The sequence below is a fragment of the Phaenicophaeus curvirostris genome, chromosome 2, assembly GCF_032191515.1.
Source record: "Phaenicophaeus curvirostris isolate KB17595 chromosome 2, BPBGC_Pcur_1.0, whole genome shotgun sequence".
Taxonomy (NCBI): Eukaryota; Metazoa; Chordata; class Aves; order Cuculiformes; family Cuculidae; genus Phaenicophaeus; species Phaenicophaeus curvirostris.
The window spans coordinates 39,984,449-40,228,241 of NC_091393.1; the positions used below are offsets into that span (position 1 = coordinate 39,984,449).

Genomic DNA, 243,793 nt, shown 5'->3' on the forward strand with positions numbered 1-243,793 from the left:
CATGATTTCATACAATTATCCTTTGACTGTTATGACTTTTTAAAAAGAATATTGAGCTAAGGCTAGTAGGTATTCTAGGTTGCATCTGAAATACTTCCTTGCTTTAAGTGACCGCATAAACGCATGTGTTTCAGCCCTGAAATTGGAAAAACGACTCAGACAACTAAATTGCCGTCCTTCGGTTTTCTTACCATTGGAATCTCTTGTCACAATACAAATAGTCCTTGACAGTTTTAAATAGGCTGTACCTTCTTAACACAGGTAAAATCAGGAGTTAGTCAAGTATACGATGAACACAGTACTTGCAGAGCTTTTGTGTGTGTTTCTTTGCCTCCTTTGCAGCATGTCCACATCCTCCTTAACTTGAGGAAACTTCTGTTCCATATCTCAGTTCTGTGTCTCCAAGACACTGGCATATCAAATACTTAAGTGATGGAACACAAGTTTTTCCCTGTCGGAGGCAGAATAGCCATCTACAAATGCACTAGTTTGGATGTGATATAGTAGCCTAATATAAGCCCAGACAAGCAAAATTTTGAGATTCAGAGCCTTCTCTTCTCCAAGCTGAACAACCCCAAATTTCTCAGCCTGTCCTCATACCAGAGGTGCTCCAGCCCTCTGATCACCTTTATGGTCCTCTGGACCCGTTCCAACAGTTCCATATCCTTATGTTGAGGATTCCAGAACTGGACACAACACGCATTGCTGGCTCCTGTTGAGTTTTTTGTCAATGAGCACCCGTAAGTCCTTCTCTGCAAGGCTACTCTCAATCATGTCATCCCCCACCCTGTACTGAAACTTGAGGACTGCCCTGACCCAAGTGTATGACCTTGCACTTGGCCTTTTTGAACCGGATGAGGTTCACACAGGCCTGATTCTCTAGCTTGTCCAAGTCCCTCTGGAATGTTGCATGGTGTCTGAAAGAGATAAAGAAATTTGTATGTGTTTAATTCTCAAGTGGTGTGGCATGCTTATGAAAATCAGCTTCAACACAAAACCTGCCTATTCATCCTAGGCTATAGTCATAAGCTTAGTACAAGATTTATTAACTTCCCAAATAAGACATTACTTATCCACATGTTGAATTCTGCTGTCTGACTTAGGTTAAAAATTAGCTCTGAAATGCATTGAAGGAGATCTGTACCTCCAGTATGTCAAAGATTTGATTTAGCCCCCCAAAAGCTCCCTAGTTTTTCATCAAATATTCTCCTTGTTGTCTTTGCTAAGAGTTTTTGTGCTATCATCTTTTTCAGTTGAGCTCTAGCTCAATGTTGTCTTGCAAAGTGCTCTTAGAAAAGAGGTTATATTCATTTTGGGATCGGAAGACCAAGGGATGTGAAAGAATGTGTACTAGGTAATCTGTATGTGCCACCAATTTTTATTTTTAAGGGGCAAAATCTGAAAGTCTTTCTTTTTTTCTGTAATGTAGTAGAAGCCCTGTGGGGCATCTCAAAGAATCACAGAATCTCTAGGTTGGAAAAGACCCACAGGATCATTGAGTCCAACTGTTCCTATCAATCACTAAACCACACCCCTCAGCACCTCATCCACCCGCACCTTAAATACCTTCAGGGATGGTGACTCAACCACCTCCCTGGGCAGCCTCTGCCAGTGCCCAGTGACCCTTTTTGTGAAAAATTTCTTTCTGATGTCCAGCCTGAACCTCCTCGACACAGCTTGAGGCCATTCCCTCTTGTCCTGTCACTTGGGAGAAGAGGCCAGCTCCCTCCTCTCTACAACCTCCTTTCAGGTAGCTGTAGAGAGCGGTAAGATCTGTCCTCAGCCACCTCTTCTACAGGCTGAACAACCCCAGCTCCCTCAACCGCTCCTCATACGACTTGTTCTCCAGCCCCTTCACCAGCTTTGTTGCTCTTCTCTGGACTCGTTCCAGAGCCTCAACATCCTTCTTGTGGTGAGGGGCCCAGAACTGAACATAGGATTCGAGGAGTGGTCTCACCAGTGCTGAGTACGGAGGGAGAATAACCTCCCTGGACCTGCTGGCCACACTGATACAAGCCAAGATGCCATTGGCCTTCTTGGCCACCTGGGCACACTGCTGGCTCATGTTCAGTCACTGTCAACCAACACCCCCAGGTCCCTCTCCTCCAGGCAGCTTTCCAGCCAGACTTCTAGTCTGTAGCACTGCACAGGGTTGTTGTGTCCCAAGTGCAGGACCCAGCACTTGGCCTTGTTAAACCTCATGCCATTGGACTCTGCCCAGTGGTCCAGCCTGTTCAGATCCCTTTGGAGCCTCCCTACCCTCCAGCAGATACACGCTTCCACCCAGCTTGGTGTCAACTGCAAGCGTGGTAAGGGTGCCCTCAATGCCTTCATCCAGGTCATTGATAAAGACATTGAACAGGGCTGGACCCAGCACTGAGCCCTGGGGAACCCCACTTGTCACTGGCCTCCAGCTGGATTTCACACCATTTCCCACCACTCTCTGGGCCCGGCCATCCAACCAGTTTTCCACCCAGGAGAGTGTGCGCCTGTCCAGGCCAGAGGCTGACAGTTTCTCAAGCAGAATGCTATGTGTCAAAGGCTTTACTGAAGTCCAGGAAGACCACATCCACAGCCTTTCCCTCGTCCAGTAGGCGGGTCACTTTGTCATAGAAGGCGATCAGGTTAGTTTGGCAAGACCTGCCTTTTGTGGACCCATGTTGACTGGGCCTGATCACCCGGTTCTCTTGCATGTGCTTCATGATAGCACTCAAGAAGACCTAATTAGGACTAATGGGATAGATGGAAAAGCTGAATAATAGGAAACAAGGCTTGATGGAGGTATCTGTTTGAATGTGGAATAATCTTACATGGGAAAAGAGGTATCGTCCAAACTAAATTGCTGAAAGCCTTCCCAAACCTACATGGAGGAAATAGTTCTCTGCTGTTGGGAGGAAGAAGGAAACACAGATGATCTAAAACTAAGTGATGGGTTTTTTTGACCTTTTTGTCAAAACTTCAATTTCAGAGTTATTAAAGAAAGGGATAAAAGATTTACATTCAGACTTGAGGCTTGTTCTGTCATTATGGTGTGCAGTTTTCTGATTGTTTCCCTTGATGCAGGGGTATAATTTGTTACGGGCATCCTTCCTGTGCATGGGCGGGTATGAGACCCTGAGCAGCGGGCTCTGGCTGTGCCCTTGCAGAGCCCCACATGCCCTTCTCCTCCAAGCAGTGATGGGGGCCAGAGTGGCAGCCCAGACCTTGACTGGTATCTCCCGCGGGTGTTTCCCATGACGGAAGGAGAGCAGCAGCATCCTTGGTGGCTGCCACTGGGTGGGAGAGCATGCATGAGACTGGGCACAGCTATAGCTCCCACTTCTTTGAAGTGCTGCTGGGCTGCTTTGTGCAGTGCAGCTTTCTGGTCCTCTCCTTTGTTGCACCTAAACTGTTATTAAAGCCTCAATGAGTGTCCCTCCACTAGGCAACGGGGGAACAACGCCTGGAATCTGCTCAGTTCATTGATAAAACCTGAGTCTGAAAGAATGATGATGCCTTTGTGCAAGTGCATCCAGGCCTCTGCAACAGACTGGCCACCGCCAAATTTGGCTGCTTGAGCCCTCTGTTACGTAATCCAGGCTGCTGGGAAGTTGCCTCTTGGGACCTGAAGCTTTAAATCTCTTGTGTTAAAATAACATATCGCCACAGATTGTTGCATGAACTTGGGGGCCCTAATGACTTTTCCATAGAACTGTGAGCATTTAGAAGGAGAAACATAGCCAAGACCTGTTGCATGAAGAGATGAAATGGCACTTTTTAAGGCTGCTTTGAAAGATTAAAAAAATCCCCAGATGACAAGATGATGGTCCCACCCACCCCTGAAAGGTGAATGTGAAACAATGGCTAAATAATAAATAAACCACATGTGAAGTATGTACAGAACAAATATCACATCTAGAATAAACGGGTGAAATTCCTTTGAGTTAGTGGCGGAGTACAACTGGCTTGAGGTGGTGCTATTTCTGCTCTAATTCTTATGGAGCCCCCAGTCACACTCGGAGGCTGTGAATGAGTGGCATTTTTCTTCTAAAGCAGATAATCCAACTGCTTGGTTGTGAATGGGGAATGGCATGTCAAATTACCACACAGAGTCTGAGCACATAATGATTTTCTGAGATTTGCAAGTAGGACTGTTAAATAGGTTTGTGATTTAAAATGAATTTTAAATTTTGCTCTTTTGAGAATTCTCTGACTGCTTTTTCATGAGCGAAGCAGAAAAATAATGCAGAGCTCGCACCTTTTTCTTATTTTTTTTTTTCCTCTCTGCTGTAGTGGGTGAAAGCATGTTCCTTTCTTTGACCTTCAGTGTCCTGATGCTGGTGGATAGAGGTTTGAGAAGTTGTCCTTGTAGCCATTTTTTGTTATTGTAGATAACAGACTGTTTTCATGATGAAAAAGAGGAAAAATTTGGTTCCCCAAAGGTTAGCCAGACTAAAAAAGGGGAAAAAGGAAAAAGAGGAAGGGAAACTTCTCTTCTGTATTTTGGCTGCCTCGCTATGCCAGCCACAATGCAGCTATCTGTCCTTTCTTCTTGGTATAAACGTTGTGTTTTTCAGCTAAGCAGGGTCAGCTACCTGAAGTAAGTTAATTGCAACCAGAAGCCTGAGTTATTTCTACAAACTGGAAAGTGAATAATTTTCATTGATAAACCACCAGTGTGCTTTATTTATTTATCTATTTATTTATCTATTTGGGTTGGAATGAACCTTGAAGGTCATCTAGTTCCAACCTCCCACCCCTCCCCACTATGAGTAGGGACATCTTCCATTAGATTAAGTTGCTCAAAGCCTCATCCAACCTGGTCTTAAACACCTCCAGGGATGGGAGTTCCATGACTTCTCTGGGCCACCTGTTCCAGAGCCTCGACACCCTCACAGTAAAGTTTTTTTCCCTAATAGCTAATATAAATCTGCCCTCTCTCAACTTAATATGTGTATTTCCAAAATATAAGAATCTTATCCTGACCGATGGGAAAGTCACAGATCTTGATTTTGCATCCTTCTGTGTTCTCTGTGTGAGAACTTAAGCAGCAGGATGTATTTTGCAAAATGAGGCTTAGACTCCTAAATGACTTCTGCTACTTCCACGTATTTTTTTCTCTTGTGCTTCGATTGTCATCAAATGTTCCCAGTTTCCATGGACATAAGGTTAAATTTGATAGTAAAACCATGTACAAAGAACAGTTTTAATTGTAATGTAGATCAGGGTTTGTTTTGCCTGACATTGGCTGTTTTTAGACTGGACCTTTGGTTACACATGTTCTCTCTGCTGCCAGTGGAGGGAGAGGGATTTGCCCAGAGAATAACTTGTCCTGTCTTAAAATGAGTCTGTCATCTAAATGTGCCTTTTCCTCTTCATCAAGGAAGTGTGGATAGAAGTGATCTGACAGGTAGGGTTTTGATGGCTTAAGTTAGGTGGGATGGATTGCACTCCTAAATTAATATTAATAGGTTGCATTCTTTGTCTTGTTGAGGGAATCAAAATCCTTGCCAATCATTGACTGTCTGCCTGCTCCCCAACCCATACACAAGGAAAACTTTTATGTTATGTAGAAGAGCACTAAATTTAAATGAATGTACACACACCTATCTGGGAGTGCTTGGGTGGTGGCCAGAACAAGGTTTCCAATGCTATGTTGTAATGGCCAGAATACAGTCTCTTCTGTTCTCTTTGAATTGGGGAAAAGCACCTTGTTTGCTTTAGTAGGAGTATGAAAACGTGGAATGGTGCTGACTAGAGCATAGGAAAGGAGAGAGAAGATTCATATGTTTTTAAAACATTTTAATTGATTTTAACGCCTTGATTTTAATGGCAACATTTAAAAGCCTTTTAGTAAATAATCTCCTCGGTACAGACATTTATTTGGAGAAGAACCATCTCCATTAGAGATTTTTAAATGACAGTACTTCACGCTATAGGTAAATCAACTAAATGGTGTTCTAAATACCCATTGATTTTCTTCTTCCAGCCCCTGTACTTCTGCTATATTTCACGCTGCCATGCTGTGTGATAATACTGGGCTGTTGTACAGCTAATACAGTCTTACCACTCTGCACTGCTGCAAAAAACAATCCGATGTTTTGCCTCGTATTTGGAGATGGTGTTGGAATGATCCTCATCTGGATGACGTAAGGACAGTTTTGCAGCATTCACACTGCTGGCTGAACAGTTGGGCAAAGCTGTCAAACCTAATCCTTGTTGCTAATATGTAATGTAATCCCTCAGTTTTAACTTATATCTGTTTGGTGTAATTTTAGGTGAGGGTCTGTCTTATGGAGAAGCAGCAGCCAGTACTATACTTATGTCATTTAATAATTAGTGTAACTTTAATGAAGGCAGCATATCAGCAGAGCTCTTTACGGCTTTCAGTGACAACTTAACACTGAATACGCACTGAGGCTGAAGGACACTATATACTTGCTTTATGAAAACTTCCTCTAATTTGGCTGAGTGTTCCACTTCTGGAAAAAACCTCACAAATCGCATACAGATGTCCTATAATACAGCTTGTGCTTGGCAACGCAGCAGACTTCAAATATTCCTCTAATAGGGCACAGATATATCTCCTACTGCAATCGCGTAACTTTGCCATGCCCCCACCCAACAAGGCATGAGGAGAATATCTTCTTTCTTCCTCTTGCTTTTGCTTTCCACCATTTAAAATAATGGTTGACATTGGGGAAGAGGTAATACGGAGTATACATAGTCCATGGTATCCAATAGATACCGTATCCCAAATTATCTTTACTGTTAGCATATTAATGGATCATCACTATTGGATAACACCACGTTGATATAGTTTGCTGTTTCATAGATGCCTAGTATCTAACCATTGAGATGCAGTCTTCTTCTTAGGGAATGTTTCATCTTCCCAAACCCCATTTAGTTCAGGCAGAGCATGGGTCACTTTTAAGCCCTCAAAATAATGTGATTTTTGAGTGTCATCTGAAACCCTCAGAAATGTGTCTTCTACCAAGGATTTTGGAGCCCTGTAAATATGCACCTGTCTGTAGGAACAAGACTTGAGTTTAGGAAATTTGATTTGCAATTGTGGTACCACAAATGTCAGCATTCAAATTTCCCATGGAAAAATAAAAAGTGTTTTTTTTTTTTTTAATAATGAAGAAGACAACATTTTCTGTAGTGTGACAGTACCATCCTCTGGCCTGCTAGTGTAAAGTAGTAACTTGCAAATAAGCTGCAAAGTTGCTCAAAGATCATGGCTGCTGTACAAAATGACTAGATAAAATGAGTTCTGCTTCTAGAAAAATACCTCAGTGACTTTGCAGTAATTACACTCGGATACTGTCTGCTAAGTCTTAGTTAAATCAAAATTGACATATTCAATTATAAAACTATAAATTTGGGAAGGGAAGGACCTCCCTTGTCTTCAGCTGCAGTATCACAGCTAATACTAACAAGGGTTTGTTATCTGGCCAAATACATTTAGGAAAAGATTTGCCAATAGTTTAATGTCCCCACAAGACAAAAGGATACGCACAACCTCTGAAGGAATATAAACCATGCAATTGATAAGTCAAGTTGATCAAATTAATTCTGTCAGTCAGTAGAGGGGAGGTGGGGTCTCCTGCTCTCTGATGCTGTAGTGGCTGCAAATGTTGATGGCTGAAGAAAGGACATTGAAACTGCCTGTGCAAAACCTGACATGTTTCAGGGAATAATTATCTTTTTTGATCTAGAGAATTCTTGAGTTCTGTGGACTCTCTATGTCCCAATACAAATTTTCATGTTTTAAAAATGAGATTTTCTTTAATCTTTGCCTTGGAGGCAACGGCCCTCTCTCTTCTCCTCCCCTACCCTGGCCCCACCAACAAAAAACCCAACTGCTAAACCCCCAAACATTACATTCGGTGAACGAGTTTAAAGCGTTGTTTAAAATTTTGCACAGTGGTCCTGTAAAATATAGTTCTTATCATACATACCAAAATATTTAAAGCAGCAGCTTCTATCTCGATCAATATTGAATATTATTTAGCCTCCAAAGAGGCTTGCTTATACCGACAGCATTGGAACATTCTCTTGGTTTGGCTTGTTCTCTCATGTGGCATCTGTGTTACATGTTTTGAGGAAGGAGACATAACAGATCAGATTATTCATACATTATCTAAGTATCCTAAGTAGAAAGTGGCTAAGTATCCTAGGTAAATAGTGGCTCTACAGATCATATGATGTAAAGTTTTCTGAAAAGGAAGTTGTTGTATATAGAAAAACCTTCCTATGAAGGAACTAGTGAACTGTAGACACCTGGATGTACTCGGTAAATGACTAAACGTATCTCTGTGCCTGAATGCAAGTTTTGAGTATTGTAAAGGTGACAAAGCAAGCCTAAATAATCCAGTGTATCATTTTGGAGATCAGCATTCCCTCAAGGAAATATTGCAAGCTGAAACTGGCTGCTGCTTTGATCTGCGCTGCACGTGCACGTGTTCTGAAGTGTCTTTTCCAAGCTCATCAGTCCACGTGGCAACCAGGTGTGGCTTTGAACTCACACCTCTGCTCTTCATGTCTCTTATTTTTGACACTTGTGAATCAACAAGTGGGTCAAAGTTCGCGAGTCACATCTGCCAGGCTTCAGTGCTGGTGTATGAGGCCAAATTCCTGCAAAAAAAATAAAATGAAATAATCCCTAGTGCTGTTCAGGGGAGCCATCAGTGCCTGGAAGCTGCAGTGGGAGACAAAAGTTCGATGCTGTAATGTGAGCAGGCTTGTGCTGGTATAGGTGGAGCAAACCACTAGCTAAGCACCTGTAAAACTGTTGTGGGCAGCATCCCTAGGGAAAAGCAGTGAAGTAACTGAGTGGCCAGAGCCTCTGGTACTAGATACAGATGGGCAATGGGTTATATTGGATTCTGGATCTGATTTATACTTGCAATTTAAAGTAAATTTGCTACAGCTGCTGTTTTTTGCTTTTCTTTTTTTTTTTTTCCCCTTTTTTTTTTCCCCTCCACATCTTTAAGGGCTACATAGGAGAACAGAGATTCTTTTTACTGAAATTGGCATCACCCTTTTATTTTTAAAGCTTTCTACGTGATTTTCCACAACAACCATAGTGGTAGTTTCCAGCTGACTTTCACGTGAACTGGACAGAAGCAGGAAGAAATTCTGTCTCTGGCATTTATAGTTGATTTCTTGGCATGGGAAAATGAGAGACCATGCAGACCAAGAACACAGGCAGTATTTCTTGAGATGAGTTTGAACAGCAGCAGCATCTGATGAAGTGGAAAAATGAGCTTTTCTGTTCCAAAGGTTTCATATTTTCTAGGGCAAGGCAGGAAGTGTTCTCTTCCAGAGGGAAAGGAATTCAGAGGGAAGCTGATGAATTGATATGCATGCTGAGAGAAGAATAAAAAGCAAATAACACTTCTAAGAAATATTATAAACCCAAAAGTATATCTTCATAGAATTTTTTAGTGGTAGATGTGATTTGCTCTGGTTTTGATGCTATGAAAATGTAATAGATAGCCACATCAAAACCAGTTGTAGTCTGAAAGGACAGTTGTTACTTCCTATGTTTAATTTTGTGTTTTGTTCCAGAGAAGATAGACTTTGAGCTTTTTAAGCAAGGACTGTGTGTGCAGGAAGCATTTGCCTTATTGCAGTAAGTATCAGTAATAAATATAGTATTGCTAGAAACCTTTTATGAACTGGATGTTTCTTTGCCTACCCCGTATCATTCTACTGTTCTTTTGTCCTGTGAATTCCCCAAAGCCATACTTTGCTGTTGCCAAATTAATGCTGAGTGCTGTTACTTAGCATTAAAGATACTGGGCACTGAGGTTGCTTGGTCTGTAGCTAACACATGCCTTCAGGCTGCTGCACATCTTGGGGCGTCAGGATTATCAGCCTGTACTAATTGGGAATGGTGTTTTTTTACTAGTTGATACCTTTTCTGGATAGTTGGCCTTTTCATAAAAAATCTGTTTGCTTAGGTATACAGGAGCATTGGCTCCCTGGGTTAGTAGCTAATTATAAAGTGCCCTGCAGTTCCCTTTCAAAGCGGGATGGATTTAAAAGGGCTTTTATGTTCTGGCTTTTGTGCAAGGTAAGAATTTGGAGTTCTCTTAGCTTCAGGAGCACCTGAAGAGAACTGCAGAGATGGCATAGTGGCCCCAGTGTTGGGGGGCAGGCAGTGGGAAGGGGTGCAGGTCCCATCAGCCAGACAGGATCCTGGGTCAGGATCTGAGCCCAGTATCTTATTTTTCTTGTGCTTTTTAGGTTTTGTTCATTGTGATCCTAATGCTGCAGAGATCAGCAGCAGTCTTTTCCTTAGCCTGAGTAGGGGCTGGATCAGGTGCCGTGTGACTTGCTTTTCCAGTGGAGACTGCAGAAAGGAAGAAGTGATTCTGCATCTGCCATCCAATCAGGACAGGTTGCAAGAACTGGATCAGTCACCTAGGCTCTTATTTTGTCAGAGAAACCTACCTGCTGAGAGAGAAGCTTGTCCAGAGGTAGGCGAGGAGAACCTTCCCTGGGGGTCTTCCCCGCTCAGCAGTAGGGTGTGGAGGGAGTGCAAGGCATCATGTTCAGTCTGAATTTTCTTTCAAATGTTGTACCTTTTGGTGTTGTCTTGTGAAGTCCTGCTCTTGATCCACTTTCCATGTGTTCTTTTTCTACCTTTGTCCCTGGCTTTTTACATTTCCCTGGATTCTCTGTTTCTTCCTAGCATTCTTCTTGACCAACTCAACTTCATGCTTGTTTTCTCTCCTTTCAATTAATGAATTTCTCATGATTTTGTTACTCACACTCCTACATGTCTCTCTTACCTTTACCAAAACCAAGCTGTCTTAAGAAGAAAAATAATGTTCTAAACAAAAAACAATGAACAATCTGTCTCTCTTTTTACATCTTTCATGATGTAGATTTTCTGTAACTGCAGCACACTTAAAATGCACAAAGGTATTCTAAACTACATGTTCTGCATTTGAAGCATGTAGCTTCCAACAGAAAAATGATTTATGTATTTATCTGGATGATAATATAATCCCTGTCCACCTGGGAACATTCAGAGTCCACCATCAACATCTAGAGCTGTCTCCCAGCTTGTACTCCTCTGTTGTATTAAGGAAGACTGATAATACTTTTAATCATTTGCATGAAGTGGTGTTACTCAAGATTTTGTAAATTATGCATTTGATGGAAAAGTTTCTGGAGGAGGATCTCTCTGTATATATGTAGAACTTCACTGAAATTCTCTTTTGAAAGTACTCTCTCGCGCGCACACACACACACACACTTGACACAATTTTCCCTATAACCATAGGGAGGAAAACCAAAAAAATGAGTGAATGTTGCTGAATGCAGCTTAGGGGCGACAGGATGCATCTCAGAGTAGTTACTGAAGCTGGATTTTGGCCAGGACTCCAAGCCAACAGAGTACTGAAGCCCAAAATGATATGGTTTCTTTAACGGTCATAAGTAATCGGGAGATTTTGTATTTGCATTTTATCTTAGAGGCAAGCGCTAGGAATAGGTGTAGCCAGCTGTCACAATCCGGCTGAGAAGAATGCTTGCATTTCCAGCCAACAAGGCATCCATGTGGCTGGAGGTTTATCCTATATGCAGTGTGTTTTTGTTTTAAACCTATTAACAGCATATGAAAAGACTTTAGTTTCTTTAATCTCAGAACTGCCCCTTAAGGAATATCTGGTAAAAATAATTGGTTATTTTTCCCCTAAATACACACTAAGGTGTTGTACAAACCATCATACGAAGCTGATTTACGTTGATACAAGTTGCTTCTGAGCCTCAGACGTTATTTTAATCTGGTGGTGAAAATGATTTACTAAGTATGTGTCCTCCTAGTGTTTCCTTCAGTTTGACCTTTTCTCTTACTACCAAAATGTTTCATTGATGCATATTTCAAATACATGTCAACTTTCTGTCAAAGGCTGTGGTGAGAAGGAGAAGTAATAGATTTTACAAGAGGACATATTTATATAGCTTATGTCTTGCAGTTATGTGAATTTATTGTATATCCTATATTTTATTTTTTCTTGTATTTTATAGTCTTATTTGGATGAAAAAAATATGGAGAAATGCAGCTTATATCTTTATGGAGAGAGGCATAAAAGTCAGTATTTAATGGAGATCTGATTTTTAGCTCCTTTTCTCTGCAGTGGGGTCATCTTTTTACAGACTGACCTTGGTTTTAAAAACAGTGAGAACAGTCCAACATTAGATGAAGCCTCAAGTTTTCATATAAACTCTTTCAAGTCATCAATATCTTTGTCTGTTGTTTTTTTTTTCTTTCTCTATGTAGTATAGGTACAGTTTATTCTTTACAAAGCAGCTAGTTCTCAAACAGTTTTAAGACATGGCTTACGTTTTCCTGACTCACAGTCTTAGAGCGCTGATGTATTTGTCATTTTAATTTGATCTGTAAGGTAAAATTCTTCCATAACATAACATGTAACTGCAAATTAACTTTTCTGTGGTATAAAATTGCCTTGTTATGCAGTTACCTTTTTGCAAATTTTAGGTCTGGCTGTGACTAAACTAGGCTGATACAGCAAAAGCCTTGATTTGGTGGGAAATGGGCTATTTCCAGCTTATTCATGTAACCTGACATATGGCATTATTATCTACCTCAAAAATAAGTACTGCAACAGCATTTATGCAGTTTGGTTTTGTCTAGATTTCATTTTATTGCTTGTTTTTAATAATTTTTAGCACCTATGGCTAATTCTGTATCTACTAAAAAGCAAAACAACAAAGGGATGAATAGCAGAGCAAAATCCTGCCTGTCTGGGTCTGAGGAGTACATAGCCACCCTATCATAATAAGGGACTAGCCATTTGCTTATAGAAAGGCAGATAAATCTTTCATGTTGCCACGACATTTGCATATGAATCCAAGACCTTAAAGCTGTCCTGCAGCTCCCCACCAAGCTCCTTCAGTGAATGCCTGTACTGTTTGAACTCAGCTCTGCTGCTTCATCTCGACTTGTCTACCATAACTAGCACAGAATATGATGTGGTAAAAATGAGAGGATAAAAGTGCTTTTGTTTTTTTTTTTAAGCAGAAGTTCCACTCCTCTGGGGCTGTGTGACAGGGAGAGGCCACGGGTATGCTGGAGTGACTCTGGAAGTGTGGTGGTGGTGGCTGACACCTCTGCCTGTGATGAGGACCTAGCACTGTCCCCCCACCTTTGACATGCTCTATTATGATGCTTGTTGCTGCCCTGGGGTAAGCCTGCCTCTCTTCCCCCGGTGGTGTATTTAGTAGGATGCGGAATGGATATTTCTGGTTGATTTTTATTTTCGAAGCTCAAGCTAAAATTTACAATTTTTGAAAATGTGATCAGAGAAAGGGGATGTTGTTTTCCTTAAGAAAGAAATTCGCGTGTTGTTTTTTAGCCCCCTTTTTTCTACACTTTTTAAAAGTAAGCGTTCCCTCCTGAGTTTGAATGTAAACCCTGAACTCCAAGGAAAGAGGTGCAATGTGTTTCGTCTGGCAGTCTCTCACACTTAGAAATTTGGTGTAGTAACACGTAGTTGAGAAATTGCAGTTAACGTGTCAGCGGAGTCTTTTGGGGTTATATTTATAGTGGATGTGCTCTAGTTGCAGGGCTGACCTGAAGTCACCCAGTGGTTACAGCTCAGGCTTATGTGGGCTGTCTTAGGGTTAGCTTTATGCATCTGAATGGAGAACAGCGGACTTGTCTGTCTGCTGAAGCCTCCATTGGGGCTTACTGTGGACTTAGGCGGTATAGAGGGAGAGGTTTCACAGTTCAGATGTAGAGAGTACCTGATCTAGAAGGCTGGAAAAAATGGTTTTACGGGGATTAGGGCAAGACTAAAACAGATGCTGCTCAGGGATAATAATTTGTTGGGAAGATTGTATGAAAATGAGAAATTGGAGATGTAGGGGAGAAGTGGGAAAGGACAGAGATCCACTAGCAGATAGAAGGAGATGGACTAGATACAGGGCAAAGGTAAGAGTGTAGAAGAAGTTACACTTGTCAGATGTGGACAGAAAGATACATTGCCATAGCAGTACTGTTATCCAAGTTTGAAAGAGGATATGGGTTTCCTGGGTCTCAACCTGCTGCTGAGCTTCCAAGTAACTTGAAATCTCATGGGAGAAAGGGCTTTCTCTCTTCAGCGCTGGTCCCCCACAAGAATGATGATCTATGACTAATTGCAGTTACTTCGTTAGCTGAAATGGTAGATCGGTAAGTTCCCACTGTGCCAGTGGACCTTAGCAGCATAGCAGGATGCTCAGTGAGGACATTTCTTGGTTTGCAATTAATTATTGGACATCTAAATGATTAAATGCAAACACCCACATGGGGAGGGTACTGTTAGGGTTGTGCGCAGAGCATCTCAGTTGACAGAATGAGTGACTTGTAAGCATTGAGTTTGCTTTGCCTTTCTACTACAGTAGAATTTCTGATCATACTGTCTGCTGTCAATTGCCTACCCTGTCAGTAAACAGATGGACTTGCTCAGGACTGCATCAGGCTGCTGTACTACAGTGCTGTACTGCTGCTTCTCTGACCTGGTCCCAGGATCAGAAACTAGAAAACATACAGCAAACGAGAGAACTGCAGGATGACAGAGGAGTGTTTTGACAAGTTAGTGTATTGGGGACAGCCTTGAAGGGCAAGTTGTACAGGATTCAAAGTGACAAGCATTCAGATGCTTATGGATTTTGTGTTTTAGCTAGTATGCTAAATACAGAGTCAGGATGGACATCTGTTAGACTGTTAAAACTTGCTGCTTACAGGCTGAGTTGCTGCTTAAGAATCTGAGTAGAGTGAATATAAGGAAAAAGGAAAAAATGCCTGAAGTGCCTTCAAGCCATAGAAGGTTAGCTTAGGGAATCAATAATGAAGCATCTTTGAAGTTTCTAAAATCACGGAAGTTCATTTCCTAATAGAAGGGAATTTTTTGTGCCATTTGTGACGTTATCTGGTTTTGAAAGATAATGAGAAAGCTTCTTATCCTTTGATCAAATTTTAATAATACTGTGAGTAGGCATGTAAGCCTGTTTTACTGTCAGGTCTCCAAAACCTCTCTGGACAACATACTCCAGTCTTTGACCACTCTTGCAGTAAAAATATTGGCTTATCTTCAGTTGTTCTGTGTTTTTCAGAAGGTGCCCACTGCCTCTTGTCCTGCCACTTGGCACCAGTGAGAAGCGTTGGTACCACCAGCTGGGCTGTATCTGCTTGCTGATGTGGTTGCGCTACACGCACTGCAGATTTCAGTATACTGAATTAAATAGGTGTTGTTTTCCCTTTTTAGCAGTGATTAAAATTCAGTCTTGTCACTTTTAATACCCCTTCGTCTTGTGCACTGCCAGAGCCTGCTTATGCTAGTTTGGAATATTCCATATTGTCAAACAGGTTGCAAGATTTCAAAGGCAGGCACAGAATTTTTGGAGTCTCTGAAGAACTACCTGTCTGATACTAATTTCATCTTGTTTATAGTAATGCTAACTTTCAGAATGGTTATTTGAAATGAGTCCATTTCTCAGTGTGAGATTTTTCTGTTGAAATGGTGACATTTTGACTTGCTCTTTAACTCAAAGTTGAAGGTTATTGGTAGATGAAGGTAAAACACTTTTGTACTGACACTGAGTACCACACCCTATGTAAGCGGTCTCGTGTTTTTTGGGTAATACCACCAGTCTTAAGCCAACTCCATGTAATTGAAGAAAATAAAATGATCTGCAAAGAAATTAATATATCGTCCAGTGTATGAGGATCATAATGCGGAGGCCCGTGGGCTCCAGTCTGAGGTGCAGGCACTTTGGTCTCCCCTCAGCACAGCAGTTTATTTTGTGCCAGGCTGGCTGTGCCTGATAAGCAGCCCATACTGCCGTCCTCTGCCAAAGAGGCACTGGCACGCTGAGCACCCTGCTGTATCAAGCACAAAGAAAGTGTAGCACATTAAAGGGGGGCGATGGGACAGACTACATTGTGCTCTTAAAATACTACTTTTTTTGCAGGTCATACTTTCTCTCTCTGATCCCTTTGAGTTCTCTCTAGTGCCTGATATTATTCAGTGGTGGTAGATAAAGGGTTTGCTGGACAAGTGCAGTACTTTTATAGAAAGAGGCATTCTACAATTTCAGATTCCTCAAAGCTTTTTCCGTTCGCTGCACTTATTTGGGGGGGGGTGGAATCTAAATGTACGAGGGCAGAAATAATTTCCCTTTTCTTTAACAATTGCACCCATGATGTCAGCTGCTGCCAGTAATGTAGAGTGATAAATTGACATTGAACTTGAACAGAATTCGTGGTGTGCGGGACACAATAAGAACCTCTGAGGAAATAATTATTTTGCTGCCAGGAGCTCATGCATCTCAAATTGGTTAGTGTGGGGACTTCAGAGTAGCCTGCCTGCCTATTGACTGGAGTTGAGAGCTGGCACTGCTGGCTCTGTGTTAGTGCAAGAACTTAGGCATTGTGGTTTGCTCGTAGCATGTCAGAAAAAAGAAGAGAGAGTGACAAAGGTCTGGTGTTGACCGCTGTTGCTTGCTTGCATGGAGAGACAGTCAGTATTGAAAACCAAGATCAGTAATATGCTTTTTCCTGTGAATATAGGGTTTTGATACTCTGACAGTGGTACTTACTGCAGGCATTCGGGTGTAGCATGCTGTCTGGTGAGTGGGAGGTCACTCACACATTGTAGCAGTTAGAATTTAATTTACTGTTCATGTGCTCAATTGGTTTCAGGAGGGCAGAGTTCCTCTGATCAAGTGACCATTGTTACTGCTTGGAATCACAATAATTAATTTTCCCATGAAAGCAATTAGTTTGCATTGTACATGACAGTATTCTCTTGCTGTCTATTTTTGTTGTTTGTTTTGAGGATGACAGTTAACTTAAAAGCCTGATCAGGCTTTTCTCCTCCTGCTCCTGTTGAAGTCAGTTTGAAGGTTGAGAGTGCTCATGATGACCTATAATTAAGCTCTTGCTTTTCATTACAATAAAGCGTAAATGACAGTCTGACACTTGGTTCCTGTTTACTCTCAGTGAGAGTCAGGGCACCTTGATGCCTCTTCTGCCTTTGGAAATTTCACTTTGTATTCAAAGGTCATGTTCTTGCAGAGAAACAATCTTTCACCATGTATTCATCTTCTCCTAAAAATATCAGTACCTGTGAGGGAACAGAAGAAAAGACTGAAGCTTTCTTACATTTCAACGAGAGTTTTTCCTGAGTTTTGACATGGTAATTTAGAATTCGTTCATGTGGGTCATAAAGTTTTGGAAGGTTGTAAATTATTGTATTTAATCCCTATCTAAATAACAAACCCAACTGTATACGAGTTTGTATTTGATTCTGAGCTGCGTCTGTACTTTGTGTCACAGAGCACGGATCCCTGGATTCATCTTTCTCTATATAGATGTGCCTCTTGGCTCCTGATCTGGGCTTGGCTACATCTAACAAACCTCCAAATGTAGGACATCAAAAGTAAAATTTTCATGACAATTGATGGCAGTCTCTGGGCCACTGATGACAGAGCACCTCCTAGTAAGACTCGCACCAGAACATTGCTGTATATTTTGTCTCTGACCTTTCCGAGGAGTTCAGGGCATGGCCCTGAGGTCTTTAAATACAGAGATGTTTCAAACCTTGTTACCTATACACTAGTAAATGGAATAGATAAATAGTAAAATTTAAACTTTTTTAAGAGTATCTTGTGCGGTGAATTGCTCTGGCTAGCCTCTAGTGAGGCAGCGCAGGCTGGCTTATCTTGACTGATGTAACATAGAATCTGATGTTGAGATTTTGTGGCATGAGTTATGAAGTCTGACATACCTTCTCCCAGCAGAAGTGGCCCTTAGTGCACTTTTTAGGAGAGTTTTGCCCAGCCACTAGGGAAAAAGGTTTTGATGTTGAAGCTGCACTTCCTTTCAGTTGTAGCTACAGTTCACTTAATCTTAATTGCTGTAAAACTAAATGTTGAATAAAAATAAAAAAAATCTGTCCTGAGGAGCTGTTATAGCGGTCACTGTTATAGCAAAGGAGTTTGTCTTCAATCAAAAACTTAATGAAATAGTTATTCCAGAACAAATATTCTGATGTAATTATTTCATTAAAAAATTCCTTTGTAGAGGCTTTCATTACTCGATAAGGAAAGCACAGTTAGAGGTTTGGCTATTAATTAATAACAGGGGGATTGATTTCTGAAAAATGTTAGTATTTCCAAATAATTATCACAATCAGATATTCCACTAAATCACCAAGCAAATTGCTAAATATTAAAGCTCTCTACTGCTGTTACAAATAAAGCAATCTCTTGATGTTGTTTGAAAGTCTGTACAGTATTTAGCGGCTTGATTTTTTTTTTGTTTCCTCTTTATAAAGCTCTGTGCAAATACTCTGGTGTGAATTCAGAACAGGAAAGTTTCAGTCACAACAGGATTATAAGCAGAGAGGAAATAAGGGCTTGACTATTATGTAGGTAACTCGGATTGTTTAAGTAAGCAGTAGTTATAACCACTTATCTCTTCCTTTTAGGAGTATCCTGTGTAATGCCAAAAACATAAAACGAGCCATGAAATGGAAAGGTGAAAGAGTTCCTTGTCCCCTATAATTACTAGACCTTACCTCCTGTTCACTTACTCCCATTGTAGGAACGCTTTGTCTGTGGTTCCCTACACAATTTTTTTAATGAATTCCTGGCATTTATAGTAAAACCAAGAGAACACTGCTATAATTTTTCTTTTTTCCTCATTTAAGTGGTGCTGTTTGCAGAAGTACAAAAAAAATCCAAATCTTTTAGTTTTTCCTCTTCTGCCATGTAATAAATGTCTGGGATGCACAGCTCTAACAGCACTGATGCTGATAAGAAATTGTTAGTCAACTGTTTCTGGTTCTCTGTTCTTTAGACTGCCTGAGATTAAATTTCTCTGGAGTCTCACTGGTGACAGCAATGTAAAGAGCTCATGCACACTCTATTGTACTGACCTGTAATCACATGCCGTGGCTACTGGGTGTCTGAGGGAGTGGGCTGGCAGTGCCAAGCACTGAATTCTTCTCACTACTGTATGGGTGACAGGGCACATGCTAATAATCGGTTCCTGTTTTTTCCTATATCAATAAACAGCTATCAGTGACACAGATAATCAGATAAAAAAAAGTATCTGTAACTAGTCTGTGAGATATGGATATGATAGGGAAGCCATGACTGGTTTTGTGTTGTGATTGAACTGCAGTTGGTCAGAAATGGTGCTGTTAATAATTAAGCAGGTTACTCACTTGTCTGCAAGATGCCTCTTCTTGGCTTCTCCAAATCTCCTTAGGCAATCCTTCTTTACCCACATCAACCTGCCCCTGCCCCTTTTCTGACTGGAGTTGGCCTGATCTTTTCCCTGCATTTGCTCTTGTTTTACTAGGTGCAAGTTTTGATAACCTACTTGGAGAAAGAGTTTTACATCAGTTTCTGCTTTGGGAGGCTGCTCATGAGCAGCAGTTCTCAGTCTCTGCTTTGATGTTTAATTTCTTTAGGCGTATGTATGTAACTTAGGTGTATTTTGGAAAAGTAGCATGCGTTGACAGTGCCACTAGGTGAAACAACCCCTTTTACTGCACCATGTAATGCCATATTTGAGTTTCTGTGGTGCATCGTTCAGCATAATGGACTTGGGTTTAGGCCCTAATAAGTCCTGACAACAGCAGCGTAACTTGAACATTTACCTCTCTTTGAGTTTATAGTGTTTGTTTTGAAAAGATTTATTCCTTTATGATGCAGAAAAGCCATTTCCACCATAAATCCACTCAAGTGTGTTTTTCATAGAGGTTTGCAGGTGAAATTCAACACTAAGGTTGTTCCTACTTCCCAACTAGGGATTTTGAAGCCCTCCTCATTCTTTTAATTTCTTCTGGGAGAATTTTCAGTTTGAGTTGACAGCAGAGCTTGCTAACTGTCTGGGAAAGAGGAAGATAGCTGGAGACAAACCAAGTATTACAGAGCTGGAGTTGTGATTTTGACCTTTGATGCCACAGCCTTCAGTATCAGGATCTTCATAAAATCCAGGAAAAATAACAACAGAAGGTAAGAGTAAGAAGAAAGTGGTGCTAAACTAACATGCATGGGAAAAAGCAGAATGTTGAGTGTGTAAGACTTAATCATTATAACAAAACCAGAAGTCAGTGTATTGTTTCAATCTTAAAAGATAAATCACTTAGCCAGCTGTGCATCACAAGCAGTTAACATGTACCAGTTTTACTCCTGGAGCTGTGGGTGTCCAATTTGTGTTATGATTGACAAACATTAATCATTATACCTTTTTACACAGGCTTTGTTATCCCTGAGCTGATTCCTGCCGATGAGATTTTGCCCCAGTTACTACTTTTAAGGAATGAGTGTGCAGCATTTAGATTTCATTAGGGGGAGAGTATTACCATAACTGAAGTTTTCTTTGGTTTTGGACAAGATGGAGTGAACTGGAAGCTTCTTCGGTAGTTGACTGTGACTTAAAGCATGGATAAAAGAAAGTAGCTTGTACTGCCATTTCAGAAGGTGCTACAATTGGGTTTTGGTAGCAAGAGCCCGTGTTTTCATGTAACTTATGTGGGTAACAATAGTATAAACTCATTATTAGTTTGTTGGGGGGTTTTTAACATGTTTTGGGATAGAGAGTTTTTGGTTTTGTCTTTCCTTAAGTATAATACAACTCAAATCTAAAGCAATGTTAAGCTATCAGGCAGCATAGATGAATGTTATCTTGGATCACTGTTCAGGAGGTAATGACAGTTTTACCTATATTTAAGATGGAGATGACCTGTAGGTGGTATATCTGTATCCGTCACTTGATTGACATGTCACTGGTTAACAGCTACTCTCGAGTGGCTCAGACGGCGTATCATCTGGAGAATGTTAACTGTTGTACTTAATGCTGACAATCAGACCTATAGTAGACAAATGTCTATGCTATTAAGTTGTCCTCTGATTAAAATCACTTACAACAATATACATTAATGTAAGGGTACCTAATTCCTATTGAGATGTATGTAAATGGTTATCTGCATAGCTTATGCTGTTTCGAATGTCCTGTGTGTTTCAGCTGACGTGTAAGGAATGCATTTTTGGATTTTGTATAGGAGGGTTATCAACATACATGTAGGCGTGTGCCCCATGCAGGCAATTTGTCTTTAACTTCACTACAACCAGTATTTCTTCTCTGGCCAGTATCTGTCTTGAGCTCAGCATAGTTTTCTACATTTATGTCATTGTCTTATTAAGCAAAGTTTGTATCTAGTGATATCTGTTACCATGTTTATTAGTGAGTTTTTCCTAGTCTGGGGAATTATTTACTTGGAACTAAAATAATTTTGTGTTTTCATTCAATTTCCACAGCTTCAGCCTCTTCCCTGCCTCTTCAGTCAAGCCTGAGGTTGTATTTTTACTTAGTTTTCTCTTTGTTTCATAGATATATTTTCAGCAGAGACCTGTTAATTGAATATGAGTATCACACTAGCACATGCACAAGTATATCCTCATGCACAGAGTTTCTGTAAACATATGTTCCTATAGACAGTGACATCTATTTAATAAGTCATCGCAACCTGCAAAAATCTGTTAAGATTCTGTTATGGCTACATGCCATTTAAAAATGAATGCATCTTCATAATTTTCTATCTTTGGATCATTGTAGTTTAGTTAAAAATTCATCTGAGAATAAACACTATGTAAAACACCAATTTTAAAGAAACAGGATGATTGTCTATGTTGTGATTTGTATTTGTATAGGTGTTCAGAAGTTTAAATTTTTTAATGATATTTATAAACATATTATCCACATTCCCTAATTAATTTAGAGTGTTACAAGACCATAAATGCTTCAAGTATTTACCCAAGTCTAAAGTTGCTTCATGAGCATATTAGCTCAGAACATCGAGCTGGAGTCAGCTGGCAAAGTCATGCTATTAGGTGGCATCACAACTTCAAGTACAGCATCCTCGCTTTGACAACTTTTCTCTTGTGGTCTTTCTGCCTCTCCTCCCCCTTTCCATTTCTTGCACAGTCTGTTTGATCATGGGACTGTGGTGTCTATACAGTAACGTTGTGGTACAAATGCAATATGATATGGACTATCTGTCTTTTCCTTTCAGTGGGATGGCAATATTGAATGTAAAAATCTCAAAAAGGCACTGACTGCATGTGAAGAGTCAGGTCCTGAAGTCTGGCTCCTGCTTCTTCTCCTTGACCCCATCCTTGCATAGGAGCTGTCTCCACTGCCACAAAGTTGTTGTTTTTTAATAAGAGCATGGGGTGATTGAAAATAGTCAGCGGTATCTTCGGGATTTCAGAAATCTTCATAGGATCATAGAATGGTTAAAGTTGGAAAGGACCTTAAAGATCATCTAGTTCCAGATTCCCTGGTGTGGGCAGGGGACACCTTCCACTAGGTCAGGTTGCTCAAACCTCATCCATCCTGGTTTTGACCCAGTTTTCTTTCTCCTATCCTGTTTCATGTAGCCTTAAAGGCAAACTGTGGTGTGCTTTTTTTTTTTCTTTTCAGAATCATCACTTTGAGTGCTATTTTTTAGCAATGCAGAATGTTATAGGATGACACTTGTCAGGGCAGGCCCCAAAGAAGAGACAGAATCCTAGGATCTCAGGGCTTTAGCAGGCACTATCTTGAACAGGCTGAGCTCTCCTAGCCTTGCCAGTTTTATTACCTCTCTGGATAACACAGCGGCAGCTGAAGTTGGAACACTTACGAAACATCACCTCCTTTTAATGGATACGTGTGTAACACCCACAGCACTAAGGTAAATTTCACCAACTTGTTGATGAGAGATGGACAAAGGTCTGAAATGTATCATAACTGACAAGCACTGTTAAGTGCTAATATAGTTAAATTACAGATATTTGCTCCAATTAATTCAGCTGTGATTAATACAGCTGCACTAGTGCTGTAATTAGTATCTCTTTGAGCTATGACTTGTGCTATGGAAACAAAATTCTGTGTAGAATTTTGTTTACATTGGATGCTTTGATTTAGCAGCTTGAGAGGCTTTTCTTAGCTGATGATAGGAAACTCTAAAAGGAAGGGATCCAAAAGCCTGTTAAGCTGCTTCTTAACTTTAACCAGTGTTATTGGATATATTACCTTCAATGGAACCACAGTTTTGGTGTTTCTGTAGGTTAAGCATAGATTAGCTGGAGTATTTGGGTAGATAGGCAGTGTATCTGTTGCATGCAGTCAGGATGTAATGACTGCTATGAACATCTGCTGCAAATCTTTTATAGTGCCAGGGTGACCAGAAAGTAGGTAGGGCTAACTCGCCATGTGCAGTGGACATAATCTGCAGGATAAATTTGCTAGTTCTTTCTCCCTGTGCTATAATTGAAGGATGTCCACTTCACACCTGTTGTTATGGTGTTCTGCAGTATCACCATGCCTGCTTCTTGGTTCTCTAGAGTCCTACAGTCAATCATGTGACAAAAGAAGCAAATAGAAGAATTGCAAACCAAAATGCCCTACTCCAAACCCAGAGAGTTTCAGGTTTGAACATCTCTAGTAGAGTATTTTTCTATTTACGTTTTCTGTCTCTTGCTGAGGCAACTAAGCATCAGATGTAGGATGCACACATCTTAACTCTATACCAGTTTTGATAACACGGCATTATACTCTTATTATTGTTAAAAATAATTTAATTTTTTTTTTTACTTTGTATATGCTCTTGACTGGAGTTTTTGGTTTTCCCAAGTTCAATCTGTTAACAGAAAAAGCATTTTCTACTCGCTGTCATTTAGAAGCTGTGTATTTCAACGGAAGTATATTATAGACTAATGAAGGGAAGTTTAAAGTAGTAACCCTGCCCTGGGAGGGTGCTCCCACTCTTTCTGGTGCCAGGATAGACCCTGGCCCATGCTGTGTTTTGGTAGTAGGAAGGAAGTACTGATGCTTTCTTTGATGTGTGTCCCTTCTAACAAAAAACTTACTGATTAACAAACCTTTTAGGCTGCAAAGTGTTTTCTTTATCAGCTACCGCGCCCTAGTGTTTCTCTATTTAGACCATGTCTGTTGTTGAAGATATTGGAAAACTTATGGTGGTCATGGTGGTCTGATTACTTGCTAGTGCATGGGAATGCTTCAGAGTTACTGTTTTGTCTAATTTATATGGATGTCAGTAACATCTGAAAAAGGATTTTTGTACTCTACTGCCATAAGATTTGGAAATAAGGAACCTTTTGTCATATAACTTCACAAAAGTATTGAGACATAATTTATAATTAGCCATTTTTTTTCTTGTAGTTGCTAGTGTAAGCACTCTCATGAGTCATCTTTTTTAATCCAAGGCATGAATGGAATTAGAAAATTGCCACAGATGCTTCCTTGCTTGCTATAATGGAATAGCTTGTGCTCATTTTTTTTCTTCATCTTAGAGAGGATATGTCAGAGTACAGTTTAAAATGATTTTCTGGATGTTGTAGTAAAGTTGCCAAGGCAGATTAAAGGATATTATAGAGACAGCAGTGTAATGAAAAATTCAGTTTCTTATTTTCTGATGAATTGTTATTTATCGCAGGAGTCCTCTAGCATCTCCAGGTATATTCTTGCTCATTTTGCATATATCTCTTAAATTCACCTAAGGTTCTAACTTAAACACAAGAACTCTGCCCCTTCCCCCCCAGTGGCATTTGTCCATACTTCATTTCTGGTCAAATAACACAATAATGATGTGGCTTGTTCTTCCATAAAAACTTGTAGAAGTGTACTGAACATCTGCACATAATGAATCCATTCATGTAAAGAAAGCTAAGTGACTTACTTATCACAGTGGTTTTGCAAGAATTTCTGCTTTTCTATAGTCAGATTCCAAAGTTTGCAACCACTGAGGGGCAAAACCACACGTTATGTTCATCTAACCAGCAGCAAGGTACAGGATAGATACTTAAAAATCAAGATGGATTTTTTTTTTTTCTAGATTAACAGGTAAATATTTGCTTAGTGAAATGAAAGAGGGACAAATGTTCTTTGTTATTAATACTTGATGGATTCCTGGAATGGCTGCAAAGCACTGAGCACAGCAGCTATGCAGATAGGTGCTATACAGGCTTGCACGAGACCTGATCCATGCCTTTTTGGACAGGCAGCTGGGGGCTAGGATGGTTGTTCTAGTGAATATGATACTAGGCAGCTATGTCTAGTGACTTGTTGGTGTCATGACAAGTGGATTGTAGCCTAGATGTTGACTTAAGCCTCTCTAGGTTCCACTGATTGTATTGACTAGATCTGCATTGATTATAAAGGTAGTGTATACTGCTGGTACCTCTGTGGACACCTATGTGTAAACATCCAAATGGAAGCCTCGTAATCCCTGTGCAACTTGTGCTCTGCAGAGCAGCGTACAGAGTGGGAAGGGTCAAGACAAATACCCTTACACTGCCAGATGTGCAATATTTTAATTCATGCATGGTAGAAGAAATAGGTGTGAAGTTGAGATGGGAGAGTAGCGGTGACTGATATTAATTTCTATCTATCAAGTCCCTCTTCCACTAATCTTCTAAAGAGAAATAGGGCAATATTTGGATACAACCTCAATGTGGTGGACCCAAGAGAGTGAGGACGTGGAGAAGGTTTCCTGCATAATGACCAAGGGATATTAAGAGTGACTAGGGTGCAATTAACACTATTAATGTGGTGACTTCTGAATAGGAATAAACCAAAATGGAAGAACAAGAAAACAAATCCTGCTTGCTCTGCTCTTTCAGGGTCAATCTTTTTTCATTTTGGTGACTTTCTGCTTTGAATAGCTTCCACAGAGGTTTTTGCTGCTCTGGGGAAAACCTCTGTGTTGACATGACCTCCGATGCTCACCCAGCTTTCTCCTTCCTCTGTCTCTCTTTACTTTTGCCTGTCCTGTGGTCTGGAAGGTTTCCCCCAGGCCACACAGCCATTGTTTTTTTGGGAAGGAACAGCTTCCCTCTCCCACCAGTGGCTTCCACCCCCTGGAGCGTGCTGCAGCTGGGAGCAGGCAGGAAAACCCTCCCTTTCTACAACCCACTTGCACAAAACAGAACAGCCTTATAATGTATTCCCACGGGAAACCAAATAAATAAAATGGATACCATTCATCCCAGGCTTAACAGGGATAAAGAAGGAAATGGAGGAAGTGACGGGGAAGTTGTGGTGCTTTATAGAGAAACGTAGCAGGAATCATTAGATAAGACAGCGTCACTGAAGTACAAGGAGAAAGCAGGAGGGGGTAGACTTTTTGAATCAGGATGTGGTATTGAATGTTAAATGTTAAAAGTCATAAGCATGCCAAGGGGAGTGGGGACCAAGTCAAAGCCTCTAACTGAAGGGATTGCTGGAGATGTTGGTGAGAGGAAGACCAATAAAAGGGACAGCCGTGACATTGCTGGGAGCAGCAGATGAAATGGGAGGGGTGGAATGTAACTTTTCACTGTTAAATTTACCTTACAAATGATGGGAAGAAGGAATATGAGAAGCAGCCAAGAAGGCAGATTAGGATTGAAGGTGGGGTTTTGGAGAAGGCATGAGATCCCAGTGGATTGGCACTTTAAATGCAGCTCCTCTGGATATATTGAATCAGTGTGCTAATTCCTTCACTAAGTTGGCAGCAAAGTTACTAGATTTAGGATTGTATTTCTCCGCCACTTATTAACAAAAGCCCATTCCCCCCCGAGTACTGATGGCTTTTATTGAAGTTGTTGTCTCAGGGGAATAGGCCCAGAAACGAGGAGGGAAAAGCATCTTTCTGCTTTGGCAGATGATCTTAAATGTGAATGGAGGTGAATGCAGATAAGTAAGTACTTAGTTAACTGTTTTGACATTGACTGCTTTATCCACCAGCAAAAAACTCAAATTGAAGAATGTGTATCAAAAGATGCAACTTACTTTTTTGAAGATCTTATAGGATCTAGAAATATTACATTGAAAGGTACTTCTGGCAGTCTCTAGTCCAGTCACCTGCTTGAAGTCAGGCTTACTTCAAAGGTGTAGCAGTTTGCTCAAGGCCTTATGCAGTTCAGATAAAAAAAATCTGCTATAATGGAGAATCCACAGCCATTATGGACAAACTGTTCCAGGCCTTCTCATCCACAGATCTCTGCTGGTTAATCCAGAAGTTGTATATTCTTCATTTTTTCTTTGAAAGTAATCCATTATCATCAAGAGGGAAAGTAGCTAAGGGCTTGCTTCCAAACCTTCTTCTTTTCCAGTCACTGAGCCAGGGAGCATTTAGGTCAGCTGTGCAGAATAACCTATAAGTGTATTAATCCACATTTTGTGAATTATTGCAGGCCACTTTGGAAAGAGGTTGTGGCTGCTTTTTGAGGAAGAATTCTTTCTTTTGGATGCAGGGAATATACACAGTGCATGTGGGCTGGTGGTTGGCATGTGCCAATGAAGGGAATAGTCTTATAACTGTTAATATCTTCTAAAAATTGTTTTACTTTACAGAGGTTTTTGTTGAGGTTTGCTGATTTAGTTCCTTGGCAAGAAAGGCTTAAGTTAGGGGGAGCTTCTTTGTGTTTTCAGAAACTGCTTTTTCTTGGGAAAGTACTGGTTCAACAGAATGACAGCATCTTGCACTAGTTCTAGCACCACTTTCCCAAAGAAAGACTTGAAGTGCCAGAAAAGATTAGCTGGTCAAAACGAGAAATCGGTGAGGAACCAGTATGTTCCTCAGCAGTAATGGATACAGATGTGCAAGACAAATGAGATGAATGACTCTCTGGAGGTGTCAGTTTTATCCATGAACTAGAGAAAGCCCGTATGCAGATCTTAAATGAGATGCTTAACTTCTGCAGGGCTGAACTCAGAGTTGAAATTTCTTCTCTTTGTTATACTTTAAAATGGGTAGTTTCTGTTCCTTTGATCTTTTTGTGGATGTGAATTGCTTTGGAAATCTACATACCAGTTAGAAGGGAAAGGAAAGAAACTGATGTAATGAGCTTTTTCAAAATCATACATTCTGTAGAGTTGCCTTCCCTAAGGAGGACATGGCTGGACTTGGTTGCACTTTTCTGCCACATAGTTTAGCCTGCTGTTGTGATTTTGTGTTTAGACCAATCAGTCAGTGGCTAGAAGAACAGAGGTCTCTTTTTCCCTCAAGTTAAGCTTGCAAACTTTCTCGTAATTTGTGAGTTTTTACATATGTATGTTCTCAAGAGACAGAAATGTTTCATGTAGGTGATTGAACTTGATTCCCACATCATGCTATTTAAATGCAAACCACAGCAATGAGTTTGAAAATGATTTAAGGATGAAGAATTGTATTGTGTAACTGAACTTTCATGAATCAAGCAACTTGGATGGTTGTTTTATGTAAAACAAAGGTCTTGAAGCCTCAACGAGCTCAAGTGCTACTTAAAATTCATCCATGGGTTTCTGTGATCTTGCCGACCTCTTAGTCATGCCACCCAGATGCCAAATAAAGTGGAAAAGCAGATTCTCAATTAAAATGAGATTTTTGTCTATGATTTGAGCTCTCTGTCGTGAGACAGACACGGTGCTGAAGACAAGTGCTGTGTTATGAAAAGCATGTTCTGCATTAGTATGGACTTCTTTTATCACTTTCTGCAGCTGTGGTAGAGCTAGGCATGTGGATGATACATGTATTTTGAGATCTTTGCCCTTCTATCTTCTCCAAACCTAAGATAGCTTCAAAGACGAGAATTCAGAGCTAAAACACAGAATCAACATGAAATTATTTTTTGTGGGTGTGTACACAAACATTTATTTTGTTCTTCAGTATAGAATTAGAGTAACTAATTCCAAGGGTGAGATCTTTTATCTAACCCATCCTGCTCTTTTGGGAGCATCCATCTTTCTCCAAACTTTTGCAGAGTGGTTATGTCTTTTTAGAAACCACTTGTTAATTAGTGCTGCAGTAATCATGGAAATAGGTCACAGCCTCTTTGGAGTTAAGCTGTTAACGTCCCCATGAACGGCACTTAAATATCAATAGTGTAACTGGGAAAACTCGTCAGTTATTTCCCTGTTTTCTGCAATTCAATGAGGAGTTGTTCGATGCAGACCCTGTTGCTCTCCAGATGAATGGCAGTGATTGTGAGAAAATGATCTCTTATTAATGCAAGATGTCACACTGAGAACAAAGACTAGTTCTTGCCATGATGGGATGAGCTCATTCTAGTCCCCAATTGGGGAGACGTTGATGCTTGTCCAGGTGCCAGTTTTTCCATATATGCCATACCGGAAAAAAACTTTTTAAAAAATGTTGAACAGGGTAGTGTTAAACTGATTCATGACTTCTGAATCTCAAGGTCGTGTTGGGTGAGATGTCATGGAAATGCCCTTTTCCATGCTATTTCCCAGGGTATCACCTTCCCTATAAGAAAATTGAGCTTTTGGGGTGCAAAGGAAATAATTCATATGAAATTTACCATCACAAATAAAGAAGTACAGACCTGGTTTTGAAATCCTCAGCCCCCCAAATGTTTCAGTTTATGCTTGCATAAATGTCTAAAACATGACAGTTTAATTCAAGCTAGCATTGCCTTCAGGTTTTCTGCACCATAGAACTTTACATCCCCATCCTGGGATTTTGGTGCATGGTTAGTGAAGTCTTGGGAGGAACTCGCTGCGCCTTCCTGATATGTCATTCCTCTGTTTGCAGTGCCCACTCATCTATCAGAATGGGAAGGACCAGGACATGAGGATTTGCTCTGTTGGAGCTACCAGTTTGATAACTGGAGATTTTGTATCACTGATTTGTTTAATTTACAATGTAATATATTTAAAAACGAAGAAAAAAAGAAAACACTGAGGTTATAACTTGGAGATTTAGAGATTGCGAGTTGTTTGGTTAGATTTCAAAGCCTTATAATCCAGTAAGCGTACTCTTTCCTCTCTCTGGTTCAGTAGTATTTCATTTTGCCTTCCATGTTCCACTAAAATGCCCATTCTCTTGGTCCATTATCTCTTTGGCACCTAACTGTCTTTTGTTCAATATCCTTAAGAAGGCATTTGGAAAGTCAGATGGCAAGGTTTAATAAAAAGGCATATACAGCTCATTGCTGTAACAACCTGTTACCCAAACCTTTTCCCTCATGATCTAATGTAGATGGCAAAAAGATGATGGTCTAGTGGGTGCTGACTCTGATGTCCTGCGCAAGATTGTCCTCCCTTTGTACTGTGCTGAATCCTTTCTGTGGGGGCAACAGGGGGAGTGCAGAAATGTTTCTGTACTGTATACACCATCAGAATAAATTGTGAGCATTTCGTACGTAAGAGGATCAAATGCTGTTAAAAACCTAAGAGAAGTAGCATAGAATTGGATGGTTATTGGGAAGATTTTGCAGGAGTGGGGGCATGTACAAAGTCTCAAGAGAATAGAAATTTAACTCCCTGAAGAACAAAAAATTTAAATATTCAAAATAGTGCTGGAATTGCCAGACTTGCATTCTTCAGGGAACAGAAGTTTGGTGCTTTGTAAGGACTAAAGCACCCAGAATTTCTGATGTAAGTTATGAGTTTATTTTTATGTATGTATGCTATGTAAATTAGAAGCAGATCAATTAGTAAAGAGAACTAGGCTGACATGCCAGAAAAATATAACCATTACAATAATGAGCATTCTTTATACAAAGTAGAGGTCTGTAAAATTCCAGTCTAGATTGGAAAAAATCAAGGACAGAGTCATTGAGATCCAGAAGCACAGAACTGGAAAGATGAGGCACGTTTTGGATATGACAACATAGATCCAGAAGCAGAGAAATCACAGCAAAGACAGTAGAGAAATCCAGTGTTTTCCTCAATTTTTAATTGGGTTATGATTTGTGTTTGTGTTGCCAAAGGTGTTTGGTTAATAAAATGCTGTAATGAGTCTGGTTACATAACTAATTTTTCTACTCTTCATTAACTCTGAATACAGAATCTCTGTGAGTTATCATCAAGAACTATATCTCAGGAACTTCTCTAAAGAGTTTATAATTATCACCTTTAATTAATACTGTTGGAAGGATTGTCAGGATCTGTGGTTCTCCCCACAATAACCGGGAAACCACAGAATTGTGCCATATCGCTCTTCCTTCTAAGTCTTCTAGGGATGCATGCTTGTTCTTCCTAGGTGACATAGAAGGAAATTGACACCTACCATGGTACCAGCCCATGCTTGTGATCCCTGGCAATCACAGAATCACAAGTTCGTTTAGGTTGGAAAAGACCTTTAAGATCACAGAATCCAGCACTTAACCTAGCACTGCCAAGTCCACTGCTAAACTCTAACCCTGAGCCCACATCTAGATGTTTTTTAAATACCTTCAGGTACGGTGACTCGCACCACTTCCCTGGGCAGCCTGTTCTAATGCTTGAGAACCCTTTCAGTGAAGTAATATTTCCTAATACCTAGTTTAAACCTACCCTGGTGCAACTTGAGACCATTTTCCTCTTGTCCTGTTACCTGGGAGAAGAGACTGACACCTCCCTCTTCAACAGCCTTGTAAAATATGAGCAAAAATTGCAGCACTCCTTCCAAGCACTCTTGCCCCTTCTCAGTGTGCTACAAAGCTTCAGGTCATAATCATAGCTTGCTGGGTGCCAGATCTCTCAGCAGCAGTAGGGATTGGTATGAAATCCTTCTGCTTTCATACAAAGCTTGTGAGCTCTTCTGGGGTGCTCCTTCAGTTACTGTAGATTCTCAAATTTAGAGCATGTCAAAAGCCTGACTGCAAGTATAAAGGGCCCTTCTAAATAACAGTGATTTAAGTAATGCTGTGAACTTGTACTAATTACGTTTCTATCATTCATCAATAGTAGGCTTTTTGTGTCAGTTCTAATGTAGAAGTGGTGTTATTTTAGCCCAGTGGTGTTATTTTAGTGCTCTTCTGTTAAAAGTACTAATTGACTGAAGTACTTGAAATCAAGCCTTTCTATGTTGTTTTGCTGAAGCTGTTGTAGTCTAAGAAGAAATGAGAGACATCTAAGCCACAGCAAGGAACAAGTGTCTACTTGTACTATGAAATTGAAGGCCAAGCACTATTTAAATGCAGAAGTTGGTAAGTTACAGTGCTGGATTTGCAGTTGATGGATTAAGTGGTATAAGTTACTTCTAACTAAGTGGATCTGACTGATTGTGAAGGAACAGAAATGATATCCTGAAAAAGAGTTCCAAATTACAGTAGAGTAAGTGATGCTAGGATGCTTTTTAAGCACCAGTCATTGGGAAGATTAGCTTAGACAAAAATACATAGAAGTTACATAGAGGTGCTGGGAGAGACCTACTTAATGGATATATTTATTTTAGTTACATTTTTTTTTTATTGCTGGAACCCTCTTCCCTGTTTTCCTTGAAGTTTGGAGTGCTGCATATGTGGTGGGTAGGAGATGCCAAGTTCTGTGCATTCTCCGTGCTTCATCAGCCTTGTCTGATAACTAACTTTCCTCTCAGTGCATGCAGGATGCGTGCTTAATGAATGGGGAGGGCTGCTGCTCTGATCTTGGGCATTCCTGGGGCAGCAGAAGAGCACAATGTGCCTCTTCTTTCATTCATTTTCCTTATCTTTGATTAGCTGTCAACTTGACCCACTGACCCTTGATTTTTGTGTTATGCACTAATGTTGCAGAACTAATGTCCTGTTAAGGACAGGGGGGAATGGGTATAAACTGGAGAAGAGCAGATTTAGACTAGACATTAGGGAGAGTTTCTTCACCATGAGAGTGGTGAGACACTGGCACAGGTTGCCAAGGGAAGCTGTGGATGTCCCATCCCTGGAGGTGTTCAAGGCCAGGTTGGATGGTGCCTTGGGCAGCCTGATCTAGTGGGAGGTGTCCCTGCCTGTGGCAGGGGGAGTTGGAACTGGATGATCTTTAAGGTCCCTTCCAACCTAAACTATTCTATGATTCTGTAATCTCAGCCAAGGTAATACCTAAGATAGAAGCTATTATCTCGGATTCTTTAAATAAAGCAAATGGCTTTATACATAAAATCTTAACTTTTCCATCACTGGCTCTGTAGTACTTAACTTAGACTGTGATCTCATTTAATGAGAGCCCAAAAAGCATGAAACTGTCATGGCTATGCTGTCAATACTTTTACATTAATTGTGTGGCCTTAATAAAAGTTTTCAAGGCTCTGTACGCAAAGAGGTCCTTTGAGACACTGGTTTTCTACATCATGCAATTTTTTTTCTTGCTTTCTTTTACTTTCCTAATGCAATAGTAATGGTGTATGGGGATCGATAAAGCAGTTCTCTTCTTTGTTTAAATATACCAGGTCAGGCATCAACATTGTTGTTTCTGCCTCAGTGCCCTTTTGGTTCTAGTTTGTGCAGAATTACTTGAAACTCACACGTACGTTAGTTGTTAATACAACTAATTTTCTTCACTTCATTGCGTGACTGAGTTCTGCTGCCTTAGGACACCAGCACTTGGTTAAAATTAGGTTTATTCATACAGAGGCAAGGAGCACTGAAGAGGTGGTTCTGTCCTAGAGAAACGTATGCTTATTCATGGACCGCTGATGCGTTTAATTAATTTGGCAAGATTTGGTTCATTTTTTTTTCAGGTGGGTTTGGGGGATGAAGAGAGTGCTTCAACTGCTCTTCAGTTCTGACAGCAAAGACAACAATAACCTTGGCAACTAAGCATGCTGAAATACCGCTTAATCCTTAGACATAAGTCAGTAGGGTTTTGCTTAAGTAATAAATTATCAAACCTCTCAGCCTGCGAGAGAAGAAACTATAAAACAAGTACGATGCTGTCCTTCACATGAAGTATTGATGAAGCAATTAACTGTGTGGCTGTGCGACTGAAATAAAATTGGTCAGCAGTTTTCCAGCAAGTGTTTCTTTTACCAGAAAATGCTGATTCACAGAAACCAAAAGGTGTGGGAGAAGATTAATTTTGAAGTCTCCCATTTCAAAGCGAAACAAGTAATTATCCAAGTATCTTTCTTTGATATTTTCTTAACAAAAATGTTAAATGCTTAACAGAAAAATCTTTTATCAGGTAAAAGACTGTAAATCTAGCAACTGTGTATTGGTGCAATGCATTGGAGCAAGCAACTACCTGAGAGAAAACCCTTTATTTCTTGGTGCAGAGCATCTGCCAGGTGAGTCGGTGGGTCTGAGTTGTTCTAGGACTGCATGAGTGTCAGGTCCAGAGTGAGGGAGGAGGACGAGGGGAAGGAGTGGAGTTACCCCGTTTGACTGCAGCCTCTGCTTAGGCTGGGTGGAGTGGCTGGTGAAATTATTTACCTCTGAATTGCTGTCACAGTTTAACCCCAGCGCAGCTTGATTGGTAACTAAGCATGAGCCATTGTGATCCTGAATCTTCCCCTGCTCAAAGACTATGTCACTACAGATCCTGTGAGCAGACATGAGGGGAAAGGACCTGGGCTGGATTCAGTGGCAGGAGGGAGCTGGACTCAGGAACTGGAATCAGGAACGCATGAATCCAGGATCAGGGCAAAAAGACAAGCAAGGTCCTAGCTGGACATTGGCTGGCCATCAGCGACACTGACCATCATGAATCCTTAGTTTTATACTGAGTGTGACGTACGTGGGATGGAATACTCTGTTGGTCAGTTCTGGATCACCTGTCCTGTCCACACATTGTGTGACCCTGTTTCGCCTCTGTCACTTACAGCATTCATCCAGCTAGAGGATGACGTTTGTTTCTACAGTAAGAAGTATAAGCAATGGCCTTTCTACATACCAATGCCTGATGTTATCACTTCTAGAGAGAAACGCTGTCCAAAAAACATGCATCCGTTAACTTTCAGAAAATGAAGTTACTTAGATCAGACTTAGCTGAAGTTAGAAAACTGATTCTACCTTAGCTCAAACTAGAACAATAGCCTTTGGAAGACCTCTCTCCATTTATTAAAGGGAACCAGTTACTGTGAATGATGAGACTGGCCTTTACAGTTTGGTTTGGATTTTTTTATTTTTTTTTAATATTCAAGTTTTTTTCTGCAGCAGAAGCCCTTAAACCCTGCTGGACTTGGAACAGTTCCCTGTCCATTCTACATTTATACCCACAGTAAAGATAACAAAATGCTTTTGGTATTTCTGGCAGGGATTTTTGGTTATTATCCTGAGGGTCGTTCAACGTGGTCAGAAGGCAGTGAATGTTTCTCTGTAGCCTAAATCTCTTTGGAGGGTGTGGAGTGTAGCTGCCTGTAACAGGCATGCCCAGCCATTCGTTTACTACCAGAGCCTTGTGGTAGGGAAGCTTGTGCCTGAAGTTAAGCAGTTGTGATAGAAATTTTACAATAGAGTGAGGACAATCTTCTTACCCTTAAACTACTCATTAATTGAGGGGTGGCCAGTCAAATAAATGTCAATTGGCTTAGGAGGGAGGGGATGAAATGGCAGTAGGGGCAGGGCTTGGGATCAGGCCAGGAGAAAACGCCAAGTTGAATGATGGTGGGTGGGCAGGAGATAGGCCAAGTGGTGGTAGCAGACTCTTGCTTTTTAGTGCTTCTTGCTGAGCTAAGCCTGAGTGTAGTGACTGGGGAGATCAAGGTGCAGCAACAGCTGTGGGGAGCATAGTGTGCTGAGGGCGATTTTTTTTAACTGCCAGTTTTGGAACTGCCTGTGATTTTTAGCAGCCAGTTGTAGTGAGCCAAGCCCTGTTTGCTGACTTGACGTGGTGTACGTGGGGCTGATGCAGAGGGCTCATTTTTGATACTATATATATATATATTTTGAAATAAATACTAATACGTTAAAAGACTTGAGGAAAGCCATGTTTTCATAAGTCTGAGGGTACAAAGGACTTTGTTCTACATTGTTTACTATTCCTTCTTTTCCCATACTGCTGCTTCATTCAGTTATTTTTTAATTCCCCCTTTTTTTGGTCTTGTTTTTGAGGCTGCTTTCCTGCACGGCATTTGGAGGTGTTTTCAGGTCATCTACAGAGCTCTATTCCTTTGACATTTCCTCTGTGTATATAAACACATATATAAAAGAAAAGTTACCATTGCAGTTCTTGTCATGTCATCTTGAAAGGTGTTTTCAAGGTTGGAGAACAAGATGTTTCATCTTCGTTGCTGTTGTACCCTAGTCCTACCTTGTGAAGCTAATCCATCTGCTGACTCCTGTTAGCATGTTTGTATATGTTCTTGTTTTGTTCCACTTAGTTTTTCTCTTTTTTTGTATCTCTCTAATAAGAATGCAGCTCAGCCAAGCAGGGCAGATTTAACCTTGCAATGCTTTGCTGTATTAGTTCGGCAAGCTCCGTGAGGATATAAGCAGCCCAACATTCATATGAAAGATTTGCCCCCTGCAGGAAAATCTGTAAAAACTTAGTCAAATGTTCTCAGAAGACAGGGAAATAAAGCTGGGATCTTACAGTGGTTAACTGGATCGTGTGCTGTCCCTGCGGTTTTCCAGCAACTGAAAAAGCATCAGAAGCTTTTTTGTCTGTTTTGGGTTTCCCTGTTGTTCTGCCTCGGATCCCTTTCTTGGTGTGAGTTTTTCATTAGAAACAGGATCCAGATGCTTTAGAAAAGAGTAATAGCTACTACCCAAATCTAACTCAGACTTTTCCACTTATTGAGCGTTGAAGGCCTGTCAGGAAAGGATTTATCACTTTAAAAGGCTATGCAAATAGAGATGAAGGAATTGTTTCACTTTTGTAGATAGTAAGTGTTAAAAATAATTTGTGGAGATCATAAGGCAAAAGATTCTCAAGGATGATTTAGTGTTGTCGTGACAGATTTTTTTTTTAATTAAAAAAAAAAGAAGGCTGCAAATGTGCACTGAAATGGAAATTTTAAAAACCTGTTAGGTGAATCTTTCCAGTTATACTATCTGTATCCTGTACACCCTTTGCTTTCAGTTCCAGTACCCCCCTCCACCACTAACTCATCTTGGAAATGGTCCCTGACACTCTGCCCCCTGCCCAGGCAGGGGATCCTCACTCTTGGGCTGGTGCCCATGCTGCTGCCTGCATGTTGCTGAGTGCCACTGCTTGTGGTTTTAGGAGAGCCAGCCAAAGCCAGTAGTGCTCCCCTACTCCCTTGAAGTTTTCGGGTGTGCAGGACGGTTTAGTTTACTCTGCTGGCCCAAGCCCAGATTCGTATGGTTGCTCTGCGTGCAGTTACTTTGGCTTCATACTAGTGTAACTGTTAGGTTTGCAGCTGCACGAGTCCTGCCTGTGCCACCCAAAGGGGTCCTTTCCTCCTCCCCAGTGTGTGTTCAGTGCCTGTGTTACACTTGGTTTTGCATGGAAAGCTCCAAAACTGCAAGCATTCTAGATCCCTGCTGAACTGAATTCTGTTCTGTTTAATCCTTACGTGAGCTGTAATGTTACTTTGTGCAATTGGGACTTAGTTTAAACAAGTCTCTGAATCTTTAGGGTTGTCTACAGCACTACCTCAAGCACAATTCTGTAGCAATGGGCACATAGGACTCTCTAGCATCCCTCATGTAAATGGACAATTATATAGGATATATTTATACTCACAGCAGGAACCACAGCTTGAAAAGAGAAATTAAAGGAAAGGCAACCATTAAGGAGGCAGAAGTGGGCAAAGCACTGTTCGAGGAAAGTCTTATTTAATGAAGGGAGTTTTGTACTTGCCTCATGTCTAAGGCTACCCTTGAGGCTGAGTCGGATTTGGTAGGCTTTCATATAAGCAGCAACACTGATGTGGAGCGTAGTGGTTTGTGGTTGCACTCCTTTGAATGTGCAAGTAGTGGTTGTCACTTCCCCTTTTCCAACAGCACTGAGTAGTGGAAAGGCATGCTGCATAATATGCTCAAGCATTCCTGGGAAATACCCTAGGGGGAAAAGGAGGCCCACTAAGTGCTGTTTAAATACGTGCCTTTGGTGTTCAGCTATGCCCGCTTAAATAGCAGCAGTTGTCCTCCTTTGCCTGGAGTGATACTGTCAGTTTGGTGAGTACGATTACTGTGACAGTTATGTTCATTGGAGATATTTAATCTTATGGTGCAGATCTAAAACATTTTTCTCAAATTTTGCTTTTCTTATATGGAGTTTGGTTTTTTCTGCTTTCTTTTTGTTTGGTTTTTTTTTTTTTTTTGGACATTAAAATCACCTCACTTTATTGCAGTATTCTGAACTAGAGGATTTTGAGTTTTGTAATTTTTAACAAAGATTTATTTTGTTCCATTTCCTGCAGAAAGATGCCTGTTTCATCCGTAAGTCAAGAGCTGAAATAAAAATGAAAACTAGTGACTTCCATGGTGTGTAAATCAAAATTACAGTTTCCTTGATGATTGCTTGGACTTCCAATTAATAGAGCATTTAAAGTAAGCATCAATGCTCATGAATAATAGAGTAAACCATGCTAGAATTAGGTAAAAGGACCACTTGCAGAATTTTAATGAGTTTCGAAGCTGCTTGTGGGTGTATGAAATTTCTGTCTAATCACTTTCTTTAAATGAAAAGTGGGTAGGTACTGTGTCGCATGGTAATATCACTCTGCTCATACCAGCCCTTCAGTAGGCAGCAAATCCGTATTAGGCAAAACCAACAGCGTTGTTTTCCTGCAGCTATTAGAAAGGCTTGTTGGCTTCTCTTAGCCAAGCAGGATGTGATGCAAGCAACTTAGCAACTCAGTGTAGCTGCAGCAAGTCGGATTTGACTGCAGTGGATTCAGGTGTTGAGGTAATAAGATGAAGATCCTGAGTACTCAGAGGGAGAAGCTTCTGGGTTGTTTTCAGCCTCAGGGAACCCAGATCGATTTTATTGGGAGTGCAGCCTGACCACTGATAGTCCCTTATCAGAGCAAGGCCACTCAGCAGCCCACAGGGAAGGCTGCTTCTGTAACTTAATGGATTAAGGATGTTTGAGATTGAAGAGCCAAGTTCCAGCTTCTGTTCTTGTTTCTGTTGTTCAGCAAATGTCTTCTGCTTAAACTTACACCCATTGCATGATCATACTATGCATGCTGATCCTAAAATATAATACGTAGTACTTTATAAACTACAAGTTAAATGAGATTCTCTAAATACTTGTGTCTATTAGGATGCAATAAAAATGGAGTATTTATATTAGGATCTTCCCATTCCATATAAAGGCTGAAATGTCCTGTTTATTTATGATGAAACTGAAGAAAAGACAAATTGTCAAAACTGAAACTGTCTTTTCTGCTTACTGAGTATATCTTTAAAATTTTGGAGGTAATTCAGGAAGGCAGGTAAAACTGAACATTAATGAAATCCAGAAGGTCACTTCGTAGCTGAACTCATTGTGGACACCCTTCTCTCTTTTTTGCTTCCGAAACAAGGTAAAGATGTTAGTGGCAAATCAGACTCTTAAGATATTATCTCTATTTAATTTTCATTATTATTTTCTTGAAGTGACTGAATCTGAGGTAAGAAAATGCAATTTTTTTTCTCCTTTCTGTCAGTTTTGGAGGTATTTTTGCCACATGTGAGCTCTGCAGTTGACACAGACAGGTTTCTCCTGCATACCACAAACTGCGCAAGGGTAGGAAGGTGACCCTGTACCTTGGAAGAAGTCACTGTGATGTCACTGGGTAGACTTGCCTGTGCTCCCTATGTACAGTGCCATCTAGCCTAGCCCTCTTTCCTGTTGTGTCTCTGAATTTCAGGGCCATTACTTGTCTCTCTTGGGGTCAAGAAGTTCAGTAAACACAGCTATGCAAGGTTTTTCTTCAGATAGATTTTGGTATGTATTTATAGACACTGCTCGTGAAGTGGTGAAAATGAGAAATCTGGAAAGTGAGAACCAGCATATGGAGCTAACAAATGAAGATGGGAATGATGAACTAAATGTTGCTTTGGGGAGGCATGATGTTAAGGATTTGGCTTTTCAGTTTTACAACCTAGACTGTTTACAGCTAATTTATACTCTTCATCTCAGTGATGTCTGTCTTTTATCTGTTTATTGGAAAGATGATCACAGTTTACATAGATGTGTTCATGCTGTTACTGTGTGGGCAAAAAGGGGACAGAATATCTCTCTGCCCAAAAATCTTCTGGCTCGCCGTCATTTTCCACATTTTCTGAGGGATACATTAAATAATTTATCTATTTTCTATAAATTGGAGTATCTCACTCACATACAAGCCCTTTCTCCTCACCAGCACAACTGAGGGAAAAAAAAAACCAACAAAACACTAGATGGATCCTAAGGGTTAATAATGGTGGTGCAAGTGGTGTCAATAATGAGGATTTGCTTGTTACAATCACAGGACCTTCTTTTGGGACTGATAGGCAGTGACAAGATCAACTTGATCAGGTGGGGAAAACAGAGAGGTCTCTTTGCAACAGAGAAGTCAAACAGGTAAAGAAAGCTTTAAACTAGGAACAGTGGAGCAGGGACACAATCAAGTGAAGAAGTGACCTAACTTGGAAAGCAAAGCATGTTAGGTAATGTGGACAAGAGACAACTTGTAATCAATGAAAAAAGGCAGAAAGAAACCTGTCTCAAATGTATATACAAATATGGAAATGCCAAAAAGACATGATGGTGCTGGCTCTCACATATTTTCTGGGAAATATGCATAACTGAGTACCTCTCTGAAGTGTCTGTTTGCAAAAAGAGTATGGAGACAATCAGGAGGAATTAAATGACTGCATGCATGGACTGAATATCTTTACTGAAAGGGTTGTCAAGCACTGGATCAGGCTGCCCAGGGAGGTGGTTAAGTCACCATCCCTGGAGGTATTTAAAAGACGGGTGGATGAGGTGCTGAGGGGCACGGTTTAGTGGTTTATAGGAATGGTTGTGACTTGATGATCCTGGGGGTCTTTTCCAACCTGCTGATTCTGTGATACAAGATTCCTGGAATCCATCATAAGGCTCTTAATGAAATGGATATTGTAAGGTGGTGGGCAAAGGAAAAAGAAAATAACTTCTCTGTTGTTTGCTTTTTGTTCAGGCCTTCTTTATACATTTTTCTCTACCATTTATAGAGAAATGTTTGAGCACTGGAAGAGGGGACAGGCCTCTTGGGTGTACTACAGGAGGGAAGTGAGATTGCGAAGAGAAAAAATCAGAAGGGCTAAGGCTCAACTAGAAATCAAATTGGCGAAGTCGGTGAAAGATAACAAAAAATCTTTCTATAAATATATAAATAATAAAAGGAGGACTAGGGAGACCATACAGTCCCTATTGGATGCAGAAGGAACAACAGTGACAGGGAATGAGAAAAAGGCTGAGGTACTTAATGCCTTCTTTGCCTCAGTCTTTAATTGTAAAGAAAGTTGTTCCCTCTGTGTACAAACCCAGGAGCTAGAGGAGCAAAATGAGGTTCCCATGATCCAAGAGGAGGTGGTCAGAGCCTTGCTAGCCCGACTAGACATCCACAAGTTGATGGGGCCGGATGGGATTCATCCAAGGGTATTGAAGGAGCCGGCGGATGTGCTGGCCAAACCCCTTTCCATCATCTTCCAACAGTCCTGGAAGACTGGGGAAGTCCCACTGGACTGGAGGCTGGCTGATGTTGTGCCCATCTACAAGAAGGGTCGCAGGGAGGATCCAGGGAACTACAGGCCTGTCAGCCTGACCTCAGTGCCAGGGAAAGTCATGGAGCAGGAGACCTTGAGCGCTATCATGAAGCACATGCAGGAGAACTGGGTGATCAGGCCCAGTCAACATGGGTTCATGAAAGGCAGGTCTTGCCAAACTAACCTGATTGCCTTCTGTGACAAAGTGACGTGGCTGCTGGATGAGGGAAAGGCTGTGGATGTGGTCTTCTTGGACTTCAGTAAAGCCTTTGACACAGTTTCTCACAGCATTCTGCTTTGGAAACTGTCAGCCTCTGGCCTGGACAGGCGCACACTCTCCTGGGTGGAAAACTGGTTGGATGGCCGGGCCCAGAGAGTGGTGGGAAATGGTGTGAAATCCAGCTGGAGGCCAGTGACAAGTGGGGATCCCCAGAGCTCAGTGCTGGGTCCAGCCCTGTTCAACGTCTTTATCAACGACCTGGATGAAGGCATTGAGTGCACCCTTAGCAAGTTTGCGGACGACACTAAGCTGGGTGGAAGTGTCGATCTGCTGGAGGGTAGGGAGCCTCTGCAAAGGGATCTGAACAGGCTGGACCGCTGGGCAGAGACCAATGGCATGAGGTTTAACAAGGCCAAATGCCGGGTCCTGCACTTGGGGCACAACAACCCTGTGCAGTGCTACAGACTAGGAGAAGTCTGTCTAGAAAGCTGCCTGGAGGAGAGGGACCTGGGGGTGTTGGTTGACAGCGACTGAACATGAGCCAGCAGTGTGCCCAGGTGGCCAAGAAGGCCAATGGCATCTTGGCTTGTATCAGAAACGGTGTGACCGGCAGGTCCAGGGAGGTTATCCTCCCTCTGTACTCGGCACTGGTGAGACCGCTCGTCGAATCCTGTGTTCAGTTCTGGGCCCCTCACCACAAGAAGGATGTTGAGGCTCTGGAGTGAGTCCAGAGAAGAGCAACGAAGCTGGTGAAGGGGCTGGAGAACAGGCCCTAGGAGGAACAGCTGAGAGAGCTGGGGTTGTTTAGCCTGGAGAAGAGGAGGCTGAGGGGAGACCTCATTGCTCTCTACAACTACCTGAAAGGAGGTTGTAGAGAGGAGGGTGCTGGCCTCTTCTTCCAAGTGACAGGGGCAGGACAAGAGGGAATGGCCTCAAGTTCCGCCAGGGGAGATTTAGGCTGGACATTAGGAAGAAATTTTTCACAGAAAGGGTCATTGGATACTGGCAGAGGCTGCCCAGGGAGGTGGTTGATTCACCTTCCATGGAGGTATTTAAGGCATGGGTGGATGAGGTGGTAAGGGGCATGGTTTTGTGTTTGATGGGAATGGTTGGACTTGATGATCCGGTGGGTCTCTTCCAACCTGGTTATTCTATGATTCTATGATTCTATTCTATGATTCCTCGAGTTTTCTTGAAGTATCAGTAATGTTAATGCTGTTATCTCTTAGGTTTTTTTTATGGGAGGTTGCTTGATTTCTCTGACTTTGCCTAAAGAAACAGATTCCTCCTTTAATGAAGATGTTCTTCTTCCAACTGTTCCCAGTACAGAAAGCTAACAACATACTTCTGTAGACAAAATTGGAGACCATCAGCAATTATTGCAGGGGTGAGGGGGCAGGGAGTGGACAAAGTGAAAGAGTAAATGTAATAATTAATCAGGTTGTGTTTCTTTCAGGAACAAAAAGGAGGACAGGTCTAAACTAAAAAATCTACTTTGTTTTCAAGAATTTTGTTGTGCTACTGGTAAATTTGGTCAAAATAATGCCACTGAAAGGTACGATACAGTACCATTTCTGATTAGTCTTTCAAAATTACTAAAAGGTTGTAGTGTCAAGTACTTTCAAGATATTGTAAAGAATTAAAAGAAAACAGAAGATTATGTAGATTTTGAGAATAAAATACATTTGTTTCTGGGATTTAAAGCAACATGCAGGTTTCCAGAAGCTTTATTACCAACTACTTTTATCAACATACATAGGTGAAGACTAGGCTTACAAGTAGATGCTTGCCCTTCTGTGTAGAGGGTAATAGAGTTTCACACAATGCTCAGATCTTTTACTGTGTGCCTCTTCAAGTTTCATTAATGTTGCTAATATCTTAGCAAGTTTTCAATAAATCACAACATAGGGATCTGCAAATTGTAATTGAGAAGCACATGCCAATTTAAACCACAGGAGTTTGATTCCAGCCACCAACCCCTGCTGATAGCACTGAACACCCATGAAAGCAGTGCTTTGCAGGGCTGGCTGCTTGTTAGGAAGCCTTGCGGTGTGGCTGGCTGCAAGTCTTGTCAATCTGAAATACTTGATGTGAAATTTAAGTCCTCTATTTTAAAACACCATGGCTTGACTTTATCCCCCATTCATGGGGATAGGTTATCTGCTTGAGGCCATAGGAAACTCTAAAAGTTAGAAGACTGTTACATGAGAGTAGTTGCAGTTTAAGATAATCTATCCACAAGTTGTAGAATCCACAAGTTTAGAATTAGTTTTCGTTAACCTCAGTTCAGTGCCAGATGGTTCCAGCTTTTGTTTCCAGCTCTTGCTTTTGTTCTGCTGCTAATAGCAATGGCTTTCCTAGAAGTCCTATTCCTTTATATGGAGCTTTTTTCCATGAAGCGTTTACTGCCCTTGTGACAGTGTTGAGGTTCCTTATTCCTGCCAGACAGTCTATGTCAAATACTGAGCGCTTTTCATATGCTTTTCCACCTTTTTAGTCTTACTGTCACTTTCCTCACTTCATTCTCAGGGTACGGACTGCTCTTCTAGGATCTAATTGTTCAACAGGACCTAATAGATACTGAGGAGGACTGTGCTTTTTATGCTCTCTAATGGGCAGCATTGCAAATTACTTTTTTTTTTTTCCCCACACACTCTTCAACTTCTATGGTCATTTTTTTGCTCTTTGCATTTTGATGGCAATTCCTTCTTCCAACTCCAGAACTGGAGTCACATCACTTCTGGAAGTCCTTCCAGGTATCAGGAAATCAAGCCTCATTATAATACTTATAACAATATAACTGGGTATATACCTGTACCAGAGAGAATACCAAGCCATGTTATATAACAAGCCTCTCCTAACTTTGCATTTAGTATCTAGTGTTTCAGGCATCTTAAATCAAAAGCTAGAATGGCTGACATAGTCTGTAGTCAAATTTGGACTGTACCCGGTAGCAGGGCAAAGTCGTTGGTATAAAGCGACTGGTTGAGTCACCTTCCCTGGAGGTGTTTAAAAGATGGGCAGATGAGGTGCTGAGGTGCATGGTTTAGCGGTTGATAGGAATGATTGGACTCGATGATCCAGTGGGTCTTTTCCAACCTAGTGATTTTGTGAAAGCAGGTCAGTATTTTGCAAAAAGCAGCAACAGCAGCCTCTGTAGAAGTTGTGAAACAGCGCAGCGGTCCATAAATGAGCACAGCCTGCGTGCCGTACACATAATGGACTGGGAATGGTTTGTGCCTGTTCCATCTGCTTGTTCAGTAGCTCAGGCTTTGAAATAAAATGACACATTTAACAGGCTGTGTACCAGATGACAATAAAAATTGAATCCACTATGTGAAATAAATTTTATTTTTGTTTATTCATTAGTCACTTACATGCAGTAAATAGTCCAATGGCATGAGGTTTAACAAGGCCAAGTGCAGGGTCCTGCACTTGGGGCACAACAACCCTGTGCAGTGCTACAGACCAGGAGAAGTCTGTCTAGAAAGCTGCCTGGAGGAGAGGGACCTGGGGGTGTTGGTTGACAGCGACTGAACATGAGCCAGCAGTGGCCCAGGTGGCCAAGAAGGCCAATGGCATCTTGGCTTGTATCAGAAACGGCGTGGCCAGCAGGTCCAGGGAGGTTATTCTCCCTCTGTACTCGGCACTGGTGAGACCGCTCGTCGAATCCTGTGTTCAGTTCTGGGCCCCTCACCACAAGAAGGATGTTGAGGCTCTGGAGTGAGTCCAGAGAAGAGCAACAAAGCTGGTGAAGGGGCTGGAGAGCAGGTCTTATGAGGAGCGGCTGAGAGAGCTGGGGTTGTTTAGCCTGGAGAAGAGGAGGCTGAGGGGAGACCTCATTGCTCTCTATAACTACCTGAAAGGAGGTTGTAAAGAGGAGGGTGCTGGCCTCTTCTCCCAAGTAACAGAGGACAGGACAATAGGAAATGGCCTCAAGCTCCGCCAGGGGAGATTTAGGCTGGACATTAGGAAGAAATTTTTCACAGAAAGGGTCATTGGGCACTGGCAGAGGCTGCCCAGGGAGGTGGTTGATTCACCTTCCCTGGAGGTGTTTAAGGCACGGGTGGACGAGGTGCTAAGGGGCATGGTTTAGAGACTGGTGGGAATGGTTGGACTCGATGATCCGGTGGGTCTCTTTCAACCTGGTTATTCTATAATTCTATTAAATAGATTTCCCTTCTTTTTTTCTTGTGCTATCCCAGAAAAATATTTTCTATACTATACTTTCAATATAAATAAGTTGCATTTGATGTCGTCCTAACTGTATTCTCTGTCCTGTATCCTTATTGTTCTTTTAAAATTGATACATCTCCTTCATATCTCTCTCATTTAAAGGCTGACATACTCTTTGATTGCTAACTATTGCTGTAGCATGTTTGCAAAGCATTTGTTTAACTGGATTCTTAAATCAGTTTCATAAATATATTGGAAATAAAAAGCACATCATAGATAAATTGGTTCCCTCTTAACTCTGTTAAGGATTTTGATGTCAATGTTGCTTACTTAGTCATTCACTGGAAGAAATCTTAACAAAAATAATTAATGCTAGTTTCACTTCTTGATTTTCCTCAAAACTGAGGTTGCCTTCCCTTGGTCTTGATCTCTTACATGCTTAGCTAGGTGACAGTTGTGCCAGTATAAGAAGACACACATTCAAGTTTAGATGCATAAATCTTCACACAATCTAGGCTGAAGCTCTGTTCCGCTGGTGGCTGAGCGTTCATGCTAAATGGTTCAGGAATGCCCAGTGTCTCTCAAAGCAGTGGTGATAGTAACCTGTTAATGTAACACTGAGGTGAAAAGGCAAATCGCCAAAACTCAGAAAGTAAAAGTTCCAGCAAGAGCATTAACATTGTCTCACAGTACATACTGCATATTTTACAGTATTTGTTAAATGGTTTAAAGTGTAGTACTCTATGAAGCTATGTAATTAATAAGAAAAGCAAGATGAAAAATACTAAATATACATAATAAGGCTGAATTAATATCTCTAGTAGAACAATTATTTAAAAGTTTACTGACATTTCTTAGTTTTAATGAGATTATATTAACACTTCCTTTTCTATTTAACTCTTGGTCAGTAAAAAAGTGCGAAGCCTTGTCGACAGTCTATTTGATGAGTAGAATACTGGAAAAAGAAATAACATACAACCTTGCTTCTTTTTAATGACATTACATGTTTATGCCTGATACAAGTTCTCAAACTGCCATATAATGACGCAAGAATTTGCATGAGATGCGTGCCATGACTTAGCTCTTTACATAATCCTTAAGAGTCAGGTCAGTTATTGGGTCATTTCCAATGGCTGCACTTTTTGAACTACCATATATATCTGTGGGCATACTGATCTTTGGCATAGTCACTTCTTTTTCCATGGTGGGTCCAGAGGATGACTCTGTGGCTCAGATTAGCACTGGCAATGGCACGTAGAGGCCATGCAAGATTCAGGGGGCAGTGAGCAGAGGATATTTCTTGACACTTCCTAATTCTGAGCCACAGAAGCCTGCAGCAAGATTAACAGGCTTGGCTTTGAGGAGAAAGTCTCAGTGTGCCAAGCTTCAGAAATCAGATTTACAGTTGGAAAATACGGTTATAGTTTGCTTAGCAAGTATTAAAGGCTTAAAATATTGGGGAAAAAACCACCTCTTAACTGTATAGTTTCTCTCCAAACTTTCACACAAAGAATACAACTTACAACTTTGAGCAGAAACAACCATGGGTATTTTAAACCTGAAACAGATTTCTCTTTGAAATTACCAATACATGAGTGGAAATGGCTTTGTAAATGTCATGACTACTAAAAGTCCAGCTTGCATTTTATTCCAGTCATTCTGATGAAGTTGCAAGAGACTAAGATTAGCAGCAGACCTGCTGAAACAGAAGTATTCCATTCTCATCATACATCAGAAGAAATAAGTTTCCATTCACACTTTTGTCTGGGTGGACACAGATGATGGGATTGTTAACCTGTTAAGTCATAGGACACTTGCGTTCCTCAAACTTTAAATTGGTAAGCATTCTGAAATTGCTTTGTATAAAAAGGTGTATAAATGCAGTTTCTGTCACGTGCCTGACAAAATCAGCCAAGCTGCTGGCATGTGCAGGAAAGCTATAATGGAAATGGAGATTACCTGCAAAAACTCATGGGTCATGATGCAGGAACTCCTATGACAACTGAAAGTGTGCTCTTGACTGCTTGCCTATAAAGTATTTTTTCTGCCTGTGAAACAGGGGAAATAGTGTAGTGATTTAAAAACAAACAAACAAACAAAAAGAGTAGAAATCAAGGTTCTGAATCTGCTAAGACTCCCTCATTTATACAGTATGTATATTTCTGTTACCAGCTTAAAGGAGTAAGAATCATAGAATTCCTAGGTTGGAAAAGACCTTTGAGACCATCAAGTCCAGCTGCACGTGTCTGCTACTAAATCATATCCCTAAGCACTTCATCTACCCATCTCTTAAATACCTCCAGGGATGATGATTCAATCACCTCCTTGGGCAGCCTTGCCAGTGCTTGATAACCCTTTCTGTGAACCTGCTGCAGAGTTATTTTTTGGGGTTGCTAAAGCAAATGATGTGACTAGCTCTTGTCTTGGGATTTGTCATTCTCACTCTAATCAGAAAAGCAGTTCCAGTTTTGGCTTTCTCCAGGCATCCAGCTTCTCTCTCTGCCTTCTCATTCTCAGGCCAGTACATTACCAAGTGTGTGTATATATATATATATTTTCATATATTGCATTCTAAGGTAATAACAACTTTTCTTTGCATAAGAGTACATACTCTGCTGGTGGTAGATACCGCATGACTCTATTAACTCCTGACTCCCACTGGCCAGGCACTTAAAAAAATAACTTTTTTGAGAAGCTACATCTTTTGAAGGTGACAAGCACAACTTCTCTGGTTTTTTTTGTCCTGTTTACTGTATTAAGACTCCTTACCTATTGTATTTTTTTTCATTAATTTCAGAGTAGCATCCATAAAATGCCAAGTGTGATGGAAGTTGGCAAAGACAGCTGGTGCTGTGTTGGAGCTCATGCTGAGCTGTTCAGCATGAGGTGTCAAAGAAATGAATTAATGCAGCTTGCTTGTTGGAGAGGTTCAGTCAAACAGGTGTGTGATGGATGGATGGATGGATGGATGGATGGCTGCTCAGAAATCAAATTACTGATACATACACAGCCTTGATACTCTCCTCACCATCCATGTTGTCAACTGGAGGGAAAAATATTTCAGTGTAGTGCTTTGATGGAAAACCTACACAGGGATTGCTGTTCAGATTGCTACCCAGGAACGTAGCTAAAAGTCAGGACAAATCTTCATGGAAGTAGTATATGAGCATTGAAGCAAGAAATTTCATATAATATGAGGGTACTTTAAGACAGGTTCTCTATAAGGTTTAAAATATTTGTTTGTTTGCTTGCCTGCCTTAATTAGGTCACCTTCTCCACTCTCCCACTCCCCAGTTTTCCTTGCATTTAAAATTGGCAAAGCTGTGATTTATGATTCTATGAAAATTGTGTCCACTGGAGCCTGCCAGCAGACTCTTCAGCTGTCTGCAGACTGCAGAACTGTGTTAGATCCCAGGATCTCAATAAATCGGGCTCCTTTGACTAAATGGTAATTCAGATACTCTTAATGTGAAATTCTGGAGGCTGTAAGCAAAGTTTATTAGTAAAGTAATTTTCTCAGGCCTGAGAGAAATACTGATTGTCTGCACGGCTGTCCTACCACAGCTGATTGTCCACACCTTGCAAGGCTCAAACCAAAAACACCTGACTGACCCAAACTTGCTTGGGAGTGATAGGAGAGAGAATGGAAGGTGGTGGTAGGGAACAACGTGGGTGGTAATGCCTGCCCTGGGTATAAGATGATGGGTTTTCATTATACTCTGCTCTGAGGATGCACGGGAGAGTCAACAGACACTGGTAAATTTGCTGATAAACTTGATCTTTTTGCCTACCAAATCTTCACTACTGGCATATGGTTTCCATTTTTTCTGTGCCATGAATTTCCATCTACAATGCAAGACAGTGTATTCTGGTGCTTTCAGATGCTTTAGATTAATTTTTCCTGAGTTCCTGGGGCTCTCATTTTAAAATCTCAAGGTAAGCAGTTAGCCAGTGACCAGATAGCCCAACTGAAAGCCTGACAATTAATTCTGGTGCTTTTGAAGGTATGAATAAAAAGCTTTCAAATGCTTCTAAAATTTATAAATGTTATAAACACTTTCAAAAGTGTTGAATTGAATCTGAATTACTGTTCTGTCTGACATTAACAAATTCACCACAGCATTATGCTGTTGACCCAAATTTTGCATTCTTTTATTGCTCCTGTATAGGTCAAAAGCAGACTTCTGGGTTCCTCTTGTGAAGAAGTATGATACTGGATAAGTCGAATTCTTTCCCTTCATTATGTCCTTGAAAGCTCCTGTATTCAGTGGCACAAAAATATTGAAATTGCAGTTTCACAGAGATGTTTATTCTATGCTTGTTTACTCTAAGCTGCAGTAGACTAATTCTGTCTTGTGCAAGATTGACTAAAGTTCTTAATGGTACATTTACTTTTTTTCCTTTTCATTTTCTATATTTAGTGCTTTCATTTTAGTGTTTCTGGAGGCTGTTGCTCTCTGTCTTAGGTCTACAAAGCCTTGTTCTGCAACCAGCCTTGTACACTACAGAAACGTGGGAGAAGCTGTGTAGTGGAGGTCACTTGAAGCAAAGCCAGAAGCCTCCTCATGCACCACATGTGCAAAAGAACCAAACTCTGCGTTGTGTGTTGTTTTCTGCCTTCTCTTGCTTTTTTCTTTGTGCTTCAAGGTGCTATTAAGCAACTGCTTTGCTAAAGATTTGAATTACTGGCCATGAAGAGCTGCACTTAAGCAGATACGATGTTTGTTTATCTGTAGCAATAAACTGTTTTCCCTGTAGCTTCTGTGATGTAGGTAATTGCTTTTAAACAGGATGTTCATTACTAAACTCTTTACTATTTGTACTGCTGTATGTGCAGGACAGGGTATGCACTACTTGTTCCTGATGGGAATGCAGTAACTGCAGACAGCAGAGGATGAAAAGGGCTCTTTATCAGCTAATCTGGCTGCCCTAAAAACTGTGCTCCACATCATTTTATTAGTGGGATTAAAAGTCAGGTATTCGGCTTTACAACTGACTCCTGCTGTATTTTGATAAGTGCTTGTACTTAGCCAGCACACAATAAGAGAGAGCCTGGAGTACACCAGTGCTGTAAAAACTAGTACTTGAAAGGGCCTGCAGTATCATGAGATTTTTGTCTTTTTCCCCATATAGCCCACATCACCTGAAAGCATTCCTGACTGGGAACAGATTTTTGGCATGAGTAAGAAATTAACTTGAGCTCTACAAAAATGAGCTTCGAGGTAGTAAAAGCAAGTTATGAGAATCAGTAGCTTCACCTGTCTCTCAAATATAGTGCCTTCATAGTAATTTTCAAATAAGCAGTGGCAAAGAAAGTTTCCAGAGTGAAAATCTTCTGAGATGTGAGTGTCAGACATAGAGGACAAATCCAGGATGTAGGATTATGGTTTTGATTCTTTTTTCTTAAAAAAAAAAAAAAAAGTTTCAGAAATTGCTTATTTACAGAATCACAGAATCACAGAATAACCAGGTTGGAAGAGACCCACCGGATCACCGAGTCCAACCGTTCCTACCAAACACTAAACCATATCCCTCAGCACCTCGTCCACCCGTGCCTTAAACACCTCCAGGGAAGGTTTAATTTATTATTAATTAATTAATTAATTTATTATTTAAATAAAATGGATCCATTAGGAAATTTGTTTCTCCCCTTTTGGTAGGAGAAGGACTCTGATAGTTGATGTGCATTCCCAAAGATCCCTTGATTTCTCCCCTCCCACCCCCTGACACACATTTGAGAGATGTAGAGAAATAATGACGTGTTTGCATCATTTTTGGTACTAAAATGAGAACATAAATCACAAGCTTCATTTTAGTTCCATGCTTGATATTGTAAACTTTTATAAATCTACAGTGCAGATATTGTAATAGCAAAGACAGAAAATTACATCAGTTTTCCAAGTGCCTTCTTGCTAAAAATGTGCATCCTGAGCTTGTTTACACTGTATTTCCATTAGATTGATTAGCAAAGCTTCAGGGAGAGGTTACAATGCCCCAGTGGCCTTTTCACACTTCTCACTAGTGGCTCTTGGAGAACTAAGATCAGTGACTGATTTTGTTCCACTCTGTCCCTTGCTTTGTTGTGGATTCATGGTAAGTTTTTAGGTCCCTGTGAGAAGGACGATTGTACAATGTAGGCAGGCACCTGAACAGGCTGTAACCCTGCTATTGATACAAATATTTTAAATTTAATGTGAAAATTACATTTTGTCACCAGGTCCTTCTCAGGTACCTGTAGCTGCTATTGCACCAATTTATGCTTACAGCTTACTAATGGTCCAGAGTGGTGGGTGTCTGTGTTAGGGTCCATGCTTTTCAGTGTGGCTTCTCAATTGTCTTAATAGGTTGGTAAGGAAGTCATCTGGTACATTTTTCTAATGCTATAAATGTATATCACTTCATTGCTTGAAATAAATAAAGCAGTGACCGAATACATACTCTCAGACACACAAAGATGCAGGTTTGGATTTTTTGTTTGGTGGGTTTTAAAGCAGTTTGAGTGCATTGATTTAAAATGCTATGAGTAAGCTAATTATTTTAGACTACGAACTAATGAATTAGTATGCCTATGTTTTCCCTGTGATTGTATCATTACTGTCTGCATACTATTAACAAATTATGGAGTTAACAAATGCATTTACATATTAGAAGCCTGACCATGTAAAGTTGTGTTTGTTCATTATTTGATTTCTCTGAGCTGTTGCATATCTAGATGTGCACATTGCATTGCTAAAATCAGTCAGGCATTACACGCATTTAATGAAGAAGAGTGTTAACAACCGTGTTGTGGCACATTACACAGAAGTTCAGTATCATTTTCTAGGGTCTTATAAAAGAACAAGTGAAGGAAGAATAAATTTGACCATCCTTAAAAGCTATGAATTTAAAACAAATGAGAAATTAACCATATTAATTGTTTCATTCTTATTTGTGTAGCCTGTATAGCCTCCATTTCTGAATGTGCCCTGAAAGAATATTTTTTTTCTGGTTTAGATTCTTTGGGTTTTTTAGAATAAAAGAAGGATGAACTTGTCTTTAAAAAGAGCTACTCAATGTATACTGTTAGGACTTTCAGAAATACTTCTGTCATGTCTTTCTAGCTTTCTTTGGATGATTGTCTAGCATGCCAGTCTCCTAAGGGCTGCAGAAATGTTGTGTGACAAGGTTGTCAGATTATAGATACCTTGGAGTTGCTATATGCAGTGAGGCAGGTTGCAAGCTCATGTAATTCAGCACCGTTCAATTGAAACCATTGCTATCATATGAGCTTTTGATTTGTTATTTCTTTTAAGATGTCACAGTTCATCACAATTTTAATTGATATTGCCTAATGGTTTCAATTTTAGTATCTTATTTTAAGTTTGTTTTAACTACTAGGCTTTAACTTTCAACCAGTTAGGCTGAAGTGTTCCCATCTGACTGTCCATTGTGAGCTGCTGGACCAAATTCTGGCAGTAAGGAGGAGCTTTCAGGAGAGGAATTCCCGCTTGCTTTACGTCTAAAAATTCTAGTTCAAATATATCTCAAAACAGATTTAGGACAAAGTATTACTGTATGGTTATTAAAATTTCCTGTAAATTTTAACTCCATAAGGATATCACACACAAACAAAAAATTAAAATAATACTCGACGAATAATTTCTTTTTTTGTGAGTTACCTTACCCAACTGGAAAAAAGAATGTATTAGGTCAGCTACAGAAGAATATTCTGTTTTCTCACCAAACTGGAAAAGAAAATGGCTTTGGATAAATGTTTACTTTAATCTTACTCGGTTTACCTCTCATTTTTTAATGTTGAAAAGACTAGTAAGATTGGTTTTTTTTACAAATGCCTTTGTTGACCACGTGTTACAAATTTAGCAAACATTTGTTACTCAGACACATTCCTTGTGTTGCCTTTTGCAGGTAAAATGAAGCAGACACTGTGGCATGGTGTCTGATGGGCTTGCTTGTGAGCATGGTAAAAGGTGATCAGTTCTTTCCGCAGATCTCTACCTCAGTAGCGCAATCAGCTTCTTTTTAGAAGCTTCTAAAACTGGCAAGTAGTATAGGCCTTTTCCTCCTACTTTTTTATAAGATGCTAATATTCCCATTGTCTAGGTGGCTGCACCACTGTCCAAAGACTGCTGCATCGTTATGTGTGGCTCTGCTTCTGGCACAGCTTTAGAAAAAGGTGCACTATGAAACCCAATAGCAACAACTTTAACTCTCCACATAACACAGAGCAGCATCATTAAATGGTGCCCTGGCTAATGCCCACAGTTTTGTGTACAGTGCAGTGCAGGCAGGTGCAGCAACTTCAGCAGTGCTGCCTGCCCAAGGCAGAGTCAAGCTCCAGAGTCTGTTTTGAGTGCTCTGTTGGGTCCAGTCTTGGTTGCTCTGTGCTGTCTTTCTCTACTGTAGAGACATTTTTTCTATAGACACCCAGAGGAGTGGCAGCCTCGCCTCTGCAACAGATTTGGCAAAATATACCTTGAGAATATTCCTGCTGAGTAGTAAAATGATGTCATTTCTGATTAGAGCAACATGCCTTGGAGCACTGTCAAAGAGTATGTTGTTGTTTGATTTCTTTGTAGGTGCTGAAGGTGATAAAGGGCATTACAAACCATTACACCTTCTTTCAGTACCCAGCAAACTGATTAAACTAAAAAAAAGAGAAAAAATACTGCTACCAAGCAGCTGGAAAATCATGATAAGATGAGGTCAAAATAGCATGACTTCTGTGAAGGCAGCTTGTGATTCACTAGTTAATCTTATTGAATTGTTTTAATATAGCAATAGAGGAACAACTAAAGGGAAATGACTGGTACAGTTTATGAAAATAAGGGAAGGTCAATGAAGCATAGAGTTATTATAGTAGAGAGCAGAAGAAAAAGGAGTGAAGGCAATTATACCAGCAGTGATAAGACTGAAGTGTCTTTGATGCAGAACGGCAACTACGTTGCCCTAAATCTAGTTAAGATTTTCAGGTTCTTCCTTATCCATAAAAATTATTACAATTATTAATAGTGCTCATAGTATAAAAAAAACAACCACAACTCTGAAAAACATAAAGGGAAGGCTATTTAAAGAAAAATTCTGAGCTATTTTAAATACAAGTGTGCAGATGTTCAGAGTAATGTTTACTTTAGTATTTTTAAAGTTGCACGGAAATGTTTTCCATACTATGACTACATTTGATAATACATACCCATGAAAGAATAAAAAAGATAGAGAACACATGAAGAATTCCTTTATTTGAGATAAATTTTACATCTGTGAATTTGTGCCAGTGGAATTTAGATGCTTTTGGTCTGGTCAGTGTAAGGAACTTGTGGCATTAAGAACTGTGCTTTCTATTTTGACCCTAAGAGATTATGTAGCAAAGACTTACCATAGCCACTGAAAAGTGATGTTTTCACCTGAAAATCCTTTGAAAAGTTACAGAGCTGCTGTTGGGTTTCTCTTCACTCAATTAATTCCTTTAAATGGATCTCAGCTGCTCTGGACTTTTGCTGATGGGCAAATGTGAAGCCAGAGGAGGCCGCTCCGCTGTCAGTGTCAGTGCTGGCACTGTTCAGGAAGGCATTCCCATGGTGTCTGCTGCTCAGATGAAGGTATGCACAGCCCAGAAGAGATCAACTTGTGTAATGACAAACTGTTACACTTTGCCAGGTTTTCTCTTTTTGATAGCTCAGCATTGTCTTGAAGGCAGCACAGGCAGAAAATGTACCACTTTTCACAGCTGTTTGGCCCAGCAGCTAGGTTTTGCACCTTCTTTCCAGTGTCAATTTGTCTGGCTTTTCTCCCCACTTTCTCAACTTAGTGAAAGAATACTTTGCCAGGCAGTAGTCTCTATAAAAGTATTTAGAGACTGTAATAATTTTTTAAAAACTAAACCAATTACACTTTCACAATGAGGTGTTTTCCAAGACCTGCAGCTTTTTTTTTTCTGACTTTTTTTTATACACTCTTTTCCACATTTTCTACAGCTTTGGAGATGAGTAGCAAAAAGGGGCACAGCATTTCAGCACTAGTCACAGCAGTGCCTCTCACAGAAACAAAATCACCTTTCCCACCCCTGCTAATCCCTGGTTCTGGCTTCTCTCTTCCTATCTCCTGTTTCTTTGGTTTTATGCAGAACTTGAGTAACTTGGGTGCCTACTATTTCTGCATTTATACCTGCCACCATTTTTTTTTTTTCACTGCAGAGAATCTATTAATAAAGATTATGATTATATGGTTGTAATTCTGGATTAAATTTTGAAAGGAAAGGATTATTACTCTATGTAAGTACATATGCACAAGAGCATTGTCTTACAAAATATCTTATTAAATAGAATTTACCTTTACAAATGCTCCTAATTTAGCTTTTTACGTGCTGAATGTTATTTAACATTGCAAAAATACTTAGGCTTAAAAGGCTTTGTCACATCTCTAAAGCTTGGCTTTAAGCACCATGAGATTATATATGCCTTGAGGTCTTATGCAGGTCCTCTGCATGAAAGAAGTTAAGGTTTGATGGATATATTACATCCCTTCTACAGTTCAGCTAAACTATGAATTACAAAACTAAACAGAAATCTACGTCATAGTTTGTGTTGCAAAATGGAAGGGAAGATAGTCCAATGCAACTTTGCCTCCATATGGTGACTATCAGATAACCATCGAGGCAAAGGTTTGTTATTTCTGGAAACTTAGAGGTTTTTGTACGCCCACAGAGAAATATCTCTGAATACTCAGAGGGTTCCCCTTTTGTTGCAGAGGCACCTACAAAATAGACAACCAGCCACTCAAAATGAAGATTCATTCCAACTAAGATCACTTAGAGCTCTGACAAAGAAAAGCAAAGCACAAGATTTTTAGGGAGGAATACTACTACACAACCATGTTAATAATTCCTAAGTTTCCTGAATAATCCTTCAGGAGGATGACTCAAAATGTGCACATTCACCAAGAAGATGAGGGCTTTCAGTCGCAGGGAAGATACCTTGGGGTGGCATCCCTATCTAAGGGGAGATTCCCTGGCTGCAGACTTGCTGCGCTGAGGAGGACCGGCTCAAATCAGCTTTCTGGCGAGGCTCTGTTTATACCTAGTTAAGTCTGATCTGTGGTTAATTCTAATTGGCTGGGGACCTCACCTTCCAGGGAATGTGTGCTTGGCAACAGTTACTGTAAGCATTTAATAACAGCAATGGAAGCATGTAAAAAAAAAAAAAAGTAATCAATTTTCAGCAGCTGGAAAGCCCTGGTCTTTGTTGGGTCTTCCGCAAGTCCTAGTCTTTGTCAGGTCTTTGTCAAGGCAGTTGCATCACCCACACCTTCCCCTAATAGTTGTTGCTAACTATTTAGTGTCAAAAGTTTTGTATTTGGTAAATCTCCTTACAGTTTACTCATTTGAAGTGCATCCTAGTGCTGAACCAGTTTCCCCCCACCCCAGCAACTTCAGCTGCAGCACCATCATGCAAATAATGTCACAGCATTGCTGCTGTGCAAAAGCAGCCTGGTGTCTTGTTTGATCCCTTCAGAATTAAACAGATGACCCCCCTGGGACTGATTGATGGACTTGATTAACTTTCCTCTGAAGCCAAGACTCTTTCCCCTCTTTCTCACTTGCTAGAACTGACAGCTGTTGAAATGAAGTTTTGGGTTTTACTCAGAAATGGTGTGGTGCAGATGTGAGATACAGGTGTGCTATGCTCTTTTTGGTTTGCCTGGATGCCACCACTTGAGAATTTGTGTGCACTAATTGGAGGAATAACATGATGATGGAGGAGTATTCCCTGGTGAACAAAGCCTTTTGTTGTAAGATTTCACTCTAAAGAAGATCTTATAATGTGATAAATTCTTTTTGACATCTCATCATCTGGGATTGTTATTCCATCAGAAGCACAATCTTGCTGTGCAAGCATAGACATCTTTCTGTTGCTGCTACAAGTCAAGACTTATGATTTTAATTTTATAAATTTGAAAACTAAGTTACTCAAATGCTCTCAGTTACAACTCCATTTTTGCTATAAAACCACTATGTTCTGGCTGAGGACTATATCTGATCACATTATTATTTGATTCATTATTCTTTAATCTGCAGTTTGTAAACTGGTTGTCTTCCTGTGACAGTGGTGTACGGTTCATGGTGTGTAACTGAAGTTATTTGTATTGATCTTAGTGATTTAAGTACAGTTAATATCTTTATTAATGCTTATTAGTAGTCTGCATGATCGTGTTTTCTTTTCTAGTTGACAGAGAAAGATTTGGCTAATTTTGTGGTGAAAGCAAGAATATGTCTTTTCACTCTAATTACAACTACTCTCAACAATGACTTTTTTTTTTATAATTCATGACAATGAGAAATTATGGAGAAAAAAATGGTATAAGGTATTTTAAACAATTAGCATTATCTCAATATTACTTTACTGCATGAAACTCCCACAGCTTCATGGAATAATGTCAGTAAAACCCAAGTAACATCAGCTTACTCTGCTTTGGACAATATAGAATCATAGCGTCATGGAATTGTTTAGATTGGAGAAGACCATCAAGTCCACCCCTTACCCTAGTGCTGCCAACTACACAGTGACTCAATAACTTCCCTGGGCAGCCTGTTCCAATGCTTGATAACCCTTTCAGAGAAGTAATTTTTCCTAGTATCCAATCTGAACCGCCTCTGGTGCAATTTGAGGATGTTTCCTCTCCTCCTATCATTTGTTACTTGGGAGAAGAGACCAACACCCACCTTGCTACATTCTCCTTTCAGGTTATTGTAGAGGGTAATAAGTTCTCCCCTCAGCCTCTTTTTCTCCAGATTAAACAACCCCAGCTCCCTCAGCTGCTCCTCATGAGACTTGTTCTCCAGTCCTTTCACCAGCTTTGCTGCTCTCCTCTAGACAAGCTTGAGCACTTCTATGTCTTTGATGTAGTGGGAGGCCCAAAACTGAACACAGTATTCAAGGTGCAGCCTCACTAATGCTGAGTACAGTGACACGATCACTTTTCTAGTACTGCTGGCCACACTATTTTCAATACAAGCCAGGATGCTCTTGGCCTTGGCCACATGGCCACCCTGACACCTCATATTCAGCTGGCTGTCAACCGACACTCTGAGGTCCTTCCTGCTCAGCAGTGTCCAGCCATTTGTCCCCCAGCCTGTAGTGTTGCATGGGGTTGTTGTGGCCCAAGTGCAGGACTTGGCACTTCACCTTGTTTAACCTCATACAGTTTGTCTTGCCCATCAATCCAGCCTGTCCAGGTCCCTCTGTAGAGCCTTCCTTCCATCAAGCAGCTTGACACTCCTGCCCAATTTGGAGCTGTCTGCAAACTTACTGAGGGTACACTCAATCCCCTCATCCAGATCATCAACAAACATAATAAACCAGACTGGCTTCAACACTGAGCCGTGGGGAACACCACTTGTATCCCTGCATAAGAACAAAATAGCACTAGGTCTTCAATTCTTGACTTGGTTCTCAACCCTGAGGGCCTTGGGATTTCTCCTGGGACTTTGCAGTGCAGTCTGTATGTTCAAAGTCTGTCTAGCACGACTGTTTCTATTTGAAGCAGGTTCCTTCCCCCACCATGATAAGAAATGGTATGGAGCATTTTGGCAAAGCTGCTGACTCAATTAAGAAATGCTGTCAGTCTTGCCTTTCTTTTTGAAGAGACAAATTGGTACTTATGAAACTGGGAGCAAAACCAATATAACATGTTACTGAATGTTATATTTTCTGTCTGAAGATTTATTAAGTGTTCAGAAGCATTTTGCTTTGGTTCTGAATATTAAAGGGATAATTGTATTTCCAGAGTTGTCTGCGTTTGAGCTACAAATCACTGAGTGTTTTAATTCAGGCCAGGTAATTGTGTCACTTTGATTGATTGCATATTTAAAGCAAAAGAGCAGTTTTTAATCCAGGCTGAAACTTTTAGTCAGTTTGCTCTTGATTTAAAGTGCCTCGTGGTGACATATAGTCAGAAAGAGTTTTTTTCACAATCTTCTTGGCTAATAAGATATCACAAAGTAATAACACTCCAGTGTTTTGCTTTCTTCTGTCTGCAGAAATGTATTGTGAAAACTGCATGCCCTCCTAAAATAGCCCATAGCGAAAGCTAGAGATATGTGTGTGTGTATATTCTCTTTTAGAAGTATGTTTGCATATAGTTTGAATGGAAATGTCCCTACCAGTCCATCATTTGCAGGGGACAGCACAGCCCTACGGCCATGCAGTGACTGGTGAGAGTCCCAGGCTGTGGCAGTAGCAGGTGTTGCTACCACTGAATTCACTGAGTCTTGCTTTTGGCACAAGTTTTCTTCTTCTTGAAGCAATTAATTCACCTCATCTCCCATGTTAATCTAGATGCATATACTCTCTTTCCTGGCTGATACGTAACGTACGATTGTAATTTGATGTTGGCTTTGGCTGGGGCAGTTGCATCCATAGGAGAAAGGAACAGGAGGTTTCTAATTTGCTTTCTTAAACTGATAGAATAAGGGTATCATGAATTCTGCTGTTAGCATGGGAAGGCTAGAGTACTCATCTTTTGCGGAACTTGAGGCCTCAGCATTTCACATCATGGGCAGTTTAACACATGCGAGGCTATAGTGGGTATATAAGATTATAGTGAAGCTGAGAGTTATTGCAGTGAATACAGGACAGGCTGAATGAACAAGTAACTGCAAGCTTAACTGAAGCCAGGCTCAGTGGTGGGCAGAGAAGCTGAGAGGAGAACTAAATGAAAAACCACTATGTGAAAGATGCCCCATTTGGGAAAAGGGAGAATTGTGACCAAATGCTGATGTTAAATGATTAGAGCAGGCACTCTTGGGGAGATGCTGACAACTGGCAAAGATGGAGGGACTGAACCTCTGCCACACGAATAATAATACATTGTGCTGTTGTAACTGATGTAGACAATGTACCAAGCTGCAATGGGAAGAAGTCGTCTTTAGCAGGCTGTTGCCAGGGATGGAAATTGAGTGATAAATTTCAGTGGTCAGTCACCTAATGTTTTCAAATTGCACTTTTTAGCCAATGATCTGTGCAAGACTCCTATTCCTGACTTCAGCAGATCATCCACAAACGTTTTCATACCAATGTAAATACAGAGTGGTGGTGGTGGTGCTTCAGCTACACTATTGTAATTCAAGTGACTGGCCTGCTAGCATGGAAGCAACCAACGGGTGCAGAGGTTAGCCTTCAGGCTTTGAACACTGTTTTGCTCAGCAGGAAGATAGCAGTGTTATATGAGAGAGATGCAGGAAGAGTAGGGCCTGAGGTCTCATGAGTCACAGTCTAGATTCTGACAGCCTATCTTCTAATGACTAGGGAGAAATGGTTTCACGTCTCTGTCTTAGCTTCTCCAGATGTAGAGTGGAGATGTGAAAAATACTTTGTGTGCTGAGACAGAGCATGAGACCTGCCGAAAGGAGTTCCATGCCAGTGTTTGTTCTTGGTGGGGACCTTTTAAAATGTTGAGACAGTGACAGCAGATGTTTAACTGGCTACTTCTCTGGGAGGAAGAGATAAGTGGTAGACTTTCAATAATAACATTAAATATTAGTTTGGTCATAAAGATGTTTCTCTCATGCTGCGAGCCTTACCTTAGCAATAATGTGGTAATTACATTTTCTACTGATTAACATTGCCCTGGTGTAAAATACAAGAGACATAGCTTCCAAAATCACTGTCTTCCAAAGTCATCTCATCGCATGGCCCATTGGCAGAGGCAAATGAAGTTAAGTAATTTAATTAGTTACAATTAGCATTTAAAGCTCTCTACCCAGAAACCAATAGAGGTTCACAATTCATCCTGTATTATTTCACATCGGGCTTTAGCAATATTAAGTGAAGGTTGTCTAGTTCAGGGAGGTAGTAATTCAGTCTGTCCTTCTCTGAACTCCTGGTTTAAAACAATAATGAACAGTGGTGGTTGTTATTAAGCAGCTGCTAAGTGTCTGGTGGCAAGTGAGTACATGAAAGCAGCCCGGTTGCTCCAGGACACCTGTATAAATGACAAAAATGATCCTCAGGGCTGGCCCTGAGGTGCCACCTGGGTTGGCAGGAGCAGCGTTTGCCCTGGCCAGCGCAGTGGTTCTGGCTGGCATCAAACAGTCTCAGGAGAAGCTGTGGGAAAGGCTGCTTTCCTCCTACTCCCCTTGTCTGGGCTGCAGTTGAAGACAAGTCTGGTTCTCAGAATTGTACATTTGGCTTCTTCATAATCACTTAATTCACTTAGGAAAGCAAACACCCCCCATCCCACCCTCCATTGCAACTTTAAAGGATGTGCCAGTTGGGCACGCAGCAAAAGACCTTTACAGTTGGAATGAAGCAGGACCTGGGATGGCGGTGCCAGGACTAGCTCCTTTTGAAACCCCAGGAAAGGCTGCTGCAGCGTGGGTGCCTGTCTGTACTCTTTTGTGCATTAACAAACGTGCCAACTGGGTGATTGGGGGCAAAAGCAGAGTCTGGTTTAATGGCACATAAAGCAAATATCAGCTAAATAGGTTTTCTTTATCTTAATAAGCGATGTGATGTTGGCTATAGTACAACGGTGCTGGATTGCAGTGTAGAGGTTTGCAGCTCTGCTCTCTGCCTTCTGTCCACACTGAGTGTGGAGTGCAGAAGCACCACTGCTTTCCTGCCTGGGTATCCTACTCTCTCCAGGGTTCATCTGCACACCCTGTCAGAAACATTCTGGGATCACTCAGTGAAATTGGCCCCTGAAAGCCTGTTTTTATGATTTTCAACCAGGCCTGTTATCTGACCTAAATGACACCTTGATTTTCAAGTTTAAGAGTGCCAACAATCAGAAATAAACAAGATCAAACCATACTTTAATGTCTTTGGGATTTGCTACCCAAAGAAAACACCATGAGCAGAGTTGCTATTCAAGGTGTCAATTAGCTTTCTTAAAGCATTAGTGGAAAATCCTGTATTCTTTTCAACACAATTTTTAACTCTTGAAGCCTTTCAAAAAGCAGGAAAATAAAGTGAGCTGCTTCTATTTCTTACTTTTTGCCCCAAGAGAGAGAAGATCCCAGCCTTCTCAACCAGCTCTGGCTTTTGTTCATCTCCCTCCTCGTATGGGGGAATTCGAGATGGTGTGTATATAGTACAGATGGTGACTCGGCATACGGGTCATGCCAGTGAAAATTAAGAGGAGGAGTGAAGCATGAAGATGTGTTGCCCCTGACACCTCAGTGAGAGCTGCTGTTTGCGGTTGTTTTTCTGCCCTGATAGATTGACAGCAGTGCCTGGTACAAAACCTTGCTCTTATTTCCCTTGCCTAGAGAAGTGTTTTCCACAGTGCCTTTTTGTAATCTCATACACCTGCCTGAAAACACCTTTTTAGTGCCTTGGTACATTACTTTTATAGGATCTGTAAGTATCTTTAATAGCTGATGTGCAAAATGTGCCATTTGTCTTTGTAATAATGCTTTCCTTTTTAATCATGTTCCTTCTTTGCTATTTTTCTGCCAGCTCTTGGCAATATTTCATTTTAGCTCAAAGTGAAAGAACACCCTCTTAAAATAGACTGTAATCCTCAACTATCGTTTGATCAGTTTTAATTTAATTTCACTGCAATGAAAATATAATGGGAGGCTGAAATTCAGAATGTGCAATTTAAGAGAAGTCATTGTCAACATTACTAAATCAGCAACCAACCTTTCAAAACAGCAATGGGGGTCTAAGCCCAGTAGCTCTTTATGGTGTAGTCTGCAGCTCTCCAAATTACCTGCTCAAGTGAAAGGCGTATTTTTCAAAATTTTTCAAAAGTAATCTCTTTGATTACTTTGAGTAGGTGCCTTTAGGGATGCTTATATGAAATGCATTGTGTCTGCGTCTCTGATGGGCTGTTTGCCTTTCATTTTCATTTAACAGTGACACTCTTCATCCTTGAGCCTGCTTGTCAGCAGACTTTGAGGACTTCAAAAAGTTAGCACTTGTCCACTGTGCTTTGTGTGCAGGTACAACTCGGAGATCTCCAGTTATCAAGACTCTTGTGCTCTTTTCCATCTCTTTTGTAGCTCTGTGTAGGAGAGGAAAAATGCCTCATCCTCCCCCAGTCTGCAGGTTTTTTGCCTTGTCTAGGTCTTCCAATTTTCATTAGTATAGTGTTGTCATGACTTCTCTGTCTCTGATCTGCTTGTCCTCCATCCAGATTCAGCTTGTCTGTTACTCTATTGGGATTCAAACAGAATTTCTCACTTCTCACATTTATTATTTTTGGAATTCTTAAAATACTCTGTCTGTAACACGGCGTTCCTGTGTGACTGCAGTGAGCTGCCTGCATCAAGAAGATGACTTGAGGAGGAAAGTAAGGCTACAACCTCCCCAGCAAAGCTAATACAATGCCATCTTTGTACCTGGCCTCTATTTATGTATGGGGGTGGTGTAAGAGCAGTCCCAAACTAGTCCTGCTATTGGGACTGGTCCAAGGCCTGCCTGGAGGTGAGCAGGGGTGTGGCAGGGTACCGAGGGAAGGGATTCTTCACCAGTAACCTGTACTCTGCCCCCATTTTACAAGCAGTTGGAAGCTTTTGCCCAAAGATGCAGAAGTTAATGTTTAGAGCTGATGATGCTTATTAGTAAACGTTGATGGTAGCCCCTGAGTAAGCTGAATGGTGGCAGGACACATGCTATTTCCATCTTTCTTTGTTTGCTTTTGTGTAGCTTCAGCCAGAAAACAAAAGATTAGGTCAGATCCTCATGAAAACTATTCGTTCTTTTGAACCCAGTAGTGGTGAGTATGTCAGCCTGGGAAAGTGTCCCTGTTCCCACTGGCGCGAAAGTCCTGGAATGCTTGTAAATTTTGGAGTCACTTTTGCTACTTCTGGTCTGCGTAGGAGTGGGAGGTATCTTGACGGTCACTGGGTGGACTTAGAGAACGTCCCTCCATCTACATCAGGTGGCCGCAGCAGCAGGCCAGGTTCAAAGACTGTATATGTTGTTTCCTTGCTTAGTACACTGAGTTCCTGTGCAAAGCATCCAATTGCCTTGACTCCACAGATAAAAATTAATCAGCTGTCTGTGCAAATGGCAGATAAAAGAACAACATCATTTAAAGTGGTATCTTTTGGTTCTCATATGATTTTCTTTTAGACTACATAGATGCATATATATAAATATATATATACAGACATGTAAGCAAGTCTCACAGGATACTGTGCTTCTGACCAAGATCATTGTTTCTGAGATATAACTTAAGAGGTTGGGGTGAAAAAGAAGAGAAATGAGTTTTCTAAAATAGAGGTCAGAAGTGATACGGGCTGTTGGTGAGAGAACAGTGATTGAAAACTGGTATGAAAAAGAGTGGATTGCAGAAAAATGATAGCAGATGTTCACAATTCCCTAGAAGAAGTGCTGATACAACACAAACTGTATCATTGTGTGGATCCAGATGACATTTCTCTCTGGAGTGGGGCACCTGCTGGTCGTTTGACAGCAGGAGTTCCCAGTTCAGATGGGCTGATGGATCTTAGAGCCTCGACTGTAAATCTGTGATCATTCAGTGGGTTCAAGCCAAAGTGGGCTATGTCTGCAACCAACCTGTAGTAACACTTTAATTTTTATTAGTTTATAGAAGGACCTGGAAGCACAGTTTACTGTAGGATAAAATTACTTTCATGAATTTAAATTGACTCCAGCCAAAGACTACAGTTGACACAAAAGATGCTCATCAACCTGTAAGAAATGTCATAATGCTGGAGGAATATAGGATCATACAGTTAAAGATAATAGCCCCAATTGCACTCCTTTGTCTGGGAAGGCTGTATAAGTATTCGCTTAACTTTAAACTTGCACTTTCACTTCAGAGGGATTTAAGCACGTGCTGGAATAATTTTCTGAACTAATACTCTCCAAATGCACAAAGGAGGAAAACAAAAATTTTAAGACTAGCAGTTCCTTGCTGAATGTTCACTAGTGCTGATTGATTCTTGATAAATATTTGACATAGGATCATTAATACTATTTTCAAAGCTAAATTTCTTGTCTGTACATGCAATGTGCATAGTTTACAAACCCACCCCATACTTGGAAAATTAGAAAGAAGTGCTTTTCCTTTTACTTACCTGATCAATTTGTGATCTGTCAGCCAGCAGGTGTTAAAACATCTCATATTGCTCCACTGGCCAAGCCATCAGTAAAGGACATTTGCTTCTCAAAATTCAAAGAAGACGTGTAATCTGTATTTATTTGCTACCAGTATGGAGTTGGCCAAGCTTGTACAGGGAGAGGCTGATTTTATCAGCAAACAAGTTTTTCCATTTCAAGGACAAGTGTAAGTAGTTGCCTGGAATCCACGTCTGCTCTAGACTGTCTGGAGGCACCATTATCTGTGCATCAACTGGAATTGCTAATGCGTAGCAATTAGATTTAGTGAAGGGGAGCTGCTGATAGCTGCTGGCACCTCTTTCTGTGCACACAAATATGGATGGGTTGGGCCTACTTTGGGAAACAGAAGTTGGTACTCCACACCAAGTCTCATGCATCCAATTCCTGAAAAAGCTGTTATGCATCTATTGGCTCCTCCATACCTTCCCAGCTGCATTTCTCATCCATCCTTCCCACTTGCTGTTTGTCCTCTACTTTGGTAGCTTGTTCTGGATAGATACCGCATCCTTGCTTGACTGTTGGCTGCTGTCTTCACAGAATCACAGAATCACAGAATAACCAGGTTGGAAGAGACCCACCGGATCACCGAGTCCAACCGTTCCTACCAAACACTAAACCATATCCCTCAGCACCTCGTCCACCCGTGCCTTAAACACCTCCAGGGAAGGTGACTCAACCACCTCCCTGGGCAGCCTGTTCCAGTGCCCAATGACCCTTTCTGTAAAGAATTTTTTCCTAACGTCTAGCCTAAACCTCCCCTGTCGGAGCTTGAGGCCATTCCCTCTTGTCCTGTCCCCTGTCACTTGGGAGAAGAGGCCAGCACCCTCCTCTCTACAACGTCCTTTCAGGTAGTTGTAGAGAGCAATGAGGTCACCCCTCAGCCTCCTCTTCTCCAGGCTAAACAACCCCAGCTCTCTCAGCCGCTCCTCATAAGGCCTGCTCTCCAGCCCTTTCACCAGCTTTGTTGCTCTTCTCTGGACTCGCTCCAGAGCCTCAACATCCTTCTTGTGGTGAGGGGCCCAGAACTGAACACAGGATTCGAGGAGCGGTCTCACCAGTGCCGAGTACAGAGGGAGGATAACCTCCCTGGACCTGCTGGTCACGCCGTTTCTGATACAAGCCAAGATGCCATTGGCCTTCTTGGCCACCTGGGCACACTGCTGGCTCATATTCAGTCGGCTGTCAACCAACACCCCCAGGTCCCTCTCCTCCAGGCAGCTTTCTAGACAGACTTCTCCCAGTCTGTAGCACTGCACAGGGTTGTTGTGCCCCAAGTGCAGGACCCGGCATTTGGCCTTGTTAAACCTCATGCCATTGGACTCTGCCCAGCGGTCCAGCCTGTTCAGATCCCTTTGCAGAGCCTCCCGACCCTCCAGCAGATCGACACTTCCACCCAGCTTAGTGTCGTCCGCAAACTTGCTAAGGGTGCATTCGATGCCTTCATCCAGGTCATTGATGAAGACATTGAACAGGGCTGGACCCAGCACTGAGCCCTGGGGAACCCCACTTGTCACTGGCCTCCAGCTGGATTTCACACCATTTCCCACCACTCTCTGGGCCCGGCCATCCAACCAGTTTTCCACCCAGGAGAGTGTGCGCCTGTCCAGGCCAGAGGCTGACAGTTTCTCAAGCAGAACGCTGTGAGAAACTGTGTCAAAGGCTTTGCTGAAGTCCAGGAAGACCACATCCACAGCCTTTCCCTCATCCAGTAGCCGGGTCACTTTGTCATAGAATGCGATCAGGTTAGTCTGGCAAGACCTGCCTTTTGTGAACCCATGTTGACTGGGCCTGATCACCCGGTTCTCTTGCATGTGCTTCATGATAGCACTCAAGATCACCTGTTCCATGACTTTCCCTGGCACTGAGGAACAGGTGATCTTGAGATCACCTATGGGCTGGGGATTGCTGTCAAGGCAGGTATGGGCTCATTCTGGAGGAGGAGCACTTGGGGGTCACATAAAACATACAAAACTTGTGGAATGTTTGGAAAACATACCAAAGGTGGAGAAAGAGAGGAGCTGGGGGAGGAACCAGCATGGAAAACTAGAGGAAAAAGGTATGAAAGGGGCTGGTCGCAAATAAACAAATGGCTGGGTAGTGCTCGTGTCTGGCCAGGCTGTAGATGCTGTTTGTCTGTTCATCGGTACTGTATTGTGTTCCTGGTCTGAGTTGATGTGGGTGACTGTACACATATATATATATATCTATATAACGTATACAAATATATGTCTATATAATGTGTTGCCTAAATATGTGGATCTGTGCCCTATTGGGAGGGAATACATGCTCAGGCTGGCTTCTGGCTAGCTGTGCCAAATGGATGTTCAGCAGCCTCTCCTCTATCAGGCAGCAGATTCAGTGAGCCTCAACACTGCCAGCAGCCCGCAGCTGCCCTCAGAGAGGACAGGGATTGTGACTGGGTTGTGGGAGTGGTTTTCATGGCTGTCTAGTTACACCGAGATCAGGTAGGACCTATCTGAGGCTTCTCCATTTCTGCATTGCAGATGTTCTCTCTGCTTCAGGGACAATATCAGGTTTTACTGGTAGAGGAGTCAGAGGCAATTAATATTTTTCAATTACCGAAACAAAATTAGTATTTCTGTATTTCTTCTTCAAGCTGGTTCCTGTCATTGCATAAATTGGCCTGGTAAATGAGAGTAACCTGGGAAACCTTCTTAAATGTGTCATTTAGATCTTACTTGTTTCATGGAGGCATTTAAGAAGCCCTTCCCCATCCTATTGTTTATTGGATTTGGATGCTTAGTTCTCATCAGTTGCTCAAATTACTCACATCAGCTGTTAAGCTGTGCCACTTAACCTTGTGCTTCATCACCAGGAAAAAGATAATTATATTGGACATCTCCAGATGTTCTCAGTTAAGAAAAATGACACGACTGTATTGTCTTTACAACTTGTGACTGAGACTACTGTGGCCTTTCCAGATACCAGAGTAGCTAGAAGCAAACTTCTCTGCTGTACATTCTTCCAGCTTTCTTTTCTGCAGAGCCAAAAAGCTTTGTTAGCATTAACAATGTAGGGAGTAGTGGTGGGATGACCCCCATGTGTGCTTTCAGCCTCCAGAGCTCTTGTGGTAGGTGGGGACTGTGTGTTGGTAGAAATTCCTGTCACTCATGTCATTATCACCTATGGAGCTAACAGGGGAGAACTTGATTATGAATTCCGGGATCTTGTCAGCCTGTCAAAGAACATGCAGGTGTTTTCCTGAGGACACTGGAGACTATCACAACATAGTCTTCATCAAAACCGTGGCCCCAAACTACATAGCTTAAATCTCCCAGTAAGTATTATAGGATTAAAAAAACCCTGTGCAACGAGCATTAAACACCTTAGTCTGCTTGTTTCTTTCTACCATCTGTCTCTGAGGTTCTCTTCCTGGGTCTCATAAAATCATATACAATACAGCAAGTGGCTATTTTTACATAAAAGGTGGATATTTATCATCAGCCTTGGCATTGGATTTCTCTATCTATCTTCTGGGGTGTTGAAAGCACATTCAACTACCATTCTCCCACTGCTGGGGCTTCAACTTGTATATTCTTCCCTAAGAAATAAGAAGAAACACAAGTAAAAAAACGCGACTGTCAGTACTACCATGGGAATTTTCCATGGAAGAAAATAATCCAGACATGGACTATTATGGTTGTTTTAAGACTATCTATACTAATATTAGCAAACCTCTCACAATGATCACCAGAGCCTTGCAGTTTGTTGAAACAACCCTTTCTATGCTGAACTCTAGGATAGCTCTGTGTGTGTGGCAGAGGAATGAAGAGTAGGTATGTAGTATACCTGTGCAACCCCAATAATAATGCAGTATGGGATAGTGATGCATGTCCTTGCAATGAAAAAAATGTACAGCCCAGCAGTTGAATACTTCATCAGAGATGTCTGACCAGATGCTTGCTGCTCATTTTCAAAATTCTTCACCAAATGGGTCATTAGGCAATGGAACGGTCTGCCCAGGGAGGTGGTTGACTCGCCTTCCCTGGAGGTGTTTAAGGTGCGGGTGGATGAGGTGCTGAGGGGCATGGTTTAGAGATTGGTGGGAATGATTGGACTCGATGATCCTGTGGGTCTCTTCCAACCTGGTGATTCTATGATTCTGTGATTTCCAGAAATCTGGAAATTCCAGAATCTTTCAGAAATCTGGAAATTCCAGAAATTTGCAGTGTAGTGGGGTTGGATAAGTGGAAGGAAAGAAGAGCAGTATCACAGAGTTAATGAAGGGCTGGCTCATTGGTCACATGGGTCACACAGATTTTGCTGTAAATCACTTATTGTGGAACAGATCTGTGACATGTTTCAAGTATACATGTAATCTTGTATTTGTTTAGTGGCTTAGTAAATGAAGTCAAGAATTAAGTTTTAACTACTGACTTAGTTGGTCCCTAACATCTGTAAGCAGATGTTTTTTACAAAAGCAAATAGACCATGGGATTCTTCCCCTTGTCTAAGTTCCTGTATCATTGTTTAAAAGAATATGTATTTAGGAAATTTAAAATGTGCACATGGCAGTTGTTTGTAAGTATTAGAAGAAAATCTAACCATTGCAATTGGAAAGTTGGCTTTGTTGCTTATTGTTTTAATGGACAACATTTATCTGAGTTCCTCAAATTAGCAGAATAATAGCTTATTGCAGGCACCATAAACATTTTTTTTCAAAGATTTTATGGAATTGAATATCATAACATGCATTTATCAATGCAGGTATGTCTGTCAAACAGACACATTCACTGGTTTTCCTGATTATGATGAAAACCTGTGTGTTTAAAATATCCCACCAGAACTTACTCAAATGTCCCTCAATGTGGGAGATTTGGAATTATTGATAAAATCTTTATGATAAATTATGGGAAGGCAAATTCTTTGAAGCTGTGCTACATATGAACATTGATAAAACTCCAGGACCAGAAATTTTTTCATTGGAATTTTACCACTTGTTTAAGGAGGCATCAGTAGGTTCCTCTGAGGGGACATTAGCACTGCTCAATTACAGCAGGAACTTCTGTGGGATGTAACAAGCTACTAGCAATGTTTTCCCAGCATTTATAAATAGTTTTATCTTTATACTTGGTATGGGCCCGTTTTTATAAGCAATTACTGAGATGATCACAGACTCTGCTGTCACTTTATAAACTGAGATACACGTAGGGTTCACTTACAGGTCTTTGGTTTTTGCCCGTCTGGAGCAAGGAAGGCTTTAGAGAGATGAACAGGTTTGTAGGAACACATGAGAAATCAGATTCATACCTGTTGTTTTTTTATGGAACTCCAAGGCTTTGCTAAATTTGTGTCTAAAGAAAGCCTGGATTGTCACAAAGTGGGAAGTTTGGATATGAGTTATGTCAGTCTGATGGACTAGCAAGAAAATACTCCCGGCTCTGAAAAGTCATGACTCGAAGACATCATTGGCTAAAATGGGCAACACATTTATAAGCTATATAGCAATTTAAATCTTAAACAACCCTGAAGAGCTGCCTGATATGATTGTCAGGTGACTACAGTAAATGAAATACAGAGGGTAATGTACAGTCTCTTGTTAGGAAGAGTAATTAGGCTTGCAATGGATGTTTTGCCAATAGTTTGTATGTTTCACGTGTATCCTCTGATCATTCCAGATAACAGCATATCAGTAATAGCATACAGCTAGAATTTGTAGGAAATAATAATAAATGCTGTCTGAGTCTGTAGATGCTTAGATTATACCCGTTAAGCAGATTCGTCTAAATAATTCCAAATATTATGTGTTTCCATCACTCTAACAGCTCAAAGCAACAGTCAGTCAACCCAAACACTGAATTAAGTATTCCTGCACTTTGCTGAGCTTTAGTGTAAAGCTATAGATATGTTTATTTCTGATTTGCCAGGCATTGCAAGTAATCCTTACTTAATCGAATCACACATCAGAGTCTTGAGGTTCAGGGAAACCATGATATGCAAAGCTAAGTAAATACCTGCTCTCCGAGAATCCTCTTCTACTTGGTTTGTGATACATCTTATCAATTACTTCTCATCAACTTCTTTCTGTGGATAGGGATATATATGTGTTTCTAGAGAGAGAAAAAGCACTTTAGTAGCTAGTTTAAGATTGTTGTCTTATGTTATAAATTACTACATTTACATGATGTAGGGATAAGATGGATCCCACCCCACTTTAAAAATCAGAGTTAACTTTAAACAGTCATTCTTCTGTACGGTTACTGCATTTAACAAGGCAGCTTTGCTTCTCACTTTGAAATAATGTATAATACTTTATACATTAGCTATAGTTGAAGAGGTAGACTTTTGATTGCTTACAAAATAAAAATAAAATTGGCAGAAAAGACTGCCTGTTCATGTCAGGATAGAGAAAGAGTTTTTTGCCATTCAAGTCCATAGCATGGTACAAGTTAATTGCTCGAATATATATGATTCTTCTCTCCAGTCAAGTAAATAAACATATGTGTAGACTGAATGAGTATAAATCCTAATGAAGTTCTAGTGAAAGAGGAGCTTGCATATGTTCCGACATAGAGGCCATGGGAAGGGGTCAGCTCTCTGATTTAATATTTGGAGAGATGGAGTGTGTGCTGAGATTAGTTCCCTAGAAAGACAAGCCCTGAGAAGGAAATCTTCACAGTCACTCAATGGATCTGAGTTTTAGGTGGATCTCCATTATGACTTATACTGGTTTCCTTTCTTTGTAGCTGTTCTCCATTTTCTAGTCAAATACGTAAGCTGTTACTCAGCTGTATTTGAGCTGCTCTGTTGTAAACATCATTTCATGATAACTCCTATCTAGGCAGGAGGCACCATGGGAGTGGTGAATCTATTTACAGCAGATTACCGTTAAAGCACATTGTCCAGAGTGTGACAAAGTTTAAAGGTTTTCCATTTTCTTGAATATACCGTCAAGCTTTTTATACGCTTTACAAATGTAAAGTTAAAGTCTGTATTCCCACTGTAAAGCCTTAGCTGTGCAGCTAGTATGGACCTGTAGAGTGGAGATGCTGGGAGGATCAATGGCCACACGCAGGTACAGAGGAGGAGGCAGTCATTCTTGGGGAGTGAGCCAGTTGGCCTTGAGTGGAAATATGTTAAAGCCTGGCAGACTTTACCCCTGAGAAAAGATTTAGCTTTATTTGGCCCTCAGAAGCAGGAAGCCGAAAGATAATTTTCCACCAGGTTACTTAGCTGCAGCTCATTTTTCCTCATCTCTGAGGTATAAGAGATTGCACATATCCAGAAACAATCAACTCCTCCCTTTCCTCTCTTTCTAATAACTAAAGGAGAGAAGTTACTGGAGAAAATAACTTTCTTTGGAAGTATTTTTATCGATCTAATAATCCAGTCATTTCCTATATAGTTAATTGCTTTGAGAAGCTTTGTCTTGCTACATAAGCGGTTCTGATTTAAAAAAAAAAAGTTGCAATTTATTCCTTTGCATTACAGTTACAAAATTAAGTTCATGACAATAATATATAATATGGATATGATTAAATTGGGTTTTGTTGCATTATGTGAGTGTTGTGGCTTGAGCTAAAGCAGAATAAGTTTTCTAACTTCAGCTAAGTCTTATCTAAGTAACTTTGTTTTCTGAAAGTTAACTGCATGTTTTTTAGACAGTGTTTCTGTGTAGAAGTGAGAACACTGGGCACTGGTATGCAGAAAGGCCCACACTTATATTTGTTCCTGTAGTAACTAAGTCGATCCTCGAGTTGTTGGAGTGCTGCAAGTTAGAGGTGAAAAAAGGTCACACCTGCAGGGAGGGGCAGACAGGACAGGTGACCCCAAACTGACCAACAGAATATTCCATCCCATATATGTCATACTCATTATAAAAATGAGAGATTGTTAGGGTCTCTCCCTCTTCTTTGACAGATGATGTCCAGTGAGGACCTCGTTTATCTGATTGCCCCTGATTCTGCATCTGTGCATTCCTAAATAGAGTTCCTGAGCCCAGCTCACTCCTAGCCTCATGCTCTTCCTCTTGTGCCTGCTCTACAGCATCCATGGTGACGTATAGTCATCAAGGGGTGAGGGTGTGATTTAATATAATTGTTTATTATTAATTATTATTATCGTTGTTGTTGTTATTAATTGTTATTATTATTGCATTAAAACTGTAGTTTAGTTTCCAACCTGCAAGTCTTTTTCTCTCATTTCCCTTTCCCCTGTTTCCCAGCTGTGGTGGTGATAGGAGGAAGGATATTGGGGAATCAACTGCTCAGTTTTAGCTGCCAAAATTACCTGGACTGGGTCCAAACCATGACAGTTTTTGGTGCCCAATGTCGGGCCGTGACTTGGGCTAAACCGTGACAGTGAGTTCAGCTACACTACTACAAAAGTGCTTTAGACACTAAAGGACACAAAAAGGGAATAACCTGTATAGGTGTAATTGCATCCACCAAAGAGAAATTTTACAAGTTGAACCCAGCACAAAGAATATATATAGATCATATGCCACTTGACCTTGAAATCTGAAGACATTCTCATGTTATAAGAAATTAAGCTGGAGGAAAATGTCTAAATGTCAGCAGGCAAAAGGACTTTAACAAATGAAACCATACATAAAATTTGTTGCTGTGTTATTTCATGGCTGGGACATTGCTCTTTTTCCCTGCCTTACTGTCATCTGGCCTGATATACTCCTGTTGTGATTAATAGTGGTACCCTTTCAGATCAGACAGTCATTGCTGGTGGAGACTTGCTAGGATGCGTGGCAAAGAAAATTTGTAGTTGCTGTCTGAACTTTTAGGAGCAGAGACTGAATGGTGTGAGATGGAGGAAAAGTCGTCTCACCAGGGCTGCTGATGACTCATTTGGCAGAGAGCATTTTTCAGTCTGTCAGGTGACATGGCTGTGCTGGCTTCTTATTGCATCGTCCTGCGAACTGGATGAGAAGTGTCTGCAAGGAACGATTAAAAATGCAGGAAATATTATGATTTGTCTCCAGTATCCCAAACATACATGGAACTCTTGACTATCAGCTGGGGGCTTGGACTTTGGTTTTTTGGGTTTTTTTTGTTTTTAAATTTAGAGCTGCTCCAACTAGTTTCATACTGTTAGTAGACTCCCTTGAGAATCTTCTAGTTACTTCCCACTGAAAACACAGTCTTGTCATGGATAGAGTGACGTGACTGGGGTGCCTGATCTGCCTCATCAGAAGAGCTATTGCCTCTGTTTTCTGTTCATTTTTGCTTTTGTGAGTTTACTCAATTCAAGGTCCATAGCTAAGCTGTTTCCAGCATCCAATAACACAAATCTGTGAGAAGTCCAACGAACCTGACTCTTTTGTTCCAGTTTACCAAGCTCCTTACACTCAGCAACTAAGCAGCGTGGTAGCATTGGTCACTGTAGGGTTTGTTCTTCTCTCATCATCTCTTAGAGGGCGAACTGTGTTGTGATCCTAAACCGTTCCCACAATCCTGACTCTCGGGTCAGAGCTCAGATCAGGGTAGCGTTGCGTATATCTGCTTTACAGAGGAAATTGTCATTCTTATTCCTGTAACTATCACTTAACAGTTGCTGTTTGTCCCATGGACCCTGTAAAGTTTGCAGGCAGTCTCACATGGCTTGCTAGCTTTCCAAGTGCCCTGATGGGACTTAAAAGTCTTTGATTTTATTGAAGGATTGTATGCTTACGGTGAGCAGGAGAGTGGGTTATAAATTGACATCTAAACTGGTGACTAAGCTGCCAGATAATTATCACTTACTTGCTGCAATGATTTATACTTCCCATGGCTATCTCATGGAGCAAGGGCTGACTTACCGTTTAGTCAAGCAGAATTAAAGGGCATCTGGGCTGCATGCTTCATGGTGTGCAGAAAAGTCCTGCACAAAGCAAATGATCCATTAGACAAAGGGATAACTCAGGGGACCCTTTGCTTTGCAGCCTGGCTGAAGCATCCTGAATTGGCCTGAAAGATCTTTTTCTTTTCTTTTTATAACTTAATAAGAAATGGACAATGGCTAATTTCTTCAGTGCCTCTGGAATTCTCTTGAATTCTGATATAAGAAATGTTAATTTTTAAAAGTGAAAAGAATGAAAAGTATGAAGCCAGACTATGGCTCCTCTGTTGAATGGGGCTGTACACTCAGTACGATGTCCTTGCCTGTTTTCCTCCCCAGGTACCTTTCAGCCAGAATAGACACATCTTTCCCTCACTCTTTTCCAACCTCTGGGGAGCTTTAGGCTCTCCTCTAAACCCAATACAGTCAAGTCAGTGGAAAGAGTCCAATTTAAATTGGAGGGAAAATATTTTTTTACTTCTTATGCCAACTTTCCCAGAACATGGTGATGCTGCCTGTTTCTTATGCCACTTTAAAGGCACTAGCATTGACTCGAGCACTTAGATCAAAAATCAGCATCTTTTGTTCAGTAAAAACTTTTCTAATTTGTTATTAATGACACAAGTACATAAACCCATCTATGAATGGGTACGCTCTGCCCATTTGAAAAAGGATGAACAATATGGGCAAAGACTTTCTGTATTCTTTTTAGATTGGATCCCAGACAATATTAGGTTGGGCCAAACCATTGAAATGAGTTATAATGATTAAGTCAATGATGGGAAAATTGTAAATATCAATGTGGTTAAATGTGATGCCTTAAACTGAGTCATATAAAACCAAATATTTAGCAAAAAGAGTGGGAGATGTCACTCAGTTCAAAAGCATCTTTAAATCATCATACACAGAATGCACATTTGAAAGAAATACTGCCATGTTGTCATGAAAAACGTTTGGGCTGTTTACAAATGGTAGTGGGAAATCATAGACTTTGAATGTGGTAAACTAGGTGGTAAATCTTTGTAAATTCATGTGTAGGAATAGCTTTTTCCTGAGTATTTTCCTTCTACTAGGCCTCTGTAAATGTGTGTGCAAGCCAAGAAACTGTTTCCTATAGCCTTTCTGTCCAGTTGTTTGCCTTTATGTCATGGCTGATGGCTTGTCATCCATTTATTGCCCTGAGCCAATTTTTTAGCTTATCAGACACAGGTTGAGTATTGGGTTAGTTTTCCACATTCTTCTAAGTTTAATTTGTGAATACTTCTAGTTTAACAAATATAAATTTAAGTTTAAATCACATTAACTAAAATACTGTCAGTGAAGAAGTGGCATCCCAGCTTAGCTTTGTCCTGTGCCGTGGTTGTGGCCTGCTGGGCTGAATTGCCGTGTTCGATTTAGAAGAGGAAGGGGTCATTCTCAAACCAAACTTAGTTCAGCTTCAGATTTATGGTGAGCTTTGGCAGCTATAGGTATTTGAAATCAGCTGGTTTCACTAGCTCTCTTTCACAACACTCGGCTCATGGGCAAACACCGCTATTATACAGTATCAGAAATTACATGAAAAACTGAGCTTGTGACTTCAACAGCAGTTCCATGTTCTGATTTTTTGGAGGGATTCAGCCAGTTTGAGAAACTAACCGTGCCTGGATTTCTGTTTTCCCTGAGGAGGAGCACCTGCTTCTCTGTGGCCCTGGCTGCACATACTATAGGTGTCTGCCACTTAGCTCGAGTGGTTGCATCATTTCTTACCTGTTCCCTCAACCAGAACACTAAACCAAACCAAACCAAACCCAAACCCTGTTTGATGTGCACTGTGGTTGAAAAAAAGCAGGTTGGTTGCCATGGAGGCAAGGCAGTGGAGGAAGAGGTATGGACAGTGAAGCGTTTATGCCAGAAACTATTATTCCAGTTGAAAAAAAGAAACTTTTTCTTTCTGAAGGGTGTTTCTACAAGTGAGAAGCTAAAGCAGGCTGAGTGTTCAGCCAGTTGGTCGTCTGGACTTTGGGGTCATTAGGGGAGATGGTAGTTGAGCAATTCTAGGAGAAGACAGTGTTTTAAGAGCAACCTATGTAGGATCAGGGACAGTGACGGGAGCAGGGGAAATATGCAGAGCAAAGGCAGGAGACAGCATCACTGTCCATCTGGCAGGAAGCAAAAAACCTTGGTGGAAAAAGTTATGTTCAGAATATATATTTAATATTTCAGGGAGAGTATTTTAAAATAAAGTGTGTGAAGAGTGAAGAAAGAGGAGGTAATGTGAGCAAAGCAAAAGGCAAGTTAGATGTCTGTGGAGAAAATCTATTTTTATTAATAATGTACGCAAGATGTGGGACTTAGGCCATAAAGTCACAGAAATCACATTTGGAAAGAAAAAGGGCTAACTGTAGGTATACGCTGTGTGAGCAGTGGGGAGGAAAAAAGGTAGATTTTAGACATATAGGAAGGAGGAGTGAAAATGAGACCCAGATCTGTGGAGTGACTGGAACTGGAGTGAGTGGCTATGGAGGTTGGAATCTGCTTTCATGGTAAAGAATGCAGAGGTAAAAAGGGTTATCTGCATCCCTGCAGAGCAGAAGCACCCTGGTGTGGAAGTTTGCGCGCATGCTCTCCAAGCTTGCCTCTTCCTGGGAGATGCAAGGCTTGTTTTCTCAGGCTGTCAGGCCAGCTCTTCTTACACTGTATGAAAGAGAATGGAAGGGAGGAGAAAGAAGAGAACATGGTTCCACCTTTATGTAACAAATGATCACTGCAGGATTATGTATTATAGAACATAGGCAATGTGGGTATCTAAAATACCTTCAAAGTCATCAGATGAAACACAGAAGAAATGTAGAACATTTACCATGTCTATTTCAGAAGAACTGAAAACCCTGTTTTCATGCTTGGATCCCTCTGGCTTTCCTGTATTGTGCTGAGAGCAAATTGCTTTGCACTTTAGCAGGAAGGAGTACCACAGTGAAGCCAGCCATGGTTCACCACAGCGTGCTGCTCTTGACTGCTTGTGCAGTTACACCAAGGTAAGTGTGCTGGGTTTTTGATGTCAGGTCTGTAGACATTGAAACACAACACCAGCCAGAAAGCTTCCACTTTGTGGTTAGTTGAAGTTACAGAGCCTGAAAATATTCATCTAGACACAGAAAAATAACTGAAGTCTTATTTAATCCTTCTCTTTCAAACACCACCAGAAGATATTTTGCTACATTGTCTGAAATTCGGTCATATTTGAACTGGCACAGCACTCAGAAGATATTTACTCTGTGAGGATATTTATCATTAGCGCCAATAGTAATTTGGATTCTCCATCTGATCGTACCATGGGCTAGTGAACATTAATTTCAACATTATAGTAATAACAGAGAAATAACTGCTTAAACCCCTGTTAGATGGAAATGTAATGCTCCTTTCATGAAAAATTTAGTCATTAACTTTATGCTGGTATCTTTTTAACATTATTAAACTGTATACTAGAGACAGTGGTCCCATAGACCACATTTTTTCTGTAGGTGCTGTAGGACTTGGATGACTGCAGCCCAGTGTGTATTAGAAAGAGTAATGAAAATGCTGAGATGACAAATACCATAATTAGGTGTGCAGACAGGACCAACAGGAAAGCACCAACTATAATAGAGTATGTATGTTTGTGTGTGTGTAAGTATGCACATTTATAATATATATTAATTTGTACATTTAATTGGTTGTATGAAGCTTCTAAAATCTATTCAGCAGATTTTATAAAGTAATATAATCTATGTGTGTACTGGAATGTTGTGATGAACGGAGGCCTATATACAGACATGCATTTCTTCATTACACAGTAGCTTACTTAGAAGAAAGGAAAAGAAAATAGTTACATTGTATATCACAGGGTAGAAGTGAGGATAACTATTCTACAATGTATATTATTTTTAAAGGAGTTTAATTAGGATTTTTTTTTGTCTGACTGAGTGCACGCCTATAAAAGTCTTGGTAGATCATGAAAAACGCAGCTTCTAGTTCAGACTTGACCATTGTAAGCAAAACAGGCACTGATACATGTTTGTGTTGGCCTGAGTTCAGAAGAGCATGGACAGATGACATCTGGAATTTAAAAGCACCCTCGGGTAGATCCCATCTGGCCCCATAGACTTACGGGTGTCTAATTGGCCAACCAAATCTCTAACCACCTTTGTGGTGGTTAGCAGCTTTGTTCTGCTTCTCTAACTCCTGGGCACGTACACAGAGGGAACAACATTCCTTACTATTAAAGACTGAGGCAAAGAAGGCATTAAGTACCTCAGCTTTGTCCTCATCCTTTGTCACAGTTGTTCCCTTTGCATCCAATAAAAACTGAATATTCTTCCTGGTCCTCCTTTTACTACTGATGTATTTGTAGAAAGATTTTTTTATTATCTTCCACAGAATTGGCCAGTCCATGCTCTAGTTGGACTTTAGCCTTCCTGACTTTTCCTCTGCATGGTGTCACTTCTTCCCTGTAGTCCACCCAAGATGCCTGCCCCTTTTTCCAAAGCTCACAGAGATCCCTCTTCTTTTTGATGTCCACTCAGATCTCTCTACTCAACAAAGCTGTTTTATTTCCCCACCAGCTCATTTTCTGGAACATGGGGACAGCTTGCTCCTGCACTGCCAGGATTTCCTTCTTGAAAAGCACCCAGCCCTCTTGCCCTTAAGGACCGTCTCCCATGGGACTTTATCAACCAGCCTTCTGAACATATGCTGGTGCTTCTCTGTGATTGAACTGGTGATTGATAAGGAGGTGGAAAGCTGTTCAGTTTTGCTTGGGCTCCTAATCATTTCCTTGCTTGAAATGTTTTACAGCCTGTAACTGAAGGTTTATACAAAGTTCACCTTTGGGTCTTTGCAGAATTTTTTTCAAATGGGGCTGATGTGCTGTTGCCAACACTTGCAGTAAGAGACATTGACTAAATGCACTGCCAAGCAGTAGAACACTGAGTAAAACTTCTGTAAGAGCTGTTTGCATTACAAAAGGCACTCTGAATCATGTCTCAGATATTCAGAGCAGCAATGATATACTGCCACTGGAAATTTTGCATTAAATAATTTCTGAGTTCTGGGAGTGTAAGATGAGAGTGTTTGTTGTATGGTAGTGCTTGTTTCCAAGCAGGCTCTTAGATAAATTCTTAAAAACTTTACTCGTGTACATTTATCTGGAGATGCTGTTATGGTTGAGAAACTACAGGTTTGCATACACTGGCATTCTACTTCTCCAGGGCTGTGTCAGCAGCTGCCAGCAAACCAACTCACAGAAGGGTTTACCAACAGAAAATCTTTTTTTAAGCGTACTGAAATGTTTTGTAGCAATACATCAATGATATTTAGATTTGTGGAAATAAATTACTGGAATGATTCTTTGAGATTAGTCAGCACATGTAATCTGTAATTTTATTATAAATTATATTACAATATTTTATTATGAAGTAAATACTGAAACACTTCAATGTAGAACTGACTATTTTGCAGTCATTTCTTGTGTAATAAATCTGAGATTTCAACATTTCTAAATCTTCCCCTGTTTGAGGCACTTACTATATTTCCTGTTGACTTACTGCAGCTTCTTATGGTTTTTGCTTTATCCCAAAAGACCCGCACTAGTTGAGTGTCGAAATAGAAGAAGCAACAAAGAAGCTGGACTGCATGGTCACACGGAGAATTCTATCTCCACCTTCGGTATTTTTTTTCCGTAATTTTTACATTCTTAAATGATTTAACAGCTACATTGGTTATGCATGGACTACTTCAAAGTCTGCTAAGAGTTAGCACATTCCCTATAGAAAGGTGTAAACTATTACACTTGTCTCTGCTACATCTGTAAGTTGTTTATCTGATTAGTAAAAAATTTGTAACTTATCACAACTTTTCTGTTAATAGGCTATTCTGGAAGATCCTGATTTGCTAGCTTTTTTCTTCTCAGCAAAACACTTCAACATGGACTTAACTTCACTCATTCACTTGAGTTTATTAGTAAGAAAAACTACCCGATACTGAAGGTTACCTTCCAGAGGATCTGTGATTATACCATAGACCCAAGTTGTTTTTGATGTACAACAGGTCTTTTTCTGTTATTAACCAAAGAACATTTTCTTATTCTTGATGGTTTGTACTAATATCTTTTGGTTACTTAAAGAAATAGTAATTTTGCCTACACATGATATGGATACCTGAACGTTTGATGTAGAACCAGGAGTAAATATTGAGCTAGTCTAGATTTTGTAAAGAAAACTTCTTTTCTTTAAAAAATGGGACAGAGACAGGGAAATGCTAACAGGATGTATTAGTGGGATATCTGCCAGTGGTGGAAGTGCCTATATCTCTCTCATCTTTCTCCAGCCTCAACCAGGTTTTGTCTGAATTATCAGCAGATGTTAGTTGTGTGGTTTTAGAGCATCCCAAATCAGATGAGTCTGGGTGGTGCTGCTTGCCTCGCGTCTTGAGTCAGTGTATTACAAGTACTTATTTTAGAGACTTGCCCCTAACAGGTAGCTTTTCAATTTATCCAGTGGCATGAAAATAAACAATGCAGTATTAGGCGGGAAAGCAGTCACTCAATACTCATACACGTAAGTTAAGTGTGTTCTGCAGTTTATAATTTTCCATATTTTGATGGAGTTATTTACAGTAGTCTTGTTGTAGGGGGGTGAGTTACGCTCCATGCGTATTATTACTTTCATTTTTACCCTGGTATAGTTAGCCATTTCTTCCCTCCATTTGTCTAGTTTTTTTTCATAAGGTTGAAGAAATTGTAACTTGCCCAGAATTAAAAGGGGACAAAAGGACTGGTGTGGTATCTGAAATCATGTTTCACTCATTCTTTGTAATTGAGTCAGTCTCTAATAGAACATGCCCTTTATTTGTTGTGTTAAGGATGCAGAGGTAGTTGTTGACCTCTCACAGGGCAAAGTAAGAGAGAAAATGCCATTATATTATCAAACTGATAACTTTTTCTCAAGCTACTGGTGGAATATGTACATATTTTTTTCTACTAAACACCTTAAGACTGTCTTATGGAAGACCATCCTCCTGGCTGTGAATCCTTAAAATTTTGGTCCATCTTTTTTGGAGGTTAGTTTGCAGACTTACAGACTCAGACAGGTTTAGTTGGTGTTTTGTTGAGACCTGGTGAGGTTGCATATTGTGCTCGGGAGCTGGAAGGTAAGTTTGCTCCTTGTCTGCAGCTCCCAAAAGCACATCCAGATGAAAACTGTTGTGATTACATTTCTGCCTGCCCTCCATCCTCCTTTCCTTGCAAATGGCGATGAAGGTCACGTAAGCTTTGTATGGTTAGTGAGGAACCTGAGGCCCGATGATGATGAATAGTCCGGTTTACTAGAAAAAAGGAAAAACTTTGTGGTCCATGGTCTGCTAATATTTGATGTTTTATTTATAGGTTTTGTTAATGTTTATTGGGTATGTAAATTCTTCTTTTGACCTTTAGCACCTGGAATACTAGGCTTCAAAGGATATCCTAGCGTTCATATTAAAAAAATATTTATATCATTATTTTCAAGAAAACTTATTATAAGCCCATCAGGTTTTTATTTTTAAAACACAAATATAATATCCTGAGGTCTGGATTTGTCCTTTGTGTGTTTCAAATGAAAGATTTTTGCAAGAGGGTTCAAAGCAGGGCCACACTAAACTCATCACTCTGGTTTTGGGCAATATAGTTCATAGTTTGGATGCTTGGTATTAGAAATAGACTGTAGAATAAGAAAAGCTGTATTGTTCCAGTAGCTACTCTGTCTCACTCACCGTTTTATTTAAGAGTATTTTCCTACAGGCATTCTCAGTTTCCTTTGCCTTCTTTCTTCTATAGATTTAAAAAATATTACATCTATGCCCACAGGCTTCTTTGTATTTTTTCACAATCCCCTGTTCAGTGTCAGGAGCTATTTATGGTGTTAATGTCAGATGGGTGTGCACACACTATTTACCTACCAAGCAAGAGATACTTTTCACGGAGTGACACTTTTGTGTGTAGATTTATTTACATGGGAGGGTTTATACAAATCTCATTTACAGAATTATTCATCTGGTAGAAAGCAATAGCTGATAAACTTGCAACACAAGTACTTGACACCAGCTATGCAAAATATGCTAATCCATAAAATAAATTACACTCAGGTAAAAGCTTAAATAATCATCAGAAAAAAAATTACTAATTACATGGTAGTTGTTCCAGAGTGCAAATATAAACAACGTTGTGATGACCTGGAGGCTGTGGATATATGCTGCTACATGAAATGGTTGCACAGCCCCAGGTTGGTGTGGGCTGGAAGGGATGATCCAGCACTGCCTGCAGCTACGCCTGCCTTGGTGCTCCTCGCTGCTGGGCTGGGTGAGCACTGTGCCCTCACTTGAGCCAGCTTCTTGGCTCCAACACGCAACTGCTGGCTCCAGTGGGCTCAGGAGGGAAAGAGGAAGCTCAGGGAGTCCACACAGCTGGAAGCTATGTACAGCCTCTGGAGGGAGATGCAGTGGCCAGGGTAGTGCAGCATCAGAGGAGTGGCGATTATACCAGATCAAAGAAGTCCTGTGATGTGAGGAGGGGACACCAGGTCCGATTAGCAGGGAGCCTCATTCGCCTGTCTGCAGCACAGTCCATGGTTGGCTGCAGAGAGGCTGTGCTTTTCCCCTCGGCAACTCTGGGACCAAGCTTCTTTGCACTATGGAGACCTACACAGTGGCTGCCTAAGCGAGGGTAAACTTTGGAATTCACACCACAAAAAAAAAATAAAAATGAAACCTCTTCAACCAGCAAGCAGAAATCAGAGAAGCAGAACTGCAAATTAACATGGCCACAAAAGTATCTTCTAAGAACTCACTATTTGGGAAGGAAAGGGCTGACACAGGTATTTATTGTAGCTGAATCTCTTATAACATGCCTTTGACTCTGACAGACCTTGTGATTAGTTGATTTGGACCTCAAGGAAGACCTCAATTTAGACTCTGTGGTTGTTTCCTATTTCTTAGAGCTTAGCCTAGGGATAAAAGTTGCTTCTAAGTCCTTAATTTTATTTGCTCAGCTCCTGAAAGCCAGTAAAATCTGCTGTAGAAACAGAATTTGCGAATGAGCTCACTTGGCAGAGTGAATGTAAAAAAACCATGCAGGTGTGCAAATGCTTGTGGCTGATGCTGGGATGCTGCTGTATTTCTTGGCTTTGAGTTAACTCATAGCTGTGTTTTCTGGCCTGTCCCCAAACCAAGAGATTAAATTGTGCTGGGTGGCGGAAAGTAGAAGGCAAGGCATAATTGGTATATCTGTTTTCAGACTCAGAGGAAAGTAATTCTGGAAGAGATTGCGTACTGCAGAGGTTCCCAATGCTTCATCTGCCTTGTGGAGCCACCAGCTCCTCCTTATCCCAGGCCATGCAGCTACTTTGAAATGGGGGGAGTGTCACAATCGGGGGACACCTGCTACTGCTTTTAACCTGCCCTTAAAAGACTTGAGTGATGCTATTCACTTGTTGGGGCTTCAGTCTGGTGGTGAATGCAGGTGACTGCTGCTGAAGTTCACACTCTGTCAGCCTTGCTATACCCAACCCATGGAAAAATCATGTTGTAGTCTCTGTCACCCAGTTTCCCATCTATAAAACAATGATAGTCCTGTCCTAACTGGAGGGAACTTTGCTAGGCTAAGCCTGTTGAACTTCCAAGCCAGTGGTAACAAGGAACATCTAGTAAGTAGTGTGTGGCTGCCTGAGAAGAGGCAAGGGCTGTTTGGCTTTTAAAAAGTCTATGCAGTGGCATCTAATGGACATCAGAAAGGATTACAAATGTCCAGTGGCCCTCCAGCTGGGCTGGGTGTCACTGAAGGTCTGCAAGCTGCCTTTCAGGGAAGCTCTGGGGCTGAGACCCTGCATCTTCCTCTCCTTCACTGTTCTCTGGAGTGGATCAGGGCACCACAAGTTTTAGGGTAGCTTAGAGTACCAGAAGCTGCTGCTGTGCTTTTTCACTTGTGAGCACTCAGTCATCCAGATGCAGGGTTCTGGCATTAAAAAAAAAATAAATAAAAAGGATAATCTAGGTTCAGGTATTTGTAGAGGAGAGGAGTCCTCTTTAGTTTTCTTGGTGGCAAGAGCTGCTGATGGGCCAGAGAAATCGTAGGTGTTTTGACTGACAGGAGGTACATGTCCAGGCACCCAACATCTCAGTCACAGCAGCAGCACATTCTTATCTCTGTCTCTCCTTGAACTGGGTGTGAAACATGCATATCACAGTGTCTGGCCTGTGTGTGGTCTCAAAATCCAGTGCAATGAGACTACTCTTTCTCACATACAGAGAACAAAATCAAGCACGTAAAATGAAAAAAAAAAAAAAAAAAAGAGGAACAGAGCAGTCCTGGGTTAGCATTCTTGATTCAGGGAAAACCACAAAGGATGGTGATACAAATAAGAAATAGGTACAAATGAAAGTCTGTTTCCATTTGGTGTTTTGGTTCTTGCATGATGAAGTAACCCTGGTAGGTATCACAGTGTGCTTATTTGTGTAGGGACCTTGTGTGCTTATTTTCAGCAGAAAAAATGTGTGAAATATGCATGCATACATGGGTGAACACATACATATACATGTGTGTCTGCTATGTTGCAGTATTTTCATAGCAAACGAAGTACAGGTCATATCTTACAAATATAAATAACTTGCATAATTTTTCTTGTTGGAATGCTTTTCATATATAAAATATTTATTCATATGTTCTAGATAAACATAGAAATCTGAATAAAAAAGATATCGTAGAATAAATATGTTTTTATCAACAGAAGACTTAATTCCACTCTTACTGAAGTCAATGATAATCCTTCCATTGTAGCGGTCTGAGGAGGATTGACCATAGAATGCTTCAGTTCCCAAATGAACTCTCATTAATAACAATGGGTCAAGCAAATCCTCTTATGGAAATACTGGAAACTCTTGGATTTTTCCCCAAAGAAGTGGGAGTCGAAGTTCCCTCCTAGAAGCATGGATAATCAACCACATCCTTATTACTTCTCCTTTCCTCTGTATTAGCACATATGCACAGCTTGTAGGTATTGGATGAAGCCTTCAAATCTCATTGATTTTGGCTATGGAGATGCGAGATCCTTAAGCATGCAAATCAGAGCTGCTGAACAGTGAAGAGGAAGGGAATAATAAGTTTGTTAAAATTTAGTTTCAGTTGTCACAGAATGGTCCATTGATTCTGTTGAAATTTATTTTAGAAATTAAATGCACTGAAGTTTAGGTTCGGTTAGTTACCAGAGATGGTGTCTTTCTTCTGTCTTTCTTTGGTGGGCAGAATATAGCCAGTGAAGTATTCAGGTCACATTCTTTACTCTCTATGATGAGATTAGACCAAGTGTCTCCTAAAGTGGTATTTTGAAAGCTATCAAGCTACTAAATACCTCTGGCCCTTTCACACTGTTCCTACAAACTTGTTTTTCAACCATGCTGGTGTAAATGGCCTGCCTTCCTTTCTGACAGGAATAAAATAATGGAGCCTAAACTTAATATTGCTTTAAGACAGTTATTTTTCCCAGGCTGCGATATCTAGTTAAGGATCTGTGGTCTCAAGACAGAGAGTGATCTAAAGAAGATTGCCCACCTCTTTTTCTCCTGTCTATACATATCTCATTCATCTGATCTAGATGATCCATAGGAGAGTTTCTTCTAGATAAAAGGAGTACACTGTGCTTTCCAGAATTGTTTCTTCATACAAGCTGGATAAGATGTACTCGAAGGCATGCTTTGCTTTTGGAAGCAGAGGAGATCAGACCCCGTCCATTCTGTGTCTTTTTCTTTATATTTGTATTAAATGGTTGCTTTAGAAAAAATATTTTATGTTAAACAGTGGATTTCTTTGATGTCTGTATAATCCCTTTGGCTAGCATCAGGTTGGGTTTTGCAGTAGTGACGCTATAAGTATTTATTTATAAAACTGAAAGTTATTTGCTGATACTAGCTGCACAGTTGAAATGAGTTATCTGGTGGAAACAAATTTTAAAAGACATGTTTGTGAATTAAAGCTTGGTTTTTTTAAAGCTCTGCTTGAGTTTGCAAGTAAAATCCTTTAATTTCTGAGGCAGAAAAATAGCCACAGTTCTGCAAGAACTTAAGACTTATGAGTTTGCTTTTTGAGACATTGTTTTCAGAGCCTACACAACTCCATAGTTACCTCTGTCATTCAGAGCTTGTGCTCTGAGTATGTGCAGCTGCCTGTGCGTTACTTTTGGCTGCAGGTAGCTAGAAGGAGAAAAATTAAGTGGTGCTAATGCTTAATTTGTTATGTGCAAGACTTCTCCTGCTGCCTCTGGCTGTAAGCACTGATTACTTTGCATATTCTGAACCTTCTTGCCAGTTCTTGTGTCTAAGGCATGTTCTCTATTACAGAACAAGATTAAGTAAGTTTTCATGATTAAAAAAATAATGACCTGTTCTTAATTAAATAGTAACCTATTCATCATTTCAGCAAGAAAGCAATCCAATTGTGGTCATTTTTATTCCATCCATTAGCAAATCTGGGAATGGCAGATGTGAGATATGACTGCAGCATGCACTGCACCATCAGGGTAAAGAACAGATGTAGCAGAAGTGGAAGGTGCCTGCTGAGCTGTGGAAACGGTCCCTAGCAGGATAGGCCATATGGCAGGGGAGTCTGAGAGGAGTGGGAAAAGACCTCCACTGGGGCAGTTAAATTACAAATATCTTATATCATCTTCCCAAATGTACATTGCCTAATGACTTCTAGGTTTCCTTTGCACTGCCTTCTTATTTGGCCATTTCAATCTCTATTCCAAGTCCTTTTTCTTACTTTTGTAAAGGCATCGTGCACATTAGGGTAGATGAAATGGCTGTTTTGAATAGTCCCCAAAAAAAAGGAGAAGTGCAAGACAGTAGTGCTTAGAAAGAAAATTACTGTGACTTGTGTGAAATTAATCTTCCATGTCTGGAATATTAGGATTTGAACTGTAAGGAGACTGCAGACATTGGACAGTGGTGCCCATTTATAAAATGCAATAAAAACCCAAAGCCTACTAAAATCGGGATGGATGGTAAACTACAGTTATGGGATAACTTCAAATGGAGAACCAAATTCTCTGTTAGCATAACCTGATGCTTCTCCACTATTGTCAGATAAGTAATGCCATTTATGCTTCGTGTAATTTGGTCCATAACTGATCTGATTATCCCCTAACTTCCGTGGATGAAAACTTGGAGGAAGACTTACAGCATCAATGAAGTTACAGCCATATAAACCTGTGGACAGCCAGTGGTTTTGGACAGACTGTGTTGACACTGATCAGGGCAGAGGCAGGTATCAAGAGCCAGCAGAACACACAGGACAGAGAGCTTGTCTGATCTCAAGGTGTCCTCCGAGTAAGATGTGCAGACAAATGGCTCCTGGTTGCCATCAAAGCAACATAAAGACACCAAGAAGGAAGTAAAGAATCTAGCCACAAGTTTGCTGCAGGTGTTTTGTGGATCAGATTGAATTAAGAATCAGAGGCATTGCCAGAATGAACTTGACTGACCCTTAGGACGTACCATGAAATGTTACTGTGAGAGCAAACAGCGCAGCAGCTTGCCTCATCACTTGTGTAGGATGATAGGGCAGGGCAGAGGCATTGTTCATGCTGTTCTCCTCCTATTCAGTATGCCAGCAATGCGTATTGTTTGCTATACACCCTCAAAAGCAAGGTTCAGCTGGTGTATCAGTGAGGAAACCACAAAGCCATAACATGCAGTGGCACAAGAAGTTCTGCTAGGGATGTGCCAGTGTCCATCATAACCACTGGACAGCTGTGTTGTTGCCTATAGTTTTTTTGTCTCCATTGTTGGTTACTTGACTAATAGCACCTGCCAAGGGCAATACAACCACAAATGTCGTGGCTTTTAAGGTATCCGTTGACAGTCTACTGTGATTCTCAGGACCCATATGTCCAGTCAGTCAGGACTAACACTCAGAATCACAGAATCACAGAATAACCAGGTTGGAAGAGACCCACCGGATCACCGAGTCCAACCGTTCCTACCAAACACTAAACCATATCCCTCAGCACCTCGTCCACCCGTGCCTTAAACACCTCCAGGGAAGGTGACTCAACCACCTCTCTGGGCAGCCTGTTCCAGTGCCCAATGACCCTTTCTGTAAAGAATTTTTTCCTAACGTCTAGCCTAAATCTCCCCTGTTCAAGCTTTCAGAAGCCCAGGGTGCTACCTTCCTTGTTCATCTTTACTTCTTCGTCCTCTTGCTAGTCATTGTAACCCTGCTGTTTTCTGTCAGTCAGTGACTACTGGATTTTCCACACTGTACATAATATCCTCTCTTCTGTTGGGTACTGGATTTAGTGCAATCAATTACCTTAGGGTCCATCGCTTGGTAGCTCATGGGTAGAGCTGTTATCCATCAGTGGGGCTTTGCTACTGCTGCAAGCAGGAATGCTTGCATCCTTGCTAAAATAGAGGGAAGGCAACACAACACCTCTGTAACGCTTTTGCCTATTCTTCTTTTCCCCCAATTTTTTGTCTCTTTTTCTCTCCTGCTAAACCTGCTGAGGGTGTTGAATGTTTTGAAGTAACTGAGTCTGCCTTTCTTTATTTCTTTTCTCTGACTAGCTCTTCTTTATGTGCTGGTAAAAGCCCAAATTACCAAATAAATAATATCATGCATTGTATGTATTTTGGCATGTGTTTACTGTCACGTCATATATAATAGGGAAAGATGGGAAGTGTTTTTTCAGAATTCAGCTGAGACAAACCTTTGTTAGCCTACAGCTCTCAGTATTTACTTTAGTCTATAGCTATTTGATTAGTCTGGTTTTAGTCCACGTGCCATGGTGGTCAACATTCAAGTGCATTTGGCCAACTTCTGTTGAAGAAATAGGTGTTTGTTTTGTTTTGTTTTGTTTTTCTTCTGACTAGTCTGAATTCCTGAATACAATCTGGCTAATCATCAAGATATTTTATCTTGGTGTTGACAAGTGCCATCTTCTGTGCTATTCCATTTTTTTTTGGGGGGGTGGGGGGATGGTGTAGTGAGATAATCCAACCATCTTGATGAATAGATGAGGCTGTCAAGTTGGAAATACCAGAGCTGCTGTAGATGCAGTAGATCGCCAGATGGGGGAAGAAAGTGGGTCCCTTTTCATTTCACACCTGTATAACACAACCATGAAAATAAATGCAGTGGGCGGGTGTTTTTGAAGCTCTTTCTGAATAGTGTCAATGCGTGTTGGCCATGAGTTGCAAGACCTTGGAGAGTGTGGGCTTTAAAAATTAAGCAATTGGTGTGTTTAAAAGGCAACCCGATGCAATGCTAAACTGCAGCTAGAAAGGAATTTCTCAAAAATGGCTGCTTTCAGGAGAAACTAAAGTAGCGGAGAGGAGCCAAGGTTTTGTATGAGAACAAATGAGATAAAATTTTGGTCTTTAGTGACCGTGGTCTCCTGTTGTAGTTTTTCCACTTAGTCAGAAAATAAACAGCAAAGGACAAGCATCTTTTGCAGTGGTGTGTTTTAGGATTGTTTAATGATTGTACTTTGAAAATGAGAACAGCTTACAGAATGAGACTGATATCTGTTCTCTCACAAATAACAGGACTCAGGCCATGCACCTGAGGCCCCTCCTGCCTTCCCACCTCTTCATTTTCTTAAGCAAGACCAGTCTGGCCTTGCTGTCACCCTGAATTTGCTGAGATGAAGTTTTCTCACCTGATGCCCTCTCCCTGAAGTTAAGTTATTGCTTAGAGACCCCCTGCAGGCTGGACTGGTCCTGCTCCTCCAGGTTAACCAAGGCGCTGTGTCCTGTTAAGCTTCTTACTTCCCGTCATTAGTGCTTTAGCTGAAATATTTGATTGGAGATTGAAACTTGATTATTGATAGTTGTGGGTGCCTTCTGTCTCGTTTGCCCAATTTGAGACTTTATGGGGGGTTTCTCTGAGAAGATGCAAACAGAACGGCAACAAAGCTGGTGAAGGGGCTGGAGAACAGGCCTTATGAGGAGCGGCTGAGAGAACTAGGGTTGTTTAGCCTGGAGAAGAGGAGGCTGAGGGGTGACCTCATTGCTCCCTACAACTACCTGAAAGGAGGTTGTAGAGAGGAGGGTGCTGGCCTCTTCTCCCAAGTGACAGGGGACAGGACAAGAGGGAATGGCCTCAAGCTCCGCCAGGGGAGGTTTAGGCTAGACGTTAGGAAAAAATTCTTTACAGAAAGGGTCATTGGGCACTGGAACAGGCTGCCCAGGGAGGTGGTTGATTCACCTTCCCTGGAGGTGTTTGAGGCACGGGTGGACGAGGTGCTGAGGGATATGGTTTAGTGTTTGATGGGAACGGTTGGACTCGATGATCCGGTGGGTCTCTTCCAACCTGGTTATTCTGTGATTCTGTGAAGATTTCTGCAGCAATTTCTGAAAGGCTAAGTTGGGCACAATTGAAAAGCAGACCACTCGTCACCTCTTCCAAAAGTGTTGACCCAGTCATCTCTCCCCATTGTCAAGGTATACAGGGCAAATCTTCCAGTCTTCCTAATCTTTTCAATGTCTGGTAAATTTGTCTTCTTAATAATAGCACAGGAAATTCAAACAGTATCTCTGGATAATTGCAGCAGTTCTTGGTTAAAATTTAATATCTTATCCTGCCATTTGTGGTATGATACTGATACTCGCGGGCATACTCCTGCTATATCTTACCACTTAATTATATCTGTTATGAATCAGTCAAAAGAGGCAGAAGAAAGGACATAGAATTAATTCTTGATTTAGATAGATAAAGGGCTAGGGAAAAGAATAAGGTTGGTGTTCAGTTTTTTCTAAAGCAAGCTGGCTGCTCACAGACTAAATAAAGGACAGAGGCTTCAAAATGACAATTAAAAAGTGAGTTAAATGAGGGTGCTATGCACAGCTATTAGAATACTGGATTTCTGAAGTAAGTAAATCTTACTTCTTGCCTGTCAGGTTTATTCCAAAGCTCAGTATTTTTTTTTTTTTTATAGGTAAGTACAGTGGTCTGGATGTACAAATAGGATTTATTGTGTAATATACCGACTGTACAGGCAAAATTTAAGATGTCTGGCTCCTCAGTGCTTTCAATATCTTATTCTTCAATGTCATCACTTAAATTTTCATCTCCAAGTTTCATTAGCAGGGAGATAGAAAAAGGAGAAAACATTGTTTTGGAAGCTGGATAATAAAAAGGCAGTTCTTTTTCCTGGGGTATGTCTCAGGTTGAGATAAATATTCAGAAAGAATGAGAAACAATAAAGATTTGTTTTTGCAAAGAGCAGTGCAGTACATCCAATGCCACCTACAGAGAGGAAGGGTTATAATGGTCACAGTAAGAGGAATCTGAAATATGGCTTAGAAATCCCACAACCCCACATACAGTTGAAATTTTAATGTATTCAAAGGGATACTGTAACTTCCTATCAGTCTGTAAAGTATCTTTCTTGTGGTGTGTACCTTTAATTTCTGCATCATACTCCATTCTGCCACATCATAAGTGTATATTCTAGCTTTTGACTTTTCAGATTGCAGGTAGGCAACTAGTAAATTAGGGATTACCTAAATGCAGAACTCGAGTTGCCTAGAGAGCTTTGAAGATGAACAAGGAGGTGGGTAGTCAACTTCATGAGCTACATGGGAGGTGAACTAGGACTTCAGTAGTTTGAATAAAAGCATTCAGTTTTGACTCATCCTGTTTATTAGACATACCAATATCATTCCTTGGACTTGATCTGGAGGCCCTACAGCATCCTTAATGCAACCACTGTCACCTTAAACTTTTTGACCCAAAGGATTTCTGCCAAGACTCTCAGCTGCCCTGACTGCCCTGCTGAGGGAATTACTCCTGCTTTGCTAGTGCCCGGGACAGAGCTAATGGGCAGTGTCTGCCCCACTGTGACAGCAGAGCCTCAGCGGCTTAATGTAGAGTTTCAGTGCTTGCTAATAGGACAGGTCATCAGGGCAGTTGTGCTCCCTTCTTACAGAAGAAAAAAAGAAAAAATGTGTGATTTTGTTCAAGCTTTTCCATTTTTAACAGAAACGGATAACACTAAAGACCCAAGGATCGTGCTTCTTAACAAATAAGGAATTTGATATGGATTCTGTTTCTTCTAGAAAAATGGCAACTGCAGGTAACATACACTTGCTGAGGTCCAGAGGCACCTGCAAGTCCTTCAGACCGTACACATATTGGTGGTGCCTGAAAGAGGTATCATTACCTTAATCTTTTCTGTGCTCAAGGTATAAATGATGCCTCTCAAGGCCAATTAGTATGTCAACAATAGTAAGAAACTATAATTTTCAACTAGATTGAAGTTGAGATAATGCATCTAATGGAGTGGATCACTTATGCATGAAGCCTAACAACCTAGCCTACAGTGCTGTAGTTTATAAATTGTGAAAAAAAAAAATTAAAAAAGGTAAGCTTTTCAGGAGCTGTGCTAGCTGCTGACATGAGTGCACCCTTGCTGTCCATTGAAATCCATCCCTGAACTGCCCCGGCGGTGCCCAAAGAACAGCAACATTTTTTCAATGTGCGATCTACATATAACATGTTTCACAGTCATTTTCTCCAGAGTATGGAATTAATAGCATTTTTTTCTACAAATAGTTCTAAATTTTAAGTGAAATATCCAAATCATAGTTTGGTCTATTGGCATGTATCTATTAAGAGTTATTTTTTGTTCTGTACTTTGTCATTTGTTGTTTGGTTTTTTTTTCTTTTCTGGTCCCAGTGTGAATAGATATTCATATTGGTCTTCTTAATAATGAGATTTGGACTGCAAAACATGGGGAAATAAATTGGATTTATATACAGTATGTATATATACATATATAAACACATGCACATATATATTAGAGTTGATGTCAAACAGAGAGACATGACCAAAACAAATCAGGCGATTGTAAAAGACTAAGAAAAATATACACCACAACGTTAGCAGAAAGTTTACATTAGCATGAAAGAGAGAACTTGATAAATAATGGTCAAAAAAGCAGAGTTTAATTCTGCCAATAGCACATTTGAATATTTCTTCATGCCTTCAGGGCTTTGAGTACAGAGCTTGAAGCAACCATTCTGGTGGTAACTAATAGTTGGGAAGGCAGGTAAGCTGAATAGTAAAAAGTGGAAATAAGTAAGGAGCTAGAGGTATTTTAGCTGTTAAAAGCCCACGAATGTTTATGTGATTCTCTCATAACTGTGTCCCTGTGCAATATATAGGGGATGGTTGTAGGAAGGTGGAGCTTTGATGGCCAAGTTTATTTATAAACTCTTTAGTGATTGCTCATCAAGTACTTATGTTCTTTGGAAACTATTTTGAGGTATGCAGTCTGATACTGGTGACAATTATCAAAGGAGAATTGCTGTGTACAGAAAGACTCAAAAGCAAATCTTCATCCTGCAGACCTCATTCCTCCTCTGAGGCAGAGCGTATGACAGGAGAAGCCTTTCAGAGGCTGTGTGGATCTTTCTCCAGGGATGGTTTAACATGTTTCATTCATCCTAAACTGCTGAACAAATAAAACTGCATGTAGGAAACACAACCTTCAAGATAAAGGCAATGAACCATGAAGAGAAATGCTATTCCTTCAGATTTATTAAGGATCAAATGTAGGTATCTTTCCTCATGTCAGATAATGCCTTTCCATTCTCTCTGAGCAGTCATGATAATATTTGCAGTGTTTCCAAATGGAAGTCACAGTGCCAAGCACGGCAGTACTGTCGGTAACCTGACTGAATTTGGCTCCCATATATTTAAACATAACATAGTTTGGAAGAACACACTTGATTTAAAATACAAAACATTTCTATGGAGATAATGGATAAACTAACCACCAATAACAGAAAAGATTGTACAGATTCTAGCGTTTCCCTCCTTTTTGCATTCTGCATTATTCACTGTTTTCCATATTTGTTTTCCATTTTTAAGAGTGTGCATATGAATATACAATGAGTAGCTGCGTAGTGTCTGGTTGTATGTGTGTGTTAGATGTACTGCTATACCCTGCTGCATTTTCTGGTTGTAACACCTCTGGGAATTCATCTTGCACTTCTGTAAAAGAAATTTACCTACCAGGACTTAAGGAAAAGAGTGATCCCATTTTAAAGCAGTTCTTCACACAGTGAATAAAGCGCTAAGGAACTGCAGAGCCAATAAAATGATCTCCTATTTTCCTTTGCAATGCCAGGCAGTGATATTTTATTTGGTGTCACATCTAAGGCAAAATTATGCTGTGATGGTGTATTATAATAAAATAATTGCGTTTGTCAAATTTGTTTTGTAAGTGCAATCTTCCACCAGTATCCTCATTTGTTTTTCTCTCCTAGACATAGAAATTGAAGTACAACAATATTAGAACATAAACTGCTATTGTTTGGTGGGTATCATCGAGATAATTCACATGCAGTGTAGATTAAAGTAGCCTGACAGCTTTGCTCCTGCTCTCTGGTTTACTATACACACTGGCATTAAAGGTTCAATAAAGGGAGAATAGGCACTGAAGATTCATTATATGCATAAGTATGGGGGTTTTGGTGCCGCCTTTGGAGGAGTTACATCAGCTCATCTTCTGTCACTGAAGAAGGCGCTGAAGTAGTCAAGACTCATCTCGAGTAGCAGCTTCGCTAGCTGAATTACCCTACAGTTCCCCTTTTGTGCGGCTGGAAATTTTCTTCTTGTTTAGATTTGTAGTGCTCCCCAGTGCTGTTTAATAGCTGGGAGGTTTCACATTAGAGATGGTTAATGTGAGTGGATTTTAGGAGAGTGAAATGATTAATGCCTGTGTATGTTTCCATCTGCTGTTGCAGAAAGTATTTTGTGTTCCAGTGGATTAAAAAATGTTATACTTGCAAACTGAGGAAATTATGTTGGCCTTAGTAATAGGGTAATATGGTAAGAAAAAAAGGAGAAGAGGTGTCCATATTGGTTGAACACCCCAGGGGTTGGGGTGACATGGAGCTTCCTAGAGCATGTGGGGATGTCAGTGAAACAGGGATTTCAGAAATGCCAGAACAGCTCAGCCAGGCTTTTGTTACAGTGAAGGTGACAGAAAAGACTCAAAAGGAAGGCTGGAAATTTTTAAAGGGAGAGATTTGATGAATTTAATTTGTTCAGTTTAATTTCTGCCTAGACTTAACAACTGCGGAAATTCACGGTCTAGATGTAGGAGATGTAACTAAAATTCTGTAGAAGCTTGCAATAACATTTGAAGTTGAAGAAAAAAGATTTTTTTTTTTCATTGTTTTACCCGATATATACTGGAAGAAAGAAGTCACAGAGAGAAAAAATAATAACCTGCTTAGGGGCTTTCTGTAAGGAGAGACCTAGACAGCAGGAACTAAATAGTGAGGGAATTTTTGGTCTGGTAAGGGTGGACAAGATCCAAGAGCAGGTGAATCAGGGTAAATGCAAACTGGATCTTAGACGCTTCTTCAGAACAGTGAAAAACAATCAGGTACTGATACAGTTTATGGCAGTTGTACATTGCTATCACTGGAAATTTAGAAGTGAAGATTGGATTTTTTTTTTAAATTCAGAATGAAAACCTTTATGTATGTAATATTGCATTTTTACACTGTATTATCCCCTTGGTACAGATACACCTATTCAGCTGTTGCTGAAACCTTTGTATTTCTTCTGTGGAATTTTGTATGCTTCAGAAATGAGTCACTTTTTCTAATTATTCATAATGCATTCATTAGCAGGAAGTTAACATTCATTTAACGTAATTACTATCCTTTTTCCTAAGTGGAAGGATTCCCTTTTCAGACCAGAAAGCTGTGCTTTGATGAGCAGGTCACAACATGGGAAAACTGACTTTGGTGAGGCAAGAGAAGGGTGCTCAGAATTGCCTGCAGAGGGAGGGGGACATCAGAGCTTTGCATCAACCAGGGAGAAAACAGGATCAGGGAACACACACTATATGCAAATACCTCCTTCTCTTTAACATTAAAATGTCAAAGGCATATTCATCCAGTAAAATCATTACCTTTCACCAAGAGCAAAAGCAAAATTCATAGTTCTGCTTACTGAAATATTGCTGTGTTCCACACAAAGAGCTATTGTTGCTTCCTGAAAGGAGAGGCCTTTATGGTTGTGAAGGATTCACAAAGTCAGAAAGCCTAGATAACATTCAAATCACATTTTAAAACTCCAACTGGGTTATATATAGATTTTGTGCATGCGGGTGGGTTTAACTCACTGGTAATTCATCCAGGATGTGGTTAATCAATTGTCATTTGCCCTGTGTCTGGTAAGTCACTTCATGTTTGCTTTTAGAGATAGACACAACGTAAAGAGCATAAGGAAAGGCAGGAGCGCATTACTTTAGAAAACATGGGTCATAGCCCATTTCATAATGATGCTTGTGAACTGGAGAATAAAGTTCCTGATTTGAAAAAGGGATTGGAGCAGATAATCCGACAGGACAGGGATGCATCCATTCAGGCTTCATCCTTCCCTAGTGTTGGAGATTTTTACTGCCAGTGATGAGGCACAGATGATTGAGCCGAGTCCCCATTTCATCACATTCATTTTAATAGCCTTTCATAATGTTTATTGCCTTAATTTTGAACACTCTTTCCTAGGGTAAATAGAGCTTTAACATTTGTTAAAGTTGCCCTGCAAGCGTTATCTCTTCTTGTCATCTTTGTTGAGCTCCGAGATGACCAAAGTAGCATGCTCATTACAAACAGAGAACAAAATATAGTAGGTAGTAATGGCTGAGGAAGGCCTATAAAAACAGACTGCAGTGATAAATTCTTTGTATGTAGATCTAACCTTTCAAAAACCTTAGTGTTAAGAGGGGAAATTTGCTTCCTGGAACTGCTGAAATCAGGAATAGAAATAATTCTCTTTACATTTTCAATGATAGCATTATAAGACGTGCATGGGTGCCCTTTGGTTCATTTCCTTGCTATTTTTTCCACCACTTACTGCTAGCCTTGTATAGCCTTGTAGCAGACACGGTTCTTTGAAAAAAGTGAGAATAAAGAATCTTTTTTTCTTTTATGTTTCCATCAGCTAAACTTCCCATAGAAGCTGAACAACATCCTCTTTATCAAGATTATGGGTTTCCACATCTTGGCATACTATTTCTTTCCTTTGTTGCATGCCAGCAAGTTGAACTAAGAGCAATGAAAGTAGAGAATAAGGCATGTATAAAGGCATACTTATGTACGTCAAGAGCATTTATTTGCATTAGTAAGGCAAGTGGGACATGTGTTTTGACCTATGGACAATGCATACCTATGTTTCAAAAGGTGACACATCTATAACATTCTGCCTTCCAGTTGAAGAAATAGATATTAATAGATATCTGAATGAAAGAAAATGTCTGTCAGTCATTCGAACCATTTTAGAACAAATGTGGAACCCAGCTCTGCATCTTTCCCGTAGGGAGTGTAACCTTGACTTGCATTGGCTGGGAGTGTGGTGCTTAGACCTCGAAATAGACTGATATGCAGGTCCATTATTCATGTTAAATACATATTGCTGAATCATGAGAAGGCTTTTACGGAAAAGGCCACTGGGAAACCAAGCACTTTCTGCTAACAGCCTCGGTTGTTTTTAATTCCCATCAACTTACACAGGAGGGTATGGCAAGCACCATCCCATGACATCAAGCACGCATTTAGCAATAATACATTGAATCACTCAAGTCTCAACATGAAAGGCCATGGTAGGAAAAATTGTGACTTTGCAGTTTTGAACTGGGCATTAAGGAACACTTCTTTGCCAAGAAGGTACTGTGGAACAGGAGTAGGTTATCCAGAGAAGTTACGGGATCTACATCCACGGAGGTTTTTAATTCTAGGAAAAGCAAAGACAAATCTGAACTCATTTGCTGTTGCTGATAGTCTTACTGTGAGCAGAAGGTTGGACTGAGTGACCTCCAGAGATCCCTTTGAGTCAATGTTTCTGTGATTCTGTGGCTTTCTCAGAAAAAAATAAAGTGTGCTCTCATTTTCACACGCTTTCTCAAAGATAAGGTGCAAATCATTATTTTTACAGGAAAAGAATAAACCAGAATCAACACACATTTTTGTTTGATAAAGTGCCGACCTTTTTGATAGTGAAGATAAGGTCTATTCCTTCAGATCACTAAAGAACGATGCAACTGTTATTTCAGTGAAGCAGTAGCGAGAATGGTTTTAATTTGAATCCAGCTGTGGATTCAATGAAATTCAAACAATAAAATTCAAAAGGCAATGTAGGCCATAATAAGGAGCTAAAACACTGTAGCTCAATGATTAGTACTGATTTCTCTCTTATTGATTTCAGGGAAACCAAGATTTCACTCTTTGGCATGAAGAGCCTCACAAGGACTTTCCAGCAATTAATTTCCTTTTAAGTCCTTCTCTGATGGCTCAAACAGTATTTTTAAATTAATTATGCTGTGTTTTTTGTGCAAAGATGATTTTTTTCCCATTTGTAATAGAATTAAAGAAGTATAGACTATATTCAGGTGCAAACCCTGTGGTTTGCTAAAAGAAAATTAATCATTTTATTAAAAAGACAGATCAATTAAACTCATGTAACTCTAATAAGCTTTCTCACAGTTACAATGTTCTTTACCTGCTGTGGGGAATTATCAAAAAAGTGTTGTTCACCCCTGTCTTCAAAAACTTCAGAGTCTGAGCTATAGAAGCATAGTCACCACTGATGAACATAGCTAAGTATTCATACCTATGCAAATTTGTTTTGGAAAACAATATTCAGTCCATATAGTGAAAGATCAGGACTGATGGATAACAGTGAAACTAAATCTCATTCGAACTACAGAAAAGTTTGCCAGGGGTTGAAAGTTTCCTGATATTTAGTGGACCTGAGAAATGCCACCAGTCTCCACATTACTTGCATTTGAATGGATTTCTCCAATTGAATGCAAACGTTCTCTAGATATTTCTCTGCTCTTCTTTGGGTACCTCTTTTTAGTTTCTCTGAAAAGTGGTTTTTAATATTTTTTAAAAGAATATCCAAAATATTTTACCTTCCAGTTCTTTATGCTTCCATGACTACATTAAAAAATCAACAAAGTCTTCAAATGTATAACCAATGAAAGATAAGGAAAGCAGATTGGAATTTATGTGCAGCAGAAGCTGAGGACTGTAGGAAACCTGAGGAGAACGGAGATAGAACTGGTTTTGCCTGGCTTGAAGGTTGCTGGTGGTGATGTCTTGCAGGGAAAGGGTGGCGTGTTTGCTCATTTTCTTTGAAGACAGAAACCAGAAATGTGGAAAGATTCAAGAAAAATCCAAGTGGTGTATTGTATGGCAATGACAAAATACTTTCTGTTCCAGCAGTAGCTGGGGAAGATATAAAACTGGAGCTGAATACTTGTACATGAGCAAGCCAATGCAGTCTGCATCCAGAGGAGCACTGTGTTGCTAATGCTGGTTTGCTCTGGGGAGGTTTCAGGGAAGAGTAAATAAGTTAATGTTGTGCTGTTCTATTAAAGGCCAAAGAGATGATCCAAATATTCATTGTCCTGTCACCTTGCCATTGATCCAAAATCGCAGCAGATCTAGGATCTGATTCATCAAATGTTAAGGAAAGGTTACAATAATTAGTTCTAATCAGCGTGGGTCTATGAGGAATACCTTTCCTCAAAACGGCTTCGTGCCTTTCTCAAGGTGTTTGCTGGTTTAGGGACCGTCTAGAAGTTATGTATATCAGCTCATCTCAGTTTTTTCAACGTGACATGCTGAATTGCATGCAGTTTTACATTGTTATCAGCGGATGTGGAAGAAAGAGAAAATCATTCTCTATAAAGTTTGCAGATGACACAAAGTGAAAGGGGGTAGTAACAGTTAAAAGACCAAGTTGCTGTATAGAGCAGTCTGCCCTGCTTGCTGAGGATGAAGCACAAGAAAGCAGTAGAAGCCCAGTAAAAGGACTATATATAAGAATAAATAATGTAGGCCCTGACAATTTGATCTTTGGCTCTGTCCTAAGTAGCAGTAACAAAAGGAATTGAGGCATTGTGTGTGGAATTAGCAGGGTATTACCTCCTACTGTAAGTGTATCATGGACAAGGGATAATGAGATTTTTTTTATATGTGAACAAGGGAATATTGAGGAGGGAGACTACATTAGCGCACTTCTTGATTATGAAGTGACCTGGTATGGGACAGTGTCCAATTCTATTGTTCAAGACTGAAGAATAGTGATAGACTAGAGGAGTTTAAGAGAAGAGCCAGAAGAGCGGTAAAGGGAGGAATGCTTTACAGAGAAAGGTTAAAGAAATTTACCCTATTTAATTAAAGACAAGTAAGACTAGAGTTTTGTATGTGTGAAGCAATGATAGGGCATCAGGAGGCACTGGTATAGTGAAAGTTGATGCTAGACAAATTCCTTTTAGAAATATTAGATACCTGATATTTGTTTTCTTGATAATGAAATAAAAAAGCACTTACCCTGGCAATCTGCATTGCCATTTCTTTGGGAAGTTCTCAATGACAAGAAAAATGTTTGGCTGCTGAGGCCTTCAAGCATGACTCAGATTTCACTTTAAAGAATTTGGTTTTCTTTTCCTCCTTTTTCAATTAATTGAAGTACAGAATAGAGGCATAGAAACAGGTTCACCTCCAGTGAAATTGGACATGGCAGCACTGAATTTTGTCAATTTAAATGTCTCATACAAATTAAAATCTGACCTCAGTACCTGTATATTTGTAAGAAAAAAAAATACCTAAAAGGCTCCATGTATACAGATTACCATTGGGACTGTCTAATTCTCTGCAGAACAAGTTCACCAAGGTGGGGTTTGGTTTTAAAACACACATTCTGAAATGCATTAAATTCCTGACCTGATGTAATTCTTTCATCTTCCTGGAAGAAGATGGAAGAAATGAAAAGAATGGAAAAAACAGGAGGCTTGAGCTGAACGGGCATCATTTTTAAATGCCTCATGAGTTTCATCCAGTTTCTTCAGAACTGTTTCTTCACTCAGGAGCAGGGGTGAATGGGATTGTGAGACTTGGCCTAAGCTGTGTCAGCGAAACTTTAGAAGGAGGAAAGTACAAAGCTTCAGGAAACTGAAAATCAATATAATTGGGCAATGAAAGCATTTTTGTTACAAAAAATCAAAAGCTGTCACACAACAAAAGGTTCACTGAAAATGGAAACATGGAAAGGTTAAGGCTTTAGCTGTTCCAAGAAAATTGTGAAAACTAAAACACTATTACTAAAAGACAATATAATGTGGTTTTCTCTGAGGCATGAGATGGTCTTGCCCACAAGGCGTTAGGAGGGGTGCAACCACCAGCATTGGTGGGCACCTTCCACTGGGTTTTCTTGGGAAAACTCTAGGTAGCCTCTCAGTTCCTGTTCTATTTCCTACATAAAGGAAAACTTTCTGTGAGGTGCTGGTTGAATATATGAGATTTTATGACCTGAACATATACTGCAGTCATTACTGGAGAGTAAATTAAGGCAGCAAGACATAAAGTTATCTGTGGCTGGTCTGTGGTAGAACTGGGAATAGACTTTGGGGAAAAAAAATCCCACAGTTAAAGACCTCTGCCTGCTTTTCCTGATCTCCACTGCATGGATAAGACCTTTGGACCAAGAACCATAATTTACATCCTATAAGCTAGGCTGAACTACTGAAGTGCTTCTTCTGTCTGGTCTTGCAAAAATAGTAAGGCTGCCAGATGACCACCAAGGTTCTCTTTCACTCGCCCTCTTCAGCAGGGCAAGAGGAGAGTGTAAGTAGAAAAATTTGTGGGTTGAGATAAAGGTAGTTTATCCCAACCAGACCCAGTGTGATCCCCAAGGACCTTGCAGATAGGTTATTCTCATTTTAGTAGTTTCGTGCCTTTCTCATAACAGTGCCAATTCCCGGCCGTTCCTACTTCTAGATACTCCTGAAATATAGCAGTGTACAATCCCAACTAGCTAGTCCAGGAGTGCTCTGAACATCCATTGGACTAACCCAAAGATTAGGGAGGCAATTTAGCAAAGATTTAATAAATGATTACTTTGATGTTTGTCATTGATTTGGTCTTGATCTCGATCTCTCTTTGTATTCAGTCAGCAGCACTTTAGCACCCCAAGCAGTCCCATCTCCACATTTGGGCATGAATTGTTTTGAGCAGGTTGTGCAGGCAAAATTTGTATGTTTACTATGGTGTAAATCTCTTGATCTTAATTTGGTCAGAATGTCATACGTACAGAGCTGTAAAAACATTGACCTTTGTCTAATGTTTGTACAGAAATGAATATTACCATTATTATTTTTTCCTTCTCAAAGTCTTGTTTAAGGAAAGAAATGAAGCTTAGACTCCCAATAAGTAGTTTGTTCCACGGTGTAAATTGGATTTTTAATTTTGATCTCTGACTCTGAAAAAATATTGTCCATTCTGCCACAAATACTCCTGTTTTGAACTGAAATACTCTTCTTGGAGGAGTGGTTTCTGAAGCAACAGCTCTTGGACTGTTTTAAACTAGAAGAAGATAAATTGATGATATAATGATTCTTCCTAATCTCTAATTTCCATAGTTTGATGAATTTCAGTATAGCATGTTTCATTAATATTATATAAGAAAATGATTTGCAGGCAAATTAAGTAGTTGACACAGGTACTAAATAATAAAAGCATATAAATTAAATTCAAGCACACAATTAATTACAAGATTAATCTCTCTCATCTGGTCCCATGGTATCTCTCAAGTATGCCTGCATATACATAATCGTATTAGTTGAGCATGAAAATATTTATATGTACACCTTAATACGACACTGATGGTATTCTTTACCTCACATCATAATTGTACAGTACACACAGGTGAAGTGTGGTATTTTCCAACACTGTAAACTGAAAACTATCAGAAAATAGTGTCTGGTTCTCAGATTGCTGTCATGTTTGAATGGCCATATGCTACATACTTTTGCATAGTAAGATGCACACAATAAGAAAGCTGTGACAGCGATGCGGCATGGTCTGATGGCATTGATACCAGCACTTTCTCATTTGACTGCCACTGTTTTGTTCAGATAATTTTTCCTGTGAGGCCCTTTGATGTCTGTCCAGGCACTTAGCCCAGTGATCAGGCTTAGGAAGCACTAGGAAAACAGTCACATTTAAGGGCCATTGTCATGCCAGATTTCAGTTTTTTGGGTAAAGATGGTTCTGCAGCTATGAACAATCTTCTATGATGTCCTTTCCATCTGTCTTCCCAAGAAAACAAATCTTTCTAAAGATCAGAATCTGAAAAAGCAGAATGATGTCCTGTTGGGTAAACGATATTCATTGTATTTCACGAGTCTGAACAACCTAGTCTTGTTTTGGATTTTCCTTCTCCTGCTTGGGCAGGCCACTGAGATGTTATGACTCACAGCCAAATTTCTGAGTGGAGAACTGAAGGGTGAATGTGGTGACCTTAGGAAAGCATGGTCCCCAAGTCACAGTGCATCCCATTGCAGCCTTGGGTCGCTGGTGGTGGGAGCTCCCAAAGGAGTTGTACCTGCTTAACTTAGATATTAACATGGATCTATGTGTTCAAACTGAGCTTTATAAACAAAAACATTTGACTTAAACAGAATAATTTAATTACAATTGAGTTAAATTTTAGTTTAATCCATAAGTAAACTAAGGAAGGAGACAGAGCTAATTTATTTTTTATATCTATGAAGTATTTGTGTGCTTTACAGCTCCATATGGCCCTTGTCAGATAATCCCTTCCAAACATAAATTAATCAGTGCATGTTGCTCAAAAGCAACATGTAGGGTACCTACAATGTCACAGTATGTCCTGTATGAATCCCTTAACCTTGTGTGCGTGCTGTATATTATGGATATGTCATTTGAGTAACTCATGCAGCTTACAAGAGGGTTTCAGCCTTTTCTCCATTTCTCTTCTTTCTTACTAGAAAAAAAGTCAATGGAAAATCAAATGAATATTGTTACAATGAAATCCTATTTAATGGCTACCTTCAGTTCTGAAAGGCAAGGAAATGGAGAACTAAGGGATTTCATCCTTCAGTTATAACTACAGCCTTAGAAACCTTTCAGAGGGGTGATTGCTGTAGAGCAAATGCTATTGCATAGCACAGAAATTCTTCCTCATCTTTTTAATGCTGATGGTGCATTTATTCTTGTATTTTTGTAAAAGTAGCTGTGTAAAGCTTTAGCACAGAGTGTCTAATATGTCATGGGTGCACAGAAAATTATTTATTTTAGGATTTTTCCTTACACATTTCATTTCAACTGTCAGATTGACCCCCTGCCTCTTTTGCTTCAAGCACATATCAAAACTGTCTTGGAAAGGGAAATAAAGTAAACTTGCCAGCTGAAGGTTGTGACCACACTTGTATATGGCTAGGAGGAAAAAGATCATCTGCTGAAGAAAAGCAGTTGGTCTGTGAGGATGCCTCCCTGTGACACAATGGACTTTTTATTCTGTTTTTGAGAAGCCATCATTTTGCCTGAGCTGGAATAGCATCTTCTGTGGCTGTTTTCACGGGAGATAGATGGGCAGTGTTAGCTAGTACAGGCTGCTATCTGATCCCTGTGTATGAGGATGAACCGATACGAGTTGGTGCAGAGCAATCCAGGGGAAAATACAAGAGTGCTGTTTTCCAGTGCTGGGGTTGGGGAGGTTAGCACACCTGGAGGATAAGGGGAAGAACAAAGCTATGCCTCCTCCATACCTGCCACCATCAGGAGAATAGCGTGGTGCTGATTAACTTCGCAGCATAGAGCAGATAGCCTCATGAGCTGGGCATTGATTCTGATCCATGTTCTCCTGTCTCAGGAGTGCATTTTGGCCTGCTATTGCCCTCATTAGCCACATATGCTGAGGAGGACCCTCAGTAGCCCAGTTACAGCCTGCTTGTTGCCTTGGTGTGACTCCAGAGTTCAGTGTTGGGAAGGCAATATTGTATCCAAATCCTGCTAAGAAAATCTATTGTACATGACTAAGTTTTCTGTTATTTTCTTGCACATCCAAAGTATAAATGCCAGTAGTAGGAAGAAATTACTGTTAAGCAACCTGGGAGGCAGGGAGCATTGGCATATCAATGCTCTGTGAAAATATCAGCCGTGGTTTATCTCCTGCAAGAGGACCTTATAGCTCCCCTTTCACCACAGGTTTAATTTTATTTCAAGTGAGTCATCATTCTTATCTCAGGTTAGCAGTGGCTTTGGGCATGCATTTGACACCAGAGCAGGATCCCTTAGACCAGGATTTCTCGATCCTGACCCTCTAAAAATCTGTAGGTGACACTTTCCCAGATCACTCATAATTGTTTGGTTTTTTTTTTTTTATTTCATACACTTTGCAATTTTAACTCTACTAAAACCAGCAAAAATGAGGTCAATGCCCTTATATTTTTTTCAACTGAGCCAGTTCTATGATTGTGTATCGGGTGTACAGTAAATTTGCAGTGTTGACAGAGGCAGTCATACTATTTGACTGAATTGAAAGGAAGAGAGGAAGGGAGAGATTTATCTTGGAACTTAAGGGTAGAGCCATCACACTCATACCTAGAAATGAAGAACTTTGTGTTGTAGATAACTGGACTTTTCATTTAGCAGGAGATGATTTCTCTTCATTTGTAATTTCCACCCCAAATATATTTTTTCTTTTTTTGATTACATTGAATAGAAATTTAAATGCAGGTGCCAAAGTTTGAACCTCCCCTGAAGTTTTGTCTGGGTAGTGGCCATCACTGCTGTGCAAAAGTAAAGCAAGAGAGGAGTACCTGCCCTCTAAGTCCCTTTGAGAAGGCTGGCTTTTCAGTGGCCCCTTTCACTGAGTAATTCTTTTCCTGAAGACCTGTGGTAATGCAGAAGTAGAAAGATAGATACGACCTGTGAATGCAGCTATGGGTTGTTTTCAGAAAACCAGCAGCAGACATAGAAGCTAACTCAACACTTTTCAGGTCATGTAAGCAGGCACTCAAAAATCAAGCCCATCCCTAGAGTATTGACTTTGCCTAGATCCACAGGGGGATGTGAAGATGACGATGTTGAGCTTTCTGAATGTAATTTTTATGGGCTAACTCTGGCAGCAGTATTCATAAGCCTGAGTTAAACACTGTAATTCCCTCATACCGGGCCAGGAAGCATGTAGCTTACTGAAATCCCTCATTGCTGCAGCCTTGAGTTAGTTACCTACCTGAACCAGGAATTTACTTTCTAGCTGTGCTTCCATACTTGCACTGGGGTACAAATTCCTCTTCCCGAAGGTGATACCCAGCTCTTTGAAACAGTCAAACCCTTAAATTGTTTGCCTAAGTGGCTTCAGTGGTCTTGTTCTGAGGACTCAAACTCACATATTCTACCTCTTGTGGCATATTAACCAACAGATTAGGAGTAGATCTGATGGGGGTGTTTTCAATTCCTCCTTAAGAAGTCATGCCACCATGAAACTAAGTATGCAGGCTTCACAGTGAAGAAGAGGGTAGAGAAAGACACATCCAAAAGGGGAAAATCCTGGCCTCTGTGCATTAAAGAACTATTGGAAAAGAAAAATATATAAAATGTTAATGTCCTTGTGTTTGTCATAGTATTCATGAGCAAGCAACTTTGAGCGTTATTGCTGCTTGAGGGGCTACAGAATGAGGCAGCAATTCTAAGCCACACATGGGAGGCAGTGAAAGAAGGTCAGGGCCTTGAAGAATGAAAATGAGAATGAGCCACAGGCATACAAGCATCTCTTCTTTGATGTAGCTGTAGTTTGGGAAAGCATGCAGCAGTGTAGTGCCTTCCTCAGTGAAATGCTAATGTAGGTATCCTTTATCTTTCTGTACGAGGGGTGCAATTAAGGGGCCAATATGCAGGGGCCAATTTAAGGACATTTTTCTTAAGGTTTTTTTTAATGTGCTTTAACCATTTTCGCATAGTTGGAACTTGCTGTAGAGACAACTCAAATTAATGGGAATCGCACATGCCTACTTGGGGAGAAAATGTGGCCCACTGAAACAGGGATTTTTTATTCTTTCTATTTTTCAATGTTATTGTTATTGAAAACATAATTAATATGTTCAGGAAAAGTTGCAAAAAACACTAATAACAGTGTTCTGAAGCATTATGTAGATAGTTTTAAGCAAATGATTTTGCAAAAGGTAGGCAAATCAACTTGGTTTTTAATTTAAAGTTTTACTTTAGATGTTAAATGCTCTCTAGAATGAACAGTTGTTATTGAATATCTTCATTTTGCAGATGTGCTGATATTAAAAAAACCAAAACAAAACAAATGAAAAAACTCTGTATTTTTTAATTAACTGAACTAGTAGTTTTCGTTCTCCGAATGCCAGCCACGATCTTTATGGTTGCACCTTCGCACATTCAGCGCTCCTATCTGTCACTTTTTTAACTTCTAACTTTATTGAAGAAACAAATAAACCATAATTGCTTTAGGTGCCTAATTATGGATGTGCAGTCAATACTCAGAAGTGCATTCACTTAGAGTCATGCATCCTACAGGAACAGAAATTCGGGAACCACTTTGGTTCCCGAACTTTCAGCAGTATCAGGAAAAATCTGATATCATCCATCATACCATCATACTGACTCACATACGTACGATTTTCTAGGAACTCTACCTAATTTTTGAAGCACATACTTCTTGTTTCTGGCAACGCAGAATTAAGTTACATTTGCATCTATCACTTGAGGAATATTGAGTCATTTAAGCTTGTTTAAATGCATTCAATCAAGATTGGCTTATCAGTGGCAGGGGTATAGCAGGATCTGTAGTGCTTTTCACCTCCTCCTTTATCAACTCTCTCTCAGTAGTTGTACAACTTAGTCCCCAAATGCCCATCAATTTAAACTGTATTAGCACTGTACTGTAATAGCAAGAGAGCAATAAGAAGTGATGCTTTACTTCTTAGGGCACTAGTGAGCTGTTTTTCTTGATGTTGGGAATCATCCAGGTGTATTACTGCAGTTTCTTAGCTCCTCTGAGAAAACTGGGAGCTAATGATGATCTTAACTGACCTGAAACTTTTAAAACTGTTTCTCATATTATCTAAAGATATTCATCGCTGTATTTATAATATCCAGAGCCTGAGGCATATAAACCACTGCAAGTGAGATGAAATAATGAAATTTGACAGAGAACTTAGTTTTCTCCGAGTGGCAGAGAGTTGTCAGTCCTTCCACATCCCAGTTCCCTCTAGCAGATAAAAGCTCAAACTGGTGCATTTTGAACAGAGTAAGAACAAATATGCATCGCAGAAAAAGAGATCTGTTGGAGTAATTTGTTCTTGAATTATAAAAGTAATGGTGATCAGCAGCTCAATGACTGCCTAGGTTTCATAAGCTAAAATGTGGTATTTTCAGAGCTCTCCTATTTCACCTGAAGTTCTAGTGTGAGAAATTACACTCACTCTTAATCAATGCTTGAGTCCCCTATTCTAAGACTGGAAATCTCACTTTTTGAATTAATTTTTGGAAAATTATGGAAGAAGAGTTACTTGTTTAGAAGTACTATAGTCCTCAATTAGTGTTAGTAACTACTTTTGTAACCTTTTGTGTGGAAAGCTAATTCTGTCATTTATTATTCCAGTCTAGATCAGTTCTTTAGAGATAGGAGTCTTAATTTTTGTACTGATGCTGCGATAGATAGCGACAATTTATAAAAGTTTATGGGCTGCAGTCAGCTTCAGTCAGTTTATTTGGCCAAAATAACCTGAAATACCATCCTACCATACAGTCATGTATAATTATATTTTTTATTCCATCAGAAAGATTGAAATATATTTAGTCTATTCAGTGCTCTGTTGCCTGGGAAGAGTACAGCACTGTATATGGAGAAAGCTTCATTCTTGAAGAGAAAAAGCCTGTGGTGCTCTAAGTCCTGTAATTTATAACTGAAAAAAAGAAATTGCTAGTTAGAAGGCAGCTTTTTACTTCAAAGCTTAGGCATATTTTTAGGGTAAACTTACTATTATTTTCTTTTTTGGCTCACTAGTGGGATGAAGCTCACTGTTGCTGACAAGTTGCAGCAAAACCATCCCCTTATATTTGTCTGTGTTGATTTACTATTTTGCTCGATCAATATAATAGCTTTAAAATTTTGTTGTTGCACTTTTTTGCTATTTTTAATGCATTTGTTATTAAAAAATAAAAATATGAAGTACCTTATTTGCACTTACAGACACCACAGCAGATTATCTTAGCAATATGTTGGTAAACATTAAGTGCAGGGTAAATTTTAAATGTTTAAGAATAGTCTTAAGAAAAAAAAGTCCAGTTCCTTTGCTATTAAAGAATTGTAAAACACCTGTATTAGTGAGCATGTGAGTGTGTGTGAACTTGGGGTAAAAGCTTGTCATAAATGAAACCAATTTTCAACACTTGCTTTATATACAATCATAGAATATACAATTGCCAATTGTATATTGGTATTAGGTAAGACGTCATGTTAAGAAACTGCTCCAGAGACTCTTGAGACTTCTGAATGTGATTTGCTTTGTTTTCATCAGAAGCCAGTAATCTGTGTTGTTTGCTCAAGTTCTCGCTTGAAAGCAGCAAAGCCTGCGTCAGCCACAACTTTGAGGCATATGTACCTTGACTGGATTTTAGGGATCTCCCCCAAAATGATCTTAAACTCAAGCCAAATTGTATTTAAGTAAAAATTAGAACTTTAGCGCTTTAAATAGAAAAACCTCAAAGCAGCTGAGAAAGCCAGAAGGTGAAGAAGAAGAAGAAACACATGGAGCTGTGCCACTGCCCCTGCTTCCAGTCAGCTTCCAGTTAGCCTTGTCCCTCCCCTGGTCCTCAGGACCATCCCTGGGATGCTGCATGAGCTGCATCCCTAGACTTCATGCAGTGATTCTCCTTTGCCTGCCTGTGCCTTCCATCCCCATGGCTTTCTCCCTGAGGCCACCTACATCGGTCCTATGGGGCCCATCTGAATCAGTGACTTTTTACAGAAACATCATGGATAACTGGGAACATGCAGATACAGCAGATAATTTGCAACACAGAGCCTTGCTCTGCTGTGGAAAATATCTGTGAAGTTTTGTCCAGAGCCACAGTGGAAGAAGGAGGCAATGGGGAGCCGGGGAGGCAAGAAGAAATGGTGATGAGAACAAGAGGGTAAAGAGCTTCCCTCCTCCACTCAGCTTAAGGCATAAAGACTTTCAACCACAGTGAGAAGGAATGAATTTTATGCTTCTGGCCCATTCAGAAGGGCTCAAAGCCTTGGTAAAAAGAGAAGTCAAAAAAAGTATTTTTAACTTAGTTCCAATACAAAGTAGAAAACAGATGAGGAACTCATGAGTCATGCTTTACTCCTCTACTGGCTTTTCTTCAGAAATTAGCCCTAGGGTTTCAAGGCCTGGAGCTTTTCAGACCAGCCTGAAGATTTAAGATCCACAGTACTGTCCTCTCTATAAAGAGGTTAAAATGTTACATTTGGAAAATAAAGAGATAGTCCTCTCAAGGCATTGCAGAGAATCTGCATTTCTTCTGAGCAGAGAATCTGCGTTTCTCAAGCCGTGGGAGCTTGAGGTGTTTTGCAGCGCACCCTGAAGAAGATATACCCTTTGCGCTGAGATCAAGTACAAAGACTGTACATAATTTAAATGCAACTGAAGATGTCAAAATAACAGCTCAGTAGGTATTATGTGGTGTATGGGCTTGGTGTTGTGTGGGTTTCACTCTCTGATTTGTAGGTTAATATTAATTAGTGTTATTCATATTCTAATGCATTATATGGGTTTAGCTGGGATTCAGGCTTTGGTGTTCCGTTGTTAACAATGGCTTGATGCCTCTATTCTGAAAATGCTTCAGGTTGGTTTGTTCTTCCTTGTCAGAAATATTTTATAAAAAAACCTTTCGTTTAGACCTTGGAGACCATTGTAGTTTCTTGGGACATCATCTAGAAAGTACACTGTAGAAGCAGTTGACGAATAGAATAAATGTGTTACCTGTGCCAATGGTGTATTGGCAGTGTATATGTAGGTTGCTCTTCAGTGTTATGTACGTTTTACTATAGATTATTAACTACTTCTGTAAATTGCTCTAAAGCAGTGTGCAGCAGCTTTGATGCATTAATTGAAGAGAGAGGTAGAGGAGAGTGAAGGGTTGCATTTGCTGACTGGTACAATTTCTTCCCTGTGTAACAGACGTGTTAGAATAATGGGAAGATAAGAGAAGTGCAATATTAGTGTAGAATCTGGTTCTCTAGATTCAATAAATTTCATAGGCTTCATATGCTTAGGATCTATTAGAAAATCTGCAGCTTTAGCTTTCAATGAGAGCTCAATTTATTGTCCTTAAAAAGGTTTTACCAAATCTTGTTAGTTTATTCTTTTACAAGCTGCCTACGTGTGCATTAAGTGTGAACTGCAAAATATGGAAGTAATGTCTGTGTCCTCAGTAAGCAGCCATTTGAATGTGAGGTGGTATGGGAACTGAGGAACTCAGCTGCAGTGGAAGGAGACGCATCCCAGGATGGGTTTAGTATTTGAGGTTTTGACATTTGTGCTGTTCCTGCTTTTCCTGTGGAAATGCGTGTCAACATTTCTATTGGTAGGTGTTTAAGATAAGCTTCCTCATCCCCCTTAAAGCATTTAAATAAATTTAACTGTATTCTTATGAGGCATAACTTCAGCTCACTTCGAATCAAAGGAAAGTTTTTAAGGTTTTGTTTTATTTTTCCTTGTACTTTTCTATAAGCGCACTAAAACGCACTCAAGGGAAGAAGCTGGGATAGACTTCATCACCTTCACTATGGCATAGCAGTAATCAATCTCTAAATGAAGTGTATCTGGTTTTAGTTTTTTTAAATACACCTGGGAACGTTTGGATTGATAACTCTGTATAGGAGTCATCGCCATCAAAGAGAAAGTGTGGTCCTGTTTGCAGGCCCGCTTTAACTGTGCTGTGGAGCGGCATTTCCAGGTGTGTTCCTCTGGTGAAATCTCAGCTCAGGAAACAGATTGCTAATCTCTTGTCTGCTGGAGGCAGAGGGATGCTGAAGGATTAATACATGTCGTGCTCGAAAATAAACGTAGTGATAGCCTCTGTTCTCTACCCTCTGAGGTACTCTTTAACTGATTGAGTGGGGACTGATCAGTGGAAAGAGACCAAATAAAGTACAGAAAAGAAGGGGGAAAGCAATTAAGTTAAAACTGGCACAGAGAGTGCTCTAAAACAAGATTTAGTGTCATAATAAATATGCCTGAATGTTTAAATCACTTGGCCACCCTTTCCGTGTCACTGATTCTCTAGCATATAACAGCTGTGATTGTATTGCTCCTTCTGAATGTTGCACGGCATTGATTATGCATTTTGGAAGTGTTTTAATGTTCTGGGGAGGACATGGAAATTAACTAATAGTCAAAGCTAAATGTTTTAACTTTATGAAAATTGATTACAGGAGAACCTGAGGATAGCTGTTCAGTACTTTACATCCATGGTAGTATATCTGGGCTAGGAACTAAGCACTGGCTTCAGAGTTCTTTGATATGATAATGTTTCCTTCAGAAGTTTATGGCGTTATCATGGCTGATAAACAAGGAGAAACTCAAGTGACAGAAATATCCATATGCCTGTCAGAGCACATGTAAAATGATGCATAGAAGCTACCAGTCCAGGCATTTAAACAGCATTAAATGGCTCCCAATGCAAAGAGGAGGCTTTGCCTTTTGGCTCTTCTAAAGAGGCGATGAAGAAGTATTGTTTAATTTCTGTTAGGATATCATGAAAAACCTATGGTAGATGCCTAGCAGAGTAACACCTGCAGGTTTAGGAGTAATTCTGACCTACTTCTTACTTCAAAATACCCATCTGACTGAATAGGAGGCACTGGACAGATTGACTGACAAGTGTGGCTACAATGAAATTAATTTGATTGGTTTCAGTGCAGGATTTTAGTTTAAGCAAAAAAAAAAAATCAAGGTGCAGGCATTAATTTGATGGTTTACAGGAGAAGAATATCTTCTCTTTGCTTTCTATTAGTAAATGACTAATATGCATTCATGAAATCAGAATTTAGAGACAAGCTGAAGTTCTCCCTCTGTATTAACTTAACTTGAGAAGATGCTGTTGATCCTAGTGAAGGAAAATGGAATTTCTGCAGAATTTTTGTTTGAATAGAATACAAGTAGAAAAATAGAATAGCGTTCAACTAATGAAAAATTGGACCCAGAATGGCGGAAGACCTCACTTTTATAAAGCTTTTTGAAGTGAGACTCGTTTTGGTGTTCTTTTGAAGGTCCTCAAACTATACAGCTTTTCGTCAAGATACATACAAATGTTTCTTCCTCAGTGAATAAATGTACTGCTGAAGCCAGCAGAGTAGACCAAAGGCATAAGGGAGAAATCATTCTTTGTGCCAGTCTTTGGTGAAGGGTATGAAAACCAGTAGGGAAGGTGTTGCAGAAAGGATCCGTGTTGCACATTTGAACAGTATTATGATATTTAGGAAAGATACTAAGGAGTGCTGGGGATGACAGCAGTGAGTTACTCTTTGCTTTGTCTAAAGGATGTAGTAGGTTTTCCAGAGGCGCTGAAAGCTTCTCTTCGATGTTTGCTTGCTTGTTCTTCTTAAAAAAGAATGAGGCTGTTATTATGCTTATCTGGGTGTTAAGGGCTCAGGAACTAAGAATCTTATATTGTTAGATCATTGTTGGCAGGAAAAATGAAATACAGATAGTACTATCAGGCACTTCTGTACAACTCAGGCATGTTATGTCTGTTATTAGGGTTATCTAAATGTATTATTCTTTGTTGCTGCTCACATCGTCACTAATTAAATAACTTAAGATTTGTTCTGCTTTTCTACTTGGAGAGAGACGAGTTATTCTCTTCCCTTCATCCAAGGCAAAAATCAGCATTTATTGACCTTGTAGTTGGTTTCCATTATTTAGTCATTTCACCTGTTTTGCAGTTGTGGTTATTGTCAGTTGCAATCTACACTAATGAGGGGAGGGGAGCAGAGTATACCAAATCTTCCGTGCCACTAAGTGTCATTCCTGTCTGCAGTGGATTTATCTTGTGGTATGGCAGGAGAGTGAATGTGGTCATGAACAATCCTAAAAATAACTATATGGTATAAAATGGATCATCTTTGCTTGAAGTCTTAGCACTTGAATTAGTTCTGCTTAAACATCTAGATTCTGCTACTCTTTGCACTGAAGAAATTAGAATAAAAGCAGAGATGTATCTTTCTGAAACTCATCATGAGTCGGCAACGTGTGCTCGCAGCCCAGAAGGCCAACTGTATCCTGGCCTCCATCAAAAGAAGCACAGCCAGCAGGTCAAGGGAGGTGATTCTTTACTCTGCTCCCGTGAGACCCCACCTGGAGTACCGTGTCCAGTTCTGGAATCCGCAACATAAGAAGGATATGAAACTGTTGGAATGGGTCCTACCCAAACCATTCTATGATTTTATGATATATCATCTGTGAAATGCTTAACTAAGTTCCGACTGGAGAAGGAACACGGCAGCTTGATTTCAAAATGAGTTTTCTTACATAATTAAAAATACCAGACACAAGCAGTGTCTGGTATATTCAATACCATTTATGCAGTCAGTGTTTTGGAAGCTGGTGGCATTGACAGGACTACTTGCACTGGTCTTCCACAGAGTAGTTTTCTCAATTTTTTATATTCTGTTGTTATCCAAAAGACAATTTTTACTTAAAGGCTATTTCAGGTTAGAGAGAATATATTTTGATCCACATCCAACATTTATCTGTAGATGTGGAGATGTTCAGGTTCATAGTCTTGATTCTTGTCCATGTCTGTTATTACTGAACTACTAATTACCCTTGGTCTTCATTGATTGTTTCAGTCAATAGTGAATGGATTTTTGACGTATTTTGTAATTGACAGAAGACATAGAAAACTATTCTTAATGACTTCTTTGGAAGAATACCATAACACTTGAATTACCTTGTATTAGCTTCTTGTTTGTATATTAATGAAATGTAAAATATAGAAGGTGAGAACAGGATATATATGTGTGTATATATATAAGATTGTAGACAGCTGCTTGAACTCTTTAGGAAGATTGTCACTTGTAGATTTGGTTGAATTACTTGCCAAAGAATCGACTATGAAAAAAATATGTCTGTTTTATAAATTGGAGAAAGTTATAGTTATCATATACAGCCTTGAAAAATTACCTGGTGCTTTTCATTTTTTGTTCATTGGGTTTTTAACACAGAGGTGAGTAGTGCCTGGTTGGGTCTGCTGACACACCTGAATATAGAGAGTTGAGATAAAAAAGTTATGCCTTTTATAGGACATAATCAAACTTCCCATCAGTCTGGAAAAATGTAGTGATGTCCAACAGCTAACTGTCATATGAAGCAAGGATTATATAATTGGGAAAGCCCTTTTATGAGTGAGGGTATATTTAGCTTTCTGTAAATGTAAGTAGGATCCAAGATGCTTCTTTCCCGAACAGATGCAGTTGCACAATGTATATAATACGACATTTGCTCATGGGCATAGTTGATATACAGAGAACAGCTAATAACCACCTGCATCCTCTGTAAAGCAGGCAACACATTTACAGTCACAAATTTGCAAACATTTAATTTACTACTGAAATAAAACTACAAAAACGGCAGTAGGCAAGAGGACAGCCTTCTGTGAAACTTCATTGTAGGAGAAGGATGTAGGAAACACCACCCAGCTAAATGGAGAACTGTAAACAAGTTTACAAGGTTAATATGTGGATTTAAATTGCAGTCACTATTCAAATTTCCTATTCTACATCAACAGCATAGCAGGTGATGTGAGAAACTGAGGATCCATAGTTTTGCCAGCATTTGCATCGTAGTCTCAGATGTCATAGAATCATAGAATAACCACGTTGGAAGAGACCCACCAGATCATCGAGTCCAACCATTCCTATTTCTTGACACAAAGCACTGCCTAAGCAACTAACTGCACTGAATATTTAAACAGGGACATATTTTAAAATGCACAATATAGTATTTTTAATGTCAGAGGTTGTATGTCAGAGCATGTTCCTATCATGATTTCTAGAAGGTTTCTGCAACTTTGTACAGTGGATTTCAATCCCAGACAGGCTTCTATAGAATAACTTCAAGCCTAATAAGCTAGTACCTATACATTTGACTTATACCTCTGTTCTCAATACCATCGATTTAAATACTTTCTAAACCAGATGTCAACTCTCTCTAGTTTTAAACAAACTGCAGGAGAGTTTGTGACAAAACCAGGAGGGCTCAAAGGAAAGACCAAACACAACCACCACAATGGTGTAAATGTCAGGAGACACACTAACTGAAGGATCTGGTTCTGCACCTTCTCCCCTATATTTTTAGCTTCTGATTTCATGAATTCTCAACATCAAAACTGAGAGGAAAGCAAACACATACAAATATTAAAAAAAATGTCATCTCTATGGAGTATGTTTGTTTCCCATGGTTATGTTTCACAGTAGGGTAAATAACGTGAAAGTGGAGGCGGCAAGTCTTACTTGCTACTTAACCAGAAGTCTCCTGCCAAAATATGAGGCTTAGCATAGTAAAGTTTGTTCTCTTACTATCTGTGTCAGGCTGTTTGTGAGGTATCTTAGCTGTATAGAACTACCCAGCCTCCTGTACCTTCCTGTGTCTGTTTGGTTGAATCACACCATGAATGACACCAAGACACGTTAGTGGGAGGATTGTTTATAAGAGAAAGGCAAATAAATTTGACACTTGAGATTACCAGGAAAGTTGTTGTGGAAGCACATGCTCATAGCTGCTGAATACGCACTGCCAATGTCAAGGAAATCTGTTAGGGAAAGCAAAGCAACCTTGAAGCAATTTTTTTAACCCTCTGGCGGAGGAGAACACGTGAAAGGTTGTTAGAGCTGAACAGAGTGCTGCCTTCCTTCTTTTACTTTCTTAGGATTGCCTAATCCCCTGTCTTCATACCAGAGTTTAATGAGACATTGCACAGCATGTTCTTCTCCTGACTTCTCTCCTTTGAGGGTTCTTCCAGTGACCTACAGCCCCTCTTTTCTGGAGGCTGGTGACAGTGACAGGAGCAGCCAGCTGGGTTTGCACAGATGTCCCCTTTGGGTGTCCTTTTGCTTTCCCCCATTCGCTCGTTGTCCTTGCTCCTCTTCCAGGCCAACATTTTTGCTTCTCTTGCTTGTGCATGGGAAGTTGTAACTGTGGAGCAGGCCTAGACATTATGAAAGTACTGACACATAAGGAACCTGGGAAATGCCTTAATTTAAAAATACACATGCTCCTGTGCTGGGGCTACAGGAGATCCTGTGACAAAAATTGGAAAAAGGGCATTGTTTGGACTGAATTGGGCTGTGCGGTTAGGTAATAAATTCTGCAAAAAGAGTAAAGATGTAAAGATAGTTTGAAGGGGAAAAGCTTTTACTGAGAAGACTGAAGAAAGAATATAAAATTAATACACACTTTAAACAGGTGGGCTTTCAGATATAGCCATTCCTTGAGTAAAGAGGAGCAAACTATAGAAAGACAGAGAACATGCACAAAAGGAGCAACTATCTCAGTGGGGGGAGAGAATGGGGAATGCTGTACTCTAGTGGAATGCAGAGGAGACTGGAGGTAAAAATCAAGGAAAACAGATTAAAGCAAGAAGCCAAACCAGATAATGCATATTTAAGAACAAGAAGGAGAGAGGAAGGGAAAACCCTCCTGCTCCCACCAAACAGAAGGGGAAGTAAGTGGTGACAAAGTTGAAAGAAAAGATACATATATTTGCATGGTAGATGGAAAGAGTAGTTTATACGATGAAATGAGGAGAAGGACTTTATATGGTAAATTCATGTTGATGGTGAAATAAGAGAAAATCTTCTGTCTGCATGTTTTCTGTAGCTAATGAGTCCTGGAAAGGCTGGGATTGTCGCTTTATCTGAATGATACTTCTGAGTCTTTCTTTAAGGAAAGATGCTTGAAGTATTGCTGCGTTTTGTTTGATTTAAACTATCATTTTCCTTTCTGAAATGTGAAATGCAGAATTAAATGGTAGGTATGCACCATCTGCTGTTTATATGGGAATAAAAGCTAGTGTGTTTGGGCAACGTTTAAGCCCATGACAAGAGCAGAAATAATGGAAACATTATGTCAGCTACACCCAGCAGATCCCTCATGAACTGAAGCATTGTGGTTTTTCCCATGCTTTTTTCCCATGTTTTCATGTTCAACACTGTTAAACATGAATTCCTGGAGGAGAATAAGCATTTCCTCCTTGGTGAATAGACTGAGTCTTTTATTTCTTTGTTTTTCTTATTCCTTTTAGGGATCTCCTGCTGTCTGTGGCACTTGGCCAGGTACTCTCCCTTCTTATCTGTGGCATTGGTCTCACAAGCAAGTATTTGTCAGAAGATTTCCATGCCAACACACCTGTTTTTCAGAGCTTCCTCAATTATATCCTTCTGTTCTTGGTCTACACAACAACACTAGCTGTCAGACAAGGTAAGTGCCTCTCTGGAATGGTTTTGTAGAAAACAGTGAGGATAAAGGCTTTTGCAGAACAACAACAGGCATTGTGATTTAGACAGATATCCCATTAACATTTGTTATATATGTACATTACTTAGTAATACATATTGGATGAACTGAAAAAATCCTAGTAAATCTTCATTACCAAAGAATGAATCAGTAGGTGTTAGGACAGTAGCACTATCTAAAAGTAAAAAGTAACATCAGTACTTTTGACTTCCTAACTGTTCTTATGGGAATGTTCCTCTCACATCTGCCTCTGCCTTAACAACCACATATTAAGGGTTTATTTTGAATATGACTGCATGCCTTGCTGGGAAATATTACTGTGCTTTACATCTTATGTAGGCTGAGGAGAGAGCTCAGGAGCAAACAAAGAAGAGCTTGCTAGTTCTAGTTGCTGATCACAGCAACTCAATAGTTCACCTATTGTTAGAAAAAAGTAGCAGCCAGTTTTTAGCCATTGGGAAGTAGGAGTTGAAGGGAGGGAATCTGGGATGCTCTTTCGGTAGTGTTCTGTGGGCAGAGGAGAGATACAGCCTTGCCTCTGCTTTGTTACAGGGCCTGCACAACTCATTTAGTCTCTGAAGTGGGAAACACATTCAGGTGTGCTTTGGTACCGTGTATCGAATGATCCTCTGTTTGACAGTCTATATGTAATATAAGGGGTTTGTACCTTTCCTACCCCGTCCCTCTCTTCTTTAAGGTTTTGAGTCTAGATAAGGTGTGGGAGGTGAATGTAGTTTAGGTACGTTTCTCACCCACTCATTTTTTTGTAATCATTTTATTTGTTCATCTTCATAGAACACATGGATTAGAAGCAAAATCAAAGAGCAAAAATATCATGTGCTTTCCTGACTCTGGTCTCTTTATATAGGAGAGAAGGGCTCTGGAGGAAAAGAACTACAAAATGTATCAGGCCATGGTACATTTATCAACATACTCAGAGATTTGTATTTTCTCGCAGCAACAATTATTTTTTGATCATTCGTTGATGTTGCAAACTTTAAGAAATTGCTAAGTTCTTCACTTATAGTATGGTCTTGTGATTCAATATTATAAAGTGTTCCAAAACAGAACAGACAATTTTCATCCAAAAAATGCACAGTCAAATATATACCACTGTACTCCAGCCCAAAGCGCTTAAGTGTATTACAACTTAAGTCTTATAAACCTTGGTCTCCAGTGACATTTTTTGGAAGTGATGAAAGCCAAACTGGAGAGGAAATGTTGGCTATTATATAAGGAGAGATTGCTGAGGCAATGTTTCACTATCCTGGTATTTCATTTTGTGTAAGGGGAAACATCACCACATGCTTTGCTCTGCAAAAGGTTTAAAACATGTATTAGTGGCATCTTTCTGGAGAACTGTGTTTAAAAATAATTCTTCTGAGTGTAGGATTGCCTAGATGTTCGCTAGTTCTGTCCCAGAAATGTCCTCCTTGGGCCTGATTTAGATAGTGTGGAAGCCAAGACTCTGATTTTTAAATAGATTTTACTTTTTTGAAGGTGCTGGCTCATGAGAGGATATATGGGCCAGCATACTGCTGTGCATTTCAGGACTTCATTTAGAATCATGTTTGACACGTGGTATATATCAACATTTCAAAAATGCTGTCAAGCACTCTGTTTTACATGTATAAAAATATGTATTAAAACTATACTTCATTATGCTTAATTGGAGTGGTAGACTAAAGAGAGTTTGTTGGAGCTATCTATTGTGCCGGTTAGATAGATTTGGGAATCGATTGGGGAAAGTATCAGGGATATGTGATAAATATCTTCTGGACAAGGGAGGAGAGTTGGGGAAGATGTTTGAACAGGCTCGCTGTTGAATACAGAGCATTTGAACAACCAGAGCCCCAGTGGAATAGTCTAAGAAGGGAGCTGTCAAAAAAAGAATAAGAAAAAAAAAAAGATGGTTTGGTCCAAAATAAACCCAGAACAAAATTGGCTACAGAAGCAATGAAAGCAATGATCCAGGCATTCAGTATTCCTGCTGGATGGCACAGCACTATGCAGCCAACTCATTTACTCAGCATTTAATATTGCCAATTGACTGAGCCTGACATTGTCTTTTTGCTTGTGTATTTATTCAAATGTATTATCTGTGTTTGTTCCACTAAGGCACTTTTTCAAGCAGCTCTAATCATTTGGCTTCATTAACAAATGGGAATCACATAATAATGTTATTAATTTTATATGGGATGATTCTGTTCTGAGTGCTGGGAACAGCAGAAGGCTTTTATTTATTTATTTATTTATTTTAAAATTCAGTTCTCCTACTCTGTATGCAAGATTTAATATCCTTGTTCTCCCTCAGAAATCAAACAGTCATAAGTTGGGTGGTAGTCAAAAATAACTGTATCGCTTTGTCTTTTCCTTTGCTTGCTTCTTAATCTCTGGGGTTTTGCAGAACTGGCTAAGGAGGCGTCACTTGAGGTGGCCCAACCCCCGCTTAATTCACTGTCAGACTGAAAACTAATTTCCTGACGCATAAGTAACTCTTCTTTCTTTAAAAGCTTCTTCTAAATTTTGTTTTTCCCTCACTGTTCATCTTCTTGCCCCATATAAACACCCTGAGAGATACTGAGAAGGTAGAATTTGCATTGGTCTCTGAAAATCAGTATCATCAGATGACTAAAGCTCCTAATTCCTGAGGTTTTCTGACTCAAGCTTTCTGCAGCAAACTCCCAGGTTCTAGCAGCTAAAGTTAGTCCCTGGGCACCAGCAGCTTCCATTATGTTTGTGATGTAGATGTAGATGTAGATGTAGATGTAGATGTAGATGTAGATGTAGATGTAGATGTAGATGGGGAACCAGTTTGAAGGCAGTAAAAGTGGTCTCAACAGTTTTAAGCAGTGAAATCCATGTGATAAGGCTTTTCATCATTATTGCAATTTTGGCCTCATGACCAGAAATAAGCAGTGACAGAAGTGTTAAAGGACATCTGTTCTTGTGAGATTTTCATATGAGCCTTAAAATGTGAATACTGCTCAGGCAGACATCATGAAAAGCAATAGAATTTAGCCAAACTGAGATTTTTCCAATGCAAAATCCTACCACCTTTCTATCAGCTGAACTCCAAAGTTTCTGTTAAATGATGATGCTGGTATCTAGAATTCTCTCTCTTTTATTCTGAATATAATGCTAATCTTAATATTTTTTGTTATACGTATATTTAAGTTGAACATATCGTTTCCCCAAAGAGGTGATTGCAGAGGTTCTTCACAGTTAGGAATGCACAGTCAGGCATACATGGATGCTAAAACTCACTTGTCCACACATACAAGTCCACTAGAGCTTCCAGTCTAACACTCATTAATGCACCAATGCTGAGGTCTGAGTATAATTCATAGAATCATAGAATCATAGAATAACCAGGTTGGAAGGGACCCACCGGATCATCGAGTCCAAGCATTCCAATCAACCACTAAACCATGCCCCTTAGCACCTCATCCACCCGTGCCTTAAACACCTCCAGGGAAGGTGATTCAACCACCTCCCTGGGCAGCCTGTTCCAGTGCCCAATGACCCTTCCTGTGAAAAGTTTTTTCCTAACGTCCAGCCTAAACCTCCCCTGGTGGAACTTGAGGCCATTCCCTCTTGTCCTGTCCCCTGTCACTTGGGAGAACAGGCCAGCACCCTCCTCTCTACAACCTCCTTTCAGGTAGTTATAGAGAGCAATGAGGTCTCCCCTCAGTCTCCTCTTCTCCAGGCTAAACAACCCCAGCTCTCTCAGCTGTTCCTCATAAGGCCTGTTCTCCAGGCCTTTAGGAGTTCTTTAGGAGTTTCCTTTGTGTGAGAACGATTAATGTCACTAATGCAGCATTATAAGGGAATTAATTTCATTAAGTTTTATCTGGTTGATATACCAAAACTTTAATAGCAAATAAGGACCTCCTCAGTTCTTTCTTTTGAGGTAACTTCCTCATCCCTGTTGTTTTCATCCCTGTTGTTTTTCCAAAACCTGTATTTGTCTATGGTAACACCTCTGAGTTTAGAAGAAAATTTTAACCCATATTATGTCAGCTCAGTCCCCTCATCAGCAGAGGATTCTGCTTAACAAAAACTTGTCAGGACACTTCCAGATATTCCTTTGAGTTGTGTGGTGTTATTTACTGAGGCAAAGAAAAGCCTTAGCTATCAGGAAGAAAAGCCTCCTATCAGTGCAGTGGAGCTATGGGACATAGAGCTAGTAGGGATTAGGTTTAACACCTTTAAAAGCAGTAAGTGAGAATTATCCATAGTGGACCAGAAGGTGTTAATTAGCAACAGTCAACACGGCTGCAAGCATCAGCAGTTGCCACCAAAAATAAATTATTTCTAAAAGCCACCTCACATATGCTACAAAAGAAAACAACACATCTAGACATCATGAAAGAAAAAGAAATAATATGAGACTGCTATTTTTTTGTTATTCTGGAAAACAAGAAATGAGGGAGCAGAGGGAACCGTAAAGCCTGAAAGGCCAAATTCTGTGCAAGCAGAGCTCCATGTTGGATGATATCCCTTTAATTTTAGTGCAACAAGTTACCAGGTATTGTCAGCCCACCATTACAAGGGTTTGGCAACAATTTGATAGTTCAGAAAAGTTCTTATGAATCTGTGTATGTCTGGATAAATTCTGCTTCTAGGCTAATTGATGAGGTTATAGCATATGTCAATGGAAATATGGTTTTCCCTAGAGTAATTCTAATGTCTTAGATTTGACATATAATCAGATGTGATCTATGCCCCTGAGTCAGCTAGAGAGTCCTGTGAAACTAGTAACAGTTGCAATCCTGTTACTGGAATATAATTTTTTATGTGTTTCTACTTAGGATTGGTTTATGACATCAGCGTCTCAGTTATATGTAAATTCATTATTTTTTTACTCTTTAAGTATGTATCTCTAGTTCCTGCTTTCAAATATCCTTCCTGCTTTCAAAAAATTGACTGAAACAGGCTACTTAAATGAAAGTAAAACATTATATGAGTTGTTCAGTTTTACTGCAGTGCTTGTCAGCTATTTATTGAATGATAGAAAGGATACATATCTTTTTTTTTTCTTAACTCAATTTCATTCCACTACAATGTTATGTTAACACAAAGCTAGTATCATGCACTTAGGTAGATGTGACAGAATTTCTTCGATATTAACATCTTTTTTTTTTTTTTCAACTGCTTGTAAGAACATGCCTGGGATAGAAAGAGAGTGCATGATTTCAGATGATTAAACTAAATTAGATATAATGTACATTGGGCAATATGTGTTGTGCCATTGAGATAAAAAGTCATCTAGAAAGCCATCAATCCCAACAGCATTTTCAGTGAAAAGCCTTCAGAAATATGGACTGTGTGTTCACTGAGGATGTCAAGGAGTGAAAAGATGCATTTCATCATCATTTGGTTTCCTAAGTATGCTCACACCTCTTCTGCAGAACAAAGAGCTTGGTTATCCCTCCAGCATCAACCAAAACCTGCACAAGCTACTGTTCAAACAGCCTTATGATCTTCTGTGACAGAAGTGGTCCTTGATCTCTCAAGGCAATGATTCAGCCCACCTGCTGGCCTGCAAATGTGTGGCAGACATTGCAAAGCCTGGTGGCCTTCCCCTTGAAATACAGGGGAAAGGACTTCAAACTGGCGCAGCTCCTCCTGGGCCTCCCGCTGCAAGAGGCCAGGCTAACCCTGGGTTGTAAAAATGAAACATGGCAGCGAGCATGGCTTGGGACCTGCAAAAAATAATGACCTACAGGTCTTTGGTATTCTCATAGCAGCGCTGCAGAATCTCCTGCTGTGTTGCAGTTTGCAGTCTGAAGTGCACTTTCTCCTAATTACTCTGGGATTCTAATTAGGGATGCCAAACTGTGTGGGATATGTTTATTATGAAATGGTCAGCCAAACAGTCCTTTTGTCTCAGCTTTGAAGAGCCCTTTTCATATTCAGAGGGAGTTCTGTACTTTAGGGGAAATGCAACTAGAATGCTGTCTATTTACAGGCCCTTCAAATTGCAAGGATCTTTTTTGTAACATGCAATTTTCTGGTTTGGATAACATGCTCACAGGAGCAAGAATGATGATGTATTACATGTTTGGGATTTGCCTATCATATCATGGCAAGGTAGCCAGCAGAAAAATAGTAGAACTAGAGCCAGATTCCTGTTCAGTCCCATTTACATACTCATTGTTTGAATTTTCTCTCTACTTTCAAGTGAGTTTTAAAGATTTCCTATTGTAATATGCTGAATGCTGCTGCTTTCCCTACTGCATGAACCTTTATTATTTTACCTGTAGGTGGTTACAGTTCAGTGAGGTCTTAAATTTCTCCTGTACGTATAGTTTTCAGAGGACCTTGGGATCCTGTATGTGCCTTGGAATTCTGTTCTTTATGATAGTTTCCCCAAAAAACTCTTCCCACTCCAATGAAGTCTTCTCACATTCTTCAGCCACCATACAGAAACAAATGCAATTTCAACAGAATATGATTTATTCCACATAGGTGGTACGAAGACAGGGTAAAAACTGATAGACCGTGTTGCTGTTACTAAGGTAGGATTAAAACCAATACACTTGACCTTTCTGTCTTTTGCTTTGTTTTCTTTTGCTATTCCTAGTGGAGAGGGTGGATTTTTTTTTTATTCCTCAGGGTTTTTCTTTCTCAGCTGTCTTTGGTATGTGAGCCAGCAGACAGATGCTTTCTGCTTTGACCTTGCTGCTCCTTTCCACCCACACAAGGGACCAAGCATCTCAAGGCATCTCAGGAGGGCTAAGACTATTTTAATTTTCATCAGGTGCATTTTGCTTTGCCAGCTGTTTAACAAAGTGCAAATGAAAACTTAAAAGAGAGGAATCTTGGCCCCCAAAGTAGTGGAAATGTGTTGGCAGGTAAAGGCTATAAAGAAAGCTCAGCCTTGTCTTTCTAGCATTTTTATTTCTCAATTCTGTGCTCCTGATTGTTAGGTTTGGCACCTGCTGTCTGAACCCATAGCATTCATTCCATGTTACAATATATGTGGCCTTCTGTTAGTCCTGGCCGAATCAGCACAGTCTGTCTTGCATCACATCACGGGAATAAATCATGTACATCTCACAGCACATACAAACTGAAAATTGGAAAGTTCTGTTCGTTTAGGGTGCAGGTGGCAGCAGTTAAGCATGAACACTGTATGTCATGGTTTAATGATGCAAACACTAATATGCTCATGATGACTCCAAAGCAATAAAGGCAAAGCCTAATCAAGCATCCATGCTGTAGCATTCTCTGTAGTAGCATCTCATGAGCTCATTCAGTCCACAGATACCTCTATTTTTACTAGGTTCCTTTCAAAATAGCTTTGCTACTCAAAAAAGTATCCTTTGTGCCATCAAAGACAAAAGAAGCTGAAAGAGGGCATCGAGCTAAAGGACATGAGCACCATTTTTCCTGTGCCTACTGATGCAGACAAGACAACAAAAAAAGGGAGATCTCTTGCAATCCCCTTGATCTAAATGAGGAAATGAGAGGTCTTGTCCACATAGAGAAGTGAACTTATACAAAGGTTGCTTGTGAACTAGGGGTACCTCTTCTTGCAACAAAGTCCCCGGAGGACTCAAATTAGGCAGCTCAACACATAAGTGCTCCGGTCACTCTCAGTTCAGGAAGTTCAGACCCGGTCATGTTTCTGGCTGTTATGTTTATGCCCACAACCAATTTCTTCTAGAAATAGCATTCAGATTTGCACCATGGTTCAAAGACTGGTGCATATTTTATGAGAGCAAACCTTACAGGCACTAAGTGCAGTGAACATAAAAGGGAGGCCAAGATTTACGCTGGCAGAAGTCCTGGTTTATGGACCATGTTTTCATCAAACACTGCCTCATCACTGTGAGGCAATGTTTATCCTGAAAATACTCCTTGAGAATAAGGTAGATTTACCCTGGAGGTAAATGTATATACAGTTCAGAAACATTTAGCCAGATGTGGCTATTCCATGCCAGTAAGCCAATAAATAGAAATCACAGATGCAATAAAATGTAAGGCAATGCAGGTATTCAGCTCACAGCTGCAGCATCACAGGTAGCCAGTGGAATTCAGCAGAAACAAGAAATGATCAGTTTTATACTGTGATGCTATTCTTGGTGAGTGCAGCACCTATATCTGAGACTTGGAGCAATCTGCAACATATTTGCATTGATTTTTGGCTCAGGATTTAGATTTTGTTGCTGAGAGTGTGAAACTCAACCCCCCACATGCTTTTCCAGGAGGCATGCCAGCCTTTCAAATACAGTGGTAGTCTGAACACAAGACTGTGAGTAGCTGTTTGAGAAGATCAACCTTGTCACTAAAAGAATGAGTGAGCACGCTCAAGGAAGCTGCAAGTGCAGTTTGAATACACACGCATCTTGCTGCTTGATTTGAATCCCCATCTCTGCAGCTGCAGTTACATGTGTTTGGATTTTGTAGCACAGATTCAGGTAGGGGCACAGATGTTATAGGTAAAAGAATCAAAGCTTTTGAGCATGTGGAAAGCCAGGAATTGGATGGTACAGTCCTGGAAGTGCTTGGATACCATAGCAGTGAGCACTTACTGAAGCTTTGAAACTCGGTCTGCAGTATCAGAGTATTGCACAGGGGTGAATGTGTTTCTTGGTAATTTTATTTGAGGGTAAAGCAGCTCCCTGTCAAGCCCATATTGCCTTACAGTATGTCAAATCATAAATTCTCTCTTAAGGGTGTGAGCTGAATCACAAAGAGTTGATTTTCTGTAGAATTAAGGGATAACTCTCCGTTGTAGTGTTACTGGATGGATCTGACTCTTCTTCTTAATACATAAACATCTCAAGTGCTGTTTACAAAACCAACTATCCCTTCCCACCACAATGAGGAAAGTTAATGCTTCTGATGAAATAACATACCCTTGATCCTACAGCTGGAAGCAGAATACAGGGATTGTCTCTGCCACTTCATGCAGTATCAGTATTTGCCTGTGATTTATTGAATATTTAAACATTCATCAATTCAAACAGCTAGCCAGTGTAGCAGAATCCTCATTCAGCTCACGTAGCCCCAGCATTCATACAGGAGATTTGAAGTGTGCTTACAAGATGATAACTCTATTGCCTGAAGGAAGTAAGTCCCCCTCTGCCAGAATGGTGCTTTGTATGTAATTAGCGTAAAAATTCAGAGGAGTAGAGTTTATCCTTGCAATCATCTTTCTCATTAAAAAAGAATCGTAATGAAAGAACAAAGCAGTCCCTGCAGTGAATTGGGTTGCCTTCCTAAGTTTTCATTAAATCGAAGACTCAGCAGCATCCCATTTTTGCAGAGCCCCCTTGTAAACTGTGCACAAGATTTGCAGCCAAGTCCCTATGATGATCACATCCTTTCTGAAGGTTTGGAAGTGCAATATATTCCTCTTAAATGGGAAATAGCCCCCTTCTCCATTTTCTTTTTTTTTATTTCATTAGATTCTGTTAACAAAATGGTACTGGAACACAGGAAAGAGCAAAGAGTGTATGTGATGCTTCAGGTAACTCAAAGGCACAACTACAAAACTTAGCCTAAGCAGACTGCCTTTTCTAAAATAAGGACTATGGGGCAACATCAATCAAGGGAATAAAAAATTATGTTAGTGGCTATAAGTTCTGTTTTCAACTTATTCTTCTGGCTCACACAATACCAAGCCATAACACAAGCAGTAATTTCCTCTTCCTTCATCTCCATTATTGTAGCGGTAACCCATATAATTATTGTTACAATTAAACACATCTTTCAGGCAAAAATATACAGATATCATATAAATTTTTTCAGCATTTTGTAAGCATGTTTTTTCTTTTATATTTTGCTAAACTGTTGCCCATTGGCACATGGTTCCTTCAAACTCCTGTTACATTTCTGGATGATGGCACTATAGTAATAACTGCAACTTTATCTGAAAAAAATGTTTACAAATATAGCACTCAGCATGCAAGCTGCAGTTGTGCTGCATGCTCTCCCTTCTGCTTATGAGCTGCTGAGCACAGGCAGGAACACTGAGTCACTTCTGGAAGATGCTCAGAATTCAGGGACCTGAGGACTCATCTCTTAGCTTACGTCTCCCTTTGGCTGCAGTACTTCACAAATCCTGATAATGCTTTAGACCCAAGTCACTACTGAACAGAGCATCTCAGGATCCTCACTAACTGGCTCTATTAGAATCTTTCCCTACATTACGTTTCCTGATTTAGCTAGCATTAAAGAGAAAAGGAGAAGTATAATATATGCTGTCTAGCAGACTCCTCCATTCCTTGCACACATTTCCCTGAAGGTGAGGGGAGGTGGGAACTTTGCTGAGAGAAGTAATGAGCTCTCTGAATACACAGGGGAAGGAGAGACCATGTGCATGTCTCAGAGGACCACTTATCCTTTAGTTTTCAGTAATATGATTGCGACAGTCAATTCACAGGAATAGTTTCGTAACCGTTACAGAAATATAGCAAATGAGGTTTCAAAGGAAAAAATGCATCTGTACCTTTTCTGCATTAAATATTCATGAACTAGTTTCTGTGCAGCTAGTAGAATGTTTACGCAATATCGTTTGTCCATTCTTTTCTGATTATCTGCCTGCAATCTGATACTTTGTTTTGTTTTAATTCTAAAGGAGGTTTTATTACCCCAAGGTAGAGGTGGACTGTGACTGCTTTAGTAAAATGGATCTGCACTAATTTACACCATTGATGATACAAGTGAAGGAGTAGCGTGCTCATGACCATAAATTATTATATATGTTGTTTGTTTTCATTGCTATTTGAAATCTTTTGTTTGACCATGTTCTTGAGTGGCCTATTAGGATTTCAGCTGCTTGGTGTACAAGAAGAACATCCAGTTAATACCCTTATTTCCTGTATTTGGCATGTAAGAGGTTTGGCTCCATTTTAAAGGACCTGCAGTGGTTTGCCCTCATGGAATGATCTTAAGAGTATTTCCATGCAAGCATATATAATTATATACGTGCACATATATATACACACACGTATGAGGTTGAGGGGAGACCTTATTGATCTCTACAACTACCTGAAAGGAGATTGTAGAGAGGAGGGTGCTGACCGCTTCTCCCAAGTGACAGGGGATAAGTCTAGGGGGAATGGCCTCATGTTGTGCCAGGGGAGGTTCAGACTGGGTATCAGGAAAAAATTTTTCACAGAAAGGGTCAACAGGCTGCCCAGGGAGGTGGTTGAGTTACCATCGCTGGAGGTAATTAAAAGACAAGTGGATGAGGTGCTAAGGGGCATGGTTTAGTGGCAGATAGGAATGATTAGACTCGATGATCCTGGAGGTCTTTTCCAACCTTGTGATTCTCTGTGTGATGCTGTGATATACACATATATACACAAACCCCTCCATGTATTATCAGTTTATTTTTAGTATTATTTTATATTGCTTAATTCTGTGATTATCTGAAGATCCCAGGGGACTGCAGGTGTTCTCTAGCTAAGCTTCATGTTTATTTTGATAGGCATACAAGAAACAGGCCATGGTGTAACCAGGAACATCTCATGTCCACTCACAGCTTTTATGACAGTTAAAAAAGATGAAATGCCATAAAGGGAAAGGAAGATTGGCAGTAACCGTGCCGTCCATGTGAACCAAGTTACCAGTGAGCTCTTCCCAAGTGTGCCACTAGGTGAATTCCTGAAAGCATGGACACTGATGAAGGATCCTTTGGAATCTTTTGTAACAGCATGCTTAAACCATGGGTTAAATTTTGTGTTACGACAAAAGATACCTTGTGTTAAGACAAAGCTAAAGAAATAGCAAAATAATTTGAAGGACTCCAGTGAATTTCTGATGCCTTCATCACTGAGCCAGACCTGATGTTGTAGAAATGCTTCTTGGGAACTGGTCGCTGCCAAAGCTGGAGATAGGATGTCTGAACAGAGATGGCCATTGAGCCAGGTAGACTGTAGATACTAGGTTGAAATCATTGGGTTGAGTGCTTTCTAAGAAAACCAGCTAGCTGAGGAGGTGTCAGAAAAAGGAAGTTACAGCAGCAGCTTCACAGTCAGAAGTCTGAGTAAGGAACACCTTTTCAAGCGGCAGCTGAGAATGGCCCTGCCCCAGTGCACTCCTGAACGCTGATATGTGAGGAATCACAGCGTGTCAGGTGGGCTAGGCAGAGAAATGGTGTCAAGGGATAAGTATATTGTACCAGTAGGTGCATGCCCTGCTCTTTTAGTTCCTGTTTAGATGATAATGTGGTTCATATGTTTCACTGTCACGTCCCAAGGGATGTGTTGCTCTTCCCGCTGCTGTTTTCCTCTTTCCTGCAACAGACTGTCTCCCTCTGTGGGATAGTGCCCTACTGACGATGTGTAGGAAAAGTAGTAATCACTGCACATTACTGAGTAGAAGCAAGACTCTAAAACTTTTTTCAACTTTTCTCCCCACACTGCAGCTGTAACACTGAAATTGCATGGATAATACTACTTGGGAATGTTTGTGGATCTGCAGTGTGCAATGGCCTGAGATTTGCACTCTCAAAACCAGCAGCTTTTTCTCTGCTGAATGGAGAATGCAAGAATCCAGTCACTTTTAATTTAGGGAAGATTTTCAATATATTTCTTCTATTGTTATTTCCTTAGAAAATACAAAATAAGCTGTCTTTGTCAGAAGAATCTTCCTCTGAAGTATGGAGTGAAATAAAACTGACAAAAAAGAAAGTAGGGTTCTTTTTTTCTTTAAAGGTTATGGCGCACAGCAGAAAAGAAATGTGTTGCTGTATCAAGGTGAAAGAATTCAAGTCAGATCTCAGAACGACTTGCCTTTAAGAACACAAATGACTATACTATTTATGATAGTATTTTTTCCAATAATGTAGCGACCACTGAATAGTATCTTTGTTTTTCAAAGCTGAGATAACACTCCCTAAGAGCTTTTCATAATGTGACCCATTGAGGTAAACGTAAGGTACAAGACAACACAGAAGTTTGGACATATTTACACAATTAGTTGTTGCTGTATGTGTTTGGTTTTCCATTAACAGAAGTGTGTCATTGCAAAGAAGACCTCCCAGAGCATCTGTGAAAGAATGGCACTATTACAACACCTTGACAACAGCAACATTTGTAGTGGGGGCTGACTCATTTCATACTTAGGTTGTATTTCAGTGTCTCTGTTTATTATAAGGATTGTGTCCATGCCTAAAACAGTCTAATGACATGCTATCTTTAAAGTCATCTAGGTGGAAAAACAATCCTCATTTAAAAGCAAAGTTCTTGTTTCATTTGTCTAGCAGTAAAGACAGTGATAGCTCTTTCTGTGTAAAAAGGAAGGAGGTCTGAAATATAGATGAACTTGTACAGAAAAGCTTTTCTAACAGACATTTAAACAGAGGTTTATAAGTACGTGCACCTGAAATTCAGGTTAAACAGTCTCATAAACATAAGCCAACTGACACAAGAAAGAAAATCACATCTTTCAAGTTTGAGCAGGAGGTATTTTCCTAAAAGTTTCACAGTTGCCTTCAATTTCTGTTACCACACACCTGATAGTATGGCAGCAACTCATTTCTAATTGGAAGCTGCTTAAAGCGAATTGTCAGGTTCTATCAATTTTCCTTCTCAATTTTCACAAAAGGCTCAGGTTTTTAGTCCTTGTTAATATATTTCATATTTTGTCAGTAATGTGATGAAATGTCATCTCCTTATTTCTTAATATTATGAACAGTGGAATAAAAATGGAAATTCACTGTCAGCTGTCTCTGTCATATTCATTGCAGAGGCATTTCTTCTCATACATTTGGTGAGGATTGTGTTTATTTCCATAATTTCTCCTAATCCTGCATTGTTGAGGGAACAGTATATCTTCTGTTAATGACAATATTAAGAGATAAGCTGCTTTAGTGTATTTCTTCCAAAAAAAAAAAAAAGGAAAAAAAAATCTGTTGTAGTGTTATTTCCCACTGCGGCTTTTATTTTATACTTTCTTGAGCTCTGTTTAATATTTAAACACAGGAACAAGTTTCCCAGAGAAGTGTTGGATGCCCCATCCCTGGAAACATTCGAGGTCAGGTTGGATGGATCTCTGAGCAACCTCATCTAGTTGAAGATGTGCCTGCTCGCTGCTGGGGCGCTGGACCAGACGACCTGTAAAGGTCCTTTCCAGTCCAAACCATTCTGTGATTCTGTGTTTTATGGATTGAATCTGTGGAGTACTGAATAGTATTTAGTGGAGTTGACAGGTAATTGGTTATAGAATCATAAAATCATAGAATGGTTTGTTAGATTAGGACTGATCAGTTGTAGAAGCCAGAATTTATATCTTTAGTGAAGAGTTTTAAGCAAACTATTTGAAGTGATTTTCCACTTAGAATCATATCACATATCAATAGTTTAGATGCTAAGTGGCATTCAGGAAGAAACCATTCCTTTTCAAGGAATTTAATAAGCTAATTTATTCACTACAAATTATTTTTATTGCCTGTTAATATTACTAACTTCAAAGCAAGAACAATAAGTGTTTTAATGGGTAAAGTGGTAATAAGTATATCAGAGCTTCAAATGATTGTGACAAAGGCTTTTTTTCCTACTTTCTAGAGATAATTAGATGATAATAATAAGTAAATGATAATAAAAAGTAAAAAAGATCTTGTAAGTTAAACTTGCAGAAAACATTGTGCCACTCAATTAGGCCACTGCATCAGCCATCACCTGTGGAGGCTTTAACATTTCCTTTAGTTTTAAGGACTAGTAGTAGAAAAATAGCTTCTAAATATAATATATAGATAAAAGAAACAATCTTCCAAGGGAATTGATTTGGTGATTTATATTTATCTTTGGCCATCACAAACAGTGCTTCCTTTCAAAGGAAAGTACCATCAAGTATGGCACAGGAAGGGTAGGAGAAGAGGCGGGGTAGCCCTCTATGTAAGGGAGGACTTGGACACCGTTGAGATGGATTGTGGCGATGAGGAGATTGAGTGCCTGTGGGTTAAAATCAGAGGAGCCCCTAAGAAGGTAGATTTTGTGATGGGAGTCTGTTACAGACCACCCAGCCAAGGAGAAGCAGCTGACGAGCTCTTCTATAGACAGCTGGGGTTAATCTCTAGATCAATGCCTCTTGTTCTTGTGGGAGACTTCAAACTAACTGATATCTGCTGGAAGTACAATAGAGCAGAAAGGAAGCAGTCTAGGAGGTTGCTGGAGTGTGTGGAAGACAACTTCCTTGCACAGCTGGTGAATGAACCAGCAAGGGAAGATCCCCTCCTGGACCTGCTGTTTGTGAACAGAGAAGACCTTGTGGGGGATGTGGCAGTAGAAGGATGCCTAGGACAAAGCGATCATGAGATGATAGGGTTTTCTGTTCTAGGTGAAGTGAAGAGGGTGGTAAGCAGGTCAGTAGCACTAAATTTCCAGAGGGCAGACTATGAACTCTTCATAAGGCTGGTTGGCAAAATCTCATGGGAGACAGTACTTAAGGGCAAGGGAGCCCATGAGGGCTGGGAGCTCTTAAAAAAGGAAATCCTAGCAGCTCAGGAGAAAGCTGAGGTACTTAACGCCTTCTTTGTCTCAGTCTTTAATTATAAAGAAAGTTGTTCCCTCTGTGTACAAACCCAGGAGCTAGAGGAGCAAAATGAGGCTCCCATGATCCAAGAGGAGGTGGTTAGAGACTTGCTTGCCCGGCTAGACACCCACAAGTTGATGGGGCCGGATGGGATCCACTCAAGGGTATTGAAGGAGCTGGCGGATGTGCTGGCCAAACCCCTTTCCATCATCTTCCAACAGTCCTGGAAGACTGGGGAAGTTCCACTGGACTGGAGGCTGGCTGATGTCGTGCCCATCTACAAGAAGGGTCGCAGGGAGGACCCAGGGAACTACAGGCCTGTCAGTCCGACCTCAGTGCCAGGGAAAGTCATGGAGCAGGTGATCTTGAGTGCTATCATGAAGCACATGCAAGAGAACCGGGTGATCAGGCCCAGTCAACACAGGTTCACAAAAGGCAGGTCTTGCCAAACTAACCGGATCGCCTTCTGTGACAAAGTGACTCGCCTACTGGACGAGGGAAAGGCTGTGGATGTGGTCTTCCTGGACTTCAGTAAAGCCTTTGACACAGTTTCTCACAGCATTCTGCTTGGGAAACTGTCAGCCTCTGGCCTGGACAGGCGCACACTCTCCTGGGTGGGAAACTGGTTGGATGGCCGGGCCCAGAGAGCGGTGGTAAATGGTGTGAAATCCAGCTGGAGGCCAGTGACAAGTGGGGTTCCCCAGGGCTCAGTGCTGGGTCCAGCCCTGTTCAATGTCTTTATCAATGACCTGGATGAAGGCATTGAGTGCACCCTTAGCAAGTTTGCGGACGACACTAATCTGGGTGGAAGTGTGGATCTGCTGGATGGTAGGGAGGCTCTGCAAAGGGATCTGAACAGGCTGGACCGCTGGGCAGAGTCCAATGGCATGAGGTTTAACAAGGCCAAATGCCGGGTCCTGCACTTGGGGCACAACAACCCTGTGCAGTGCTACAGACTAGGAGAAGTCTGTCTAGAAAGCTGCTTGGAGGAGAGGGACCTGGGGGTGTTGGTTGACAGCGACTGAACATGAGCCAGCAGTGTGCCCAGGTGGCCAAGAAGGCCAATGGCATCTTGGCTTGTATCAGAAACGGCGTGACCAGCAGGTCCAGGGAGGTTATCTTCCCTCTGTACTCGGCACTGGTGAGACCGCTCCTCGAATCCTGTGTTCAGTTCTGGGCCCCTCACCACAAGAAGGATGTTGAGGCTCTGGAGCGAGTCCAGAGAAGAGCAACAAAGCTGGTGAAGGGGCTGGAGAACAAGCCTTATGAGGAACGGCTGAGAGAGCTGGGGTTGTTTAGCCTGGAGAAGAGGAGGCTGAGGGGAGACCTCATTGCTCTCTATAACTACCTGAAATGAGGTTGTGGAGAGGAGGGCGCTGGCCTCTTCTCCCAAGTAATGGGGGACAGGACAAGAGGGAATGGCCTCAAGCTCCGCCAGGGGAGGTTCAGGCTGGACTTTAGACAAAAATTCTTCACAGAAAGGGTCATTGGGCACTGGAACAGGCTGCCCAGGGAGGTGGTTGAATCACCTTCCCTGGAGGTGTTTAAGGCACGGGTGGACGAGGTGCTAAGGGGCATGGTTTAGTGTTTGATAGGAATGGTTGGGCTCGATGATCCGGTGGGTCTCTTCCAGCCTGGTTATTCTATGATTCTATGAGTCTTTAAGTAGGTAAGGAATACACAAACATGAGAAACTGAGTTTGGTGAGGCTTAAGGGAGACATGGTCAGAGAGGGAGTTCTTGGGAAAGTTGTGAGATGAGGTCAACAAGGTGGAAAACTTGGGAAGCAGAAATATTTGCCCTGGGAACTGTCTTTGCACCACAGGAGCATCCTTAACAAGAAGGTTATTTTTGTTGAGTTAGACCATTTGCTATAGCCAATGCAGCAGGCCGATAGGTGTATGGCAGGCTTTTGTGGCTGAGTTTTACAGTCACAAAACATCCCACCGATCGTGGTCAGACGTTTCTTCTGAGTAAAGAAAGCACCAGAGTGTTTCCAGTAGCACTGCCCACGTCCCTCCTAGAAACCTGTGTAGGTCATTCTTCCTCTCTAGTGGTCAAGCGTTCCCAGCATGGCAAAGTGATGCTCAATTAGCTGTACATCACTGTGAAAAAGGTTTGAAATATCACTGCTGGAACTCTGGTTTTGCTGGTTTTGTTGACAAAATGACTCTGTAAGAATACTGCTTCAGAAAGGGACTGTAAATATGAGCACTTAAGTGGAAAAATTCCTCAAGGGCATTTCCTGGAGATCTGACCACAGTTTTCCCAACTCAGAACGGCACCTAAGTCACAAAGTGGCATTGCTCAGTGATCATGTCTTGTAAATGCTGTGAACTGCCACTCTTCTTAGTAGTGAAATGGCCTAGGGGAACAGAAAGACTTTTGCTTCCAGGCTGTGGGATTTGGCACAACAACCAGGAACAGGCTGTGGATGTCCAAATTTGCTGATGGCACAGTCTCCAGGTGGCCTCATGGTGGCTGACTGTTTGGACAGTCAGGTTTGGTTTTTATGTTATTACAGAGTAGACCATCCCTATCCAAAATGGCAAATTTGGGGGGGGCTTTTTGGCAGTAGCTCAGTTTCAGAGGAAGAGTTGATGGCACCCTTGTCTAACTCCTTGACTCCCTCAGGGAACAATTGTACAGAGAAAAATTGTCTTTTGACCTTGTCTAGTTTCAGTTGAAGAGACAAAATGAAATTAAGTCTGAAATAGAGATGGCCGTGAGTGAACAAGAATTTAAGTTTAAGCATTGGATGGACGGGACAAAAACCGAAATGCAGCACAAAGTGGTTTATTATTTTAAGTTCAGAACATAAATACAGTATGATCTTCATGTAGCTTTCTGGGCAATTTTGGAGTTTGTATACAAAGAAATCTGTGAAGGGTTTGCCTCAGCAGACAGACAGACTCGTAAATTGAGAAACCAAAGCTGTAATGAGTAGTGGGAGCTGCAACCAAAACATTGATGTAGGCTTAAAGAAAGCTGAGTGAGTCAGCATGCCTGGAGAGCAGCAGTTCTCATCCTCTACTTAATTAGAGAGCCTTGGGTTGCATCTGTGATCAGAGGAATTCCCTGTTGATTCCATTTTTTAGAAAAAAAGATTTTGTGCTGTTTGTCCCTACTATCAATGCCATCCAAAGCTTTGTTTCTCTTCCCATTTCTGATGTTCTGATTTCCTTTTTTACTGAGTCCTTTTGGTAGTGTCAGGCACCACTCGCTGCTTCCCTGCCTTGTCCTTTAAGCATTTTTATGATTTATTCTAAATATTACCTATAGATGCAAAACGCTTCTCGGCTAATCACATCTTTGAAACCATCCTCAAGTGATTCATTTGATTCCAAGTCAGGCATTAGCTCCTTTTCCACCTACTGTATGTTAACGTATCAGGAACAATTTTTACTCCAGAATGGTTTCATGTGGATGTAACTTGTTTATTGCTTTCAGGAGGAGGAATTAAATGAACATCAGAGCAGCAGTAGCAGGTTTACAAGGTACACTGTTATCAAAAGAAATGATACAATAAGACCAGATTCTGAGGTCATTTCTCAGGGCTCTTTTCTGAAAGAATCATGGTATAAAGGAGAAGTGCATAGTACAGAGCAATAGAAAAAGAAAAAAAAACCCTGCATGCTAGGACAAGATGTTTTTTTCTGTTACAGAGCTGCATTTTCACATAAAAAATAAAGTATTACATCCATATCTAGAAACAGAAAGAGGTTGAATGAAATTTCACAAAGATTTTATTTATGTTTAATCTGTAATGAAAATTTTTCATGTTGGTGAACTTTGAGATAACATAGACTACTTTGAAATCAGGCAGTTTATTAACACAGATTCTGATCAGCTTTTGAGCTATGTGCTTTAGTGACACTTGCCAATTTGCATCTCTATCTTTTTTTAATTATAGTAAATATAAATAGTAACTTATAGAGATTTGATGATTAAACATTTCATCACAAATATTGGTGCAGTTAGTCTGAGCAAAATAAGCTTTTCATAGCTGCTGCCATGGAAATAAAAGCAATGAAGTTATGTTTGAAAAGTATGCCCCTTGTGGTCAGAGTTCAGTCAAGCACAGAGTCTAAGGGAATTTGTAGTGTCAATGCTGCAGAGTATAGGTCCCTGGAAGGCAGTGAATCACATCAAAAGCACACAGATTATCTATGTGTCCATCCATCCATTACTGTGGTAGCTGAGTGTCTTTAAATGCTATTTTATTTTAGACCCTATATGTTCAAATATATTACACAACACATTTAAAGTGTCAGAATTCTATTTCAGCTTTTGATTCAGTGTATAACACTGGTCAAGTTATTTAATATATAATCTTATTCTTTTTTCTCTGCTGTGGACAGGAAACAAAATGAGTAGAGGCAGTGAAGTGACCTGCCAAAGACTGTGTTTTGTACAGAATAGTGCTGCCAACTTTTATAAAACACTTTTGTAATTTAAAGAGATTCATGTTAATATGTATAGTTTTTTCTTTACGACCCTAATTCAGTTTTGTCAATTAAGAACGCCTCCTGAATTTTATAAGAAGAATGTTTCTTACATGGTTGCAAGGAAAAGTATTCAAATATTGAATCACAACTTCTTTTTATTATTAATCTCAAGTTTAGTATATGCAGAGATATTTATGAGATGTCTCATTCAAATAAAATTTTGAATATTTACGGTTAACTGTACTGAGGACAGTACATACCCGATTGATAGATTCAGTAGTTTGCGACTCCTCAGAGACTACATTTGCCTGGCTCTTCTGGGCCAGAGCAAGAGAAAGTAGTGACAAACCAGAGAAAATACTATAACAAATGGTGCTGCTAGTATTATGCCAAATGCATAGCAGTTTTCCCACTGATCCCAGCTTTTAGAAGTGTGATGGACTGTACAGCCTTCACTGAGTGCAGAGAAGTCCCGTGCCACCAAGAGCACACAGCCTCCTTACATAGTGTTATGGTGGCTATCCGCTCCCTCCACTTGTAAAAGAAAGAAAGCCTACTTACATCAAGTACAGAATATGAAGGAGGACAAGATGCTCTTTGCCACATGGTTATCTTGTAGAACGAACTCTTAGGAACATACTGAAATAGTCATGTTTCCCTACATGACTGCTACGGGTCACCCAGCACTTGCGCTAGAATCCAGTATCAGAAGCACCTATGTATCTTGCAGCCTTAGTCTCGTAATGTGAATAACGTGGATGCAGCTATGCATTGGATTAAATGTATTTCCAGTCCAATTTAAAAGATCCCTTTCAGTCTTCGGTGGCCTGATGCCCCAGTTGTTCATTTCTAAAACCAGCTTTAATGACTTTATCACCTCGCCCTCCCACCCAGTAAATGGCATTGTGTTCCTTCCAGTAACAGATAGATCTTCATTTCCTTGTTCTGGATGACCACCATCAATATTTTTCTGTCTGGCCTTGGCAGATTTTCTTTCATCTTCTGGCTCCAGTAAGTGAGCAGTCCCTCCTTCCCTGCTGTTCCCAGTTGCCTTGTTAAATCCATCATATTAGAAGACTCAGTTGTTTCAGTGTCATGGAAGAAACATGGAAGAGGCACTCCTGTGTTTCCATTTTACACTTTCAGTTTGGTTCAAATGCACCACTGGTGCATTGATTGCTTCCTCTACTGAACAAAATAGTAACTATGCATTTTTTACAGCTCTGTTTTGGTACAGAAAGTGTAGAACAAATTCAGATCTTTGTTTCTTACACCATATATAAACTTTGAGGTTCACTCCCATACAATTTTGACTTCTGCCTTCTTTTACTCAAAGAGCTAAAAGAATCTTGATTTCCCAAAGCCAAACAGCGTCATTCTGAGATTTCTGAATTTATCTATAATGTGACCTAGAACCCATGAAATATTTCACAAAGCAGTATCATTAAACCCATGTGTGACCTGCCTAAATGAAACTTCTGACGTTTCCGTGTCTAGATAATAGTAGGATCATGTCTCATTATTAATAAGAACAAATTCACAAAGTAGAAGATTAGAGAGTTTTTAATTTTCCAGTTGAATATCTCAGATTGCTCTTGATGTCTGACAAGGTTGGGCACAGCTGAAGGAATGCTGCTGGAATTTTAAATGACTGTAGAAATGAGGAGAAAACCTTTTGGTCTTTTCCATCTTTAAACAAGAATCCATAGTGGTAATTCCTTCCTACTGTAGCTGCAGGATTAGACATCAGTTGACCTTATAGCCAGGTGAGAATGTTCCTATATCCTTTTGTCTTCCCTAATTGTTTATGAATTAGAGCAAAAACAGAGCATGTGGAGATCAGTTTTGTAATGCCTTCCTTTAGACAAAGCCAGTGTCATGGCATGGTAGTAATAATACTGAAATTTATACCACCTATAAACCTTTTATAGCAGTGTAATTAGTTGGGTTATTAATACCACCCAAGCTTAGCCTTATTTTATTGCTGTGAACACAGCTTGTAACCACGTGAATGGTAATAAGTAATAATGCTTAAGGGCACTATATAAACCAAATCATTTTAGTCTCTTTAGTGAGTGCTCTTTGTGAACAAAAGTAGGAGGTGCTACAGCTTTTCCTGTCTTGTAGGTACTTATTCCTGTGCTCACTTTAGAGGGTTCTAATGGAAAACAAGGTCATAAAACTCCCGTTCTCTTACTTTCTCTAATCTGACTCTATTGACTTCTGTGCTAATACAGGTGTAAATTAGGCAATAAATAGCAACAAAGAACTGGATTCAAAGAGTTTGGGAACTGCTTCTACAAATCTGTGTGCTGCTTCTTACAGTGTTATGATGTTCTTAATAGGAGATTAATCAAATCAGCTCCTTATTGCCTTGTGTTCTGTGCTGTTTTGTAGAATTAATATTAGTCTGTGATTGGGACAATATTTTGGGGAGAAGAAGATGCACCTTATTTGTCATTTACAGTAACTTGGCGAGTAGGAGGGAGAAATGCCCCACAGTTAAGGAATGCATAGTCTACTTACCTCTGCAATACGTTTCTAGGTTGTTTCTGTGCCCTGTGGAGAGGAGTCTGGATGGCCACCCCTGATGTGTGTTGCTCCAAATCTAACATCCTGCCCAGTTGGCCTACACCACCATCTAATGATGTTCCCTGCTGTTTCTGGACTTCTAGTGCAAGTCAGTTGGTCCAACATCAATTCTGGTTTTTAACTCTCGTGAGAACCGAGTGCTCACAAAACCAAAATGGGATATTTCCTTGTAGTGTTAATAGCCAAAAGAAGATTCACAGTGCTAGTAAGCAGGTAAGGATTGAAAGGATTGAAACAGGCCTGGAGCCAGCGGCATGCAAATTGGTCAATATTCGTCATCCAGCTAGAATAAAATTAAATTTAATTAAGCAGCCTGGAATGACTGCATATCAGTCGTGGGCATTGTTCCCAGCATTAATAATCTAAATATTTCAGGGAGGAAAAAGAAGTCACTACTGATGACTCAATTTGAAAGGAAGTAAAAGGCATGTTCTAAACAAAGCAAAAGGTGAGACACAGAAGATCTGTTATACCAACCCTGATAGCAGTCGCTGTGGCAGTTCAGGCACTGGTGGCCTCCTTTGTGTAGGAGCCCTGTAAGGAGAGGGCTGAGCTGCAGTTTCAGAGGCTGCTCTCTGCATCCCTACCCCAGGGCACAGAAGCTGCCTTGCCCCAGGATGGGGCCAGAGGAAGGAGGCTCCACTGCCACCTGAGACCTGGCTGGCTGCTGGCTGTGTCTACAGGCTGGGCAAATTTAATTTACCCACACTGAGGAGACTGTCTCAAAATGTAGGCAATTTCTAATATTTTTCTTTGTTTAATCCTTTTGAGCTAAAGCCATATTTGCCATTAACAGCCCAGTTCTTCTAACTAGTTCACTGGGAATTTCAACAATGAGAACTTTCTTTAAACTTTCATTGAGGGAAAGTTAGGAAACAGGGACTGTCTGAAGAAAAGAGCAGTTGACTTTCATCTTTGGCCATTTATTTAACAGTTTCCAACATAGCTCCCTAAGGACTGCTTCTAAATCTCCCAGAAAAAACCAACATAGATCTGTGTAATAATTCAATTTCCGTTATATTTAATACCAGCATCTTTACAGTTTTTTGCACAAGGTTGTGATAAATATTAAATCAAAGAACGTAGTCCTTATCCTTTAGATTTCTGACATTCAGCGTTTCTGCTTAGTTGCATAAATGCTTTCATAACACTCCTCCAGCTTATATCTTCTGGTTTTGAGAGTCTTTTAGAACCCCCCAGTCTGTTGCTTCATTTGGTTTGAGGATTTGAAACTACTGGTACATGTTTCTTAAAACATCATCTCTTCAGTAATGATTTGATACGTGCATAAAAAGTAATTAGAAAACCAAATTAGAAATTATAGGTTGGAAGAGACTGACTGGATCATCAAGTCCAACCATTCCTATCAAACACTAAACCATGCCCCTTAGCACCTCGTCCACCCATGCCTTAAACACCTCCAGGGAAGGTGAATCAACCACCTCCGTGGGTAGCCTGTTCCAGTGCCCAGTGACCCTTTCTGTGAAAAATTCTTGCCTAAAGTCCAGCCTAAATCTCCCCTGGCGGAGCTTGAGGCTATTCCCTCTTGTCCTGTCCCCTGTCACCTGGGAGAAGAGGGCATCACCCTCCTCTCTACAACCTCCTTTCAGGTAGTTGTAGAGAGCAATGAGGTCTCCCCTCAGCCTCCTCTTCTCCAGGCTAAACAACCCCAGCTCTCTCAGCCGTTCCTCATAAGGCCTGTTCTCCAGCCCCTTCTTGGCCACCTGGGCACACTGCTGGCTCATGTTCAGTCACTGTCAACCAACACCCCCAGGTCCCTCTCCTCCAGGCAGCTTTCTAGACAGACTTCTCCTAGTCTGTAGCACTGCACAGGGTTGTTTTGCCCCAAGTGCAGGACCCGGCATTTGGCCTTGTTAAACCTCATGCCATTGGACTCTGCCCAGCGGTCCAGCCTGTTCAGATCCCTTTGCAGAGCCTCCCTACCCTCCAGCAGATCCACACTTCCACCCAGCTTAGTGTCATCTGCAAACTTGCTAAGGGTGCACTCGATGCCTTCATGCAGGTCATTGATGAAGACATTGAACAGGGCTGGACCCAGCACTGAGCCCTGGGGAACCCCACTTGTCACTGGCCTCCAGCTGGATTTCACACCATTTCCCACCACTCTCTGGGCCCGGCCATCCAACCAGTTTTCCACCCAGGAGAGTGTGCGCCTGTCCAGGCCAGAGGCTGACAGTTTCCCAAGCAGAATGCTGTGAGAAACTGTGTCAAAGGCTTTACTGAAGTCCAGGAAGACCACATCCACAGCCTTTCTCTCATCCAGCAGCCGAGTCACTTTTTCATAGAAGGTGATCAGGTTAGTTTGGCAAGACCTGCCTTTTGTGAACCTGTGTTGACTGGGCCTGATCACCCGGTTCTCTTGCATGTGCTTCATGATAGCATTCAAGATCACCTGCTCCATGACTTTCCCTGGCACTGAGGTCAGACTGACAGGCCTGTAGTTCCCTGGGTCCTCCCTGCGACCCTTCTTGTAGATGGGCACGACATCAGCCAGCCTCCAGTCCAGTGGAAAATATATTTCTCCATGATGCTGTTTTCTGAACACATAATGATGAGAATTTGTAAGGGAAAGTTGAATGTTTGACTACAGTGCATTTGCTAGAGACTTGTGGTTAGCACTGTTTCTTCCTCTTCCGCAATATCTACTGTTAAGGCCCTTTCAGTGATTTCGATATTTGTGTATTTAATAAGATTTGGTTTGACAGCTTCTCTAAAGATCAAATTTTGTACTTCGTCTCTATTACTTAAAGCTTCCTAGCTTTTATGGAATATTGGTTCTGTGCTGAATGCAGGGTTAAGCCCCCTGATGTTTCCAAGCTTAATGGAGTCCTGCTTTTTGGTTTTCATGTGGAATTGTTTAATTTTAAAGTAGTTTTTAGTGTTTCTCAAGAAACAAACCTATTCTTAAATCATAGAGAACTCTGATGCTTGGAAAACACGATAGAAATGTTTTCATTTTGAAGTATGCTCCGAAAGCTTAAATATTTTTTAATTGCTTATTTTTCTCTACAATTTCTAGTTTATTACAACTTAAGCATCCATAAATTGGTCTCATGCTAAGATATCTTGCAACTCCTCAGGGCCTCCCTGTATAGCCAGTACATTAATTGTTTCTAGGCATTTCCAGTGGATCTTCCTTGTATGCTCCTATACAGAAGTCAACAAATTTTGGTTGAGAGTGAGCCAGTCAGTTCTCACCATGAGCTCGTTATGTGGTGTAGTTACTCTAAGCTGAGACATAAGAAGAAATAAGAAGCAGTAGAGGAGAGGAGGCTGGATGAAGAGCAAAATTTAAGTTTTCGAAGATAAAATGTATATTAAAGCCAGTTATGTTTCTCAGATAGCTATTCTATGAAACAATTGTGGTAATTGAGCTAAGTGCAATACAGTTAGAAACCAGGAGGGATAGTCTCCAAAAGGCAGTTATTGTTAACTTATAGTTCATGCGTATGTGCATTATCTGTACTTGCATTTTCTGTTTGTCTGTGTAGTGGATCAATGGACATTCTTAGCTCAACTAGGCATAAGGCTGTCTGAATGGGTCTCCATTCACAGTGGTCCCATTAGTTAAAGCTTTATGAGACTAAAGCAATAAAATTTGCTATCCCTATTTAAAATTTAGATCATCAATACCTAAGAAATCTTGCTTATCTAACAGGTAAATACTAAAATTAAAAAAGTACATTGTTTTTTTGCAATATATCCTATTAAAAATAGATTATTATGTCATAATCTAACAGGCAGGAAATGCAAGCATCTGAAATACAAAGAAGCAGCCTATTCAAATAATGGTGTAAAACACATTGGCTTTTTTGCTAGTGCATGCAATTTATATAATGTAATTATAAAATAAGAAAATCATGCACAATATAGTTCTTCACATCCTGAGTTTTAAAGCATGTAACACCACATAGGCAAAATAGTGTCCAGTAAGGGGGCTTTGTGGCAGTACAGGTTTGAATCCAGAAGCTTTCAAATTAAAAGAGTTTCCCAGAACTTGGTAGCTAAATCTGCTGTTTCACAGCATGGGAGGAGAGGAAGAAGAGACCTTCCTTGCAAGCTAAGCTGTCCTGTGTCACATTCAGTATTGGTTTGTCTTTTCTGTTGCTTGCACTTTTTTCCCCACATGAAGTCTGTAATCAGCTATTGTTATTCTAAGCAGGAAAAAGCTTCATCTTCTATTTGACATATGTGTGAGTGGGATAGTGCAGTATGGAAGCAGAAAAGGCTGAGACCGGTCCTGGTTTCACATATCCTTTACCAGACTGCAGCCTTCATTTTCTAGTGACAGGTCCCTTAATCACCTGTTCAGCAAAGCAAAACTCTCTCTTTTAGGTAAGAAAAAAAGAAGTCCTTAAATTTGTTTGTTTGTGTTTTTTAACATTCTTATTAAAAGGTATGTTGATCATTTATTGATACCAGTTTTATTTAGCTGTTCTATCCACAGACATTACTTAGAGTTTTGGTTTAGTCATGTTCATTGCAGAAGTGATCACAGTTATCATATAATGCCTGTTTTTTCATTGTGCAACAAATAATCTTGACCCCTTAATTTAAAAGTCACCTTCAGCCAACCCTTTGTTTTGCAGTTAACACTAATTACAAGAGCAATTTGCACATACTGATTTTTGGAGGGTGAGTTACTTCTGTGCACCTGTTTAATTTACTGCTGCATGCTTGAGTAAAATCAGCTGTGACTAGAAACAATTCAAATGAAAAATTGCACTTGATGATAAAAGCAGGTGTTGCCCTAAATAGTAACTTCTTCATCACCTTCTGGTAAAAGCTAAAATTGCTTTTGCAGCTGTATAGAAATAGAAGTATTTTATAGATCAGGTTGGTTTTGTATTGTTAGAGTTCATATACATTAAATTGTTTTTTAGTTTTATTTCACTGAGTTCTTTAAAATATTACATGACTTGAACAAACTCTGGACTTCAGCTTTGTCTCAGCTCAAAGGTACTTGAGTTTGAACAGACTTATTTCCCCTGAAAAAGTTCTAACTCTACAGAAAGTTTATTGATATGATAGTGATCATTCCCAATGCTCCCAAAGGTCATGATTTCTAGGAAAATAATACTTAATTCCATTTCTGTTATAAACTTCTGGGTATAATTCATTTATGCAGTAACTCTTATTTCTAGCCTGAGGAAACAGAGAATTTATATTTCCATAGTGGTTATGGCACCAGATTTGTCAGCCTAACTTTTCAAATACTGTGCAACTGACCTTAAAAAAGTAAAATCAAACAAACAATTAAAAAAAAAACCCTGAATTCTAAGAACAACACATTTTGGATGTCTTTTGGTTGAAGGCAGGTGTTAACTTTTAGAATACATGAAAGCTATATTTTCAAGTTTTGCTCTATGAAGTGAGTGCTTGGGTTCAGATTTTAATGGAGGTTCCAATAGAAGCAAAATTAATTGATGTCAGAAACTGTACCAAATACTGTACATAAAACTAAGGGATGGTTTTGTGCATTGTTTTACAAAGAAAGTATTGGTTAGCAATGGTGGAATGTTTTAGGAACTGGTCATTTTTCTCAAATTTCTCACACTGTAATTCTTTAAAAGTTCAAGAATAACCTTAGACCATTTTTCAAAATTAAACTATTTTCTCTTAAATGTGAAAGGCTTTGATTTTTAAAAATAGTTTAATTCTATTTTAAACTGCTTGATCAACTTAACAATCAAAACAATCTAAATAATGTTTCCTTCAATCCCAAACACCCTTAAAAAATGTCCTGAAATTTGAAATCTTTTTTCATTATAGAATCTTTTTTTTGCTCTTGTCTAAGGTTGCTCGCACACTTAAAAAACCTCATCATGACATACATCAAAATAGTGATATTTAGATACTCTTCAAACTGCAGTGTCAAAGCAAGTCAATCGTTTGCCATACATTTTACATTGTAATATCAATTTTCCATAAATATAAATTTCAAGTAGGTTCTTTCAAGTCTATGCAGCCATGCAAGATATAACATTGCATGCCCTTGGGTTAGGTACTTAATGGACTGAAGCATGCATTATTTAATTCCTTATTACTTCTCGAGGGTTATTTACGGAACTCAACACTGACACTTTTTTCTTTATTTTCCACAAAACAGAGGAAATGCTACAAGACTGCATGCCACACAAATTTCTAAAGCAGCATAATGGTTAAAGCAGAACGCATGCTGAATTCTCTATTAAGTTTTAAATTACTTTTAATATTTGTAATAAACACCCCTATACGTGATTTGGTCTGCTACTTTATTTTTATTGGACGTTTGTTTTTTTCATCTTTTCCAGGCTCCCAAGCTCTTTCAGTACTGATGGCTAACACTTCAGGCTTCTAATCTGGACTTTGCAATGCTGACTTTGAGAGGCCAAATGTCTCTTGGAGTCACAGATGTGAAACCAGATCCTCACTTCTCTCTGGAGGGCAAAGCTGTGCCAGCAACTCTTCTTTCACTGAACTATTTGTAGAACAAGCAAATTTGGGTGGGTTTTTTTTCCAGTTGGGTTTTTTCGCTTATCTAACTAATTGTAGGATAGTAACAGGTTTGCTTAAAAGCTCACTAAAAATCACAGTGTGCTGATCAATCCCTGACCTCTATTTTTTGACACAAACCCTTAGAAATACTCCTACCCACCCCCATTTGCCCCTATTTCTCCATTGGCCTGCTTTGTTTGCTTTTTTTTCTGGGCAGCCAACTATTTTCATTTCTTTAGGACCTGGGTCAGTTATCAGCAGTACTACTGACCAGAGAGGATTTCTGATCCTTTATCCCTGCTGTGCTGTGGTAGTCTTGTGTTTGATTATGTTGAACTACCTTCTTATTACAAAATCTCCAAGGTTTTGATTCAACAGCATTGATGAACAAGCTGTAATGGAAACCTAGAATTGTTTTAAGCTTCTACAGAAGCTTCTGTTGTCATTTTGGCTGCTTACAGGAGGATTTGTATTTAGTATTTCAGGACAGGTGTGAATTAAGTAGTACAAATCAGCACTTATCTTACACCATCTACAATGGTTTGTTTCATCTGGGAATTAGGTGTTTGGTGGTGTTTACAGGAGACCTGTTTCAAGCAATCAGCATCACAGGCCCAAGAAGAGTGAAGTTGTTACAGCTCTCTTGATTGGTGGCACTGATGATTACAGTCATCTGGAAGCATTATTCCAGCTAAAATGGCCAAGGAGTCAGTGGCCAACAGATGATGTGAGCTGTCTTGTAGGATTATGAGGACAAATGTAATTAATATAAGAAATGGAGGAATTTCTCTGATAAAAGGGGGAAGAGAGCAATATAAAGATGAATTAAGAATGGTGTGAACTCCCCAAGGAAGGTAGAGCATGAGTTGTGAGTGTACGATGGCATTTTTAAATATCTCACTGACCACTAAGTTATGTATTTTTTAAAATTTTGCCTGGGAAACTGAAATCTTATTTTTGTCTTACAAGGTCCTTGAAGCAAATCCTGTGTAAATGCAGTCATCAGACAATGGCACTGACCATTTTCTTTGCCTTCATCCCAACAATCACAAGCAGAAGAGCAAATAAGCCTCAGCAGACCTGAGGCTTACCTATTCTGCAGTAATATTATTTCTGGTATTTTAATTGCTTTCATGTTTATTTTGAAAATACTAGCCCTAAAGTCTAAGTAATATGCCAGTCAATTTCTGTTAAAACAGAACAGTGAGCCCTGCACTTTTCATGGATAAGGAAAATGTTTTAAGTAAGATCATAACTGCTAAAAGACAGAAAGCAAATAAAGAGCATTGTGCCCAACAATTATGAACAAGTTAATTAAGTTTACTCTTATCATTGCAAGGGGCCCCTGTTGTGATTTTTAAAGGAATAGAGATGGTAAACATCCCTGTTTCATGTGTATGACCTACAGAAGTTCATCAGTGTTGGATCTACGTAGTAACAGTGGGAATAAAACCTGTTCTTTGATCTGTGTACTTCAGCCATGCAACCTCTGACTGCCAGGTGCTAGAGAGCCAGATTTTAAAAAATCATTTGGTAACATTAATTTTCCCTTAAATCGCCTCTACTCCATGCTCAGCACATTGACCTATCTCCCAGATTGTTGCTAGAAAATAAAAGCAAGTGCACATTATTTGAACTTCAGTGTCTCATCAGTTTTAACTGTATGCTTTCTAAATTACTTGAGAGACTAAATACGAAGTCTGGATGCCAGACTCAGGAGTTTGCAACTGCTAGCACACAGATGGTCAACTAGTGTATTCTTTCATAAGCAAAAAGCTAGCCAAGCTATTCCTTCAGTCAGCTATGGCATCAGAGCAAAAAAAAAAAAGACAATCCTTAGCATTTATGCATATTCAGAGGAAGTCGCTGTGTTCACTCTGTGTCAGCTGCACATGTGCTGTGGATGAGGCACAGGGAAGGGGAGCAACAAGCAGGGTAAGTGAATGATATTCACTGAGAGGGATACTTTTATTCTCTGCCAGAGTGAGTCAAAAGTGCTGTCAATAACAAGCACCATAGGAGAATAATGACTGCAGATGACCTCTCTCCCACAGTGAGATGCTGCAAAGTCTGAATGCCAATCAGACCCCTCCTCTTCTGGCTGTGCAGCAGAAAAATTCCCTTTGTTTCGTGCCTGTGTGGCTGATTGAAGCTATTGTCATTTAGCCTGGCTCCCTTCTCTTTGTGGCTCACTCAGGGAAAAGGAAGAGTTGAATTGGGGCTTTCTATCCTCAGAGAACAGCTATGAAAGAAATCAGTTCCATTCCCAATTAAAGACTGCAGTCCCTCAGGAGACCAACTTGGCTATCGTTTTTCATAGCACTCCAGGTTGAGAATAACAAGGAGATGGTGGAGGGAAAAACTGCACAATATTTCCTGGCTCTTACCACCTACGTTTAATGCAGGATATTTATACCATTTCTCTAATTTCAGAAACTTATCAGATTTTTGGGTACCAGAACTGATGATACACTGACGCTATCAACAGGGGAACTGTTTAAATACTCACACAGAGTACAGAGATACTCTGCCAGGGGAAGTTCGCCTGGGTAGCGGTTAGCTGGCAGGCACCATTAAAAGAATTTAGTCTTCTGAACAATTTAATACAGGTTAAGGAGACGTAGCACTGAACAGAACAACAGAACCTGTGGAGAAATTACATTAGTCCTTAGTTGCAAAACTGGTCTCTGCTTCTGTTGTTTGTCTTGACAGAGAGCAGCAAAATAGTCGATAGCTGTGTCAGGTTTGCTCCTGGAGTTCAGTAACAGTGGCTTATGGTGTCACTGTTGTCAGGTGAGCAGACCCATGGCTTCACATCAGTGTATGCACACCATGACCTTTTTCATTCCTGCTGTCTTTCCCTAGGGTGAGAGATCAGTCCTGCATCTCTCACATCCTTACAGAGGCCTTCCAAAGAAAAGAAGTTTGTTCTTCCTTGGAGAGGGTCTAGGAACAGTTTGATCCTGTGGAGTCATTTAATCAATAGCAATTCCTGAAAGCTTTGGTCTTACCCATCCTGGCCTGCAGAGGAGATGTAGTAACATGCACAAAGTTTGCTACATGTGTTTGTGAGAGTCTTGGCTGGAAGAAGTACCATAAATTCTGTGTGATGCCTGTGTCAAACCTGCTAGAAAACAATTAGCCATTAAAATTATCATGTTAGGAGTGGCATAATAAAAACTAGTTTTTCTTTTATGATTTAGATATTTTACAAATGGATTTATGAAGTCCCAGTGGATGCCACGCTGGCAATTATTGTATTGCAGACATCAGCTTGCTTGTTTCTGTTCAGCATCAGGCCTCTGTGTTAATGAACAGAGCTTCCCATAGTAAAGAAAGTAACAGTAACCCATCAACACTGTCCCTTCTCTCATGTTTTCTTTCTCTACAACTTCTTAATAATTTATAAGTTTTGCTTCAGCAGTGTTCCCACCATGGGCTAAGTCAGTGTGGGTGTAGGACTTTGCAGAAAGCTAATCTCTCTGCTGTCTGGTGATCTGTGTCAATCGGTAACCTCTTAAAGAATTTACTTAAGTATTACCCAAGTAAAATAGAGTGTAACTAATTAGCAGAAATCACCAAGAAAAAATAAGTCAGCATTAAAAGGGATAGGAAGATCAAATAGAAAAATACAAAATGGCAATATGTCTAGAGAAACAAAACAAATTAGATGGAACACAAATCACTTTTGTCTACTGCTAAGTATAAAGGGAAGTTGATTTATTTATGTAGCAATGAGAGAGTTTCCTCCCTACACAGTAATTTGTCAGCCTGGTTGCTCCATACGCAATACCTTCTATTTTGTGTTTCAAAGTTGTAATAGTGCTAAAATCTGGCTTAATTTTTGTCTTCAGTGTAGATAAGAGAATTTAATCAGTTGCAAAATTTAACAGCCTCATGTTCGGTATTTGCCACCTCCTGGTTTTACTTAAATCTGTTATTATTTTTTTGCTACAAAATAAGCTTTTTAGAGATGCACAAGATAACCCGCATGTGGCCACTCAGCAATCTAGACTCTAAATCTGAGCACTGATGCTCAGGAGAGGACACTGCGCAGCAATCAATGCTGGGATCTGCCTCACCCAGTGACCTTCTCCGTAGTCAGTATCAGTCACTTCACCTGGCTTACCAGGCACCCAAGAAAAGCAATTTGAACTAGTGACACCTGAAAGACTGACATGCAGGAGCTTTTCACTGAGTGCAAGCGAGTGGTCCCAGAGTCTGGATCTGTTCCTGCTTTTTATTTTTCTGTTATCACAGAATTACATTTAGGAAGACAAAAATGAACGTGGTACGGGAATTCATCAAGAGCATAAGGAATGTGATTTCTTTATGACTTCTTAGACTTTAAGTTTCCCTGTCCTCCAGTTATTATATTCTGGCATCACATTTCATCAGTTCATCTCAATTCAGGACGCTGTTTAAGCATAAGCTTAACTTTAGTCAGGAGTTTAGGCTTCAGTCATATTTTGGAGGTCTTAAAGTAATGTTGACAGAAATAGAATGTGTGTGCTGAGCTGGCATTTCTATATGTTTTAATCCCAAGTGTCATCTGTGTTCTTTCATACATATCTGTCTCCAGTTCAGCTTATCACTCAAGCACAAGTTTAGCTACAAGTTCAGTTGAGGCATGTGCTCTTTCCTGTTAATTATTCCTGATGTTTCTCCTCCCCTCATTTTTTTCTTGTGTTTGTTTTTAACATGGAATTATTACTTCTTCTTTTCTTTCTTAGCCATTTTCTAACCCTTTTCTGTTCATGTGGAGGAAATGTTTACATCCACTTACACTAGTTTTGGTCCACTATTATTTCAAGTTGGCTTCTCTAAACAAAGACAAACCATCTGATGGAGCTCAACAGCATTAACTGTTCTCTTCATGCAGGTGTTCGGGGTGGGTGCACCAGTCTTTCAAGGTCTTGGATTACTTCTTGATTCCCAACCATTTCTTTCAATTAACTCTTCATCAGAATGACTGTATTCTGACAAAGGCTGGGTAATGCAGTCAGAATTATAATTACAGGGTATATATTTGGGACTGTTGAATTTCATTATCTGATGGCCCAATCTTGCTTCCAGGTGCTTTCATTAAACTACTGTGAGTAGTTTTACAGGGTTGTGTACCTAAAATATCTATTTGAAGGGCCGTATTCATCAAACATAAGCAAAGAAGACAGGAAGCACGAAGTGAGTGAAGCTGAGTGTGCTGAAAGTGTGATGAAAGCATCGTCACATGGGCAGTAGCCCCTTTCCGTTCTCTCCTGGTCTCTCCTGGTCCCCTTCCTACAGTGGGGGCAAAAGCAGGTGCTGGGAGAGGCCAGAGGTGGCACAGAAGTGCCGCCAGCAGCCTTGCTGAGATCAGTAAAGGTGACGCTTGGTTCCTCTCCCTTCCCCAAAACACTTCTTTCCTTGCAATAGAAATAAGTTTAGTCCTGCACAGTTTGTTTTTGACAAATCTGTGTCACTGTCACCTGTCTTTATCTTGCATTCTCTCACACACTGCGAATCCTCAAAGAGAACTGCTAACAAGTCATGGCTGTCTCAACATCTCATTTCAGCAGCGGAGGGCAGTGCTCTTCGTTCAGCTGATTTTAAGACAGAAAATTAAAGCATTCCAATCTATCCCTTTGCTCTTCTAGCCAAAGCTGTTGCCCCCTGAAACCAGCAAGAGTTGGTGACACCCTAGAGCTTCAGTGCAAGCTGTGTGACCTTTCTGTGCTGTTGTCTGTAACGTTACAGTGGCCTCTAGAGGTGCCAGCCTCCGGGCAGCTGTAAATATATAATGTGAGAGGCGGCTAGGGAGCCTGCCTAGAGAGACAAGCTTGCAAAAGGTGGACAGTGGGAAATGTTATTATCTCAGTTTCACAGAGGGGAATTTGAGAGGAGGTGAAATAGAGTGATTACACCGGCTGTCTCTGGCAGAGCCAGAAGACCTCTTTGTTTTTTTTATATCTTAGATGAATATTTAATAACATAACTAACAATATTGATTTAATGTAATCAACAGTCCTGGCTACTATTTACAGTGCTGGTGATTTTCCAGGGTAAGCATTACTTCTCCTACAGACTGATATTCCGTTCAGCCAGCTATTCTGCCTGGGCTGCTGAAAATCTGATAGCCATGAGCTGTTCTTTTCTTTGCATACCTAGACTGTCAGTGGACTCCTGGCACTGATAAGAGTACAATATTCCATTACCGATCTGCTGGACACTCTAGTTCCTTCAGCCTTTCAGCTTTCATTAATAGCAGTAATTAATTGTACACTGATGAGGCTTGCGGTGACTATGCCTGCTGCAGTTAGGGGAGCAGCATGTAGATGCTGGATAGCCAAATGTGAAGAAAAAGCGAGAACAGGAGAAAGAGGCTGTGGGGTTTTGTTCCTTTGAAGTGACCTTTTGGTGCAGGTTCTTTACCTTTTAATTTCCTTCATTTTGTTCTTTTCCTTATTTGTTTTGAAAAGAGTAAGGCATTCCTTGCAAAGCAATTAATATGTAAAAAGTTTTCACATGGGGATTCATCTGATAAGGTCTGCAGAGGGGACTTATTTGCACTGACAGGTTGGCAGCCAGACAACCTCTCCATTTTCTAAATGAATGGAGAGTAGCAGCAGGACATCTCCAACTCTCTGCCTTTCGGTGCTGGAAGAGAACCAAAATCTGGCAAACAGCAGTTTGGAGAGCCAGCTATTTAGAAGCTGCAGCAATGCACGCACACTGGGAACATAACATATGGTTTGCCTTCTGTGAGAAGCAACACAGGCAAGTGACATTTGGGGTTGGTGGTGTTCTGGGATGGAGGATGGGAAACTTGACCTAGCAGATGCTAGTTGCTTGCCTTTTTTTATAGCATGACAGTTCCAAATGTGGAATAATCTAAATGAGAAAGAAATGGCAAGCATAGAGACTAGATAGTTTTTTTCCCCCATTCAGTTTTATATTCTAGCATGCAACAGATGTGGGATCACTTTCCCATTTCCTTCAAGCATATCTGTGGGGAAAGAGGATGAAGGTGGCTTGAAAGCCTACTTCCCCCTACACATCTTTGTGATACGAGCTTAAGAACACTAAGGTGAGGGACATTTGGTCCCTCACCCCTTATATTAGGGGTATGATCACTCCCTCTACAACAACATATGTGTTACTGTGCACTACGCATTTTAAACCAGAACACATATACAGCCATATCAGGATGAGAGAAAAAGGTAATCTCTTGATTTCTGCCTTTGCCCTGAGTTAGTCTGCCAGGCATGAGCAAAATTACTTTGCAAGCTACTTCCCAAGTGCAGCATGGTTTGCATAAGAGCATCTCAGTGAATATAGGAGAAAGATTTTTATGAATGCAGTAACAAATAAATGGTAAATAATCACAACTTGCTGTTAATCCGTATTCACACAGTCCTGTATATGGCATACTGAAAAAGAGCATGTGCCTTTATTGTTATGGGCAACGTCACCCAGTATTGAATGCTTCAGATTATGGAAACCTCTGAAGAAAGGATCACTTCTGTCTGGGTGAGCTTTAAGTGTGTTTTTTACAAAGACATGGCTACCATTAATCTTAGTATTCCTTTTAATGGTGTTAAGGGCATTGGGATGTTACTCGGTTAAGAAATTCTTAGCTGCATTGCAAAAAGTGTTTTAAGTGGAAAAAGTTGTAGTATAGAGATGATAACTGTCATGATTGCTTGTATATGTATCTAAATCAACTTTATCTTCCAGCCATTCATGAGTAAAATAGTGCTGATACTTGAAAGTACATGGCTTCTTGTTAGCCACATACTTGACCGCTCATACCTGTGTTTTCAAGGCCAAGCGCTCTGTTGAATCACACTCCCACACTACTGCCTGCGTTCCAGCCCAGCACACATGCCTGGCAGCTCTGCTTCACTCCTTCCCAATGCAGCTGTTTGTGAGAGCTTGAAAGATGGAGAGCAGACATTACTGACATTGCCATAGTCTTAAAAATCAAATAAATTAGTACAGTGCCCTGCAGAAGGCCAGAAGACACTTCTTGGTCACACAAATGGCACTGCAGACTAATAGCAGTAAATAATTAATACCCCTGCCCAGGCTCAGTGTTTCTGTATGTGTTTATTCAGTACAAGCTAGCACTTCAATTTTGCAGATTTAGCTAGACAAATGTCTTATTGTCTTTCACTCAATCTTCATTAAATATACTAGTGTGCATTTTATAGAAGGTTTTCACAATAATTACAGTAATGTTAAAATAAGTTTGTTTTCCATAAAACACAAAGGGAAGCTGTTAACTGTCATATACATAGCTACTAGGTTATTTATCTTGAGAGGAGAGGTGAATGTCAGCCATATGCCTAAAACAATGTTGTCTTTTTATAGAGAATTAATTTACAGAGCCTAAACAACTGCCTTTAGTACCCACAAACACTGCTGATACCCAGAGCATGAGCCCACCTGCCTAATGCAGGCAGCTGGTAAACAACAAGCAAATCACAAATGTTTGTAAGGGTCCAGATGAACATCTCTCAAAGGGGACCCATGTGTCATGGCAAGTTAATGCTGCTAAGTTGGACCATACATGGGTCAGAATCCTAGTGGGAAAACATGACCTGGAATCTTTTCCGGTCCAACTGTCTGTCTTTGTTAGGTGATAATAGACCAAACATTAGAAATATGATTGATGTCTGTGATCCATTAAATGGTGCCTATATACAATAGCTTCCACTCCACCTCTGAAGGAAACAGAAGGTCCTTTCATTATGGGAGAGGGAGTTTTTGGTCAAGGCAATTGGAGCAGGAAGTCTAATAACTTAAAGATCAATGTTTCCATATCTATTTTACATTCAAAAATCAGTGCTGCTGCGAACTACAAGAAAAAAAGGCAGGAAAAAAAGATAATATCTTTAAAGAATAAGGCCTACAGTAAATTTACCAGGTCAAAAAGTGAAGTATTGCTCGATGAGTCCTTATTATCCAATGTCAAGCCCAATAGCATGTAAATGAATGTAACAAAGATGATGAACTGCTGAAATTTTGGCTAATGCTCTTCGGAGTGATAGAATTGATGAGAATTTGAAGTACAAAAGGTTTTTACAGCAATATTACTGCAATTTTTGAAAGATATTATTAAGAGAGCTCACACACATCACAATCTTTTCCTCTCTTAAATATGACTCCTGTGGTTAGAGCTGACTGTGTCTCTCTAAAGAGCAGTTAAGCTATAGTCGCAGCTTGTATATAAACAACAACAGTTCATTCAAATTCCATCTTGATGCTCAGGCTGATGGCCAAAGAGGACATTAAAGATAAAACTATAAGGCAGGCATAGCAATATTTGGGAAGGCACTTGTTCCCTTTCTCAGTCTCTGAAATATCTTGGAGAGGTAGGCATGGAGGTGGATGAGAAACCAGAGCTCAGGGGATGCCAGCTTGAACAAGGAGGAATTAAACATGCATTTGAGAAAAGAGTATGTTTTGAGGCTTCATTAATAAAATCAAGGAAGGAGTGTTTGGCAGTTGACAGGAGAAGTGTCTCATAGTGCACGGAGCCAGGCAGCTCCAGCAGATGGGCCACAGTGGAATCTACAGAGGGAGAAGAACAGGAGACTTGCAGAGCAAACCCTTGTCACAGTATGCACTAGGCTGACAACGTGGCGTCAAAGCTCTACCTACCTATTGCAGGAAATAGCAGAAAAGCTTTTCAATCCTTGGGTCAGTGAAAGGCTTCAGGTTGATGGCCATTTTAGGTAGCCACTGCTGGAAAGCTGGAAGGAACTTATTTCCACTAGGACAGCTGTTGTGCTGATTTTCCCAGTCAGGGTTTCTCAGTCATATAACAAGCAATTTTTACTTTTTAGAAACATAAGCCTGGGAACTGGGGCTCCCCCTGGCTTATTTTCCTCATGTCCAGATAGGCCTCAAGAAAAGCACAATCACGAAACAGGAATAGTTATATAGGAAAGCTTGCACTCACCTGATATGGTGAATAGTGTGGTTCAGATGAAGCTATCAAAATGTAGTAGTATTAATATGCTGTGGCATTTAAAGTGTATTTTTTCAAGCCTTTCTTCATATTTAACACTCCAGCAATCTTTCAGATCCTAGGCACTATCCTTCTTCTCTTTTCTCTCCCATGTAAATAAAGTTTGTGTGTGAAACTCCATGTTTCCAGGTCTTCATGCTGCAGCATGAAATATCAATTGAAGGAAAAGGAAAACCCCTCTTATCTTTTACTGAAGTAGAAATGTAAAGAATAAAAATACCAAAGGCATACTGGATTAGAGCTTAGGTACTAACATAGTCATGCAGGAGCTTTCTCCTTCCTTGATGCTCCTGTCTCCAGCCCCAGCTGCAACTCCTGAGTCTTGCAATTTCTTTTTCAGCTCACATTTTCTCTTTACAGACAGTGGAGAGCAAGGCTTCCGAGAACAGAGATATTGGCCAGTCCTGTATCTTGCTCTTTAAGCACCTAGTGGTATCTTGCAGTGGGGTGTGTGTAAAGACATGTATCTATTATGTAGCTCTTAAAACGACATACCAAATTCCTAATTTTTATATTGAGTTTATTACTTAGACTGAGAGTATCATTCTCTGGCTTTCAAGAGCAGCAGCACTGGTGAGGCAGATAGGGGTGACAGAGTTAGCTGGAACGGTTGTGGTGGTCCAGGTGCTAAGGATATTGTGAGCAGCTGAGTCATTTGACCTCCACTAGCTGAAGAACTTTATTTTTTAATTGATTTTCAGAAAGTACTCTGGATTGTTGTCAAGCATCTGAGGAGAGAGGATCAGCTGCATAGCAATGAGGGGAGGAAGGAGGGATACAGGAGAGAGTGGCAGTAGGAAGAGCCCCAGAAGAGTAAAGGGTACAGAATATGGTCTGTTGCTGCACTCCTCTGCTTCTTTTAGGCTGCACCAACATGTGTTGTAGGAATGAATATTGTTGCAAGAAGACAGAAAAGGACCAAATGTGAAAACACCCCCAGCATCATGTCTGCAAAGGGCTTCTTCACCAGAAGTATGCTTGTGCTAACCCATGTGTGCATGCATACAGAGGTACATACATACTCGCTCCTGTCTCCCAACCTCAGCTGCTCAGAGGAGCACTGACTAAGAGGAGAGACAGCTCAGTCATGGCTAGTCTTGAGAGGAAAAGGCAAAAACATAAAACAAACTATTCAAAACCAAGAGCTGAGAGTTAGAATTGCAGAAGTACTGAAATTGAAGCAGATTCTGCTTGTTTTCTTTAGTTGAGTAACTGCCCATGTTGCTCTTGGTTTTGCGTGTACACGTACAGTGTGTAGAGGATCAAATGAGTAATTGCATCACGTGGAGTGTAATCTATAGTAATACCAACCAGTGGTCAACATAATTCCTGCTATCTTCTGTTGGAGGATGAAGCAATCCTATCTTAAATTATTTTAGAGGGATCTAGGAGGAAAATAAATATCTTCATGAAACTGTGTGGATATGCAGTGTGTGCCAGGCCAGGAGGTAAGGTGTTCATTGTGTTTATTCCCTTGAACGAGAAGGTCAGTGGCTGCTTTCCCCTTTCAGAAGCATGGAGAGATCTTTTTTTTTTTTTTTTGCAGAAGCTGGAAACAGTTGGCCCTTCCCTTTTCTGTTGGGGGCAAGTAAATATGCCAGGTTTGTGAGTGTGACCGTAAAGCCATGTACCAGCTCCTGACGTAGAAGGTAAATGTCTGGCTCGGGGCTGGTGGCACTTGCTGAACATAGTCAAATGGCAGCATGGTGGAAGGTGCAAACCTGGATTGCTTCAGGCTGACCTCAAGGGCAGGCATGGAAGTTCAGGATACGTTTGCATCTGGCAAAATAGGTCAGGTCAACATAACAAAGGTAAAGCTGCAGTGGGTACTTAGGGAAAAAAGGACAAAAACAGAGAGTAGCATGTGAGATGAACAGGAGAAAGAAAGAGAGAACGTGATCATCTGGGGGGTTGTTTTGCATTTGAGTGCTGGAACTTTACAGAATGCAAATCAGACCAACGCATGGGAACATCTGCATATGTGTTTCCAGCTTGCCTAGGTGAAGCTGTCTTAGGCCTTTCCTCTGACAGAGGATGACACACTCTAAGGCAGAAGGTTTGAAGCAAGATTCGAGAACGTAAAGCCACCTCATTGAGTATATGCTGTATGTTGTGACTAATGATTAGTTGCAATATTGGTTTATTTCATTTTAGCTTATTTTGATATCTCTTAAAGGAAGCTTATATTATTTTCGATGTCAGTGTCTCTATTTATTCTATGATTTTTTAAGAAAGGAGATCTGTAAAACAGATCATAGCAGACCTGAATAGTTCTTATGGATCTTACACATTTAATAAACTCAGAATTTGGCAGTCAATGAGCCTATTTAGGTTAATGTCTTGACTAAACTAACGTACAAGAGAATATCTTTATATGGTATCGTTTGGTTTATGTGGTGTTTAATATCCAGGGCATACATCTGAGTGGGTATGGTTGTGACATACACGTTTAGGTACAATTTGTTCACCTGTCAGGGTATGCTTTCCTGGACCACCATACTGGAGGATTTTGTTTGTTTGTTTGAAGCCCTTTTTCTAGGACAATATCTGTAATGGGTATGTTGTATACAAATGTAAAGATGAGATATGAAATCACATAATACCATGGCCCTAATGTGGATGAACTATGCTGCCTCATTTTATTCAAAGTAATATTATCTCCTGAAGGAGGATTTGTATGTTTTTAAGCCCCAATGTTGTGTATTTCTCTTCAGCAACATAAAGTGGAGCAAGGCAAGTCAAAAAAATAGGAAGAGATGTTGTCAGCAGAGCTCTATAGTGTTTTGCTGTCACAATATGAGACAGAACCAATGGTTTCCATTTTTTTTTAACTGAAAATGGTTTTTTACTTATTTCTGTCAAGAAAACAAAGCTAAATCTATATGCTTAAAACCAAAACATATTGTCATTGACCTCACAACTTAATCATCCCATTGGAGTTGTCTTCAAGCTCATTTAGGAGCAGTAAAGATCTTTTTTGCCATTACTGAATATTACCAGGCTGAAATTACTGAAGATATGCGTGTGCTATTGCATTTGCATGGAAGATGGTAAAGGGCATAATGATAAATCAATCCATTCCTTAAGGCCATGGAAAGGTTGTTTCTGGTTTTCCATGAAAATAATGAGAGTGAGTGAAAAAAATGGAGAGCAGGAAAACAGAATAAAAAGAGGGGCTTATTGAACTCCTGCTAGGGCATTTGTAGCTATAGTCAGCTACTCTACTTGCTTGGGGATTGATCTAGATCGTAATCAGCCTGTAAATCACAGTGGTTCACAGATCTCCCTAGGATGTTTCTACTTCTTACACAGGCCTAATGTCACTACTAGCAAAGTACATAAGCACCCCTTCCTATGCAAGTGCTGCATGTATGGCTTTAACAGGTGAATGCATATGTCCAAGCATCATGGTTATGTCCAAGTGCTACCTTCATTCTCTTCCTTTTCCTTTGCCATCTGTTTGGCATGCTGAATTTTATGCCATCAAATATTTATTGCCCTTTGGAAGTTTCTCACTAGAGGAGCTCAGTCTGGTGCTTGCAACTAGAAACTCAGAACTGTGTGAACATCCCAAAGGATCTAACTCACCTGGGCTGCTCTGCATAAATTTCACCTAAAACATCTGCTCATATAACATGGCTTGTCTCACTGTCAGAGGTAGGGTTGATCACAGCAGGAATACATTTCACAATTTATAGATCTGCCATAGAGGATATTTGCTGAAGAAACCCAGTGCTTCTTCCACATCACAGGGAGCCTTGCTGTTATGCACTTGACTGTGCTGTTAGGCACTACATGGAGCCTTTGCTGCTGGAGAAAGCAGTTGTAACTCGCCTCGCTCAGATTGCACTCGCTGGGCACAAGCCTGCAGAAAAACAAGGTCATAATTTAAAAAAATTATGGTTGTGTATTTAAGTATTAAAGAATTGGAACAGTTATTGGATGTTCTGTGGTGCTTTCATTCTTGTTTGATGGGCTTACAGAACCCTTGGATTTACCTTCTATAGTTCAGGGATCACCAGCTGCTACTACCTCATTTTCCCATCAAGGGCATATGCTGGTTCATCACCTGTGAATTATCCTTCATAAAAAATTCATTCAGTTTTTCTCTATAATAAGAAGGTTTTCTTGATGCTAGATGCCACCCAGTGTTTTATGGGAATTATTATATTATCTGCATTTCCTGAAAGGTTATTTTTCTACTTCTCTCACAGTCTGGGGCGTTTAACTGTTTCTGGCAAACAAGATTTCATACTTATCCATCATGGCCTTTATGATGAAGTTCGAGTCTTCCACATTGAAAATGAAGTAACATCTCTTCTCTGAGAGGGTCAGACAGCTTGCTTAGGCTTTGTGATTACCTGATCTTGTGTGATATAAAATCAGTCTGCCTGTGCTGATGAGTCTTCTGAGAGAAATGGAATTGATAAGGTCACCCCTACATTTGGAATGGTTTCCTTTTCTTGAAGTATTGTGCTGATGCATTGCTCAGCATTGGATGCATCAGTCCAACACTGTCGTGTATAAAATATCAAAATGCTTTCTCCCTGTGCTTTGCAGCTCTCAGTGCTCTGTTGCTTGTATTGTCAGCTTGTGCTAGGAAGGTGCATCTACTCCCTTCCTTCATGTGCTCGACAGTTGTTGCTTGACTGAACTGCCCCTGAGCTTCAACTATGGAATGAGGGGAAAGGAGAAAAATGACTCTTTCACAACTGGGTTGATGAAATTGTCAAAGAATATAAGTGGTGTCTGAGTGTGATGTGCATGCCTATAAGCATAGGAAGATGAACTCCTGAACAAAGCGATAGATGGCACAGTAAAGCTTTTGTCAGGGTAACTAACCAGACGGATGTGTAAGAGGGCATCCTGTAGTTGTGATACATAGGCTTAATTCAGGCATTAATGGTTGGATACCTCATCAGTTTTGTAATACCTTGGTTAGTGATAGCCTTGGATGCAGTGATCACAATGCTGTGGAGTTTGGGATCCTGCATGCTGAAGCTTAATACTAAGACAAAGATTTTAGATTTCAGAAGAGCAAACTTTGGTGCTCTTGGAGCTCTGTTGAGAAGGATTCCTAGTGAGGCTTGCATGGAGGATAAAGGAAGCCTGCCGTATGAGGAAAGACTAAGAGGACTGGTTTTGTTCAGCCTGGAGAAAGGAAAGCTTGGGAAAGACCTTATTGCCATGTTCCAGTATTTACAGCGTGGTTACAAAGAAGATGGTGACTTTGTTTTTACAAGGAGTCTCATATGATGAGGGCGAATGAGTGCAAGTTAGTTTGGCAGAACCTGCCTTTCATAAACCTCTGTTGACTGGGCCTGATCACCTTGTTGTCTTGTGTGTGCTGTGTGATGACCTGCTCCATGACTGTCCCTGACACTGAGGTCAGACTGACAGGCCTAGAGTTTCCTGGATCCTCCCTCTGACCCTTCTTGTAAATGGGTGTAATATTTGCCAACCTTTAGTCAAGTGGAACTTCTCCAGCCAGCCAGGACTGCTGGTAGATGATGGAAAGTTGCAAGTTACTCCTGGGACATTGCAGTTATCAGCCAGAATGTCTTCCTAACACATCAGTATTTGTTCTCCTAAAAAAAGGACTTGGGCATATTTCTAATTAAGCGCTATTCCTCAATGTTGCAGAAAGGCCACTGTGTGAATTGCTGTTAAAGCACAGGCAACATGGTAAGATAAATGCCGGTGAGGTATTCAGCAATTTGCTTATAAATCAGAATTCATGTAAAAGAAACACTTTTCTATAATAGGGTTGTTCATTGTGATTATCACTACTCTGTTATTGCTGGAGATGTTTTCAGCTTTGTGGCAATCAGCTGGGATCAAGAGAGGAGCAGTCACTCCTTGCAGCTGCTGTATCAAGTTTGTGTAACTCTCAGCAGTGCTTTTGGATAGGCATTCTCTTGAATTCTTAGTGAAGAGGAGTGGAAGATGTTTAACATTTAGTGCGACCTGCTGAGCACCGTATGATGCAGTACCGCACATTACAGCAGAGTTTACAGAAAGTGACTGAGAGTTTCAGAAATGACAAGCACCAAGTGCTGATTATTTCAGGGCGGATTTTAATACACCATTGTGATCTACTTGCATTTACCCTGAAGCCAAAATGGGAGTATTAGCTGCTTCTTCCAGTGGCTGCCTCCCCAGCTTGCCCTCCCAGGACTCTGAGCTCTTCTCAGACTGGACCCCAGTGGGTACCAAACCATCATTTTGGGAAGCACTTGCTTATGTGCTGGCTACAGATTCTGCCCCAGCACCACCTCTTCCTAAAACCACACTTGGCTTTTCCAAGATGCACAGTTCAGTTTCATACTGGATGCATTACTGGAGTTTCTCTTACTATGGTAGTATAGCAAGCGTAATAGTGGTTTGTCAGTGATTAAGCAGCATTAGCAGTGGTATTAGCTCTCCTGCATATCCAAGAATCTAAAGTACAACAATTTATTCTAGATATTAAATGAGATCTTGGATTTCTCTACCATACTTTTATTGGATATCATCTTCTGCCATGGAAAAATAATACATGATATATTCAGTTAATTACTTTTTTGATACTTTAAGCATGGGCACAATCTCCAGTCATCAGCAGCACCAGATGCTTAATTCAGGTTATAACAACACTGACTGAATATCTCGCAGCTTATGCATGCCACTGCAGGTATTTTTGCCAGACTTTTTGATGGAATGCAGACCTCCAGCTTGCTAACATAGTATCTAACTGCTTATTGGCCTCACACTCGATCTCCTGATTATTTCAGTTGCACAGCTACAATAATTAGATTCTGTGTTTTCCAGACTTCGTAGACTAGGTTAAGCCTACACTAGGCAGAGACACAGAATTTCCTTTGTCTGTAAATCTTAGTTATCACTTGGTATGCCAGTCATTATTTTGCTTAAAAAAGAAGACCAGGTGAGATTCAGTCCCTGCTGCAAATCTATTTTGACCAATTTACTGAAGCTAAGCTGACATACACTGAGCATTTAATTAACGTTTAATATTCTATCTAGAGCAAAACGATGCCTGAACTGTATTGCATCAGCTTGCACAGCTCTCCGCTTTTCTGGGTATGACTGCGTTTACATTCTAGTTCTGACAACTCTGCATGTGAAAGCTGGCAAAGAATGTACAAACCTGTACATTATACTGACTATACCTGTGCTAGGATTGCATCATAAACCTATAAGTTGTCTTGTTACAGAGCTTGAATTCTGGAAAATTTGTGTTTTTCTTGCCCAGAATTGCACACAGTACCTAAGGTGAGGCCACACCAACACTGAATACAGCAGGATAATCACCTTTTTGACCATTATACTGTGTTTAATGCACCTCAGGATGCAGTTTGTCCTCTTAGCTGCCAGGGCACACTGCTGGCATGTATTGAGCCTGCTGTTAACCAGCACTCCCAGATCCCTTTCTGTAGGGCTGCTCTTCAGCCATTCCTCTCCCTATCCTGTTTGTCTCCTTACTATTTGCCTGTCATGAAATAGGCAAATGACTGGATGCAACAGCTCTGGGTGTTGTTTGAAGCTCTTCTGTTTCACATATTTCTATGTGCTCATGCCTGCATTTTCTCTATGCTCAACTGGGTTTACTCATGCCTTTTGGAATTCCTGCTGTGCCTAGAACAAGATGTTCATGCTGTGGCCAACAATGAAGGAGCCGCAGTGAGGTGGTGTATTTTTTATGCTTCTCCTGAGACTCTGCTGCTGGTCACCTTGGAAGCAACAGGTGTCCTGAACCGGACTCAGAATTTCTTTTACCAAGTGGCAGCTTCTACATTTTCTGCTTCATGTGTAATTAGTGGAGTTTCTTGAATATTCTGTAGTTGTTCCAGTGTGAGGCTTTTACTATATCTGTTGATGGCAACACATTCCTAAAGCTTCTGTTTTACTCCAGGGATAAGATTTAATATTTAATTTGGTAGTTTAGTAAACCTTATTCCAGTTCACCAGCACTGTTGTGAAGAAAGTCATAGAATCATAGAATCACAGAATGGTTTGAGTTGGAAGGGACCTTAAAGATCATCTAATTCCAACCCCCTCTGCCATGGGCCGGGACACCTCCCACTGGATCAGGCTGCCCAAGGCCCCATCCAACCTGGCCTTGAACACCTCCAGGGATGGGGCAGCCACAGCTTCCCTGGGCAACCTGTGCCAGTGTCTCACCACCCTCGTTGTGAAGAATTTCCTCCTAATGTCTAGTCTAAATCTTCCCCTCTCCAATTTATAGCCACTCCCTTAGTCCTATCATTACAAGCCCTAGTAAACAGTCCCTCCCCAGCTTTCTTGTAGGCCCCATTCAGGTACTGAAAGGTCGCTATAAAGTCTCCCTGGAGCCTTCTCTTCTCCAGACTGAGCAACCCCAACTCTCCCAGCCTGTCATCATAGCAGAGATGCTCCAGCCCTCTGATCATCTTTGTAGCCCTCCTCTGGACCCATTCCAACAGTTCTGTATCCTTCTTATGTTGAGGATTCCAGAATTGGAATTCATTACTCCAGGTGAGAGTCTCACAAGAGAGGAGTAGAGGAGCAGAATCACCTCCCTTAACCTGCTGGCCAGCTTCTTTTGATGCAGCCCAGGACACGGTTGGCCTTCTCGGCTGCAAGCACACACTGCCAGCTCACGTCAAGCTTCTCATCAATCAGCACCACTAAGTCCTCTGCAGGGCTGCTCTCAGTCACATCATCCCCCATCCTGTACTGAAACTATGAATTGCCCTGACCCACTTGTAGGACCTTGCACCTGGCCATTTTGAACCTCATGAGGTTCTCCCAGGCCCACTTCTCCAGTTTATCCCGGTCCCTCTGGATGACATCCCGTCCTTCTGCTGTGGCAACTGCACCACTCAGCTTGGTGTCATCTGCAAACTTGCTGAGGGTGCACTCGATCTCGCTGTCTATATCATTGATGAAGATATTAAACAGCACTGGGCCCAGTACAGATCCCTGAGGGACACTACTTGTCACGGATCTTCATCTGTGTAGTGCTTGTAGCACTTCATCCGTGTTCTTGTAGTGGTTGTAGCACAAAAGACAACTCTCCGATTTCACCAGTAGCCTTTTCTGCCTTAATAGTACTGTCCTCTTACTGTTCAGCAGCGAGATGTACTTCTTAATATTAGGCTTCATGTAGAAAGCAGGTTCTCTTTCATGCTTAATACATCATGTATGCAGTCCTTGCTCATATTTCATGCCGGCACCTGCTAAGAGTTTGGTGAGCCCCAGTACTAGAATCACCTGACCTCTTGGGGTTTTATGTCTCAGTGTTGAATGTGTCCAGACACTGGTGTCTAGTAAATAGTGAGTTTACCTCTGAGCATATACTTAGTGGCATATACTTTCTCACTTTTGCTCAGTTACCTGTTCACATTAAACCTGTAGGAACTAACAGTTTGCAGTCTATCTGGTTCAGATTAGATTTCATTTAGATCAGTGTGTTCAAAGGTTATTGATGGGAAACAGAGAAAGATACACATTTCTTGACTTCCTTGTTCGCCTCTTAATGTCTCTGGAAGAGAAGGCTAGAAATTCAACTTCTATTGGATCTGCTTGATCTATGTGTGTTTGACAATAATGACAATTTGCATTGTGGGTTTTTGTTTTTGTTTTTTTTTTTACTCTCTCAGACAAATCTCATGCTTTGGAAAATAGATATTATAGGAATCACAAATAAGTAGATTATGCATTGTTCATGTCTGTCATATCTGGGGGAAAAAAATCACAGAGTGGGTGGGTGGCTAGGACTAATTTTTATGAGTTTATGAAAGGTGAGGGGCAGAGGGAAGAAAGCTCTTGCACCCTAGCTGATTCCTCTGTGTTAAACAATGAACATTATTTATTTAAAATTATTTAACTTTAAGTAAATCTTATGAATGTGATTAACATGCCCAATATTATCCAAGAGGGTAAATTATTCATGCAAATTATACATTTATAAATTGTATAGAGAGATGTATACAGATTTCTTTAATTTCGCTAACACTGGTAAATTATAAAATGAGATTTTTTTTCTTCTGAAAACCTTTTTTTGTGATACTGTATGTAGCTTCGCCCTAGCTGAATTAAGATAAACAGTGAAAAAAGGGCCTGACTGCAGAGGTTGCAGAGTAAAGTAATAGGATTGTTTTTAAGTAGTTCTGTGGAAGAGTGAGTCAAATTTAGTCCTGAAAGCTGGCAGACTACAGTGTTAGCTCAGAGATAATTTGAATCTGTGAGTACTCTAGATCAGAAATCAATTTTGAAAATGTCATGCATGAAGACGTAAGGACATAATCAAATCTCAGGTTTGAGAGAAGGCTCTGGCTTCTTGGTGTGCTCATGTCCCTCTGCATTCCAGACGTGCAAATGCTTCTCCCAGGACATAGTCTGCCATTTCAGGAAAGGTGCTTACCTAAGATTAGATTGGGAGACAAAAATACTTAAATGAAAAATTCATTCTAGAAGCATCACAGTGTATTTTATGTTGGCATTTTAAAGGGCTGGGAGCTTAAAGGTCTCTTTTTTGAAACAGTGCACTGTTCAGAGCTTTCTTTAGGTCTTATATTGTTCTTGACATGGGCTGTTTCTTGCAGTAACTCAGGGCATTAACTTATAGCATCATGTCTGCCTCAAAAAGAAAAGCTGTAAGTAATCTAGTGGGTGGGCAGGTTGAGAGAAACCGATGCATCTGCAAAATCACCAACTACTTTATCGTTGCAGTTTTAGTTATAATTTACTCTTCAAAGTAAATTGTATGACCAGCAATCTCATGAAATAAGGAGACATCTGAAGATTATCGGATCTCCAGATTAACTGCAGACCTTAGGCTGGATCAAAATCAAGGCACCAGAAGTTAATCCCTTCATGTTTCATGGAAATGCACATTCGAATTCCTAGATATGACTTTAGCTCTTATGATGTACATCCAGGACCAAGCCAGACTAGTTTGAAAATCTCTAGAACAAAACAGCAAGTCTAAATCATTCATATGAGCCTGTAATGTAGTAAATGGAAAGCTATGTTATATCGTGTTAAGAAACTAAACATTTTATAGAAAAGAAGAAGATAAAAATTACAAAAGTAGCAGACAGGATGGGCACAAACCTTACCTTCAGTTTGTGTAATCTGAAGATCAAAGGTTATATGCAACCTTTTTCTAAAGTCGCAGTCAAATAAATATTGGTACGATAGGTAGATGTTCAAACACTACAGAGTTGAAACAATGAAAATTGAAAAATCCTGTTGGTTGTGACCAGTAAATAAGATTTATTGAAAGAACATTTCTATGATTTGGCTAACCCCAGTGAGGCATGCATGCAAGCTCATGTTCTGTGACTGCATTCTACCTCAGCAGCACCAGCCATTGCAGGCTTGCTTCAACACACACAGCAGAAGGATCTGCAATCTCATTGTTCACTGGACATTTGCAGCTAGCGCAGTGGTGATGGCCGCTGGGTTTGTTCAATGAATGCTGTCGCCTTGTGACAGATAGGCTGCACGATTCAGCCTGTGTTGGAGAAGGGGGTAATTGTCCCCTGCCTGAGTCCCCTATATTACTTGCTCCTCACCCCCCACAGGACTAACATTAATATGGTCACAGATTTCTCAGGACGCAGTCTGAAAATTGATCTAAAAACACGGCATCTTTGTTTTCAGGCAATTCTTTGCCCTGGCTCACCATGTCATCCCCAATGCAGCAGTGTGGGTACAGGGGAGGCGGCAGGAACGTGACCAGCATGGGAGCCACTTGCCATAGGGACTCAGAGCTGTTACAGTAGCAGCTTGTCTTTTCCTACTGCTGGAGAGGAGGCAGGAGGAAGCTCTGGATGAGATCAGCTTGGATAAGAGAGGTGTTCTTAGGACACAAAAGGAGCTGAGGGTACCTAATCTCCCAAAAGGCTTACTGAAGACGTGGTCTAGGACAAGAGCAGTACAGCCTATAAAAGAAGTCAACTATAAGGTGAACCATGTATATTCAGGTGTTTTGTGAAGCCAGACTGGAGGAGCATTCCTGTAACAGGGCATTTTCTCTATTGCATAAATAATTAAGCAGTGGTGGTGTTTTGCCTTTAGGCAGCAGTGTTATATCATAAAGGGGTCATCAGTAACACAAACAGATGTGAGGAAATAAGAAGCCATTCTGAGTCAAGGATGTAAAGTCGCATGAAAGGGGCAGTTCTTTTCAGCTTTGTGGAGAGCTGAAGGACATCTACCACAGGCTTTAAGTTCCCTGAACCAGCAGCTTGGACAAGCAGGAGACAAGCAAGGCTTTATTATTCAGGCAATTGACATGGTAACAGACATCTGTGTTATCCCTATATGTTATTACCCCACTTGTCTGCCTCCTTCCCCTGGTCCTGCAACAGGGCTGGATGACTACAAAGTCTGTAGTGTTATTGTTGAAGTTTTGTATCTGCAAGACTTGTTTTAGTGGATGAAAATGGAAAAGTTATCAGAAAATTCTGCTTTGCAGCTGAGATTATTTTTGTAAGAAAATTATAGTAAGCAAATTGTAGTCTAACCTTCATCCTCTAGGACACTTTTGCCCCTTTACCATGTAGCAATTGACTCTGATGCTCCTGTTAGAGGCAGGGAAAGACTAGCATGCCTGGCAGCCCTCCCTCTTCATGCTGCCTTTCCCCTTATAAGTCTCCTGCACATGTTTAGATCTCTTCTCCTGAGCTCTGTAAAGCAGAAGGAGAGCACAGCTCCTTTGATGATCTTGATCTAATAGCAAGTTGTCATCTGAATTAAAAGGAAGAGACTGCAGTGGATGAAAGAGAAGCAATATGCTTATTTTCTGGTCTAGCAGAGCTGTTATTCTACCTGTGTACCAAGCCCATACACAAATAATTGGGAATTTGCTGTCTTAATGGCTGTTTTGGGCTTTTTTATTGTGCCTCTGTGGCTGTGTGGGTGAATGTGAAAAGGATTTTGCACTCGTATATGTGTATTTTTGGTAGACGCTGCACAGCTGAAGCCTTTTTTAATTTTCTCTCTAATTTATTTTTGATTTTGTAACCCCTCAGGGGTAAATCCTTTTTATATATGATGTAAAATTATCTCTACTACAAAGCAGCTTATTTGTTGATTTTTAATTTGAGCCAGCAGAAGCAAAGCTGTAGCTTTTTTCGAGACACTGAGAGCTCCTCTGTATGTATAATTGTCAAGTGTGCATCTCACTGCAAAATTAGTAAAAAATATGAAACGAAGATCAATCCTTCTAGAAGGGGCAAAGGGAGGTTTGTATTTCTCTGTGTTAACAGTATGTTAGACTTCTGAATCTAAAAACACTCCTAATATGTAATTTGCTTTTAAATCTGCATTGCATTTGGGTTATGAAGGCTTACATTTTAAAAAGCTTGAGTGCTTACAGAAGTCAGGGGATTGTTTTTTGAAAGAGGATCTCCATCAAAAGATGACACTGTCTGAAGATGGCATTACTCAAATAAATGCATGTTCACCAACATAAATATGTGCTTTTGGTTCACTGGAAATGTTGTCTTTAAGCTAACCTGCACACTTTATAGTTTATTGTTTGTTTATATGACTGGCTGGAAGATTTAGTCACAGTCCTATAGAGATAATTACAAAAACACACAATCTGACATAATCCTTCTTGCCTTTACATTCAATGGGAGAGGTGGTTTTTTTCAAAACACAGGTTTTCTCATCCTGAACAATTCATCTGTAGTATGTTAGGTGAAAAATACCTTTAAAATGCCTTACCAGGTAGCTCAGGTGTAGGCATCTATATTCAGTCCTTCTGGTCTACAATGCTTACAACTCAAAACACTGGAATAATTAGTTAGCTTGAAGTTGTCATCCAGGGAAATACAAAACCCCACATTGTCTCTTTTTGTTTTGTTTCTAATTAAGTGTGATATTTTTTTCACCACTTAATTTTTATGCAAAGGTGATGTTTATTACTACTCAGGACGCAGACTTTAGAATGAAGCTTCTGCTTCCCTCGGCTTCTCATTTTAGTCTTCCCAAGTTAAGTCAAGGCTTCTCTCTAACTCCCATTTCCCTTGTCCTTGTTGTCCTTGCATTCACTGAGGATGCTGTCTGTGCTTGCTGTCCACAGGTCCTCTCCTGCTGGCAGCCCCCACATTCTCCAGGCGGTCTTTTATCGCTGCCTTCTACTGGGTCACTCTTGCAGAAGGGTGACATTTGAATATAGTGGCTTTATTTATCATTCAGACACATCTCAAAACCAGACTCTACCTACCTCTTCACTACTTTGTCCATAGCATGACAGAAACTCACTGCAGATGACCATCTTTCTCCTGCCTGTGTCTGAAGAAAAATCTCCCACTTCAGGAACAATTCATTCCCTTCTGTGAATTGTGATGATAATGCCAAAGAAATAGAGAACAGTAAACAAACAACAGTCCCCAGATTAACAATATTTAACATCCACTGATTTTTTGTTCAGATACACCCTCAAATGTGGTCTGTCAGTTTTGCTAATGCTGGTAGATCTGCATAACTGATATGTTAATGATAAATGATAATAATAATAATAATAATGTAGGCAGAGGGGTGCAAGTCAGGAGCCAGACCTTTCTTTACACACTAAGATAACAGGATATGCAGCAAGTGACTGGAAGTGTATGTTCCACAGAGATGCAGCTCCCACACTAGATTTTTTTTCCCAGGAACAAATTTTCTGTTTTATTTCTGTCATGCTGAACGCCTGTACGTCTCTCTGCTTTCCTCTGGTCAAGACAAAGATGCCTGCTGTGAAGCTAAACCAGTGTTCAGCAGAGCTGCACAGTGCCTGCATAAATTCATTTTGGCATTGCTTTTTTGCTCTGCAAAGCCTTCTCAGCTGAACCTGATCTTTTGCAGTCTGCAATATCTCAGAGCTGTATATCAAAGATAAAATAGCACTTGCCAAATATTTTTCGCATTTCTGTCATTAACCCAGAAAAGACCAAGAAAACAAAAAAGAGAACTGTGTATATCAGTTCAATTCACAGATTTAGTATCTGTTTCTGGAAACTCTGACTTTATCTGTTAGCCAGAAGTCATGACCATACATTCCTTTTTAAAACTAATCTATTTGGTCACGTCTTAGTGGTACAGTGATCTGTGTGTGGTTAGAAATTGAAGCTGGAGAAGGCAAACGCTGGCAAACGAAAGGTACCAAATTCTGCTTTGAGATTTGTCCATAGTCCTTGCTAAGGCAGCCTAATGGCAGTGCCAGTTCTTGAACCTGCTTCTTCTTTCTGCTTTGTAGGTACCACCAAGGTCTTACTGTCACAAAACCAGATGGAATAGAGTGTTGGAACAGAGACTGCAATGACTCTGGGAAGCCTATACTATATAAAACTTTGATGTCTTTGATTTTAAAACTTTCCCTTTACAATTAACAAGAAAAAAAATGCTCTGAAGTGTTAACCATGCCTTTCCGTTGCATGGATGTTTTTCGGATGGTGTTATCTGGGCAGCAGAAGAATTAGACATATAGTTTCAGCACCTGATAAGGATCTACCTGCATGTTTTACACTGATTTTAGTAGGAATTGGGACATCTAATCTGAAATGTTCTTTTTAAAATACCTGTTCATTTTAAATTAATTAAAAAATAAGATCTACAATATTCCTGTTTCTTCATGCTCGCGTCAACATAACAAATACATAAATGTCATCATAATTCATGTTTATGGTGCGTTGTTCCTACATCCAAGAACAACGGGTGGGAATTTCTTTTTAGTGAGTTGTCCTGAGAGACATTGGTAACGTGAAACTGTGGTATGGTTGAGTATACTGACTCTTTCTTATTATGTGTTGCCTAATAATATAGAATCACAGAATCACCAGGTTGGAAAAGGCCTCTTGGATCATCGAGTCCAACCATTCGCATGAATCACTAAACCATGTACCTGAGCACCTTGTCTACCTGTCTTTTAAACACCTCCAGGGATGGTGACCTAACCACCTCCCTGGGCAGCCTGCTGCAGTGCCCAGTGACACTTTCTGTGAAAAATTTCTTTCTGATATCTAGTCTGAACCTCCTCTGGTGCAGCTTGAGGTCATTCCCCTTGTCCTGTCACCTGTGACTTGGAAGAGAGAAGAGGCCAGCTCTCTCCTCTCTACAACTTCCTTTCAGGTCTCCCCTCGGCCTCCTCTTCTCAAGGCTAAACAACCCCAGCTCCCTCAGCCGTTCCTCATAAGGCCTGTTCTTCACCAGCTTCGTCGCTGTTCTCTGGACTCGCTCCAGAGCTTCAACATCCTTATTGCAGTGAGGGGCCCAGAACTGAACGCAGTATTCAAGGAGCGGTCTCACCAGTGCTGAGTACAGGGGCAGAATAACCTCCCTGGACCTGCTGGTCACGCCATTTCTAATACAAGCCAAGATGCCATTGGCCTTCTTGGCCACCTGGGCACACTGCTGGCTCATGTTCAGTCAACTGTCAACCAACACCCCCCAGGTCCTTCTCCTCCAGGCAGCTTTCTAGCCACTCTTCCCCTAGTCTGTAGCACTGCACAGGGTTGTTGTGCCCCAAGTGCAGGACTCGGCATTTGGCCTTATTACACCTCATGCCATTGGTCTCAGCCCATCGATCCAGCCTGTTCAGATCCCTCTGGAGCCTCCCTACCCTCTAGCAAATCAACAACTCCTGCCAGCTTAGTGTCATCTGCAAACTTGCTAAGGGTGCTCTCAATGCCTCCATCCAGGTCATTGGTAAAGACATTGAACAGGGCTGGACCCAGCACTGAGCCCGATAGAACCCTACTTGTAACTGGCCTCCAGCTGGAGTTAACTCCATTTACCACCACTCTCTGGTCCCGGCTAGTCCCACTTGGAAGTATGTGTGTGTGAGCATCTGTTAAAGAATAAATGTCAAATTATTCAGATACTTAGTTCAGGTAAACACCCATTCAAGTCACTTAGTGGAGCCAAGATTTAATGTCTAAGATCTTGAATCAACTTTTTGAGTAATTATCCATTTTTCTACTGTAAGATCCAAAATAGACCTGTGCTATAGCAATTTCTGATAGTATGGCAGCATATATTTCACTGGGTCTATTTAAATCAGGTAGCAAACACACTTGTGATGATGGAAAATGATGAAGGAGAATTGGGAAGGCTGAGCAAGTTTTAGTGACAACTGACAATCATGTTACTTTTCTTCTGTATTTTCTACCCTTCATTTTGATGATCAAAGGCACTTAGAAAGTCTGCAGCGAGTCTAACAAATCTCAGAGTAGTGGAATTTTTCTAAACTTTTGAGACAGTTCAAATTCCATTTGTGGTGCTTTGGTACTACAGGTCAACCCTACTTAGATCCCTGTTTAGGCTGCAGACCTTTAAAAGACCTCCAGCTGTACTGTGTTTACTCTCAATTTGCCCAGCTCCTTTCACAGTGAGGTCCCATCATGACTGGAGCTTACTGTAATGCAGATGAGTAACAGGTTTGCCCACCCTTAAGTAGTGAGCTGGTTTGTTTTGAACAGAGAGCAATAATAAATGCCTTGCCTAGCATGAGGAATGCTTTGACCTATTGAAAGTTGTGGGTTTGTAGTGTAGACCGTATTGTACTGTTAAGTCTTCACGTGGTGGAAATTAAGTCCTGGATGATTGGTAGGGCTCCTGCCGAAGGCAGCAAACCTACCTACTTCAGAAATTGATCCTGGGAGCAGAGCAACCTGTCATGCAAAACTGTTTATCTCTGTGCAGCTTTCTCTAAACAAGTAGGATATTTTGAACCTCTATGATCATCATGACCATCCTTGGAACAGGATCTGCAATCTGTCCAAAGGTGATACTGTTACTCTCCTGCTCTATTATTCCATCATCTTTGCCACTTCTGGCAAGACTCTCCTGCATCATGTGTGATGCAATATTTATTAGTATGTATGGCAAGTATAAATCTATATAATAAACTGCTCTATTCTTTCATGGTTTATGTATGTATATGTAGCTATATGTATAAAAGCAAAACTAAACCCACATTTACAATGTATCCAAGCTGTACGTGTTTTTCCCAGCGTTGCTTACATCTTATGTGAAGTGACAATCTGACCCTCACATATTACTTCACCAAGCTGACCGTTTTAATATCTGGAAGAAAAATAGGTTGTGTTAGTTTCCACCTCCTTGCCATATGTAGCTATATATGGTGCTTTTCAACTGTGTTTTGTAAATGCAAGAGATCTAGATAATTTGTCTTGACAGGCAGCATTCTGTACGTGTTAACCTAACTGTTTTACATAATTCTTATTATTATTTATTATCACAGGAGAAGAAAACTTGCTGGCGATTTTGAAAAGGAGATGGTGGAAGTACATGATCCTGGGAATAATAGATATAGAAGCCAATTACCTGGTAGTCAAAGCTTATCAATACACCACTCTTACTAGTGTACAGGTAAGGATTCAAAAGATTTTCCCTTTTAAGGTAAGATAATAGGCCCAATGTGGTCAGTGCTGCAGCGTCCACTGGCTTCAATGCAATGCTTGTATTCTCTGTGATATCTTGAAAGATGCTTTTTTTTTTTCATATTGTACTATTTTTGTTACTCTGTATTTTCCAAACCATACAAGACCATACTGCTTTCATTTTATTTTCCCATGCTAAACCATTCATAATAATGGTTTTGACATAATCTACTTAATTTTGTCATTAAAGGAAATACTTTCAGTTGGGCTGAAGTTTATTCCTCATTTTATGTTGTACTTGGAAAAAATACAAGCACTTGTTTTAGGATTCTGTTAGATCTGAATGCAAAATTTGTCATTAAGTAAAATGAGTGTAGTTAAGGTGAAGAAGTCCTACTTTCATGCAAGCAGTTAGATGTGTTATGTAACAGCTTAACTGCAGCTATCAAAAAGTGTCCTCTCCCTTAAAAAAATTACATGTGCAGCTAGGGTAGTGATTTCCCCAAAGATCTAACCTGTATATTTTAAATAAAAACACAAAGGAATCAGACTTCTGCCCATTTAACTAGAGAAGTGAATAACAGAAACATTTTAAGAGACTATAAATGGTCAGTCTTGGGAAATAGTTGCATACTTCATTTCTATTTGCTCTAAAACAAACTTACTCCCTTTTTACATTATCTCTGAAATACTGAGTAACACTAGGTAGTGTTCAGTGTGATTTACACTTTATTTGCCTGAAGTTTTTATTAGAGAAAGTAAAATAGAAGAGCACCAGTTAATGTTCTGCAGCACCAAAGCTAATTAGGAATATATTTCTTCAATAGTTAAACAAGCAATATTGGAAAATACTGAGCATGTTTAGCTGAATAAGTAGCAAAAATGGAAGAAAACTATGAATGTGAGGAATCTGAATATAAAGTTTATACTAAATATTCACAAATGTCTCTGCTATCAGAATCTTGGTTTGAGAATTCTTTGAAGCATGCCCAGACAGTCTAATATTGTTTTTAACACTTTTCCAAATGAGATTACTTGGTATAGAGTAAAACATAAATCCATGTAACCCTCATACTGTCTGATTTTATAGCTACTAAAAACCTAGAAGAAAAAGCAAAAGCTGAATTGCTTCTTTTGCGTGTTCACTGATCGCAAGCAGGAATAGCAGACCGAAGAAGATAATCCAGGTCATTAAATCCTATATCCCACAGCCACCAATAAGCACTTATCATAGGTTCATCTAGCTGAACCTGTGAAACACCAGTACCAAAAGATGCAAACCCTTCTACTTTTCTCCAATAAGCATGGCCTTTAGTGTAAGAGATGAAAAACTAGTGTGACAAGGAAGCAGGCAGGAGAATTCAAGGGTATTGCATGTGTCTTTGCAGGGAATTTGTTAGCTAACATCATCCACAGTCTCCTTTTAGACTGAGAGAGAGAGGAAGGGTGGAACAGGAGAACTGACATAAGACACAGGCGGTGTTGCATTCTTTTTAGACCTTTTCCATGTAAAGAGTACAACAGAGTTCGTGTCTCTTTCCCAAGTAGCTGGAAATAAGGAAGAGGCAGAAGCTCAAATGCTGTCAGGCTTTTTTTCCCAGGAGTGGGGAATGCAGTGTCTCCTCCCATAATTGTCATGGATTGCTTGGACGCACATTGAGTAACTGGGAACAGGTCCAAAGGAGGGCCACCAAGATGGTCAGAGGGCTGGAGTATCTCTGCTATGAGGACAGGCTGAGAGAGTTGGGGTTGTTCAGCCTGGAGAGAGGTCTCCAAGGAGACCTTACAGTGGCCTTCCAGTACCTGAAGGGGGCCTACAAGAAAGCTGGAGAGGGACTTTCTATATAAGGGCATGTAGTGATAGGATGAGGGGGAATGGCTTTAAACTGGAAAGGGCGAAGATTTAGATTAGTCATTGGGAAGAAATTCTTCACCATGAGGATGGTGAGGCACTGGAACAGGTTGCCCAGGGAAGTTGTGGCTACCCCCTCCCTGCAAGTGTTCAAGGCCAGGTTAGATGGGGCCTTGGGCAGCCAGATGTAGTAGGAATTGTCCCTGCCCATGGCAGAGTCGTTGAACTAGGTGATCTTTAAGGTCCCTTCCAACCCAAACCATTCTATAATTCTATGAATACCTGTAGCATTTTAGATTCGCTTCATACCTTAATTTGAATGAGCTTTTACATGCAGAGAAGCCCAAAGATATGGTGAAAATGGGGTGAGTATGAGGTAATGCATTAAGACATTAAATCAAAAGACACATTTTATGAAATGTAGTGGAATGACGCTATTTCATTTAAAGATGAAACAGATGATGATCAGGAGATTATTCAGCCTGAAACAGCATTGGTCAAAGTTCATAAAGATATTAAATGAAGACTGAAGAAATGGAAAGTAAAAGATGAAAAAAAAGCAAGCTGTTCCTAGGGTCTGATTTCTGAAGAAGCAAACAGGTCCACTCTCTCAAGATCATATCCAGAAAGGCTTGATACTGCAAGAGTACTACCTGCAAGGCCATAAAGGCTCACTGGCAAATAGCAAGAATTGTTCAAAACCTTTTAGAACTGAAACCTGAGAAGCCATTGCTACCTACTGCAAATCAGCATGTCTTCGACGGAAGGCAGTAGGAACTGATGTATACATTGACTGAGAATCGTGATGCTCCAGTCTATTCCAGGGGATTTTATTCGCAGCAGGCTTTACACCAAAGCTTTTTTAATGGGGAGAATATAGGAGGCTTTGCACTTCAGTAAATGAGAATTTTTTCGGTGTTTTTATAGTGGTGATACATGGACCATTTCAGTAGGAAATTAGTTTTACAGCATATACTATTTTCCACATGTAAGCTGCTCCATCACGCAAAACTAACATGTGAGTGTACTGGGCAAAACGACTAAGCTGCTCCCAGCAAAAAGACAAAGTTTAACTGTAAAAATACACCTTTATTGCAGTTGATTTATAATTCTGCTTTCACCAAACAACTCCAAGCACTCATCAGCTTTATTTGCTAAGTAGCTTTAAACTCTTAGGACTGTCAAAGTTTCTAGTTTAAACTTAACTTTTTTTCTAATTAGCATTGTCTCATCATGGTTCCAGGACAAGACTGAAATGGTGTCCTACATTTCCCTAGAGTTTCACACCCAAGTCTTGGCTATACTTTCCTTTAAAATTCCCTTTTGGTCTTGCTCCGGGAAAACAAAATTTCCTAATAAACCTTCCTGTATGTCTTTCACTGGGTCCCTTTAGAAGCACACTGAATGAAGACACACAGGCGTAAATCAGATCTGAGTACAGTACCTAACCTTTACTTTTGGATGTGCTTCTGATTATTTCAGATCCTCATATATTCCATAATTATTGTCTACGGGGTAAATTTAAAAATTGAGTATTCTGCAGGTAAAAGGCACTGTTGGTGGATCAATTGTACTATCCAAACCCACATATTTCAAGAAGTGCCGGCAGTGTCAGTGATCAGTCACACTTAATGCTCTCAGATGCATGTCCAGATTCCTAGATAGCCAAATACCTGAAAAATTATCTTTAGTTTCTCTTTGATGTATTAATCTAACTTGCACCAGATTTTGCAGTCTTCTTGGCATGTCAACTGTAGCAGGTGCAGAAAGTGCATTCAACGCTCCTGTGTACACTTAGCACCCAATTACATGGACCATTTTTGAAAAACTATACACCTAACTTTCAGGACTGCCTTTCGTAATGTTTTCTGTATTTATCCTAATGTGGTTTTTGGTTTTTTTTAACAGCCCTGGTGTAGACATTTGAAGTTTTAATAACTATTCGAGAAGCGTGTTTTAACTACTGTTAGACACACCTTTTACACAGAAGATTAAATTAGTTCCCACAGAGGGAGTTAAAAGATTGTGACATTTTTGCAGTTATTTAGATCTAGCTATTTTATTTGTTTGAAACTACATTTTGACTTCAGCTTCCCTATAATCCATTTACAGTATACAACACATACATCCTACCAAGTCCATAATGTCTTCCACTAACCCTGTTATGATACTAACAGTTGTAACCTTTGCTGCCAGGTAAGTGCTTTCTCATCATGCCAAGCTTTGTTATCTGGCAGACTGTCCTCTCCCCTCTACCTTGTCGTCCCCACATTAATTGGCTCTCTTTTCTGCAAATACACTGTTCTATCCATGTGCATATTACATTGCCATGTTGCACTTTCTAGAGGGAATGTTATCCTTTTTCTATGTTATGACATCATATAGAAATCTGGAGTATTTCTGCAATGCTATACATAATGGGGAGAGATCCATCTTTCCAAATAATGATTTATTTGGTGATTTATTCTTTGAGCAATCAAGCCTTTGATTGGCATGATGAAAACAAAGGTAGTAAAATCTGGGATTTATAGACACCAGGAGACAGACAGTAAAACTACGATGCTGATGTACTCAGCTACTCTTAGATTACCGTGACACTCAGCAGTACATCATACTTCCAATTACCTCTGGCAGTTTTCATACCTCAACAACTGCCACCAGAAAAAGGAAAGGAGTCAGCAGTAGGTGTTTTTTTATAGCAGTGCTGGGTAGCTATAGACTTTGCTTTGTTCTTGGTCTGTGTGGACTTAGTGAGTGTTGACACAAAAGGTTTGTGATAATTTTTAAGCAAATCTGGAAGGTGACAAGCAGGGAGTTGGCAATATTGGAGTTGTTGATCCATCTTGTCCAGTGCCTGCTAACATGAAATACCTGAAAACCAGAAATGAATTCCACTCCTTCCCTTTGTCCCCCCATCCCATGTGTATAAGATTGACCATACTTTCCTATTTTGCTTCAGGGCAGTGAGAGAATGCTGCAGTGTTAATAAGGTTTGCAGATTAGCGTTGTGCAGAAGTGTTGCATACCACACATTTGTACTGTGAGAGTCTGTGGGGTAATCTTGCATCTGATTTACTATTGCACTGCATTGCTGTTCTGTCCTTTAACTGTGTTACATAGCTATGGTTCACAAACCAGCCCCTACGGGATCCTCAGTCTCTGTGTTTGATTTTGGAGTTCGTAAAAGTTTTTACAAACGTAAATATGGAAAATCTCCTTAAAGTCAGTGGAGCTGTACCCATTAGAACCACAGAGATATTGGGGATGGAAATCAAACATTTTTACTTTTTTTTTTTTAAACAAGTGATATCACTAACTGTTTTGTTCACCGATCTCCCTACCTGGAGTACCCTATATTTTGCCCGGATGAAAAAAATGAATAGTTTTAAAATTAATTCCATGATTATATAAAAAACATGCAAGAAAGTTATTGAGTTGTGATGAGATAGCAAACGGAAACATGAAAGGTAAAAATAATGTTCCCTTTTTATTTTAATTGCTTTCAATAACCCTGTCAGAAATGCTGCCAGCATCCACAACTCGCCTGCAGGAGGTTTCAATCACAGGGTAGCCTAATTGCCACACAGTTTCTGTGGCAGCCAGCAGCCACCTCTGTGGTAGTTCACATCTCGCCTGCTTTTGTGCATATACAGTTGAACCAACTGTGCTGGTTATTGTGAAGGAGTTAGAAAACTGGAATAGAAAGAGCTCTTGAATGGGCATCAAACCCATTCTTCCTTTGAAAAAAAAACAAAGCAAATGTCAAAAGGTGTGTCTCTTAACTGGATATAGCACCTACTGTTGTATTAAACTTACCAGGTCACATGCTGAAATTCAGTAGCCGTCACATGTTCTTGACCATACAGCAATAGGCAAATACGACACTGATTTTACTGATGCCTCTACTCTGTAGATTAGGCTGAGTAGAGGGTGCAGCTGACTCTCTGCATGATTTGCTGGAGGGTAGTGCTAATGAGAAACTCCTAATGTGAAAAGAAAGGACTTATATCTGGGGTGGGGAGTGAGGGAGTCCAGTGAATGTTTAAAAAATGAGATTCAGCTCAGCTGTTTCCCTAGGGAATTTGCTGATCAGGTTTTTTTCTTTTTGATATCACTGCAGATCAGCAGTTCATTCTCTGTAATACAGACTTTTCTTCTAAAGCTTGCCAGCTCTCTTTTCTAATGACTAACAGTACAGTCTTGCTATGTATGTGCAAACACATGCTGAATTTGTTAGATCAGATACTGGATATTTGCTGTTAGCAAGATAGTCTGTGATTCACAAGTATAATGAAGTCAACATAGTTTAACAAACAAGTAATCAGAGACAGTGCATTTCAACATTGTTTGTCATCAACAGGCTTAGATGCACTGTGCTATCTTCTAGAGTCCAACAATAATCTTCAATCTCTACAAAAACTCAGCTTTTCTACAATAAAAAAGAGTTCCTGTAGGACAGTATATCAATAGATTATATATTTTTGTATCCTGCCTTCTAAAGCAGCCTGGTTCAGAGCTGTGACTGAAGAAAGCCACAAACACAGCAACGTCAAGGAATGCGATCTGCACCACACGCTCATACCAGTCTTACTGTCTTCCCATGGCAAAGTAGGAAATATATTTACTTTTAATTTAATGAGATCTGATAATGTCTGTGATTAAAAGGAACATTGATTAAAATCAGGTCACACAGTAATTTAACGTAATGACAGGGTGTAGGCAGTATCTTTTCAATAAGCAATTAAAAAGTAGGATAATATTAAAGATTGGCAAATGCTGGTAAACAACTGACCTTTATGTACTATAAATGAAATTCAAGCTAAGCATAATTTATCTTTGTTATTTTAAAAGCTTTATAGTCAGAAAAAGGGCAATTAGATATAATGCTTTTTCTTAATAGCTGAAAGACCTAACAACAAACAAAAGAAAAAAAAAAAGGAAAAAATATACAAGAAAGTCCTGTTGCAGTTCAGGTAATCCACAATCTCACATCTTTTAGTCTGTAGAATATATGTGCATTTTTTTTTCTTCTACTAGATGAATTTATCTGAGGAAGCTAGAAAGGCAGACTGAGTTTAGTCCTGTAGAAATAAAGTGTAAAGAGACACCTGAAAAATAGTTAAACAATATATACTAGGTTATCTTATTGCTTATATTGTAATAACGTCGCAACGGAAGAAATGGGACAACACACAGTGATCAATGTGATCCAAGTGAAGCCTTTTAATCAAAGTTCATAACACATTTTATACCTAACTTAGCTGAAACAAGCTATTGTGTAACAAGCTGATAACACAATTCTCCTTTAGCAACAAGCAATCACATACACTATTATACTTTCCCATGGAAAACAGCTATGTGAGCATTCTGGTCTACAAATTGATAGACTACAAAGTAACAAATCAAGGACTACCGAGGAAAGTTACCTGTGAGAAATGAGAGGAGTACAAGGCAGAAAAACTCCCTAATGTTACAAAGAGAAACCTTAAGCCTGTGTATACGCGGCGTACGTGCAAAGCTGTGAGGCCTTATGCTAAGGCACCTTTATTTCATTTAGCATGAATTGCTCAGTGCTTGGGGTGCTCATTAAATGACCTCTGGTTTGTAACCACTCATCATAATAACCTAAGTTGTTTCTGTCTACTGCATTGTTTAATTATAGGTATAAGCTAAGCACAATTCAAGATCTATATGTCAATTAATATTACCCATGAATATTACATGTTTATATCTATTGATGCTGCAGTATTCTGAATGAATAGCAATTTGTGGATTAGGCCTTGGAGTACCAGCCCCAAAGGGATGTTTCCCAGCTGCTGTCAGCATTGTTTCTGAGAGGTTTTGTTCATGCATCTCTTCATGTTATTGCTTAAAAGACACAGCTTCACATACTTGAAAACATAAGTATGCTTAAATATTTATGGAATGAGAAAAATTTTAACAATCTTCCTCTGAAAGACTGTTAGTGGGAATTTGCTTGTTGAAGTACACATGCTGCAAGTACAAACAATTCTTAAAACTGGCTATTGCAGTCACACTAGCACACTACTATATCTCATATTCATAAGCAAATGTTCTTTTTTTGTACTTAGCCCAGAGTAAATAAAGCAGCCCTTATCAGAGCTTCTGTCCCACTGTGGACATACAGTGTCATGTTCTGTATGTGAAGATGGGCAAGGGGTTCCAGATGTTAGGGGTTAAAAATAGACACTAAGTAATTCTTTGTCTCTTGAGACACAGAAGTTAGTGGCTGAAAGGTGACATCTTCATGTTCTTGAATCTGTTCTTAAATGCTGATTGCATGAGTGACAGAAGCATCTGATTTTGCAGAATCAGGTGGTTGGTCCAGTGATGCCTGAGGCTTACTTACTCACCTTTGCACAGAGAAGAACTGGAAAGATGCTTGCAGATTCTTACTGTCTTACCTAATAAGTGGTTTCTTAAAACAATTCTGTACCTAGCTGTTGCATAAGGCTTTCTACTTTGTCTGAGGCACAGTCATCTCTGAAGTAGTGGGTGTATGTGTGTGTATGGGGAAGAGGGTGCTCAAATCTTGTGTGCTCACCTGAGGAAGGCAATGGCAGATAGTGCAGTACCTCTGGCTGATCCTGTTTCACACACATCCAGCTCTAAGTCACAGAACCACAGAATCACTAGGTTGGAAAAGACCCCCAGGATCATTGAGTCCAACCATTCCTATCAAATACTAAACCATGTCCCTCAGCACCTCATCCACCTGTCCTTTAAACACCTCCAGGGATGGCGACTCAACCACCTCCCTGAGCAGCCTGTTCCAGTGCCCAATGGCCCTTTCTGTGAAAATTTTTTTTCTGATGTCCAGCCTGAACCTCCCCTGGCAGAGCTTGAGGCCATTCTGTCCCCTGTCACTTGGGAGAAGAGGCCAGCTCCCTCCTCTCTACAACCTCCTTTCAGGTAGTTGTAGAGAGCAATAAGGTCTCCCTTCAGCCTTCTCTTCTCTAGGCTAAACAATCCCAGTTCCTTCAGCCACTCCTCACAAGATTTGTTTTCCAGCCCCTTTGCCAGCTTCATTGCTCTTCTCTGGACACTCTCCAGAGCCTCAACATCCTTGTGGTGAAGAGCCCAGAACTGAACACAGTATTCGAGGAGCGGTCTCACCAGTGCTGAGTACAGAGGGAGAATAACCTCCCTGGACCTGCTGGTCACGCCGTTTCTGATACAAGCCAAGATGCCATTGGCCTTCTTGGCCACCTGGGCACACTGCTGGCTCACGTTCAGTCGCTGTCAATCAAGACTCCAGGTCCTTCTCCTCTGGGTAGCTTTCTAGCCACTCTTCTCCTAGTCTGTAGCACTGCACAGGGTTGTTGTGCCCCAAGTCAAGTGTAAGGCTGCCCCTTCTCCTCTTCTCCAGTGCAGGTTTCGGTTACTTTCACCATGGTGATACGCGTGCCCGCCTCAGTGAGCTTCTCCTCTGACTTGTGCTGACACCAACTACCAGTTAAGTTAGACTTATAGGACAGCCTAGCTTGAAAGGGACTAGCCATCCCAAGGCCCTAAAATCTCCTTTGATCACCCTTGGGCTACATCCTGCAGCTTCATCACCTCCCTCGTGGAAGAGCAGTAACGTGTAGCGGTCTGATTGCCTTACCAGACTGGGGAGCTTCCTAGAAATATCCCTTACCCAGGCTCCTAGGAGGCAGTAGACTTCCCTGTGAGTAGGGTCTGTTTGACATATTGGACCCTCTATTCCTCTCAGCAGTGAGTCTCCTACAACTATGACTCACCTTTTCCTCCTCATGACAGTTGTACTAATATGGAGGGGGTGTTGTTCTGGTCTTGGCCCGCATTTTCCTCTGGTCAATCTGTTGATTAACTCTCCTCTTAAATCCAGAACGTACTTTTAGCATGAACCTTTCCCATTTGTAATTTCCCTCATCTGTTCAGCAGTTCTTTGGGACTGTCTGAGCCTCCCAACAGCATCGTGATCCTGGTGCTGGACCAGTTTGCTTCTGAAGTTTTTTGCCACTTACTGTCTGGAGAATCTTTGAAATGTATGGCTTTCCACTAGATGCTCTTATTTTTCAAACTAAGTTTCAGGGAAATTATATTTAGTCCAAAAAATGGCTTTTCTATTTTTGATGATTGCTCCATTTTAATATTTATTACATAGGTATCTCAAACGTAAAAAATAATTTTCTGAGCACTGAAATTCTTGAAATCACCCAAAAATCTTTATCTTTTCGGACAGTATATGGACATACATAGAAGTTAAAAGGGATGTGAACATTATTTGATAACACTTGATGCGCTTAGTGGTAGATCACACTGAGAGACCAAGTAGTAGGTAACCATCCCGAAGGGAAGAAAAACCAAATTGCATCATCTAAAATCAAGATAACATCTGGAATAGTTTTCTATGCAGACACATTCCCCTCCTTTGATTATTCCAGTCATTTTTACTAGGAAGAAGATGCAATCATACAGCTCTGGTTCCTGCTGTATCAATTGACATTGAACAGTAGTGTACCCTGCACAATTTGTTAAATCCACAGAATTGCAACTCTTAATGATCCGTATCCTTTTAGGAAGTGGGATTGAAGTCATGTTTCTTTGGGTGTTTCTTACCCAGGCTTTTTGTTTCCTGGTGACACATCAGTAGTTTCTAAAATATATTTTTATTTGAAAATCTCAAGATCCTCTCACAAACATTTGGTGCGTTTCTTTCTTTATCACAAGTTCTCTGAGTTTATTGCTGAGTGTCTCTGAAAAAAAAATATTAAAGATTGTGTTTTATAACACTTCTCTGAGAAAGCGTTTACCCAGGGTCTGTTGGTGAGAAGACTGAGTTTCTTACACTGAAGGCAAAGTGGTTTTTTGGTTGGTTGAGTGGGTGAGTGGGTTTTTCCTTCAGAAGCATATGGAACTGTATTTTCAAGGAGTTAACAGTCCCAACAGGGGGCAGATTTTTCATAGGTATTCTGCATGCAGAAGCCCCTTGATTTATATGACCAGATTTAGTAAATCTGGTCAACTTGTGTATTATGAACGCTCCTGCTAATTGGGCCTGAAATGATTGAATTAAAGCATATGTCTAGACTGCAGGAAAACTGCCCTCAGTCCTTGTCCATTAATCACCAGAGGTGAGAACCAGATGGAAAGGTGTGACTCTCTTGGCACTGGTTTCCTTCACATGGATTTGAAACATGTATCTTAATTCAAAAGCAAGGCAGTGCTTTTGCATGTTACTATAGAGCAATAGTTCTCCAGAATCTGTAGAACAGAATAGTCTTAACCTGTCTGGTGGATGACACAACCACCTGAATACACCTTCTGTCTGGTAGAATGTGCTTTTACTAACTGAATAATCCTGCTTCTCTCTGCTGGAATCTAGCCTAGTATTTTAGGTCAAGGTGGTAGCAAGTTGATTTGTTGATTTCTCCTCTCTTTCTTGACAGCTCCTAGACTGTTTTGTCATCCCAGTGGTGATACTGCTCTCCTGGTTCTTCTTACTGGTACGATACAAGGCAGTACATTTCATTGGGATTGTGGTCTGCATTTTGGGCATGGGCTGCATGGCAGGAGCAGATGTCCTCGTTGGGAGACAGCAAGGAGCGGGTGAGTAAGGAAGGACGTCTTGTACGACCAATTTCTTTTCAGAGAAACCATTGACCAGAACATGTCAGACTGGAACAAAAAAAAAGGGAAAATTGGCAAGAAACCCTGTGCCTTCGTGGATCCAAAGCATTGTACCATTTGAAGTTGCTTCTTTGTCAGAAGGGGCAGAGGACAAAAATGGCTTGACACGTAGAAGTCAGCACTGCTGCAAACAGGCTTCATGTGTCTGCAATGCTGGTCACCCCCTGTGCAGGCCACAGGGACAAGCTAAATTCTTGTAGCTTCATTCTGGTTTTGCTTAGTCATTTGACTGCAAAGCTCAGTTGCTTCCTTTCCAAATTGTCTAAACCTTTGAGCCATAAGCACCTTTCAGGTCCACAGCGTACTCCTATTTCTTTGCTCCTTTTTTGTATGGAGGTGGGGCCACCGGCTAGATGGTAAAAGACATCAAACTGTACCAGTAGGGTTTTGCACAGAGTCTTAGAGTAAAGGTTTTGGATTTGCCTGCATCATTGTTGAAAGGAACCTTCTTGTGTGTAAAATGTGCTTTCCTGTGTGCAGCTTCATATGAATAATGTGTGTGTAGCTATTAATGCAGAATAGACAGAGTTAGATTTCATCAATCAACTTCCTCTGTCACATTGATTTCTCTAGTGCCAACCCAAATGATGTGGGAAGGCTGGAAATTCTTTTCAAAGATTGTCAATTAGGTACAGTTTTCATTCTTAATTAAAAGCACTGAATTGTGAGCTGAGCATAATACACTGGGATTTAAAGTTCTTGACTCAGCTTTCTGAATTCAAATGCGAGTGCTGTAAGAACTGCGTTTGCCGAGATACTACTAAATAAAACAAGGGAGTTTGTGACAGTACTCACACTATATCTCCCTTCCCGCTTTTATTCACGTCCTTTATCCTAAAAGGAGACTTTTAATGCATTGGTCTCCTCCAGGAACAGGCCTGCCCTAGCTAAAAAGGAAAGAATGTATTCTGTACTAGTAAACGAGCCAGCCAAAGCTGCATTGTGAATGACTGATTTCAGAGGGATTTGGATTTCAACCCTGGGTTCCAGAGGACACATCCTGTGTCCCAGTAATCTAGAGGGTCATACTCTTCAGTGGGTGAGTTGTGGATCAGCAGGAGCATGTGGGGCAAGAGACCTCAGTGGGCAATGAAGTGATTGAAGAACACTAATATTTTACCATCTAACTGCAATAATTAGATATTATTTGCCATATTCATTATTAAGCATGGGTATAGCTGTTAGGTAAATTTGTCTACAAAAATCTGTTAACCTGCGTTATCGCAACTTTTTAAATTTTTTTTAAGCAGCAAAATTGTTACTGATTGTCTTTAACAGAGTAAAATAGATCAGCTGGTTTAATTTATCTGAAGAGGTAATACTTTACATTAAAAATCTACAAATAAAAAGAAGGCTTAGTGGCAAGAGAAAAAAGTGCTTGAAACTCTTCATTAAGGGGTTCCACATCATTTATAGGATTTTTCGTAGGACTGGACAAGCAGAAGATAGGAATACACCAAAATCAATAGTGCTTTATTAGTCATCAGTAAAGTCCTCTGTTTATCTTTTATGTTAGAGGAAAAAAATCTCTCAATATCTGTGTGCCCCTATTGACCATACTGTTTATTATATTAAAAGTGCCACAAGGCTTACTACATACAGCAATCTAAGGAGTGTGAATTTTAAATGCATCACTGAAAGATTAACAAGTATTTTCCAAACTATCTGCAGGAATTAGGTATGTGCTGGCATGCTCTCAACTTCCAATAAATATATGGTAGTTGACCTTTCTGTACTGTATCCTGACTGATGTTTTGCACATTACTCAATGGGAAAAGCAATTGCTATCAAATACTTTGTACTCTATCACCTTACATGCCACGTATACCTTAAAACAACACTTTCCCAACCTGATATCCTTGAGGAGGCTTGGTACTTGTGCTCCTGTAATGCACAGTGTTCTGAAACACAGAGGCCCAACCATTTCATCCAGATTTTTCAAAACACTTCACAACTTTAGCTTACCACAGTCTCTGAAAACCAGTCACTTCAGTGCTATTAGTAGGTATATGAGAATATGTTTAGCCTACACGGAGACTGATTTTTTGACGTTATGATTATCAGTAATTACAACCAAAAGCAGAGAGAAACACCTCATAATGCTGGAGGTTAAGGTAAAAATGTGGCGAAGTGGCCTAGTAAGAGTGTGAAAAGCAGTCGTGTCAGGACATAGTTCGTGTTTAAATTAATGGCACTATAGTTCCCAAAACATTAACTCCTCTGGACTGTATGACTTCTGTTTCCAGATAACATTAAATAGGCCAACTGATTAATGCAAAGTGTGTTTTGCCAAGCTATGACTTGTGTTCCTTCAGAAGAATGAGCTATGCCATTAAATTGGTCAAGTACAACTATATTAACCTAGAAGTCTTTTGAATGCCTCTAGTCAGTTGATAGCATTTCCTAAGAAATGAAACCAGTAGATGCGTGTGGATTTTATATCCATGAAAATATGCCTATTACCATATGTAAGTCTTGGGGAAAAATTCACGAGTCAGCCTCTTGAGGAAGCAAGTAAAAGGCATTTGACAACCAGGTTGCTAGAAATTCTTAGAAAAGAAACTAAAAAGATAGTATAAGACATTTTTATGCCAGTATATAAAATTTTGATGCACTAACCTCTTGAGTACAATGTATTACCCTAGTTACTGCATCTCAAAAAGAAATGACCAGAAAATAAGCCTCTAGAAGTAATGGAGAAAGGATAGAAATCTGTTCAAGGGCATAAATTGGCTTCAGGATGAAGTAGGCAGACTGAGACGTTTCATCTCCCAGAAGAGGCAAGACAGGGACAGAATACTATAAAGGTACATAAAGTCTTCAGTGATATGGAGAAGGTCCATAGAGTGGTTCTTAAATATTTCTTGCAATGAGAAAAGTATGGGATGCTAAATATAATTTTGAGGTATCAGCCTCAAAAGCAAAAAATACGAAGTACATTTTAACAGTGTATACGTACACTAGGTAAGTTACTGCCACAGGTTGTTATAGAGGCAAAAAATGTATGGACTTTACACAAATTAATGAAGAATTCATGGGGACCTATTAAGTTCAATGGTCTAATGCAACTTCTATCTCAGAAAATCCCTACTCTGCTAAGAACTGGCTCATAAAAATCCCTCTCAACTCCTCTGAAAATCCCCTCCCTGTTTCATTATGCTTTCCTCAGGCAGACTGTGCTGCCCAGTGCCAGAGGAGGGTCCTGGGCTGGGCACAACTATGCTTTCATCAGTCTTGGCTTCCTTTTTGGGGAAAGACCTGAAAGTTGATGCTCACACTTTCCAAATATGAGTGTGCTCTGGGGAGAACCATCATGGTGTGGTGCTTGGGGCCATCTCATCTCTGTGGAAACACATAGCCTCTGGGCCATCTTTGTTTCACAGGTGCAAAAGGGTGATATTTTTGTCTTATCAGTTCAGCACAGCCAAGTTCTAAGGTCAAAAGCTTTTTCAGCAGTACTTCTGCAAAGTGTCAGTGAGTAGCTGTAATAAACACCAAGTGAGTGAGCTCAGTGAAGGATAATTGCAGCCTATGTGGAACATCAAATGCATAAAGGGTGTGAAGACATTTTGTGAAGTGCTGATGCTTATTTTAAATTAAGGGTATCTTCCGTGGCTGATTGCAAAAGAAGACTAAAACGAAAATAAGTACCAAATCTTAAAACGATAAATGCTCAAATATAAATATCCTGTCAGTCACATTACATGCAGAACAGAAATTCAGTGAGAGACTGGATGAGTACGTGAAAGACAAATCTATTAATGTTTGCTAAAGACTCAGAAGACACAACTCCTCTGAGCTGAAAAATGTTGAAGACTAAGAGATTACTACTGGGAATATTTTAAATGTTTAGCCCATTTCTATTTATCCCTAAAAAACTTATACTTTTATGGTGCTTATAGCCAGTGTTGTAGACAGGATACTGGATAAATGAACCTCTGTTCTGTCCTCTTGTGACTGTTAGTATTTTCATAAATTTCTTTCAATGGGAATTTCAGAACTGTGGTTTGGAATGAAAACTAAAGGCTTGAAAGAACTCCATAAAGAAAAATGTTGACATATCATTTTGAATCAATTAGAGTGTTTGGCTTCCTTTTTTATTTACTGCAGTGTGAATTTTACAAATCAATAATAATAAAACTCAAAGAAGCACGAACTCAAAAAATAAATACAGAGATATTTTAAAAGAAAGCAGTTTTCTTTTAAAAAAATATAGTCTAGGATTTCTACTGAACCTTTTAAAAGGAAATTCCAATGTATCCAGCCTTTTGGAACATGGTTCTGCAGTAATGTCTGACATCTTTGTGAAACTATAGGTCTTGTAGAAATCATTTAACAAGGCATATGTGCAAAGGCCATCACACGCATCAGTTTGCAAAGCCCGGGCCTCAGTTTTCAAGCAGGAGCTTGATCTTGGTTGAATCTCCCTGTGGCCTTCTCCACTCCTTCAGCAATAACTGCCACCAAGACTTAAGGAGATTTCAAACGGTCTCTGAAAATACAATGTTTTAGTAATTCTATATACCTGGAGGTACTGAAAATGCATCTTGGTGTTTCTTGTATGCATTAGGTACTGCTACGTTAATTGAACCTCTCTTAAAAATCTGTCATTACCATCACCATGTGTATGCCCCATCCTTCCTCCTCTCTTTCTTGTCAAATACCTTCATGTGAGAGTGAGGTCAATATTGGGGTTGTAATGATTTCTTCACTCATTTCATAGGTACATGGAATTTTTCAGTTGTTTTCACATCTAATTACTGGATATGTTTTAGACTGATTAGGTTTCAAGACGAGATGCAAGCTGTTCAATATAGCTGAGTCACATTCTATCTGCAAAAGAAAAAGTAATAATGATAAAATAAAAAGGGTTAGTCACTGAAGAGGGCCACTTGGTTTCTACATTATTTTTACAAACTTGTCAGATTCTTTACAATTCTCTTACCCACAGCAAGGATAATGCTCTCCCTACACCTCTGCTAGATTTTTCTGGAGTATTGAAAAAAACTTTTAAAATGACAGAATATTTGTGTTCAGCTTATTAATCCATCTATGGGCTACTTGGTGACCAAGCATTTAAATTTATAGGGAAGAACTTGAAATGGTTGTAAACAGAAGATGGTTGTTTTGTGACATTCTGATTTTTCCCCTCTTCATTCCTAGGTGAAAATAAACTGATAGGGGATCTCTTAGTACTGGGTGGAGCAACACTCTATGGCATCTCGAATGTTTGTGAGGAGTACATCGTCCGAAATCTGAGTCGAGTGGAATTCCTGGGCATGATCGGACTCTTTGGCTCCTTCTTCAGTGGAATTCAGCTGTAAGTGAGCAGGTTTGAGCCCCAAGGTTATTTGAGTAAGTGCAGCTGTGGCCTCTGTTGAGGTACTTTAACCTTTTCTTTGAGGGTAGTCATTTTCTGTGGAGAGTAAGTGTCCTCTGATTCTGGAATTTATACTGTATTTCATATTTTTCTATGTTAGTTGAGTAATAACACAATTTTTTTACCTAAGCACTCTAATTCAAGGAAATATGGGGAGGGACTCTTTATCAGGGAGCAAAGTGATAGGATGAGGGCTAATGGTTTTAAACCAAAAGAGGGTAGATTTGCATGAAATATTATAAAGAAATTCTTTACTGTGAGGATGGCGAGACACTGGAATATGTTGCCCAGAGAAGTTACCCCTCCCTGGTTATGTTCAAGGCCAGGCTGGATGAGACTTTGAGCAACCTGATCTAGTGGAAGGCCATGCCTTGACAGAGGGATTGGAACTAGATGATCGTAGAATTATAGAATCATAGAATCACTTGGCTGGAAAAGACTTTCGAGTTCATCCAGTCCAACTGTAGCTGTCCTATGTTAAACCATATCCCTAAGCACTCCATTCACCCGTCTTTCAAAAAACTTCCAGAGATGGTGGCTCAACCACCTCCCTGAGCAGCCTAATCCAGTGCCAGATAACCCCTTTAGTGAAGAAATTTTCCCTGAAGTCTAATCTGAACCTCCTTCAGCACAACTTGAGGCCATTTCTTCTCATCCCGTTGCCTGTCACTTGGGAGAAAAGACCAACATCCACCTCACTACAGTCTCCTTTCAGGTAGTTCTGAACAGCAATAAAGTCTTCCCCCAGCCTCCTTTTCTCTAGGCTGAACAACCATCAGAAGCTCCCTATACCAGCACTTCAATGTCTTTCTTGTAGTGAGGGGCTCAACACTGGACACAGTATTCAAGGTATGTCCTCACCAATGCAGAGTACAGGGGCACAATCACTTTCCTGGTGCTGCTGGCCACACTGTTTCTGATACAGGCCAAGATGCTCTTGACCTTCTTGGCCACTTTGCCACACTGCTGACTCATATTCAGGTGGTTGTCAAGCAACACCCCCAGGTCCATCTCAGCCAGGCAGCTTTCCAGCTACTCTTCCCCAAGCCCATAGTGCTGCACAGGGTTGTCCCAAGTGCAGGACCCACCACTTGGCCTTGTTAAACCTCATCCTGTTGCCCTCAGCCCATCCACCCAGCCTGTTCAGATCACTCTATAGAGCCTCCCTGCTTAGCTTCCACCCTGCTTAGTGTCATCCACGAACTTACTGAGGGTGCACTCATTCCCCTCATCCAGGTCATTAATAAAGATATTGAACAGAACTGGACCCAGCATTGAGCCCTGGGGAACTCCACTTGTGACCAGCCTCCAGCTGGAGTTAACTCCATTTACCACCACTCTTCAGCCATCCACCCAGCTTTTTTTACCCAGCAGAAGGTGCGCCTGTCCAGGCCAGAGGCAGCCAGTTTCTCAGGTAGAATGCTGTGAGGAAGGCTTTACTAAAGTCCAAGTACACTACATCCACAGCCTTTCCCTCATCCTTGTCACAGAAGGTAACCTTGTCATAGAAGGAGATCAGGTTGGTTTGGTAGTACCTGCCTTTCATAAACCCATGTTGATTGTCACTCAGAATATCTTTTGAGTATTAGTTAAAGCCAAGTTGCTTCCCTGCACATCTCATCTACTCAGCTTGTAAGAACAGAGACTTACCAAAACAATGACCAGTTAGTTCTATTTCTTTAACTAGAAAGCTTATTATATTTATGTGGGATCTGAACACATGACTTAAAAGGTTTTCTATTTGCTGGCTGACACAGAAGCAGTTTCTTTTTTTAAGAATACAGAGTACAAGAGCTCATAAATGTACCTAGTATCTTCAGATAAAGTATGTTTGTCAGCTACGGTGTTTATGGTAGGTAGATGCTAACTGTTTCTTAAGGCGTCAGAGCAGTTCCCTTGTCTTGTCCTATGTATGTAAACTGTCACGTACATGTCTCATATTCCTGAATTTAATTATAGTGTCATTACCCTCTCTTGATCCAAGTATTAGTCACAATTCAGTGTATGTGAGTTATTGTGCTGGTGAGAAGAAGCCGGTGCTGAAACAAGACATCTTTGTATACAGAGGACACAACTGAATGGAAACAATAAGAAAACATTTTTTTGCTGAAAGCCCTGAGGTTTTTCAAGTCATCCATTGGCCCAAAAGTTCTCACCAGCAGGTTTTTCTCCACAAGCCTCTGCAGCTTTTTGCTGCTAGTGCTTTTTGGCACTTCGTGGAGACCCAGCCACACTTACCTCATGTGTACATTTTTAACAAGGTGGCAAAAGCTTGTGTATTGGTAGAGGCCAGCGTTTCTGCTACTGTTTTCATGAAGCAATTCAGCATTTTCATACCTTTACCTGTAATGAAGAGCAGATGTCACATAGATGAGTTCACAGAGGTTTGTTCTAACTTAATATACCAATTGTTTCAAAGAGAAGCCGGCTCCTCACACTACAAATGCAACCCTTTCTTTGAAACACTACTGACAACTTTGGTGCAATATACAACCTTTAGGTCCTATAAACTGAAATAGTCTGAGAAGTAGTGTCTCAGAAATAGGACCATTTCCCAGCATGTTAGACACAGTTCTGATCAAATTTTGGCTGGCATCCACAAAGTGATTGAGAACAGGGAACATGTGCTAATACTGCTAGAGGTGTAAGTGTCATGTTCATAGTATTTACGGGGAGCGGTACAATTCTGAAGAAGGGAAAATACCAAAAAGTATGTAGAACTATGCTGAATGTAGGAAAACCAAAACAGTACCCAGAAGTGAACGTCCCCTTTATTGACATTTACTGATCTCAAAATAATATAGTAGCAAAAAGCTATGATATTTGCCTTTTATTCTATGTGTAAGTACAGGTATGTACAGAGGTGTGAGTGACTCATGTTAGTTCATGCTTCTAGTACAGGACTGTGTCTCCGAGAGGACTTTCAAGAAGTAGCCTGTTGTTTTCTACAACAGTTTAGCAAGAGTGATAAATATTAGACTGTAATGTAAAATAAACCCAGATAATGCCTGTTGGACAATAAATGAAGGGTTAATGTGTCAGGACAAACGGTGAAGTAAAGAAAAGTGTTGGCTAACTACGTGGGCATGGGAAAGAGAAGCTAGTGGATTGAACATGATTAAAGCAGGGAGGAACTAAACATCAAAGCAAGAGAAGAAATCAGTTTACCAGAGTTAAAGGCATAACAACTACCCAGCAAATGGAGATAATGCTGTCTGATGAAATCACATTATCATAGAATAACCTACTTTGTAATGGACCCCTGAAGGTCGTCTGGTTCAAGCCCCTACTCAAAGCAACTCAAAGTTAACTTCAGAGTTATGTGAAGTTGCTCAGGAACTTGTACGGTTGATTTCTTGATATCTCCAAGGACTGAAATACCAGTCTTGCTGGGCAATCTGTTTCAGGGTTTGACCAATTTTTTTTTTCCTTACATATAATCAGTGTTTTCCACATTGCAACTTGTGTCCATTGCCATTCATCCTTTTGTTATACACCTCCAAAAAAATTGATCCTTATCTCTTCTGTAACTACTCATTAGGCAGTTAAGACAGCAAATTTATCATCCCATCCTCCCTATCCCCAGCATAGCCTTCTCTTCTTCACACTGAACAAACACTACTGTTCCAGCACCTCCTCTTCCATCATGTTCTTCAGCTGTCTCATTGTGACGGAACTCCACTGTATTCCCTCCAATTTGTCGAAGTCTGTCTTATTCTGGGCAGCCTAAAATCAGATATAGTGCTTCTGCTGTCTCAGAAATCATATGGTTCAGCTTGCTGGTCATACTCTTGCTAACACAGCCCAGGATGCCACCAGAACTCCACGGTTTATTTCTAAAAACTTTCTATCTGGTCAGGGTTATTTTACTCCAGGTGCAGGAATTCATATTTGCTTTTCTTGAACTTTGTGAGATTTCTCTTGGCCATTTTCTTCAGACTATATTGTGAGTAGTCCACTCATCCAGCTCATACCTCTTCAGTCCCTAAGGATCTTTCAGGAAATCATGTTAGAAGCTTCACTAAAGTCAAGGTAGGTTGCACCTCACCCTCTCATCCATTCCCTCTCCTTTGTTTACTGAGCCACTCACCTCATCATAGAAGGCAGTCTGTTTAGTCAGGAATGGTATGCTTTTGAGAAGCCAGTACTGGTTGTTTCCAGTCATATCTTCTTCATTTCTTGCAAATGGCTTCTGGGAAGATTTGCTCTGTAATATTCCCAAAGGTTAACATAAGGCTGGCCAGCATATAGTTTTGTTCTCTTTTTTAAATGGGTGTTGCATTAGACTCTTTTCAGTTATCAAGGACCTCCTTCGATCACCACAAGCTTTCAAAGATCATTGTGTTTCCAGTTCTTCAGTGAATCTGGCATGACTAAATGGCAACTTCAGGCAAAGATGCTCTTAACTGTTTTTGTTTCACAGGTCATAATGAATCACAGACCATAGCATATCAGTTTATACTTCTTTTGTATCTGATAGGCAATAGTATGAAAGCAGTGTTCCTAAATTTAAGTTATATCAAAATTTGTTTGCCAGAACAAGAAGAGACCTTGCAGTTTGTTTTCGTTATATTCTTCAGGAATTGCTGATGAAAATGACACATGCCTTATGCATGCAAAGACACTTATAATTCAGTTATTTTGCACATAAAATAATCTTGTTATTCTGTACACTGTATTGGATTTGCCACACATCAGTAGCAAGCAAATTAGAATTTCCAGGATGCAACTCTCCAGACCAGATTAATCTGGAAAGTACTGTGTTCCTGCAGTTTTCCTTTTAGACTTGGTCTTACACATGCCACCTTCTGTATTTGGTACTTTGTTTTTCAGTCTGTGTAATTTGGTATTTTATACTTGTTTAAAATAGTGTCCAGACTAGCATACAGAGTCCTGCACAGTAGGAGTTATCTGGAATTCACAGCTCAGAGAAAGCAGTTAGCTGAGTGAAGACCTAAACTGGGAAAAACTGCATTGTTGCACCTTTTTCTGGGAGTTCTCTGGATCTGGAATTTTTATGTTAATGTACAATGCAAGACTTATAAGATGTTAGCAGTGGAATTTTGCAGCTTGAGCCACCCTTTGCTTTGTTTCCTGACTTTCATTCCTGTGACTATTTGGTCTCCCTTAGTAACAAATTATGGTATTCTCCCCAAAGTCAGCCTGTGATATCTATGTATTTGATATGGCTGAACTGCTCTGAAGTGTGAATAACTCGGACAGATATATTATTAAAGTTCAGAAGCTTTTGGGTAATTCAGAAGAGTACAAGAGGATTGGACATATAGGATTATGTGCACTTTGGGCAGGTATATAGAGAGCTGGAAATAAATCAGTACAAACTGTATGCTATCACATCTGCCTACTGCCCTGAAGATCTTTCACATAAATGGGTACTGGGGTACAGTAGAGTACAGTAGCAAAATCTTTCTGCATTTGGATCCTATAGAGACTTTTTTGTTATAAGGTTATTTATGTTCTTTTGTCCAGCATTTCAACTGAATGAGTAGCAGTAATGTAACTTCTGTTCTCTTGCATCAAATTCTGCCTTATCTTCTCTTATAGTGCAATCATGGAACACAAAGAGCTGTTGAAAGTTCCCTGGGATTGGCAAATAGGTAAGAAAACACTTCATCTCATTGAGAAGAGCTGCTGAAGGAGGCGTGTTTGGGGAGGCAGGCACAGTTTCACAGGAGCCAATGTTTGTGACTTTTCTGCCAGTTACTGCTAAAGGTTGAACTGCATGCCTCATAACCTTTCTTAAATGATCTGTCCTCCCATTGCCATAATATGCCTTCCTTGCACCATTAGGTTAAGCATATGATTGCTGTAAGATAATTATTCAGTAAAACAATAATGGGGTTCCAGTTCTAAGATTCAATGCAACACTGGGACAAATAAATGAGGTAGTTAGTGAAAGCCAAACCTTTTCAATGAATGCCAAAGAAAGAAAATGGAACCTAACAAAAAACCCACAAAAGTACTTGCAGTGCATATTGTTATAAACTTTTCCAAGGGGAGCATTTCTCTATGCAAATGGTTAATGGCTAATTTATTTCCAAGTAATCTTGGTGGAATGCAGCATATGTGTCTTTTAGATGAGTTTAGGTAGCATCATGCACAATGAAGCTCTTACAGTGTTTTGCTATACAGTGGAATGTATTTTCCCATTTCAGTTAGAAAGATTAATTTATGATCTAAGAGTGCCTTTTAATTAGTCCAACAAACTATTTGAATTAAGAGCATTTAGAAGAGTCCTGTAATCACTCTTTTGCTGTTTATGACAACGGAAGAAATAAAAGAATACTAATAGTATAAAGCTGATATACTTAGCAGGAGATTCAAGCTTTGGCAATCCATTGACAATAAATTGTTACTTAGTTCCAAGATGAACATCAAAATGACACCTGAGAGGTGTGCAAAATCAACTGATTATGTTGAGAATTCCTGAGGACAGGGGATACAAGTTGTGGGATACACTGTTGTTTCCTTCAAACTGCACCTAGGAGTCTTGGAGATTTGATGGTTGACCTGTGAAACTAACTGACAAATCAGTTTAAAGTATACGTTGAGAAACATAGTGAATTGCCTACTGCAGATGTACTGACCCTCTTTATTCTGAGATAATTAGCATAATTGTATCAGTGTTTGTTTATATTTCCTGATAAGGAGCTCAGGAACATAATTATTCTGATACTGATGGAACTAGCAATGGTCATAGTGAATTAATCTACTGTTCCTGTAAGTGTGATATATACTTACATGGCAGTTCAGTTGTAACTCAATATCAGTGAAATGTGCTATTATAGTAAGGTCTTACTTGGTCTTTGATTCCATTAAAATGTCATTGAAAGTTAGTCACTAATTCTGAAGAGTCCCTGCTCTTCATAAGGAGGAGATCATCTTAGCATGAGGATCATAGATATGTACTTGTCTTGTTAAAGCAATAACTGGAAATACGGTGTAGTTGAATGGATTAAATGGTGACAGTGGTTTAGTTCTGTGTTCTTCCCTGGCTTCCACTGCACTTGTGCTTTCCATTGCACTGGCAGTGATACAAGGTTGTCAAGTAGTGATTGACAAATCTATGTCTGGGTGTTCACAGCCTTGTCCTGAATAGTTATCCGCTGCAACAGACGCAAACCTGCAGATCGACAGAGTTAAATCGTCAGCCTTCTGAATGACAGTGATAAAGTCACAGCAGGCAACCTAATAAGTAACTCAAAGTTGCCTGTTGCCATCTGCCATAACTGTGCTATTAAGAATGGGTGAGCTACCTTTCAACTGATGTAAAATGCAAATTATTTTGAATATAAAGGTCTAAAGCCAATCTGTTATGTCTATCATATTTAAAGAGGCTGTGGATCTCCTGATTTTAATTTTGGAAATTCCCATTACACAGCATCATCTTCACACTTAGTATAAATCAATGTAGCTGTGCTTGAATCCTTGAAGGTTTAAGTATTAATACTTGCTGACAACCTGACTGAAAGGAGAATGATTATACTGTTCTGATGGAGTGGTTTCATTTGAGACATTGATACATTTTGTAGGGTGAGAGACGAATAAACTAAAATCAGTTTTATTTAAGAGAAAAGCCAGTTTGAATCTCCAAGGAAGTATACTTTGTTACAGGGGTGTTGAATGTTTCTGAATGGTCTTTATTCCAATAAGACAGTATTCCCTTTCATCCTAAGGAAACAACAGATTTTGGAGTAAACGTGCAAAGGCTAAAGCATGCAACCATCATCTGCATGCTCAGGACCTAAAACAGAAGTTCCAAAGGCATGTTAGTCTTGGCGGTACTTTGACTACTCTAGGAGTCCCTGAGGGCAGATTCTAACCATCTGTGTGAAGGTGCCTAATCTTAAGAGAAGTAGGGAAATACTGAGGGACTGGGGCTCATTCAGCCTGCAGAAGAGAAGGCTTGAAAAGTTACCTGCAAGGGGGTTATCAATGGGACAGAGTCAAGGCCTTCACAGCAGTGCATGGCAGGAGGATGATAGACAATAGGCAGAAGCTGAAATGAGAGATTCAGACTGGATAAAAGGAAAGTATTCACACTGAAGACTGACAGGCGGGCAGTGAAACAGGTTACCCAGAGAGGTTGTGTAGTTGTCATCCCCAGTTTCCAAAACCAGGCTGGGCAGAGTCCTGAGCAACTTGGTCGGATCTCACAGCTGGGTCTGGTATGAGAAGGGTTTGAACTAGAGACCTCTGAGTTCCCTTCCCGTCTGAATCTCCCCATAATCCTATGTGCCCAGTTCATACACTTAACCAGACATTCACATCCAACCAAGCAAAACCGGTGACCTTACCCATCAGGTGAATGCTGACACGCAAGATGGGATTGTTTCCACCGATTTTATATACCTGGGATGTGGGCATCTGATTTAGATAAGTAGGCTTCCTTTATCATCAGCAACAATAAACAGGCATGACAGAAATGATAGTATGCTAAAGCTGCTGTCTATAAGACCCTAAAATGTCCCAGTCTCTTCATTGACCACCAATCCTCAGTACGTGCCCAGCGTTAAGTGTAAAGAATCCCACCCACAGCTGCTTTTATGCACATTAAGCCTTCAGTTCAGGACAATGCCAGCACATCTGAAAGCAGACAGTTACAAATGATGAACTCCTGAGGGTATAATACAGACTAGTTGATTAGCAGATCATTACAGAAGCACCTCCTAACTTACCAGGTTGCTTCTTTCCAGTGCGTGCTGCAGGCAGTCAGTGCCAGTGACTGGTTAGACCCAGGATCCAGCACCTGAAACTGCAGCATTAGTGGTGATTCCCTAGGCTGCTGTTAACACTGCAGGGGTACCCAGGAAAGCTGGGGCTCCAAGCCTTTGGCTTAAAACATATTTTTAGTGTGAAAACTGGCCCTCTAAGAAGCAATATCTGAAAATCATAGAATGCTACTTCCATTTTGTTTATTGTCACCACTAAATGCCATCCATCTGGTGGGTATTATGTGTCTTTTTAAGATCGAAATGAAATTCCACTTTATGTTCACCTCTGATGGGACAGTTACTATTTAGGCAATTTTTCACTGGAACTGAAATGCCCTTTGGAAAAGCAGCCTATGAAGTACGTGCAGTTGGCTGCCAAATAGTATGAACACCAATGCAGTACCGTAAAATTATACTGTAAGTTGAGAGCATAACACAGCAAAGCACCTGGATATTTGTATTAAATCCAGACTAACTGGCAGGGGCTCAGTGGACCAGCTGGTGATTTGCAGAATGTACTTCGAGAATGCTGACTTCAGGTCCAGAATGGCTTTTGTGCCTGACCTGTTCTTGACTTAAGCTTGGAAGAAAAGCTCATTTGATGCTTGTGTATGCAAGCAATTTCTCATTGATCAATATACACTCCATTCAATGCAATCATTTGCCCACTACAGAAGAGTTGCAGAGTTTGCATAAAGCAACTCTTTCAAGCACTGCCTAATTCTGTTGTTAAGTCATATACAGTGCACAACATAAAAATTTGCTACCTGCTGGGAAAAGCAGTTCTTTCCATGATTATTCATATTCTGAATATAAATTCAAATTCATTATCATGCCGTAATAATTGATACACAGAATCTGACATTTTGTGGCTGCTGTATTTGTTTCAGATGAATGTACTCTTCAGATTCTTCTAAGGAATTCAAACTATCACAGCTGATTTTGTCCTTTAAATATCTTTTCTGAACAGTTTTTAACTAAGTGGATCCATGAGTGGATACAAATCATATGGGCTTCCCCATCCTTCTAATTCCTTTCAGGACTTGGGCAATCAGATTTTCTGTAACTTCTAGTCAATAACAACATGCACTGAAGAACTGGCACAAGTCTAAATTTAGGCTTGTGCACAGATCAGCTGGGAATTCTGCAGCACACAGCAGCCAAAGGAATATCATTTGCATAGGAGCAGATGACTCAAGTTTTTGCTGTTTTTTTAACTTCATATTGATTAATTTGCCTTGAGATTTATCAAGTAATAACTGAAGCAATGAATTCTTTCTTAGTAAGTTATTTAGGTTTTTAAATTAAATTAGATTTTTACTGTAATGTATTTTTATTATATTAGTGTCTAACAATCTAATTTGTGTGCGGAATTCTGTAAACACACAGCAAGAAATAGTCTCAGCTCCAGAAAGCTTTATTACGGAAGGCAGACAAAAAGAGATAGAGGAACAAAGGTGCAAAACTGGGGAGTAATTTGTCTGGTTTGGTAGCAAAACAGGACTAGGACCTCTGTCACTGTAGTGTTGTCCTCATGCATTCATCCACTAGCTCATTAACTCCTCTGCAAATACGTTTGCCTTTATTTTTTGGGTCCATTCCCAGAAAATATTGTGTCCTCCTTCCAACTCAGCTGAACTCAGTTGGTGTTGGGGACATGCTACTGCTAAGGAGACTGGTTTGATGTCTATGAATGCATCATTTCATCCAAATTTATGTTGTACATGAGGTGTTCACTACTAGTATAATACGCTGATTTGAAATAACACTGCTATTATGGAGACCACAGAGGAAGGTCCTTGTGTCCACTGCTGTGGAATGTGATTTTCACTGGGATTCTTATATATTTAGAATATGTACTTAGTCTCTCCCTCTATGTGTGTGTCTCAATAATTTGAATTCATGTTTCTTTGAAAAAGCATTATTCATTCTTTCTAAAAACACAGCCTTCTTTCTCCCAACCTTAGTAATTTCTGCAGGCTGTGGAAGGTCACTTTGCTTCTTTTTTCTCTTCCACAGGCTTGTTGTACGTCGGTTTTAGCGCCTGTATGTTTGGCCTCTACAGCTTTATGCCAGTGGTCATAAAGAAAACCAGTGCAACTGCCGTCAACCTCTCCCTACTCACAGCTGACCTGTACAGCCTCTTCTGTGGATTATTCCTCTTCCACTACAAGGTATGTGGAAACGAGAGATTCATTTGAGTAATAGCTGTATACCTGAAGAAATATCAGTGCAGAACAATGACACAAAAGAATCCTCCAAGCTTCGTTAGAGCTATGCAGTAAAGGTGCAGACTTTCTTTTTATACTTCAGACTTCCCACACCAAAATCAGTTTTACGTTATGATTTCCAGTTGTTATAAGGAACTCATTTGGTTCTCTTGTTACAAGTTCTAAGATTTGAGTACCTGTTCATCAGCAGCTGTATCGCTACTTTCAGCTTACTTGTCAGAGATAACTTTCAGCTGCTGTGACCAGACCCAGGGTGGCAGCAGGAATAGAAAGACTCAAAATCTCATAGAATTTTTCCAAAAATCTCATAGAATTTTTTTTCCCAGTAACAAGGTTGTTTCATTCACGTTGATTCTGCATTTATACTCATAGCTGTCCATTAATTACACCTTTCTTGTCAGCCAAACCAGAGGCTTGCTTTTTAGTGTAAATGCCAAAACATGCAGCAGATTTGTAGTGAAGTTAAATTTTTTCTCTCTCAGATCTTCTAATTAAATCACTATGTTGTACAGGCACACATTTGGTCTGCGATTGCAAGCAATGACACTTCATTATTCATAAGTATCACCTGCCAGTGTCCATCATATGAAAGTAGCATCAGGGGGCAGTAGGTGATTGCTTTGTACAGTCATCTTTGTACCAACAGTATGAGGTTCAGCAAGGCCAAGTACTGACTCCTGCACTTGGGACACAACAACCCCGTGCTACAGGCTTGCGGAAGAGTGGCTGGAAAGCTGCCTGGCTGAGATGGACCTGGGGGTGTTCGTTGACAACCAGCTGAATATGAGTCAGCAGTGTGGCAAAGTGGCCAAGAAGGTCAAGGGCATCTTGGCCTGTATTACAAACACCGTGGCCAGCAGGACCAGGGAAGTGATTGTGCCCCTGTACTCAGCATTGGTGAGGCCACACCTTGAATACTGTGTTTAGTGTTGGGCCCTTCACTACAAGGAAGACATTGAGGTGCTGGAGCATGTCCAGAGAAGGACAGTGAAACTGAGGAAGGGGCTGGAGAACAAGTGGTGTCAGGAGCAGCTGATGGTTGTTCAGCCTAGAGAAAAGGAAGCTGAGGGGAGACCTTATCACTATCTAGAACTACCTGAAAGGAGACTGTAGCGAGGTGGATGCTGGTCTCTTCTCTGAAGTGGTAGGCAATGGGATGAGAGGAAAGGGCCTCAAGTTGTGCCAGAGGAGGTTCAGATTAGACTTAAGGGAAAATTTCTTCACTAAAGGGGTTATCTGGCCCTGGAACGGGCTCCCCAGGGAGGTGGTTGAGTTACCATCCCTGGAGGTATTTAAAAGACAGGTACATGAAGTGATCAGGGATATGGTTTAGTAGTGGGCAGGGACAGTTGTACTCGATGATCTTAAAGTTCTTTTCCAACCAAGTGATTTTATGATTCTATGATCATTTAATCATAAGGGGAAGGTTACTTGATAACTGAAATGATGGGCCAGAGAAATGTTAGACAAATGAAAGCCTTAAAATACAAATCATATTTTGTGATACTGAAGATACTTGAATGAATCTGAAAGAGACAATTAAAGGTTCAAAGCTTCAGAGTTATGAACATGAAATTAGTTTTTCATATTGCCTTTTATGTTGTTTTTATGGCTTTAAGAATTTTGCAGACAGAAGTAATTACAGAAACAAAAATTTTACTGAGAACACCATGTAAAGATTGTCTACTACTTTGCAGGTCTGTCTCATGGTGATTTGATTCCTAGTTCTTTCTGCCCCACACTTCAAATCCAAAGTGTTTGCAATTAGGTCTTAACTGAAAATCGTTATCCCCTATTAGTATAATTTGATACTCATAGCAAAATATATTTAGTGATGTTAGTCCACACTTTTGAAGAAAAATGCCTATATTACACAATAAAAGACAAACAAATTTAATGTTGGAAATGGTGATGGTGTTGTTTTAGCTAAATGAAGCTCTCTTTAGAAGGAGAGACTGAAAAGGTATCAGACAGATTTGTACTCAGCGTTGCTCAAGCCTGACAAGAATGGCAATTTTGCAAATGCAAACCTTAAACTTTAGGCACTTGAAAGGCAAAAGATTCATAAAAGGTTTACGTTTTATCTTCTGTCAGATTGTTGGGTATACTAACAGAGCCAGGAAGGCAGAATTTTGAACCTCTTGACCTTGTCTTTCTAATGTAGGTGCACTTCAGCTCTCAACCACAGTGGGATGTTGACTCCCTGTATAATCTGTACTGGAAAAGTGCTCAGGAGGAGAAGGCTTAGAACTGGAAGGCTTTCTGGTCGAAAGCAAGATCTCATCATCTGTCATGATAAACCAGTTGAGATGCACCTCTGAAGCAGCAAGCAGTCCTGTCTGCCCCTTACTCCTCTCATTATAAAATTCTGAAAAGATCATTCTCCAGCAGTTAACATACCATGCAGTCTTCTTCACAGACTCTTATAAAACACTTAATTCAGCCTATTTAGGCTTTTTTCCACCACAGTTTTCCTTGGGATACTGTTTCAGAACATCACTGCTCCAACAGTTATAAACCATATCTCCAGCATACATTTAGTTGTGGTTGGTTTTGATTGAATTGTTCTGCCAACACTATCCCTTAGCATGAAGAATTCTCCTGTCTACTTGGCATTTAACTCCATTGGTACATCAATAGAGAGCAATCATATCCTCTTGCAGCCCCTAGTTCACTAATTGGAGCAAGCCACACTCTTCCCTGTTCTCCCAAGCACATCTGTTTCCTTCTCTGCACCACATCCAGTTGGATTTCATCCTTTCTGAAATAGTCCCTTCAACTTGAGAAGCAGGAAGGGTCTCTCCAGAACCTGGTGCAATGCTTTTGTCTTTCCATTTCTTGTTACCTCCTAAACAGTAGGACTCTATTTTTTTCATCATGGCTTTTCCTTTGTAGTTTACACTCATCCTGCAATCCATGTAATTTGTTTGTGTCTTTTCTCTGTTCTTTCCAGCTGAAGCACCGATAAGTAGAAGACCTTTGTCAGGACTTTTGGAAGGGCCTTTACCTGAAATGTAGAATCAACTTCCTGATCTGTCAGTGTCTCCTTTCATGCTCTTCAAACTTGCATTGCAGTGGTAATTTGAAAACAGAGGCTATATTCAAAGTACAACTAGATTTAAAAATCCACTTAATTATGTGGCTATTTCTTTCGTTACCATGGTTTTAACCTTAGTCAAATCACCTCCTCCTTTTCTTTCTGTTTTACTATCAGGTGTCATTCTTTATGAGAAAGTAGAAGTGTGAAATGTGCAACTTGTACTCAATAATGAAGTCTAATATGCTAACATTAAACAATCTAAATTAATTCCCCTTCTAGGACTGTGTAATTTTGCTTGCTTTCTAGCCTCTAAAAATCTGTTTCGTTCCCAGCCCAGCTGTAAGTTTTCTTTACACACACACCTCTTTCTGCTTATTCTTGCACTGGCCAATGGGCGAAGCTCCACTTTACTGGGAAGCAAATTATTTTATGCTGAATTAGGATCAACTGAGAAAGTTTAGTGCCCCTTGCAGAATATAATTTTATGAGGATTTCAAGACAAAGTTATGATATTTTCCCTGTGCTGTTGCCGTTATCGTCAGACAGGTTTATTGTACCTGTAGCAGTAAGTCTGTGAAAATCCATGGAAAATGCAGGAATTAATTTAACTAGGCTTTAGAGTCTCTGAAATCAAACTGAGGCTAGGATTGAAATAGAAGTGTATTGATTGATTTGCATTCCATTTTTTATGCAGTTATCTTTGCAGCATATTGAACAGGCTCATGGAAGCTAGAAATACAACATGTTAACTTGACACGACTCTGGTGATATAGTTCAAGATGTTAGTTGTTCAAGGTGTTATTGTATTAAAACATAATGAGTGACTTTCAATTTGAGATTGATAACTAGATAAGATTCTTGAGATTATCTGCATCCCCAAATAAAAGCTCTCTTTTTATATCTTTTGTAGTCAATAACTGATTCCAGATATTCCAGAGGATGGAGAAAGGTATCTAGCCTCTTTAGTGGCTGAATATTGGCCATTGCTGTAGCATTTATGTATACAACTCCATATCCTCACTCTTTTTTTTTGAGATTTTCACCATATTTGTGTATTTTATGCAATTTTGGTGTTCAAAACTTTCCTAGCTATAAGCTCTCATTTCACCTTCTTCTTAAGCACAATTAAATTATCTCCTGCTTTGAAAAACAAAGGCCATCAGAGTCCTAAAACTTAACAGGTTGATAACAGCTGATGTTACATGATGGTAAACAGCTGGGGAACCAAACAGGAGGATGCGATACAAATGTGAGATATGCTGTGCAGAGGGATGTTGAGGCATAATGAGGAGGAAATTTAATGTTCCGAGTAACAGGGCTGTCCTTGCCCTGTCAGAAACTTCAATAACCATTCTTTGTTCTTCCCCAGTGGTGCCGGGAAGTTCAGAGCCAGCTCTCCAGGTGTGCAGGGTTAGAACTTCTGTATAACTTCATTTTTTTTTTAAGCTTAGGAGTTATTCTTTTTTACATTCTATTCTCAGCCTTAGCTTTATTTTTATGTGATTTTTTAAAGTTCATACTTCTTACTTGCAAGCCGTATGTTGTGTTTTAGTCATTCTAAGCAAATTGTGCTCTCAATAAATAACCTAAGCAGTTCATTTTATGTTTTCCACCAGCTAGAGCATGCATACTGATTGTGTTCTGCACCAGCAGGTCGAGTCACAGTATATTATATCATTACCTAGCAAGCCAAGCACAGTCAATTGTATTCTGCCTTGGCAAATTCCTTCATTATTTTATGCAAGTTGCAGCTATAAAAATTCAGAATTTCTGGATATAGCAGCCATTTCCAAATGAAGTAAATGCATATATTTTGAAATAAATCAAGTAACAAATATATCTTAATTTAGAATTGTGGAGACTATCTGTGACAAAGGACTTAGATACACAGATAAACATGATACTCAGAACCTTTCAGCACTAGAAATCTGAAATGATGCTAGCTGAAACCTTGTTTGTTGATGCTTACTGATGCTTCTAAAAATGACTTTGCAATGCTAATTCTCTCCAATAGAAGAGAGCAGATGACAGCCTTCCCATTGCAGCAAGAAACCAACCATGAAAGAGAGTGGGTTTCACCATAATTGAGAAGAGGGGGCACAGGCTGAGAGCAATAGGTTCCGGTTTCATTTTTGTCAGCCCAGATCCTAAGCAATACCCATGAATTGGGGATTTGCATAGGTTTCACTGAGGTGAAAATTTGGCCCTTACTGGAAGCAAAAGAGAAGAATTAGGACCCTCCGTTAAAAGTATGTACTTTACCATTCTGATCCAAATCACTGAAACCATTTAGAGCTTTTCTGTTGGCTTCAGTGGACTTCAGTTCATATTCCTAAATTAGGAAAGTCTGTCACTCAAGGAATAATCTTTAAAGAAATTCAGTTACACGACTGTGGTGATGAAGGCCATGCCTTTCTGTGATTCAATATGCTTCCCACAGTCCTTTAATTTTCATTTATGAAGGATGGATATGACGTCTGTGATTTGGGAGCAGGAGGTAGAATGGGTTTACTTTGGGAGGGAATTGTTTGTTCATTATTTTGGTTTTTACTTGGCAGCCATCTATAAACACCTCTGACACTTTTCCCAATCATCTGACCAAGCTGAGAAAATACTTCAAATTGTGTTCTTGCCTTTTTTTTTTAAACTTATCTGCAAGTATAAGCTGAAGTCAGTAAGATCATTTTCTTTGCTTGCACTTATTAGGGGACTGACACCTGTGTGTTTTAAACTTTGATAGTGGTGATGTCAGTGGTGCATCATTATTTCTGGCAGGCAGTGCAGTCTAAACTATTTTTTACATTATTATTTCCTCAGTCATATACTTTAGAATATTTTTCTGATTAAATTGAATATGCAGGCTGCTTGACCCATAAACTCTCTGTTTGAATGGAATTTTATGTCATGGGCATTTATCCTGGTGAAGGCTTCTGAGCCTAATTACCATAAATCATACTACTAGTTAATTCTTTATGCCACTGTGTAGAAACTCACATGCACGTTTCCATTCTTTTCCAGACTACTACATTTCTTATAGTGGGACTCTTTCTCAATAGCTCTATTCTCGTGAAGCTGAATTGTCTGCATACTTTCATCTAAGTGGTGTTTTAAAAGATTGTTTTCCAGATGTATTTAAATTTATTTACTTATTTGCATTTCCTTGTCCAGATTATAATCAATTAGAACATAGTTTGGCTTCCATATTTGAAGAGCAGCCTTGAGGTGGAAAGGAGTTAGGTGTGTCTTTGGTCACACTTGAATGTTTATTATAGAATCATAGAATAACCAGGTTGGAAGAGACCCACTGGATCATCGAGTCCAACCATTCCTATCAAACACTAAACCATGTCTCCCAGCACCTCGTCCACCCGTGCCTTAAACACCTCCAGGGAAGGTGACTCAACCACCTCCCTGGGCAGCCTGTTCCAGTTCCCAATGACCCTTTCTGTGAAGAATTTTTTCTTATACTGTGACAGAAGGGCCACATCCACTTACCTTTTGTCTGAGGGTGCAAGATTCTGTACAGTAAAAAAGCTATAAAGTAAGATGTCAAAAAGAGTAGAAGCTGGAAAATGAAATGACTCCTACCAAGATGTCACACAGTGTGACAGTAGATTTTTAACAACACAACACAGATATGGCAGCTTTCTGAAAATACTGCATTGTTAAAAGAATATCCTTTCACAGCATACTTTTGCAATAGATTCATGCAAAGCATGAATAGTGAAACATAGATACTCACTGTTTTGGAGCCATCAAAACAGAGTGTAAAAGAAGTGACATTCATATTTTACAAGTTCTGATGAAAGCTTCCATTTCAATAATATTTTTCCAGACACTAGCTCATCATAAATGTCCAGTTTTGCAGGTTGTTTTCAGGGCTTTTAGCTTGGGATTTTATTCTATTTTTTTATTTATTTACTATTTATTTATTTATTTAGTCTCATGTTAAAAGACTACTCACAATAGAACTACTTAGGAGTTTTCTAGCAAAATACCTTTCTGTTAGAAATGCCTAATTACCAAAACAGAAATGCTAAGTGAAAATATACAGTTTTCAGCATACGCCCGAGGAAGCGCATGCTGGCATTTCTTAGACCCTGACTGTTGTTTTGCTGGCTCATCTAAGAGGTTCCAGTGGTGCACAGTTTCCAGTGTTTTCATCCAGGTATTCCAGAACTAGAAGATCTTAGGCTCAATAAAACTGGAGTTACACAGCTCATGGATTCTGGAAGCGAGAGAATAAATCTCAGTTCTGCATTAGGCAGCCCAGAACCCCAAGAAGGATTTTTTAAGGTTTTCAGGTGTCTGCCATGGAGGCAGTCCTGGCAGCTGCAGTCACAAGTCACCAGATTTTCTAGTAAGCATACATTGATTTAGGAACAGCAGCTTTAGGTGTTTCATACGAGAAGCAAATGCAGGATTTCTGTTCTTGACAGAGCTTCAGTTTCTATTTCTCACCTCAGTTTAGGATTTTTTTTGTCATTTCTTTAATTACAGAACACTGGTTTGGTTTCCTAACCAGAAACTAGTTCATAGTTACAGCAAGAAAACAGCCAGGATGTGATCTGCCTATCTATCTATGGGCCTATATTCTCTTAATCATGTAAATTAGATTTCCTAATATACTTAGTGAATTTTTGGTTAATGGGGTTTACTGACAGCGCCACTCTTCTGTACCTTGTTACTCCAAACCTGATTGTCAACTCACAGTATGGTTTTTTGTTTTATTGTATCAAAGATGAAATGGTCATAATATTTCTTTTCTTTCTTTATTTGTTCCCACTTTTTATTGTGTGCAACTTTTGAATCAAATCTTTTTGTGCATCTGTATCACATCTTCCTGCCTGGCTTTATTGTTAAAATGTTAAAAGCTTTGTTTGCAATTTGAAAAGAGCTTTCCAATTTGACACATTTAAACTCTTCTTAAATATCTATGTAAGGTAGTTAAGCAAGTACATTTTTATTTGTATAAAGGGTGTCTGAGGTCAGTTGAAACTCATGTAATCACTGCGTAGAACCTATTTCAGACTGAAGTAAGAAGTACTTTATAGAGACAATCCAACCAGTCAGGGGGAAAAAAGCACCACTATGTAACTGAGTTCAGGCTTTGGTCAGATTGGATAGCAAATTGCGTAATGGATATCAGCTACTCAAAAGCATACAGGAAATTAAATAAGAAATTTAAATATTAACTATAGTAAAGAAATCGGTAAAATCACTCTCTTAACAGACAGTCCCCAGGGACAGAAAAGAGATAATATAGCTGCCTGTGCAAGCTACTTAAATTAATGGACAGAGTTGCTTGCAATGCACCACTTAAGTGCTCTGGCCTGTTAGACACTGGGAAAGTGAGTAAAAGAAAGTACCTCACAGTGAGAAGCTGATACTTTTCAAAAAAAAACATGAGAAAAGGTTTTAAGTCCTAGCATAAAATCTATTGTTTTCCTCTAATTTTTGATACAAAATGAAGAGGTATGACAGGACTGTAGTTTCCAACACTGACATATCTCTATACAGACAATGTTATGCTAAGGGTTGGTATTGCTTTCAGTTATTACAAAACACTCTTTCTTAAGTGTCTTGAACAAATAATTGGCTTTGGAGAATGAGTTGAACATGGATAAATGAACAGACATATACTTTGACTACTTGAAGAAGGTAATTTGCATCACTGTCATAGGACCTGAATTTTCAACAACTTCTCCAATTCTTTATTGCTTTCTTGGCATGGGTAGGTGAGGAAGAGCAGTGTTTTATGCACTCAGCTAGTGTGAAACGGTCAGGGAATTCACGGGGAGGGGGTGTAATTCAGGATGCTGTTTCATTTTATATGTAATTTGAAGTCACTGCTGTCTGCAGTTAGATGGGGCAATCCCACTAGTCTCTGCTGTCCCCATTTCTGCCCCCAGGCTCAACAACACTCCAGGCTCAACAACACTCCAGACACATGGGCACAATAGCAGCAAAAGGGAGTCAAGGACGTTGCAGTAGTGGAACATGCAACAGTATCCTTACATTTAACATAAGGCCCCTATCCATTGATCATGAGGTAATAATAGGGTATTGATAACTTAAAGAAATACAAACCACCAAGTGTCATAATAATGGGCTTTGAGCACTTGGAGCCAAATAAAAGTCACCTCAAATTACCTTTTTTTGAATTAGTTTTATGTTTCAATATAAGGAAAAAGTTGTTCAGAGGTCTCTTAAATATACCACGAAGTACATTATGAAGTTTAATATTACACTCTAAAGGAAATAAATACTATTTTTGAAAAAGTAATGAAGAGTCATTTGGGAGGTAAAAATGCTTCTAATTTCCGCCCAATATGAAAGTGCAGACGTATTAGCAGAAATATTCCTGTTACTGAGAATATTTAACTTTTGAATGATAAATCTTCAACAAAACCGTACGGGTTTTAAAGGTGCTGGTGAGCATGGGCCAAAGCCAGAAATTTGAAGGAGTGGAGGAATACAATTGCATAACAACAAAGAACAAGAAAATGGTTTCAATTAACTACAGAGGGTAAAAAATGTTGTAAAAAATACTGCACCCTACTTTATTACAAGAAAAAGCACCGACAGAAAAACATAACAAGGACATCCTATTAAAAGAGCTGGATCTTACCAGCAAAATACCTTTTCTAAATTATTCTAAATGATAGCTCTGTGAATATGAAAACAAAGACCAGGAGGCTTAGGTTCGTAATTAGTTGTAGGAGAAAACAAAATAAATGAGAACCTTGGCATTTCCCAAGTCAAGCTTGCTTTTGAAGACAATAGAGTACAATGAATATGCTGAATTACATACCTCAGCAGTAATTTGCAACCCAGAGAGAGGAGACAGCAAAACAAAAGTCGTGAATTAGCAAAGCAGCAGCTGGATTCAAAAGCTTAAATAAGGTTCAGTTACTGAAAATCTACAAAGATTTTCAAATCACGATTCTTCAAATTGAAAGCTATTTCCACCTCCACATATGGAAACAAAGACTGGAAGGCTCTCAGAGATATAGACAGACTCATCTTTGAAAGCAAATGGTAAGAGCTGCATTATACATTTGGAGAGTTCTTACAGAATTGAGTAAGTACCTGTTTCCAGAAGTGACCAGAAAAGAAGGTAGAACATTTAGGAAGTTTGTTTAAGAATTATGCCTGGCTGTCCACATGGTCCATGAGCCACTGGAAGAAAACATGTGAAGTTGGAAATTAATTGATTTATCTGTTTTAATTAACTAACTGGATCGAAGTGCTTACTCCATTTGTGTCTGTTATCAGCCAAATGAATGAATGCTACAGACATACAGAGTTAAAGAATCCAAATTACCTTCTGTTTCCTAAAAAAATAAAGATATGGGTCAACAGGCAGACATAACGTCAGTCAGAAGGCATCACTTCTACATGTTTTCAATCTAAGCAGTAGGATATTTTATTATCCTCTAGAAATCCTTCGGGAAGCATCTTTTTCTCTAAACACCCCCTTCCCACTAAACTGGAAACTTTCAAACCCCTGATATGGGATATATGCTTGTCATGAGCAGTGCTGCTAAGCAACTCATCTTAAATAACTGAAGTCAACTTCTGGAACGTTTTAAGCTTAGCAAGCAAGCTCTTTCAGGTGTTTAATAGGTTCCTAATTGGTCTGAAAGAGTTTTGAAATAGCTTTGCCTTAAAGTTTTAAAGACTCTTGACTTAAATCTGGATTTTGTATCTTGACTAGAGAAGAACATGTAGGGGGGAGCTCCAGATGCAACTGGACAATGTTTTGTAGAAGAATGGTAGCAATGAATGGAGAGAAAACAAGAAAGGAGACTTATACCAAAAGAAAACATACTGTGCAGGTGAAAAAGAAAAAAAAATAGAGTCTGATTGCTGTAAAAGCTAAACCAAGCTTGGCAATGAAGAAGCAAGTGAAATATACAGTAAAAGGTTCTTGTATAGGAAGAGAAATAGTAGTTTTGCTATGCAAAGACAACAGAGGCCAAAATTAAACAAACTTTAGTTTGGCACCAAAACAAAATTGAGACTTTCTGTCACATTCAGTAAGGACAAGAGTTACATATGAAGACAATGCATAATAACTAATAGAGATGGAAATCACTGCATCAGAAGTAGAATCAAAACACAATGACCTGAGTACTTTCAAACCTAGGAATTTAGACAGTTGAAAGAATTGTACATGAAGTAGGCAATAAACTAAAATCAGAAGTAGATACCAGGGAGGAATAAGCATGGAGATGGAGATAAATGGAAAATTGGATAAAGTGCAACCAGACTGACAGAAGGTAAACTATCCAATCTAACTCTTATGTCTGTGATAATTTTACAGATTTTTGTAGCCAAATGGTAGATCTAATCTGTAAGGCTTTTGTATGGTGCAGTGTCGACAATTATTAATTAAGCTAAGGAACAAGATTAGCACTTGAGAAGATTGGAAACAGGGTAGGAAACTGGCTAATGAGGATAAAGGACAAGGCAATATGCTGAGAGAGAAATAGCTTGCTAGAAGGATCTCACTGATGGAGTTCACAAAGGATTGGGCTGAAGATCAGTCTTGTGTAGTAACTGTAGTAATAGCTTTGGCAGCCTGAGTAGGAAGAAGGATTCAATTACCAGGCAACAAGAACCAAATGACATTGAGAAATGCTGTGAAACGCAAAGTACAAGGTAATGTCTGTGACAACAGATGGGAGGAATTTGAGTACAGTTGTGACACTGTTTCCAAATAGGCCAGTCTGAATATTTCTAGTATTGATGGAGAAGTGCTAATGCTATAGGACAGGGCAACTTATCATCTCAGGACACACTTTGCTAGCTGCAGCTATGGATATTTTGGGTCAGCCAAAGAAGGACCACTGGATCATTTTCTCTTAACTGCTCCAAAGCCTTGACAAAGTAAGTGTGCATCTACTAACGATGTACTAAATGTGCAAATCCTAAAAAAAATGTTTAATCTATGTAGCATAGCTTTGATTTCTAAAGAGCTGAAAGGGACTTTGATACCTCAACATATATAGTCTATAAAGAAGGGAGAATTATTTAAGCTGAAGACCAATGCTGAAATAAGACCATACAGGTGGAAACTGAGAAAGCACAAATTTGGAATAGAAATTAGATGGATCTTTTGGCGATTGTGGCAGGGAGGTTCCAGAACAGACTTCAGATAGATGTGTGAGGAGGAGTGGACAAGAACCATAATGATGTGTGCAGGAGGACAGGACATACTGGCCAGATAGGATATGTGACGTGGCTGTATGTAGTAATGGGGGATTAGATTCATGGCTTAAAATTTGCTCTCCATTCTGATTCCCTAGTGTGACTGCCTTGTGAGTTGACTCAGCTGAGAGCTCTTGGAGCTCCTGGAGTTTCACCTTATGTTGCCTGCAGCAAACGCAGCAGATCACAGGGAACCCCAGTGCAAAACAGCCATTGTCACTCTCACTCCAGACAGCTTATCTAGTCCCTTATAGTAAAGGTAGCTACAGCCACATATTCCTTGTTTCTTTGGGTAGGAGCGCGCCACGTTTGTATGGCTGAGCTAAAAAGATGACGTTCCGGAAGAGCATTACTGGGGGAATATATTGTTAAATTCAGCAGAAAAATATAAACAAAGGGACAAGATGAATCAGTTACTGTAACCTTGGTTTTGAACACATTGAACACAATTAGCCTCTTATACAGTAATGCAGAATGAAGTACAGCAGACAGCTGCTACTAAATTAAATACATACACACAAAACCAGAAAGACACAGCTGACAGAGCAAACCAGCAAAGAATATTTTAAAACATAAAAGCAGGGAGGGAGAATTGGCTTTATTTTTATAAGTGTTTCTGTTGTGCTCCTCTTTTTAGTATTAAGAACACTTCAAAGGATAACTGCTTAACCACTGTCATGGCCAAGTGATTGATATAAAATAAGAAGAAATGAAGCCCCCTTATCCCACAGTATGGATGGTCAAAGAAAATTAGATCAGTGTAATTTAAGTGTTTTATCTTCACATTAAAAAATCCCTTTCCAATATAGATAAGATTTAAGCAGGTAGTAGGACTCATTCTATCTTGCACTTTGTAATGAAACAGACTGAACACAGGCTTATTTTTCCTCCACATCTGATGACAGGGGCAACAAGGGGAAACAGAAGAGAAAGCAGCATTCCCATCTCTCCCGGTACCCAGTAAAGGAAGAGAAGGGATTTCACACAAGCATTTTGCCCTGATAGGCATGTGTTTAGAAAGGACAGTCTACTATGACATTTCTCTAATGATACCATTTAAGAAGCATGAAATCATGCGAATTTGTGCAAAACTACTGTTTGCCTCACAGCTGCCTACATCAGCCTTGGAGATTTTTCTCTAAATGGCATTAGTTTTTTCTGTACATTTGTTTTATTCCACCAACGAATTCCAGGGCAACTATGAATTTCCCAAATTTTAACAGAATTTGTGGTTACAGTTTTCCGGTAATGCCCTTCTCATTTTTCTCCCATATAGATAACCTCAGCATCTAAAGTGTTCCCACTCACCGCTGTCTTACCAGTTAAGCTGTGCCCACCAGCAAATACCATGCAAGGACCAGAAAAGAGGATGTTGCTGTATGACAGAATGCAGGGACCCCTATGTTTTACTTACAGGAAAACTTGCAAGCATTAGAATGGGATCTTTGAGAACCAACTGGAAAATATGTCATATGATTACTTCACATCACAATTTCTATGCAACATTTGCAATTCAGTATGAACCATAATAAGGGGCAGCATTTCATCTGAGTTAATGCACATTAAGAATGCAAGCAGGTGGCAGGAACTGAGGAGTATGGCCTTTTTTTCATGTATGAAATAACAGAAGCAAAACTTCCTTTGGCTTCTTTGTTTAACCAAATGGCAATAAGGCTGATGTCAGGTCTTCACTGTTGTTGAAGCAAGCCAGATGCTTCTTGCTTTAGATTCTGGCTGGAGAGAGTAACAATGATATGTTGAGACATGCCCTGCAGCTCAAGCCTCCTTCATCCAGTCAAAAACTTCTTATGTGACTGCCAGTAGACAGGAAAGAAGAAAAAACGTGTGGAAGAACTAGCTACAAATTTTACTTTGCATCCCAGATGAGTTCAGAGGGCAAGGTGGGACCTTAAGACTAGATCATCACAGTTTGCCTTGGAAAGAGCTGGAGGTCATTTAAGTGTGAAGGTAATGCAATCCTGCTGGTAGTAGACAGACTCCCTGCCTCGAAGTTGTTATTACTTAAACTGTCCATCACCCCTATGTACCTTCCTCAGCAAGAGAAACAATATTTCTGCTCGGGGATTCAATCTTCTGCAGTCAGAGAGCTGAGAAGACATGCTGAACCATATCTTAGTGGTTTTAGGGATCTCTAGGTTAAAGATCTGAGAGAACTGGCAGGACATATAAAGGTTGTGAGTGAGTTTTATTTCTTTGAATGCAGTCTGGAAAACTCGCAGCGACTTTTCTGACGTTTGGCACTATTTGGGTTTTACAGAATACTGCATTTCACTCTTGGTGGCTGCCTCAATTTCTGTTGATGACAAAGATGTGTCATCATCTGCCTAGAGCTTAATTCTGCAGTCCTTTTGGAAAGATGCCTACATAACTCTAAGAAATATTCTGCCTGTAACTCACCTGGGATCAGTGATCAGCTGATAGTCGTGTTTTCATCTCTCAGCCCTAAAGGCAGACAATAGTAATTAAGGCCGAACAAGCAGATCATTCTCCCAATAAAGACAAGGGTAGAGTCTGAATCCCAAGAGGAACATCCCTCCCTCCCACCCTGATAGGAGGGAAGAGACATCTTCCTTACAAGCTGGGACAAAATTAGTGAGCAACAGTTTGAGTAAATCTCAGTCCTGACCTAAGATAAATTTGGCCAGATCCTTGTGGGTCTGAGCCAATGGAATCACAAGAGAGCACTAAAACTATCATGCTAGCTCCCATTCCTATTAATAAAGTAATATATCTGTAATATCAGCTATGCAAGTGAAAGCATTCTGTGAGTTCTTAGCTCTCTGACCCCTTCCTGGTATGGCTGCTGGCTGGAGAGTGTGTGCATCCCACAGCACAACTTCTGTGTCTGGTCACAGTGAACTTCATTTGCTGTATTGGAGGCAAAAATAGAAGATGGTGTGAAAAGAAGTTTAGGGTCTTAATCAATTCATCAAACCAAGTAGAAATGTCTGCTTGCTATATAAAAGCAGAAAAAAAAACCCCAAAAAAACTCCCCTTGCCCAGCCTGCTCAGGTACTCATGTGTGAAATTACCCAGGGGGTAAAAAGACATAAGTTGGTGCAGGAACCCCTGTTGGCCTTAGCTTTGATGGGCTGTGTGGCATATGCCACAAACTGAATTCGGAAAACAGAGGTTCATCAAACTGCACGGACCCCATGATTGGAATAACATGTTGGTAGGAGCTGCCTGTCTGGAGAGCATAGAGTGTGTCAACAGAAATACAGAACTAAATGAATTCCACTTGATACATACCTTTTTTCCCCTCAGTGTGATTCTGAGGCGATCACTTCTCTCTGAGGTTTAAAATTTGAATTAATAGACCTGATTTCTTTATTCATTTTTTATCAAAATAGGGAGAATTTCTAGAGAAGGTAGGGGAAAAGCTAGTTATTCCATTCTATAGTTTGTGACTGAATAAGTGAAACATGACAATTCTAAATTTTCCTTTAGTCCTATTTAAAAAAAAAATCCTTTTTAAGACTTCAAAAGCACAGTTAGGGCTTCATATTACCTACCAAGAGATTCAGTCTACAGCTGCTGTTGTGAAATACAAATAGAGCTGGAGAGCCTCAGCTCCAATAGTTTGCTTCTGCAGACTATTTCCAGTTCAATGGACTGAATAAAAGAGAATTTGCATTTTCATAACCATTGTAATAATGGTCATGATCATTATCATGATAACTGAGTGAAAAAACAAAATTAGCAAATCACTGAGTTTCTTTGTCTGTGTGGGCTTTTCTGCAGACTCACATCTGTCTGGTTTTGTTACTTTGGATATTGTTTTGCCATAGTGTCAGTGGTAATATGGATGTGGACATCTGTGACAGTCAGAAATACTTGTCTGCAAATTCCCTCTGCAGCAGTCGGTCTGGGCAGAGTTTCCTAGCTGTGATACAGTGATTCTTCTATGCTCTTTCTTACCAGCTTCCCTACTAAATTCATTACCTGTGTACTGAAGAAGGACTCTCTATCTCCAGACCCAGGCATGAATTTGTTTTCTTCTACTGTCAGTTTTATCACTATTCAAGACAATGAAATCAGATGTGCTGTTTGCTCTCCACCAAGAAGTTTATTTTGCAATTATCTTTTCAAGTAAATTACTTTAAAGTATCTCTAAGTGGTGAATACAAGAATCTCTAGTGGAAGGAGTAGTGGTGTTTTAGCCGTAAGGGTTTAAGGATATCTGAAAGAAAAGTCTTGCATGGAAAGATAATAAGAAGTAATGGGTAAGAAATAGTGGGGAGTGAATGTTGAAAGACTTAGTTGTTTGTTCCTGGTTTTGATTTATTTAGAAAAAAAATAATGTTTATGAACTAAAATTCAAGTAGGTTTTGTACACTTCATTCACAATTGTATGTAGCACTTCTGTAAGGTACTATCAAAAAGTATGACTGATTTCACCATGTATTTTCTATAGTCAGCTAGATCTTACTGCTTCAGTGGGTTTCTGGCAGGGTTCTGCAGCAGCACGTAGGGGAGTGAGGAATGAGACCCCTGCTTCTGCAGCTAGGCCATCAGATGCCATTAGCTCTTCTGCTAAGCCTCACTGGGCAAATGCATTCAAGTGCCAGGTCCCTAAGGATCATCTCTTGGATAAATACCAGAAACATCCACTCACCCAGAATCAATGCAGGTTTTGATAGACTGAGCAAATCTTGTTATCTCATTACATTTGTCCAGGTTTTGTTTTGTATGTTTATCTTCAAATTGACAGGCACATGGAATGTGCATGTTATATGCTGAAAATTAATGGTAGTTTATTTTAAGCTATTTTCACCACAGGTACTAAATAATGTCTAGAGAAGACATGTTTTCTACCTTTTCCTGGTCTTTTAATGTTTGTAAATGTCATTGTATATTCCATCTTGAATACTTCTGGTTGAGAAAGCATTTATATGCACCCAGATGTCAGAGCAGAGCAGCCACGGTAAGATCTGTAGGGCTGTTTTAACTGTTTGATTTGACTACTCAGGAAGTTTTGGCAGATGCCTTTCATCACAGTGATGAAATCTGAAATGTTATTGTAACTAAGACACTTAGATTTTCTCTGTTGTGGAGGTCTCTGCCTTCTCTTCAGAAGACAATATCCCTAGTTAGCATTTTTATTCCATAAAACCATCTTTATTCAGTAGCCAAATGTTACTGTCTCTTCTAAGGGGAAAAAAACAGAGGATCATTTAAAATAATTCTGATTCCCAAAAGAAATTCATAGTCTGAAAGTCAATCTGAGGTCTTAAGAGTGTTAGATCATTGATTTAATCACAAAGTCATCTGGTCTCTCAATAAACTACACGATAAGCAGGCTTATATACATACGTGTCAATTAAAAATCCATAGTAAAATTATTTGATGATAAAGAAGCATAAGTTACTGCTTGCTTACTGTATGTTGTATATCACCCATTGGCTAATCTGAGTTTATCAATTTCTGACCATGTTACTCCCTGAACAACTTGCAGTTATCCTGTTTAGCATGGAGGGAAGTGGGATGTTGAGAGATGTACAAATCTGGATAGTTTTAAAAAAATTTTTTCTTAAAGGAAATGTATTTCTGTAGAAAGTGAGAGAAAAGTCAGAAATATTAAGCACAGTATCATTCTCAAGTAGCTGCTTAGCCAAAAAGAAGAATTACACACTTCTTGAGAGCCTGCAATTTAGTACTGCAGTTGTGTAGAGGGTAGCAATGAAAAATTATTTTTTTCACTTCATTTCTTAGGAATAGTTCTTCCTGCTGGTTTTGAATGGGTTTCTTTTGCTGTCTTTTAATAGTGAATCTCAGCAGGTGAAGTTTGCAGGTCAAGATAAAACCAATTCCAAAACCTACATGTAGACATAGCAGTAGAGTGTGCCTGGAAATCCTATCTTCAATAAAATACAAAGATTCCAGCTAGAGTATGAGGAACACAGTACAGTGAACAACAAATTTTCTGTTTGATTAACTAAGTCAGCGTCCTTCCATCACACTACTGCATTCACTGCCATTTTAATAGGAGGAAAATACCCACTGATTTCAAAGGGCTTTGGTCAATCTGACAGAGCACTGACAAAAAACCAGACTTTTCATATGCCTGCAGTTTATATTCCTATATTAACCTTACTAACAGCCCCTTCTGCTTCAAGTGCTGCAGAGAGCTGCTGCAGAAAACAATCCAGCCTGAACTTGACTTGTTTCTGAGGAATGTAAAGATGGAATTGTTACACAGCTCTCAGGGTCTAAGTCTCTGCGCTAGCTGTGCATAGATACCAAAGACAAATGATTAGCAGGCCTTTGCTTAGATTTCTCCCAGCTTCACTCAAACCCTTTCTCATGGGCTGGAACTGCCACTGGGGGATACACTGCCATAGAGAGAGAAAATTGTTGAGTGAAAGACCCTGCTGGCAGGAAGACCCTGAGAAAGAAATAGGACATATGGCCAGGAGGTGGGGTGTATGGTCGAGCTGGACTCATAAACTAAAGCAAAAGTGAATTGGTTTTGGCTTGGCAGCTTTTAGAGCAAGAAAAAAGGCACATTTAGCTGCTGAAAGCCCCACAGATTCCTCACAACAAGACACGAGGCAATCACAAATCTGGCTGACACTCTGGTTATAGAGTGGATGTCCAGGGTACAAAATTCAGGAATAAGGTGGGAAGGAGGGACAATGGGAAACTAGGGAACTAGTTTCCAGTTTGGGAAACTAGATGTATTTGGCTACTGAGTATTGCTTTAGCTTGGGCAAGTGCACTGCTGCCAAGCAGTACCCAAGTTCCCATGTGGCGAAAGTGCTGAGAGCAAAATTGAACTGAAAATGGGGGAAAAAAATCAATTGGAAAATGCTTTTAAATTATTGACTTGTGTTTGATTGCCACATTGGGGGGATCTAAGTCTAAACAGTCTTTTCAGAGCTCTGTCACACTGGAGGAATCCTTCAGCAGATACAGGGTGAGGCTCGACACTGTCCTTGTGGCTGGTGGGACACCCAGATGATTACATTAAATCATACTCTCTATAACTACCTGAAAGGAGGTTGTAGAGAGGAGGGCGCTGGCCTCTTCTCCCAAGTGATGGGGGACAGGACAAGAGGGAATGGCCTTAAGCTCCACCAGGGGAGATTTAGGCTGGACATTAGGAAAAAATTTTTCACAGAAAGGGTCATTGGGCACTGGCAGAGGCTGCCCAGGGAGGTGGTTGAATCACCTTCCCTGGAGGTGTTTAAGGCACGGGTGGACGAGGTGCTGGGAGACATGGTTTAGTGTTTGATAGGAATGGTTGGACTCAATGATCCAGTGGGTCTCTTCCAACCTGGTTATTCTATGATTCTATGATACTGCCAGGTGACATATGAAGACCTGGTGACATTCCTGGAAGAAAAGCAATTAACAACTGATGCAAAGCAGAACCCTTCCTATCCTGTAATCCTTCTGACACACTTCAAACTTTCCCCATTACGGTGCTTTCCCTCTAAAATGTGCACACTCGCAGGTGTCCAAAGCTGTCAAAGATTCTGTGGATTCTGTAAAGAAGCCAAATGCTTCCTCAGGCAGGAAGTTGGATGCAGGTTTTGTAGGATTATTAAATAGCAATAAATTAACATTGCTGCAAAGTTAGCTTATGTATAATTTGCTTTCTCCACAATGATTATTTCTTTAAATATGAAAATCAGAATTGTTAAAAGGCTTCTAAAATAATTTAGTCCAGTCCATCTGTTTTGTGTCATGCTAAAATGATCCAGAGGAAGCAAACTGGGCATCCATCAAAGCAGTCAGTTAGGATTAAAAAACAGGCTTGAAGATACCTTTAAGCAGAATAGCATAGTACCTCATAAAGCAGCTCATGAAGAGATTGCAGCTAGTTATTGGTGTTCAAGTACGACTCTCTAACAGTTGCATAATGCAAGCACTTTTTCGAAGTCCCACTGAATATAAATCAGTTCTATATCCCCACCAACAAGCTGGTTGTGCAATCTGTCTTTCATGGCTTCTCATACACTGCATGCAAGAAGAAAGAACTTGTAGACTAGCATCAGGACACAAGTCATTTGGGCTTAAAGCCATTTTTGTGTCCCCCACAGCAGGAACCCAGGATCTAAAGCTAATATCCAATAGGCTGTGCTTTTGAATCCCTGCCTTTGCCTATATCTACCAAAAAGGTATTGCCAAAAAGGTTATTTGTGTTGTACTTTAGTCCATTCACAGAGTCTGGGTATGTCAGGAAATTCTGGCTGACCTCTGCTCTAGGGGAACTGTGTGCCAAAATATGTGTACTTGAGCTTTCGGTTAACTGCCCTCCATAAGTACTTTCAAACTGCTTGAGGTCAACCTAGAGCATGTTTCACAGCTGAAGTTCATCCTGTCCAAACTCACCTTAAATCTTCTAGCATCTGCTTTCTGTTTACAAGCAAAAGGAGCTGCAGATTTTAAAATAAATTTATTAAAATACATTTTTAAAGTATATATGTTTTAAATGCTTATTTCAATTTTATTTAATGTTATTTTTATATTACTAACAGCATGTGTTATACATCACAGACATGTGGTTTAGCTGTAATTAACTTCAGATTTGTCCACCAGAGCTAGAGAAACTTGGGCTCAGAGAAGTAGTTGGCTTGTCCAACAGCATTACAAAGTCAGCTTTGGATCTATAACCACAACCCAGCTTTCCTAAGTCCCACCTGTGCAATATTTAATGTGACTGTACCATGGGAAAACAGAGGAGTTGATGGGACCAAGCAGCCTTCAAAGATACATTCCAGTGATCGGAGGCTTATTCCATGCAGAGTGTGCCAAAACAAGGATCTGTGCCTATCCCTGTCTGTGGGTCTTCATGAGCTCAGGATAACTGGTGCTGTGTTTAATGACTCTGTTCTTATTTCTGCTTAGTTTTCAGGACTTTACTTGTTGTCATTCTTCACTATCCTCGTTGGGCTGGTGCTCTATTCCTCCACATCCACCTATGTAGCCCAGGATCCTCGAGTGTACAAGCAGTTTCGAAACCCTTCAGGACCTGTTGTAGACCTGCCAGCTACCGGCCAGCTGGAACCTTCGGTAACATACACCAGTCTGGGGCAGGAGACAGAAGAAGAGCCTCACGTTAGAGTTGCTTAAACCCAGGGCTGTTGATCACCTACTGATGATTTGATGGAGCTCGTATATCCATTATATCTGTATTGTACATAGAGAAAGGTATTTACCAGGTGCAGTTACACCAGTGAGCTGCAAGGTAGCAAATAAGGAAAGGTCATAAAAATACAAATTAATTGTTCCAGGGTGTTCATTGCAAGGAAATGCCAGTCCCTCGTTTACGATATGAGCAGCATGTTTGCAATACAAACTGCTGTCTTATCAATCAGTTAATGTCAAACTACCTATGAAAGATACTCAACATATAAGCTGAAGTTACAAAAAGAAATTCACAGACAGGTGGTTTTGCACTCACTGAGCGATATTATGCCTATGCCACACCAGTTGTGGAGGAACTGCCTTTTTACAGCAAATGCACTTGTGCAGTCACTGTTAATTTCTCTCTAAGATTTGTTTGCACAAAATAGATGGGTCAATCGTGGTAGCAAAACCCTGACACATTTTTACTTGCACCTTGGATTTGGTGAGGGAAGAAGAACAAATTCATCTGTGCCAACTGACTAGTTGCCCTTTCTAGGTAATCTGTTCCATGAATCCAGAGGAGGGACAACTTACAATATCCGTCTCTATTCTAGGAATAGGTATAAGGCGAGCATTTTAGCCTTTCTATATTTGCAGAAGTGAAGTACTCAAGCATTGACCTCTCTGTGATCCGTGGCAGATTTCCTAGCGGCTGAGGTTCTGCATCAGGTGACACAGAGTTAGTTTCTCTGTAGTCGTGACTAACACAGTTTTCTTACTTTTTAAATTTTAATCTGTAAAAAGAAAATGCATTTTCTAGTTTCCTATGTATTGTACCTCTCCATGGTAAGATGACGTATCATGTGAATCAGGGCACTTATTTTAGATACTCAGTGCATTGAGAGCACCTTCTGCTGTTCTGGTTTTCTTAGTCTCCTATGGTTCATTATTCTAACAGTAGTGATAAGTCAATGTTTCCACCAAAACCTACTAATTGTAAAAATCAGGGAGATTAAGCAAGGAATTCATGAGCAGAAAGACTGGACCATCTGCTGGTGTTGCTGCAGTAGTGCAAAGGCATTCATATTGGCAGGGTGCAGCCAATTATTTTTCATTAACTATAAAACTAGTAGAAGAATTCAGCAGTTTTCTTAGATTCCTGGGGACATGTGAAAACAACTGTACTTCTGCTCCACGAGCATTATCAGAGTAGGGGAAATCTTGGACACCATTATGAAAAATCCATCTCTGCACGTATGTTTGCTCTTCTGAGAGCCGAATAAAAGGAAATCATTATTTCAACATTCATCATCTATTTTTAATTAAAAATTAAGGAAGCAAAGATAATCTTTTGTATAACAGGTAGGAGAGGGATCCAGGAGAGCTTGGTTTTATTCACAGATCTGCCATATCTCTGACCTTGGGCATAACTTACCTCTGTGTGGCTGAGTTTCCCAATCTGTATATATGGGAATGATATTTTACCTACCTCACAGGGGTGTTATGGGACCAAGTTATTTTAAAATGCTTCAGGATCTTGAAGTAAGGAAATTAAGAAGTACACAATAGCGTGCATACATTCATTGTATTTGGAAATGGAGTTTATGGCAGGGTTGATGAATATTTTGCTTGCGGGCAAAGAAGATTAATTTGATTTGAATGTTACTCAGCTGAAGAAGTCTGTCTTGAGTGAAAATGCAGGGCTTCACATTTGAAAAATACAACTTAGCTATTTCTGTTTAAAAAAGGAAAAAAAAATCAATCTGTACCCTGGAAACTGGAAAGGCCACACAGTTCATCCAAGCAGGATGAATTTCTGCTGAGGTAACATTCTTCTTCTGTAGTCCTGTTTTGCTTTAATAAGGAAGGGACTTCCCTGAGGCAGACTGGGAGTAGAATGTATGCATAATACACATGAAGTGGCAAATGCCAAAATGCTGTTGAACTGCAGAAGTATGTTGCATCTTATTCTTGCTGTGGAGAAGGAGAAGAGGTGATTTCTGTCCCACTGTGTTTAGACTGTCTGCCACGATCCTGCTGCAGCTGATGGAAGTGTCTGCAGATTGCCAAACCGTGCCCAAAACCATCCCAAAAGCTTTGATTAAGATGACTGCGTTTTAAACTCATAACAAATGTATGATTTTTTTTCCATGCATTCTATTTATTTAATGCTTTTAGTCCTCATGTTTCCAAGCTTTTTCTCTTAAACCATTGAGGATTAAAATAATAACCAAAAAACGATTCCCACAGGTCCCACAGAGAAACAGAGTCTGTATTCTGGGGATGTTAAGGAAAATCTAAATTCTACGGGATTCGAAGAAACAAAAAAAAATAAAAACCACTCAAAAATGTGACTACCCGACACTTCACGGTCAGGTCTGTGAGGTGGAATTCCAGGTGGGAAGTGCATGGTCAGGTAAAGCCCTTGTGCAATGGGGCCAGCAAGCATCCTCAGGTCAAGCACTGGGAGGGCTTCAACTTCAGGTGGGTTTCATACATTTCCCAGTAGCAGGGTCTTTGGTTATAACCACCATGGCTGCCTCAGGTGCCTGAGGGCACACTGTCAGGCACCTGTCATCTCAGTCTTTTTTGCTACCTTTTATACCAATTAAATACCTTTCTCTGAACATTAGTCCCCATGTTGGTCTTGAGGCCTTTGAGGATTGCGTGTGTGCGTGTTTGTTTCATGTTTACAATTCCTTCCTTTCACATAATTGTTTTGATTAATTTCATTACTGGTATTTATTTTTAAGCCAAATGTTTGTAGTCCTCCTGCCTCCCCTTTTTCGTTTTCCTGACACTAACTTGTAGATGTTTGTTAGAGTCTTCTCAGAAACAGCTGGGTAGGAGGCATCTCCCAGCCAGTTCACTGGGCAGGGAGTTTCTACTTACAAAGGTTTGTGATCCACGGGTGGTTGAGAGGTGCCATCTAAAGCAATTTCTATAGGCTATTTTAAAAAGCTCTGTTGTATGGAAATAAGGTATGAATATTCCGGTGTGCCCTCTGCACCCAGCCACCACCCCCTGTGTTACTTGTACAGGAGGAGTTGATGTGCAAAGTGGGGCTATTTCACTACGTGTCTCCTGTTAACGAAGGTGGGTACTTGCATAAGCACCAGGGTGCTAGCACTGGGTGGACCTCAAAGAAACACAGCAGTATAGCTTTACAAGTAACTGTTGACTGAAAAACTGAGGTCTGGTAAAGGAAAACATTGCTTTTACCTGCTTGTTTTCTGCAGTTTGAGGCCTCAGTATGCACCGGCAAAGGTTCAGCTATCTAACCAGCAGCTACTCTCCCTGTTGTGTAGGACATCTCTAGCTCTGTATAGCTCCTTGCCTGAACAAACTGAAACTCTGTTATACTGCTGGGTCTGAGCAGCCCTCAGCAAGACTGATGTAATTTTCTGCCACTAGCTGAAAACCTTCACTGGGAGACAGACCTTGCCTTTGTTCCAGCTACAAACTTTAAAAACACACAATGACAGACCAAGCAACTGAAAATTTTGCACCACTGTGTCATAAGAAGAAGTTTTGATGTATAGTGTAGAGATTGCTAACTTGTGCTATTAACATTTTGACAAGCGTGTAGTTTGTTTTCTTTCCTTTTTTTAAAAACCATTTAGTATTCCTGAGCTAGCTACAAATATAAATTTTACCCCATGGGTAGGATTTTATTGTTAAATGCCATAATAAAGCACACTAATCTTGACACTGCAGATGGAAAGATGAACCAAAACCAAGAAAACAAAATCCCAACCCCAAATCCTGCATCAAAAAGCTGAACAAACCTTTCTCCATTTTGATATTTGCATGCACCTCTATGGACTGGCTGTGGCAATGTAATGCCTGTATAATGTTTTCAAATAAAAAAAAAATAAATGCTTTATGAAAGCGGGGCTATTAGTTTCTTTGCCTGTTCTCTTTCTGTTTTCTTAGCCTGAAACTGTTTTTCTGAAGTGTAAATATTGACTGCAGGGCATAATTTTATGCTCTGCTTAGGACTTCTTTCTGTTATGAGTTGGTTAACGTTCAGCACCTTCCAAAGCGTCTAAACACAGGTGCTAGTAGGTGTCACACCTGAGGAGCAGCTCCAGAACCCTCTTTCTTACTTAGCCTGCCATTCCTCTATGGCTAGCTCAGGTATCCTGGTATTCATTGCCCTCATTTGGACTCAAAAGCACTCCCCGCACTGTCTTCCTGAATGGGTTAATCATCCTAGAATTAATCCGGAGCAACACACGTATGGTGTTGACGTATGGTGTTGACGAGTTTATCTGGCAGAGATTACAGAGTGTCTGCAGCTGCCTTACCCACTCCTCCCTCCTGTGCAGGGCTGCTCTGCCCTGTGCTGCAGCACCATTCCCTGGAGAGTCCTGAAGCAGAAAAAGAAAGGATGCATACGAAACTTAGACAACAGGGAAAACAGGGGTGTCAGGAGGAGCAGAATTTGGGAAAGGAAGAAACTGAGACTGGCTTTTTTAAAGTCCACAAGGGAAGAAAGGAAAAGAAGATCCCGAGTGTATGAAAGCAAGGGATTTTGTGACCATGTTCACCTGTAAGAGCTTTTGCCAGCATTTGCATCTGCTCATCTCTCTTTGCCTGATGTCTCAGCAGGAAATTTTGCATCAGTATTTCTCACGTACTTCATTGCTGAGAGTGAAAAAGGTAATGGAGACCGGTGATCTCATTTCCAGCCTCTCCCTGCACTGTAACTACACAGAGTCACAGACATTACAAAGCCAGCAGTGCTGCATCCATGTGCTTTTTTGTGTCTGATTTTCCAGTGTGACTGTTTCCTAAGTTACCAAGAGCTTCGGAAGTGGAGCCTCAGAAATGGAGTTAGTGTGCATGGATTTATCATGCTAACAGTTGATTTGTATTTTCTTCCAAATCTGCCCAAGAGTCCCTATGGCATTACAAAACTCTTTTATTGCCTGGTTAGAATTCAGCCTGGGTGCTTGAGTCATATGAATAGTAATTACTTGGAATTACTCTAAAAATAGATCATAAATAGGCATTAATGGATCCTTCCGTGCTTAAATCAAACATGTTTCAACACTGAAGGACACTCAATCAGCTCAATCCTACCATTCTCCCTTGTTTTTTGTTTATTTAGAACTATTTCTCCAAAATACTACAAATCCAAAGCTGAATGCTTAACAGCAATATACTCTGGCATACAAATAAGGATGCAATTCTTTTTACAGTTATAACAGTTGTTTTATTAACTCTGCTCCAAATATAGGAAAAAATATGCCAGACTTTTGTAAAAGGGAATACCTCTGCTTGTATAGCCAAAGACCAGTTCCCACAGCAATTGCAAAATGGGTACCAAACACCAGCAACGTAGCAGTGATGATGACATTAGTGTAGGAGTATTGGTCATGTTTTCCTCCTCCTCCAATTCACTATTATTTGGAGGCATTTTTTTTCTTATCCTAGAAGTTCCATTTTTAATCAAAAATTATACACTGAGTTCCTCTGGTATTTGTGAGATCAGAGTTTGGCCCTTTATGGAGAGTCTAACATTGCAGAATCTTTTAACGCATACAGATACTGTCAATCCTATGTACTATATAAATAGTTGTAATTTGAGACTAGGTGACTTTATTGGATTTATAATTTTTGTTCTACTTAGATTCTGATTTATAAGCTTTAGCTGTAGTTGACTGTTGTGTGACCTCATTATGTACAATGCCCTCAAGCAACTGGCTGGTGCTACCCTGATCTTAATAATGCATTATTAATTCCTCACTGGTAAATACATTATTTATAGTCACTATTGCATTTTATTCCCCACACTTGATAGCAACGGGCTCATCCAATTTTAACATAACTGCAAAGTTGCTAGTATGAAATCTTCCCCTCCTTCCCATGTGAAATATTTGCATGCTTGTCAGGCAAAGTATTGGATTTACCGTGGTTAAATGGAGGATTTCTTATATTTGATGCTTTATCAAAGCATAGACAGATCATTAACATGTGCCAAGTTTACATGATCGTTGAGCACTGAAATGCCAAGTGGTTCAAGTACAATGCTAGAGACACTTTGCATACGGAATAGCGACTAACAGTTGGTAGGCTTGGATTCTTACAGGTGCAGAACACCTGTGAGCCCAGAGCGCAGATCAATGTGGTGCAAGGTTGTGCATATTTAACTTCCCGCTGCCGATAGAAGCCAGTGTTACAGAAGCCTGGCTTCTTGCCAGATCCATAACAAACTAGCACCCAGCTTTTGCATATTCTTAAAATGACTGATTGCCTAAATGAAATTCATAAGTTAGAAGGGGGAAGGGAATGGACTAACCACCACAATAATCTGAACAGTCTCATTACGTGACTCCCGGTGAGCTTTGACTTGAATTATCTAATGTAGTTCTTGGCATTAAACAGATTTGCAGATGTTAAATAGGCCACACATATGCAACCATTGGAGTGGATTTCATAAGTCTTTATATCCCTATGCTTCCTCTGTGAGACTACACTTAAATACAAGAAAAAAAAAGAGCATCCACAATACAGGATGACAACTTTATTAATTTAAAACTAATGCAGTTCAAATTTTCCATACTTCAGCTTCCATTCAGCAGGTTGTATTTAACAACCAAATTGACGAGGAATATTAGTGCTGCAGGACTTGCTTTGACATTTCATCCTCTGAGCACACCACCTCCTGTGGTAGGACTAACAGTACAAGTGAGCCACAATGGCCAGCAAAGCATTTGAACACACACACAACCCTCCAGATTTGACACTTAATACTTTAGTCTTGAGCTATACAACAATAGGAAATAGGGGTTTAAAGTAAAGCAAGTATGTGCTGAAATAAAAGCATAGCACCTAGCTTCCTAGTACCTGTGCTCAATTACCTAGATTGTCTGACAGTGTTTTTTCCCCCAAGTCACCATCCACCAGTCTCCCTATGGTCAATGCAGCTGCTAAGCTCATCTTCCCTGCCCTTTTGCTCCAAGTTAGTCACACTACCATCTGAATCCCTGACCTGAATGAATTCATTCACATGAAGTCCTTTGGCTGTCCTGCCTCTCCCTCCCATTGTGCTCCCATAGTAGGGGTCCTCTGCCTGCTCTCTGACCTCTCAGACAAGCACATTGCTGTTTTGCTGCTTATGTAGTCCAGCAAAATGGGCTTCTGGCTTTGATGTGGGGCAACTGGTCATAGAATATTTGAACAGAAGGTTCTTTCAGTATCTGTATGAATGTCAGATTGTAACTGCTCTATTGTAACTGAAGATAAAAAAGAAATAATTCTAAATGCCCTCCAATGCTGCTATATGATATTCATCCAATGGTAAACCGATATGCAACTAGTCATAGGAGATTTGAAAAAATTATGTATTTTTGACTTACAGAGAAGGTGAAAACTTACTCATTAAAGCTGTCTCTGACTTTGAAATTAAGAAGGGTGACTGGTGGAGGATGAGCTATGAGTATCCTTGAAGTCATTGGTTCTAACAAGTAAGTAACAGAAGAAGCCATATTCTTTCAGGCTGTAAAGTGGCATTTGAGCTGAGCAAGTGACAGTAACAAACATCATCCATTCCTGATGAAGAAGGCAAACAAAAAGCAAAATGCCTCTCCAGCTTGTAATTACTTGAATTATTTACAGAGATGGCATTGGCAATCCATTCACATACATGGGGATTGTCTTCTCTCCTGCAGCTCGTCTTTCCCTTTCCAGCCTCTCTGCAGTTGGTCACACCAAAGAAAGGCTTAATTCTGTTAAAAAAACAAAACACACCCCCCCCCAAAAAAAAAAACCAAACAAAAAAAGGGAGACAGAGAGAGAAAAAAAAGGGAGGAAAAAAAGAGGGGGCAGAATTATCCAAGATATGACAGTGATAGCTCACAGCTCTTTCTCGGTGCACAAGTGACTGCTTTGAGCTGTGCGTGGTGCAAACATGAACTGCAGCTGAACTGGCATTTGTCACCACAGACTGGGAGCAGGATTGCAGATACTCAGCCCCTAAGCCTAAATCTTCACTTCTACCACAGACCTCAGTTTGTGAGAGAGGATGGAGACACAGATGCAGCCGAGCTCTTTCTCTTTATTTCCTCTGGGTGTGGAAAACAGAAAGATGTCTGCTCAAGACAGCATGAGAAAGCTTGTGCTGCTGCAACTGCTCAAATTCAAATTTTGTTTCTCAGTGTAGGGCCATGTTCAACAGAGCCAGCAGCCTGGCACCTTCCACAGGTTTACTTTAGTTAGAATTATTGCTGTAAGCTGCTGAGCCAAAGAAAGTAATTGCATAAAAAACAACATAGCACTCACATTTTAACTCATGCTTCTTTCTTGTGAGTTTGCCATGCTTTTTGCACCAAGAGATGTTTTCTACATCGATGTTTGAGGCAGAGTAACATGGAGATATGCAAGGGCCAAAAAAAAGGCTTCGGAAGCCTGAGAGACTTTTAGTTGCATGAAATTCAGTCCTTCACTTCGCTCACACAGTAAACAGTCAAGACAGGAAGGTGTCTGCAAGGCCAGATCCAGACTCCTGCAGCCCTTGTGATGGTGAGGGAGAAGGATCACCATTATGAAAGGGAAAGACACAGCAGAGGAAGAGAGAAAAGTGATGATTATGGGCTGAAAAATAAAGAGAGAGAGTCTCTTGGGATGGAAAAGTGTTGAAGAAAAACCATGAGTTGTGAAGGAGAGAAAAACTAGGGGCAGAAGGGCTGTGACCTGGAGGGATATTTAAGAGGCAGAAGAGGGGTGGGAGAGAAGTTCATGATCCCACCTGCTATCTAAACACTGCAAAGCCCAAGGGTGTAGCTCTCCCCTTGATCAGTACCAAGTGCAGGCAGAATGTGTTCTGCTCTGATCTCCTCAAGGGCAGCACCTGTCCTTCACTGCAGACTTCTCTCATGACTTTATAAAGCAACAGGTCCCCACCACAATCTGCTAACAAGAGAATGCAGGGATTTCTTCTCTTAGCTATTCCTACTAGCTTTTAATGCTTAATTGCTTGCCTTCCCACACAGCAGTGCTTCACCTGGGGGCTCCCACTGTCCTATCTTCCTTACCACCCTCTGAAATCACAGTGACAATAAAAAGGAGTTGTGTTTGTAGGTGTCTCCTCTTTAGAAGCTGTATCTTGGAGCGTTTGCCTTGGGTGTGTGTACCTAATCTAAAACACTGCCAAAGCCAATGAATAATCCTTCCCAGATATTAAAGACAGAAGAATAATTCCTCGAACAAGAACACTAGTATGGAAAGGAACTTAATTCTTGTCAGACAAGGTATCCTTGTTGTCTTGCTTGTTGATGTTTGGGTTTTTTTTCCCTACCAATAGCCCTGCCTCAAATTGAGTTTTTAAAATGTATTTAAATGTATGAGGGAAAACTTGTGGTCTTGTACATTTGTGTTCTGGGGAGATGGCATCTCTGTGAACATGAGAAGTAGTCAGTATGTCTGAGCAGAGGGAAAATAACTCACCCTAGTTTGGTTTTCTGTATTTCACAGTGTTGATACTGGCTGTCTTCTTACTGTTCTTTGCAAAAGCTGAATGGCAATTGGTAAGTATATTTGAGGCTCTGTAAGAGGAGCACCTGGAGTTTGCCACAGACGCCTCAATTTAATGAGAAATGCTTGGCACTTTCTGTTTGTTATTTCAAAAATATTTTGTTTGAAAGAATTTTAAGCCTTACAAAATAATTCAATCTTGTTATATCAACATTTCTGGACAAAAGCAACTCCCAGATCTTATGTTCAACATTTGTCTCCTGCGTGCCTTGTATTTGGCTTGGAACAGCGCTATGCAAGAAATGTGTCACTTCTTTCTCGTTCTGCAGGAATGAAAAAGGTGAGGAGAAAGATAGATAGAGAGAAAAACTTCTGGGGCTCTGTGGGCCTCTCATGCTGGTTTTGCCTCTGTGGCTGTGGGTTCATGAAGTAGTAAAGCCACAATTGCTCTGGGCTCCTCTTCCTAGGCCTAGTGATGTGTCAGTCTTTAATAATAGAGCCTAAGGGGTCCGTTTTGATACACAGATTTGATAAAGAAAAAAGAGTGACGCAGCACATAGGAGAGCACACTGAACAGAAGCTTACAACCACTAATGAGGAACTAATGCACTTGGAAAAAATAGCACAGCTAAAATGCTTGAGCATTCTGATATCCATGGAATAAAAGGTGTGCTGCATGGAAAATTAACCAGGCTGTTACACCATCCATTGATGAGTGCCAAAGGAATACAAGGTGTCTATGCAGAACTGGCCCCAGATTGCAATAGCACCTGCTGGGCATGAAAGCTCATCTTCTGTGGGAGCTACTGCAGTTCTGAAGTAATAGTGTTTATACCCAGCACCACAGAACAAATTTTTCTGCAGGGGCCTTTCACTTACAGTTGAGGACCTGAAGGCCATCAGTTACCTGGCCTTTGTATATGAAAAGGTGATTTTTTCACTTTATCAGTTAATACACCACTATTTGTATTTATATTACATAGATACAAGGAAAAATATTTTTCAGCCTGTTGAGGATGTGGCAGGTATACTGCACACTGTAGATATTTGTGCTATCCCGTAGCACTTCAAAAGAAAGAATATTTGCTTTGTTTCTTGCAAAGTCTAAGATTTTAGACTTGTCGCATGGAGAAACTTGGTACTTACAGGTGGATCCGAATGCTTCTATTACGCTCGCAGGGCTATATGTAAAAGCTTGTATACAGGAGAGCTGTATATAGTGTTGCTCCATGTGTCTTGTGGCTGACAGTTGTACCATGCCCATGCGACCTTCATACTTTCTTCTTACTGTCGTTTGTGTGATGGCAGAGCCAAGTCTTCTTTCTGTGTCTTGCCACCGTGGTGATTTAGTAGTTTAAACTGCCGTGATTTAAATTCCATTGTGTGTTTATATCTCTGCTTGGGATATTGAAGTCCCACACTCTTGAAGGCCCTTAAAGGACACAACTGAAAATTATAAACAAAGTAAAATACATCTGTCCTTTTCCCAATTTTATATGGCATAGCTCTTGAAATCTAAATGTACTGCTGTATTTAAAACTAATACCATAAATGCTAAATTGTTCTTACTAAGATTTTCACATTTATACCTGTTTCTTCAATGTATGTGTGATATTTTATGTATTATATTTTAAAATAAGAGCACGCTAATATGTTTTGCATTTCAGCATTTAAAAAGGAAATAGAACTGCTACAAAAGTGTACAGACAGTTTACTCTTCAAATGTATTCCTCTCTTCAGCTGTCAACTGATGTTTGTCTTTAAATGGGCTTTCTCATTAGATGCTATCCTCCCATTTAAATCCCCTGATGATGCCTTCAGGCATCCATACGCACGGTACAACTTTTAGAGAAAGCTGTTTGACAACAGCTGCAAATTTTGACCTTCTCTAGAGGTGCGTTGTGCAAAATGCTGTGTGGGCAGTACTAATTGCTTTGCCTTCTGCCCTGCTGCCAGGTGTTGCTGTAACTTCAGGATGGCTCTTCCCCAGCCCTTGGCAATATCTTTGTGACCACATCTCTTATCTTGCACTTTCTCTCCCTGTTTCACTGGTAATCACCTTGACATCACTCAGCGAGTTTCTTTGGCAACTACATACTCTCTTGAGATCTAGAAATTTGTCATTCCTTTGATTTGTTTCTTCCCTTTTTAATTTATTCTCTGAATGCTCTCAGTTGTTTTCTCTCCAGGTCTCCTGTAAATCTTGGAGAATTTAATTCGTTACTTGCTTTCTCTCAGCTTCCTTCTGCATCTCTTTCTTCATTCTGCATCTTAGCTGTGGGTACATTTGTTCATATATCATTTGTTCATATACCAGTGAATGTCAGCGACTTCCAAACCCTCTTCTCAAGTTCAGATCAGTCTTATCTGTTCAGATTAAACTGTCTGTTGACATAATCTTATATGTGACAGCATGGCTTAAGTCTTGCTCAGTCTCTTCCCACCAGAGCTGTTCATCTCTGTTCTTAACTACGGTGAACTCCGCAGTCCTGAATCCACCCCTCATTCCAATGGGCGTGTGGTTTTGTCCTGAAGAAACGCTGCTGTTCGTCTTGGTTTAATTAAAGTAGTTACTCCTTAAAGGTTGTTCTTTGGGTACAGCGCTTATGAGATCAATCACACTTTGTTCTTGCTTCTGCAGCAGATAAGAAGGAGGGAAAGCAATTCTATGTGATCAAATGGTGGCTTTGCATTTTTTTTCTTTTGTCGTTGCTGGATATTTTTATTTTGACGTCAAAATTATATGGTTTGAAAACACTATTCATTCTATCAAAATATTTAACGTAGAGTTAAAATGGGGGATTAGAAATCCCAACAAGACATGCTTAATTTTAAGAGAGAAATGCTTGTGCTGAATCTGAAGTTTCCTTTCTCCATGGAGATTAAATTGCTGTGTAGATTTTCAGTTTTACTGTTACTCAGGGTTTCGGATATTGTGGCTTGCAGTGAAAACTCAAACTGCAATTGAATTTCAGGATTTAACATTTCATTTGCAATTATTCAAACAGAGGATTTATTCCTTAAGAAATTCATGAGTGAATGCCTTAGTGCCCTATAAATATGAATGGTTTTAATAGAAATGCAGTGGAAAATTCGAATACTTAGGTACAGAATCTTTTCTTAGTGAAAGTTTAGCTACCTTGAGCCTTAATGAACAGTATTTGAGCCTTACTGACACTTGACATTTAGATGGAAACAAGTCAACAAAAATCGTTTTTCTAACTGATTTTATATGTTGAGTGTGTAATAAAACTGCAAACGTACATAGCAGCTCTTGAAAATGTGACTTCCTGCATTTTTATGCGATGCAACATCTAGCATCTGATTTTCTTCTTTGTTCTTATGGGATAGAGGAAGGACTATATTCTTTATACGAAAGGGCATGTATATACAAGCTCCAACAAAAAAAAAAGAAAAAGGGACTATGCCCGTAACTCTTTTTATTTAGCCAATTAAGAAAATCAGCTATGACTGCCTACAAAATAGTTCTCTTCTGAGTTGACACACAATTGCATATGCTGCTGCCAACATTCAGAGCAATTTCGCAGATCATTTTCTGAAAGGCTGTTGAGGATCTCTGTCATTTTTGCTTTCACAGCTTCTACCAACAAAAAAATTAGTTCCTTTTAGCACTGACTTGGGTGGGTGCTCAAGCATAGTGACGATGTTATTAGCTAAAAACTGTTTCACAGACAGAGTACTGTGGGCTGGCACATTGCCTTGATGTTAACTCTCTTCAGTCTTGCACACCCATGTTTTCTGACCAAGGGTAAGAAAACATTTATATTTGAACACGCAAACACTCATATTGAGTGAAGTGATTGAGTTGAGCCTTGTCGCACTGTGACAGGTTACAACATGTTCTACAAACATCTATCTCTCCCCTCCCACTCTTGGTTTCCGAGCTATAAGATTAGTATCGGCTTTTTTTGTGTCAGACCTTGTATGCATCTTCTCTCTTTCTCTCCAGTCATGCAAGGATATGCAGTAGCCCCCTATATGGATGCTTGATCAACATGTACACTTCAAATGCTACATAACTGTTTATTAAGGGGCAGAGGCAACAACAGCAGGGGAGAAGTGAGAATAAAAATGCATGCTATGAAAAATGAGGATATTGGAGAGAAGAGGTGATGGAAGGTAGAAGGAGGCTATGTCTGACCTGGGAGTCAGAAGTCCTTTGGTTACATGTGTGCCTTACCTAAACATTGACTCCACAATAACGTAAGGTCTGGGTCAAACTAGTCCTCTCTAGCTGTGGTTTCCATGTATTGTATTCCAGCAGGTCCCTTATCACAAAGAATGAGGTCCCCAAAACACAGCACTAATAGCTCTTGGCAGAGAAAAGAGAGCTTCTTCAAGAGAGAGATATGAACGTAAGGTACAAGGCAGAAGTAGTGGCTATGTGCATACTGCTGTTACCAAGACGGCTCTGATGTGTGCTCGGGGAACGGTGGCAGTAGCTAGGACATCGCATCTGTTACCTGAACTGTTTGAATTAACTCTTGCTAAATGGCTGTGCTCTTTTTCTCTCAATTAATGATGCATGCCTGTGGTTTGCCAAAAAAAGCTCGATGACTGATGCATGGGCATAAGGTGTTACGAGAGCTGTCTGCTTGACTTCATTAAATAAAGATTAATTCATCCTATGTGTTTAGAGTACATTGCAGGGTTATGTAAGGCTTTGGACCTGAGTTAAAGTCTTAAAGACAGTCTCCTTAGATAACAATTTGTCATAGCCATTAGTGTCACTTCTCTATACTGTATATTCAGGACAATTGATCATTTGTCTTCTGACACTGTTTTTGTAGGACCTCTTAAAGTGAGAGTTGAGCAGCTAATTGCAATCTTATATTATGTGCATAACAAACACTACTAGAAACCTTTTCTACTTTCTTAATGTTTTTCTTCTATTTTTCTATCACACACCCTTCAGTTCTGAAGTTTGTTTAATTCCATTTAACAACAGCAATATCTTTCAGAGAGTAAAAATCTGCTGTTCAATGTCAGATTATGAGAAAAACTGAGGAGAAGAAAGAGTTCTCTATGATAACAATTTTTCTTGTTAAAAAATAATAATTAACACCACCCCCAAAAAAAACCAAACAAACCAAAAAACCTCTCAAAGATTTGTAGCTTCCTCAGATTATATGCTGCATAATGTGGTTAAGCAGAGGTCAGCCTGGACTGGTTTGTGTACAGTTACACCAATACTAGGCTCTGATCTCTGACTTTCAAAGAACTGACTCTGGCAAATTTAAGTAATTGATGAAAAGTTAGGAAGTCTTCAGGGACTGTCAGGAATGCCTGAAATGTGGAAAGATTGGTTTCAGGCAAAAGAATAAAAAAAAATCAACAAGGCCAAGTGCAAGGTCCTACACCTGGGTCAGGACAATCCCCGGTTTCAGTAGACGACGGGGATGATGTGACTGAGAGCTGCCCTGCAGGGAAGGACTTGGGGGTGCTAGTCAATGGGAAGCTCAACATGAGCCTGCAATGTGTGCTCACAGCCCAAAAGGCCAACTGTATCCTGGGCTGCATCAAAAGAAGTGTGGCCAGCAGGTCGAGGGAGGTGATTCTGCCCTTCTATTCCTCTCTTGGGAGACCTCATCTGGGGTACTGCATCCAGTTCTGGAATCCTCAATGTAAGAAGGATATGGAACTGTTCGAATGGGTCCAGAGGAGGGCTGCAAAGATGATCTGAGAGCTGGAGCATCTACCATACAAGGACAGGCTGGGAGATTTGGAGTTGTTCAGCCTGGAGAAGAGAAGGCTCTGAGGAGAACTTATAGAGACCTTTCAGTACCTGAAGAGGCTACAAGAAAGCTGGGGAGGGAATGTTTACAAAGGCTTGTAGTGATAGGACTAGGGTTGGAACTAGATGATTTTTAAAGTCCCTTCTAACCCAGACTATTCTATGATTCTAACTTTATACAAGTAGGTAAAATATCACTATCTGTCCATAGCCTGGGTATCTGAAAGGCTTGAGTCTCAAGGTGGGGAGATATTCTGAAATCAATGGCATTAAACAAATTAACAAAAAATTTAGCCTCCAGGTAAATTTGTAATTATTACCTATCAAATGAAAATGGTTTCCCAAAACATGATGAAGAAACCACGTTAGTCAGGGCATTTACAGCAATGTAAGAAAAACTGTCAAGAACAAAAATTGAAAGAAAGGAAGGAGTAAGAAAATCTCTTTGATTAGGCTGCACTGTCAATAAGCTATCAGATTGTTGTGTTTAGATTAACTTTATTGGAAGTGGTATTTCTTGGGGCCCGGATGAACAGGTCTCAAGAGCCTCGGACTGTTTCCACAATGGAAAAGGAAACTCTCTGTTTAACTACATCTTGAGGGCTGACTAGCTGAAATTTCCATAGTTATTAATTTTCTTGTTTAGAATTGAATTAAAGTTATTGCTTTCATGCTAAATGGAAATAGCTGTTAATTACATTATGTTTAGTGCTGTTTATCCCAAGATTAAGCCTGTCAAGGTATATATTGCAGTATTAGATTTTGAAGAAGCTGTGTCTAACAGTTGTGGTATCTATTAAAAAAACATAAACAGTTCAGACTTTTGCTCTCTTGTTGAGGAAGCCTCTTCTGGCAAAACTGGAAAACCTCATTAGAAGACAGCAATGAGCTGTGATTTTTCAGATTATGTGCATTATGTTCACTGTATTTCATATCCTAAGACAATATTTGCTGTCCCATATCAGTAATGCCACGTAACTCTTGTCTGGGTTTTACCAAGTCGGGAAACTCCTGCAGTTTATTGAGCTTAATTATTGCCAAAAAGAAAAAAGGCTTAGACTGTAGTGAGCATCTTTTCAATGTGTAAATCTGCTTCTCGAGCTACACACCTGAGTCCCTTCATTCTGGACTCATACAAACAGGTCTCTTTAGAAATAAGCCCACGGCTGATCCAATGAAATACAGATCTAAGTATCCTACTCATACCAGGAAGAGGTCTTTTGGGTAAAGTATTTTTCAGTGCAAGTAAAATTGGTCTTTATCACAGAAAGTATTTTCTTTGCTCTCTCAACTGTATAGCCAGTGTTCAAATGAGAATGTGCAAGTCATGATGTTAATATATACCTCAGTTTCTTGCAAACAACTTTCAGATGATATAGCTCACTACGGCTCTTTACATTCTGTAATTGTTAACGTTATGGTATCATTCCATCATAGGCTTTTCAAAGGCTACATAAAGAAGATTTGGGAGGGGGAAGGTCAAAACAAAAAAAAAAAGGCAAAATAAGTAAAATCTGTAGATGACCCCATTTGAGTTAGCATCGCTTATCTTCAGATGAGCTCTGTCACTGTCGAGAAAGTGCAACTTCTCTATTTCCCTTTTCACAGTTGTAGACTCTGTCTTTCACCCAATATGTATTACTTCGGAGGACTTCCACAAAGTCCATCTTGCCAGAACGTCAAAGGAACCAATGAAAGGTGAGCAGTGAGTCAACATATTCCAAAGTGACTCACCCGCTGTATAACTCAGCAAAATGCTGCACTGATTGCACTCAGCTTCCCATATTGTGTGGATGTCAGAAAAGATAATGAGCAAACCTGTCAGGGAAAATCACT

At 40.2% G+C, this 243,793-nt stretch overlaps 1 protein-coding gene across 1 annotated transcript; it reads left to right on the forward strand.

Annotated features, from left to right (window-relative positions):
- Positions 1-78,615: 78,615 nt before the first annotated feature.
- SLC35F1 (solute carrier family 35 member F1) lies at positions 78,616-227,892 on the forward strand. Its single transcript, XM_069851200.1, has 8 exons — positions 78,616-78,665; positions 119,852-120,027; positions 177,356-177,483; positions 188,781-188,940; positions 194,185-194,341; positions 199,967-200,019; positions 205,156-205,310; positions 226,501-227,892. Exons 1-8 carry the CDS (start codon positions 78,616-78,618, stop codon positions 226,723-226,725), a joined length of 1,104 nt encoding a protein of 367 aa, XP_069707301.1. The 3' UTR covers positions 226,726-227,892.
- Positions 227,893-243,793: the final 15,901 nt, after the last annotated feature.

Coding starts and splice junctions, on each gene's coding strand:
- SLC35F1 (XM_069851200.1), top strand. CDS start 78,616: ATGGTTCACCACAGCGTGCTGCTCTTGACTGCTTGTGCAGTTACACCA. Junction 177,484..188,780: donor CCACTCTTACTAGTGTACAG/GTAAGGATTCAA, acceptor CTTTCTTGACAG/CTCCTAGACTGTTTTGTCAT. Junction 205,311..226,500: donor TATTCCTCTTCCACTACAAG/GTATGTGGAAAC, acceptor ATTTCTGCTTAG/TTTTCAGGACTTTACTTGTT.